The following is a 260,180-nucleotide window of genomic DNA, read 5'->3' as shown; positions in this document are numbered from 1 at the left end:
AATAAATTTAATCAGAAATTCAGAAGTACTTATTCTGGGCAATCATTAAGATATCAGGAGAAAAAGTGTTAATTATGCATAATTATGGCACTTATGCTTTCACACACACTGCAGTCAGACAGAACACAGAAGCAATGTGTTAAATGGACTGCTATGTCCCCTTGGAAAGTAAGATTAGCTTCCTGGAGGCACAAGAGATTCTGTAGATGCTGGAATTTGGAGCAACACACACAAAATGCTGGAGGAACTCAGCAGGTCAGGCAGCATCTATGGAGAGAAATAAATAGTTGACGTTTTGGGTTGAGACCCTTCATCAGGACAAATGATGATGAAGGGTCATGACCCAAAACATCGACTGAAGATTTGATGAGCTCCTGCTTGGGTCATTTTTATGTTCTCTACACCACTTTGTCCCAGGAAGGGAAAGGAAAAGAAAACTCATGGTCCAAAGATTGAAATCAATGATACCTTGTTATTACTTCCAGAGGACTCACAATTTGTTTTAGATAGGTTAAATATACTTACTTTTTAATATCTCTAGTGGAAAAATGGCAAGTGGTATGGAATTTTCTCTGTGGAGGATGGCTAGAATTGAAGAAGATTCTATAAACAGGGATCATTTGTTTAATCCTCATTTATCTTTCTCCATGTAACTTGTGAATAGAGAAGCTTGTTGTTGATGTGGATAAAGTATCAAAATATATTCTTGGTTCATCAGATTACATCACATATTATGCAGATAAATCCAGAGTCCATTGTGAATTGATGGTTGTGCTAGCTTTGTAGATATGCTCACATTGGACATTTAGCTTAAGAAGGTTGTGATGAGATGAAACAGCTCTCTTTTTCCATATTACTGATGGCAATAACCTACTAACTAAAATTCCAGCCTTCCATATTACTCTTAGAGCCATGTATGTACAAAGGCCATTAATTTGAAATGTTCACTGTTGCTCTCTCTCTCTCTCTACAGAAGCTGCCTGACCTGCTGAGTCATGGTGTCAGAACAACAATCTAGCACATAATGTTAGCAAGACAAAAGAGCTGGTTGTTGACCTAAGGAAGCAGGAGGTGAACTCAATCCTGTCCTCATCAATGGAGCTGCTATAGACATAGTCAACAGGTTGAAGTTCCTAGGCATCCATATCACCCGCAACCTTTCCTAGTCCCTCCATATTGATATGGTGATCAAGAAAACACATCAGCATGTGTACTTTCTTAGACACCTGAGAAGATTCAGCCTGTCCTTGAGGATTCTCTCAAACTTTTACAGATGCGCTATAGAAAGATTCCTGATGGGTTGCATCACAGCTTGGTATGGCAACTGCTCTGCTCTCAACTGTTGGAACCTGCAGACAGTGGTAAACACTGCCCAGTCCATCATATCCTTCCATCCATCTTCACTGTGCATTGCATCAGGAAAGCAAATAGTATCGTCAAGGATGCCTGCCATTCTGGCCATTCCCTTTTCTCTCTTCTACTTTCTAAGAGAAGATACAGGAGCTGGATGACCAGACGAAAAACAACTTCTTCCCCACAGGTATCAGACTCCTGAACCAATAACCTCTTTCACATTCCCTTCCCAGTGGTGCTGCCCCATTCTCGAACTCTTAATTCTATCTCTTCCATTATTGTCACTTTAGTATTTCTTTTTGCACTACTATACTTTGCACCATCCCATTGTTTTGTGCTTGTTGTTGTACTTATTGTTCAATTCATTATTACCAAGTATACTGTTTACTCTGTGAGCTTCATGCAAGCAAGGAATTTCATTGCACACTGTGTGATTATATTTGCCTTCTGTTTTCATTTAACACTATGGTCTGGCTCTCTGCCCATTTGCTTCTGGGTCAGGTGGTAAACTGGAGGTTAGTTTACATTCATATTATATTCTAACAACTTCGTCACCTTTTGCTAACTTTAAAACCCTTTTGATCCTAATGCTTATTATGTGGCAAATTTCTTTCAAATTAGTGTTGTCTCCCTAGTGGGATATGGCTTAACCATGTTCCGCACAGTTTTTTAACACTTATCCTTGCACCTAATTTTTACCACCCTAACCCCACTATCACCTGCATCAACTCAATCCAACCTGCCCCAATAAGACACCTTCTAAAGGCAACAAATACATGTCACTCACTGCATTCTCTTTAACGCTCCTCGTTGTCTCTTTGCTCTACTTTACAACTTTAAGTGAACTCAGGTTTCCTCACACTCCACGCACAAGCCGGACCAGGAGCCAACGAAGGCATAGCATGCGCACGCGCAGTACTGAAAGCCTCACCGGTTGCTCTGGGAAACCGCCAGGTCCAAACGCCGCTGTCAATCACAACCGGAAAGGAGAGGTTCAGAGTGAGCGCTGCAGAGGGAGCAGAAAGGGGGACTAAATTAATCAGTAGGGGTTTGCTACTACGGAAGGTTTCCAGTTCAGCTACTGCAGGGTGAATAATGCTTTCCCTTCCCCTGCTCTAAATACCACATGAGCATGAAAATTTCCAAAATCTTCTGATTAACAAGCTTGTAACACACTCAGAAAGGTTTAGAATGTTTTCCAATTTTCCCTAAACCCTCCAAAATTCAAAGATCTATTATTCCTGTCTTCAGCAAGAGCGAGATTTTATAGCAAACAGCAGGAAGTCATTCAATCATAAGAGAAAAGAAGTAGGTTGTATTTATAGATCATACCTCACAATAGCATGTTCGGTGCAGGAATGACCCGCAGAGGTATTCAGGAAGCAGTTGACGTGATAAAGTGACTGGAGTTAAGGCTCTGGTAATCTAATGGATTGATTGTGGCCGCTGCATGGAGTGACCTCAAATTCTAAATCTGCCATTGAATAACCCTTTTTATGAGAATAAAAACAAAATAAAAATGTTGTAAACATGTAGCAGATCAAGCAGCATCTATGAAAAGAGAAACAGTTAATTTTTCAGTTCAGGAACCCTTCATCAGAACTGGGAAAGTCCCGATGAAGTGACCTGGACCTGAAATGTGAACTGTTTTCCTTTCCATAGATGCTACCTGACCTGGTGAACTTTTCCAGTATTTTCTGGTTTTTATTTCAGATTTCCTGCATCTGCAGTTTGTTTTTAAATTTTCATTTCTTGTGGGAAATTAGACAGTAATGCAGAATATATTAGAACATTCCCTGAGGCAGGAAAATATACACAGGCACTCTGTGCAGATATAGTTGTATGGCTGTCAGCTGACAGCTAATTTTAAGACCATTCAACATACTCAATAACCTCACATTTGATTGGGATGGATATATTAATTTATATTTACATTCATTCCTTCTGATCCTGAGTAATATTAATTCTGATCAATCCTATCCTGAAAATAATTATTATTATTACAATTTTTGCAAATAATTGACTAGGTTGCATAGACCATGCTGATTGATGGATGAAGTTGTGACAAAGTCATGTACTGTTAAGGTGAAAGAAGAAATCTGGCTCAGCATCATACTTCCCATAGGTTGTAAATATTGCCATAGTATCCAGTGAATCATCTATTTCCAGTTTCTTAATAATCCTGCTCTACAGGCTACTTTCCTACATATTTTACACCTTTTCAAACAAAGTATTTCTAGTGTGCTTTCTTGTCTAAAGAATTTCATAGGAATAACAGCACAAGAACAGGCCATTTTGTTCCACCAATTCATGCTCCACACAAATCTTCACCTGCCTTGCTTCATTTAACCTGTTTATAGATCCTTCTCCCTCATGTACTTACCAAGCCTCAGTTACCACTTAATTTATTTTCCAATCTGAAATGTCTTTGCATTATCACACTTTTGCACAGCATCACATGGAGTGTGTATAACTCCCAAAGGCAATGCAAACCAAACATTATGTAATGTCTTCACAAGTGCAACAATGCAGTGTTTATATATATCCAAAGAGATCATGGTTTATTTGCAAGGCAGAACACCTACCTGTATAGATGCTGAGGGTTCAATTTCCAGCAGCAGACCCTGAGTTTTCTAGTTAGTGTCACATTGTTATGAAGCAGGCACACCTCATGATTCTCCTGTGCAGTAAGGTCACACACATTAATACATAGAGCACGATATGCCTGAAGACAAATGGATACACAACACATTTCAGTGCTTATGCGATTGCAATTCTTTAACGTTAAGTCTTGGCAAGGCTGGAATTTATTGCCTAATGTGTAGCTTCTAAACTCAATAGGCCAAAGGAATATTAAGAGTGGGCTATATTTATATAGAACTAAGTTCACATACAGGCTAGATCAGGCCACTGTACAAGTTTCCTCCTCTAAACAATATTGATGAACCAGTAGTTTTCATTAAGATAGAATCCAACAGCTTCAAAATCACTTTACTAATATGTCATTTCTATCTCATTTCATGTTAATTACCTGCAACTTAATTACTAACAATTATTACCCTCACAGTGTGAGTGAATGCGTGGTTAGTTATCAAAATGATGGACCCCTGAAAGAGTAGATGATGCAGAAATAACACCTTTGGAAAAATTTGACTGATAGACTTGTTTGGCCACATTTTTATTTAGCAATGTCTTCTGGGGAAAACTGAGCTATAAATGAAGACATGGTTTTAACAAATTCACTTTTTTGTAATTTTAATCATCCAATATGAGAGCATAAGAACATAAAAATAGGAATAGGCCATTTAGCCTTTTGTGCCAATTATACCATTCATCAAGATCATGACTGATCTTCTACCTCACAGCTATTTTCTGCAAAATACCATATATTTCTTGATCCCCATAATAACTAGAAATCTATCTGTCCCTGTTTAGAATTAACTCAGTTTCTGAGCATCTACATCCCTCAGGATAGAGAATTCCAAAGAATTGTACAAAGAAATTTCTCCTCACCTCAGTCCTAAAAGGCCTATCCCTTATTGTGATTCTAGACTCCTCAGGCTGCTGAGCAAATTTCCTTTGTTTCCTCAACTTTTGGAAGTTTCAATGAGATCTCCTCTCATCCTTCTAAGCTCTGGAGAATACTGGTCTTGTTCCTTGACCCCTCCTCCTGCCATTCCTGGAGCTTGTCCAGTAAAAACACTCAGAAGGTCAGGCAGCATCTGGGAAGAGAGAAATAAAGTCAAAGCTGCAGGTCAGAGAACCTTCTTTGGAACAGGGAAAGTTAGGTTTCAATTGTAGAGAGTTGGGGGAGGGATGGATAGAACAAAAGAAATATCTCTGATAAAGTGAGACCGATGGGTCAATGTGCGGACAGAAGCAGATTATGCTTCTTTGTCTGTGTTTTTTTGCAAACAGTAGAACTGTGGGACATCCTCAGTGAATCAGGCTATACCAGTGGAGAGAGAAAAACGGAGCTAAAATCACAGATGAATAACTGACAGATATGGCTAGTTCAGACACAGACAGAAGAATGACTTAAGTAAAGTTGGAGAGTTCGATATCGAGTCTGGAAGACTGTAATGTGCCCAGATGGAAGCTGTGATGTTGTCCCTCAAGCTTGCTTTGGACCTTGTTGTAACAGAGTGAGAATGGAATGGAGAATTAAAGTCGCAGGCAACCGAATGCTTAGGGTCATTTCCATGGACTGAATGCAGGTGTTCTGCAAAGCTGTGTTTGGTTTCTCCAATTTAGAGGAGACCACACTGTGAATACCAAATGCAATGCACTATATTAGAGCAAGTGCGAGTGAATTGCTGCTTCTTTTTGAGTCCTGGATGGTGAGAATGAAAGGATGAAAAGACAGGTGATGCAAATCCTGTAGTTACAAAGTACCATAAGATGGGGAGTGGTTGGTGAGAACATGAGAGCAGGCCAGGGAGTTACAGAGGGAGTCTTCCAGTCCAATCTAGGGGTTAACATTGAGAGATAGTCCTGATATCTGAGTCCTTTTATTCTTGTTGGACTATTGTTTGTGCCTCCATCACTGTTTGTATGAATTGGCTAGCAACCCTATCTATGCCTCTCAGAAGTTTATATAACTCTATCATGTCACCTCTCAGCCTCTTTCACACCAAGGAGAACAGACCCAGCCTATCCAATGTCTCTTTATAACTCAAGCCCTCCAGTTCAGGCAACGTTATTGTGAAGCAACAATGTGCTGGAGGAACTCAGCGGGTCGAGCAGCATCTGCGGGAGGAAAGGAACTGTTGATCTTTCCTGCCAAAACCCTGTATCAGAAACGTCAACAATTCCTTTCCTCCTACAGAGCCGCTGAGTTCCTCCAACAGGTTGCTTCTTGCTCCAGATTCCAGCATCTGCAGTCTGTAGTGTCCACATCCTTGTGGATCTTGGCTGCACCCTCTCCAGCTTAACCACATCCTTCGTATAGTGTGGTGACCAGAACTGCACACAAGACTCCAGGGGTGGCCTAACCAACGTATCCAAAGTGTAAGGAATGAGTTTGTTGGGGGTGAGCATGTTAGACCAAGTGTTTCTCCCTCTGTAACCATGGTGACTGAGCAAGAGGTGGCTCACCCGGAACGGGAAGCGGCGATGCCGAAGGGGGGCAGGGTTTCCTGGATGCCGGTGTCTCCAAGCTCGTGTCTTTCTTTTCTGTAAATTTGACCGGAATTTTTGTTTTTTCCCCCTTTGCGAGAGTTGATTCCGGGGGGGCGGCCGCATGCAGGGCGAGGGCGGGCGGCCGCTGGGGGAGGCGCTGGAGGGCAGCCTGAGGAGGGATCTGCGGGCCGCCGACCTCAAGTGCAGCCTCTTCATGTCGGCGCTGCAGAGCTACCGGCGGGACTCGGTGCTCCGGCCCTTCCCGGCCGCCTACTTCAGCGGCGACAGCAAGGACTTCGACGCCTTGGTGAGCCCTCCACCCGTCCCAGCCCCTAATGACTGGGCTCCTTCCATGGGCCGAGTTATTGGCCTGACCACCACCCCCCCCCCCCCGTCCCCCGGTATCCTGACCACCACCCCCCCCCCCCGGTCACCCGGTATCCTGACCACCCCCCCCCCCCCGTCCCCCGGTATCCTGACCACCACCCCCCCCCCCGGTCACCCGGTATCCTGACCACCACCCCCCCCCCGGTCCCCCGGTATCCTGACCACCACCCCCCCCCGGTCCCCCGGTATCCTGACCACCACCCCCCCCCCCCCGGTCCCCCGGTATCCTGACCCCCCCCCCCGGTCCCCCGGTATCCTGACCCCCTCATCCCCCGGTATCCTGACCCCCCCCCCCCGGTATCCTGACCACCACCCCCCCCCCGGTCACCCGGTATCCTGACCACCACCCCCCCCCCCGGTCCCCCGGTATCCTGACCACCACCCCCCCCCCCCCCCCGGTCACCCGGTATCCTGACCACCACCCCCCCCCGGTCACCCGGTATCCTGACCACCACCCCCCCCCCCCCGGTCCCCCGGTATCCTGACCACCACCCCCCCCCCCCGGTATCCTGACCCCCCCCCCTCCGGTCCCCCGGTATCCTGACCCCCCCCCTCCGGTCCCCCGGTATCCTGACCCCCCCCCCCCGTCCCCCGGTATCCTGACCCCGCCCCCCCCCGGTATCCTGACCCCCCCCCCGTCCCCCGGTATCCTGACCCCCCCCCCCGGTATCCTGACCCCCCCCCCCGGTATCCTGACCCCCCCCCCCGTCCCCCGGTATCCTGACCCCCCCCCGTCCCCCGGTATCCTGACCCCCCCCCCCCCGTCCCCCGGTATCCTGACCCCCCCCCCCGTCCCCCGGTATCCTGACCCCCCCCCGTCCCCCCCGTCCCCCGGTATCCTGACCCCCCCCCCCCCCGTCCCCCGGTATCCTGACCCCCCCCCCCCCCCCCCCCCGTCCCCCGGTATCCTGACCCCCATGTTAATACAGAAACCACTGGATGAGCAGTTATTTTCTTTAGGTAAATATGAGGATGACAGGAGCCATTTTCCTTGATATGTGGCACAGATTCCGTTTCCTAGCCATTCTAATTTTCTTCAATCGATGTTCTGAACCTACATGTCATACTTGTCCTCATTCTTCAGGCCTCATTTCCTGGTCGTCAATAAAACTACGTATTCTCAGTTTTGTATCATTCCATCAACTTCATCCCTGTTGCTGAAACCTTCATCTGTGCTGCTGCTGTCTGCAGACTGAACCATTCCGATACATTCCTTGCAGACCTCTCTCATTCTGCCTTAAAATGGATAAATCTGAATCTATGTGCCTGTGATGCTGCTGTATTGTCTTACTAGTGCATATGAAAATAAACTTGTCTTGACTTGACATGAAACTCTTCTAGTATCCTAAGACACATCAAGTTCTTTTCATCTCTGTGCTTGCTACATTGGTTCTGGTCAAACAATGGCCCAATTTTAAAATTCTCATCCTTGTTTTCAAATCCCTTTTTGATTGAGCTCCTCACTGTCCTTGTCACCTCAACCTAACAACCCTCCATGGTATCTGTGCCTCTCTAGTTCTGACTTTGTAAACATCCCTGAATTTATTCACTTCATCATTGTTGGTCATCCTTCTGCTACCAGGGACCTAACTTCTTCAGCTCTCTGCCTCATCTCCAGCCTTGTACAGCGCTACTTTATTCCTACCACTTAGACAAACTTTTTGGCTATTTTCTGTCATATCTTTTATGACATGGTTTCAAATCTTTTAACACTCCTGTGAAGAGCATTCAAACATTTTGGTATGTTAAGGGCACTTTGTAAATGCAATTTATTGTTAAAGGCAGCTTGTAAATACATGATGTTCCTGTAAATACAGACAAAAAATGTTTAATTATATTGTTAGGCTAGTTAAGTAAAAGTTGGAAGATGGTTATGCTATCCTTTTTTATACTGTCTCTTTAGAAGTGTATTAAGAAGAGTATTTGAGCTGTGGAAACATGGTAGAGACTACTTTAGAGACTTGAAGACTTTTTTCCTAATATTGCTTATATTAGGAGTACCAGACATAAAACTCTTTTATTCTTTCCATGTAACCTGTGGTTTTAATTTTTTTTCACAAATGATCCAAGACCTACAAAGTGCAGCTTTTATGTTTTTTCACACACACATATTAGGTTGTGATGAAAGGTTGGAAACCTGGACCTTTTTGTTTTGGAAGAGACCTCATAGAAATTAAAGGATGTCAAATGAATATGGAGGACTAATTCAAGACGTGAGTGGATATCACTAGAAAGGAGTGCTCAATCAAGATGTATCTAGATGTCACCAACTAGGAAAAGACCTAAAAATGGAGAAGGAGAAAATTAGAAACACAAGATTACAGATGCTGGAATCTGGAGCAACACACAAAGGGGTCAGGTGTTAGGAAGAATGTCACTGAAAGAGTGATTACAAGGAGTGGTCTCTAAAGTTGGGTAGTGGATGTGTAAATGTTAAATTCATTCAAAGACCATATCGATAATGTTGTAGAAAGAACATATTTTCTATGCTAAGTAGATAAATTTATTGTTTATAACATGGTGCTGAATGGTAACATTTATTTGATTGTGCAACTTAATCCTGAGAAGTTAGAGCCAATGGTATCACAAAACTTCCAAGTTGGCTTAATCAGTGTTTCCAATGGAGACTGCATCTATTCATTCCATTGCCACTTTCTACAATAAAACTATGCATAACTCTTAGGTGATGGTGAAGGCAAATACGATAGGGGCATTCAAGAAGCTCTGAGATAGGCACAAGAATGTGAGGGAAATGGTAGGTTATGTACATCGTGTAGGCAGAAGGGATTAGTTTCGTTGGGCATTTTATTACTAATGTAATTGGTTCGGCACAACATTGTGGGCCGAAGGGCCTGTTCCTGTGCTGTACTGTTCTATGTTCCATGTCTTTTTTTGAACTATCTTGTGTTGCTCATTCAGTGCATGGTCTTGCCAAACTTGGGCAGTAGAGGGCAGCAGATAGTGTCCTACACATGTATAATAGTATTGAATAGCAGACCGTGAAAATTGAAGGATCTCAGTGAGTTGTAAAATTGATTTAAGTTTTGTGATATAGATGGTGATGTCCAGATACTTCTATAGGGGAAGAAAAGATGAGTATGCATTTATATGATTAAATATCTCATCTGAAACATAGCACCTGTGGATGTGCAATATTTCCCAATACAGTTCTGGAGCGTCAGCTTGAACTTTATCCTCCGTTCTGGAGTGAGCCTTCTGACCCAAGTGTGAGTGGGACTGTTAATGTGAAAGGACATTGAGCAAAGTTTTTGGTAGTTAGGAGAGCTAATTCTATTTTGTTAAATAATTGGGTCTGGGGTTTCTGCTTAGTTCAGCTTAATTCACCCAAAATCATCATAATCAGTCCAAAGGAATTTTAGATGCTGATTGCGTTTAGTACATCTCTGATTTTTAGCAGGTTTTTTTTGCATTAGTTTGAAGAGTCTTATTCTAGAAGTCAATCTTACTACAGAATTAGTTGTACTCTTCATAATGAATATTTCACCTTTGGGAATTTCAATCATTTGCGCTTGTTTGCAAGGATATGATGAGAGTCCAAAATTCTTCTTTCAGCCTGAGAGTTCTGGTAGGAAGGCTTTAAAACCTTTTGAATTAAAAAAAAGTACCAAGTTACTGAGGACTCTACCGTATTATGACTAGCAAGTATTTCTGGTGTTTTTTTTAAAAAAAGTCATTGATGGTAACTTAAAGTTGGATTGCTCACAGGTGATGAATTGGCACATGGTTAATAATTATTTTATTCATGAAAAACTCATTTTCAACCACATTAAATATAGAATTCCAGGCTGACACCCTCAAATCAAGGAATATTTTTCAAAGCAAAATTGTGTTAAAATATTGCTAAATGGCAGATTTTGTGTTTGTGGACTTGTATAAACATTTGACCAAATGTTCAAAGAGGAGGTGAAAACTCCTTCACTGTGGATCCAATTTTGGGCCAAATTTCTACCCTTTTCAGTGATGCTGGCAAAAGATAAACCACCTGTTTATGATCCTGTTATGAATATTGATAGATTCATGCGGAGTTTTTATTTTTTACCTCTCATTTCAGCTTGCTGATGCCCAGAATCTGCCAAATCTAAAACAGCTGCTACAGTCTGGAACAATCCCACAAAAGCGAACCTTGGAGCTTCTGAGCTGGTTCTGTTTGTCAAAAAACCTAACCATCAAAAGTTTGGGAAAAGAAGGGGTAGGAATCTGCAAATGCTTTATTCAAAGGTTTTGACTATTAGACTGTGTTGTGAACGTGTGAGGTTAAGAAAAGAAATATGTTGGAAGCATACCGCCTATAATATCCATGACACACACCATCTGACTTGAACATGTACAGCTGATTCTCCATTGTCACTGAGTTAAAGTCCCACTATTGAAGTCACCACTCAGATTTCAGCAGGCCAAAGAGGCACTTCAAAGTTACCCATTAAATGCTTGCCTTGCCGGCAGTGGCCAGATCCCTGTGGTGAATGGATTGAAAAGTTTATTTCACAAGGAATCACAAATCAGGCTTTTATCAGTATAATGTCCTTTATTTGAGATGGCTAAAGGACACGATTAAATCCCATTAAAGCTTGTTGTGGAATCTTGAAATGGCTGAAAAGATTTTTATCAATGAAGAATAATTACTGCAGTTTGCTTGTTATTCTTGTGTTTGCTCCATTTATTCAACTGAAGAAAAAAGAAGTAGGGCAGGAATAGAAAAATTATTGTTCACAAAAAAGTTGACCCATTGTTATTTTATAGATGAATCTGTTATACTGAATTGAGCTGGCTGTATCTGGCAGTTTTATCACTCCATTCAGTGGTGGGACTCCATGTGCAGTCCGGCTGCAGAGCCCAAATGTATTGCCATTTACTAGCATCATGATGGGGTGTCTGCTTCCCAATTCCTACGTCAGCTGAACCTGGCATGGATAAAAATTCCCAGTATTTTAACTGGAATTCTTGACTGGGGGATTAGGAAAAAAAATATGTGGTTTTTTTTTAGTGTTTTTATTATACATCGGGTTGTGATGTGCTATTATTTCTCAGAACTGCAAGTTTTTTACTATTTGAAGCAATTTGAATAGTTTTATATGTCTCTATGTCAGAGACATAAAAACTTTTAAAAAGCCTCACAGACTTTGACAAAATATGAGACCACGCCCCTACCCTTTTCACCTGGAGAAGGCTGTCAGGACAATCTGATGTTGATCCTCAGTAGTACACTGCCCTGGTCATTGCTGAGTCCTTGCTATGCCTTGCCCTTCAACTCCTGGATCAAGAGATCCAGGATGATTGGACTCAAACACCTGCACTAGTTTACCGTGGGTGTGGGGAGTGTTGAAAGGGCTGGGTCATGGTGATGGGCCAAATCGAGTACTGTTTGGTTCATTGATTTATTAAAGTAGGGAATTGCTAGTTTTGGTAGTAGTTGAATTTGGTCCCTGTATTTGGCTGGGTTAGCATGCTCAAGAACCTTTATCTTTATAGGTGGAATACTCTCAGAGCTGTAAGTTTTCAGTCTGTCAGAAGGAAGAAAATACTTTTTAGTTAGTCAGCTTGTTTGAGGTCAGATTTTTTTTAACCCAAGGTAACATGGGCTTCGTGGAAGTTAGGGTATATGGGCAGGGGTTGTATCTGGCTTGTGGGCTTCTTCTAGAGTTTGAGGTAGAATCTCCATTTCACCCATTTTAACCACATTGTGGCTTGTACTTGTTCTGTTGATGTGTTTTTAGTGAAAGAGGAATGGATCTTTTTAGATGTGGGGTAGGGACTCAATGTTACGTGTTTGATGATAGGTTGTGATTCCATATTCCATAGGTGGGTGATAGAGTCATATAGCATAGAAACAGGCCCTTTGGCCCAACTGGTCAATGCCGACCAAGATGTCCCATTTGCCAGCATTTGGCCCATAACCTTCTAAACCTTTCCAATCTGTGTACCTGTCCAACTGTCTTTTAAAAGTTGTTATTGTACCTGCCTCAACCGCTTCTTCTGGCAACTCATTCCACATAGATACCACCCTTTGTGTGAAAAAAAGTTGCCTTTCAAGTTCCTATCAAATCTTTCCCCTCTCACTTTTAGTTCTTGATTCCCAACCCTGGGAAAAACACTGATTGCATTCAGAATCAGGTTTATTATCACTGACATACGTTGTGAAATTTGTTGTTTTGTTTCGGCGGTACAGTGCAAGACATAAAAATGTCTATAAATTACCAAAAAATAAATAAATAAAAAGTGCGAAAGAGGAATAACGAGGTTGGGGTCATGGACTGTTCAGAAATCTGATGGCGGTGGGTTCTTGAAATGTTGAATGCGAGTCTTCAGGCTCCTGTACCCCCTCCCTGATGGTAGTAATGAGAAGAGGGCATGTCCCAGATGGTGGGGGTCCTTAATGATGGATGCTGCCTTCTTGAGGTACTACCTCTTGAAGATGTCCTTGATGGTGGGGGGGGTTGTGGCTGTGATAGAGCTGGCCAAGGCCGCAACCCTCTGCAGCCTCCTTCGTCCTGCACCTTGGAGCCTCTGTACCAGGCGGTGATGCAACCAGTCAGAATGCTCTTCACAATACATCTATAGATATTGGCAAGAGTCTTTGGTGACATACCGAATCTCCTCAGACTCCTAATAAAGTAGAGCTGCTGGCGTGCCTTCTTTGCGATTGCATCAATGTGTTGGGCTCAGGACAGATCTTCGGAGATGTTGACGCCCAGGAACTTGAAGCTGCTCACCCTTTCCACCACCCCCTCAATGAGGACTGGTGTGTGTTCTCCTGTCTTCCCTTTCCTGAAGTCCACAATCAATTCTTGGTTTTGCTGAGGTTAAGTGCGAGGTTGTTGTGGTGACACCACTCAACCAGGTGATCTATCTCACTCCTGTATGCCTCCTCATCGCCATCTGAGATTCTGCTGCTAACAGTGGTGTCATTGGCGAATTTATAGATGCCGTTTGAGCTGTGCCTAGCCACACAGTCATGACTGTAGAGAGAGTAGAGCAGTGGGCTAAGCACACATCCTTGTGGTGCGCCTGTGTTGATCATCAGTGAGAAGGAGATGTAATTACTGATCCGCAGTGACTGTAGTCTCCTGATAAGGAAGTCAAGGATCCAGTTGCAGAGGGAGATATAGAGGCTCAGATTTTGAAGCTTGTTGATTAGTACTGAGGGGATGATGGTGTTGAAACCAGAGATAAACATTGATAAACAGCAGCCTGATGTATGTATTGCTGTTGTCTAGGTGCTCCAGAGCTGAGTGAAGAGCCAATGAGATTGCATCTGCTGTAGACCTGTTGTGGCAGTAGGCAAATTGTAGCGGTTTCACCCTATCTATGCCCCTCATGATTCAATACACTGCTATAAGATCACCTTTCGGTCTCCTCTGCTCTAAGGAATGAAGTCCCAGCCTGTCCAACCTCTCCCTATAACTCAGTCCCTCAAGTCCTGGCAACATCCTTGTAAATCTTTTCTGCACTCTGTTCAGTTTAATAACATCTTTCCTGTGGCAGGGTGACCGAAACTGAACACAATACTCCCCCAAGTGCAGCCTCACCAGCGTCCTGTATAACAACACCATGACCTCCCAACTTTTCTACAATGCCCTGACTAATGATTTCCCATGATGTGCCAAAAGCTTTCTTCACCACTCTGTCTACCCGTGACTCCACTTTCAGTGAGCCATGTACTTGTACTCCAAAGTTCCTCTGTTCTACAACACTCCCTAAGGCCGTGCCGTTCATTGTGAAAGTCCTACCTGGATTTGACTTTCCAAAATGCAACACTTTGCACTTATCTGAATTAAACTCCAATTGCCATTCCTCGGCCCACTTGCTCAGCTAATCAAGATGCCCCTGTAATTTTTGATAACCACCTTCACTGTCCACTATACCAGCTATTTTAGTGTCACCTGCAAACTTACTAACCACGTCCTGTACGTTCTTATCCAAATCATTGATATAGATGACAAATAACAATGGGCGCAGCACCGACCCCTGAGGCACACCACTAGTCACGGGCCTCCAGTCCGAGAAACAACCTTCCATCATTGCTCTTTGCTTTCTCCGCCAAGCCAGTTGTGTATCCAATTAGCTAGCTCTCCCTGGATTCCATGCAATCTAACCTTCCAGAGCAGCCTACCATGTGGAACCTTATCAAAGACCTTACTGAAGTCCATATAACCACCCTGCCCTCATCAACTTTCTTGGTCACATCATCAAAAAACTTAATCAAGTTGTAAGGCATGATTTCCTATGCACAATGCCATGCTAACTACCCCTAATCTGCCCCTGTCTTTCCAGATGTACATATACTGTATCTTACCCCTCAGAATCCTCTCCAGTAAATTACCCACCATAGATGTTAGACTTACTGCTCTATAGTTCCCAGATTTTTCTTTGTCGCTCTTCTTAAATAAAGGCATAACATTCGCTACCCTCCAGTCTACAGGCACCTCACCCGTGACTAACAATGTAGCCACAGGTGAGGTGCCGGTGGAGCACCTGAGGGTCAGTAATCAAAGGCGACAACTTCCTGCACAATGGGCTTTACACTTTACGTGTTTGCTTCATGATTGACCTAATAAAGTGTATGCAAAGGTCAGAGGACGTGGGAAAGGAAGATACATTTATATACCACTTATCATGTCCATTCAGAACACCCAAAAATACTTTACCATCTATTGAAGTAATGTTGGAAGTGCAGCAGCCAATTTTCATACAAGTTCTCAGAAACTACAATATGATAAAGCTATTGTTTTTAGAAATATTGACTAAGTGATAAATATTATAGATATCTCCCATGCTGCTTTTTAAAATAGTGGCATGGATTATCTTTAGAAGAGAGGGCTTGCTTTAACATATCATCCACATGGTAGCATTTCTAATATGTAGTACACTCTTGGTACCTCACTGGAATTCCAACCTAGAATTTTGTGCACAAGTCTGGAGTGTGACTTGAACCTGGAATTTTCTGACTCCATGGGGAACAGGGTGCCCAGTGAGCCACCAGCTGACATTATAAGTGTATCTCCTCCTACCCGTGATTGAGTCTTGGGCACACATTGGTATTGATCACAGATTACTGTTTTATGCTCGATTTATGAGGAAGTGTTTGAATAAATAAAATATTACATCTAGCCCATCAGTCTGCAAAAACAAAAGTTTTTGGTGATTATTTGCAATAGTAATTTTTACATGACTTTTTTTGCATTTCAGTATGAAGAAATCCAGGAACTCATTGGGTTCACAACGCCCTCTGCTGCTATCCCCGATTTCCTATTTGAGATAGTTTATTGTGATCAGATGAATGCCAAGTTTGATGAAACCAAAGGAGACAGAGATCTCATCTATGCATTTCATGGGAGCCGGCTTGAGAATTTTTATTCTATAATTCACTGTGGTTTACAATGTCACCTAAATAAGGTCAGAAGTTCAGATTATATCCATCTTCATGATCAAATGGTTGCAAATATTATTTTATTTAATGCAATATTATAATGTTAAACATCACTGGTAGTTAAATGTGTAGTTTACTTTTATAATGAAAAGAAAGAAGGGATAGTTTAAGAACTAATGTATTAGTTTTGGAGGCAGATCAAAAGGGATTCACTTGGCTAACTCCTGGGATGAGAGAGTTGCCTTATCATGAACGGTTGAAGAGGTTGGATCTGTATTCATTGGTGTTCAGATGAATGATGGTGATCTTACTGAAATATATAAGATCTGAAGAATGAATGAAGAGGTAGATGTTGAGATGTTTCCACTAGTTGGAGAGTCTTGAATAAGGGGATGAAATTACAAGATTAGGAGGCAGTCATTTAGAACTCTGGTGCATAGTAATCTCTTCTCACAGAGGGTGGTCATTCTCTGGAATTCTCTTTGGAGACTAGATAATTGGAGGTACTTAAAGAGGAGATAGTTGTATTTTTGAAAGATTGGGGAACTGAGGTCTATGGGGAACTACACAGAAGAGGAGTTGAGGCCTGGGGCAGTTCAGCTACGATCATATTAAATGGCAGGGCAGGTTTGAGGGTCAGGTGGCCCACAGCAACATTCTCATTGCTACAGAATGATGTATTGGATGATGTATTCCCTGACGCCCAACCCAAAGAAGTGCTTGAGTGCACTCAGTGATTAGTCCACCCTGGTAATCCTTACCTCTCCAAAAGTTGCTGCAGCCCAACAGGCCTAAAGTCCCATAATTCACAGCATTTCCATAGCTCCTAACACTCCCTCCACCCTGCTCTCCTTCTGTGCTCTTTTCTGTGGTATATGTCAATGATTCAAACCTAATTCTGAAGTCTTAAATGATAGCAAATTGCGCAATGTGCTTGAGTAGTGAAGAGTAAAAGTGTAGCTGCAGGAAGACATCTATTTAAGTGAGCACAAAAATGACATTTCGGATTCAAACCAGAAAAATGTGATGCATTTGGAGAGGACATATAAGGCAAGGAAATCCTCAGTAAGTGGTAGGTTATTCAGAAACAGATTTAATTGTTATGCATAAAATTATAAGGAGCCTAAATGAGCATTAGGAAGGACATACATGTATTATTTAAAAAAAAGTCACTAAACTAGGGGACATGGATTTGTTAATTGATAGACGAGGAATTGAGGAAGAAAAAAATATCAAGAGATTACTGGGAATTCGGAAGTCATTGTCTGACAATGCAGTGGAGGCATAAGTACTCGGCACAGAAAGGTACATTTTAAATGTAACTTGAATTTTTATAATTTCTCCTTTGCCTGGTTCCCCTGCTCCTTGCTATCACTTCCTCCCTTTACCCCCTCCCACTTTCCTCCTTTCCATTAAATCCTGCTCTCCCATGTATTCTACTCCTTTCTCCCTTCCTGCTTTCCTTTTCTCTGCCTTGCTTCTGCTCTTAACCATCTCCTTGCCCTCCTGCTCTTCCAGCTTGCTTAAATGTTCTCAAATTTCAGAATCTCTGATATTCTACCATCCTGGTACAGTTAACCTTTCATTTTCCTGATTCCCTCAGCCTTAAAAGGGGTGAGACATAGATAATGAGCAGAGCAGTAAAAGAACATAGAATTACATAGAAATCACAAAACACATTGTTTATCTTCCATTTATTTTTGGAAGGCCTTATTTTACAAAAGACACATGTAATATTTTTATTTGCTGACTAGCTCCGAAGATTTAAGTATATTCAAAAATTGTTTTTCTCATCATAGACTTCGCTCTTTGGGGAAGGAACCTATCTTACCAGTGACCTGAGTTTGGCTCTTCTGTATAGTCCCCATGGTAATGGTTGGGATCAGAGCATGCTTGGTCCCGTCCTTAGCTGTGTTGCAGTTTGTGAGATTATTGATCATCCAGATGTTAAATGTCAAGTTAAAGGAAAAGGTATAATTTCTTATCAATCTTAATTTAATTATTTCATGTTCAAGTATCGCTGTTCTACTTGTTTAAAAAAAATACTGCTTTTTGTCTGTACTTGCTTCATCCAGCTATCAACATTTCAGTGTAGAAGATTGAGATGATCTAAGTAAATTGTTCATGGTGATTGATGAATTTGATGAGGTAAAAACTTTTTTCTGGCTGAAGATTCATAAGGGATTATTATAAAGTTAAAATTAGATCTGGATAATGTAGGAGAGACATCAGAAAGCAGTTGAGAATGGGAGATCAATTGATTTTTATTGGATAAGGGTATTGTGGGATATAGAGCAACAATGGGTGAACAGAGTTGAGGTACAGACCGGCTATGATGTAAGAGAGTGATAGAAAAGGTTTGAGGGACTGAGTAGCCTTTGTTGACTGCCCTTCTGACTTCTGGATGTTGAGGCAAAGCAATTTTTCTTCTCCCTGAAACTGTTTTCCTTGAATATGTAAATTGTAACCATAAAGCCTGTATCCTGTTCTGAACCATTACAGTGACTGCCCTATAGAAATAATATTCATGTGACATTTTAGTGGCACTGAATGACTAGAAATTTCTGGACATTTACTCATTAAAAGCCTATTGATTTTCTCAGATATGTTAAATAGATAATATAATTTTGTCTGTTCTCCAATACTTGTAACTGAACATTGCTAGCTTAATTCCAGATACTGGAAGCATAGATCGACGAAGAGCAAGGGTGAAAAACAGCGAAGGTGGGGATGTCCCACAGAAGTACTTTGTGGTCACAAACAACCAGCTCCTAAGAGTTAAATATTTGCTCATTTATGCTGAGAAACTGCACCGAAGAAGGTAAAATCAACTTCCTTTTGAATTGTAGGGTACTTGCTTATCTCTCTGATTAATCATTGCGATCATTTTAATGTTATTTTGTTAACCTTAAATGTGCTGAGTTACATTGGCTTTTCCTTTTGTAACTGAAGCATGCTGGCAAGTGGCAAACCTGGGGCTTGGGTGTAGGCTCCTTTTAGGCTTCATTCCATTCTGGAAAACTTGGTGCTCGAGATTTAGTTGCTTATGTTTTTATATATAAATGAAAAATTATGCCATTGTGGAATGCATGCTCAAATGAATTCACAGTAGGTATCTGTGTCTGGTTCATAAGGAAGCACTTAACTGGGTATTGGAGAGTGTGTCAGGAATAAATAGCATTACCTGCTTTGCAAATATCAGGAATCCCAAAGTTCTACTGCTTCAATGATTATGAGTTGGCCAATGGTGTGAAGAACATGGGGTGGGCTGCAGAGGAAAAAATGTGGAATGTTATATGATAGAGTACATTGGACACAAAAACTGGTGATGTGAGTGATTATTGTACATTACCTTTGGCATTCTATCTATCATGGAAAGAATGGACTATATCTGATTTCCATGAGGTGGCATTGTTGGGGCCAAGTGAGATGTCAAAATTTAAAGAATATCAAGGCTGATCCTGACCTCAGTTCATCTTCCTTCCCCCCACTCTCCACCAACCCTCCTTTCCCACATTTGAGTTGAAAGCAGGCAGGGCAAGAGAGCCAAGTTAGTCCCAGGAGATGGGTTGGTAATTAAATAATTTACTGAAGCCACCTGGGTTTCCCAGGCCCTGAGAAAGTCGGGCAGTTGAAGGCTGGTCAGAGTAATTTTGAAAGTAGATCAGTGCTTCCCCTACTCCTCGAAGTTCCCATTTTAAAAACATACAGCATGCGAAGAAACCCCAACTTGATTTCCTGATAGAAGCTCCCCCACCTATGCAGCCCATCTTTAGTCAAATTTCAGTAAGTGTTTCAAAGCTTCAGATGCCTGAAGATTTGAGAAGCAGCTGTTTCATTCTCATAGACATCGAACCTTATTCTTGCCCATTCTCCAAATCCAGAAGCCTAGCTCTGTTTGAACTTTTCAGTTAATTCTTCATCCATAATGTTATGCAACAGTGGACTTCATGTTTTAGTTGCTTCTAATTCATTCGTTGTTAAGTTTTGAGGTTCTTTCTTATAAATGAGTTTTAATTTTGAAAGGGTCGCAAATTACTTTCTTCGTAACGTGTAATATTTCCTACTCTACCTTTATTAAATTTAAAACAATTGCTTTCTGCTTAATCTACAGGCCCACAAGACAGCCATCCTGGATCTCCCAGCATAGTTTTTTAGTTATGATGATGATGTATTTGTTACTTCTGATAGTTATTGGTGCCTGTAACTCACCAGCTTTCCAGTATTACTGGAATCGATTTCTTGAAACAAAGCGATGAGTTTGTTGCTGCAGTGTTTTTAGCTGGCCAAAATGGTTGACATGCACTACAATTCTTACCTGATGCCTTAGTTCTCACTGTTACAGAAAGGCACTTGTGGACCAACAATAACTTAATTTACAAAAGTTATAGACAGCCTACTGTGCCAAGAATATTTTAAAGGTTTTGGGACACCAATATCATTCCATTCCAGCTCTTTTATGTCTCTATATAGTTCTGAATAAAATAGGTCTTCTGTATTGATAAAGGGTAATGACTGACTGTTCTGGAGAATGGAACGATTCCTGTTTCCAGTTTTGCAACAGGCAGCCGTCTTCAACCTTGTGCTCAGCATGCTGCAGGTGTAGAATCATGTGCCTTTTGCATTAGCCCCACTAATTGGCTCATGCCTAACCTGGAAGTGGAACCTGCATTTCAGTTTACTGACTGGTTCTCCACTGCATTGGAGGCAGCTGAAACCACTGCACTGTTTGAAATTCTGACCTTAACAGTCATCAGAGAGGAAAAATCATTGTGTCCCTGAAGCAAGCTGAAAACAAGTTGACACTTTTAGAAGAGCTTCAATTGGTCTATTACTGTAATGTAAATCCTTTTTCTTGATGGATCTCTGAGTGTGTTGAGAAACCAATTTTGTATGTTCTTTATAACAGTGTAAAATATATTAAATATTTGGCATTCAAACTGTTCAATGTCCCCATAACAGGCTCACTGTTTGTACTCCTTGCATTACTTTCCCCAGAATTTCAAGAAATCCTTAGACAGTAAAAGTATGTACAGTGAATAATTTTATACCATATTATTATGCATTTTCTATCTATGGTTGTGAACTTTGATGTAAGCAAACTGTAAAACAGGAAATTTCTTGCATAAACTTTAGCCTGCATCAAGTGCAAGAACGGGTTTATTGTTTTTAATATGTATTAACCCAAGGGTTCAACAAAATACATATACAGAAGTCATCTTTTAGGCTATAAAGGAAATATACTTGTTTGGGTTACTAAAGTGATTTCAATTAAACAATACTTGCAGTTTTATGCCTTCTCTATTATGACCCATTCTTGCAATCCAAATTCTATTTGAGAAATATTTATATAATATATAGTATAATGCATGTATTCATCTGAATGTTGGAATTTGTTTTCTGAGGTTATTTATACTTGGAAGTATTCACAAGTATTTCTAACCAGTATATTGCTAAAACATAATTTTAGATTCTGATCTATTTTACCATGCCAATACAAGACACCAAATGAATTACTTGGCAGAATCATTCCTTCTGTCACAGCATCCCAATGTTGCTGAATCTAATAAACCTAAGTAGATTTTAAAAGTAATACCAGGTTACGTTTTTCATTCAGTGCCCACTTGGAGTATTAATCTGCTTGTTTTGTTCTGGTCCCAGTTCACCTTCTATGCCTTAATATTTAGTGACCAAATAGGTATTTTTTAAGTATAATGTAAAGTCAATTATGTGACTTTGTAAGATCACGTTTTGTGACTGAGTTATTTAAGGGGAAATTGTTACTTTAATTTTCTTTAAAGTAATGGGGTGGGGTAAGATAATTTTGGTTTTAAGGTGCTTGGTAGAATTTCTGTCCAAATTCTAAGCATTTGAAACAACTGTTCTTATCTACAATATCATATCAGTCCTGAATTGTTGTGTTGTGAGTAGTAATGAAAAGTATGCTCTTCTTATCTTTCCATAAAAAATTTAAAAAAAGCTCTTACCCAGTCATTAAACCTTAATGTTATTTTCACATGTCTTTTCATATTGGTGCAATTGAAGTTTAGAATTCAAAAAATTCAGTGAAGTGGTGAGGAAGTGGAGAAAAATCCTTAATTTTCCCCTCTTCCTCAAGTCCCATGTTACAATAATAAAAGATTACTCAAATCTAATTCAGTATTTCTGTGGACCCAACAGGAAGGGAGCAATGGTGTTACATCAAGTACTTAATCCCAAGTGCCTATGCCTCAATTTTAAAGTTCGTCAGATAATCCCAAGTTATTTTTCTCTGCTGAGAGAATGGCACTTTCTATTTTTTGCCTATTTTCTCTTCTGGTTTCCCATATGGTCTCCATTGGGGATGTGCTTGCCAGCCTCACTAATGTTGCTGTTCAGACAAATTTCATAGGAATTGGATGAGTTTAGCCCATGGATAATTGTCCTTTTTGAGTAGATGCTTGGTCTCAGTTTTTAGGCTTAGCAGATCAGAGGCGATGGGAATGCATCCCAAGAACAACTTCTGTCTGAAGTCTTCAAGTCCTTTGGATTGCAGTCAACATCTTTAGGAACTGGATAATGCCTCTTCAGTCTTTTTTCATATAATAAGCCTCTTATGTCTGCCTTTCTCTTGCATTAATGTTTTAAAAATGCAAACATCTGTTTACCATGGTGAGAGGATGTTGATGAAATGGCCAATAAAGATATCTGTTACTTGTTTTTATTAGTGTATTTTTTTTAAATTTTGCCATCTCTGGAATGTGCAGCTTGCATTATTTTTGGGTTACAACATATAATTATCCATGTATATATTCAATCACTTTTTTTCAGTAACTAGATTTAGAGGCACTTTCTCCATTTTTAGCTTCTAGCCATGCAAATGAACAGCGCATTTGAACTAAATCCAAGAGGTTTGACTGTGAAAACCAGCAGTTGACTGCCTTTGATTATATGGCTGGAATGTGAAAACTAAGGGGTGACTCTTGGAATGTGCTGTGAAGAATAGGAGCCTTAAACTGAGTGACAGATACAAGATGAGGATTATGAGGTTCATTGTCTTGGTTTTCAGCTTACTGTTCTGTGTACCTGCATTTTACACTTCACTTTCATGGCTTCTATTCAATTTTTAAACATTTTGTTGGATTATTTTATGGCATCGACTATTTCCCTTCTGGTTGTTATCAAATGAATTGAAATATTTTCTCTTGAAGTTGACCAGATAGAGTAGCTTTAATTGTCCTTTTCCATTTCTATAAAACACTGCCCTGCCATCATTTGACAGCTTCTGTGTGGGGGGAATTGTGCCTATGAACTAATGTCCATCTCTCCTTTAGCTTCAAGGGGCTTACCTTATTTTTTCTGATTCTGAGTGTGTTTAACAAGCTCCATGATTTAATTCCACATGCAAATGATTACGGTGCTGCATTTAATCAAGAACCAACTTTATAATGGTGTACAGTACATTGGAAGTGTATCCTGTCTGGTCACGTTCCCTTCATAACTCTACAGTAATCTTAACACGTGTGTGTAATTTGGAATGTTTCAGTACATTATTATTAAAATATGCATTTTCATGGAATCTTGGAGGAATCAAACATTATTTCTTTTTAACTTGGAAGTCTCCTTTGTATATATTTCTTTTATCACTCATTCCAAAGCCATGTTTGCACTTTCAATTGAACACTTTCTACTTATTGCTGGAATGGCTGAAAGGTGAAACAATCAGCACTAATTGTCCATTATCTAAAATCATGAATCTAAAGAGGTAGTGGTGAGAGAGTGCTAATGACATCAACATGTGGAGACAAATATCTCTGAATGAAATCACTGAAGGATAGGATGTAACTGAGAGATGACCAAGGATAAATACATGGGGAACCCTCAAAAACAGTCCAGAAGCTGGAAGCAAAGCTGTACAGGTGATTCACTGGTTATAATTCAATAGATAAGGGTGGAAGCAGATAAGAATATTACCCTCCAGTTGGGCGATGGAGGAGGATGGAGTGACCACCATTTTTTTGAAGGCTGCAGATATGCCAAGAAGAATGAGGAAAGTTAGTTTATGACACCACAAAGAGTATCTTTCTGGTCATTTATTTGGGTGAATGCTACTTAAGATACTGTGATTGTAGAAACTAGATGATTAAGATTTCAGTTAGGAATTGAAAAGTGATAACCATGTTCAAGGATGTAATTTTAGGAAAGGGAAGTTAAAGAAAGGGCAGTAAAGGATGGATCATCAAGGGTCTTGATAGAAGAGGGTTGATAACTAGACTGAAACAATGAGATGGAGAATCATCGACAGTACCAACTAATTTTGGACTCAGGAAAGGAAGGTAGGATTAAGTGCTGGGAACTTGAAGAAGGTGAGCTTACAGGGAACAAAACAAAAGAAAAACTAAAATCTAGAGAAATAAATCATTTCAGGGCTAGAGCAGCGGAGAACTTTAATGGAAGTTTGTCATTGGCTGGGGGAGGAAAGGAAGTGGTTGAGGCAAGTTAATATTTTGTGATAAATGGTCCGTGAACAGCTCATATGAAAAATGAGAGTAGAGAGGAGTGGGTGGAGATGGGAAGGTATTTTGGTGAATAGAAGCTGAGAATTCCTGGATAATTTTAATGGTGATCTTATTTAGCAATATCAAGTTAAAACAATGCTTAATATGGTCCAGCTAAATCTGGCAATGTTTTGTAAAACCCATTTTCGACCAGTGTTCCAAACTTGCCTTCCTTGGACTTAATGGAGAAATAATGAATGTGGCTGGGGAGGGGAGTGGAGGAGTGGGAGGGCGAGACATTTGTGAAGTACAGGGATAAGAGACTTTAAAAGGTACTGAAGAAGGTGGGATTTAGCAGATCAGTAGTTGGAGGCCAGTGGCTAGATAGTTGGAAATGTGAAAGTGGAGTGTTGTGAATTAAGGGATGGTACTGCAATGTGGGCATCGGTTAGACAGGGCAGAAGTAGGTTAGTGGAAAGAGATGCAAGGAAATGATCAGAGATGGCTTCACTTATCATTGGAGTTGCAAGATGACGTGAAATGGAAAGGTTGAAACATCAGCTGTGAAGGTGATCATGAGAGTTTATGTGAAGGTTTAGGAAAGAAAGGAGGAGAGGGAGTAAGAATAATTGAGGTCACAATCACCAAGGACAAGAAGTCACATGATTCAAGAGGGCACAGGGTGAAAACACATGGAGAAACTTGGCAAGATACTTGGACAATAAAGAACAGAGATTTTAAATGAGAGTTGTGATGCACAGGGTGCAGTGAGATGCTCAGGAAAAGTTAGCCTAGGTATGGTTCGGAGATGAGCACAACACTACCACTGCAACAGTTTAGGCATGTGGTGGTAAGTGCAGCTTCATTAGGGAAAAGGCTGTCATTGCTCCCCAGCCATGCACAACTCAATAATTACAATTAGTTCAAACTATTTGTCTCTAATTGTGCAATTAATTTGTATGTCTTGTTATGAACAGTCTTCATGCAATGTTAAACTAAACGATGCACTAATAATCATAAATTATTGCCTGTGAGATATATAATGTGTACTTGGGAACATTCTGGTTTATTTTGCACAGGAAATAATTTGGTATGTGGGCATAATTTTGCATGTTCTAAAAATATTAGTGTGGCTTAGATTTCGGTCATATTTGTCTATGGTAGCCAAAACGCTGTACTAGCCCCTGGAGGGTTCTGAGCAATTTCAACCACTTAAACTGAGTTATTCAGTGTTCCTGTCACTTTTGCTGTCACTGTTAATCATGGCTGCTACATTTGTAATTGTAGCTGTCACTACTATTACTAACTGTCATTAATAATTATTGCTTACCAGTATCAATATGAATGGCACTGCTACTTAAATGTCAGTTTCTCTGTAACGTTAGTGCTTTTACTTTATCTGAATCGTGAACAACAGTTTGTCTGGCGTTCACCACAATAGCGCTGATACATGGGTGCCCATTCCTGCCCCACAGTCTCATTTGTCTGACGCTCAAGCTTTCCAAACTCACTTCATTTTCTATTTTTAACCTGTTGTTCCTTTGTCCATTCCCTATCTCTTCCCCTTCCACCAACTAACTCATATGAATTTTGTGTCCAGCTCTACCAATTAAACTGTACCTTGAGTTTAATATCAATGTTTTTCTTAAAAAAAACTGTTTGAAATGAGAGTTGCTTTCTAGCAATACATGTGAACATTCATCATCTATACAATTTATCAATTTTCTGGGAATTGCTGCATTTGTATCTGAATTAAAAACTACATAACTTACTAAGACTGAACTGTATTGAGAGTTGAATGCAAGGTCCAGTTGTCCATCATCTAAAGTCAGAATTTGAATTGAACCACATGCTAAATTACAAGATCCACGGAGAAATAACTTCTTTGTCTTATTCCAGAAGTCAACCGTTCATTAAAATATTCTAGGTATTTAGTCTTCACTAGTTTACCTGGCAATCCATTTCATGTTTTGAAACTCTGAAGGAAATGTAGGAGAACCAAATTCTTATTTCACTTGTTACCTGGAAAAAAGCAGGATTTGCCTTTACATATCGCCCTTCAAGGACAGAGGACCTTCTAAATTTATTTCACAGCCAATGAAGTTCCAGGTATTTGGTTATTTTCTTCTATTTGTGATTGTTGTCTTCTAACTGAAGAGCTATTTCCAGACAATCTCCATGGGGAAAAAAAAGGTAGATGTTAGTAAAATGACAGCTAACATCATGGCTTGGGATGCTAGTGTTCCTGCAAGGTTTCTCCATCATCCACCAACCTAACCTATGGATTACCAGAGATGTTGGAACATGTTGGGAGAATGGCAATGGTTCCATTGAGCATGAAATGGTTGTCCTCTCTTAGGATGATGGCACTCATGATAAAGCCACTACCATTTACCCTTTGCCCTTGCTGTTTTGTGTCAGCCAGCCAACTTAGATTACTGCTTCTCATGTTGAGATGCTGCTTTGCAAATCCAAGCTTTTTAAATCCAGAGCTATTCAGGGTCACCTTTAGTCTCTTCTGACAGCAGCTATGGAGGCACCAGGACCAGTAAAACCATACAGTAAATAGGTACCAATAGAACACACAATAGCAGATGTTTGTGTGTCATCTGGGATAATTTAATTTACAAATTTGGTTTGGAAAATTACTTTTAAGCTGGTTTTAATTTTGGCACTGTGGTCAAGTGGTTACTACAGTGGTTGGTAATAGAGGAAAACTGATCAAAACTGTTGGTGAATGGTGAATTGTTTATTGAAAGCACAGCTTGATGAGTTTATCTAGAGCTGTTTGCATTACCTCGGCCTTTTTCTTTTCAATCCTATTCCCACTTCTCCACCTCATCAACTCTTCCTGCTCTACAGTTGCTTATCCATTGGCTGATGGCAAGGCTGAGTCTTCGTGATTGTGAGATAGAGTCATAGAGTAACAGCATGGAAACGGGCCCTTTGGCCTAACTCATCCATGGTGCCTGCCGAGCCAGTCGCATTTGCCTGTGTTTGGCCCATATCCCTCTAAACACCTACTATCCATGTATTTATCAAAATATCTTTTGAATGTTGTTATTGTGATGGTGTAACATATTTCCCCACCAAGAATCTTAGACCATCTCCGCTGAGTACTGTGTGCTTCTTCAGGGCTATCCACCTTGGGAATCATCTTTTGAGTATTCAAGTATTCTGTTTCATCTGGTTGCTCATGAAATCTTTGTTTTTTAAATGCACATTGGCCTTGTGTAGGTTGGGGTAGAGAGTGGCTTAGTCAGTGAATCATCCTTGCTGACAATGAAACACATACTCAATGCCTTGTGTATCATTCTTTTTTGAAGTTTAGGTGGAGGTGTCCCCAAAAGCCCGAGGTGGAGATCACCTCCTGTCATTTGCCCTCCTCCCCTACTTTCCTCATCAAGCACTCTCACTCTCTCTCTCTCATGCCTCACTCCAAGAAGGATGGGCTATTAAGCACTCATTTCTGTGAGTTTTGAAGATATAACGATCTCTTTTAACTCCTGGTACAGCACCTCCAGAGCACTTAAGCAACTTTAGAGAGGTCAAGATCCACTAACTGAATCAAGACAACAGTTAGCAGAAATCAATCAGTGACAAGCTTGTTGGAAGTTTGACCTGCTGAGTTCCTCCAGCAGTTTATATCTTGTTGGTTAGATAGTGTATTTAGTATGCAATCCAAATTTTGAGGTTTGATGAACTATCTCAATGAAATCTCCCAGCAAAATTTATGGTTTAAAATCTACAGGAATGTTATGTGATCATGAGTCATGAAAATTGTGTTAAAAGTCAACTTCAATTTTGCAGAACAGATTTCAAGAAATTACAAAAGAATGGAATAAGTTCTGAGAAACCTTTGGCGGTTTTGAGTGATTTTATGATTGGGATAAAGTACAAGGCGATGTATCACACAAATCTGTGATAAACTTTTTTTATATCATCAATGAATCAGAATTTCACCATTAGGCAGTATTCAGGAAGGTTGCCTCTCTTGTGATTTTGTCCTAAGGATTGGATTATATTTTCTTGACAAATATGTGGCTAAGTATAAGGGCAGTTTCCCAGTGATTGTAAGCATCAGGAGTGTTCCACAGACAGCTTTTGCCCCCTCTCCCCATCAATGATATGGATGAAGTACCAGAAAGAGTATTATCAATTCATAGATGATACTTAGAAAGAAGGCATAGTAATTAATTCCGAAGACCAAAGGAAGCTGTTAGGTGATATTGATAAGATGGCACAATGACAAGAAAAGGGAAGTTAATAATCAACGTCATTAAGTAAATATACTTGTAGAGGATTTGACACTATGGAATAGAAGCAAGCTCAAGTTTCACAACTCACTAAGAGAAGCTCCCTGAGGAACAAAGGTATTTAAAAACCAACAGAGGGCTGGGATTAATTATATGAAAATCTAAAAGGTGCAATGTAATAGTCCTTCATTATAAAGTGTTAATAAAACCACACCTGGAGTGGCTTGTGGGGTTCCACATTATGGGCAGGAAGTAGAAGTGGATTCACTTGAAACTGTCATTGTTTGAACGGAGCAGTGCATGGGTAATTGAGTGTTTAATGTTTGTAAAGAGGGAGGAAAAAAGAGACAGAGATAACTTCCAGTAGTTGAGGAGATATAAAGTAATTATTAGCTATTCAAGACGAGAAAGACTTTCATTTATAGAGAGCAATGAGAAAGCTACTTGTTTTTAAGCAATCTTGGTTGAGAAATGAATATTGTCCAAAACATCTGGGATAATTTCCCTCTCTCTTTAAAGTAGTACTATAGAATCTTCATGTGCACCCGACAGGACAGATTGGATCTTGATTTAATGTCTCATCTCTGGGAGTGCAGCACTCACTTGATACTGCATCAAAGTGCCAGCTTAGATTTTTCTTGCATTCAGGTGTCTAGAGTGGGACTTGAACACACACCCTTTCAGTTTGGAGGCGAGTGCTCCAAATTTAACTGTGATTGACATTGCGCTCGCTTACCTTTTGAATCAGAAGGTTCGGTTCAAATCCCAACCCCAGAGGTGTGGATAAAAATCCAGGCTGATACTCAAGTACAGTGCTATCAGGGTACTTTCTTATGCAATATTAAATCAAAGTCCTACCAGCCCTCTCAGGTTGATGTGACCAATCCCAGGAAGCTAATTCAATGAAGAGCAGGGGAGTTTGTCTTGGTACATTACCCTATATATATCCCTTCGTCAATTCACCAAAGATCAGAATATCTAGCATATGTGTATATTGTTCAATGTTGTACAATACAATGGCAAGCATTTTTCAATTGTCCTTTGTTGCTTTAGATTGCTTTGGGAAGTTCTGAAGGGTTGCTGCATACAGGTATTTAAAAATAATGAATTGCTGCCTTCTCTTATCTCAGTGAATTGACTTAAACAGCAAGAGGTAGAGATTTGTTCTCGTAGTATTAGCTGCATGTTGTAACCTTCTGAAATTTGCTCCATAGATGTCAACATGGAGAGAAAAGCAGAGTCAATGTTTCAAGTCCATGACATTAACTATGTTTTTCCTTCACATATACTGCCTGGCTTGTTAAGTACTTCTAGCACTTGTATCTTTTGTTGTAAATACAAGAATTTTTTATCTTGAGCCATAAGGTTATATGTTGATAGAATTGTGAAATGCGTGAAGATCACCATATTCTGGGATTGCTCTGCATGGTCTGGTGGGTAATGTATGCCAACAATTTATAGTATTTAAATGCATAATCCAAACCAGTGTAAAGTTGGGCCTTGCACACGAAATGCTGGAGCCTGTGTTCCTTCAGTATTTTGTGTGTGTTGCTCCAGATTCCAGCATCTGCAGAATCCCTGACTTGATGAGGTCTATGAGTGGCTGGTGATCCTATGATAGACACAACAGTACCTTCCTCCGGAGGAGGGCAAAACTGATACTGAAGAGAATCCATTCAAGTTAGGAAATCAACAGAGTTGTGAGATAGCAGCACCAGGTGCCACACCATTATGACACCTACACTGTCTACACCTTCCTGCACAAATCCTCCAGCAAGAAATTCTTTACCAGAACAGCCCTAATTTCTTGGCAGATGTGACTGCAACCATTTGGAGAGCAGCAGTAACAAACACCTACGCAGATCGTTGCTTGCCGTTGAGGCCAGATCTGATAAGACACTGCACGGGAAACTTCACTGAGCGTTGCGAGTTGTGGGTATGCTATGTTGGCGCCAGAAGCGTGGCGACACTTGCAGGCTGCCCCCAGAACATTCTACTCAAAGATGCATTTCATTGTGCGATTTCGATGTACATGTGACTGACAAAGAAATCTAAAGAGCTGATCAGCTGAAATCAAGCTTTAAAATGGGTTCATAACAAAAATGAAACTCTCCACTTAGTTTCCTGAAGCAGTGTTACGCAAACTAAGTGGCTGCAATATACGTTTTGAATTCTGCTAATTTGCAGAGGAGCTCCAATTAAAACTGAATGATTTTCTGGGAGTGAATTGATTTAAGAATTGAGTAATTAAACACAAACACATGACTTGAAGGAGAGTAAAATGAGAATGGTTTGGGAATGGTGTAAATGAGTGCTTTATGGTCAGTGCAGATTTGATGGGCTGAGGGTCCTGTGGCCATGCTGTAAACTCTAAAACAAAATATCACCTACCACAACGGTGTCTGACTGTGGTGAATTTTATTTAGAAACAGCGATGCAGGAAACAATTCAGTTGCTCTCATTAGGCAAACCTGATTACAGATCCCTGTCACCTTTTATCTCTGAGGGCTTTTGAGAGACGTGATTCATGAGCTTGTGACTTTAAATGAATAGCTGAATAAAGAGCTTTTTCATTAGGTGTTTGAATGGACAAGAATGTGATTAAAGTGTACCTTTGTAACCACCAAAGCAAATTGTTTTCATGGCGACAGTTATATTGGACCCTCCTTGCCACGTCCATCACTGTCTGCTGAAGACTTTGATTTCAAAGGAACTTTCGTGCATTATGCTGAACAAGAGGCACCCTGCTGTATAAAAGCTTGCTCCAGCTAATTTATCTGCCCTTCATTCCCAGCAAATCATTCAATTTTAATTGGGGCTCCTCTGTAAAATAGCAGCATTCAAATCTTTTATTGCCAGAGCCACTTAGCTTGTGTGTGTGATTTCTTCAAAACAGTGACATTTGATGAGAGCATCAAGACAGTGGCAAATGAGGTTTGACATACATGTGGAGTTTTGCACTGCCTTGCTGTAAGTCTGGGCACTCTCAGCCTGAGTGATCTTGGAGTTTATTGATGAACGGGCAGGCTTAACATTGTAGTGCCCTCTGCAGAATCCCACTCCCTGAACTCCAACTCTTGGAGAATAGAACCAGCACTATTGCCCCTAAAGTTTGGGAAAATGAGAGGATTTCAATGAAATGTGGAACATTTTTAAGAGACTTGAGTGGATAGACTCTATGAAAATGTTTCTTCTGATTAGGGAGACTAGAAATAGTTGTCACAAACTCATATCAAGGGGTCAGCCATTGAGGAGAAAATTCTTCAGTCAAAGAATTGAGAATCAGTAGCCCAGAGGGATGTGGGTGCTCATTCAGGGCTCTGATTGACGGATTGTTGGATATCAAGGAATATTGGAATTGTGCAGGAAGCTGATGCAGACAAGAGCCTTTTTCTCATGTAGAACGGGAGCAGTGTCATCCATCTCCTATTATCTTGTTCTTTCATACCCTTGTCCTGCCTCAATGTACTCTAAGACCCTTGGCTAGGTGACACTGATTTTGTCCTTCCCTTCTCTACAGTACAGTATGAGGCATGAGTGTTGGACACTGTCATGAGCATATGGGATTCTTTTGTGCAACCTGCAATAAGTTAGAAAAAACATGCACTTTTAAATGTAGGCTTTAAAAGTGGTCACACCTCACCTCTACGTTAAAATTACTCTTTCATAGTTATCATTGATCTTGGAATTCACAAGAAGAAAGTTCCTGTTGCTTCTAGTTGACACTGTGTGTCACAGTGCCTCTGAGAGATAACCCCTATTTTGTCAAACACTTAACTTTTAACACTGATACCCACTGTGTGCTCTCACATAGAAAATATCCACTTGTTTAAGTTAACAGATGTGTAAACTCTACAGAAAAGTGGCAGGAGGAGAGAAAATGATTGAAAAGTGCTGCTTGTGTACAATCCTCTCTTTTTTCAAATGGGGCTTGTGATGGTACTTGCTGCTATTTGTGACTTTGAGAGTGTTTTTCTCAGTGAATTTTTTTGGATTTTGCATAAAATTCACTAAAAATTCCATTGTCTGGGAGATTGTATCCATCAAAAGAGAGAGAGAGACCCTTCTGAATATGCAGGGTAAATTTCTTAAATAATTCAGAGAATGCAGTGCAATAGATGGCAAAGTAATAAGTTCATGCTAGTAGTTGTGTTTTTAATATTGTGCAGATAATTTTACATTGGATTGATGGCTCTATATCTGGTTGAATCATTTGATTGAATCACCAGGTGTGTAACAACAAAAATAGATATTTGTTAAATGCAGACATTGATTATAATTTGGCATTCAAAGAAATAGTTGATAGTAACTTTGAAGCTCTTGAGAAACACCTTTCCTTTAGATACTATAAGCCATTTGGATAGTTCCCAAACCACCTGTATAGTTAGCCCGAACCTGGGTAACATTGTCCTGTTCACTGCACCATAAGGAACCCTAGCAACGAAAACACCGCCTTGGGGTATGCAGTTCACGGCAATGACTACAATTCCCTCCTCACTATGTCAAAGCAAAGGTTTTAATCATCTCACTCAGGCTTAGTTGCTGCATCAAATCCTTTGGTTCAATTTATAATGAATACAAATAAACCAGGAAATAAAAAGAATACAGTAACAGTTTCAAGCTAGGGAAAAATTAAGTTGAAATTGCATGGGAGAAGGGGATAGAAAAATGGTAAAATAGTTCAGCGTTGTTAAAGTCAACATTAAGATAAAGGAAGAGCCAAACAGAAAGATGAAATACCATTCTTGCTCCATTTCAGTGTTGACTGAAGCTGCATAGTATTCAACAACAGGAAACACAGATTGTCAATGGGAAAGGAAATGATGCAACCAGCTATCTGGTGTGAGGTGGGAAAAGGGTGTAGAGTGGAGCGTGCCAGAGGCAGAATGGTTCTGTTTGAGAAAGTGGCCATCTAAGTTAGGTTTGGCCCGATCAATGCACTGTGGACTGTGAAAATGGGATACTGAATTGGAATAAAAAATTTGGAAACTGTTCTTTCAATAAGAAGGAATATTTGCAGCCTGGATTCTGGTGTGAGGAGAAAATTACATCTGCTGTAGTTGCACAGAAAGGCCAACTGGTGGTTGCTCTGGGGACTATAAATATAACAGAAAAGACAATGTTGGAATTACATGGTGAATTGTGTAAATGGCAGAAGAATGGGGATGTGAAAGCTAATGAAAGATGAGAGAAAGGAGAGGCAGCAATGAAGGCATATCAAATGGGATGCATATGGCTTAGGGTTTACAACCAATAAGAAAATAGAATGACAGTGCAGGAAATAATTTCAGGAGTCTCTTGGATTGTTACAGATTCGTCAGCTCAAAGCTCAAAGAAGACAGCCGCAAATGGAGACAATGGAAAAATAATAACAAATAAAAAAGGTGAATTTTAACTGGAATAAACAGACTGGGATGGCTGGTTCTGGTACTCCCTATAAGCCCATCAGGGGTTCAGTCCCGATGTTCTCTATAAACAGACTGGGACCCTGGCTCTGGTGCTCCCTGTGAACTCACTGGGACCCTGGTTCTCTTGCTCCCTATAGGCACACTGGGACCCTGGTTCTCTTGCTCACTATGGACACACTGGAACCCCGGTTCTGGTGCTCCATATAAAATCATCAGCGCCTTAGTTCCTGTGCTCTTATGCTCCCTTTTTACAGGGTTCATTGGAAAATATATCGTTGTGTAACATTAAAAAAATGAATTGAAAGTATGTTGACGTATTAACAGGAATAATATCCAAAGTCCAGAATATCTGCCAGTCTGGCATCACCAAAGTTCTGAGTGTAATGGGTTAATGGAGTTTTACTATACCTGTTAAACTATGTCCCTACTTATATTTTCATCTATCTGGTTTTACCATATTTTCACTGTTCTACTCCCTTCCTAGGAGAATACCCACAAATTATCCAGTGTGTTCCCACCCTTAACGTTTTGAAGCTCTACCCCTCTCAACTACAAACAATCACTTCAGGAACTTTTAGCTTTGTCTCTCCCGTTTTCCTGCCCAGTTTTGTTTATCCACCTTTCTGTTAATTTCCCTCTGTGTTGGAGTTATTTTCATTTCTGCAGTTGCATAGTCACTCAAGTTCTCTCAGTTTCTGGTTTTGTTGAAACGTTTCTATCTAGAATGCTAACTAGACCTTCCCTTTCTAGAAACTATTCCACCTGCTGTTTATTTCCAGCACGTTCTGTTTTTTGTTTCAGATTTGACATTTGTACTTCCTTTCTTCTTTTAAACTCTATTCTGTTATCAAAGACTGTTTTGTGCTGATGCCAATTAATAATAAATAAACAATTTTTGCTCCTCCAGCAACTTTGCAGGCAGTCAATTAAAATTTTAACACTTGGGCACAGTAACAGTGACAAGGATAGATTCTAAATGTCAGTATGTCTTTTGGTAGAGTATTTATTGTCATTATTGCCTTGGAGGTGAGCTTGATGTATGACTCCCAGCAGTCTATTTTACAGCAAAATAAGTCAATTTACTCAGAAAACAGCCTATTTAAAGAGTGGAAAGAACAGAAACTACAGCAGCTTCTCCCAATGAAAGCAGAGGTATTTCTCCAGAAAAAATGCATCAAGGAGAGGATACTTGAAATAATATGCATAAAATTAACCTCAGTTTCTTTAGACTAGCGTGGTCACTAAACTTGATTGACAGAAGAGTTGCCCAATCATTTCTACTCTGGCTAGCTACAGTCTTGTCACAAAACACAGCATTTTATAATTAGAAATCTAAAGTAAAAGGCCAAAGTTGGAATGAACTATAGGACTGTGATAAATTCTGGAGTATTGATTTGTTGATAATTATCTATTGAGACAAGATTAAGTCCGCTAAGGGGAAGATCATTGAAACTGAGATCTTTTAACAAGGGGAAATGACAAGCTCATGAATAAATAGAAAGAGCCCTGGAGCTATTGGCAAACAATTTCAAGATGACTGGAGGTCTTTAACCTGTTACAGCCCCAAACTACCTTCAGAGCCATAAAGGACTCCTTGATTCCCAGATACCACTGCCCTGATTTGAGACATCCAGACTATGGTGTGCCTGGAAACTCACCTTGGAACTGTTTGCCAAGGAAATCAAGAGACTAGGTGGCATAGCTCTTACAGTTCCTTGAATGCACAATCCTCTCTGACTTGATAAAACCAAAGAGAAGAGATGATAGTAAAATAGGATTTAAAGAAGAATGATTTTCAAAAAGATATTATTAATTCTTGTAATATAGACACTGCAGTTATCTAAAAACTTTTAGTAAGATTGCAGTTGGAATGTTGCGGATGCCATATGGGCAAATTTGGCAGATGACAACAAGGCCCAAAAGTGTTTAATGTAACTGAGGCATGTATGGTGATGGATGTCCAAGTGTTGAACCAGCAGCCAACTCATGTTTCTGTTATGATCATTCACCCTCTCACTTTCTGAATTAGGGATTAGATTTCACCCCAGTCTGCAGCACTTACTGGAACCACATCACTGACTGGTAGCTGCAGACAAAGAGAGCAAAGTTATTTCTCAGCACCAGTGTAAAATGGGCAAAATCCTATTTGTTGCAACATTACCTGACTGATTATAAACATCAGGGATAGGCTGTCATGTAGATAGTTACAGAGGGGATGGGGTAACAATGGAAAGGAGATTCAAAATAATAAAGCTTTATTCACGTGGAGATACAAGAGACTGCAGATGCTGGAATCTGGAGCAAAAGTCTGCTGGAACAAATCTATTCTGAATAGGCTGACCAAAGTTTTTTTAACCTCAAAATTTTTTGAGGATTGTTGAAAACCACTATTAATTTACTGAATAAGTAAAACTTTGAATTAGTCATTAAAAACTAATTGAAAATAAATTATAAATTATTTGAATGTAAGTTCTTGTGCGATGTTGCATTATGCTAAATTTGGAACTTTTATAACTAATTAATGATTAATCTGCAGGAGTCTCGTGCATTGTTGGATAGTATTTAAACCCATTTCCTAACCACCTTGTCCAGTATTACGTGTTTTATAAAAAACAGTTAATTTCAATATGTATTCTCACAGAAGCTACAGAGAGAACTAACTGTTTATTTTTAACATTCTGTATGAGTTTTACAGGCTCACTGCACCCTAAGCTAATATCACCAAAATAGATTCACCAATTACTTAATAATATTACTCAATCGTTTAACTTGCTCAGGAGGTAAATCCTTAGATGTTACATTTTTAAAGCAAAAACAATTTCACTCTGACCCAGATTTGCAAAGGCTCCTGGAATCCTTGAATGAATGAACACTATCAGCTTTAAACCATCTCCACTGTCACAAGCTGTGACTAGTGCTTGTTACGGTGAGAGATCCTCTCAAGGTGAGACTCATTGACACTTTGTGTAATGGAACCAGATTCTGCAATTGAAGTGAATGTGTCACTATTGTCTCTCTATGAGATAGGTAGCATTCTCTGAAGAACATTGTTTTACATGCAGTTCAGAGCAACGATCACACCATTGTCTTATTTTGGAGGAAACTAATTTTAAAACCATGCTGCTGCTTAAAGTCCAAAATCTAGAAATAGAAAATTGTGGAAATTTGAAGCAGGTCTTTCAGCATTTGAAAACAAAAACAAGATTTGCATTTATATAGCACCCATCACAGCTTCAGGATATTCTCAATGCATTGTACCCAAATAAATCCTTTTGAAATGTAATCACAATTTTAACACAGGAAAACCAACATGCAATCTGGGCACAGGAACTTGCTTCGAATGAAAACAAGACAATAAACAGTAATACTAGAGAAACAAAGGACTGCAGATGCTCCACTGCAAGATAACAAGCAGATGAGATGGACTAATACATTGCATCAAAATGTTGACTCAGTCTGCTTTGAACTCTAAATTCATCCATGATCCATCTGCTGATGGGTCTACTGTCCTCTCAGTACAATCTGGAAGCTGACCTGCTATTCCTTCATCTGGAAGTTTGGCAGGAAGCTGGAGGGGGTTGTGGATTGACTGTATCCTCACTGGGACAGTGTAGGGAAATCTTAAGGCAAAGCCTTCTGACCTGCTTCTGAGCATCTCAGAGATTAGAATTAATAAGAGGCTGGAGGTATGGTATAAAATGCTGAGGAACCGAAAAAGGTCGCAGTAAAGACATAACAGAAATTAAATATGAAAATTAGAATGGCAAATCTGTCAGAAAATTTCTGACAAAGTGCAAAAACACTAATAGTAGGGGTTGAAATACTTAGGACAGCCAAACCTGCTGGACTTAATTGCTGCTGCCCTCCTCCTGCAGCAGTGGTTTCTTGTAGTCCGCGGCCTAGCACCTCTCTCTCCTCAATCACTTGTGTGCAGTTCATTGCACTGTGTGAGGTTGAAGGAGGAGCTGTGGACCAAACCCACTAAAGTGGATAACAAATGTCCATGCATATTTTTAATGCCACATAGGAAGCCGTTTTTTAAATGTAATACTATTGAGGTTCCCTCATATTCTTATCCAGGCCTACAACACCCTGAGATATCTGCACCCTTACAATACAGATTCCTTGATCACCCTAAGTTTAATTACTGTACTATTGAAGCAATGCCTTTAGCAGCTGAGCCACTAAGCAATGCAACTTCCTCCCTGGAACTTTCCACCTTCTCACCTCCATTTTTTCCTTTAAGAAAATGCTAAAAATCTCTTTGACCAAGTATTTTACCTTCTTATTGGTATTGGTATTGGTATTGGTTTATTATTGTCACTTGTACCGAGGTGCAGTGAAAAGCTTGTCTTGCAAACCGATCATACAGGTCAATTTATTACACAGTGCAGTTACACTGAGTTAGTACAGAGTACATTGAGGTAAAAGCAATAACAGTACAGAGTAAAGTGTCACAGCTACAGAGAAAGTGCAGTGCAATAAGGTGCAAGGTCACAACAAGTAGATTGTGAGGTCATAGTCCATTTCATTGTATACGGGAAACGTTCAATAGTCTTATTATAGTGGGGTAGAAGCTGTCCTTCTTACATGACGACACCAGTTTTTTTTTGATAATACTCCTATGAAAGACCTCCAGTAAGTTTTGTTATATTAGAGGCATTATGTAACTACTGTACAAGTTGTTGTTGGATTTTAGGATTCTATGGCTTGTTCACTAAGGGAAGCTCTTTGAGTTGTTAACAATGAGTTCATCAGTCACTCCCTGTGGCTATTCTACAGTAAGAAGAATATGTAAATTTCTCCAGGCAAGAGCACCTGATGGGGATAGTTCTGATCTGGATGACAATTGCGAACCTAAGTGTTATAGTTTGGATAATCTGTCACAATAGAGAGAATTCTCAGCCCTGGGGAACCATTCCTTTTTAGTGAGGGCTTTGGCCAGTTTGAATAATAATTTTGATTTTGTTTTCCAATTTTCTAATTCAGCTGTCTATAAATATTCCCAGAATAACTAAGGAACTATTACATTGAGTGACAATTTAGTGTAATCTCACAAACTGATCCTTTCGAAGTGCATGAATATCCATAGGCAGCTGTATACAATTGCAATCAATTCTGAGCAACATTAACTCCTTTGCAATCGGTAAAACCTGACAGTTATTTAGAAAAATCATGATTTTCTCAGTCTTGGATGCAGTATAAGCACTGAGATTTGGGATAAGTAAGCATGCAAACACCTGCACGTAATCATCATTGTTAATAGAGGACACAAAATACTGAAAATGCAAATGAATTATAGTTTCACCTGGAAGGATGTTTGGATCCTTGATGGTGGGAGGAGGCAAGTGAAGGGATAGGGGTTGTATCTCTTGCATTTCTGTGGGGAGATGCTATGAGAAGGGGAAGCAGTGTTTGGGATGGTGGAAGAGATGGTCACTTTAGAACACCAAGAGAGGAAGATGTGTAAGGAGATGGCAGAGGATAATTTGTTGATTATGGATGGTGGTGGGATGGAAGGTGAGGGCAAGGGTAATGTAAGAGCAAAAAAATGCAGAATTTCTCAGCAGGTCAGGCAGTATCAATGGAGAGAGAAACAGAGTTAACCTTTCAGGTTGATGACCTTCCTGACCAATTCTGATGATGTCATCAGCCTGCTTGACCTGCTGGCTATTTCCAAAATTTTCTTTTATCTCCAACATTTTCTGTTTTAATACAATGATATGGGGATGAGATTCAGGGATACTCAGTGACATATTACAGTCCTTACAGAAAGTTAGGTGGGAAAATGTAATTGTTATAGCTGCGGAAGTCTGTGCACTTAAAAGTTGGAATTACCTCTGATGTGAAGATTCTTGTTTACTGGTCATTGGATACCACTGCAAGTTCTCATTCTTTTGAGGAAGGCTTTGTGCTCATTTTCTGTTAATCAGTTTGTGGCATATGATCACAGCCAAAGGTTGTGGAATGTTAATTAACCACTTTAAACAAGAGATTGATAGGAACAGCGTTGGAACTTATAAGAGTTGATATTGACTCTCGGTTTAGGGAACATGTTCCTCGATTGATGATGTGCAATGCAACTTGAATAGGCTTTAAGACTGCATTAGAAATCATTGTGTTCGTAGTTCATAACATCCTTTGTGTAGAATACTAAGAAAAACTAATCCATTAGAGTTCAGTTCAGTTGGCTCGAATTAAATTTCATTTCTTTGGTCGTGGACGTTTGCCTTTGAATGAAAACCTGCCTTTGGAAATTGAGTCATGCATCCATCTTTCCATCTGGACAGTTGAAATTTCTGCTTCTGCAGAGGCTGTGAGAAAGACCTGGAGTATTGAGGTGTTAGTCTTTGTCCGTTGCCTGTGGTCTCACAGCTGCCTCCTGTTTTGCGGTGATTCTGTCTATTTCTTGCAACTAACAAGGCATTCTCACAGCTGAGTAGATGCTGTGTTCTATTGCACTTCAACAACAGCAATCAATTTCATTACACCTTTGAGTTATGATTGCAATCATTGCAAATGCGCTTTATAGAATTTACAGATGATTTCAGGGAAGTTGTAGCGCTTGAAGCAAACTTTGTCTCATTTGTTCACTTATAAATCAGAATTAATAAGTTTTTGCAACAAAATTGCTTTCTTCTGGGGATATTATTCTTGGTTTGTTCTGGGGGCTGTTCCTCGCTCAGATGTTCTCATCCACAGTGCTGGAGCCCACTACAATATTATAAAAATTCCCAATCATAGAATGACAAATCAGAATGATAACTGTTATTTTTATCGCAACCTATCATTAATATTACATGTGAATAATTGCCATGTGATCTCATAGAAAATGCACAATACAGGAACAAGCCATTCCTTCTATTGTGTCTGTGCTATTCTAAAAAGAGTTACCAATTTAATCCCATCTTCCAACACAAGTCCTGCAGATCATGTCTCTTCAGGTACAAGTCCAAATACTACTCAAATGTGGAGAAGATTTTTGGCTCTACCCTCTCTCTAATGCAAACAGTTCCAGACACACTTTGGGAGCAAACAAAAATCCTTTCCTCCCCTCTAATCCTTCTACCAATTACTTTAGATCGATGTCTTCTAGTTTTTGATCCTTCTGCTAAGGAAATTAGGTCCTTCCTACTTACTCTGTGTAGTCCCCTCTTAATTTTATGCATCTCAGTTAAGTCTCCCCTAAGTCTCCTCTATTCCAAAGAAAACATCCCCAGAAGAAAACAATCTAGTCTTTTGTCATAGCTGAGTTGTCCAGTCCAGGCAACATCCTTGAAAGCCTTCAGTGTACCCTCGCCAGTGCAACAGAATCTAGTCTGATACATGAGGATCAGAATGTATTTTGTACTCAAACTGTGACTACATAATGTAGTATACAGTTCACAAGACAAAGGAGCAGGAGTAGGCCATTCGGCCCATCAAGTCTGCTCCGCTACCTCACCATGAGTTAAACTATCCTCCCATCTAGTCCCAGTTCCCGGCCTTTTCCCCATATCCCTTGATACCTTGACTAATCAGATACCTATCAATCTCCTCCTTAAACACCCCCAATGATCGGGCCTCTACAGCTGTATGTGGCAATGAATTCCATAAATCCATGAACCTCTGGCTAAAGAAATTTCTCCTCATTTCTGTTCTAAATGGGTACCCTCTAATTCTAAGACTGTGCCCTCTAGTCCTGGACTCACCCACCAAGGGAAACAACTTGGCCACATCTACTCTGTCCAGTCCTTTCAACATTCAAAATGTTTCTATGAGGTCCCCTCTCATTCTTCTGTACTCCAGTAAGTACAGTCCAAGAGCTGACAATCGCTCATCGTATGTAAGCCCTTTCATTCCGGGAATCATCCTCGTAAATCTTCTCTGAACCCTCTCCAACATCAGCACATCTTTCCTAAGATAAGGTGCCCAAAACTGCACATGCTATTCCAAATGAGGTCTCACACAGTTCTGGCACAACCTCCCTGCTCTTATATTCTATGCCTTGGCTAATAAAGGGAGGAATTCTGTATATGTTTTTAACCATTTCATTAACTAGTCCTGCTAGGTATCCATCTCCAAGTAACACCAAATATGATGTAGGTTTTCCTTTAGAACTTGTCCCTGGAAGTTATTGAGAGCTAAATCTTCATTGTGTGAATTATATTGTAAGGATTAGGAGTGACAATACTCCTCTTTGTGGATATACATCAGTATGCCAGTGTGTGCTCAAATTCTCTAACGTTTACCACAACCTGTTCGTTCATGAAGGGCATGCTTGTTAGACTAAAAATTCATCCAGTTTCTGCATTGAAGCATTTGACTAGGCTCATACATTTAAGTGCATGTATCATGGAAGTGACACCCCAAGCTGTGAAAGATATCCTAGACATCAGATAATTCAAGAAATGATAGTCCTTCATATTCATGTCAGTTCTTTGCAGGAGTACTTCTCATCCTGAATTAAAACTCCTACCCTTCATTTTCCATAACCATTATTGGTCCATTGCTTCTAACATTTAATTTCTCATCCTTTAAAATATACAATGAGCTCCATCTCAAGTATTCTTACAGACAGGACATTTCATTATCCAACAATTCTCTGCATAAAAACCATTATCCTGAAGAGTCTCCTTGCTTTCCTAATCACAAGCTCAAAACCACTGTTCCTTATCCACGACTCCCTGGCTAAAGGAATTAAACTTCCCCTTTCCATTTGATCAAAGCTTCCCATAATTTATATTGTGGAACACACCAGTAGAGCACTGTTCTAAATGAATTCAGCAATCATTTTGACTTTCCAAATAGAAATTCAATTAAAAGCCACAACACTTCAATACAAAGGTTTTGGCTGCAATAATTAAGAATTGGCAGGTTTTCTTGCATTTTTTTAAAAAAGTGCTGCATATTTTGAAAATCCAGAATTAAATTAGCAAATGATAGATTTACATGTCAACTGAGAAAAGATGTTAACATTAATCGCACCCTTAATCACATCAGCTCTGATGAAGCATCTGAATGAAAAATGTTAAATTATCTTCTCCCTGTGCAAATGCTATCCAACTTGATGTATATTTCCATCATCATATATATTCAGTGATATTCTCAGACAGACAGATCTTGCACAAAGGTTCCCATCCACAATGAACGTCAGGGACAGAAAATGTTGTTAGACACACTGTAGATTCTTAACAGGGTCTGCTATGTTGCCATTGTGTCTAGTCTGCTCCAGTTTCCTATTATATTTTCCCCATCCAAATCCACTTTCCTCCATGCAATTAATCTCTTCCTTCAGACAGTAGCCACCCCCTTCAGTATTGTCCTCCCTTGGTCTGAGGCTGCAATACATACTTTGGGGGGTGTGCAGAGGTCCCAAAATTGTCCTGTTCACCAGTAACAGAGAAACTGTAAGTTTGGTCACGTAGAGGGGAGTGGTACTTGCTATTGAGTGTTGGTGAAATTGGTCAGCAATCATAGTATATCCAGAAACATTAGTATATTAAATGAATGCTGGTTTTATACCTGGAGGCAGGTTCAAACACAGATGAGTGTCATGAGTTTATAAGCTCCTGGTTAATGGTACTGATATATGAATAAGCAACAAATTAACAGTGATGGTCAGCTGTAGACTTTCTGTCCATCTAGCCTGTCATAGCTTGTACAGCAAAATCTACCCACCGTGGTTCTCTATGCAGGATTCCATCATGAACAATACAAACCCAACCTGAGCCTAAGTACTTATAGAGACTGCAGGAGCTGGAATCTGGAGCAAAGAACAAGGTGTTGGAGGAATCAATGGGTCAAGTAGCATCTGTAGAGGGAAGTGGACAGTCGAGTCCTGATTCAGGGTCTCGACCTGAAATGTTCTGACTGTCCCTTTGCCTCCACAAATGCTGCCTGATCTGCTGAGTTCCTCCAACTACTTGCCCAACTACTCATTAGTCTCCAGACCTGACCCGACCATAGCCACAAGTATTACAGTTCTAAATGTGCTGTTTACATGATTATGCAAATCATCTTGACCTGGATAATGAATTGGGCTGGCAGACCATGGCCCAAATGGTTCATCAGGCTGTACATCCAACCCAACCCCAACACAGGAGTGGCCAGGGGCTACTTCAGCCCACTCAAAGCATGAGATCTTCTGGTCAATGCCAAATAACACCCCACATAAAAATCCAGGCTAACTTAGTCAAACAAATCTGAGAAATTCCTCTCTGAACCTACAAGGTGATTGAAGCTGGTGATGGAGATCAGGAGGATCCTGAATACCACTTATTCTAGGAAGTAAAGAGCACCACAACTAGAAACAGGTTCATTGTCAGGAGAGGCTGGACAAACATGGGCTCTTTTCTCTGAAGCGGCGGAGGCTAAGGGGTGATCTGTTGGAAGTGTATAAAATTATGAGGGGCATAGGTAGGGTGGACAAGCAATATCTTTTTCCCATTATTGAGTGATCCAGTACTAGAGAGCATGCATTTAAGGTGAGAGGGGGTAGGTTTAGAACAGACGTGAGGGGCATGTTTTTACTGAGAGTGGTGGATGCTTGGAATGCATTACCTGATAGGGTGGTGGAGGCAAACTCATTGGGGGCCTTCAAGAAGGGCTTGGATGGGCACATGAATGAGATGAAAATAGAGGGATATGGGCATTCTGTAGGCAGGAGGGAATAGCTATGTTAGCACAACATTGTGGGCTGCAGGGCCTGTTCTGTGCTGTATTGTTCTATGTTCTATGTTCTATTGCTGTTGATACCACTCAGTTATTTTATCTGTGGTCATACATATTTTTACCAATTTCTCCCATAGTGATATAACCCCATGATATTGATTTATCCTTCCATCATTAGGGTCCAGAAATCTTGATATATGAAAAGAGACATGACACAGTCAGTCAGTCACTTGCACTCAGCAGAGTTGCCAATGTGCAATGTACAAGTGGCCCAGTGCCAGAGTTCCATCCTTTGCTATTTGGCTTCCCTGTGGACCTCAGGCTGGGTATCTGCAGTCTCGTCGCATGGTAAAAAATAAACCAAATATTCTAGTAGTACAAAAGCTATATTTACTAACAAAAATAAAGCCAACTGAATGGTGTTTGTCCCATTTAAGAATTATATGTGCTTAGATCTGAAAATTCAATGATTATGCATTTATGTTCTTACATCGGAGGCTCCTACAAGGCAGACAGGAAGCTTACACGCATTAAAATTGAATTGGGTTACCCGCCACATTTGTGTACGAGAAAAAGGCATCCAGAGCCCATAATGAAAAAGTGGTGGAGTGCCTTTGTGTACGGGAAGGAGGGGTCCATCACTGTATGAGACTCTCTCTGCAGTTTGTCTTAAGGCAGCCAGTACTCCATCCCTACCACTTCTGTGCTTGGAGATGAGCTCATTATATTCCTCGAGTCCTTAACTGAATGAAGTGAATCATGGTAAATAATTTTTACATTATTCATGCAGATTATTAAACGAGAATTTATTTTTTGAACAAGTTAACATTGATCATTATACAGCTGATGAGCTAAAAGCATGAAAATCACCTTTCACAAACTAATGATCACTGAGATTAAGGAGGTACATTACTAATACAGATAGCATTCACCAGTAATTTGCAATGGGTAAACTCCAAGATTATTAATAAAAGGTATTCATGAATATAGTTACTACACTTTTTGGATTTCAACAACACACACTGGAACAATTGACACAATTACAGCATCTAGAAACAGTGTTGATAACTCACTCAAGACTGAAAATGGTTCTCATACAATGAGGAAGTTGTTTCCTTGCAGGTGAATATGGCACCTATCCCACAGACAGCAAACAGGAGGTTCATTTATTTTGGCGGTGTTTATACAACTCAGTGTACTGTGTTGTTGGTTGGGGGAGGACTGTTGCCAGGAACTCTGGGGAATGTCTCTGCTCTTCTTTGAATTGAACCATGGGAATCTGTAATCTCCATGTGAACAAATGGTATAGACAGAGGAACCTCGGTTTAATGTTTTGTCCAACAATACCCATGGAACTGCTCACTTAAGTGATGTGTCCAAATCCGAGGGTGGGGCTTGATCCCAACTAATGATGCAACTCAGTAAGAAGAGAAGTTTTATTTTCTAGAAAACTTTATTCAAAAGACAGAATGAGCTATTCTATGACAATGGAGACCATCTGAATGTGATTAAGGACCTTGTCATTTGCACCAATTGGCAAAGCCCTGACAGTGGATGGTTCTCCAATGGATCTTGCCTTGTGCCTCGAGAACCCTCTTCCTATCCATCTCCAACATGACATGATGTCCTTCCTGAAGGAAGGCGTGTAGAATCCATATATCACTGGATCTGAGCAGGTATGTAGCAAGGCAAATAAAAATAATAAATGATTGACGTATTCTGGCACCTTCTTCAGTATGTCTGGCTTGAACCAGTACCACAGTCCGAGGAGGTAATATGGGGTCCAGCAGATGATGAAAGATACAACTATGATAATGGTCATTTTAAGGGTTTTCATTCGTGTCTTCAACATGTAATCATTTTGTATTGTTGGTATTGATGCTGCAATATAAATCTTAGTGTCAATGTAAGCCATATAAACTGTTGATACTGAAGCTGTTGATTTTGAATAACTGTTGATATTCAATTCATTCCACACTGTGCCTACAAGACTAAGTTCTAGCCTCTGACAGCCTGAGCAATTACAGTGTCTGAGAAACTAGTCTTTCATCCAATCTTGGTAGATAGTTTTATATTTTCTTGTTAAAGGGTCACTTCTCCTCACTGCCTCTACTGCTTTAGTCTTTGACAGCCATTTCATGAAAAGGCACAAAGTGGATTAGAATGTCCCACAGCGCCTACCAATTCCAAAGACCAAACCTCTGGTCTCCAAGCTCTCAGCTCTCCTGGGTTGGTACTTGTGAGGTATTTTAAATATGCTTACAACTTAGTACTGTGCAAGATCTAGGGCAGCACAGTGTTGCAGCTGGTAGACCTACTGTATCACGGCTCCATGACCCGTGTCCAATCCTGACTTCTGGTGCTGTCTTTGCATGCGACTCGATGGTTTCTCTGGCTGCTTTAGCTTCCTTCCACTTCCCAAAGACATGTAGGTTGATAGGTTAATTTGGACATTGTAAATGGCTCATAGTGTTAGACAAAAATAAAATCTGGGGAGAGTTGACAGCAATGTGGGGTGAATAATTTGGGATTAGAGTAGGAGTAGGATGAATTGGTGCTTTTACTTGGCATGGACTCAATGGGCTGAAGGGCCTGTTTCTGTGCTGTTTCACTTTATGACTCCATAACTAACTTGAAGATCAGTTCATTTGGATGCATTCTCTGAGGATATAAAACAGAACCTGAGAATCAGAATCAGAATCGGAATGAATTAATGATATGCAATATACCCTGCAGGAAATGGAGAACTACATATAAAGACAAGCATTTATGACAATGTGCTTGCCTGCCACACTGTAAGGAAATTAGCACTTACAAGGAAATTATTGGCTCACTGCATAACCACGTGTCTATCCTTAGGATTGCACATTTGAAAAGTAAAGCTACGGCGTACAATAGTTTGGGATACAGGACAGTGCACAATGGTGCAACAAAAAGTCAAGCCTCACCTCTGTTTTCTTTCATCTGCTTGCTTATCTCCCAGAGAATCCTGGTGTAACAGATGATCATGACAGTAAGAGGTGTGATATACAGAGTGATGAAGGTGAACATGTTATAGAAGGTTTCGTGCCAGTGTTCAGTGAAGCTCCCATAGGTCACACACTGGGTAAAGTTCACACTGTGGACATGCTGCACCTGAAAAATGAAAAGCTGGAGAAAGGAGAGGTCATGTTACTGCTTGTAGGTGCTTTCCTCATTGTCAGTATGTTGTCCATATAGAATGGTTGGGAGCTGTACTGAGTTCTGTGAGGACAAGTGATACTGGAACTGGAATTGGTTTTTATTGTCACATGTAACGAGGTAGAGTGGAAAAACCTGTTTTGCATGCCATCCATACAGATTATTTCATTACAACAGTGCATTGAGGTAGTACCAGGGAAAACAGTAACAGAATGCAGAATAAAGTGTTACAGTTACAGAGAAAGTGCAGTGCAGGCAGACAATAAGGTGCACAACGAGGTAGATTATGAGGTCAAGAGTCCATCTTCTCGTACTTGGGGACCATTGAATAGTCTTATAACAGCAGGATAGAAGCTGTCCTTGAACCTGGTGGTATGTGCTTTCAGGCTTTTGTATCTTCTGCCCAATGAAAGGGGGGACAAGAGAGAATGTCCGGGGTGGAGGGGGTCTTTGATTATGTTGGCTGCTTTCCAAAGAGTGAGAGATGTTGGTGAGGCTGCATTTGGAAAATTGTGTTCAGTTTTAGTCACCCTGCTATAGGAAAGATGCCATTACACTGGAAAAAGTGCAGAGAAGATTTATGAGATGTTGCCAGGACTCGAAAGCCTGAGTTATGGAAAGAGGTTGAGCAGGTTAGGACTTTATTTATTGGAGTGTAGGAGAACGAGAGGTGATCTTATAGAGCTATAAAAATCATGAGGGGCAGAGATAGGGTGAATGCGCACTGCCTTTTTCCCGGGGTTGGGGAAAGAAAGAACTAGATGGCTGAGGTTTAAGGTGAGAGGGTTAAGGTGAGAGGGGAGAGATTTAATAGGAACCTGAGGGGCAACTTTTTCACCCAGTGGGTGGTTCATATATGAAATGAGCTGCCAGAGGAAGTGGTTGAGGCAGGTACATTAACAACATTTAAAAGGCACTTGGACAGGTACATGGATAGGAAAGGTTTAGAGGGATATGGGCCAAATGCGGGCAGATGGGACTAGCTTAGATGGGCATCTTGGTCTGCATGGACCAGCTGTGTGACTCTATGACATTGAGGATGGATGCTGTGGTGTCAGAATGTGCAGAGCAGTTAAGAAGCTACAGTGAGTGATGTCAGGGTTATAAGAATGGGCGATGCTGTCGTACAAGATGTTAGCCCATGGGGATTGAGTAAAGCTGTACCACATATTTTAAGTGATGTCAGGAACAAACTGAATGGCAACTGGTGTGTGCGTGCGCACAGGTGTGTGTTTTGCAGGTTGCATAGGGTGGAGGTTGCTGTTGCAGTGAGTGCCAGCAGTGGGCATGCAGCCTGTAAATGGCTCAAAGCTGCCGACCGTACATTAGGGCCATCTCCTGGAGAGCGTACCTGAGGAGCTGCTAATAGCGCACTTGCAATCCATGCCATGGAGAGCATTAACTTGTTCCTGTGACTGGCACTGATAAAGCTGAATGGGTTCAAGATGGCTGAATGGCGATCCATACTGATCACCACCAGGACGAGGGCGGATGCGTACATGGCAAACAGCTTCAGGAAGTTTAGGGCTTTGCAGGCTACATTTCCTGCATACCACTGGATAGTTATATTCCAGACTGCATCCAGTGGCATCACTAAAACAGTCACCATTAGGTCTGCAACAGTGAGGCTCAAGATCAGAATCCTGATGTGGGATTTCCTCTTTCTCCTGGTGACGCTGAGCAGGATGGCTGTGTTGCTGATCATGGACACGATGAAGAAGCAGAAAGTCACAATTACTCGAACCTTGGCTGCCGCAGTAAATGCTGGAGCGATCCACATCTCAGGAGGAGCTGGACTTATGTTGGAGCATCTGAATTCTAAAATATGAATTCTGTCTGATTGATTAGTGAACACCAATGAATCCACCATTGTCTGTGGGAGCAAAGCATAACAGTATTAGAGTAATTTCATCTTTCATTTGTTATAGGCATATAAATGAATTTCTGCTAAAGACTCCTCGTGCAGGCTAGCTAAATAAGAAATATTACTTAATGTTAAAAAATAGCCCGTGTTTTCTATGCTATTTCCCAATGAGATGAAAGGTTAACTGTTTCTCTCCCCACACATACTGATCTGTTGCACACTTCTCATATTTATTTTATTTCAGATTTCCAGAAACTGCAGTAGTTTATTTTTGTTGAAAATGTTACTGACTCCTTGCTTCAGTGATGTTGAGTTCAATTTAATAATTTGAGGGCATGTTAAGAATTTTAGGGACAACTAATCTTATTCATGTTGGGTTCTCCTGATGCAAAGGGTTCTGACTACAAAAAAAATGGTTATCCCTTGATACTAATGTTGCAGAAGTGAGTACCTTTTGTTCATAGAGTAGTATATCTTTGCAATAGAATATCTTTGTCTTATTAGAGTGTCATTATTAACATTTTAGAAAAACACTTACAATGCACCTTTTCTCAGGCTGAAGGATCAGATATCATTCCCTCACTTGCTGGCTTCCCATTTTAACATTCCTCTGTTTTGACCTATTAACCTTTGTTCTTTCATGTTGCACAAGATTGCTGCTCTTAGAAGCTTTAACATTAGATGTTACTGTATATTTATCTGATATTCATTCTGCCTTACCAATATCATATTTTGTTTTTAATGACTGCCATTAATTGAGGCAAAATAAGTAAAAGACTAAACCAAATCAAACAAGTACCTGAATTTGAAAATTTCTAATCTCATAAGATTTGGATCTCAAGATCCTCCAGAGGGATCTTGGGGTCTAAGTTCATAGCTCCCTGAAAGTGGCTACACAGGTTGATAGCTTGGTAAAGAAGACGTATGGCATGCTTGCCTTTATTAGTTGAAGGACTGAGTTCAAGAGATGGGAGGTTACGTTGCAGCTTTATAAAACTAGTTAGGCTGCATCTGGGGTATTGCATTCAGTTCTGGTCGCCCTGTTATCGGAAGGATGTCAAGGCTTTGGAGAGGGTGCAGAAATGGTTTACCAGGATGCTGTCTGGATTAGTGGACATGTATTATAAGGAGAGGTTGGACAAACTTGCGTCGTTTTCTCTGGAGTGGTGGAGCCTGAGTGGAGACCTGATGGAAGTTTATAAGATTATGAGGGGCACAGATAGAGTAGACAGCCAGTACCGTTTTCCCAGGATTGAAATGTCTAATATCAGAGGACATGCATTTAAGGTGAGAGGAGGTAAGTTCAGAGGAGATGTATGGGACAAGTTTTTTACACAGAGAGAGGTGGGTGCCTGGAATTTGCTGCCTGGGGTGGTGGTGGAGGCAGACACAATAGGGGGATTCAAGGGGCTCTTAGTAGGCAGAAAGGATTAGCTTAGTTGGGCATTTGATTACTAAATTAATTAGTTCGGCACAACATTTTGGGCCGAAGGGCCTGTTTCTGTGCTGTACTCTTTGATGTCCTATATATTCTATGTCAATATAAGCATTGTAATCTGTGGGGTGATCCTTTACATGATAAACTGTAGTAATTTATATTACATTTCTTTCAGCAGTAATAATGAATAAAAGCTGCAGTGTTTGACATTGAACGGGGATCAATACTACTAGGTGAGCATTTTTCTTAATACCACTTTTAATCAGAGCGTCTTAATGAGATGCTGTAAATCTCACTGTAGTTGTATGTTGTCGCTGTTGTATCCATATCTATCTGCTCTTCACCACCTTTCTACCATTGCATTTAAATGGCCAGTGAGAGTTTCAGGATTTCACATCAAAATTAAAAACTGAAAAATTAATGTGTAGCAAAGCAAGAATTAAAATAGGTTCTAGCTCTGTGAAGACCTTGGCTTGTTTTTCTTGCATTGATTTTGCGGATTTGAAATGCAGTTAGAGTACTATTTTTTTTTTATAAACACCAAATGGAACTGTGGCTGCAAAAGGTGAGTAGTTCGGTTCAGTAGAATCCAGAATAAACAAACAGTATTGTCATTCAAAGCTAAAATCATACAAGATGTTTAATTCCTCTTCTGCTGATAAAACCATATAATTAATAGTGGGTTTCTGCACCAATATTCAATGGTCATTTGTTTTGACATTGGCATTTAATAGGATTGCACAAATGAAAGAAAGCATGCTTCTTATTCAATATAAAAAGCATCCAACAGCAAATAGGAAATCATTGAAGGCAGTTAACCTGAGTTAAAATAATCATACTCCAACCATTTCTTAAAGCTATAGTTCCTTCAAGTATCTTCACCACTTATTAATAACCACACGATTAACTGAGAAGGCTGGATGATAAACGATTAGACCATGTTAGTTAAGGCAAACATTTCAACAATCTTAATTATACCACATAGTTTCTTTCTGATGCAATATCTTTCAAATGAATAGCCACCCAGTAAAATAGTCAGGTTACTATATTAGATTATCATGATGTTTAGTTGCAGCATTAATTATTATAAAGATATTATTAAGTTGAACACAGATAATTTAAATTACTATATTAAAATATTGGAAATTGTAATTGAATTATGAGATAATTGCTATAGCATGATGTTAAAGAATTAAATAACAATTAGTTGAAACAATAGAATGATCAAAAATAGATACACTTCAATTGTAGTCACAGCATTAGGTTATTACATAGCTAGTTACATTACTGACAATTGTATTACAGTGGATAATTCAATTCATGTATGTCATTACTATGCATAAATGTAGTATTAAATCATCAAACAGTACTGTAAGATCACAACATAAATTGCAAGGTTAAATATAGCAACTTACAATGAGCAGAGCAAACCCTTTTTGGTAGATTCCAGGAATCTAAACTTTGCACTCTTTTCCCATTCCAGATACGGTTTAATTGTCTTTGGAAATCATGACTCAGGATGCTGGACTGATGTATGAACCAACACAGGGTAGAGGCTAGATATACTAAGGAAAGTTATTTTTATCAATTCAAGAGAGGACTCAAAAATCTTTCTGTGCCTGTGTTGTCTTAGTCCACAGCTCCTCCCTCTTCCATGTGCTAGTGTTGCCATGGATAGATTAACACATGAAAAGCCAGGCGACATTTATGGAAGACAACAACAAGATTACTTTATATGTTTTAATATTTGCATTTTTTCTCCTTAAAAGGGGAAGGATATATGAGTCATAAAAGGAGATCAGCAAAGGTGCAATAAATTGGTTCCTGGCATGGCAAATGGGCTGTATGAGGAGAGAATGAGTGGAGCAGGCCTGGATTCTCTAAAGTTCAGAGGAATGAAAGGAAATTTCATCAAAATGTATGGAATTCTGACAGGACTTGACAGGCTGGATGCAGGGAAAATGTTTCCCCTGGCTGAGGAGTCTGGACCTACGGGTCAAGTCTTAAAATAAGGGAAAGGCCATTTTGGTCTGAGTGAAAAGAAACTTAATCTCTCAGACAGTGGTGAATCCTTGGAATAATGTACCCTGGAGAGCTTTCGAAACCCAGTCATTCAGTTCATTCAAAATAGAGATTGATAGATTTCTAAGGGAATCAAGAAATGTGAAGATCGTGCAGGAAAATGGAGCTGAGTTAGAAGATGATCTTGATGGATGGTGGAGCAAGCTCGTAGGGTCAGATGGCCTGTTACTGCTCCTAATTCTTATGCACTTGTGGTCTTATGAATTCATTGGAAACTCTTGATAATGAAAATTATGCCCAAATATGTTGAAGTAGTAATTGATTGGTTCTGGATTAATTTGTTAATCGTTCACTTGTCTCCAGCCCAGATCATCACATGCCTATGGTCCCCTGTTTTTTAAAAGTGATGCTATAAGGAACATAGAATAGTACAGCACAGGAACAGGTCTTCAGCGCATGATGTTGTGCTGAACTAATTAAACTACTAATTAAACGTCTACCTAAACTAATCCATTCTGCCTACACAATGTCCATATCCCTCCATTCTCTGCACATTCATGTGCCTATCTAAGAGCCTCTTAAATGCCTCTATCATATTTGCCTCCACCATCATCCCTGGCAGTGCATTCCAGGCACCCACCACTCTCTGTGTAAAAAAAGTTGGCCTGCACATCTCCTTTGAACTTACCCCTCTCATCTTAAATGCAGGCCCTCTGGTATTGGACATTTCACCCCTGGGAAAATGATACCGGCTGTCTACTCTATCTATGCCTCTCAAAATCATATAAACTTCCATTAGGTCTCCCCTCAGCCTCTGTTACTCCAGAGAAAACAACCCTAGTTTGTCCAACCTCTCTTTATAACACATGTCCTCTAATCCAGGCAGCATCCTGGTAAACCACTTCTGCACATGTATGTATGTTTCCCCCTGAGGGCACATCACTGACTTTGCTGCTGGTTTGGTTGATGACAGGGGAACAACTACCCTCTGTGTGGTTGATGGCACAGCAACATTGACAAGTTCCCTTTTCTTATTGATTGATGGATGGGTTGGGGGGGGTGTGGGTGAGGGTGGAGTTTGAAGGGTATCTAATGCATTGCTGTCCAGTCAACGTTGTGAAATCCCCAGTGACTCACTGTAAGGATTCTGAAACTCGGTAGCTTAATATGAAACACCTAAACTATCCAGCAATCTGAAAGAAACAGCTCATTCCTCTAGGTCTGCTGTTTTATTCTGTTATTTTACTTAGTTCAGGAGCAGTCCACATGTTTATGATGTCTCATTCCCCAAATTATTGATTGATACCTGCAGTTTATTGATAGGCGTACATATGTTCCTATTAACTCAGTGGTCAGTAGGTGAACAAACCTCTGATTGATGGGGTGTGATGATTCTTGACCTGGTGGTGGAACTAATGCATCACATGTGTGAGCATCTGTTAACTTTGAACACTAGAATGGATTCTATGACTGCTATTTAGTTCAAGGGTACTACCCACGTTTTGGGTGGAAGAGTTTTGCTGGTGGACTTACCTTTGACTTGAGGCAAAGAAATCTGCTCCAACCTAAATCAAATAAGCTACCATGAATTACAAATGTTCGAGTAATGTGATACCTTCTTCCATTAGTGTAAAAGCAATCTAAAACAGAAATAAATTGCATTGGAATAGGTGTATATGGGTGCTGGATGGTTGGCACAGACTTAATGGGCCAAAGGGCCTGTTTTGTATGACACTCCGACTCTATGAATTAAATCAGTTGTCTTTAGGTAATTTCCCTCATGGGAACTATGCAGACAGAATGTCTTCTCTAACCACTGCACATACTCGAGGTCAAAGTCGAAGCCTAGGTTATTGTCATCTGCACAAGTCCATGTATGCACAGGTGCAATGAAGCACTTACTTGCAGCAGCATCACAGGCACATAGCATCAGATAAGCAGCATTCACAAGAAAAACGTAAATTAAACATCAATTATACACAATTTTTACAAGAAAAAAAGCACAATTAGAACAAAAATAAACAGAAGTTCATTTTAGTGCAAAGTGATCAGAGTGGCCATAGTGTTGCTAAACTGTAGTGGTTATTAGGATTTTGCCAGTTAGTTCAAGAACTGAATGGTTGAAGGGAAGCAGCTGCTCTTCAGCCTGGTGGTGTGAGACTTTAGGCTTCTGTACCTCCTGCCCGATGGAAGCTGTGAAAAGATGGCATGGCCCAGATGGTGGGGCTCTTTGATAATGGATGTTGCCTTCTTGAGGAAGTGCCTTCTGCAGATACTACTGATGGTGGGGGAGGATGTGCCCCTGATGTATTGGGCAGAGTCCACTACTCTCTGCGACTTCTTACATTCCTGCGCATTTGAAATGCTGTACCAGACCACAATGCAACCAGTGAGGATACTTTCAACAGTACATCTGTCAAAGGTTGTTAGAGTGTTCGGTGACAAGCCGAACCTCCTTAACCTCCTAAGAAAGTAAAGATACTGGCGCGCTTTCCTTATGATTACATCTATGTGCTGGGCCCAGGACAGGTCACCTGATATGGTAACACCCAGGAATTTAAAGCTGCTGACTCTCTCCACCGCCAGTCCCCCAGTGTAGACTGGCACATGTCTGTCCTCCTTCCCCTTCCTGAAGTCGGCAATCAGCTCTTTATTTTAGCTGACATTGAGCGAGAGATGGTTGTTGCGGCACCATTCTACCAGGTGTCCCATCTCGCTCTGGTAAGCTGACATCGTCATCTGTGATTTGTCCATCAACAGTAGTGTCATCGGCGAATTTAAAGATGGCATTGGAGCTGTGCTTAGCCACACAGTCACGTGTGTATAGAAAGTAGAGCAGGGGACTAAGAACTCAGCCTTGAGGTGCACCTGTGTTGATGATTAACGAGGAGGAGATGTTGTTACCAATCCTCACTGAGTGAGGTATACCGATGAGGAAGTCGAGTATCCAGTTGCAGAGGGAAGTACAGAGGCCCAGGTCTTGATGTTTGATAATGAGTTTGGATGGGATGATTGTGTTGAATGCCAAGCTGTCATCGATGAACAGCAGCCTGACGTATGTGTTTCTGTTGTCCAGATGATCCAGAGCAGAGTGAAGAGCCAGAGAAATTATATCTGCTGTTGACCTGTTGTGGCGGTGGGCAAACTGGAATGGATCTAGGTCACCTCTAAGGCAAGAATTGATCCGCGCCATAACCAACCTCTCGAAGTACTTCATTACGGTTGATGTAAGTGCTACCAGACGGTAGTCATTGAGGCAGGTCACCATGCTCTTCTTGGGCACCGGTACAATAGATGCCTCTTTGCCTTTCAGACCACAGAAATATGTTTGAATATGTCCGTAAATACTCCAGCCAGTTGGTCCCCACAGATGTTTAGTACTCGGCCAGGTACACCGTCTGGATCAGACGCCTTTCATGGATTCACTGTCCTGCAGGTTGCCCGGACGTTGGCCTCAGGGACTGAGATTACAGGGTCATCCGTGTATATGGAGGCTCGTGTGGGTGTGTCATAGTTCTCCCCATCAAAGCATGCACGAAAGGCCTCGAGCTCATCTGGGAACGATGGGTCGTTGCCACTTATGCTTCCCGATCTCACCTTGCAGGAAGTTATATTGTCCAAGCCCTGCCACAGCTGTCCATTTGTGATTCCAGTTTAGTCCGAAATTGCCCCTTTGTGCTTGCAATGGCCTTCCGGATGTCGTACCTGGACTTCTTATATGACTCTGGGTCGCCAGCCCTAAATGGCACAGATCTAGCCCTTAGCAGATTGCGAATCATCTGGTTCATCCAGGGCTTCTGGTTGGGGAAGACTCTGAATGTTTTTGTGGATACACACGTTCACACACATCCTTATGAAGCCGGTGACGATCGTGGCATATTCATTTAGATCCGCTGACGAATCCTTGAACACAGTCCAATCCACTGACACGAAGCAATCTCGAATTTGCTCTTCTGCTTCTGCCATCCACCTCTTCGTAGACCTTTTCACCGGTGCCGCGTTCTTCAGTCTGTCTGTACGCAGGCAGAAGAAGCACAGCCAGGTAGTCGGATTTACCAAAGTGCGGGCGAGAGATGGAGCGGTCGGTGTTCTTGATGGTGGTATAGCAGTGGTCGAGTCCTCTAGTGTTGCAGGTGATGTGTTGATAGTAGTTAGGCAGAGACTTCTTCAAGCTGACCTGATTAAAATCTCCAGCCACAATGTGACAGGCGTCAAGGTACGCTGCTTCGTTCTTGTTGATTACAGCACTTAGTTCCTCAAGTGCTGGCTTGATGTCTGTCTGAGGTGAGATGTAGACTGCAGTCAGGATTACGGAGGAGAACTTCCGTGGAAGGTAGAACGGTCGGCACTTCACTGCCAGGTGTTCCAGGTCAGGGGAGCAGGGCTCTGCAGGCATTTGCAGAACAATATTTAGTATGTAATTGTCAACCTGTGGCACTGTGCACATGAAGTGAAAACCAAGCACAGGGAATGGTGTAAACTTCCTGTGAAACTGCATTACAGAAAGTAGAAGTGACAAGACAAATGAGCAGAAGAAACTACACAATGAGGAAAAGAGTAAAATACAGTATCACTTTTCCTAATGGACACCAAATATCTCTACAGCAGAAATCACCAGATGCACCAATAGAAGCAATTGCATCATCATCCATCAAGTGCATTCAAAGGACAATGGAAAATAAGCAAGAAGTCTTGTTGGCAACACTGAGCATTGAGATAGATATATCCCAGACAGAGTGAGATTGGAAAGCACCAGCACAACCAGGCCTTCTACCTCAACACTCACTTCATCTGATTTCAATAGAAACTTGGATAAAGTCATCCCAGAGCTTTGGACGTTCCATTCCTTTGTAGATCTTCAGCAAGAACTGTTCAAGTTCATGTTGCTCAGCAAAGTTCGAAGTAGTCAAACACTCTCAATAACTGTCCCTTCAGTAGCATGAGTGTTCACAAATCTCTTCAGAATGGGCGAAATTACTTGCTCATCAGGTTCTGAGGAAAGAGAGCCTGAGAAAAGTCTTTTTTCAAGTATCATAAGCTTCCTAAAGAGCCCCATTTGAGAATGAAACACATGGAGCAGTGTATTTAAGGATCCATTGATATATAATGTCACCATGAGTGAAGGCTAACAGTGCAGGATTCTCTCCACACAAGAACTTAGGGTGGACAATTGTTGATGCAAGATTGAAGAAAGGTATTAAGAGGCAGAAACCAGCACAGAAGCATAAAATCTAAGGAGAAGAGCAACGTACTGACAGTAAAGGCCATACATAACTTGCTTGCACATTGGAGTAAACAGAACAACCAGTCTAAACCTCCATCTCCTGGTGGCGCAGTGGGAAGGTAGGTATCTTTAAACTGTGCCAATAGTAGACTCTTCCAGCAGATAGCAATATGGACATGTTTAAGAAAGAGTAAATATTATGCATTGTAATCTGAATTTACCTTAAATTTCATAGAAATGTGAAGTAAATGTTAATATTTTTAATGTTCTTCATTCCAGAAAAGGCACAACTTGGGATTATCAATCTTGTGCCCAGTGAGTGTGCAGAGCTTATGTTACTGTGATAGTCTTCCAAGGCTGGACTAGTAATCATAGTAGGTGAGACCAAATACTACAGCACCAGTTTGATTATTTGAATCTGGTTTACAATATGTAGAAATAAATTACAGATGTCAGTAAAATTTCTGAATTATTGTGAATATGCAACAGATTCATAAATGACCAAGTGACACACCAGTGTAGTTGCAAGCACATTCCACACTCAGTTTGCAGTGCATCTAGCGATGTAGGGAAATCAATGCTGGCATGCCTGTAACTCAGCAAAAGCATCATGTGGAGATCTGTGGTGCGGAGGGTGGTGGGACGGTTTGAAGAACTTACACTTGGAAAAAAAGAAACTCAAGGAGGGAGATCAATTTTGAATACTTATATAGATATAGTGGTGTCATTATTCATACGATTTCACTCGTTAGCCACTTATTCAACTACTCAATTTTAAAATTCATTTTTCAGGATGTGGACATCTTGGCAAGGCCAGCATTTATTGACCACAGGTTTTACTGATATCAGTGTTTTATCACTACATGTTTTAAACCAGATTCAAATTTTGAAACTGTAGTATTTGGTCTCATCAACTCTAGTTATTAGTCCAGTCTCGGAAGACTAACACGCTAACATAAGCACTGAGCACCCACTGGGCACAATATTGACAAGCCCATGTTGTGCCTTTTCTGGAATGAAGAACTTTAAAAATATTAAAATTTACTTCACTCTCTTATGAAATTAAAAGTCAACCTCATTTGGTGTGGGGTCTGGAGTCACATATAGGCCAAAGTGGGAAGGATGGCAGATTACCTCCTTGAAAGAGGAACCTGGGTTTTAAACTGTGGAGTTCTAATTAAGTCAAGTCAAGGTTATTGTACAAGTATGCTGTCAATGCTGGTAAACATAATGTACTGAAATTAATTTATTTATGTATTCAAGTAAATATATGCTCTGCCTGGGACCACAAGAAACTGCAGAGAGTTGTGGACACAGCCCAGCGCATCATGGAAACCAGCCTCCCCTTCATGGACTCTGTCTACACCTCTCGCTGCCTTGGGGAAGCAGCCAGTATAATCAAAGACCCCACCCACCCGGGTCATTCTCTCTTCTCCCCTCTCCCATCAGGCAGAAGATACAGGAGCCTGAGGGCACATACCACCAGGCTCAAGGACAGCTTCTACCCCACTGTGATAAGACTATTGAACGGTTCCCTTATATGATGAGATGTACTCTTGACCTCACAATCTACCTTGTTATGACCTTGCACCTTATTGTTACCTGCAATGCACTTCCCTGTGGCTGTGACACTTTACTCTGTATTCTGTTATTGTTTTTACCCTGTACTACCTCAAATCACTGTGTAATGAATTGATTTGTATGAACAGTATGCAAGACAAGTTTTTCACTGTACCTCGGTACAAGTGAAAATAATAAACCGATACCAATATGTGCCAACATTATTTGTATAAACTTTGCTTAGATAAACCACATTCTATTTCTAAAGTCCTAAAATATAGCTGATTGAAGGGTGAGTTTTTAGTTGCAGTCTTTGTTGACTGGGAAGTACACAGGACATCAAAATGTAGAAATGAAGTCTCTAATAAATGAGCTGAACTCAGCAAAAGTTGCAGGTACTGGAACTGGTCGCAATGTCCCCAAGTTAAAGAAGGGGAAAGAAATCAATCAAGCTCTTCACTCTTGATTACTTCTCATTAAGTCCTGTTAGAAAGCACTTGTGTATATGTTGAGTGAACGCAGGATAAGGTTTCGCCCCGATCCTTTGTAATATCAAACAGCCTGCTGACACCTCACTGATTAGGCTCAGTAATGAAGGTTGTTCATTTAGGGTGATGTATCGGACAGCTGCCAGACTCCCTGAAGAAGTACATCAATATATATCAAGACCGTGGGAAGAACCTGAGAAAGCATCAATCTGCCAAACACACCGGCAAAAATCATAGTAGGATCGCTCGAGTTGTAGGGCTGAGGAATGTGGTTTACAAAATGCAGGTATTGTGGCCAGTTGTGTTTCATTGTCAATATGTAACAGAATGCACAAACTTGTCTCGGCAGCTAAGAAGAGGGGGATAGGGTCTGCTCTGTTGGGAGCTGATGGGGATTCGATGGGATGAGTGGTTTCTTGGTGTTTTGAAATAACTCAGTGTGAAAATACTCAGCTTGAGTAAAAATGCAGTTTCCAAAGAATGACTTTAAATGTGAGGGGCGATCAGCGTCATTACCAATTAAGTTTAGAAATTGAAAATTACAGCATTCCCCCATTGTTTTTAAATAACCTAAAAATGCCCCACTCCTGACCTGAACCAAAAGTGAACAGTTCAAGCCCACCTTAACAGCCAGGTGATACAGATATCCCTTTAATTTTTCCCATTTTCAGGGTAATTCTGTCTTGCACTTCTTCTCTGGGCCACAAGCTGGCAGCAGAATCAATAAAAATCTGGTTATTTATAGCAATTTCCTGCCATCTTCAATGTCATGAGATTCTAACCACATCTTCAAGTTACTTTAGTTTTATTGCTATGTTTTCAACAACACATCATTAGAATTGCTTTTAAGCATAATTTAAAATTGCCCTCTAATCATAATCAGCTTAGAAATGAAACCTTGTAGTCTAACGGTTTTATCTCCTATTTATACAAGACAGACATTGGCACTTTTTTTTAATGTGTTCTCAGCTGAGCAATCATAACATTGTTATTAGCACAGAGGGGGGCCATTTGGCCCATCGAATTTGTACTGGCTGTTGTAGAGCAATCTAGTCACTCAGCTTTTTATCCAAATCATTCACTTTTGCATAAGAAATTAGACCAAGATTAGGTCATTCAGCCCCCATGCTAGTTTTGCCATTCAATTAGATCATGGCTGATCTTTTACCTCAATATCCCTTATCCCCATATCCCTTGGCTCCCTGAATATCAAAGAGGTATCTGTCCTATGTATACTCAGTGAATCAGCCTCCATCGCAGTCATGGGTAGAAAATTCCCTCTGCATAAAGCAATTGCATCTCATCTCTGACCTGATCTCCTTTATTTTAAGACTGTGATTGAGCAACTAAAAACTGTATAAGCTAGAAATCTGAAATAAAAACAAAATTGCAGTTTTTAAGACTGTCCTGCTGGTTCTAGACACCCCAGCCATAGGATATATCAACCCTATTAAGCCCCATAAGAATGTTGTATGTTTCAAAGAGATTATCTCTCATATTTCTCAATGTAAGAGAGTACCAGCCCTATTCTGTTCACTTTCTCCTCACACAACAAACCCACCATTCCAGGAACAATCTGGTGAAGCTTCACTGTGCTTTAAATATTTATCTAATTTCAATTAGAAAAATCACAATTATACAGTATTGACATTCTTTTACAAAGTGTATTCCAGGTTGTAGCTACTCCTGCCACCCATGAATACATTCCCTATCACCTTTAAATCATGATGGAATCTCATGATCATGGGGTCAAAAATCATGGAATAGGCCCTTCAGGCCATCGATTCTGTGCTGGCCATTAAATACTTATCTATATTAATCCCATTTTTGAGCAGTTGCTCCTCAAGCTTCAGTTTCTTTAAGATTCAAATGTTTATATATTTCTATATTTCCAAACTTCCTTAAAACATAGGAGGCCATTTTGCCTCATCCAGTCTATGCAAGCTCACAGAGCGATCCCACTCCTCCTAAACTCTACCAATCAGCTACACAACAGGGACAATTTTCAGCAATACTCACAAAATACTGGAGGAGCTCAGCAGGTAAGGCAGCCTCTATGGAGGGAAATAAACAGTCAACGTTTCGGGTCGAGAGCCTTCACGTCGACTGTTTACTTTCCTCCATAGATGCTACCTGACTTGCTGAGTTCCTCTAGCATTTTGTGTGTGTTGCTTCAGATTCCAGCATCTGCAGAATCTCTTGTGTCAGGGACAATTTTCAGTTGTCAATTAACCTACCAATTTACATGGTCACAGAAAGAACGTGTCAACTCCACACAGACAGCATCCAAGGTAAGGATAGAACCCAGTTGAATCTCCTCAGTACCCTCGCCAGTGTAATCACAACCTTCCACAATGTGGTGACTAGAAATGCATGCACTACTTCAGCTGTGGCCTAACTAATGATTAATATAGTAGAATCATAATCTCCCAGCTCTCATATTCTACGCCCTGGATAATAAACTCAAGTGTCCCATATGCCTTCTTCACCATCTATCTACCCGTGTTCAGGAATCATGTACGTCAAGGTCCCTCTGACCCTCAGTAATCTCTAGGATCCTTGGCTTCGTTGCATTATCCTACACTTTTTATCCTCTCAAAATGCCTCACCTTACATTTTTCAGGATTAAATCCCAATCATCAGAGCTCTGCTCATTTTACCAACACTCAGCAATTCAGGTACAGCTTCTTCCCCTCTGCCATTAGATTTCTGAACGTTCCATGAACACTACCCCATTATTCCTCTTTTGCATTATTTATTTATTTTTGTAACTTCTGGTAATTGTTCTGTCTTTATGTCTTGCACTGTGCTGCTGCCGCAAAACAACACATTTCATGACATATGTCAGTGATAATAAACCTGATTCTGATTCTTCTGAACTCATCAATATTGTCCTCCTCACTGTCAACAACACCACATTTTTGTCACCTGTAAACTTTTAAATCATATCTCCTACATTTACTTCCAGATTGTTAACGCATATAACAAAGACCAAGGATCCCAACAATGATCCCAGCAGTAAGCTACTGGTCATAGGCTTCCAATTGCGAAAACAACCTTCCACTGTAACCTTCCACTTTCTATCACCAAGCTAATTCAGGATCTAACTTGCCAAATTGCCTCAGCTCCCATTTATTTTTACCTTTTGGACCTTTCTCCCATGTGTGATCTGGCCTTACTGAAATTTCAACTTTAAGAGAACGTCATGGACTGTAAAGCACTGTGGATCGGGAGAAGTTTTATAGAAATCTAAGTCTCTCTCCTTTTACTCTTTGGATCCCCAGCTTTGGATCTGGGTATCTTTGGCTAATCAGCATTAACTGTATCCGTTTGTTCCCTGAACTCACCTTCTCTTAGCCCACACCATTGTCATGTCAATTAACCATCTCATATTCTCTAAGTTTATCCCTCATTCTTATTAACTTCTTACTTCCATTTTTCATTTTCATTTTCTATCACTGCATAAGTAATACATGTTGTTAAAGTGTAATTCTTGCTTTAAGACTTCTGCCTCTTTATGTAAAGTGTCAGATGGTTTACTGTTTTCTGGGTCTTCACGTTGCGGGAGCTTCCATATTTATTTGAATAAACACTTTATTGGCACTCCTTTGTAAAGTTGCTGAACAGTTCATGCTATGGTCAAACAGATTTAGAACCCATTTACTGGCTGTCGTCATTAGCTGCAGGCCTTCACATCTTTGTGGTTGATTAAAGTGTTATGTCTAAGGCATTTAACATTTTAAATTGTTGTAGATTCCATAGGCTCTTTTGCGTTGCTATTTTGGAAGACAAGTAACAAAGATTAAGTAGCATTCAACACATCCTTTTATTTGAAGGTAGTCAATGATCAACCAACTGCAATGATTGATGCAACAGTATATGTAAGTAGGTTAGATTATGAGAGGCATAGCAAGGGTAGATAGAATCTTTTTTTCATGGTAGGACTATCAAAAACAAGAGGGTGTAGGTTTAAGGTGAGGAAGGAATTTTAAAAGGGGACCTGAAGGGTAAATTTTTTTTTACACAGGTGGTTGATATCTGGAATGCGCTGCCAGAGAATGTGGCGGAATCAGATACAATTATTATGTTTAAGAGGCATTTAGACAGATGTTTAAGAAGGCAAGGGATGGAAGATTATGGTCCTAATGCAGGCAAGTGGCATTAGCGTAGATGGGGAAAAAGATTGGCATGGGTACAGTGGACTGGAGAGCCATTTCTGTGCTGTACAACTTTATGACTCTATCAAAGTCACATCACATGGAACACATACGTATAACAATTTTATTACTGCTGCTGCCTGATTTGTTGAGTGTTTACATCACATTATATTTTGTTTGAGATTTCTATTATTTGTTGCATATTTCTTTTATTGTTAAAATATCAACAGGATAAAATCAAGCTTTATTCACACGTGGCTCAGAGGATTCTAAACTCTTTTATCTACACAAAGCTGGGGGAAATTCTTGCACTCCTTTTGAAACTGAAAGTATTTGAAATTGCATCATCACAGTAGGAATTCACTTACAATATTTACCACTTGAAGAGAAGAAATGGATTTTCTGCCTAGCTTTGAATTTTAAAATCTGCTTGTGATTAAATGCTGAATCTTCATATCTACATCTCAAGGCTCTGAAGGAACATTGTTTCCAGGGTATTATTATATATGGATTATGTTAATCCCGACAATTTCACTGTCCGGAAAATGACATTAGTGAAGGGATGTGGCATGCCCAACACCAGACTCACAGAACAGGCACTCTATTCCATTAAGTACTTTGCATGATCTTGTGACATACCATGTGCTTTGCAACCATTTAGGTGATTTAAGTGTGGTCAATGCTGTAACTTCCTTATTGTGAGAGATTGAAAGGTGGTGGTTTCCAGAGGGATGGGTGTCCTGGTATATGAACAGAAAGTTAATATGCAGGTATAGCAAGTAATTCAGAAGGCAACCAGTACACTGGACTTAATTGCAGGAGGATTTGGCTACAAGAGTAGAGCTGTGTTCTAATTATATAGTGCCCTAGTGAAACTGGAATGTTACCCACAGGTCTGGTCTTGCTATCTAAGGCAGGGTATACTTGTGATTGAGAGAATGCAGCAAAGCTTCACCAAACTGATTCCTGTGATGGAGGGTTTGCTGCATAAGGAAAGATTAAGCAGACTTGGCCCACATTTTCCAGAGTTTAGAAGAATGAGAGTTGATATCATTGGAAGGCACAAAGTTCTTCACAGGCTTGACAAAGTAGATGCAGGTAAAATATGAATCATGATCTTATTGAATGGTGGAACAGGCATGACGGGCTGAATGGCCAACTCCTGCTTTTATTTCTGGCTAAAGCAAACTACCACAAGCTGCACTGAAAAAAATGATCAACTATTCTGCTTTCTTTCTAGCGTTCGGGATAGTGGCGAGTGACTGTGCAGGCACGTGACGTCGCTTGGAAGCGCGCGGGCGATTTAAAAGTCAGAGGAGTACCTTCAGCTTTCTTTCCAGCGGCGAGAGAACGGAGAGTGCTGGAAATTAACGAGGACCAAGTTTTTTTTTCTTTCTAGTGTTCGGGATAGTGGTGAGTGACTGTGCAGCCGTGTGACGTCACTCGGAAGCACGCGGGTGATTTAAAAAGAAGACTGCCATATCCAGTGGGCAGCATTGGAGCGGGCAGCATCGGAGCGGGCAGCGGAGCGAGAAGGAGCAGAATGGTTTGGGCTTTGGTTCAACGGGCTTCGGCGAGACTGGGTAAGAGGTGAGATTTATAGAGAGGGGGTAAGTTATTAGTTTATTTATCTCAGTATTATAGTATTGGACAGTGCTTTAGCAGTATGCATCTGGGGTTGATCTTATGTTTGGAGTGCCAGATGTGGGGACCCTGGGAGACCACCAGGCTCCCTGATAACTACATCTGCACAAAGTGCACTGAGATGCGGCTCCTCAAGGAACGTGCTGAGAATCTGGAGCAGCAGCTCGATGACCTTCGGCTGATTAGGGAGAGCGAGCAGGAAATACACTGGAGTTATAAAGCATTTGTAGAGAGTACCTCTGTGGAGGTCCCCCTCGAAAATCGGTATCTCATTTTAGATTCCGCTGGAGAGGATGACCTGACAGAGGAAGACCACGGCAGCTGGGACCTTGGCACTGTGCCTGGTACTGTGATCCAGTGGGGAAGGAGAAATGCAGTGGTTATTGGGGATTCTACAGTGAGTGGAACGGATAATAGATTCTGCGAAACCGACAATGAATCCTGGATGGTGTGTTGCCTCCCTGGTGCCAGGGTACGGGATGTCACGGACCGGGTCCAGAATATTCCGAGGAGAGAGGGTGATCAGCCAGGAGTCCTGGTACACGTAGGTACCAATGACATAGGTAGAAAAAGAGAAGAGGTCCTGAAGGAGGAATACAAGGAGTTAGGGGGAAAGTTGAGAAGTAGGACCTCCAGGGTGGTAATTTCAGGATTACTACCTGTGCCACGTGCCAACAGTAGTAAGAATAGAAAGATCTGGCAGATAAATGCATGGCTGAGTGACTGGTGCAGGGGGCAGGGCTTCAGATTTCTGGATCATTGGGACCTTTTTTGGGGGAGGCATGACCTATTCACTAAGGATGGGTTACACCTAAACTCCAAAGGGTCCAATATCCTGGCGGGAATGTTTAATTTAGCTGTTGGGGAGGGTTTAAACTAGACTGGCAGGGTGATGGAAACCAGGATGGTAGGATACAAGACGTTAGGGTAATGGAGGATGTTTATAGAAACAAGTCTAAGAGAGTGTGTAGTGAGGATGGTAAGAAGGACAGGCAGGTGAAAAGTCAGGATAATTTGCTGAACAATAGAAGTACAACAAACCAGGATGTTAGGATACAGGATGTTAGGATAGATAGGAACAAGTCCGAGATAGTGTGTAGTGAGGATGGTAAGAAGGACAGGCAGGTGAATAGTCAGGATAATTTGCTGAACATTAGAAGTACAACAAAATCAATAGCAGATACTGGACTAAATGTACTATATTTGAATGCATGTAGAATTAGGAATAAAGTAGGTGACCTAGTGGCACAGCTACAGATTAGTAAATACGACATTGTGGCAATCACCGAGTCATGGCTTTATGACAGATGTGATTGGGAACTCAATGTCCCAGGGTACACAGTGTATAGGAAGGATAGGTGGGTAGGCAGAGGGGGTGGTGTGGCCTTGATGGTTAGTAATGATATAAAATCAATAGAAAGGAGGGACATTGGGTCAGAAGAGGTGCAATCCTCATGGGTGGAGCTAAGAAATAGCAAGGGTAAAAGGACAATAGTAGCAGTTATATATAGGCCCCCTAATAGCAGTCAGGAAGTGGACTATAAGTTGCAGTTAGAAATAGAAAAAGCGTGCCAGAGTGACAACTTTAAGATAATTATGGGGGATTTTAACATGAAGGTGGACTGGGAAATCCAGCAAGGCAGTAGATCTCAGGAGAGTGAGTTTGTGGAATGTCTACGGGACGGCTTTTTGGAGCAACTTGTTGATGAGCCCACCAGGGGATCAACTGTTTTGGATTGGGTGCTGTGTAACGAACCGGAGGTGATTAGGGAACTAAAGGTAAAGGAACCATTAGGAACTAGTGATCACAATATGATTGAGTTCAGTTTCAAATTTGAGAAGGAGAAGCTGATAACTGGTGTATCAATATTTCAGTGGAACAAAGGAAATTACAGAGGTATGAGAGAGGAGCTGGCCCAAATTGATTGGAAGAGTAAGCTGGCTGGGGGGATGGCAGAGCAGAAATGGATTGAATTTCAACAAGAAATAAGGAAAATGCAGGATAGATATATTCCAAGAAAAAAGGTTTTGAATGGAAAAAAGGCACAAATGTGGATAACGAGAGAGGTGAAGGCTAAAATAAAAGCAAAAAGGAGGGCATGCAAGGAAGCAAAAATTAGTGGAAAAACAGAAGACTGGGAAACTTTTAAAAACCTGCAGAAAGAAACTAAGAAGGTCATTAGGAAAGAAAATATGAATTATGAAAGGAAGTTGGCAGATAACATTAGGAAGGATATAAGAGTATTTTTAAATATATAAGGAGTAAAAGAGAGACACAGGTTGATATAGGACCAATTGATAACGGTGCGGGAGGAATTATAATGGATAATAAAGAGATGGCAGAGGAACTAAATGAGTATTTTGCATCGGTCTTCACTGTGGAGGACATCAGCAATATATCAGTTAGTCAGGGGTCTCAAGGGATGGAACTGAGTTCAGTTAAGATCACTAGAGAGAAGGTGCTAGGAAAACTAAATGGACTAAAGACTGATAAGTCTCCCGGACCGGATGAGGTGCATCCCTGGGTTCTGAAGGAGGTGGCTTTAGAGATAGTGGAGGCATTGGTGATAATATTCCAGGAATCGATAGACTCCGGCATGGTTCCAGAGGACTGGAGGGTCGCAAGTGTAGTTCCGCTATATAAGAAAGGTGGGAGGCAGCATAAAGGAAATTACAGACCTATTAGTCTGACGTCGGTGGTGGGAAAGTTATTAGAATCGATCCTCAAGGATGAGGTTATGGAATACCTAGAGGTGCAAGGCAAGATAGGTCCTAGCCAACATGGTTTCATGAAGGGAAGATCCTGCTTGACCAACCTATTGGAGTTTTTTGAAGAAATCTCAGGTAGGGTGGATAAGGGAGAGGTGGTAGATGTTGTGTATTTAGACTTTCAAAAGGCCTTCGACAAGGTGCCGCACAAGAGACTGATCAATAAGATGAGAGGTCATGGAATTACAGGTAGGATAACAGAATGGGTGGAGCATTGGCTGGTTGGCAGAAAGCAGAGGGTGGGAATAAAAGGATCCTGTTCTGGTTTGCTACCAGTTACTAGTGGTGTTCTGCAGGGGTCACTGTTGGGGCCGCTTCTTTCTACCCTGTACATTAACGATTTGGATGATCGAGTAAATGGTTTTGTGGCTAAGTTTGTGGATGACACCAAGATAGGTGGAGGAGTAGAGAGTATTGAGGAGACAGGTAGGTTGCAGAGAGACCTAGATAGTTTAGGAGAATGGGCAAGGAAATGGCAGATGAGATTTAATGTTGAGAAGTGTACAGTTGTACGCTTTGGAAACAGAAACAAACGGGCAGATTATTATCTAGAAGGGGAGAAAATTCAAAGTACAGGAGTACAAAGGGACTTGGGGGTACTCATGCAGGATACCCTAAAGGTTAACCACCAGGTCGGATCGGTGGTAAAGAAAGCGAATGCTATGTTGGCATTGATTTCGAGGGGTATAGTGTATAAAAGTAAGGAAGTGTTGATGAGGCTCTACGGGGCACTAGTGAGGCCTCATTTGGAATACTGTGTACAGTTTTGGGCCCCGTATCTTAGGAAGGATGTGCTGATGTTGGAGAGGGTTCAGAGGAGATTTACGAGGATGATTCCCGGAATGAAAGGGCTAACATATGATGAGCATTTGTCGGCTCTTGGACTGTACTCCCTGGAGTACAGCAGAAGGAGAGGGGACCTCATAGAAACATTTAAAATGTTGAAAGGACTGGACAGAGTAGATGTGGCCAAGCTGTTTCCCTTGGTGGATGAGTCCAGGACCAGAGGGCACAATCTTAGAATTAGAGGGTACAGGTTTAAAACAGAGATGAGGAGAAATTTCTTTAGCCAGAGGGTAGTGAATTTATGGAATTCTTTGCCACGTACAGCAGTGGAGGCCAGATCACTGGAGGCGTTTAAGGAAGAGATAGATAGATATCTAATTAGTCAAGATATCAAGGGATATGGGGATAAGGCCAGAAATTGGGATTAGAATTGTTTTTTTTTCATTTCCCCCCCCCCCCCCCCATTTCTCATTCTTCTTTTTTTCCCCTTTTCTTTGGAGCAGATTCGATGGGCCGAATGGCCTACTCTTCTGCTCCCTTGTCTTGTGATCTTGTGATCTTGGATAAATATTGACCAGAATGTGGGGACAACTGCACTTTATTCTCTTCTTTGAGCAGTGCCATGTATGTTTAATATCTACTCAAAGGAACCTTGGTTTAAGGATACATTGGAAACACTGCATTCCTGACAATGTAACACTCACTCGACAAAGCATTTTCATTGCTTTTAAGATGAATCAATTTATTTATAAGGCAAATACTTTTAAGTCTGATAAATTGAATGTCATCTGTTGAAGGTTAGAGAGAAGATTAGAATATTCCTACAAAACAGTTGGATTATATTTCCACTTTGAAATGGAAGGTATCTTAAATAGCAGCACTTCAGAACACAATTAGTACTTCCAGTTATTAAGCCAGTAAACAGACCACTTCTCAAAATATTTATTTTAAATGAACTGAGTCTGGGGTTCTCTCGGATGATTATTTTACTGCAAAATATTTAGTATCAAGACAGGTTGTGACATTGGGTGGTGAAGTAAATGGACCTCCCCGCTCCACATTTAGTGGTAAATAATTTCCTCCTTTGATCTCAGATGTTCTGCAGGATTGACTTCCTTGAGTACAGCCAGTGATAGGGACCTCCTGTAGGGATTAGATATTATGTCCGCACAAAGGCTTCAGTTGTGGGCAAGAACACCTGGAGTGGAGGAGGCTGAGGGGTGACCTTATAGGCGAATGGTCACAGTCTTTTTTCCAGGGTAGGGGTATCTAAGTGCATAGGCTTAAGGTGAGAAGATTTAAAGGGGACCTGAGGGACAACTTTTTCACGCAGAGAGTGGTAGGTATATGGAACGAGCTGCCAGAGGAGGTAGTAGAGGCAGGTACAATTGCAATGTTTAAAAGACATTTAGACAGGTGCATGGATAGGAAAGGTTTAGAAAAGGTATGGGCCAAACCCAGTGACCTACAGGCTGGTCAGCCTGACGTCAGTAGTGGGGAAGTTACTGGAGGGAATTCTGAGGGACAGGATTTACCAGCATTTGGATAGACAGAGTCTGATTAGGAGGAGTCAGCATGGCTTTGTATGTGTAAAGTCGTGCTTGATGAACCTTCTATAGTTTCTTGAAGAGGTTACCAAAAAGGTAGATAAGGGTAGGGCCATGGATGTTGTCTATTTGGACGTTAGCAAGGCCTTTGACAAGGTCCTGCATGGTAGCCTGGTCTGGAAGCTTAGGTCCCATGGAATCCAGGGAAAGCTAGTTAGGTGGATTCAAAATTGGCTCGGAGGTAGGAAGCAGAGGGTACTGGTTGAAGGTTGTTCCTTGGAATGGAGGCTGGAGACTAGTGATGTGCTACAGGGGTCAGTTTTGGGACCCTTGTTATTCATTAGTTATATAAATGACTTGGATGCGAATGCTCAAGACTTGATCAGTAAGTTTGCAGAAGACACGAAATTAGGAGGTGTCATTGATAGTGAAGAAGGTTATTGTAGATTACAGGGGGATCTTGATCAGTTAGGCAAGTGGGCTGAGGAGTGGCAAATGGATTTCAATACAGATAAGTGTGAGGTGATGCATTTTGGAAAGTCAAACCAGTGTAGGACTTATACAATCAACGTTGATCACTAGGGAGTGTAATGGAACAGAGGGACTGAGGAGTACAAGTAAATAGTTCATTGAAAGCGGCCTCACAGGTGGACAGGGTGGTGAAAAAGGCGTTTAGCACACTGGCCTTCATCAGTATAGGAGTTGGGACATTGCGTTGCAATTGTATAAGTTGTTGGTGAGGCTGCACTTGAAGCACTGCATACAGTTTTGGTCATCCTGTTATAGGAAATACATGGTTAAATTGGAAAGAGTGCAGAAAAGATTTATGAGGATGTTGCCAGGACTAGTGGGCCTGAGTTATAGGGAGAGGTTGGGCAGGCTAGGTCTTTATTCCTTGGAGCCTAGGAGAATGAGGGGTGATCTTAAAGAAGTTTATAAAATCATGACGGGCATAGATAAGGGGGAAGGTAGCAGTCTTTTCCCCAGAGTAGGGAGACTAGGGGGGCATAGATTTAGGGTGAGAGGGGAAAGGTTTAAAAGGGACTTGAGGGGCAAATTTTTCACACAGATGGTGGTGCGTATATGGAATAAGTTGCCAGAGGAAGTGGGTGAGGCAGCTACAATAGCATCATTTAAGAAACACTTGGATACATACATGTAGGGGCTGGGCTTAGAGGGATATAGGCTGAACACAGGGAGTTGGGACTAGCTGGGTGGGCACCATGGTCGGCATGGACTGGTTGGGCCGAAGGGCCTGTATCCGTGCTGTATTGCTCTATGACTCTATGACTCTAAATGGGACTAGCTCAAGTAGAGAACTTGGTTTCATGGAGGAGTTCGGGCGAAAGGCCTGTTTCTATGCTGCATGAATCTGTGACTCTTTTTAGCCGCTAACTGATATGGCAGGTGTTGCAACATCTGCCTGGCATTCTGGGACCTTGGCATTCTACACAATGGGTGGAACATGAAGTTATGTGGCTCAATTTCTAGGCTCAGGCATGCTGCAAAAAACTGGATACAGGCCTGACCTGCCCCTTACTATGTACTAACATGAACTTGAGAGATAAATATTGACCAGGACATGGATGTACCAATATCAATACCAATACCAATATAACTAGAGGTTATTCACTTATTGAGTACCTCTAGTTCAACTCATCACCAAAACACTCCTTCAAGTGAGATTTCACCTGATATTCCTTTTCTGGTCAGCTTCCATGTGCTGGCAATTGAAGGGAAATTCAATGGTTTCCTCAGTAAAGAGAAGAGCTAATGCTTGTTATCTGGGTCTGAGAATATAGAATTGTGTTGACAGAGATGGAGGCCATTTGACTTATCAAGTCTATGCCAGCTCTTAGTCAAGCAACCCTGTTACCTATAAAAAGACTTTCTGGACACAGTCCAAGTTCTATATAAAAGGACCATCAGTGGTCACTTTCATATAGTTTGACAACTTTGCAGCTAGTTAGCATCTTACAGTGGATGGACGTGAATGTGTAGATAATCTGCAGGTAAGACTTTTGCAAAAACCAGCGCACTATGAAACTGACTGGAAGTTTGAATGACAGTCCAGCTTGAATTTAGCACTTTGCAAATGAAAAGGCCAAAAGGCAAAAGTACACACAAAAGGATGAAGATCTGGGTGTCAGATAGAGTCGTAAAGAAGGAGGATCGGTGGGGAGGTGGATGTGTTTAAGGAGGGTATTCTGGAGAATGGGATTGATAGCTGATGTAATGACTGGTATGAAGGTGCTGAGGATTGACTAAGAGGCTACAGCTGAAGGAACAGAGAGATCTGGGGCTGAGGGGCTGTGATTGGTGGAAGGCTGGAATAAACTGGAGGTAGAGATAGTGGTGGGGATGGATAGATTTAAACCTAAGAAGGGGAATTTTAAATGACAGGTATTGGGGGCACACAAGGGTGGGTGATTGTGAATCTTGATTTTCTGACTGGGTTATCAGGAGGGAATCCAGGAGCAAGGTTGATAATCGCTTATTTTAAACTCCTAAATTCAGGATATACAAGTCAAAAGATAAAAGAATCACACGGTACTTATCTTGTTGATAATAGTTATGTTTACTTCTGGTTAAGGGAACTGTCTCAGAATAGTTTATGTATCAGTGTAATAGAATATTGTGCTAAGAACTCTAGACCACAAATGACCCTCATATTACTGATCCCTATCCATCTTTGGTCATTATTTTTATATCTGCTGTCTTGGTTTCAATTTCATTGACCTGAAGTAGACCCACACACTGCACTATGTGATCAGGTGAATGCTTTGGAGGGTGAATATTAATGGGAAGTTGTCAGGCAAACTGAATGTTCATAGTGGCCTACAATTTTCACAAGGCTGCTCCCCTATCCACCAAACTCATATTTACCTTGCATGGGTTCCCTTGTGAAAGTTCTGTAAATAAAAACCTGGCTATGACCTGATCAGTGGGGCCATGACACTTGTAAACTTTTAGGAACTATTAAAAATACATTATACCATTACAATGTTTTTAAAATTTTAAAAAATTGCAACACTAAAATATTCTAGAAGACACTTAGAGAAATTAAATACAGTTAACTTTAAGCATATCTCTCTTCCATGCAGTTGTCCCTCACAATCGAAATGAATGGAGATGTTGAATCAGCAACAAGCTTAACCTGTTGTGGAGACAGCAGAATCTGGAGCGACAAACAATCTGCTGGAGGAACTCTGCTGGTCGAGAACATCCCCCCCACAGATGCTGCTTGACTCGCTGAGTTCCTCCAGCAGATTGTCCGTTGTTGTTTAATCTGTTGTGGACCATGTATGCCGATTTCCCGGTGTAACTGCTGGGAGACTGTGGAAGTATATACTTCACTGTCGGAATGCAGTGGTTATCAGCTGTGCAGAGGTTCACGAATGCTGCCTGTGCTCAAGCTTGCACGGAGTCTTAAACTTCCTTACCGTTCCGGAGGTGTTGTGAAAAGTTTTGGCCATTATTTTTCAAACAGCCCTGGTAAAAGTGAATGGGTATTCAAGGTAAACTTTTCACTGGCTGGAGTGCACATTGCAGTAAGGTTGTGGTTATTAGTCAATTCTCTCAGAGCAGAAGGTCACTGCAGGAATTTCTCACAGCGGTTTCCCAGGTCTGACTATTTTCAATTGCTTCATTAGTGACATAAGGTCAGAAATGGGACATTTGTTGGTGATGACACGAGATATGATTTCATTTGCAATCCTTTAGATAATGAAGGAATCTGTGCCCACATGCATCAAGATCTGGACAGCAGTCACAATGGGTTTATAAGAGCAAACAATATTTGTGCTGCAGAAATGTGAAGAAATGACCATCTCCATGAAGAGAGAGTCTCATCATCTCTCCTTGACAATTAATGTCATTACCGTTATTGGGTTTCCTACCATCAACGCTCTGGCAGGGTGGGTGTGTGGTAACCATTGACCATGCACCAGGCTCCAAAATACTGTGCTGAAAAGAGCAGCCTGGAGACCGGGTATCCTGTAGACGTGACTCCAGATGCTCCGAAGCTTTTCCATCATCCATGAGACACAAGTCAGTAATGTGAGGAATAAAGCCCACTTTTCGGGATGAGTGCAGCTCCCAAATCATGCTAGAAGCTGAACACTTTCATGTCAAAGCAGCTTATTTGATTGGCAACCCATCTGCCATTCTAAACAATTATCCTTCCACCATCAGTGTGGCATCTGTGCCATCTGCAAGATACAGTACAGCATCTCCATTGAGTTTTATACAGCAGCATCTCACAAACTTGTGACTTCTACCATCAAGAAGGGCATGGGAGGCAGGAACATGGATTAGTACAACATTCGAATTCCTCTCTAAGTTATCTATCACCCTGAATTTGGAATACATGGCTGATCTTTCATCATTTCTGGGTAAAAGTCCTGGAACATCCTGACAATACTGCAGAAGTGAGATCCTTTGCCACACAACTGCAGCTACTCAAAGTCAAAGTCAAAATCGAGGTTATTGTCATATGCACAAGTCCATGTGTGCACAACTGCAATGAAAAACTTGCAGCAGCATCACAGCCACATAACATGAGATAAGCAACATTCGCAAGAAAACATAAATTAAACATAAATTATACAAAATTTTTACAAGAAAGAGCACAATTAGAACAAAAACAAAGCCACAATGTCCATTTTAATGCAAAGTGATCAAAGTGGTCATGGTGTTGCTAAACAGTTGTGATGAGGGTTTTGCCGGTTGGTTCAAGAACCGAATGGTTAAAGGGAAGTAGCTGTTCTTGAGCCTGGTGGTGTGGGACTTCAGGCTTCTGAACCTCCTGCCTGATGGTAGCTGCAAGAAGATGGCACAGCTTGGATGGTGAGGATCTTTGATGATACATGTTGCCTTCTTGAGGCAAGTAGCTGAACCATTGCCAGCTTCTCATGGGCAATTAGGGATAGGCAATAAAAACCGGCCTAGCCAATGATGCTTGTGTCCTATGAATGAATAATTAAAATAAATAACTAAGACATTGTGGAGGTGTGGGAAATATAACAGTGGAAAAAGGAAAGGTAGGGGAGACAACAGTCAAGGAATACTTAATTTCTTTCATTGTTCTTGTACATAAAACTATTAAAATTGATGTCATTGAATCTTTTCCTTTTTTAACCAACCACTTCTTTGATGATTCTTTGTTTATTTATATGTAGTTTGAGTAAGATTTCTCATCTCTTTCTTAATAGTTCTTTATCTGTAATATTTTTCAGTTCTGATGGTGTTATTGTCCCCAAATGGTGACCTTTCTTTCCTTTCTCCACAGTTGTAACTGATGTTTCCAGCATTTAGTTGTTTTTGCTTCAGACTTGAGGAAGCTGCAGTATTTTATTTCTAGATGAGTATCCATGTCTCCCTGGCCTATAACTTGCTTTCATGTTGGTCTGAAGATTGACAGGGACAGACCTCGGCTGATGACAGCAAGGGATTGTGAAAAATGATTAAAACCATCATTAGTCAGTATTCATTTCCATCAGCAGTTTAAATTACTTGGGAATAGGTCAAAAATCCTGGGTTGTTTATTAATCTGAGCGTAATGAATGCCTGTCAAATGTTCCTCCCTATATATTTATCCACTTTAGAATCTCTCTGATGTATGCTGCCATACTAATGCCTTACACTTTATTAAGGAAAATGTTTTGTGTAAGACTGGATAGTTTACAATTGGGACAGATAGAGTTTGAAAGTGCATCTATATGATTGGCATGATTTAGCTAATTAAGTTTCTCATGTGCATTAATTGTATACATTAATTTCATTCACCAAAGCTTTTCAAGAGCACTGAGGTATTTAAAAAAAAAGAAAATATAGAGCAGTAATAATTTATCTTTTCCAAAGGTCATCACCTGTGACTTTAGAAGGTTGGTGTTCACACTCTTCTACACAAGTAAGATTTTGATAAAGCATTTGCAGGTACAGACTCATATAAGTCCCTTTTCAAGTCTGGTGTCAACTGTGTGCAGGGCATTGGTGTGCCATAAGGACGGCCTAAAGACATGAACTGTGTGTCCGTTGGCTGCAGGAAGTCAGACCATGAAATTAAACATTGTCATCTTTGTTTTATGTTTGTAAAGTGGGCACATGTTTCAATCTTGCTACTTGCACTTTTAACATCTGGAGAACTAAATCTGCCCGAGTTCAATCTTACCTCCAGAACCAATCAGCACTCCACTGTTGAAGCCATCACGGACTTCTGTCCATGCACGGTCAAACACAGTCATCAGAGATGTGCTGTCAGTCAGTTGCCACTCACTTCTTGTCATCTGACTCTCATGGTTAAGCAAGTATTTGTTGAGTAGAGCATTGACATCTGGCTCCTCAGCCTTGTACCAGGACTGACAGGTGTAAAAACAACAATCTTGTGAGAAAGGTAAGTCAAGGCAAATGGCTTACTTATATTAGTCTATTTTAATGTTTTTAATTACGATATAATTTAAGGTTGTTTAATTTTTATTTTCTTTAATTATTTAAAGATATTTGAACAGTTTTTAAATGTTTCAAAGTATTTGAGACATTCAAAAACATCTCAAGGGCCTTTGGTAACAGACTTTCAGGTACGGAAGGTGTGGTACAAAGGACCGGTTTAGTCGAGGGAATATTTCAAGGTCACTTCAAGTTCTCAAGGTTAAGAATTTTATGAGTTCAACAGCTCACAGCAAGAAATAAGTAGACCAGTTAATGTTGGGTTTGGCACAGAGCCCGAACTTGCCATTTGGGGTACCTACTTACCTCGACTAAACTGGTCCTTCGTACCACACCAGTCAGAAATGAGACTGCACAGGCAAGCCCCATGTTATGGCTGTTCAGGTAACAGAAATTTGCCTGTACAGAATTCACGGATCACTGCCCAAAAATTTGAGATGCAAAATAAAATCCCCTTTTTCAGAATTGAAATAAATAAATAAACACAATTTTTTTGTCAACTCGTGTTTCTTGACGCATGATGACGTGGCTTTGCTTTACGGAAAATTGCGATGTGGATCGTTTTGTAGGAATGCAATACCTTGTAACGTGGGGGGCACCTGCGGCCTGGACACACCATGGTTGCCACGGTGCCTCAGTTTGAATCTTCCCCTTTCCTCTACAAGACCATTATAATGGGACTGGGCCTCTCCATGACTGTGCCTAGCTCTTCAGTTGCACCTGCCTTGTTGAAGTACATCATGTTAGGTCTTTCCAAAAAGATGAAAGCCCACATTCCTGGAAAAAAAGATTTAAAATGGCCATGTTAAGAGCTTCAGGGAACAGCCAAGTTGCTTTTCCCAAGGGCCTTTAATTTTCCTTCCCCCAAGTTGCGATACTAACACTGGAGTTTCTGGTCCCTAGACAATCGCGAGTTTTGCAGATGAACCAATGTGAGGCAATTGAATAAACCTCTGAACCCATGAACCTTGGAAGGGTCAATGGTGGAGTGTGACTCTACCTCAGTTATGGTGTGCCACTCTTTGCATCTTCAGGGCTCTTGAGTTTGTACAGGATGGATGGTGTTCACAGTTGTTGACATTGGACATCAGTGAGGAATGACAGTTGGCAAAAGTGTTTAGACAGATTGAATTGCATAGCTTTTAGAGAAATACATGCCAAATAGGCCATGTTTATTAATGAAAATTGGACCATTGCCATTACTAACAAATGACACTTAGGCATCATATTCAATTAGTAGAGTAATGAAGTGCAAGTTACACGTTTAATAAATCAACATCAGCAATTACTGGGGAAAGATTCCCTGTTAAAGGGTGCACTTGAACATTTTTGCTTGATAAATTTAATTGTTTTACACAAGCTTGAATAGCCAAAAATCATTGAAGCTTTTTCACGTCCTTCAGAGTCCAGCTGCATGCCATTCATTTGGAGTCTTGGTGTGCCTAAAGCAGTTCTGGCGAGGGACAACAGAGCACCCATTGGTATGTTCGTAGTCTTCTACCACTGGGGCACTCTGAAGGATGTAAAGTGAAATCCTGATTTGGTTTTACTTTAATTTTGTTTAGTTTAATTAGACGTATAAATCTATTTTAATGGTGGACCACTTTGTGGAACTGTCAGGTAGTCCTCAGGTATCCAGGGAAACTCTTTGTGGCCCAGGGAAAACAACATTTACTTAAAGATTGAATGTTAAACTCAGAAATAATCTGCTGAATCTTTGTGTGTTTTTTTCTAACATATACATAACTGCTATACATGTTGATGGATAATAATTGGCTATTATAGTTCTAATCTTGTACTTCAAACAAAAACTTGTATAGTTTTGGGGAATGAGAAGAAAGGCATTGGTTTGGTCTGTGTTGAACACCCTGATTATTAAGTCTGTTTGGTTATGCCACTTTTAAAAGAAATATATAAAACCAATGGCATATTAGTTATGGTAAATTAGAGAAGTGTACTGGAAATTGAAAGATATCAGTGGCCTCAGGATGGGGCATGGAACTAACTGAGAGATATAACTGTTTGACTCCCTGTCTTTGACCATGGCTCTGGGTTCCTGCATGAAATTAAAGCAGTGTTGGTTATTGATTGGTGTAAAGGCTACCTATGTCGAGAGATAAACATCAAAAATTTTGGCTGAGTTTCAGATGAAACAGACAAAATTATGGAAAAGTAATATTTACTTTCAATTAATTGCAATAATTAATGAATGCCAGCAGATAATGAGATCAGAGGCCCTGAGAGTAGATTTGGATGAGGTTGTAGATCCCAGGAGTGGACAAGAGTGAGGTCAGAGATCCTGGGAGCATTCGTCAGGGAAGATGCAGAACCCAGGAGCATCTGAGAAGGAGGTAGGAAATCCCAAGGGCAGCTGAGTGGGAGGTCAGAGACTCTGGAAGCAGCTGAGACAGAGGTAGGAGACCTCATGGATGACCCAGGGAAGAGCGGAGACCCCAGGAGCAGCAGGGAGAAAGGTCAGACACTCCTTGAGCGTGCGAGAGGAGGTTAGAGACCCTAGGAGTGGCTGAGTAGGAGGTTGGAGATGCAAAGAGCTGCCATACAGGAGTTCAGAAAACCCAGGAGCAAAAATGTTGGTGATCTTCCTAAACCTGGGGTCAGCAGATCAGAAAATCCAACCATTGCAGTAACAACTCACTTCTGGATCCATATTTTCAGCAACAGTACACTTAAGTTGGATATGCATTTAAGAAAGCTCTTGTAATTTAAAAAAATCCACAAGATAAACAATTGACTGCTGAGCTCCTCAGTAAACATCTTTCATACATCCCACTCACTTCGTACGGTTAACACATACTACGAAATATAGGGTCAGTAAAAAGAACATAACTCAGAAAAGGGTGTGGCTAACTGCAATAGTAAAGTCCCAAAGAACAATCTCTTAAAAATATAGAAGCCAGTTGCTTTTATTTTCTATTTCAAGCGTATTGTGCCAACTGCTCCATATAGCTTTTTTTTAATATGCTTGCTGTAATACTACTTGGATTGTATGTAGATCTCAATCTGATCCCCAAAGGCATCATATTGTAGAACAGAACATGCTCAGCTGTGTTGCCTATTGTATTACCGTAAGATCATTGTCAGATGTTATTGTTTCACTTATTCTGCACTATGGTTTGTCATTAATACCAGCTCAGTTATTCCAAGGATGGTAAGTGCTCAGTTAGGATAACATCTCTTGTTACACCTCTTGGTGATGGACAGATCACAACTTGTACTCTCAGGTCTGCATCTGTGGAAAATACCATGGCAATTTCCAACTGTATTACATATCAAAGACCGTCTTGTAATACTACTTTCTCTTTTTGATCTTGACAGTGACAAACTGTGTTTACTCAGTTGTTTAGTTCCCTGTAGTTGACTTTAATTGATCTGTACTAGTAAATCTACCGTATGAAATTCCTTTACATCAGAATGCATGGAAAAGCCTACAGGGAAGAAATCAGGCAGAGTTAACCTTTACAATGTATTATAACTCACAGCTCATAAATAACATGTTATGAAGAAGGGTTAGCCATTGTGAATTATGTACTTTATAATATACAGGATATATATATGGCCAATAGAATCACTCAATTATCTGGTTGTAGAGGTGGTATATGATTAACAATAAGCAGCCCGCTGTACGCCAAACAACGTCGATTAACTCAGCAAAGAGAATCTATTCAAAGAGAAGAGAAAATGAACCACAGCTGCTTCTCAAAGCAAAACAGAAATGTGCACTGAGTAATTGCATTCATATTGTGTGCATAATGTCAAGCGATCACCAAGAAATCCAATTGGAATAGAAAATGAAAAAAACTGCAGATGCTGCAATTCTGAAATTAAAACAGAAAACACTGCAAACCTTCAGCAGATCAGGCAACATTGTAGAACACCTGTGATCAGTCCAGAGCGGCAACCCTGAGCTTCCCATTGCCTGTCACTTTAATTCTCCATCCCACACCCACTCTGACATGTCTGTCTGTGGCCTCCTGCTCCGTTCTAATGAGGCCCAATGTAAGCTTGAGGAACATCTCCCATCTGTGCATGTTGCAGCCTTTGGACTCGGTATAGATTCCAACAGTTTCAGATAATTCACTTTCTCTGCATGAGAACTGGCCAGTTCTGCTGTGGGTTTGACTTAATATTGACTTAGTTCTCTTCTCTCCACTGACACTGCCTGATTCACTGGGCATTTCCAAAGCTCTACCTTGCATTTCACGCCTTTGTTTTCTCTCTATAAATGCCCTCATTAATCTTTCAACAAGATGGGTTTGTAGGCAACTCCCTGGCCTACTCCCCCATCGGAGATATTCACTTTGTTCTATTCATTCTCCTCCTGCCACCCTTCTGCTTTCTTGTTGACTGCTTCCTGTTTTTAGCTCAAGTTCAGCAAAAAAACTTCTAGTTCAGCAAAAAAACTGAATTTTTCACATGTGAAGAATGGTGAGAATGTGAACTCCTTACATGGCAAACACTTGGGGCACGTGGCACAGGGGCGAGATAGTGGTGCAGCTGGTACAGCTGCTGTCTCACATCTTCAGTTACCTGGGTTCAATACTGGAGTTTGCCACATTCTCCCTGTGACTGTGTGGGTTTCCCCCATGTGCTTCAGTTTCTTCCCACATCCAAAAGACATGCGGGTTGGTAGGTTAATTGGCCGCTGTAAATTGCCCTTAATGTGTGTGAAGAATCTGGGTGTAGTTGATGGGAATAGGAAGAGAATAAAATGGCATTAGTAAACTGGGTGCTTGATGGTTGGTGCAGGCTCAGTGGGCCGAAGGGCTGTGTGATTCAATAACTCTGTGGCACTATAGATGTATTTAAGAAGAAATGGGGCAAGCAGATAACTAAGAAGAAGGTTATGCTGATGGATTTAGATAAGGAAAACAAGGAGGAGGCTCAAATGGAGCACAGACACTGGCAGGGACTGGCAGTGGAAACAGCTTGGTACTGTGCCATATATCTTATGAAATCCCATATAACCTTCAGTCACAGCGCAGTCATCAACCTTGCCAAGGGAACTATCCCCTAAGCACCAATCTGCCTGACTTTAGCAATGTCATCATATGCAGCCTTTATATGGTGGCACAGGAATCATTCTCATAGAGTCATAGAGCAACACAGGCCCTTCAGCCCAACTTGTCCTTGCCAACCAAAGTGCCAAACTGACCTAGTCCCATTTGCCTGCGTTTAGCCCATGCCTCTCTAAACCTTTCCTAACCATGTACCTGTTATCTTTTAAACCAGCCTCATTCATATCCTGTGGCATGTAGCTTAAGGTTATTGCAGTGAACTATTCTCAATATATGTCATGGAGTCATAGAGTCATACAACACAGAAGCAGGCCCTGCAGCCCATCATGTTCATGCCGACCATCAAGTACCCATCTATACCAATCCCATTAACCGGCACTTGGTGCATTGCCTTTGTGTTTGTCTGGGTATTTTTTAAATGCTGTGAGGGTAGCTGCCTCTACCACCTTCTCCTGCATATGGCATGCTTGCCTTCATAGGTCAAGGGATAGACTATAAAGTTGGGATGTACTCCAAGTTGGATCACACTTGGACTATTATATGGAGTTTTCATTGCCATAATACAGGAAGAATGCAGCTGCACTGGAGAGAGTGTGGAAGAGATTCACCAGGATGTTGCCTGGATTGGAAGACTTTAGTTATGGGAAGAGATTAGATAGGCTAAGCTTATTCTCCCTGAAGTGAAGGAGGCTGAGTGAAGGACCTGACAGAAGTATATAAAATTATAAGAGGCATAGATAGGGTAGATAGAATCCTGTTCCTGTAGTAGGGATATCGAAAACAGAGGGCATAAGTTTAAGGAGAGATTGACTGCAAAAGTAATGAGTACCTCTATGTAACCAAAAGTGGCAAAAATAGATAAATTAAAATGGGTCTGCCCACCTTTGAGATTTCCAGTGGTTAGACAATTTACATAGATTTCCTGGCCATGTAAACTTAGATCTATAAAAATTTAATCCCCATGTTTCTTCACCAACAATAGAGATGGTTTGTTTTTGGTATTTTGTTTGATTTCCTGTCTTTTCTTTGGTTAACTGCTCACTTTGATTTTTTGGCCACCATCTACCACAGCTGCCTTCTGAACGAAAACTGCCATTTAATGTTTTAATCCAAAGTTTAAGAACAGACTACATGGTACAACCCAAATTCATCAGATTAATTTCTTATCATGTGTTTGTGAATGTGTCTTTTGGAGTTACTGGTGTATCCGAGTTGAAAGCTAGCACAGAGACATCCATTATTGTGTCTATGCCAGGAAGCTTCTTCTCCAATACAGCTATGCTTCAAGATGCCCCATTATACTGCCCCCCTCCACCAGACACACAAAGAATCACACATACACAAAGACACACACTCGTACATACAGATTCACATGCCCATGTGAACACACACACACACATACACACACACACAAGCACACACATACAACCACATAGAAACACATATGTACATACCCACACAGAAACACACACACACACACACACACACACACACACACACACACACACACACACAAAAATATACTTTTTATATAGTAAGTGGACCAAAATCTCATCCAAGATCTTACATGGTCTGTTTTCAGACCATGACCAGAAGCTCATATACATTGCTCCTCTTTAATTGTTTATATGTCATGTTTTGGTATTAGGGTTATATTTTCTTCATAGTCTGTTCTCATCCAAGTTATTAATGTAAAGAAAAAATAGTGAGGAACTGGGGGTTGCTTGGAAACTCAATCTGTGGTGGAAAGTTACTGCTTTTCCTGAATGCACTCAGTTTAAGCCAACATTCTGTCCAGTGTTGTATCATCTGCTCTGTGACTCCTTGCCTTTGTCATTAAACTAACATAGTGGAATTTTATCAAAAACTTTCAGATTCAGATTAGATTATTGTCATGTACACCAGGATGCAATGAAATTCCTTGCTCGTGTGAAGTTGACATTCCAACTATATATCAATTACATTTCCTATGTCCGCCATGTCAGTAAAAACTTCCCATTCATTCATTGAGATATCCATGTCTAGAATCCAGAAAAAATTGAATTAAATTCAAAAATTAACAGATTTTGAGCCATTTTTAAGCTTCATCGCTTGTTTTTTTTTGTAGAAATACATTAATCATTTTCTAATCCTTGAGAATTTCTCCCAGATTTGGTGACCTCACAAAACTCTCAATTAAACTTTCATTAATTAAGGCCTTGTTTGAAAATTATCTCCAACATCCAGCTGTAGATCTGTCAGACAAGACATAAGATCATAAATATTGTTCAGTCTCGATATTTTAAATGGTAATGGTTTGTGAGCTGGGAGAGACAGAAGCTGAACCACAAGAGTAAGAAGATCTAAAGGTAAGTGCTATAATGTGTTATCTTCTTGGGAAAGAGATTGATTACCTGCACATATAGTGGTGCAAATTGTAGATAATTCTTGTAAATAGACAAGATAGAGTCTAAGCCTATTTTGAGAGTGACCTGTTGAAAATTCCATCTCTCTGAGTAGCTTGGAGAGAATTAACACAAAATGAGTATCAGTAAGCCAGCATTAGAATCATGAAGACATGGAACCGTACAGTACAGAAACAGGCCCTTCGGCCCACCACATCCATGCTGACCTTTTTGCTCATCTACACTATTCCCATTTGCCCACATTAGGTCCATATCCTCTGTCCCTTCCCTATTCAAGTGCCTGTTTAAATATCTCTTAAACACAGTGATTGTAACGACTCCACCACCTCCTGCAGCAGCAAGTTCCAGATATCAACCACTCTCTGTGTAAAAACTCCCCCCCCCACCCCCCCCAAATCCTGTTCAAAACTCCTTCCTCTCACCTTAAACCTTTGCCTTCTTGTTTTTGATACCCCTATCATGGGAAAATGCTTCTGGCTATATACCCTATCTGTGCCTCTCATAATTTTCTGTACCTTTATCAGGTCACTCCTCATCCTCCTTCACTCCAGGAAAACAAGCCCAGCCTATCCAATCTCTTCCCATAACTAAAGTCCTCCAATCCAGGCAACATCCTGGTGAGTCTCTTCTGCACTTTCTCCAGCGCAACCACATCCGTCCTATAGTGTGGCAATAAGAACTACATGCAACGCTCCAAGTGCAGTCCAACATTTAATTTTTACATCCTATGCCCTGATCTATGAAGGTAAGCATGCCATTTGCCTTCTTCACCACCCTGTCTACCTGATTTGCTGCTTTCAGGGAACTATGAGGCTTGAACTCCAAGGACCCTCTGTCAGCATTCCTCAGTACCCTACCATTTCCTATACATGTCCTGCCTCTATTTTATTTCCCAAAATGCATCAACTTGCACTTGTCAGAACAAATTTGATCTGCCACCATTCTGCCCAACTTTCCATCTGATCTATATCCTTGGACACCCTCTTCAGTCTCCACACCATCGCCAACTTTCATGTCATCAGCAAACTTTACTGATCACACATCCTACATTCACATCTCTTACATAGCCTGTACTTTCAGGGACGGACTATATGTTATTGTTAGATGAACAAACAGATCGCCTCATACACATCTCTTCTATAGCTTGTGTTCTTTATGAAGAATTTAGGCTTACGGTCAGGCAGCAGCTAAATTATATTAATATGTCAAAACGATACAGGTTTGTTTGCCATAAAGGTCTGTTTGTATTCTCAGTGGCTTTAAACATCTCATTACAATAGTGGCTTGCCAAGCTTATTATTAAAAGATTGAATCAAAAATAAATTACAAGGCTGCATGGTAACCTTCATATCAATGCTATAATTAGACTATGTGTTGCTTTTCTTTTTTTTTAACTCTCATTGATTAATGCTAAAAATAATTAACCCAGACTGAAGAGAGAAGGTCATGAAGCTGGAGAAGGGGATGGCTCTCTGTTTTCACAACTATCTTGTTTATATTTAAAATAACCTTGAGTGAAGGCAAATTAAGTGTTTAATTTATTGGTGAGTAAAATTTGATTGCGTCATTGACAAATTAAAGAGGCATTAGTGCAAACCTTATGAATGCGCCAGGTCGCAGTTTGCTAAAGATATCTGTATTGGATGTACATTGTTATGTAACCGTAACAAAAGAAAAATATCATAAGTTATTAATTTCAATAGAGTCTTGCATTGTTACCAGAGCAGCTGGTAACAGGACCTCACCCACTGCTATTTCTGTCATAGTGCATACCATATTTCCATTCCCAACATGACTGTATTCATGACAGTCATCGCTAATTAGTGGGTCAATATGAAAGAAGCTGAAGTGAAAATTTATGGCTCTTTCTTTCTTAACTTTGCTGCATCACATTTCTAGATCCATAAATGGCACAGTGCAAGGCAGGTTTTCCGGCCAAGAGAAGGTGTCATGATCATCTGCCTCTGCTGCCCAAGTAATGGGAGATTGACTCAGAGTACAATTAATCCCACTGTGAGCAGGGGAAGTGGTCATATGACTGCCTCAACATGGAATAGCATCTCTAACCCACATGCATTGTCTTTAGCACTTGGATGTATTTTCATCTTAAGTCTGTAGACAACTGGGAAACAAAAATGCAAGTAAAATAGTTGAGCTGAAAACACTCAGCATGTCAAGCAGCATCAGTGTGGACAGAAACAGGGTTAACATTCCAGTTCTAACAGAACAAAGAAGCAAATGTAATTTACAAAGAGATCAACTGGTATCTATACAGAAACTTTGATGCAGTAAAATGTTCCAAGGTGGATTGTTGTTGAACAATTTACATACCAGGCTATGTGACAAGATCTTGGAGCTGATGGTTGAACACTTGCTCATGGAGAAAGGTTTAAAGCAACAACTGAAAGAAAGAAAGAAAGAAAGAAAGGTAGAGAAGGCGAGAGATTTATGGAGAAAATTCAGGAGATACTGAAGGCACAGTTTCTGTGCTGATGTTATTGTGTTATGTTAGTACAATTCTTCTTTAGAAAAATGTGTGTATTTCCTCTTTAAGACTCAGTATAGTTTTGAGAATGCCCAGTGTGTCAGCTATGCTAATAAAGGAAGCAGCCATTGTTCTACAAGATGCATTTGTCTAATTAAAAATTAAGGATGCTCAAGCAGCAGAATATCTTGTGGTGTTCTAGGCTACAAACCAGGTTGGACCCATTTAAGGATGTGGCTCCAAAGCTTCTGTGGTTGAAGCACAGCCAATGGAGTTGCTGCAGTGAACACTGGGGATGTGAAAGCAGTTGGGTTTAACTATCGCTACCTTTAGAGCAATATGAGGATGGAACTGGTCAGTATTCAATTGCATAATATCTTCACATTTTATTACATGAACTTAAGGTGAAACAAAATTAGGCAGCACACTCAAATCAAGAACAAAAACAGAAAATGCTGGAAACATTCAGCAGGTCAGGCAGCATCTGAAGAGAGAGAAAAAGAGTTAACATTTCAGGTCAAAGAGCCTTCATCAGCGCTGAGTTCCAATGCTGTCTGACCTGCTGAGTGTTTCCAGCATTTTCTGACTTTGATTTGGATTTAAGTTAAGAGTGTAAACTTGCATTCCTGAGAAATTGTGTCTGTCGGCAGAAATCTCCCACTTACCAATCAGAACTGATTTGTGAATACGTTTTTCCCAAATGGGAAGATTTGCAGATTGGAAATGAGTATTGCAAAATTACAAGTGTCCTCCCTTTAACTTTTTTGATCCAGTAACGTGGAGTTTCATAAGCTCACCTTCCATTTGCGCTTTGGCTAGGTGAGACCCTTTATAGGGAGTTCTCATTTGTAAAAGTGGGCAGGCACGGTAGTGTAGCGGTTAGCGTAACGCTTTACAGCGCCAGTGACCCGGGTTCAATTCCGGCCACTGTCTGTAAGGAGTTTGTACGTTCTCCCCATGTCTGCATTGGTTTCCTCCTGGTGCTCCGGTTTCCTCTCACATTCCAAAGACGTACCAAAGGGTTAGGAAGTTGTGGGCTTGCTATGTTGGCGCCAGAAGCGTGGCGACACTTGTCGTCATATCCGCTTCCTCTTTGAACTTTTTTTTTACTTCTTCCTGCTGGTGAGACTCACGTATAGCAAGATTAACCCTTTACATACCATATGTTTTTTAATCTGTTAAAATGGATAAGACTATTAATTTTATTTCATGGAATATTAATGGCTTAAACAATCTGGTCAAGCACAAGAAGATCTTTAAAGTTTTTCACAGATTAAATGCTCAGATCATTTTCGCTCAGGAGACTTACATCAGGAAGAAAGATAATCAATGTTTTTTTAGATTTTGGAGGGGTCAACAGTTCCACTCAAATTCACAAGCAAAGGTGAAAGGAGTCTCTATTTTTATAGACTCCTCAATTTCGTTTGTCCATCATGAGACAATATCAGACCCAAATGGTAGCTTTTATTAATTACTGGTCTACTTCGTAATAAAAAAGTTGTTATGGTTAATGTTTATGCACTGAATGTTGGTCACCCTGAATTTTTTAAACATCTGTTTGCAATTTTTCCTAATTTAAATGAATACACTTTGATTATGGGTGGAGATTTCAACTGCCGTCTAAACCCTTCGATGGATAGATCTGTGTCAAATCCTACACTTCCAAACAAATCCGCTGTCTTTACTAACTCCTTCTTAGATGAATCCGGAATTTTAGATGTTTGGAGATTTCTACACCCATATGATAAAGAATTTTCATTCTTTTCTCATGTCTACCATAATTACTCGAGGATTGATTATTCTTTTATTGATGCTAGACTGGCTCCACTTACTACAGAATGTAAATACGATGCAATTGCCATTTCTGATCATGCACCATTGAAATTATCAATTAAATTAGTAGATGTATCCTGGCCCAAATTTCTATTCTTCAATATTCCTTCACCCTGACCTGAGATTCAATTTTCACCCTGGGGGGAATATCCAACATTTGTGTTGTGATGAAAAAAGAAATTAACATTGATTAATAGCCCCTAGTCCTTTTCTTGCTGAACACCTCCTGTGAGAGATAATTACTCTAATTCAGGAACCAATATGATTGCCATTATTGGGTTCTTCTAAAATCCCCACCACTTCCGTTTTCACCTGGCTTGCTGCAAAATTATTTGTGGAAAGCATTTAATATTCTGTGCTAATCCATTTCACACCTTATGATTGTAATTTCTGAACTCCTTAACATTGGTTTATATTTATCTTGGTTACCAATGCAATCAGACTGTATACAACACAGAAGGAAGTCAGGGAGGCACATCTCGACCCAAGATGTCAACAGTCCATTTCCCTCCATAGATGCTGCCTGACCCACTGAGTTCCACCACTGTCTTTATTTGTTGCTACAGAAGGAAGTCACTTCTGTCCACAGTGTCTCTTTGCTTGAACGATCCTAGACTAATTCCTTGGATCCACTCTCTCATAGAGCCTTGTGTTTTCTGCGCTTTCGAATCTTTGTCTACACTTTCTGAGGAGGTGTAGTGGTCTCTGCTGTTTATTTCAAGGAAAAATAAAATATAATGAAAAATCAGGAACTTATTGCATGGTCTATTTTATTTTAGGTTGTAGAAGACTAGACATTCATAATTGCCATCTAATAGTGTTCAGGACATATCGAACACTATCTCCAAGATTATGTAACCTTTATCAATGATTTAAGCCATGCATGTAGTAGCAGGCCTTCACTGTGCTTGTAAACCTCCTGTGCCCCCCACCACTTCTAAACACCCTCAGGCACCACCCCATCAACACCTATCCCCCTTGTCCCTGCCCAATCTCTGCGATTCTCTCCCCCATCCCAGTCTTCCCCAACACCCTGGATGTCCCAGTTCTTTTTCAATCTTTTAATTAAATTTCAAATTAGTACACATAACAATAGTAATTATACACATGGTGCGAAGAGATCAGGATTACAATAGTAACAGTTGACATATACAAACACAGGGAGTAAAATATATAATCTGAACCTCCCAATTTCTTACTAAATGAACATCATACAAAAGAATTTGAAAAGAAATGTAATTATATGAAAAGAGAACCCCAAAAATAAAACAAAAACCATAGTAAAACAGCAAAGAAAAAAATAATAATAATAAAAAAAAACAAACCAAAAACTTCAAAAAAAACAAAGGCTGGACTGTTGTTATGTCATTGCTCTGCTCCTCTATATTCAAATAAAAGGTTATTGAAAGAGATTCAAAAAAGGTCTGCTTACAACATATGGAAATACTGAATAAATGGGCTCCAAATTTCCTCAAATTTAAGCAAAGGGTCAACAGTACCACTCCTAATTCTTTCTAAGTTTAAACATGTTATAGTTTGAGAAAACCATTGAAATATGTTAGGAGGTATGGATGTCCCAGTTCTAACAACTTCACAACTACCATTGGGCAGGAGGTACAGAAGCCTGAAGTCCCACACCACCAGGTTCAAGAACAGCTGCTTTCCTTCACCATTCGGGTTCTTGAACCAACCAGCACAACCCTAACCACTACCTCAGTACAGCAACACTATGATCACTTTGTGGACTTTTTTTTGGTTCTAATTGTGTTCTTTCTTGCAAAAGTTGTGTATAATTAATGTTTAATTGATGTTTTTCTTGTGAATGCTGCTTATCTGATGCTATGTGCCTGTGATGCTGCTGCAAGTAAAATTTTCATTGCACCCTTGCATACATGTATTTGTGCATATGACAATAAGCTTGACTTTGACTTTGGCTCTTAGTTCCCATGCAGTATTTCCTATAATCTCTTCTCACTCTCAGCAGGAGTTTTAAATTTACCACCCTTGTTACTGTCTCTGAGATAGAAGAAACTTCTCTGCATAATGTTGTGTTTTTCTACATGCAGCCTAAAGACCAATCACTTCTGGATGTTCACTCTGGGTCTTCCTTGCGAATGATGTAAACATTGTAAACTTCCCATTCAATGTCACTTGTGCAAGTTCTTTACACTTAAATGGAGGATTGAGGCCCATTTGGGCATTAGGTTTAGTACTCATCTGCCCCTGGGTCACAGGCTGAGAATCTGGGACAGCCACCTTCAGCCAGGTAGATTTCTACCTAAGCCTCATATCTGGTGATCGTCTCTCTCCCCACATCTTCCTGGCAATGTTGTTGCGGCCCCTTGGATCTCCATCTAGCCACTCCCTGTACTTTTCCGAACTACTGTTCATTTCCTCGGGCATCTCCCCTCCCCACTCCCATCCACTCCCAATCACCCTCAGGCAACCCTAACCACTCCACCCCTCTCTACCGCCCCTTCCACCCCTCTCTACAGCCCCTCCAACAGGCCTCAAAAACTTTTGCCCACTGTCACCAATTTCCATAATGTCAAGGTTTTTTTGCATGTTGAGGACGTTGGGTCTAAAGTCTACTTGCTGAAATTTTGGATGTTTTTGCAATTTTTATGTGCAAGTTTGGCTACTTAGAAAAATGTGTGATATTTTTCATAGGACTGTAGATAAATATATGGAAACCAACAGAATTAAGGAAGAAAAGGACGGATGAACACTTCTTTGAAGAGCTGGCACAGACTCAAATGGAACAGCTAAATAGCCTTGTTCAATGCCGTGAAATTCCATGATGCTGGAATGTGTCTCTGTCAGAGATCCTTCCTCTCCAAATCCGTGATAGAGATTAACCAGCTAGCCCTTGAGTTGAATGCCACTCTTCTCCAGTAACATGAGTTCTGAGAGAAAGGGATCTGGGGGTTCTAGTGTATGAAGCACTAAAAGTTAGACTCCAGACACAGAACGTAAATAGGAAGAGTTAATGGAATGTTGCATTTATTGCAAGGGATATGGAATATAAACATAGCAACTTTACAAGGTGCTTGTGAGAATGCTTGCTCCACATTGCATGATGACCATGCAGCCAGTGCATTGGGAACTGCACAGCACAAGCTCTCAGAAGGCCACCTGAGCAACTGTGCATCAGTCAGGCACTGGGAACCACATGGACGCAGTAGGTAAGTGCGGGGGCCGAGCTACTGCATTTGGGGCAAGTGCAGTGTGCGGGCTGGGTCCAGTGTAGCCCAGCGCATTATTTTATCCAGAAGGACTTTGGACTTCATCCAACCCTGAGAGTTTTCAGTCAGAATCCATGAAGGGGAGAGGACAGTGTGTGATTGGAGGATGCAACAGGTGTAAAAACATGTAAACAAAATCGTAAATGCAAACCAATTCATCTAAAACCTTCAGGGGACAAGGAACAGGTGACTAGCCCATTTCCTAGGAGACAGGTTGCTCATTTAAATATTTCAATGAAGCCATGTATCTTGGACTTTATCCCCAGTGGTAGACAGCCCAGCTTCCCAGGCCTCAGGAAACCTGGAAGTCAAAGGATGGGGATGAATGGTGGATAGAACTGATAGTTGCTTTTGTGTGAGTGCTGCATTAGTCAGGGCATTGAGAATAGGAGACGGGACATTATGTTTCAGTTGTACAAGCCATTGATGAGACTGTATGGTTCTGGTCACCTTGTTATAGGAAAGACATCATTAAACTGGAAAGAGTGCAGAGAAGATTCACGAGGATGGTGCCAGGACTTTAGGGCCTGAATTATAGGGAGAGGTTGGGCAGGCTAGGACTTTATTCCGTGGACCATTGGAGATCGAGGGGTGACCTTATAGGGGTACACAAGATCGTGAGGGGCATAGATAGGGTGAAAGCACATAGTCTTTTTCCCAGGGAAAGGGGACTAAAAACTAGAGGGCATAGGTTTAAGGTGAGAGGTGAAAGATTTAAAAGGGACCAGAGGGGCAACTTCTTCACACAGAGGGTGAAGTGTATATGAAATGAGCTGCCAGAGGAAGTGGTTGAGGCAGGTACAATAACAACATTTAACGGACATTTGGATAAGTACATTGATAGGAGGGGATTAGAGGGATATGGGCCAAATACCGGCAAATGGAACTGGCTTGGTGGGCACCATGGTCAGCATGGATGAATTGGACCAAAGGGCCTGTCTCCATGCTGTATTACTCTATGACTCTATGCTTGTGGATATGACACACAAACAATCTTGTTGAGTGGGCTACCAATTTAAACCCCTAGCAAACACCCTTTCCCCACAATGATCTGATACCCTCCTGATGTCCTTCAGGGCTGGCAGTATTTTGGTTGGAATGTTCAGAATGTCCTGGCTGTTATTATCCGCTTTCAGCGCTGATCCGGAGCCCATCACCAGGAGGTGGACTTTGTGTTGGGCAGGATACCAGACACGTTCCAAGGGTAGTCTCCCAGATGAAAGGACTTCGCAGTTGTGGCCATTACTCATGATGGAGAGTCCACAGATAAAAACAAAGTTTCAGATTTATGGATCCAGGGACAACTAATGCTGAAACCACATTAATAATGACGATAATATAAGGAATTTGAGACAGCAACATAAATTATGAGACTGGTATGGGGAACCTTGAATGGCAACATCAATGATGGCAGTGATGTACAAAATCTAAAATGGCAGTATGAATGATGGAAATGGTGTGGTGAATCTGAGTATCATGGTGGCGACAGTACAGGGAATTTGAAATATCGTCATGAAAAATGGCACCTGGGGTTAAAGCTATGTGAAAAAAAATGGAAACAATACTATCATCCATTCAGTGGTGGGTTACTGCCTTACCCAGTGAATGCAAACACACTCTTGTCTTTGTGTGGAGAAGCTTTCCATATTTAACAATACTTAGAAAGTTTTCAGGGGACCCACAAACCATTGAAACAAACTGTGGCTACAGTAGCAGGGGATGTCAATTGGCTTCAGCAGGGAAAAGCAATAACTGAGTATCTTAACCTAGACACACAATGTTGGCCCCACACAAGGTTAGAATGTGAGTCCAGCCCAGACCATGTGTGCCTGGCACTGGTTTGGAATCTTTCCTGCTAGACATTTTTAGCAACAGATATAAAATGGCCTTCATCCCACAATCTCCACTGCAAGCATATACTCATGGTGTAGAACTAACTGATATAAAAAGAAGCATTTGGGTCTCTGGTGCATATTTAACATTTTGTGAAAGTTTTCTGACCTCTATTAATATATTATAAGCATTAATTGTTTACATTAAATGTAATCTATAACATAAGTAATTTTAGATTCCAAATTCAATAACAACAGATTTTTTAAAAATGGAAGCTAAATTCCTGTGATCAGAAAATAAATCATTTTATTCAGAAACTCTTCTCCCCTTTTTCATTTTCTTGCTCTTGCAACTACAGCCTCAAGGTCCTCACCAAATGACTAGATATCGAGTGCACAATGCATGTTTATCAGGAATTAAATGGCCTCACAAGCTTGCCAAATGGTAGTCTACACTCAATATGGGTCATAGATTCAGATGGAGGCCTTTCAGTCCATCAAATCCATCCTAGCTCACTGTGGATTAATCCAGTAGTTCCATTCACTGACTTTTACCAGTGGCTCTATAGGTTCACTTGCTTCAAGAGCCCATCCAATTTCCTTTTGAAATTGCTGATCATCTCTGTTTTTAGTAGTCTTATAGTACTGAGTTCCAGGTCAATGGCAATCGCTGTGTTAAAAAAAAGTTCTTCTTCAAATCCTTTCGGTATCTCTCATCCAAAACCTTAAATCAATGTTTCCTAGTCCTTGTCTATTGGCCATTGGTTTATTATTGTAACTTGCACAGAGACAAAAGAGGGATCGAAGCTGTCCTTGAGCCTGCTGGTACGTGCTCTTATGCTTGTGTATCTTCTGCCCGACAGGAGAGGGGAGAAGAGAGAATGACCAGGGTGGGAGGGGTCCTTGATTATGTTGGCTGATTTCCTGGGGCCGTGGGAAATGTAGAATGAGTCAATGGAGGGGAGGCTGGTTTATGTCTCATTGGCTAACAGGAAGAGCTTGGCTTTGTCTACTTTATCTAAACCTGTCATAACTTCTATCAGATCTCCTCTCAACCTTCTTTGCTTTAAGGGAGAACTGGCACCAAATGAGTTGATCTGAAAATACCATAAAGGTTATTCCTTGTGGACACTTTACTGGACCCACAGCTACACAAATGGAAGATTGGTTTCACTTCTTTATAGGTAAACTGTACAGCTAAGATAGGAAAGGTTAAATTGAAACTAAAGACAGAATCATCAGTGCATTTATATAGCACCTTTCATGATCTAGGGGGATTCTAAAGGATTTACATTCAATATAGTATATCTTAGATGCATTCTGACATTTGGAATGCTTTCAGGGGATTTGGAACCTTCCACCTCTTATTCAGTGGCGAGTAATGAGTTATGTATTTGATGCTGTTTGAAGTTGTCTAATTCGAAGACTAAGGTTGAACTTGATTGAGGTACTGGGTGTTGAGTTGGGTGGGTTTCACACATTCTTAAGCAAATTTTTCAAAAAGACACAATGGCTGTTTAGATGGCTGGGCAGGCACGGTAGTGTAGCGGTTAGTGTAACGCTATTACAGCGCCAGCGACCCGGGTTCAATTCTGGACGCTGTCTGTAAGGAGTTTGTACGTTCTCCCCGTGTCTGCGTGGGTTTCCTCCGGGTGCTCTGGTTTCCTCCCACATTCCAAAGACGTACGGATTAGGAAGTTGTGGGCATGCTATGTTGGCACCGGAAGTATGGCGACACTTGCGGGCTGCCCCCAGAACACTCTACGCAAACATGTATTTCACTGTGTGTTTTGATGTACATGCGACTAATAATGATATCTTATAAAGGTATCTTATAGATGCTTTGTTGTTATTGGATTCCATGTTTCATTGAGTCATAGAGTCCCACAGCACAGAAATGGGCCCTTTGTCCCACCACATCTATGCTGACCTTTTTGTCCATCTACACTAATCTCATTTGCCCCTATTAAGGCCATTTCCTTCCAGCCTTCCCTACTTAAATGTCTGTCTAAATGCTTCTTGAACATAGTAATTATATCTAATTCCACCACCTCCTTTGGCAGCATGTTCCACTCTGCGTAAAAAAAAACTTGCCCTTCAGGTCCCCTTTAAATCTCTTGCCTCTCACCTTACAACTGTGGCTTCTCGTTGTGGATACTTGTTTGTGCTAAAAAGGAACACTTCCCGCTTCCCAGTCTTAAACTTCATTTGCTGAGTGTCTGCTCATTTCAATAGATTATGCCCTTATAAAGTCTGTCCTATTGTTCCTATCATTCTATGTTTCTAAAAGCTTCCATCCATGGCAGGGCAGATGAGGTTGGCCAGATTGTTAGGCAGGTGGTGGGAGGGGTGTAGGTCTGGGGTTGGGGTTGGAGACCACATAATTTTGTGGGGGCAAACATTCAGGAAATTAATTTGCTGGGATGAGGGTGTTGGGCAGATATTGGGAGGGAATTGGACAAATGTTGCGGTGGGGGTGTATTCAGTAGCTGTTGAATGGATGTTGGGTGGGTGTTTGCAAACATTAGGTGGCTGTTTGATGGGGTGCCAGTTGGGTGTTGGATGGGTGCTTGAATATGGGATTAATATGGATGGGAGCCCACTGGTTGGCACAGACATGGTAGACTGAATAGCCTATGCAGTATGACTCTGACTCTCAGACTCTGTAACATCAACAGCAGAGTATGGGGGCAACAATGAGTAACAATGGAAGGTTGAAAGCAGCACAGCTGAAGGAAGAATGGTACCTTGCACTCTCAGCTAGCAGCCCAGACTTCATGATCTTTCAGCAAAGCCTCCTGGTTAAGGCCGCCTTCAGTCCCCTCACCCCTACACTGTGTGACATTCATCATCACACTGCTTGCCCAGTGGGTTCTGTGAGCTAGCACATCACACACACAAACAATTCTGCCCATTGACCTTGTCCCAAGAATGACCCTTCAAGCCCATGGCTTTGTCCACTCTACCACAGACTCTTGTTTTTCCCTTCTCTTTTCCCATTCCCTGCATCTTAAAACTTGCCTTCTCTCTAATTTTCTTTCATTCTAATGGAAGTTCATTGACCTGGATAGCTAGCTCTGTTTCTATATCCACAGTTAGTGCCTGAGCTGTTGAATTATTTATGTACATCTTTATCTATTCTTGTAATATGCAATGTCAATATTACCTTTCCCTTTCCTGTGACCTCAGTGCACTTTCTCCTTTAGTGAAGAAAGTTAGAAAGTAACTATGACCTCTGTCCCCTAAGCAATAGAAACAGGAGTTGGCTTTTCATACCCTCCACCATTCTCTAGTATGTGGCTGATACTTTTCCCTCTCCACCATTTTCTTATACTAACTCTATATACTAAATATCTGGAAATCTACAAATCTATTCTCTTTTCTGTAGTTTACACTTTTTCCATTTTGCTGTTTTTGACAAACATTTGGGTTTTCTCTTGTGTTACCTCTAATCCATTCTCAGTCTTTTTGCTCTCATATTTCCCTGCATTTATTTGTATTTAGCTTAGATCTTCACTAAATTATGAATCCAAAATTCATCATAAACATCCTTGTACTGCTTCATTTAACTCCTTATGTCCCTAGTTATCCTGGGACCTCTAGATTTGGATGTTCTGATCTTCCCCCTCATTAGAATGTCTTTGCTGCCCTAAACTATCTTAGGTTTTTGCACTTGAATACTTTCACATTTGGTTTCTCCTTGAGATTTTCCATAACTACACCAAACCCATCGATATTATGATTAAAAGATCAAACTGCATGAGGAACTCAGTGAACCAAGCAACATCTGTGGGGGGAGAGGAATTGTTGATGTTTCAGGTTGAGGACCTGATGCAGGATCTCAATCCGAAATGTTGACAAGTCCTGTCCCCCCACAGATGCTGCTCGACCTGTTGAGTTCCACTAGCAGTTTGTTCAAGCTCAAGGACAGCTTCTATCCTGCTGTTGGAAGCAACCTGCAGGAAGATGCAAGGAATTTCAAGTCATGATGGTGGGTTGTGTTAGGGGACTATTGAACAGTCCCCTAATATGATAAAATGGACTCTTGACCTCACAATCTACCTCGTTATGGCCTTGAACCCTATTGTTTGCCTGCACTGTACTTTCTCTGTAACTGTAACACTTTATTCTACATTCTGTTATTGTTTTCCCTTATACTACCTCAATGCACTGTTGTAATGACATGATCTGTATGAATGGCATGCAAAACAAGTTTTTCACTGGACCTCAGTACATATGACAATAATAAACCAGTTTACCAATTTAATTTACCAATTTACCAGATTTTTTGCTCCAGATTCCAGCATCTGTAGTCTCTTGTGACTGAATATCATAATTATATTTACCTACCTGTTTTTTCACTGAGCAGGATCAGGTCTAACACTGATTCCTGTGGCTAAAACCAGACTGATCAATCAATTTCTCTTGTATACATTTTGGGAATACCTCCCTTGCCCTACCCAGTGTATATTAAAATAGTTAAAACCACTCATTATCATGACTTAAAATTCCTCGCACCTTCCTGCAGATTGCTTCCAAATTTGCTTTTTTTTTCCTTCCTTCCCACTATCTGATGATTTTCACCAAACTCTCAGCGGTATTGTTCCTTAATTGTAACTAAATAAATACTATCTCAAGCCCCTGCATATGAATCTTCTCTCATGTTGTGATAGCAATTTTAATCAATGCTGCTATTTTCTTTTTTCCCTTCCTTATCTTTCCTGAGTACCATGTAGTTCAAATATTGCTTATATCCACCTTATTAGAGTATTCTGACCATAGATCACCAACTTTATTTATTTTTGAACTACCTTAATATTTTACCAACAAAGGTAAATGACGTTTCAGCTAAGCTTCTTTTAAAATCTGAAATATTGCAGATAACTTCCCAGTTAGTGCAAATTTTCTGACACCAATGCAATTACGCAGAATTCTTCAGAAATTGCACTGTTGCTCATGCAGTCTGTTAGGTTTTGTGAGAAGCTTCTCACTCATTGGCTCATAAAGCTTCTGTGTCACAACATTCAATATTAAAATCATTTTATCCACCTGATTTGATTTCAAGCATATGTATCACAGATTGGTTGTAACCAAATGTTTCCAGGAAACCAATTTGTCATTAATCAATTCTTACTATTGACATTATTGACCAAGATTAAAGGCTGAAAATCACCATAAAGGCTTTCCTGTTGTTATTTGCAGGATATTTTCAAATTACAACTTCAATACAATTTTATTGATTTCTGTACTTTTAGTTGACATGTTTAGTTTAAAGATTTAGTATGAGGTCAATTTGCCAATTAGCTTGTAGAAGTTCCTGAGCCAACATTCATTGTTTATTTTGATTCTCAAAAACATTTGAGCTCAACAACTTATCAAAATGTCTTCTACAAAAAAACATAAAAGCAACAAACAAAGATGCCAGCATTTGTAGTCTCTTGTGTCTCCAAAATAAATTAGAAGGTTAACGTATTTGGGGATGCAATGCTTTTCACTGAGTTAATCTCCGTACAAAGTTGGAGACCTACTGACAACATCTTAGGAGTATGGAGAGGTACTACCAGTGATGTCTCCAGCAAATCCTTTGCATTGAGTTGGGACATCACCACATAGTGAACGGCATCCTCACTGTAGCCCACATCACCAGCATTGGGACAGTGATTCTCAAGCACCTATTCTGCTGGACCGGACATTTGTGTGAGTGTGTTAGATTTTTATTTCCCCAAAGAAGTCCCAAGGCTCAGCTTGCTGATGATCTGGGATCCCAGGGTGGTCAGAGGAAATGATTAATGGATACCTTAAGGCATTGTGAACTGGGAGGAGCAAGCTTTTAACCAGTCTCAGTAGAAAGTGGCCTAATTCAAGGAGAAGAGCTCTGCTCTTGAGGCTGAATAGAGAGAAAAGTGAAAAAAGGGAAGGAACCCAAATAAGCAGGCATCTGAACTGCAAGGAAATTTCTAAACTTTCTGCAGAAAGTTCTCAAAGTCAAAATTGAGTTTATTGTCAGATGCACAAATACATGTATGCACAGGTGCAATGAAAAACTTGCTTGAGCAGCATCACAGGCACATAGTATCAGATAAGCCGCACTCACAAGAAAAAAACATAAATTATATATGATCTTTACAAGAAAGAACATAATTAGGGCAAGAAAACCTAAAGACCGTTGCAGTGCAAAGAGATCAAAGTGGTTATTGTGTTGCTAAACTGAGGTAGTGATTAGGGTTGTGCAGGTTGGTTCAAGAACCGAATGGTTGAAGGGAGAAACTGCTCTTGCTTGAACCTGGTGGTGTAGGACTTTAGGCTTCTGTACCTCCTGTCCGACGGTAGCTGTGAGAAGATGGCACGGCCCGGATGGTGGGGATCTTTGATGATAGATGTCGCCTTCTTGAGGCAGCGCTTCATATAGATATTCCCGATGGTGGGGAGATATGTGCCTGTGATGTATTGGGTTGAGATTTAGGATTAGACTCTTGAGTCATCTCAGGATCTATGAGATCATCCTCAGATTGCAGCAATACAGCTGTTGTTCATATCATACAAATATTACAGAACTTGTGGAAATTTTCTCAGTGTTAGTTCAGGATTCTGTGCAAATGATTAAGTCCCAAGCTTGCTGGCCGAGCTTCTTCAGTGACTCCCTGACTGCTCTTCTGTGTTGGACTCCCTATTGAGTCTACTGCCAGTGAACTCGCTTCATTTGTCCAGCAGTGGTGCTGGGAAATTTGCTCACTGAGCCTGTGTCAGGTAAAATCTGGAGTGGGAACAGTGAACCATTTTATTTGAGTGGAGAAGAATGGCTTTGAGAGAAAAGATGAGGTGTAGAGTAGATGAGGTGTTTGAACTAGTAGAGTTTGCTTTATAGCTTTCAATTTTTTCCAAAGTGCATGTTACTGATTTAATTTTCTTTTCATGATTATCAAAAAGTTTGGGTCTTAATTAAAAACAGAAAATGCTGGAAACACTTAGCATGTCAGTCAACATCTGAGGAAAGAGAGATCATTAACGTTTCAAGTCTGGGATCCTTCGTCTGTTTGTATTTCAGATTTCCAGTGTCTGAGGTTTTTGATTTTCACTTTGGTTTTAATTGTTTTTTTGATAGATTTTAAACGTCCTTGTATGTATTTGATTGTTGGACCTCCACAATGTTGAGTGTTTGCTGAAATGCTTGGCCAATGAGAACTATGTTTAATTCTGGCTGGACGTTATAAATTAGCAAATGTCCAGGCAGCACAAAGTTGCTTTGCTGCCTGTATTACACTGAATGGCTATATCTTAATTACACATCAGTTTCCCCATGCCAGATATTGAGCTTCCAGAAACCAGGCCGAGTGAGCCTGGGGACCAAATATGAACAAGTGATCCCTTTGATCCTGTTGAGATGTAGTCAAGTGCCACTGTTAAAGAACCAGAACTAGTGGAAATTTCAGAAGGGGTTGTGGTTAGAAGTTGTACGATTGAAAAGCCTGGATTGAATGGATGTGGAGAGGATGTTTCCATCAGTAGGAGGGTCTAGGATCTGAGGGCACAGCCTCAGAATAAAGGGAAGTCCCTTTACAACTGAGATGAGGAGAAATTTCTTCAACCAGAGGGTGGTGAATCTGTGGAATTCATTGCCACAGAGGGCTGTGGAAGTCAAGTCATTGAGTGTATTTAAAGCAGAGTTAGGTTCTTGATTGGTGAGGGGGCTAAAGGATACGGGGAGAAGGCGGGAGAATGGGGTTGAGAAAAGAAAAAAAATCAGCCACGATTGAACGGCGGAGCAAACTCAAAGGGCCGAATGGCCTAATTCTGCTCCTATGCCTTATGGTCTAATCCATTATTGACAAAATTGATTGCATTTGAAGTTGACCCAATTGCCTTAAAGCATATTATTGTTAGGAGCCTCACATATTAGGAAAGAAAGACTTGGGATCAACTGACATTACATAAACAGCAGTATGAGAAACAGCTAAAGTACTTCACCCATATTGTATGCCAGTTCATAACTCTCCACACTGTCACAATGCTATATCTGTCCACCTGCAGGAAGATTAATCCCTTGTAAAGATCATAGCATGACTGGAATTTATTTGAGTGCTGTTCATTTTTACATAGTGTCTAAAGAAGACGTTACTTCATCATTACTACACACCTAAAAAAAGTTTAAGTAATATTATCTCTTTCTCAAGCTTGTAAAAGCCTTTGAAGGTGATTGTGGTATTTTTAAACTAACTTGGAGTTATATAACCACACAGAGGCCCAGTCAACCTTGAGCTCTTTTATTGCAAGTGCACAATGCAAATCTTTTATTTTGACTCCATTTGATGGGTTTGCTTGTTTCTTCATTGGGCTGTTTGTAGGTACTTAAGACAGATCAATACAGAGTTCTCGGAAGTTTACTTAAGGTGAACAGAAGGAAGCTGTTCCCAGTAGCAAATGGTTCAATGATCAGATGAACAGAGCTTTATAATATTGGGTGAACAATACATAAGAACTCTTTTTTTAAAACACAGGGAGTAATTATGATCTGGAATTCACTGCCTGTAGAGATGAAGGAGATAGATTCAATTAGGGCCTTTGAAAGGGTAATCATACAGAATTTGAGTGGAAATAACTTGCAGGGCCATGAGGCATGAGACTCATGAGATTAGTCTACTTGGGACCAGCATCAATTTGATGGGTTGAACGGCTTCCTTATCAGCTGGAAACATTTTGCCAGTTCTATGACGAGAAGCAAACTGAGATGGCGTGATTTGCTCCACATCAGTTGCACTTTAATGTGTTCCTGGCATTGTGCCTCTCATCAGCTGCTGTCCTCCATGCACAGCCAAGCTGTCCTCAGAATGAAGAGTGGGAACTATTTATTTCAGTGTTTCACTGACAAAGTGCTACAGAATCAGATCCAGCAAAGTAAAACTCCAAGGACCTTTTCACTTGGTTGTAGTGACTTCAGTTCACGCTTATAGCCTCGGGGCAATAAGTAAGCAGCAGTCCATAGTCAAGGAGCACATCTGGATCAGGCTTTTCCCTCCTGTCCCTCCTGTTACAACATCAAATTACAGTACTTAGCTTCAAGGGGCACTGTGAATGTCCTTGTTTGATGATGGTTTTTCGATTGTTGGCTGCATATTCACTTTTTATAGAAATTTGAAGCAATAGTAAAACCAGAAACCAAAGATAATCTTTGATCATTCATATTGTTTCAGCAGAAAAAAAATCAACAGATGTCAATTCTTCTTTAGTTGTGGTGACCTAATTCTTGTTGATTTTTCAGAATGAAGCTCACAAAATCAGCTTTATTCAGCTTACCACTGCCTACAGCGAGTCTGCAATTGAGATATTTAGGTCACGGAACGAGGGCTCATCTTGATGTTTTTGTATCTGCCCATCCATATGTTTTCAGTGACACACGCTGTCTACCAGACTGGTAGGGGTATTGCTCATACGCAGTGGTGCTATGCAGAGTAAGTAAAGCTTCGTGCAGTGCTGGCTGGATGGCAGGACTGCCAGTTTTGGTGCAATGATCCAACCAACACCATGTGTCAAGTATGCACAGTGATCTGGCTTCTAGCAGCAAGAGGAAGTCCTCCACCTGTGCTATTTAATGGAATTGTTTACTGTGTGTGATGAACCAACATCCCTACTGCTTAAAGCAGGGGTGGCCAAAAGTATCAGCCTCTGTGATAATATTCGGATGTCTGTTAATCCAGCATGCTTGCAATTTAGTTTTGCTGCACCAGAAGATTTTCTGAACCATTGGATGTTATTCCTGTTACACTGCAACATCTTTTCAATTCACTCTTTTTAGATGTTACACAGTGGAATAATAAATTCTCCAGTGAATCCACTAAGTTTGCAGGGAGTGTGGGGAAACAAGGCCCTGGTAACTTTCGAGGGAGTACTGGAAAATAAATCAGGTGAGTTTCAAGGGAGTGTGGGAACTGCGGCTCCAGTGTGTGAAAGGGAGTGCAGGAATCCCGGCCCTGTTGTGCAAAAGAGTGAGGGAACCAGGGTCCTGGAGTGTTAAAGGGAGCACAGGAATTAGCACCCACTGAGCCAGATGTCGCACCATTAGGGTTTCCAAATAATCGGACAGGAGATTTTCAGAGTTTTATTGTACCCATTTGATGCTAACATTCCACAACAGCATGGCTGCTCTGCCATTGCTTAGTTCTGATGCAGGAGGATGGTCAGATGAAGGTACCTGTGATTTATCTCATGCTGAGGTTTCAAGTTGCTTGTCTTAAAGTGGGTGAGCAATACTTCACAGTGGTTTGCCACCTTCTGTAATAAGTTTTTTTCTATTCAGAATCAGAATCAGAATCAGGTTTATTTTCATTGTCTTATATGATGTGAAATTTGTTGTTTTGTGGCAGCAGTGCAGTGCAAAGACAAAAAAACTATAAATTACAGAACTACACTTCTGATTTCTTGTTCATCCCTGCAGTTTTCACAATTCAATAAAGTCAATGGTTGAATACAGTCTAACACCAGATGTCTGATGTCTTAGTCTGATGATACCACCTGCAATGTTTGTTTTATGGACAGGCTGCTGAGGATAGAATTACCTTGCACTGGATGTCATAACCCCCTGTACACCCCGATGCATGTCCGCTGTGTATAGAGAGTACAAAGAGTTGGATGTCATGGCCACACCCACCTCCCAATACGTGTCTGCGAAGGATAGAAGGTACCATGCACTGGACAACATAACATCCCCATGCACCTTGCAGTATATGTCTGTTGAGTATAGAGCACAATGTGTACTGAGCATTAAGACTTGAGTGAAAAATTAAATTATAATCAAGATTCCTCATCTGATTGGTGGTCTTGCTCCAAATTTGTGCTTGTCCCCTCACATTTATTTGTCCCAGTAATGAGGAACTTTGGGCTCCTCATTTAAGTCAAGCTTCTTAAAAATTGATTCAAAAATATCTAATGTCTTAGTCTCCAAATTTTTACGTAAGGACAGAAGCTGTTTTATTGACTGCTCCAGAAGGAAGCAATTTTTAAAAAAAAATTAAACAATGTTTAACTCTATCTTCCCCATTCCCCAAATAGGCTGTTTTCTATTACCTAAAATTAAATGTAAGGTCTTTGATTGATGGCAAGTAGCTAAAGTTGTACAGTTGTACAAGATGTTGGTGAGACTGCCCTTGGAGTATTGCGTGCAGCTTAGGTCGCCCTCTTATAGGAAAGACATTATTAAACTGGAAAGAGTGCAGAGGAGGTTTATGAGAATGCAGCCTGGACTCAAGAGCTTGAGTTATAGGGGAAAGGGTGGGCAGGCTGGGACTTGGTGGGTAAGAGATTGAGGGGTGACCTTATGGAGGTGTATAAAACCATAAGGCCATAGATTGGGTGAACGCACATAGTCTTTTTCCCAGGGAAGGGGAACTAAAAACTAGAGGGAATAGGTTGAAAGTGAGAGGTGAAAGATTTTAAAGGGACCTGAGATGCATTTCACTGTGTGTTTTGATGTACATGTGACTAATAAAGGTATCTATCTATTTATCTATCTGGTAACTTATTCAGGGTGGACTGACTGTCTGCAAACTGAGTACTATACCTCTTAATATAAGACATTGTCCTCATTGATTGTGAAATATTTTGAGATGCACTGAGGTTAAGAAGGACACAATATGAAATGCAAATGTTTCTCTTGATTTATAAACCAGCTCCTTTTTCTTTTGGAACACCGATCACACAAAATGGGAAATGTACAACGTCCTCGAGTCAGTAGGAGAGGGGTTACTGTCTTTGACCAAACATTTTTTTAAATTTATCCATTCACAGGATGTTGCAAACTGACAATATTTATTGTCCATCCATACTTACCCCCGGAGAGGCTCCATGAATATGCATTGATTGTTCAGCATGTCAAAGCCAAGGTTCCAGTTGATAGCCCTCATTACCCTATAGCCACCCACTGATGTGCCTCAAATGCAGATGGCATTACAGACAGACGTGAATGTAGCCATCGCAGATCTGGTGTGGTACTGGGTTGTGGGCTTGTGGCCACCCATAGAAAGCCTATGAACAATGTCAAGGACCGTGTGAAGTATAGCAATAGACTTGCACGTGAACCTCTATGGAGCATGGAGATCATACTTGAGTACAAGTCCAGGCTGTTGCCAAGTTCTGGATACCAGTGTGCAAAGGGGTGTGTAGGAACCCATTCACCAACACACTTCCACCTTCTCCAGAAGGTTACTAGGATTGCTGAGGGGAGTGGCACTGCCTGTATACTGCAGGGATCTGCTGCCCTCTCACAGGTTGATGCCGTTTGCCATCCTATTCCACCAGTGCCACTGCCTGGCAGATAGCCAGCCCAAATGGTGTCGCATATGGCAAGAGGGTAGAGTCAGGAACCAGGCTAAAGCTGAGGAAATTTTAAAGGTCATGTGCTGTCTCTTCCTCCATAAGTCAACAGAACAGTAGCAGGCAGAGTAATGTAGTGGTAAGCATAACGCTATTACAGTGCCAGCGACCTGGGTTCAATTCCGGCCACTGTCTGTAAGGAGTTTGTACGTTCTCCCCGTGTCTGCGTGGGCTTCCTCCTGGTGCTCCGGTTTCCTCCCACATTCCAAAGATACACGGGTTAGGAAGTTGTGGGCATGCTATGTTGGCGCCAGAAGCATGGCGACACTTGCGGACTGCCCCCAGGACACTCTGCGCAAAAGGTGCATTTCACTGTGTGTTTCAATGTACATGTGACTAATAAAGATATCTTATCTTATGCTGCAGACAATATGCAGACACACCAAGGCAGGCAAAGGGACACGCAGTCGAAGAATGCACATTGATGACTGAGTGACATTTCCATGCAGCATGATGGAGTAATTGAGTTTGTTATTTTTGGTTGGCTATTATTTTTGCTTTGTGGCTAAGCAGTTGTAACAACAGATAGAGGGAATGTACAGTGTTGGACTGCCAGCGAAAGGAGAATAAGGCAAACCTTCTCTGGTATCACTGTTGGATGAATTGTTCACAAGTAGCCTGCCAACAATGGCTGTCAACAGTCCCTTTGCCTGACTCTCCTCACCTTGCTCTGCAGCAGCAAGCCCCAGTCTGGTGCAAGGCTTCTTGACAGCAGTAGCCATCAAAACAACATGATACTGAACAGCTGCTTTATGAGCACTGCAGTGTTCTTGAAGAAAAGCCGGGAGAGAGGACAGAACTTCAATAAAAAACTTCAGATGCTGGAAATCTGAAACAAAAACAAAGTACTGGAAACATTCAGCAGGTTGGGCAGCATCTGTGGAAAGAGAAGTAGAGTTAATGTTGCAGGTTGAAGACTCTTAATCAAAACAGGATCCAGTGAAGTTGCTTCAATCTGAAACGTTAACCCTCAGCAGGGATTGTTGCTTCAGCTCATCAGTGGTCTGCTCTAATGCACCTCCTGCGTAGCACAGCTTTCATTCTGTGGAAGCTCCATGAATGTGCATTGATTGCACACTAGGTCAAAAGCCAAGGTTTCAGTGGTGAGCCCTCATTACTCTATAGCCACCCATTGATTTGCCTCACATGCAGATGGCATTATGTGCAGATGTCTATCTAGCCATTGCAGATGTTGGTGTGATACTGGGTATTGACTGAGGAAGTGGAAGTCCTTGGGGTTGTGCAGTGTTAAGGCAGGACCCACAAGGCGACCTGCATACAGTCAATAGCCTCCTCTATTCTGGTGAACCCTGCCATCTTTTTACCTGCTTGTTCTGATCACTGGTATCCTTGCCTGCTCTGAGATTCTCATTGTGAGTGGAACTGGTAGCAGATTTCAGTGGGAGCATTCTTACTGAGGCACAAACATCTCACACCCTGTTCCCCTGATTGGACAATTGGTCCTCAAAGATCCTGCATGGATACGGCTTCTTACTAACAGTCCTTCTTACCCTCCCATTTTGTTTCTCTTCCGACATCTCATCCTATCTTCTGTGCTCTCTACTCATTCCCCTATCATGCTATACTCCATGATGAAAGCCTAATAACAGATGTGTCAGGAAGCATTGCCTTATGGAGACGTCCTGAAGTTAGGACAAGTTCCTGCAGCACTGGAGGACCACTCCTGTGGACTTTAGTAACAGAGCTTGAGAAAGCAGCTCACACTTGTAATATCACAGCAACAGCAAGTAGAAATCAATCACCAACTCAGCCTGAAAGTAGCTGACGATTCCTTTAAATAGAACTTGCAGGGGGATCCTTTTTTCTGCTGAATGTGTTCAGCTGTGTGAGGCCAAGAGAGGGCATTAGCTGGAGAACTAAGCTCCAGAATATTAAATCAGTTTTAAACCGTCATTGCGTGGTAATTGATGTTACAATCTACGCAGTCTGAGTCTGGCTATTACCCTCACTGATAGGGTGCATTGGATATGATGCACTGCAAATGAGTGTGTGAATCCATAAAATTTTGAAACCAATGTGCCACTCAGAGGACCCAAAGATATGTGCAGCTGATCTGAATCTTGCAGCCATCTTCCTTTCAAAGTTTTTGACTTCCCTGCAATGTTATTATTTTTGTTTTTTGTTGTAAGGTCATTTCAGTTAAAGGTTATTATCATATTGTCTACCTACACTGTACTTTTTCTCCAACTGTAACACTATATTCTGTTTTTTTTCCTTTTGTACTACCTCGATGTACTTATGCATGGTATGATCTGTCTGGATGGTATGCAAACAAAGCTTTTCACTGTATCTTGGTACATGTGACGATAATAAACCAATTACCAATTACAAATTATTCTCCGCCACTCAGTGCATTCCACATTTTAAATGGCAATAACAATCTTTGAGACTTATCAATGATTTTTTTTGCGTGTTTAAATCTGCAACGGCTGCTCTGGTATAAGAAGAAGCAGGGTTAAAAAGAGCAGTGTAAGTAAACTTTGACATTAACTCTACCTAAAGACAACATTGCAGAACTTGTTGAGTTTAATTTCATTTGGAGGCACTGATGGAAAAGTGTCAACACTCTTTCCCTTTGGGATTGATAAACAGCTCAGCTGGGAATGTGGTGAGTTTGCCAGCTCAGCTTTCCTGTCCTTCTCTTGTTCCTTGGTGGGGCTGGCTCTTGGTGTCCACAACTAGCTGTTTAGCACAGAGCAATGTGCTATTTTGTGACCAGCACTCATCAAAATTTTTTACAGCAGAAAATTGATACCTCCCTCTGTGCCAGAGACAAGTAAGTGATGTCAACCTCTGGTCTGTCTACAGTGTTCTCAGTGTGCACGGTGCTCAGTGTTCTCTGCAGTTTCAAACGAGAGAGAGCTCTTGTGCTTCAGCTTTGAGAGCCTGTCAGAAATCATGGCAGAGATGATTGTTGCTCCGGAAAACGCAGGTTTGGAAGTTCTCCTGTCGACACTCAAGGTAAGTGGGGCGTTTGTCATGATATTGTTTGAAGTTTCAGGATCTCTCTGTCATTCAAGGCCACAGGTGGTTTTTTTCCTCAGTCCTTTCAGAGAACATAAAGATTGTTATTGTCCTAATCTCATGGCCTGGGTCATACTTTAAATTTAAGGGGCCACGCTCAAATCAAACCAAATTCTGATTATGCAGATGGTACATCTCTGAAATGTAATAAACTGGTTAGAAAATAGTTCAAAGCTGCTATTTATAGTTAAGAAAAGAAATTCTAAGCTAATGTTCACAGAGTGAAGTAGCACGTCTTTTACTTGTAAAATAAATTTCCTAAAAAAGCATTCACCATTTACTATTAAATAAATTGTTGTTTATTTTTGCCTGAATGTTTTTGCTATATTAATTTCTGTTGACATAGAGAGGTGTTAATAAAGTTTTAGAGAAGTTTTAGGTCAAAATTTTAGGTTAATGGCTGTGTAAATTTACATTGTGTTTAGCCATCAATGCTATTGTGTAATGATGCTGAATTTTATTTGCAATGATGCATTTAATTTGCCATCCCCATAGTAGATAAATTGCATTTATACAACCATGTCTTTTGTAAGATGAGGGAACTCTAACTAGGGAAGGAGAAGGCCATTGAATCCTTTGAAGCTGGTCTGCCATTCTACTTTATCATGACTGACGTGTAGCTCAGCATCATTTACCTATCTTCTTGCTCTGTCCCGGAGAGCACTACCTCAGTAAAGCTAATTGATCCAGTGCCCACAGGCTTTGGGGGGTGTTGGGAGGCAGGGTAGGAGCTTTGTTGCTTCATTGTCCCACTGTTTGAAAAAAATGTTTTACAACTTAATCCCTAATTGGTCTACACTGACTTTAGGAATTAGCATAGCCAAAAATTGTGGTGACAGGAAGTAGGGAGTGTCAATGGGAGCTATTCACCCTAATTAGTAATTAGTAGATTTCCCACAATGTTGTTTTGTTATAAATCAAGGATGATATTGTTTAATTAGGATTAATTATCAAATACACAGGCTAGACTGCACTGGGACTTCAACTGGTATTGGCTTATTATTGGTATTGTTTTATTGTTGTCATGTGTACCGAGATACAGTGAAAAACTTCTGTTTGCATGCCATCCGGACAGATCATGCCATACATAAGTACATCAAGGTAGTAAAAAGAAAACAGAATTCAGAATAAAGATTTGCAGCTACAGGGAAAGTGCTGTATAGGTAGACTAATAAGGTGCAGGGTCCACAATGGGGTAGATTTAGAGATCAAGAGTTCATCTTTAGCGTATGATAGGTCATCTTTAACGTATGAGCGTAGGATTCTGATAGTAGCAGGATAGAAGCTGTCCTTGAGTCGGGTGAACAATAGTGAACAAGCAGAACTGGCGGGGAGAAGAGAAATATTTCAGAGGTAAGTTAATAGCCAAAGTCAAGGCAGGAGGTGATGAGGCAGAAGTGAAGGCAAATACTTACTGAGGTTGGGAAAATAACTAAATTGGAGCTGTGGGATTAGCAAACAGGAGGGACTCAAAATTCAGAGAAGTGGGCAGGAATAGCAATGGACGGCAGGGGAGCAACTTCTGGGATGCAGCTGGAGAGTGTATGAGAAAATATAGGACTGGAGCGCTGGAAACATATTGAACGAGGTGGAGGAGATGTGGAATTAAATTAATTATTTTAATAGGGACTGGGGGCAGGGGGATGGACACAGCAAACAAAGGAAAAAAGAAACAAAGCAGAGGAAAGAATAATTTTATTAATAATTGAAATCAGGCTTATGGTCACCCTTTAGGGAGCTAGCAAGATAATTACTGGAAGAAAATAATTGTTTAAGAAGTATTTTAAGTGACTGCATGGTGGTGAGGAGGTAAATGCAAGACTGGCAGTTGCAGGAGGAAAGGAGCAAAGCAGCCAGGAAGGACCTGAAACATACTGGGGGGAGTTAGAAAAGACGGGAAAGAAGTGAGAAGGTCTACAAAGTGTCCACTAATAAGTGTCTACAAATGGTCCCTAATATCAGAGCTATATAAAAATCAACGAATCAGCAGTCAGAACCACTATAGGGTAGTGGGGTGGCCAGAAGAACAAAGACAAGCAAAAGCATAGGGAAGACAGCCACAACTGTGGCTGGAAGGAGGAGGATGCTGATTAGTTAAGGGTCAAAGCCTAAACCCTGGAGATGAGGAGAAGGAGGCTTGAACAGGGTCAATGCACAGAACTTAAAAAAAATCTTGCCAAAAGTAATCTAGATTTTTTCACCTGTTCTTTCAAAAAGAGTTGTGAATCTCCTTGTGAATTTTGTTTGGTAGTGTTGTGGTTGAATTATCTGAAAAGCAGTCAGCATTCTGGACCAATCCAGACCAGAGCAGTTCACGGAGGTTGGTCAGTCTTCAGAATGCTTCATCTCAAAGGGCTGTGGAGGCCCAATCAATGAGTACATTCAAGATGAAGACTAATAGATTTTGTATGATGTGAAGGATTCAGGGAAATTTGTGCACGGAAGTGGCACTGAGGTAAAAGATCAGCTGTAATCTTGTTAAATGGAGGAGCAGATATGAGAGGCTGGGTGGCCTAATCGTGAATTTATTTCTTATGTTCTATAAACCACAACAATATACACATCTTTCTTTCTTTCTTATCTGCCTTTATATGAGGGTTTCATTTGTTTGATTCAAACAGCAGACTCAAACTTGGCCCTTTATTGATTGCTATGTACATGTTGCTATGAAAACTATTTGTAAATATATAAACAAAAAACAGGCTGTTGGAATAATTACTGAAATAAGATAAGATATCTTTATTAGTCACATGTACATTGAAACACACAGTGAGATGCATCTTTTACGTAGAATGTTTTGGGGGCAGCCCGCAAGCGTAGCCACGCTTTCGGCGTCAACATAGCATGCCCACAACTTCCCAACCTGTACGTCTTTGAAATGTGGGAGGAAACCAGAGCACCCGGAGGAGACCCACACAGACACGGGGAGAACGTACAAACTTTTCCTATCCATGTACTTGCCCAAATGCTTTTTAAATGGTGTGATTGTTCCTGCCTCTACCACCTCCGCTGGCAGCTTGTTTCATATTCTCTTATTCCATCCTCTGTGTGAAAAACTTGCCCCTCAGATCTCCTTTAAATATTTCTCCTCTCACCTTAAAACTAAACCCTCTCCTACCCTTGGAAAAAAGACTGTGACTACCTACCATATCTATGCCCCTTGTAATTTTCTAAACCACTATAAGGTCACACCTAGACTTCACTTTTTAACTTAATTTTGATGCATTTGTATGGAATGCTATTGCTAATCATCAAGACGCTAAATGGACAACTCTTGATCCTGCAGTCACTAATCTAATCACAGATTATTATAAAGAACAACCTGCTCAGATAGATGCAATTCATCATTTGCAGATCCTAATTAACAAATGATCAAACATACAGTGCCATTATATCCATCTTCATAATGACTTGTCTATGCATATTTTCTATATGTAATACATTTAGTGCTGAATCCAACACAAAATAATGAGGTAAAAACTTTACTTTAAAAGAGCTCTGTAAGAAGCAATGTTGGAAAGCCTCAATTTAATTTCCACTGCAAATGAGATGGTGGCAGAGAACAACTCTCAAACTGACAGAAGTGTTCATCAGCTGGCAATCTCCATCAAATAAGGCTGATGAGTAAACATGATTCAAATTGAAGTACTCTGAAATGTGTTCTGTTTGATTAAGTTTGAATGGTGGAAGTTTACCAATCTACGCATAAGCTTGACCCACGCCAAACCAGGAAGGAAGCTGCAGCTGACCAAAAATTTATCTAAAAAACCCAACCAATTCACCAAAAGGACAACAACCCTAGAATATACCTGATGTGCAGTAAATATAGAGCTCAATTTTCTAGGCTGTTATACATAGATTTTTAAGTATTTGTAACTTAAAAAGCTATGTATATGAGACTAGAAATTTGAGCACAATAGCAAGAATCCCTGGACCACTTCACAGCACTCTGGGCACCTTTCAGTTTGAGTCCTGGTTACATCAGACGTGGTGTGGATGAAAGACAACACTCCCTCTGGAGCACTGAGGAGGAAATTACTCCACATTGTCCTGGAAGTCACTGTCCTGGGGCATTTGCCATCTGAATCTACCCGAGTCCAGTGACTAATGCATGACTTACAGCACCGACAACTGGGTTTAAAGTGTGTGTGAAGTAGGTGGAAATCCCATCCAGTGAGGGCTCACGTTTACAGCATACACAGTAGATGCTGCAATTCCCATCACTAGTGAGTAGCAGAGAGGTCACAGGGATTTGCCTGATATATTAGCACAACTGGGAACTTTACCAAGGAGCTGTTGTAGAGACCTTTCTGACTGCAGGCAGAAGACTCCAGTTATCATCTGTGCAATCCCTGATGTGTGTAGGTGCAGAGTTCAGATGTTGGGTGTGCATGCCTTCATGAGCACAAACACTAACTAGAGCCTAATATCTACTGGACTGAGTCTGGGTGTGAACACTTAGACTTGAGTTCAGTGTTAGCTGGAAATCTACCTGACCGCTAGATCCCTGGTAAGTTTGACAGAGTATCATAGACTCTAGGTCAAACCCAGAGAATTTCCAGTTTTGTGGGATAGCTGTCAGACTTGGGAGGAGCACTGAAACTCACTGCTTGAAAGTATGGGAGAGCTTGAACACTGACTTGAAGAGCCATAACCCTTGAGGCCATTGATCAAGAGCTTGAATGTGATAGCTGTTCTCCAAGCAGCATAGAAACCATTGACTTGATGCCCTCTTCCTGTGTTTACAATTAATGTTTATAGTTCTGTGTGTCAATGTAAGAGTAGTGGGACCCAACTATTAATAGGGGCTGATGTTGCTGAACAAAATTCCAAACCCAGCACCAAAATATGTCTCTCTCAAAATTATTGATAGCTCTACAAATAAACATTGCAGTTTATATTGACCTTTGTGGACCTTGTAGTGCATAAATTGGCTGCCATGTGTCCTATATTTCAAGAGAAAGTACACCTTAAAAGTACTTCAGTGGTTGTAGAGGATTTTGGAACTTAAAGAGAGATGCTATGTAAATGCCTTTCTTTATTAATGGGCTGAACCAGAAGTTAGGCTGCTCTCAATGCTGGAGAATAGTTCTTGCGTCTGGGTCAGACAACAGACTGTGCATGTGCATATTCCATTTTGAATCTGTCTTTGGCCACTGCTGGAGCAAAAGATACATGAGCCTCATTTTAGTTGTACAAGATGTTGGTGAGGCTGCACTTATTGTGTTCAGTTTTGGTCGCCCTGCTATAGGAAAGATGTTCTTAAACTGGAAAGAGTGCAGAAAAGGTTTACGAGGATGCTGCCAGGACTCAAGGGACTGGGTCAAAGGGAGAGGTTGGACGGGCTAGGACTTTTTTCCTTGGAGCATGGGAGACTGAGAGGTGATCTTATAGAGGTGTATAAATTTATGAGGGGCATAGATAGCATGATGCACTCAGTCATTTTCCCAGGGTTAAGGACTGAAGAACTAGCGGCTATAGGTTTAAGGTGAGATGGAAAAGATTTAATAGGAACTTGAAGGGCAACTTTTTCACCCAGAGGGTTGTCCGTATATGGAATGAGCTGCCAGAGGAAGTGGCTAAGGTAGGTACAATAACAACTTTTGAAAGACAGTGGGATAGGTACATGGATAGGAAGGGTTTAGAAGGATATGGGCCAAATGCAGGCATACGGGACCAGCTTGGATGGACATCTTAGTCGGCATGGACCAGTTGGGCCGAAGGGCCTGTTTCTGTGCTGTATAACTCTGTGACTCTATGAGCCAATGTGCAGGGTCTTTGAGAGCCCAATGCCACCAGATATTCAGCAAAAGGGTGACTGTTTGTGACGTGCACTGGTTTTTCCACCTAGTGTCAATATGCATTATTATCATAGCTGCACATACTGACAGATTGGGAGTAATTATTCCTCCGTCATCATGTAAGTAACTGCAGTATTATAAGTAATTGAATCTAATTTTATGCACATAATTTGTGTGTGATTATCTTCCACTCTGCATTTTCTGGCCAAAGTAACTTGCATTTATTAAGAGATATTGCTGTAGTTTCTGTCTTATGTACCATTTCCTTTGTTCATCAAGCAGATGTTGCTGATTGAATAACATGAAGTGGTTTGCTCCAAGGTAGACAGCTTGTATGAGCCAAAACTCACTGCCTGCTCCACTTCCAATTCATTATCTGACACATATTTGTCAATAGACCCTCTGTATTATCATAACGTACTTCAAGAGTGAATTTAGATCAGGTCTGATTAATATATATTGTAAAAACAGAGGAGATGAAATAACACACACAGAGATGAGGAGAAATGTCTAACTGCACATTGACCTGAAACAGATTTTGCTCTTCCCAAAATGAAGCAATATTGCTTGGTGCTATCCTTTGGGACAGAACTTTTTGGAACTTTGCCGTCTGGGTTTCATCTTGTTTTTCTGCCTGTCTTATTGCAGAATTCCCACGATTTGAGAACTACTCTCGGCATCCTGCAAATTCTGGATGCACTACTGTCGGCGGGTGAGTGTGTGACACAATATTCAGTCATGGTTCATCGTTCACAGAGAAACTGCAGTTGTAGGGGATCATACCCAGTATGGTGTAGCAAAAATATTCTGAATTTATGATTTAGTCTTCATCTTTTTTTCCAGTTCAGATACGAATCATACACACACCTCCGACAGTGCAGCCCATTAGTTATTGTGTAGGTTTGCTCATTTACTGGGGTGACTACTTTTTCCTTCTCTTCTAGAAATGCAAAGGTCAGCTCCCGGTCTTGGACTGAATGATGTTAGAACAACATTTGTCCCAAAGTCCCATGAGGGCCGTGCACTTAAGGAAGGTTAGAGTCATAGAGTCATACAGCATGGAAACAGGCCCTTCAGTCCAATTCATTCATGCCAACTAAGATGCCCAACCAAGCTAGGCCAATATCCATCTGAACTTTTCCTATCAATGTTCCTGTCCAAATGTATTTGAAATGTTATTGTACCTGCCTCAACCACTTCCTCTGGCAGCTTGTTCCATATATGCACTACCATCTGGGTGAAGAAATTGCCCCTCAGGTCCCTTTAAAATCTTTCCCTTCTCACCTTAAACCTATGTGCTCTGGTTTTTAGTTCCCCTTCCCTGGAAAGAAGACTACCTGCATTCACCCTATCTATGGGCCCACGTACTTTCGCAAGGATCCGGCCAGCTGATTAAAGTGATGAAGCTGGCATTTTGTCTGCAGTGGCAGAGGTTAGCCCCTGCTTCGAAAGAGCTTGGGTTTGGATATGTTCTGTTAAGCTCTGTCCAGGGCTACGGTCCCCAGAGCTCACAGCAGCAGAGAAAAAACCCTCCATATGACACCATACAAACATAACCTCCATTGTGTTGTCCTGGAATGGGCACAGAACAATACTAAACATAAAAATATTGTCATTGGTCACCTTAAGTAATTGGGAAATACCTTTTACCGATTTAGTATTCTTCCTGTTAGTGGACTAGAGGCTTGAATTCACATCTTATTTTTCAAAGTAAGCTATCTGGAAATTGAAAACATAACCACTACCCACTCTTTGCTCTCAAAAGTAGTTTTTGGCCACAATTATAAGTTGCAAAATGAGTTTCTGTGCCTTTTTATTCACTTGGAGAATGACTAAGTAGGAGTTTATTACCTGACACCTTATCACCTTTGATATGAATACCTGTTAGAGTAGGCCAGGGAGCGGTTAAGAGTCAGCCACATTGCTGTGTATTCAGAGTCAAAGGCTAGACTGAGTAAAGATAGAAGGTGCTCTTCCCTGAAGGATATGCGGAAACATTGTGAAATATTGTGATAATCCAGTAGTTTCTTGATCACCATTACTTCTTAATTATAAATTTATTCAACCCGGTCTTCATGGAAATATGGTTGACAATGAGGGAATGCATTTTCAATTTCTTGTGTTTTTGCATTCTTGGTGTAGAGTAGGAAAATGCCAATTATTTCATTACACATGTCATTCTATATTGCTATACTTGGGGACCTGACAGGGAGTCTTAAAGATCACTTTACCAGATAGAAAAGAATTAAAACAAATAATTTAGCCACCTGTCCCCTCCCTCGACCTCTGCCTTCCCCCATTACAGATTGTTTCATGTGACCTTCCCTGAGTCTGCCCCAGTGTTATAAACAGGATGTGGGGTGATTTCTTTTCCTTGTCTGGGTAAGAGGCCAGCCTATACTGACACCACTCCAGGACAGGATGTTGAGATAAAGAGATTCGTCAAAAGGCAACAGGCACCGACCCACTCCTCACAATCCAGGTCTGCTGCATGCAATAAAGCAAAGTGTCACACGTAGGTTAACTCGAACCAAAGCTGAAAGGGGAATTAAAATACGGTGGTGATTTCCAGCTGGTAGTTCTTCCACAACTGTCATTGGCAGAGAATTGCACGGCAAGGAATGAGGCTAGTTGGTACACCGTGCCTATGTTAGCGCATTGAAATAGTTATCCAATCAATCCCCATCCCCTATTTTTTCTCCATTTTTCACTAAGGAAAATTAATAATTGAATCTTCTACCAGTTGTTGTATTCCAAACCATAACTCTCAGCTGCAGTAAGAACTCTGAGCACTAATCTGGTTCTATTGGCACAAAAGACTCTGTCTCTTGGTCCTTAGCACAGACTGTGACCTCGATCCTCAGTACAGGTTGTACCCCTTGAACCTCAGTGCAGACTGCAGGATTACTTGATCCTGTTTTCACATAGAAATGCACAAATGCTGTGCCTTTGAACATTTGCTTTTCTCCATTACTGTTAGGCACAAAATTGGTGCAACTCTTTGCAAAACAGGAATAAATGCTTACATATCAAATGCTTATAAATCAAATATATGTATGCTATCTTGTAGTTTCTAGCACACTTGCAGAATTTTAATATATACTTTAATGCTCAAAGACAAATGAATATCTAATATCTGGGTCAGAATTTCACATGACTACTTGCTTACACAACCCCAACGTTTTATCAGGGACTATTTTGAAGCTTCTGTCATTTGGTCTGCCAGTTTTTGGGTCAGTTTGCCTCTCTCTATTTCTAAGTAGGAGCTAAGAGCCCTCCATTCCTCTGAATCTGGCCTCCTGTACTTGCCCCACTCACTTCACCCTACAGTTTGCGTCCATACATCAGCTCTCTGATTCCTTACCTCTGTAATTTACCCCTAGGCTGCCAGAGCCCTTCTTTGAAACTCTGCTCAATGCCTTACTTATTTGACCAAGCATCTATTCATTTCTTACTCATTTTTACACTTCTATGTTATATAGATGCCGATTGTTGCTATGTTTCTTTAATTTGCTCATTTCAGGTACAGTCAAACGGATCAGTTACCTGATTACTAAGGGAGGCAGTGAGGCATTGCTACACACACTGGTGAATGTGACTAGAATACTTCCTCTGGATTATGAGGTCATCTTGCCTTTAATGCATTTAATTGTCAAAGTTGGACAAAGAGGTAAGGAACGATGTTCACTAATTATACCTGAAGCTCTGGTACCCTTAACCATGAGGAAATAACAGAACAAAGGGTAATGCCATGGAAATTGCTATGTGAATTTTCAATAAACCAACTATAAAACAATCATGCACTGAACCTGTTGGCCTAATTGCACTCAATTTGACCCACCCCACAGCTACACTGATCCTTGGTTACAATAACCGCATGCAAGTTAGTTAGCGAGTTAATAGGGAAAAGACCATTTTATTAATCTTTACACAATTGGGGCTTTTAAAAGGGAACCCGTGGGAGCTTGAGGGAAAGTAATTGACAGGGCTACGGAGGAAGAGCAGGACAATGAGACTAAATAGATTGTTCTCTGGGGAGACTGCAAGGACCCACTGGACTAATTGTCCTCCTCCTATGCTGTAATAATACTACAATTGAAATGGTTTGACTTTAAATTGAGGAACAAACTGAGTTTTTTTTACTGGGGCCAGTGTAAGCACTAAAAGTGTGTCCCAGTATCATTTTTAACAGTGGACGCAAACACAATTTGTTGTCACTGGAATTTGGGCATTTTTAAAATAAAAAACACTAATATTTCATTGCAGATAAGAGGCTTAGTAAGGAAACTCAAGAAATTGGAGCCTTAAATGAAATCTTGAACTTCTTAAAGGGAAAAACAAAATCTTTGATGTTATATCTAGCAGAATAATGGAAATGCAGTGAAAGTGATACTAATCAAATGTGATGCTAATTAGGCCATGAATATGTTTTATGAGGTCAATTTGCACATTTTTGAGTATTCCCTTATAAAATAGATTTAAAAGGGAATTAAGATATCTGGGATTAGTGCAGGAAAGTAGTGCTGAGGTAGAAAATCAGCCATGATCTTATTGAATAGCTAAGCAGCCTACAAGGGGTTGAATGGCCTTTTCCCACTTCTGCATCTTTTGTTTTAAAAAAACATGTTATTATAAAAAATGAGCTTTAAGATCTATGGGAAGTGTGTGGGAATGTGCAGAAACATATCACAAGCCCAATGAACTACAGTCAATTGATGGTGCAAGAGAGGCAGGGACCACTACCACAGGCAGACTGAAAGTGTGTCCCAGTACCATTTTCAACAGTGAATGCAAACACAATTTGTTGTCACTGGAATTTGAGCTTCATTAAAAAAAATCCTGATATTTTGTTGCAGATAAGAGGTTTGGACAGAAAGCTCAAGAAATTGGAGCCTTAAATGAGATCTTGAACTTGATGAAGTGCAGCCTACCCCAAGCCAAGTATGTCACACCCTGCTTGTGGACTGTCAAGATCTGTGCTTCCAGTGGTAAGTGGCACCATAAATGAAATCTCCACATGATTTTGTGGGAAGCTTTAATGTTGCTTGCAGAGATTAGGGCTGTGATAACGTAGTGATTAAGTCAGTGGGCTAGATCCTGGGGTCTGGACTACTGATTCCAGGACATGTCCAAACCCAATCAAAACAGCTGGGGGCTGAATTCAGTGTCTGGGATTTTTTTTTTGTAGAAAGAAGCTTGTGTCAATAGTGGTTACCAAAAGAAAACTATCAAATTATTGATAGTTCACCTGAGAAGATAATTAGCCAGTCTGGTCTATATGTGACTCCAGACTCACAGGCAATGATGTTGACTTTAAGTTCTGACATAGCAAGGACTGGCAATAAGTCCTGGTCTTGCCAGTTGATGCCTTCATAGCATATATTGAATCAATTCTATTTATTTTTATTTGTGCCATTAATTCATATATCATGTTGTGAATGCTCTGCACACTTAGATAAATCTCCTTTAATTTGAACATTTTCCCATTTCCTCTTATGGCCCTTATGCCCTGATACATAATCACCATTCAACTCTCTGTTCTTTTCTGTCCCATTCTGCTTTTTACCACCCAAAGTACATCACCAGTCTAGTGCCTTGACTTTTCTTCTTAATAACCTCTCCTCACCTGAAGTCTTCTCCAATTTTTCGTTTAAAGCCTATCTCAGCGCTGATTAACCTTGTATAAGTAGAACCTGACCAAACAAACTGCTCTCCCTTTCAGCAGCAGCCAATGAATTGAAACCCTTGTTTTGGCCTTCGCTACTTATCTGATCCAAGGGTGTTTTGAGGGAAACGATTGACCCCTAAACTGTGATGCCCCAGAGAACTGTTAACAAGGATGTCATGCTTTCTCCTGATTGGAGTGCAGATCACCAACAGGGGAGTCATCACTGACTTTCCTTCCACATCTCCTCCTGCTGATTCAGGGAAGCTTTGATAGCATTGGTAAGAAGTGACCTCTTATATCTCTCAGCTCTCCCTGCCCTCCTTTCCTGAGAGTGTTTTCACACGTAGATAGCTGGCTAATGAATGATCTCAACCATTGCCTCTAAAAGTAACAGAATTATTCTACACTTAACAGAGTTTAGAACATAAAACATAGAAAGTACAGCACAGGAAGAGGGCCTTCGGCCCACTACATCTGTGCCGACCATGATGCCAATCTAATTCCATCTGCCTGCACCTGATCTATATCCCTCTATTCCCTGCCTGTCCACGTGAATGCCTAAATGCCTCTTAAACATTGCTGTCATATCTGCTACTACCACCTCCCCTTGCAGGGCATTCCTGGCACCTACCACTCTCTTGTGCAAATCTCCTTTAAACTTTACCCCTCTCACCTTAAACCTATGCCCTCTAATATTTGACATTTCCACCCTGGGAAAAATACTCTATCTACCATGTAATGCCTCTCATAATTTTATAAACTTCTATCAGGTCACCCCTTGGCCTCTAGTGCTGCAGAGAAAACAACCCATGTTTGTCCATCCTCTCCTTACAGCTAATACTCTCCAATCCAGGCAACATCTTCGTGAACCTCTGCGGCACCCTCTCCAAAGCCCCCACATCCTTCCTGTCGTGTGGCGTCTTGAACTGCACATAATACTCCAAATATTTCCTAACTAAAGTTTTATACAGCTTCAACAGGACTTGACAACGTTTATAGAGAACCCCCCGACTGATGAAGGCAACCACATTGTATGGCTTTTTTACCACCCTATCTACTTGTGTTGCTGCTTTCAGGGAGCTATGGACTTGCACCCCAACATTCCTCTCTAATCAATGCTCCTAAGGGTCCTACCATTTACTTGATACTTTCATCTTGCATATGACCTCCTAACATGCACCACCTCACACTTGTCTGTACTAAACTCCATCTGCCATTTCTCTGCCCAGATTTCCAAATTATCTATATCCTGCTGTATCCTTTGATATTCTCCCTCACTATCTGCAACTCCACCAGTTTTTGTGTCATCAGCCCACCTACATCTTCGTCCAAATCATTACCATATATACCTGTAATTCAAACAACAGAGGTCCCAGCACAGATCCCTGTGGAACACCACTGGTCACAGACATCCAATCAGAAATAGACTCCTCCACCACTATCCTCTGTCTTCTATGGCCAAGCGAATTTTGTATCCAACTTACCAACTCACCGTGGATCCCATGTAACTTAATCTTCTGGATAAGCCAACTACGAGGGACCTTGTCAAATACTTTACTAAAGTCCATGTGGACAACATACACTGCCCTATCTCATCAATCATCTTCATCACCTCCTCAAAAACTCAATCAAATTTGTGAGACAGGACCTGCCCCACACAAAGTCATGCTGACTATCCCTAATAGGTCCATGCTTTTCCAAATTTGAATAAATACCGTCCCTAAGAATCTTCTCCAATAATTTCCCTACCACCGATGTAAGGCTCACCGACCTAAAATTTCCTGGATTATCCCTATTGATCTTCTTAAACAAAGGAATAACATTGGCTATTTTTCAGTCTTCTGTGACCTCGCTGGTTTTATCTTTTAATTGCCACATCTTTTTACCAAGTAATAATAACCCAAATCACTAGTAGAATGAAATTACGCCAGGTGGCTCAGTTTTTGAGCCACATTAGTGCAGAACTGATGGACTGAATGTCACATTTCTTTTTTGAGTCACTATAACTCTTTGTGTTCCTGCCTGTGAATAGAAACTTCAGATTCTCCAGGAACCAGGACTATTTTGTTCACCAGTCTAGACCACTGATATATTTGACATCATTGTAACTTAAAATGAAAATCAAAGAAAAAATTGCAGATGCTGGAAACTTGGCTTGAAAACAGAAAATGCCGGAAACACTTGGGAGGTCAGGCAGCATCTGTGGAAAGAGAAGTATTGACAAGAAGGATTGAAGACTGTTCGTCAAAGCTGAGAAAGAGAGGAAACAAGTCAAAGTCAAGTGTATTGTCAGATGCACAAATGCACATACGGGTGCAGTGAAAAACACATACTGTCGTATAAACAGCATTCACAGGAAAAACATAAATTAAACATAAGTTAGTTTTAAGTTGCAGAGAGGGTGATGGATGGAAGGATAGGACACTAGGAATATCTATGATTAGGGAGACAAGATTGCTGTTGATGAAGCCTTTTGGTTGATAGCTTATTGAGGTTGGTTCAAGGTAGGAACAACAATGGAACTGCCCCCTGCTCTATCCATCCCTCTCCCATTATTACCACAATTAATTTGTTTCCCAGTTCTGACAAAGGGTTTCTGACCCAAAACATTAACTCTGTTTCTCCTTCCACAGATGCTGCTGGACCTGTTGAGTATTTCCAGCATTTTCTGTTTTTATCTCTGTAACTTTGTCAGATTTTATTTGTACAACTGATATATTTCATAACTTTACAGTTACAGTTGGTGCTGCGCTGGGTAAAAGTGGAATCACAAGATTCGTGCTTAACCTGCTCTCTCCGTACACAACCAGGAACACAAGGGCTGTAAGGTAAGGAGTCAGACCTGCTGCAGTGTGATTGTACTATGCTGCTCTGTGGAGAACAATCAGCCTCAAGGCAATCTCTCCCTGTGTGGATGAATGGTTTTCTTTTCAGGTGATATATTGTGTTGATCGAAATAATATTATTTTGCATTAATGTCTTTTTGTCATGCTCAAGGCAGGCTCTGACTCAAGTCACAGATGTGACATTAGTTACTAGGGAAGGTAGTTGAGGTGTTTTTTTGTTTGAATTTCTCATTTTTATCTTTAGTTTGCACCTTCTTGAAAAGTTCTCTGGTTAACTCTCATGCTAATTGATATTTACTAGTTTATATTACTTACTGTTATACGCCACACCAGTGGCACAACATTTAGTGTTGCTGCCTCACAGCTTTAGAGACCTGAGTTCAATCCTGACCTCTGGTGTATATTGTGTGGAGTTTGCAATGCTCTCCTTGTGATCATATGGATGTCCTCCTGGTGTTCCGGTTCCCTCCCACATTCCAAAAACATGCCAGAAGGTTAATTGGCTAATGTAAATTATGTGCGGAATTGATGGGCACCTGATACAGATTATGCTACGTGGTTAGAGGGAAATAAGGGGGATGAGTGGAACTGATGGTAGTGCTCTGCTGGGAGCTAGCACGGACCCTAAGGGCTGAATGGTCTCCCTTGTTGTAATAAATAAGTAAGTTCTTATGTTAATTGCCAGTTAATACTTACTAGCTTATACTTGACAATTTACTTACTAGTTTATATTAATTACACTTGCAGGATCGTGCTGATTTCTCTAGCCTCGTACCCACAGCTGGAATTGTGTGAGATGAAAATGTAGAACATAAAAAAGCTGCTGCACTAAATGCTAAATAGTGACCCAGATTTTGCAAATCCTTTTCTCTCTTGGGTATCCCTCACCACCTGTTCTTTTTTTTACATTACTACTTTTACGATAAAATTAGTGGATTAAAAATCATGAGGTTGGTTTGTGCATTTTTCAAATATAGAGGTAGAAAGTTGACCTCTGAATGCTATATTGACGATTTTCTAAATGAAAGCAGTATTTAATAAAAATAACTTACCACAAACAAAAAAAAATCACTAATTAACTTTTCTTTTGTTCACATGTTCAATTTCTTATCACAAAAAAATCCTTAAACATCTGAAGATGGAGTGACTGACTAAAATAAATCTATTTTTAGTTTGCAATTTATTTTTCTTTTATAAGATCATGTAATGAACTACAAACTTATTTTTTTCCAATCACAGTTTTTGCCTGAGAACAAATAAGTAAATAAATCTTATTACTTGTTTTAGGTAAGGCCACACAGTCCAGAGGTTCATCCCCAACAGTAATACTAAACAAACTATGCCATAGTGTCAGTGAGTTGTCCTTTGCTTCTCAAACACATTCCACTGGCTTTGATGAGCTGATACTACTATAAAACACTTGTAGGGCTTCTGCCTGGGAATGGCATTCTAGACAAGAATTTAATTTCTAATTTCCTGCCAACTTCCAAATCCTTGCATGAGATGAAGCAGCCAGATGCTGTTCTGCTGATGCACTTGTGAGAAGTTGTGAAATTCTGCAACATGCATATGGTCATAATCTTTAAAAAAGCTCTCTCTAAGGTAAAATCTATAACAAGGCCCGTATGAGTAAGGCTGATTTCTTGAAGTATAATAAAGGGCACAATTAAGACATAGAAATTTTCATTGTTTATCTTTAATTATGTTATTTTGGCAAATGGTTCTTTTGGTTTATTTTGTTCACAGCCTTATGTTGGGCATTTGAAATTTCAAAGGCAAAGAAAATGTGGCAGATGGAAGGCATTACACGAAGCATTTTCTAACTCAATAAGTGTTGGTCAATATAGGATTATTGTATTGTAAGCAATGATGTGATCTTGTGGAGTTTGTTGTAGGCAGTTTCCGTTTAAACTATTATCATGGACTCAAAGTCATGACACAGAAAATAAGGTTTGTAGATGGAGTGTGTTGTCCATACACATTTTTAAAAATAATATCTGTAATTCGGACTTAGAAGCAATTGAATTCTGCACCTGCTTGTGCCAGATTTGCCAGTTTGTGTTCGGAGGCAACATGTGAACACTCTCCCATTCCTGGTCACCTGCTGCTATCTGTCTATTTCTTTCTTACCTACTTAGGGCCATTGATAAATACAAACGAGTCAATACTTTGTCTGTTACTCCTGAGGGGTCGCTGTGTCACTCCTGCTGGTCTTTTAATGAATGCATGGTACACCGGTGTTGTATCGAAGAGTTCAAGAAAGAAGCAGCTTAATTTAATTTAAAATTAAGTAAAAGCATTAAGATATTTGCGTGGTGAACCCTCCCTTTTTTGGCTTTGCTCAATAATCAGAGACGTTCTCGTTCTTTAGCCAGAATGTTTGGCATCCAAGTGACAGCAGTTGGACTCACTTTTATAACAGCACTAATGACTGGTATTTGACCCAGATGCTGTAACTGGATCCCTCTCAACACATAGAGGTGCAGGGTTCTGCTGGCCTTATGGTTTGTTGAGAGGAATGGAACACCAATTCCAAATACAAGGAAATAAATAATTAGGTAGAAGATATAGGAGTCCACAAGGCAAAACAAGTCACGACGAAGGGTCTCCTCACCTCCTGCTTTGGTGTGCTACAAGATTACAGGATTAAATAACATGCTGTAAATATAGACTCATTCAGGCAAGGAGACATTTATGAACAAACTGTTTCTGTCCTATTAATACAGCATTGGGGCTGACCTGTAAGTAAATGATTGGTCACTTTGGGTCCCAACCTCTTACATGAAGTGGTTGCTGACGATCTCAAATGCCAAGGAATTTGATCTTGGAAACTGATGTTGGTGTTTGCTGATATATCTGAAACCCAAGCTGTTGCATTAGAGACGCTTCCTGCTGCCTGCCTGTGATGTTTTAGTCACGGTTGCTCAGCTGAATCCAGAGGCCAGGACTTGCAGTTAATAACAATCCAATTGTTCCCACCTTTGTCTTATTCTCCTTCTTTAGGCACAGGCCTGGACATGAACAAAAAGTGGGCAGTGAGGGGATCTGTGCAGAGACTGGTTTTGATGAGCAGGGTTTGGTCATTGACTCACCTCAGTTTGAGATATGAGGTGGTCCCTCTGTTTCACAGTACAGAATAGGACTGGGGGAAAGTTATTGCCAGAAGGTGGCGTGTAGGTAGAGACAAAATAAAGGACAACTCGTCTGCCTGTAGCACTTTTCACTACCTCAGGATGTTCCATGAGCAAAATACCAGTGTTCCAAAGTGCTTTACAGCTAAAGAGGTGTTTCTGAAGTTTGGCGATTGTTCTAATGTAGGAAACATGGCAGCCAATTTGTCCCAGTCCATTTCTGCAGACAGCAATGTAGTAATAAGGGGATAAACTGATATAGAATGATGGATGAATTTTGGCTGGAGATAACTCTTCTTTGAACTACTCCCATGGAGGGAAATGTAACAAAGAACATCCTTGTTTATCCAATAGTCAGGGTTTGGGTTTTCCTTTTAGCAATAAATCGTGTACAAGGAGGTAACACTCAGATCACAAGAACATTTCTCTGTTGAAAAGCTTTCAGTTCAGCACCTCAGCAAATCCAGCACATGACTTCACAAGGGGTAATTTTTTGAGATTAAATAAACAACTTGAGTTTATGGAGCACCTTTAATATATCTACACAATCCAAGGATTTTGACACAGTAACAAACAATATTTAGCGCTGAGGAGGTACAAGCAAAGGTGACCAAAGACTTAAAGAAGCAGAAACAAAAAAATCTGCAGGTGCAGGAAATCTAAAACGAAAACAGAAACTGCTGAGAACACTCAGTGGGTCAGGCAGCATCTAAGGAGAGAAATGGACAGTCGATGTCTCAGGTCAAAACCCTTCATCTGGATTGGAAAGAAAGAGGGGAAATAGCCGGTGTAAAAAGATGGGGGAAGGATTGGAGCAAGCACTGGAAGGTGATAGGTGGATCCAAGTGAGCGGGTGATAGGCAGATGAGGGAAGGGGGAGAGTGGGAATGATGTAAGAACCTGGGAGGTGATAGGTCTAACTGATCAAGGGCTGAAGAAGATGGACTCTGATAGGAGAGGACAATTGAATAAAGGGAAGGTAGGAATGTTTCAGGTTGAAGACTTAAGGCAGAGAGTCATCAACGTTGGAACGATTAAATTCATGGAAGAACAAGAGCCCAGGAACAGGCAAATGCAGAGATCTTGGAGGGTCGACTGCAACAGTGGAGAGGGATCAGTATCAGAAAATGGCGAACATACTGAGCACACCAGGCAGCATCTGTAGAGACAGAAACAGAGTTAAAGTTCCAGGTCAATGACATTTTGTCCAAACTGTTCAGGTGAAAGATAATCCTCCTGAAGCATTAACTCTGTTTCTCTCTTCATGTATGCTGCCTGCCCTGCTGCACATTTCCAACAGTTTATTTTTATTTCAGATTTCCAATATTTGGAGTTTTGTATTTCCATTCTTATTCATCCAGTCACAAAGACTGGAGGCAAAACAACATCTTTGCCTCCAGTGCCTGCACCTGTAAACAGTGACGTCCCCAATGATGTTTCTTTCATCTCTTCCTACTTACCGTATACATGCTGGCCCTCAGTAACACCACCAGAAAACAATTCCACATGAAGAAAGGAACAAGGGCAGCCCATCAACACCACAGCAGTGTCCACCCCACCTTTGCTGATGTACCATAGCCAATGAGCAGGTATTTGCTTCAGATGATGTTGTCCTCAGTCCCTATCACAGACTCCATTCCCTACACATCCTCTTCTCCAGATGAAGCTGAACCAGTTGTAGTCTGTAGGGTAGCACAGAGGTAGGAAGAGTTGTAAAAAATCTTAACTGGGAGCCTTTGCTGGTTAGCAAGCAAAGTTCAAGGTCAAACTACTGAGGTGAAGGATGCCTTCAGACAATGTAGAGGGATGGAGGGATCAAGGGCAGTAGTTGTGAGCTCAAGTTATGGGTCATCAGATTCTGCATGGAAAATAACTCTGTGTTTTTGGATGATTTTGCCAAAGGGAAAATTATCCATATAGGAGAAGCCAATGGTAGATCCAGAGTTAATGGTGTGGGCATGAGAGGAGAAGGCATGATAGGGTTGTTTCTACCTGCACCTAGGTGAGTGTAGTACCACCTAGCTAGAGGATGGCGCAGAGACACTGGCGAGGATGACCTGGACAACCATGCTAAAGGCTGCAGACTGGTTGGACAGGAAGGTTGGATGGTCAAAGCCGAGTTTATTGTCAGATGCACAAGTACATGTATGCACAGGTCCAAAGGAAAACTTATTTGCAGCAACATCACAGGCACATAGCATCAGATACACAACATTCACAAGAACATAAATTAATGACATACATTATACAAAATTATACAAGAGAGAACACAATTAGAATAAAAAAACAAAGTCCATTGTGGTGTAAGTTGGTCATAGTGTTGCTATACTGAGGTAGTGATTAGGGTTGTGCATATGGTTGAAGGGAAGTAGCTGTTCTTGAACCTGGTGGTGTGGGACTTCAGGCTTCTGTACCTGAAGGTTCTGTACCTTATGTTAAAGGACTGGCAATATCTTTCCAAGTCAGGCAGCTGTGTGGGGGCTGGGGGAGATCCTCCGGGTGGTGGTGTTCCCATGCACCTACCACCTGTTTGATTCGACTGTTTTAAGTAGTTTTTTAACAGGTATAGTATTTAATACACCTCAAGTGGCTGCACAAGGAATGGCCATTTCCTAGTTTATTGGTTTGTCCATCAGATGAATATGTGTTTTCTCATTGGTTGGTTTTGCCACAGATATCTAATAGGTTTTCTGATTGGACTATTGTTAGCTAAGGAGTACCTCTTATCTCAGGTATAAAAGGTGTCATTTTTTTTTGTTAATCACTCTCTTGATCTCTTCCCCACCCGCAGCCCTAGCTCATTGTTAGTTCCTTTGTCTCGGCTCATCTCCAAGTAGTAAAGCTGGTGCCATGTGCTCTGTGACTCTTTCTTTGTTTTAAATGTTTCCATTCAAATTTTGTGAAGCACCAAGTAATTTTCAACTCATTCTTGGACTTCTGAAAGAACCTGCGGATTCGAAACTACTGGATCCGACATGCCACAATAAGATTCAGTCCCTACCTTCTGTCTAATGGTTGATCTCTGCTCCTCCTCCCCACTATGGAAGCTTTATTTACAGAATAAAGGTCTCATGGCTTCCTCTGTTCACTGACTGGGTGAACTCTATTTTGTGTGAGTTTGGATTTTCTTACCTCAGTTTCACATAGATCTGAATCCATGACCAAAAAAATATCAAATCAGGATTAAACTGTTTGTTTTATTTGGAGAGAACGTGAAGTAACTTAGTGTACGAAAGAAAGATGAGACAAACACAGTCAGGAGATCGCTTTTGAATCTGGGTTTAGATACGCTAATGGATCTGATTGATAGCTCTATCTTTTAATTCAAGATTTAAAAGCTTGTCCTTTGAAATGTCTGAGTTGTGACTGGAATTTTTTACAGGCAGATGGTGTGTATTTAGATGCGTTTATATATTGGAGTCTGCATGCTGAATAAAATATAAATTCTAATTTCAGAGCTGCCACAGAAGCTCTTTCAGCCTTACTGAAATCGAGTAAGTTTTTATTCATTTCACGTTTCATTATACTTTTGTAAAACATATAGTAAGTTGATTTAAAATCTGCAAACATCTGTCTTATGCTGTGAATCTACGTGTTTATCTGAAGTGGCATTTGTTCCTTCTACCAGTCTACATAGGAGAAACCAAATTAATTTAAAATGAAAGCACTAGTTATTAATATGTTGGCTATTGTTATGTTAAAGTAATTTTGATATAATTTCTCATCTCTTTTGAATCTCACTTTCCACTTTACAGCTCTACCTCACCATCTCACCCTGCAATCTCACTTCTAATCCCACAATTCCCTTTATAACTGTTCTATTAACTGTTCTGCTTTAAGGCTGCACTTTTGCATGGACTCATTGTGGTTTGTGCATAGTTCAGTTGCCCATAGAACAATACCCTTCAGAGATAAACAACTGGTTGTTAAGTACCTTGGGACATGCTGAAATCTAGCAAGGTTCTTTTCTAATCTCTTCACCTTGATCCATACTCTTGCTTTGAATCCTCCTCACCTATTCTGTGACTGCACTACTAATATCACTGTTGAGTATCTGTGCTTTGAATTTCCTGACACCATTCACCTGATTGCTATTCCAGTTTTACTTTCAATCAATTTTACTTCCTCCAATTTTCTTTCTTTGTGTCTGTGCTTATGCAGCTGGTAGTTCTCAAGCTGCACATACAAATTAAGACGATGTTATTTTTGCTTCTCCACTTGATCGTAGGTATACTATTAGTAAAAATGTTGCTTTTGATTGGTTGCAAACCAGTTCTCATGCTGAGTTTTCAGTCAACTAAGTGCAAAAGTATAAAGATTATTGGTACTTTAGCACAATTATTGTGCATTGCTTTGTCCATACACTCTTAAGATTGTTGTACTGTTGCACTGTGGTTTTGTGTGAGAGAAGGTGGTGCTCAGTTTATAATGGTATAAATTGTATTATAATCTGCAAGAAGTGTTACAAGAGGTTTGAGGTGCAGGTACACCTGTATTCCACAGGGAGACACTGTTGTCCATTAATTGGATGAAGAGGAAAGGTTCAGGATAAATAACTCGCCTTGCAGATCCAGTAGTTGCAGGTGTATGGAGAGTGATCTGATGGCTTGTTATTAACCATTTATTTCAGAATGGAATAGCAGACGAGCTGTGGACAGTGGGTACATCCACAGGCTCTTGAAACTATATGAAGACTGGCATCAGCGAGACATGAAAACCAAGTATGTTCTGATCCAGGCAGCCCTGCTCAAATGCATCAAGAACATTACCAACCTCCAGAAGGGGAAGAAAGCCTTTCTAGAGGCTGATGGGATGAGGGTCTTGCTCAGCACCTCACAGGTAAGTTTCTTCAGCTTTAGGAATATAACACCAAACTTCTGTGCCGTGCGTCATATTGTTTAAGTCCAGGCTTTTTCCTTGCTCGACATTGTGGGGAAGTTTAAGCAAAAGTGAAGATGTGGTTCGGGGAAAGGCAGCCACACAATGAGGAGGGAGGAACGGAAAGAGATGTTCATGGTTTTTAGATGAAGATGGGAATGAATCATAGACGCTGGCATGAACTTGTTCGGACTATTTCAGTAGTGCTTGTGCCGGATGTGTGCTGGAAGGAGGTGGTAGGTGGGGTAAGGGAGGGTCCGTGGTCTGTGATACCATGAAATCTCCCCACATGGGGAATATGATTATAAACTGATGGGGAAGGAGCCACACGCATGAACTGGGGAGCAAAGATGAGAAGTACCAGCAAGAACTGAAGGTGGGGGGGGGGGGCGGGGGGAGGGGCGAAGAAATGGGACGGGAGCGGGGGGAGATGGTGGGGAGTGGGAAGGTGGAATCAGGGACAGAAGAGGCTTCCTGTCACTATGATTAACTCTAAAAGGATTCAAAACAATTTAGGAATCAAACTTAGCAACAGGTAGGCAGTAGTTTGAAACAAAGGAAAGATTCCACATGAGGTCACACTCTGCCGTACAATGATAGGATGCTGATGTACCTGCAGGTTAAATTGTGATGACATCATTTGCTATTGGACATCTGGTTACAGTTTTGGTTCCTTCACAGTGCTTCACACAATGGGTTGACATCTCAGGAATTTGGATGCAGAGAGCTTGGTGTGTTCCTTTTACAATCTTTTGTTTCAATAGATGGAAAATAACGATGGATGCAGCTGGTTCCTACCAATCTCCATGGGAGAATTCCTGACAAAAACTTGTATGGAACAAACCTTTGCCAGTATTTACCTTAGTGTGTAATAGACCTGTATTTGTAGCTAAAGCTTTCAGGAGTCTTGTGCCAGCTTTTTATCTTTTGATCCTATTGATCAGCTTTTGCAAGTTTTCATGTTGTACACAAGATTTGAAAACTCCTGACAGTGAATATTTACAGCAAGAATGCAAGTGGTCACAGGATATAGCTTCAGCCTGAATGAAGATGTAAACTTGTTGGAGCTTAGAAGGAAAATGTCCAAGCTGTTTCCAAAAATCAATGATAAGAGGAAAGCTCTGAGCAGAGTGGTCAACGTACTATAATGAATTGACATGAAGGTCTCTGGAGAAACTGCGGACACTAAACTGTTCTCTTCCTTCTCTAGGTGTGTGGTTCGAGCCCAGACCTACACCCTGTTATAAAGTTAGCTACACAAATTATGCGGAAGTGTTATCCAAAACAACGTCTCCCTTTACTCACACTCCGAAGTTGCTATTCATTTGTATTGCCAAATGCAGCCCACTCCCAGGTGCTGGAGGGTCCCAGTGAGGCTCCACAAGGTGAGATCCCACAGACTTACTTGTATTTCTGCTGCTTTATTCACAGTGAAGGGAAGAAATTGGACTGTTTTATGTTGTGCCATTACTTTAGTTTTCCATCATTGTCAATGTATTCCTGGGCAGTGTAACTGATAATAACTGATGTCAATGGTTGTGAGGGACTGATGGGTAGTAAACGTCTCTGCCAGTATTGAGATTACGACTTAGGTTGGTTTTGAGCTACAGATTTATTGGCCTGAAATTCAATCATATTAGCTCTCGTAAGCTGTCTTTCTTCCAACTTTAAGTGAATCTTTGGATATTACTGTCTCGGGTTCAGGTAGTCAAGAGTCTGAACCTTATGTACAAAATCTTGGAAGTACAGAGTGTAACTGAGAATGCTTTCACATGCAAAGTGGATATTCCCCCCCAAAAAATGACTGCAGCTGGTGGAAGTCTAAAATAAAAACTATAGTGAAGAGTGAGAGGGAAGGTTTTGGACGTGAGTGTCAGTAAAGGTGATCGGGAAAAATCCTTCTGGACAGGAAATCTGCTGTCTGTTCCCAGTCTGGCTTACATATGACTCCAGCCCTACAATCACGTTGTTGAAATTTGTCTGTCTTCTAAAATGGTCTAGAAAGCTACTATGATCAAGAGGCAATTAGATTTGGACAATAAATGGTGAGCATGTTGGTAAAGTCCTCATCCTGAGTATAAATAGATATAAAACACCAAAAGAAAGGGATGATGGGACAAGGCAAACATGGTAGTAAATGGGACAGAGGAAGAAGCAAAGAGTGGATCCGGAGGAGGCGGAGCTGGCATCGGCAGATGCATTCCCAGCATCTTCTGAATGAAAGGATTCAAGAGTTAGTGATTGTGAAATGAGACTGTGGGATAGAAAAGAGTTTCAATGTGGCTTATCCATGGGTCTTCTTCTGTTGAGCATTATTGAAACAATACAGCTGGCCAAGGACTGGGAGAGAACAGGAAGAATTAACACGGTGAGTTATTGAGATCACACTTGTGAGCGGCACGCTGGTACTCAAAGCCGTCATGGATTGGGTTTGGTCTCCTTGGCGTAGAGGAGACGGTGTGGCCCCCACTGAGAGAAGTGCAAGTAAACCACCCTTGTGTCAGAAAGGTGTGTTTGTGCTCTGGATTCGGGAGATAGAAAGGTGAAGTGGTAGTTGAATTTCTGATCTCTGCTTGTATGGATCATTTCATGGATCATTTCTGAATAGTGCGGGTCTTTTAATCTAAAAGGCGCTAATGTCACCCTACACTATAATTGAAGCAATAAACTGGTTTATAATAGAGATGGTGCCACATGTCAGGGAGGTCCAACCCTTTGTAGCTGGGGCCCGTTTTATGTGCCAAATCCAATGAATTGGTTGCTCACAGTTACACAGAATGATGGGATTCCCATAAGCACAAGGCCCTGTGGCTATGAAACACCACATCATTGTCAGAAAAAATGTTATGATTCCCAAAAAGCAAGGCTAATGCCGGATAACGTACTTATCAACCTTGCATGAATTGTAGAGATAGGTGCTAGGATTGGACTGACAGATCTGTGTTTGTACAGAAGATGTCGCAGCCGAAGAAAATGAAGAACAGGATGATGAAGATGGGACTGAGACAGAGGAACCTGGCTGCAGTGAAGAAGTAAGGAACTGGAAGGATATAAAGCCTATAAACCACCTCCCTGCCCACCACCATTTCAAGTATCACTGTAGCTGTCAGCTACATTCCTTTATGTTGCCTCCCTAGATCCGCTGAATGGCTACAGAGTGAGGTCCTTCAACCAGAGGTTGTGGTTCAGATTGGTGCCAGCAACATAGGTAGAAAGAAGGATGAGGTCCTGCAGGCAGAGTGTAGGGAGGTAGGAAAGAGGTCAGGACCTCAAAAGGCAATAATTATTTTAGTTATAGAGTCATAGAGTAACACAGCATGGAAACAGGCCCTTGGGCCAACCCATCCATGCTGACCAAATTGCCCAACTAAGCCAGTCCCATTTGCCTCCATTTGGCCCATATCACTCCAAACCTTTCCTATCCATGTTCCTGTCCAAACATCTTTTAAATGTTGTTGTTGTACCTGCCTCAACCACTTCCACTGGCAGCTCATTCCATACACCCACCGCCCTCTGTGTGAAAAGGTTGCCCTTCAGGTCCCTTTTAAACCTTTCCCAATTTACCTTAAACCAATGCCCTCTCGTTTTCAGTTCCGTTTCCTTGGGGAAAAGACTTGTGTGCATCCACCCTGTCCATACCCCTCGTGATTTTATACACTTCTATAAGGTCACCCCTCAGTCTCTTCTGCTCCAGGGAATAAGTGCATGTATTAAACTTAATCCCAAAATTGTTTCCATTTATTTAAGGAAGATGATCTAGAGACAGATCTATCAAGACTGAAACCAAATCCTGAACTTGACAGACCTGTGGAGGAGTTGAAACAGTATGAAAGGCTTTGTCCAGAACTTGTTGGGTATTTTCAGGTGAGTTTATAGAGTTCTAGCATTCAATTATTGCTTTCAGTATTAAATTATGTTATTAAGTATTGCTTGCTCTTGGTAATCAAGAGTTACTAGTAATTTAAATGTCTAAAGCAGAGGAGCTTTAGTTACCACCCTGTGGCATCATCTGTTCTTGGGAACAGTATAAAACCTTGAGGGCATGACCAAGTTGTAAACTCTGACAACATTAGCTTTGTATTCGTGTTTAAACACACACATTGCTACTCAGTAAAATGGAGTCCACCATACTGCCTCTTCATTGCCTTGCAATCCTCTGCCTATGCTCACAATTTAACATGGTATTCTTAAAAAAGCAAGTACATACAGAGTTCTTAAAGTGGACACAATAATATAATAGAACAACACGACATAAATTATTTCTTTTATTCATTTTTGCGATGTGGGCATTACTATCAAGGACAAGATTTATTGACCATCCTCAACTGCTTTTGGTTGTGGGAGGTGGAGCTGCATTATAGAGCCATTGCAATCGTCTTAGTGCAGGTACACCCACTGTGGAGTTGGGGGGAGTTCCAGGAGGTAGGCCCAGTGGTGATGAAGGAACAGTAAAATATTTCCAAGTTTGGATGTTGTGTGACCTGTACATTCAGGTGGTGGTGTTTCCATGTACCTGCTGCCCTTGACCTTCTTGGTGGTAGAGATCACGTGTTTGGGAGGTGCTGTTGGAGTAGGGAGAGGTCACAGGTTGCAGAAGTAACAGTAGCAACTGAAGCTTGGGAAATGGGAAAACCATCCCATGGAAACTATTGGCTCAAGTGTAGCTAGTTTTCTGTTTAGTTCTGCTTGTTCCTATTTTCCTTCTTTCTGTTTGGAGTAATTGTCAAGCCTTTCCCTCTTTGAGAGAAGACATTTCTGATCAGATGCAGAAGCTTCCTATTCTTTCATGCTTTCCAACTAATTCCTGCATGGCTAAAATCCAAAAGATATGATTGTCAGATTCTTTTTGTCAACTTAATCTGTTATCTCCTTAAGTAATCTATCAAAGTTATTAGATATCACCCCCTTGCATATAACCATTTTGACTGTCCAGAATTAATGCACATTTCAATATAGAATTCATTACTCCCCCCTTCAGTATGACCTCTAATATCTTACCTTACACTGATGTCAGGCTTAATGGCCTACACTCCAACAGCTATATTTATGCATCTTTTTATAAAGTGCTGACTTTCAATTCCTAAGCACTTCATAAAAAGTCAATCTCATTTCAATGCCCCAAAATTTCTTCTAGGTTGTTACCAACTCTATTTACCACTTCCTTCTGCACTTACTATGTTATGTAACCAGTGCATCTACACTCACTCAGCACCTTACTCATTTCACAAACTTTTTGGTTTCTCTTTATAAACCCCTCCTTTGCTTTGGATACTCGCCTTTCTTTGTAATTTTCTTTTAATTCCTTTTCATTCTACAAACCATTGTACTTAATTGCCTCTTGAGATTGCAACTGTAAAACCACACAATTAACATTTCAATTTTTTACAGCAGTGTTGAATTTAATTGGTAACACGCACAATTGCACCTATCCAGAAGCAAGAGGTGAGCCAGAGAGTGAATAGCTGTAAATGTGTACACAAAATAACACCAATTTAAAGAATGGTATTCATTAAACAGAATAATTTAAGGGTTTGAATCTAATCAGGGGATGTAAGATGTTATAAAAATCAGCTGTTACGATTTGATACCTTTTGAATTCCTAGATTATATTCCCATTCACTCACTACTTTTGATTAGGCACTTATTACTTTATTCAACAAATTAAGAGGAGTTGAAGTTGGGAGGTGGGATGTTGGGATCTTTCATTTCCCCACAGCGATCTTAATTGGCACTTAAGGGGAAGCGACCAGTTCTGTGACTAAGGAGTTCTTAATGCTGCTCTTGGTAGGAGTTTCATGTGCAAATTGGTCAATTATTAAGTTAGTAGTGTAATCCCTGCACTGTTCTAGGAGGGTAGGTCCTAGGTTTGTTGCCTTGAGCTTTTCTTTGCCTGTGTTTTCTTGCCTTAAATTCCTCCACACCTCTTCCTTCCAGTTGGTGGGAGGCTGGCAAGTTCAACTGCCTGGTTAGCTTCTGTTTCAGGTAAGTGGCCATCTGTAGGGATGTAAGTAAGCAGGTAAAATAACTCAAGACTCAAATGAGAAACTAAGCAGGAGAGTACTGGTGGGAACTTGTTTCCCAGTATTGCTTGTCTGACTGCACAAGAGTTTGAAAGGGAACCGGAGTCTCATGTGGGGTCTATGCTTACACTTATCAGGAGTGTCGGGTCCTGGTCACCTCAATGCCTTCAGCTACTGCGATCAGAATAAGTAGTTGTGTCTAATTGGGACATCACTGCCAATTTCTGCAGTAAGTGACTTTAATGCAAAAAATGCTGAATTTGGACATTTTTTTAATTCTGAGGCTGACATCATCGTAATGTAGGGGAAAATAGTATTACTGGGGCAGCAGGATGCAGAGAAATGTTTAGATTGCATTTGGAGGGGCACATAAGTATTCACAGGGAGTGGTTGAGACGAACAGTATAGGTGTATTTAAGGGGAAGTTGGACAGTGTATGAAAGTGAAGGGAATGGATGGTCATATCATTTGTTAAGATGAAGAAAGGGTGGAGAAGGCTTGAGTGGAGCTTAAAAATGTTACTGTGGACTGGTTGGGCCTGTTCTGTGCTGTATTTCCAACATCATCCTTTAAGTACTCATACATTTGGTGATTAATGATTATTAGTAGAGGAGAGGGATGGTGGTGTGTGTGTCCTACCAAGAGTAAGATTGGATGCTGTCAGAGTGAAAATGAGTAAGGTTCTTGCATTGTGTTACTCAGTTAAAATGGGACTGGATTTTGCAACTTGCGATTGATTTGCCTGGTGGTTCTTCCTTTGTCTTTTCTAGATTTTGACTCAGATCTTCTTGAGTCCTCTTACTTCTGATTTGTAATTCTCTGTCAATGGCTGCATGCAATGATGGTGGTGAATCCTATATCTAGCAAAGTGTCACCTGACCAATGATTTGGGTTTTCTTTCGTGGACTAGGAGTGAGGTCAAGCTTGTTGCAATTATGCTTCTCTGGTACTTGAGGATTCCACGGAGGAATCAATGTATCAGAGTTCCTGATCACACAAGAATGGACATATATTGGTTATTGGACTATAATAGCCTTAATTGACTCAAAATGAAAACATCTTTTGTGTTTTGGCAATTTTCACCTGCAATTTTTTTAGGATTGGTAAATTGGTTTATTATTGTCACATGTACCGAGGCACAGTGAAAAACTGTTTTGCATGCCACCTGTCCAGATCATTTCATTACAACAGTGCATTGAGGTAGTTCAAGGGAAAACAATAATAGAATGCAGAATAAAGTGTTACAGTTATAGAGAAAGTGCAGTGCAGGCAGACAATCAGGTTCAAGGCCATAACAAGGTAGATTATGAGGTCAAGCGTCTGTCTTATCATACTAGGGGACTGTTCAATAGTTATATAACAGCAGATCAAAGCTGCCCTTGAGCCTGGTGGTATGCGCTTTCAGGCTTTTGTATCTTCTGCCCGATGGAAGGGGGGAGAAGAGAGAATGTCCAGGGTGGGTTGGGTCTTTGATTATGTTGGCTGCTTTACCAAGGCAGCCAGAAGTGTAGATAGGGTCCATGGAGGGAAGGCATGGAGCATCATTGGCAGGGGCAGTATTTATTACCCATCCCAATTGTCCCTGAGAAGGTGGTGATGAGCCACCTTCATGAACTGCTGTGCTTCTTTTGGTGAAGGTCCTCACACAGTGTTGTTGGTTTGGGAGTCCAAGGATTTAGATCTAGCAATGATGGACAGGCCATATGTTTCCAAATCAGGACGGTGTGTACCTTGGAGAGGAAGCCGCAGATGGTGGTGTTTCCATGCGTCTGCTGTCCTTGGTGACAGAGCACGCAGTCTGAGAGGTCCTGTCATTTATATGTAACCTGGGTTACATACTTGTCGGTAGCTCTACTTTTTGAAGCAAGAGCATCAAAAAATGTACAAACAGGACAGACCTGTTTTATGGGTTAAAGGTAAACCTTTAATTTTATCTGAATTAAAGCTATTGTGGTTCACATATGGAATACCACAATTGGAGGAAGAGCAAAGAATATCCTTCCAATGACATCCTGGAGAGCTCCAGCCATGCAGAAAAATCCTGGGGAAAGCGATGTAGCGATTCACTCCAGGAAATGAAACGCTGGTGTCTTGATGAATGTTCTAATGACTGACACCTGTTGGAACTGTCACTGGAGGCACTGAAATTCCAGTGAAGCGGAAATTACAAATCAGGGCAAAACATTAGAGGATTGCTTGAATAGAATGCAAATTTCATAATCCTACTAGGGTTGAAATTGTACGGAAGTGAAGAATTCTGAATTGTCTCTGTCTGTCTTGGGATTACACAACAGCAAGACTGACCCTGCTGAAGTTTGTTGCCAAGATACTGTTTTGCTGCCCATTGCCCTGTTATATTGTTTTAACTTGGAAATGATAATGTCGAGGAAGTGTGAGATCGAGGTACTTTATTTTCAAATTAATGAATAATATAGGAATCTGTTTGAGCAAAATGTCATTGAGTTGGAAATTAATTAGTCCAATGGGGAGTCTGTGATGAGGATTCTGTCAAATTCATTTAAATAGTTCTCCTGATTAGTTTCACTGTTGCCAGCAAAAACATTTATTCTTAAATTAAGTGCTTGCTATACTGCTTTATAATGAATCCAAGCAGCACAATTGTGGAGTCCGTTAATCAGAATTAATTAGATTAAGTTAAATGAAAAAAGTTTGGTAGCATTTTACTGACAATTTCTTACACTAACAACCACAGTAACACAGAGACATTTCTGCAACAGATAGTTCAGGGAAACTGTGTCCCTGGTTGGTTAAAAATAGTATTTATTTCTTTATTGTCTTCTGCTGGTGAATATTTAACTCTGTAGTGTGAACATAGGTTTGGAGAAGCTCTGTGTGCTCTGGGCCAGTGCACTGTGGACTGCCGTACCAGGTAGGAGAGTAGAAGCAAGAGAGGTGGATAGATATTTAAGGCTGTGTAAAGTACAGAGCTGTGGGGAGAGAGCAAAATAATAGAATTGATTTTGGATTATCCTAAGCAAATTGCTGTCCTGGACAAGGGATATATGGCCCATGTTCTGTAAATGCCGTAACCTTTGTGGTCTGTTTCCTCTGTAAGTAACCTCATACATCCCATGTTCTGGTCATAAATTTGCTTAGGATATTCCAAAACCAATTCCACTACTTTGCTTTCTCCACATACTTCTGTGGATTTCCATTTGGCTGAGATCAGATGACGTGGTTGTGGAATGCATGTGTGTGAGTATACTTTTAAGAACTGAGTGAACCATGTAGTATGACTTGAAGCATAGAACATAGAATAATGCAGCATAGGAACATATCCCTCCATTCTCTGCACATTCATTTGCCTGTCTAAGAGCATCTTAAATATCTCTATCATATTTGCCTCCACTACCACCCCTGGTAGCGCATTCCAGACACCCACCACTCTAAGAGAAGAAAACTTGCCCCTCACATCTTCTGATACACTGCTTTTAGCTGGAAGTCTACTGCTTTCAATAAAGGATATTTGTCGGTAGCTCTACTGGCATTTTGTAAGCAAGAGCATCAAAAAATGTACAAACAGGACAGACCTGTTTTATGGACCTAAAGTCTTAATGTCCCAGATATTGCTGAAAACCATTCAGTAATCCACAATTTTCTTTTGATTCTCTAAGTAATTAATATCTATTTATATTCTGATTACTGCAGGATTCAGACTCAGATGACCAAAGTCTCAGTCAGGATAATGCATCGTGCTCTACATTCTTCACGCCATCAAGACCCCTACATCAGGATTCCAGAGAGACGGGCAGGGGCGGTGTTGGGGAAGGTTCACCAAAACAGCACAACTTGCTTAAAAACAGAAGAACTCGTCAAGCATCTCCATCTTCATCTGGCATTGAGGGAGAGAATGGATCCAAAGGATCACCAAAGAATCATTGCACACACCCAGCTAAATCAAGCAGAATCAACCATTCAAAGGATAAAATGAACCAAATGCATTTGAATATACAGAGGGGTGATGCAGATCTTTCGAGAATAAACACAAATGTACAAGAATATGCCGGACCTTTCAATCCTAGCTGGGCCATTGGTGGTGAACATGAGTGTCAGAATACTGGGAATAAGCTTTTAAAAATGTGTAAGGAAATAATTCCTTTCCATGATCCACATGTGTACACCATCAAGGCCGAGGAAACAAAATCAGCAAGTGATTATAAAACACTGGCGTTTCCAGATTATTGGGGTCACATGCCACCCCGCTATCAGGAGCCACTGACGGGTCAGTGGTGTGGAGGTCTAAGGTAAGGCATTGTTATTATGAAGTTACTTTGTAATGTTTGTTTAACTCTTTGAAAGATGTCTGTATGTCCTCTGGCATTCTAATGTTATTCCTTGTGATCCTAGTTACTCTCGAGCAGCATGTATCCACACATAGCTCGTCCATCAGATGCCCCATTTTTCCTGTGTCATGGAGTCATGCAGGAGGGAACCAGGCTCTTCAGCCCACTGAGTCTGTGCTAACCAACACTCACCCATTTACCCTAATCCCGTTTCATCAACTCCACCCTCTTCCCCTGCCTGGATTCTACCACTCACTTACACTCCAGGGGCAATTTACAATGGCCAATTAACCTACTGATCAGCACACCTATGGGACGTGGGAGGAAATAGAAGCACCCGGATGAAACCCACGCAGTCATAGGGAGAACGTGCAAACTCCACTCAGACAGTGCCCTAGGTCAGGATTGAACCCTGGTTGCTGGTGCTGTGAAGTGGAATCTCTACGAGCTGAACACTGTGCCTAGCACAACCACTCTATTGCCTATTGCTACATCAGGCAACACTTTTCCCTTACTGCTTTTATACCTACAGATAGTGATCTGGGTTACTTCAGTAAAGCACATCCCCACTTGCATTATTAGGAGAGCTTCACATCCAGTTCCCAATCCAAAGAACCAGCTAGGTGTGGTGTGGAAGGTTACTGCACCACTTCCATCAGATGTGAACCTCTTGCAGAATGTCAGAACCCATTCTGAAGGTGCTTTCAGGTGTGAAACTCCAGAACGTTAGTACTGAAGGAGCAGCAATACATGTGTAAGCCACCTTTACATGAACACAGAGCTGACGGTATCCCTATCCATCAGCTTTCCTTGTTCTTCTGGGTCGAAGAGGTAATGGGGAATGGAAGGTTGGTGAAGAAACTTTAGTGAGATGTTAGAGTGCACCCCACAGGCATTTCACATGGCAGTCATGGTACACCTATCGTAAAGTAGGTGAACGTTCATGCAAGTTGGTTTTGATCAACCAGATGGCTTTGTTCCGCACATGTCAAGAATTTCGATGTTGCAGCTTTGCATGGCCAGTTAAGTAAATTTTGTGACATCGCACTCCTTGTTGGTGGTAGTAAGTCTGCTACCGAGTCTTTCACATAGAACATCCTGTGCTGACAGCATTTGGTGGCTCGTCCAGTTCAGTATCTGGACAGTGTTAAAGGTGGAGGACTTGGCAATGAAAATATTGAATTAATTAGGGTCTGTTTTGTTGGAGATAGCCTCTTGCCACTTATCAGCCCAAGACCAGATGTTATTAAGGTCTGGCTGATTGTGAGCACACTCTGTTCCATTACGTGAAGAATTGCGAATGAAACTGAACACTACAATCGTGGGTAGGATGCTGACCTTGAAACGGAGGCATGATTATTAATGAGACAACCACAGCTGAACCAATGCTGCTGCCCTCATGAACCCAGATAACAATCTGAGTACTGAAGATGATTAGCCTACAAGACCCACAACTTCCTTCTTCTCAGCTAAATATGACTCCAGTCATTAGCGTCAAATTTTTACGGAGTTCTACCAAAAGTGGTCAAAAACAATTAATTTCACCTTTGGCTGTTGCTAAATTAAGACTGCAATGACATAGGGGCTGACTGGTTTCAACATCAGTAACCAGGTTGTTGATGAATAAATGCCGATTGTTGGCAGCATTGTTTAGTCCTTTCATTATTTGCTGATAGGACATCAGTTGACATGTCCTGCTTTCTGTAGCCAGAGCTGATCTGGGCAGATTTATGTGTTGTTTAATTGGTCCATGCTGTAAACGGTTCTATCACCCCATGGACCTTATTTATAAAACAGAGTGCTTATTGCCCTATGCATTGCTAACAAATACGGAAGAGTATTGGGATACATGACTAACATCAAACACTGTTGTATACTAAACATAGTGAAGTTAAAAAGAAAGTAGAGTTGTCTAGAAACTTAGCCCTGGTTGGCAGCATTAAGTTTATTATAGACCAGTGTCAACACGTTGTATTCAATGAAATTACAGAGATTGAGTAGAATGTCGTGTTTCATGCTCCTGACCAGGGATGATTTTCACGGCAAGGTTATTTGAAGTGAGGAGAAATCACAAGCACAGCCACATTTCACAGTAAAAGTAGGGTAATTTCTTTAGAAAAAATCAGTGCGCGCAGGATAGTCAGATCTAATTGATGCGTACTTACAGTAGTGATTACCAAGCTTGACTGGCAGAAGAATAACCCAAACATCTCCAATTGTTAGCACTATTTTCAATCTTTCGATATTTTATCAAATGGTTTTTGTAAGTCCATGAACAGAACTTCTTCAGCTCTGATTTTGTCACCCCACAGTGACCCTGGTTAAAAGGAACTCAAGTTAGACCCCATTCTAGGGCTTCTTAATAAGCCTAACCTGTCCAACTGAATATTCATTTTTGCTTGTATTCTTGGTTACAATAGCTTTCCACTGTGAATGTTAAACTGACAGAATGTAATTGCTACATTTATCCTTATCGACTTTGTATAATTATACCATTTTGGAACAATACTTAGCTTGAATTCTTAGAAATAAAGCTAGGAGTTTATGCTATGTTATTTTTTTAAATTGTCATGCTGATGTTACTTTGTGCATAACTTTGATTTCAGGGCTAAAATATTTGAAGATATTCAGCGTTTGATCAACTCTGGGGATATTCTGAACAGGGTCATTTATGACACTGAAAGGTGGGTTGGTCCATTTTACAGTACATCCCATGGTTGATGCTCCAATCTAATTTCAAGCTATATAGAATTTGATCCTCAAATATTCTGAAGTTGGCAAAGAGAAGCACTTTACTGATACAATCCGTCAGATAAAATAAATGGCTAGGATGAATCTCCAGTTGATGAGGAGAGCTTAGTTCTAATGAAAATTTCCCCAATTTTTCAAATCCTTGTCGCATTTCTTTAATTTAATGAAATTTGTTAATGTTCTTTGGTCTAACAAGTCATAAAGCACCTTGTACCCAACACTGCAAATGGAATCTATTTCTTGAGGTTATTGGCACAAATTGGCTTCCTTTTTATCATTGAATTTTCAGTATATCTCATTGCTAGAAATGGGCACCAAGGGAGATGGCTAAACATTCTGCAAAGTGTAGCTGTTAAATTTGATGACCTAGAAACACAGCTAAGCAGCAACCATTTTTTAATGTGGTGAGTTGTGAGCTAAACCTCTAATATGATCTGTGGGCAATGCTTTCCAATTCTAGTTGAACACTTGAATTGGAAAGGCCTAGAAGACCAACACTAAGTATCAAGTGCTAGTAAATGGGATTAATGTAGATAGGTACTTGGTGTTCAGCATGGATATGACGGGCCAAAGTGCCTCAATGCTTGCCCACAATGAACCAATAATGCAACATTGACAAAAATTCAGCTTTAATTATGAGCTTAACAGGTGGCCTCTAAAGGATAAGAAAAAGAAAGTTGGGTCATTTGATTGCATGTGTTTGGTGGAATCTGTTGGGTTCAAGTAACTTCATTGACAATATTTTCTGCTCTTTTTCTGACAGTCCTTCATTAGTTACATCAGGAGATGACACTTCCTTAAAGTTCTTCTCAAACTTTGAGTCAGGAAATCTTCGAAAAGCTGTCCAAATTCGCAAGTAAGTGTAAAGCAGGGTGTGGTGTACATTTGGGTCTCAAGGTGTCCAGATGTCATCAAGTAGGATACTTTTGTTTAACAAAAAATATCTAGTTGAACACTTGAATTGAAAAGGCCTAGAAGACCAACACTAAGTACTAAGTGCTGGTAAATGGGATTAGTGTAGATAGATACTTGGTGTTCAGCATAGATATGATGGGCCAAAGTGCCTCTTGCTGTGCTGTGTGTCTCTATGATGCTATGTACCTAATGAAACCATAGATGCCAATTGTACATGCCTCCATTCTTTATCCTGACTAAACTCAATTAAACTAACTTAGGCCAGGAATGGAACCTGTAACCTTCTATATTATTTGGTCCATGTTGTTGAATATAGGAGTACAAAGCATAGTTTAGTACCATCTTGCTTCATATGAAACCTAGGCAGCAGTGAATATTCAGACACAGACAGATTTGCATTTATGTTGTGGCTTTGAGGATCTTAGGACATTCCATAACATTTTGCAGTCAGTACATTACACCTGTGCACTTGTAGCATTACTTTTTTGCAACCAATTTGTGTACAGTAGGCTCATAAGGACAGCAATGTGTCAATGGCCAAGTAATCTATGTTAATGATGTTGACTGAGGGCCAAGTATCCTCCAGCACAATGGTGATATCTCCCTGATTTTCTCTGAGTAATTTCCCTGAGTTTTTTTATGTCCACCTGAGAGAGTGGGAAGTGCCTTGGTTTAGTGTCCAATCTTGAACACAGCATATCTGACAATGCAGCACTCCCACACTCCCTGCGGTGCCAGCAGTGAAAAGGGATTTGAACTCACCACTTTTTAACTCAAGAGTGGTCCCACTGTGTCATGGCTGGGAGTTCTAAACTAAAATCTCAAGTAGCCAATACAATGTTATGTGAAAGAATGTTGTGACAATGTAACAGTGACTGTGGGGACCTTAAATGTGAGAAAACATGCCACTATTGATCTCTCCTTCACCTCTTAAATAAAACATCAGAATTGCAGCCTTTGGGAGTTCTTTCTCCACACCATTGGAATATGAATGGCATTGAACACTTGGTCTCTGAAGAGCTTCTTTATTATGAGTTATCTGTGGGAAGATTAGTTCTGTCTGAAGGGGCCAGACCAAACTCTTATCCCTCTAGGTTGAATTACAAGAATCACAGAAATTTGCAACATATAGGCAGGCCTTTTGGCCCATTGTGTTCATGTTACTAAAACAATTCTATTTAGAGCAATCCCACTTTCCAGATCTCAGTTTGCAGGTTGTGGGATTTCAAGTACTCATCCGGTTACTTTGTAAATGTGACGGGAGTTTCTGTCTCCACCATTCTTTCGGGCAATGAACTTCAGATCCCCACCATTCTTCAGGTGGAAAAAAAACATGAATTTTCTTCTGATCTTTCTACTAGTTTCCTCTAGCATTATTCCAGTTTGGTTCATCTTTGGATGGTGCGAAGACCTGGGCTGACTTTGGGAGCTCAGTTCTAAGTTGAGTGCCAGGAATGAGACAAGATCCATTACTTTAAGTTTCCAATTGTACTGAAATTTAAGTTATTTTTATTAATTTTCAGGGGAAAACAATCCACCTATGTATAATTCATTATAGCTTTTATAACTGGCCATTGTTTTTTTTAAATAGTGATATCAGATGAAGAAACAAATTTGTTCCTCATGAGCAAGGTTGTCCTGTGTGGTGCTAAGCTGGAGGACAGAATGGCAATATAGTTACTGTTATTGATCTCTTTTCAGGTTAGATTCATAAAGTTGAGCAGCAGCATTTGATTGTTCTCGAAATATCATTATTTTCTATTTCTGTCCAGATATGAATATGATCTGATAATGAACGCTGACATCAACACAAACTATCAGCATCAGTGGTTCTACTTCGAGATCAGTGGCATGAGAGCTGGAATTCCATATCGATTCAACATTATTAACTGTGAGAAGACAAATAGCCAGTTCAACTACGGTAAGGAATCTCGGATGCAGTTGAATTCTAGGTCCATTGGAATAGACCAAGTTCTGTTTTATATGATATTTCAAATTTTGTTGTGACTTAAATGACCAAGCAGCAATAGTACCACAAGCATTACAAACCTCCACATTACAAACCTCCAAATTCAGTGGCTACTCTGCTTCTGTCTAAGCTTATTAGACTAACAATCAGAGACTGGAGCATTAATGCAGATTGAATCCCATCATTGCAGCTGAGGAACTTAAAATTCAAGCAATTCAACAAATCTGGATTAAATAACTAATATCAGTAATGGGAGTATAAGACCATTGGATTGCCATTTAAAAAAACATACATACGCTTTACTAATGCCCTTCAGGGGAGAACATCTGCCATCCTTACCTGGTGTGGGCTCCATAATCACCACTGCCCTCTGAAATGCCTTGAAATCCATTCATTTCAGGAGGCAATTAGGGAGTGTCAATAAATACTTATCTTCCTATAAACAAAAAATTTAATAACAGATATTGATGTTAGGGTTATTTCATAGAATTGTTACAATGCAAAAGGAGGCCTGTCTTTATGATAGATCTTTGACTTGAACCATAGAACCATAGAACAATACAGCACAATACAGACCATTCGGCCCACCATGTTGAGCCGCCCTTCAAACCACACCTAAGACTATCTAACCCCTTCCTCCCACATATCCCTCTATCTTAAATTCCTCCCTATGTTTATCTAACAACCTCTTGAACTTGTCCAACGTATCAGCCTCCACCACCACCCCAGGCAGTGCATTCCATACACCAACCACTCTCTGGGTGAAAAACCTCCCTCTGACATCTCCCTTGAACTTCCCACCCATTACCTTAAAGCCATGTCCTCTTGTTTTGAGCATTGGTGCCCTGGGAAAGAGGCAATGGCTGTCCACTCTATCTATTCCTCTCAATATCTTGTATAGCTCTTTCATGTCTCCCCTCGTCATCCTCCTCTCCAATGAGAACAGCCCTAGCTCCTTTAGTCTCTCCTCATAATCCATACTCTCTAATCCAGGCAGCATCCGTGTAAATCTCACATTAACTGTTTCTTTCCTTACCAATGCTACATGTCCTGCTGGGTATTTCCAGCATTTTCTGTTTTTATTACAGGAGGAAATCCTTTGGGGCATCAAGTCCATGCTGCCTCTGTGTAAAGCATCCAGCTAGTTTCATCCTTCACAAACACCATTCGTTTTATCTTCAAAGATTTATTCACTCCCACTGTGAAAGCTACAACTGAATCTGCATCCACCACAGGCAGTACATTATGGATCATATCTACTTGCCTCACATCACCCATAGATCATTAGATCCATCTCTCTTGGTTCTTGAACTTCCTACTGATGGGAACAGCCTCTCTCTTCACCCTGCCTCAACTTGTCATGATCTCATACACCCCTCTCAAATCTCCTAACACCTTATATATTACAAGAGGGATAACCACAGCTTCTCTAAACTAGTTTTGTAGCTGAAATTCCAGTTGCCTCTTCCATGTGGATGTCTTACTTTAAATCTAATTGCACATGATGGTATTTTATAATTCTGAGGTGCTTCAATTCAGGTCTATTTGGTGGAATAAATGAAGGAATAAATAAGGAATTAAAAGTAAAGATGGCATCCTTGAGCTTGGGGGAAACAATAATTTTCTTCATCATCTTCCCTCTGTTGTCTTCCTGTTCATAATTTTGATAGTCTTCCCCTCAGAGAGATGAAGTTGTGGCTTTGGTAAACACCACAGTCTTAGAGTGTGCCCTCCTGTTCCATGTAGTCTTTCCTTGAAAGCAGATGTAAAAGGGATATTTACAATAAGAAGGGAGGTTGTGAAAGATGAGTTCCACCAATGTGTCCAGGTCAACAGTGAACTCACGAATCTGTAGCGTGAAGGAACATTGGACTAGTACAGACATTGCTAATTGATACTTGGCACAGTACAAGGATTTCACGTATTTTCTTATGACATAAGAGGAGAAGTAAGCAGCTCAGGCAAGATTATTAAAATAATGTTTTTATCTTGCAAAGACTGAAAGAGATTGCCCTCATTTATTCCAAGCCATTGATGAAACTGCACTGAGGAGCCATTTCCACTCCAGTCATCCTTCACTGGCTATGCTCCCTAATGAGACATGCCCTCTGCTCCACATTGAACCATAACACAATCACCACATCCATATGAGGTAAATTCAGCCCCTAACCATTTTGTGTTCCAATCAATTTATGAATTGTTTGTGGTTAATTGAAATATCACAGGAATATCTGTATATTTGCATGCTCACATACTGTATATGGATTTTGTTTAGAAGCTTTCTTGGACAGATAATCCTTGACTCGAATTGGAAGTCTGCAGCTTTCTACCTGAGACCTTATGTACTTTGGCTTTAGGGACATGTTATGCACAGTTTATCTTCCTCATAGCCTTCTTATTCTAGCTACACTGTAAGACTTTTATTTTTTGATTCATGTGTTTGCAGGTATAATACTTCCTCTGAATCTAGTTCAGTATGAATTATTATGATAAATATTTATACACTGTAACACCAAGACACTTACACAACACAAGCACTTTCCTATAAATAAAACACAATGTTGATCTGTGTATTGTACACTGTACGGTTTCAGACAGTTCATGTTTTCATATTTCACATGAGCCAAGCTGCATGGCAGTTTCATAATTCAGCAGCTTGAGGGGATTTTGTTGGGAAAGTGAATTTATATTCATGTAATTCAACTGTTTGGACAATTCCACAGTTTAAATGTTGAACCAGATTTAACATCAAATCACATTACTTATAGTTTTAATGGTTTTCGTAGATGTTAATGTTGATGACAATTAGTGTTGTAGCAACAGTACTAGGAACAAACTGTTGAATTTCAAGATCCTCTTTTTTAAAAAAAAAGACATTTCAGCAATAATATGATTTCAGAACATGCTAGTGAGTATTATCAGCAAATTAATTTAGTCTCGAAGTACGAATTCTTAATATAATGCTAACTTTCATGGAGATATCTGCAGAAGTGTTGCCAATGACTGGATTGTGTACGCTCCAGGTATTAACACAAATTGAAAATCTAATCCTGTAACACTTGTGCTTGGCTGTAGGTTCACCCTTTCCCTCTGTGCTAAAGTGAGTCAGGGAGATTCAGAAAACATGATCTCACAAAATCTGGCAGAGCATGGATTTTGCAATTTTCAAGAACTATTTATTCGTTCAGGGGATATGTGCATTACCTACTAGGCTCACGTTTGTTGCCCATTTCTGAGTCCCTATGAGTGTCTTGCTGGGCCATTTTGCATTTAATTTAATTTGCATTTAATGAACAAACACTTTTCTATGGGTCTAGGGTCACAATTAGGACACACTTGGCAAGGACCGAAGATTCCCTTCCCCAAATGAGTGAACCAGACAGAGAATCCAGTAGTTCTATGGTCACCTAAGCTACCGTTAAAATAAACAGGTTTATTTAACTACATTAATTTAAATTTCCTAGTTGCCGAATTAGGATTTAAACTTGCTTCTCCAGATCAATAATCCAGACCTCTGGGTATCAATCCAAAAACCTGATCATCATGCTACTTTGTGAGAAAGCTCTAAAAGAGAATGCACTTTTGGTTCTAAAGGATAAGCTTTATTTTAGACATTTACATTAATAGACAGAAAGATGACCTTGCTTTTGTACAATGAACATCAACTCTTTAAACTCCACTGTTAATGTAAAGAAAGAGTCGTTGTGTGTAGAAGGAACGTGGGTTCTGAGAGTCCACAGGAGCTTTACCGAGTGAGGGAGCTGTGGTGCAAAGAGTGAGGAGGATATCCGAGGAAGCTCAGTTTATATTGAGTATGAAAAATATGGGATCCTGTAAATATGAAGACTTCTGAGATAAGGCAAGCTAACTTTTTGATTAAGTAAGGATTCTAGTTAACTGGAGAAATTTAGAGTGATACGATTTAATTCTCTTCTAACAGATGACTTGCATTGACATTAAAGAAAACACTTTCTGTGATAATTTGTTGCAGGGATGCAGCCGGTGATGTATTCAGTCCATGAAGCATTGTGCAGAAGAGCTCACTGGGTTCGTGTAGGTTCTGATATCTACTATTACAAGTATGTTTCCCTCTTATGATATCTGTTATGATGTTTGGGTTGAATACAAAATAACAAAGAAAGCTCAGTGTCATTATGTGTGATAGCTGGGCTGGTGAATATTGGGTGAATGATATTATGGTGGATAGTCTGACCTTCATCTTGACTCTTATCCCAGCTCCACCAGTCATTTAAGGATGCAATTAAGGAAATGGGTTTAGTGAAATTGAATGCTTGTTGTCATCAGAGTGCTCACTCCTACTATGATCACTCTATAGAGACTGCCCACTCCTATTTTGCTCACTGCCAACTCACTTTCTTGCACTCTGTCAGAGAAGAGAAATTTAAGCACAGAAAGTAATTATTTCAACTTATTGTACTTGGTTACCATTAATTACCTAATTTAATCCCTTCTCATTTTCCAAATGGATGCTGTTTGCCTCTTTCATGCTCTTTATAAATAGCATATTTCATGGTCAGTATGGGGGTAGCAGTGTCTTCTCAGATGTCTTTCTGTAACCATTCCTTTACAAGACTTGCATCATCTATCAGTAGGTCTTGCAGTAGCAGAGCAGCAGTTCTGGGAGGTCATGTATTCTAACATGAAGGTTATAATTTCAACCTGTTTTATTTTGAGGTTACTAATTGGTATTGGTTTATTATTGTCACATATCGAGGTACAGTGAAAAACTTGTCTTGCATACCGTTTGTACAGATCAATTCATTACACAGTGCAGATACATTGAGTTAGTACAGAGTGCATTGAGGTAGTACAGGTAAAAACAATAACAGAGTACTATGCTATAAAACTAATGTTTTATCTGGGTTGTTGAATGCACTGTGCAATGGCTCAGATGTCCTAAGTAGAAGGAAAACAAACTGCTGGGGGAACTCAGCAGGTTGACCAGCATCTGTGCTGGAGGTGAAAGGAACTGTCGATGTTTCGGGTTGAGACCCTGCATCAGGACATCTTTCTCCCCCACTGATGCTGCTCGACCTGCTGAGTTCCTCCAGCAGTTTGCTTTTTGCTCCAGATCCCAGCATCTGCAGTCTCTTGTGTCCTAAGGACAACATATTTTACCAGAATATATCACATTCGTGGAGTGGTGCTGACAATTGAGGAAATATCTGAGGTTTGAATTAACCTGCATCATACATCTATCTCAATGCAAGTAGCATTCTTAATTAGACTGCAGTGGGGATGAACATTACAGGGAGGTCTGATGCCTCAAGCATCAAGCTGCATGACGACTGTACATTTGTCAACACACCAGTCACATCCTGGAACAGGGATAATTTCTATCACCTTTATCTTAGCTCCTGAAGAATCATTACAATGATGAAGCTGCAGCAAATCAATGAATCTGTCCATCAATTATGAAAATGTTAGTTTCTGCCACCCTTAGTCTTCCATGTTCAACTCTGTAGGGTGGTCCTACTCTAAGCTAACAACCATGACATGAAGCTTGAAAATATGAATTGCAAATCACACCTGACACTAAATCAATGCAGCCATTTTAATGTCATGGATACAATTTGAGACAACTTTGCTTCATCACACCGGTAAGGATTAACTCCAAACTTTCTCTTTTGCTGTTAATTGCTGTTTTCTTTCAACTGCTCATAGAATCATAAAGTAAAACAACATGGAAACAGGCCATTCAACCCAACTTGTCCACGTCGACCATGGTGCCCAGCAAGCTAGTTCCGTTTGCCCGCATTTGTCCATATCCCTTTAAACCCCCTTCTATCCATGTATTTATTCAAATGTGTTTTGAATGTTGTTATTGTACCTGCCTCAACCACTTCCTCTGGCTGCTATATCCATATATGTACCACCATCTATGTGAAGTTGTCCTTTGGGTTCCTTTTTTTAAATCTTTCACCTCTTATCTTAAACCTGTGCCCTCTAGTTTTTAGTTTCCATTATCAAGCCTAATGTCTTTCCAGTTAGCTTGGGCCTGACTTAATGAAGGACAAAGGCCTTTGGAAAAATACAAGAAAACAGCTTCATTGATCTTATCCAAATGATCTGTGTGTAGTTTGCATGTGCTCCCCATGATCGTATGGATTTCCTCTGGGTGCTCTGGTTTCCCAAAGAAGTGCTGGTTGGCAGGTTAATTGGCTAGTGTTAGTTATTCCTAGTGAAGGTGGTTGGTAGAAGAAACAGGTAAGAGAAAATGGGTTACAGGGAAATAAGTGGGGGAATGGGATTGTACTGAGAGCTGGCATAGAATTGAAGGCTCAAATGGCTGTCTCCTATGTCATAACATCATATAACAAAAATGAAATGAAGAGACCACGTAACTTCTGACCTTTAACAAGAAACTAACAGTATCAAACTCTAGACTGAGTTGAGGTGCTGTGAGAACATATATGAATATTTCACCATGGACAATGCAAGCAAATTGCCAGGTTCCCTGGAAACAGACACAAGTCAGCCCATAACATTCGATGATGTCCTTTAGAAAGCCATAGAACCTATGCTTATGTCTTCCCTGATACAGAAAATTACCCTCGATGACAGAATATCCAATGCATGTTGTAAATTTCAGCTCATGCACAGATACAATTATGGTAGAAATGCCCTTTTAAAGGTGACATCTCTTTATTGAGCCCTCGCAAGATAAACTTTCATACTGTCCAAAATCTTTTCCAGCACATTTCCAGAAAGAAGAAAACTAATGCTCTGAAAAGATTTAACTCATTATGTGATCCACGTTGCTAATCAATGTTGGGATCTCTTTACAAGTTGTATTGTAAAATGCCTCAAAGCTAAATTAAAAAAAAACTGCAGATGTTGGGAATCTGAAATTAAAAAAAAGAGAAATTTGGAAACACACAGCAGGTCAGGAAGCATCTGTAGAGAGAGAAAAACAGTCTTGACTTTTGGGTGGTTGACATTTCAACAGAGGTATAGAAATCAAAAATGTTTTAAGTTGTAGAGAAAGGAAAGGGTGAAGTGGACAAAGGGAATGTCTGTGACAGAGTGGAGATGAAAGGAGCCAATTGTGGTAGGGACAGAAAATAAATAACCAGTGCAAGAACTGCTTTATTTTGTTAAGAGTTTTTTCTATTAATCAAGCAATTCACTAATTAATTATCAAGGCCCTTTTGCAGTGCAAACATGAAACAATATGAGCCAAGACTACGCAATCCTGCAAAGACATCCACACAAGGCATAGAATCATTGTACACACATTGATGGTGTTCTCAAAATATGTCAGGAGAAGAAAACTAATCACAATTAACAGCCACAACACAGCAAGGAGACTGTGAAGACCTCAAAAGTAGTTACTGTCATAAGTGGATTGTTTGAAAAATATGTCATTATGTCCAGCGAGGGTGACAACATATCCTCAGGCTCAAAATAATCCTGTAAGTGCCAGATAATTTCATTTTTTTTAACAAGTGCCCTTTATGGCAATAGTATGGAAGTAGTGCCCGTAGTACCATCTGTAATTTCTTCCTTAAACTCACATGCATGATCTTCTGCGCTGCTACAGTATTCTGGTGTCTACAGTAAATCTTTTATTTCCACTAGTTGTGCAGTTCAGAATAAGTAATAAAACCAATGTCCTTCATGTTTCCTCAGGTGAGTTACATTCACCCAGGTCTGATTAATCCAACCCTGAGAGTTCCCAACTGGAAGAAGGACAGCAAGGAGACCCAAGAGTGCTGCATCCCCAGCCGATGGGAAATCAATAGCAGCAGCCAAAGATGCACCAGGCAGGGTCCATATTACACACTGGTGCTACAAGAAATATAGATGCTATCCCTTCAATAGCTCGCAGAGTCTTGAGGCAATGGATACCTGTTTCATTTGACCAAGGACAATATTCAGGCTGGAAACACCAAGATGCACATGGACCTGGGAAATATGAATAATTTATTTTTAACTTTATAAGAATGGTACATATAGTGTGCATTTCAGGTTGAAATGCTATAAATACTATTTCTGAATTTGTGCGTCATTCCAAAAGAAAAGATAATGACAGAAAGGCAATGATTTGTCAAGACCAGAGAGACTGTATGATCTTAATTGACCTATTTATAGTTATTGCACTTCACAAAAAGAGGGATTAAACTAAGGCTGTGAACAGAGCATGTCATTCACTTTCTACAGCACATACATCTTAAAGCCCTACACAGTGGTATTAAGTCCCACACCACCACTGTGTTACCCAAGCAGAGAATCATCCAATTTGCTGTGTGCACCCTTACCAGAGCATAAGTACCTGATGGGATGCTACAGGTGTGAAGCAGGTTGGCTCTCCAGTCAAAATCTGCTGGCTGCATTAGTGAAAGGTCCACCAGTGCTCAAGTCAAGGGTGGTCCTACATCCACATTACCACCATCTGAGCAACAATTTCGTTCAAAGGCCTGTTTTCAATATTTGTAAATAATTCACAACAATGATCATATCAAAATGATGTCCAATCAGTCACAAAGTATAGTTAAATGTATTGCACCAAAACATCCTGTGGAGTAAAATCACTCAAAGCAGTCATCCCTTCTAACCTTTATTCTGTCCCGTGCATCCCAATGACAATAGTAGACACGGGCCCAGAAATTGCCGCTGGCTGGGAAGGCACATTAATTTGATGTTTCCAGTAGGTGCTATATGACATGTGCCTCAAGGTGTAATATGCTCTAGATTGGGCTTTTTACACTGAAAGATCTTTAGTTCTTCTGCAGCAGTGAGAGATGGAGATCTTCATGGAGAGAGGCCCAGGGAGGTCAAGGGATTTGCAGAGTGAAGGCATTTTAGCTAGAGGTGACGGTCAAATTCTCAAGGGCTTGTTGGAGCATTGGATGGGGTGAGATGAAGGTTAATGTTTGACTCCTGTGATGGTTTGAGTTGTGGGGTGGTTTGCTGTTGAGTTATGAGGGTTGGAATTGCAAGCATGGACGGGGGGGGGGGGGGTGAGGGGTGGAGTAGAGGTGGTGAGGGATAAATTTTTACTTGGAAGACTTGCCTGAGAATACACAGGCATTGATGGCCTTGAACTTATTTTGGGAGGTCTCTTTTAAAGAGCAGCAAAGCAATTTTCAGATGTGTTGTGCAGACCTTCTGGGTGAGTGCTGGGCCATACATGGGCCAGGCATGGACACCTGTAATAGGGATGGCATCCAGGCATCGTATGCCAAACATCATATGCCACAACATCGTATGCCACAGTATCTGCCCAGTCATCTCCATGTGCAGGTTCTTTAGAAGTTGGATGAGCTGGAAGGAAAGTCACAGGCTCATGATTTGTGCTTTGTATTTTCCAAAGTAATTGTTCACGCGTATTACCCAATGCAATGTGCTACGTGATTGAATTCCAAAGCCATGTGTTAGAGTCACCCTGATGTTGGGCACCCAACCAATATTCAATCAATAAACCAGGCAAGAGGCCAGAATGTCTCCTCGCACTTCATTGAAATGCCAGTCAACATCTTCAAGCACAGGTCACCTGAGGAAAGTTCTGGGCATGCTGGGGCAATGTTGAAACCTACTTCTCCCGGATTCCCCTAAACCATGGTTTCTGGGAATGTGGATGATCCTTTTGGAAAGGGGTGGGAAAATCTTCCATATTCCAGTCATGATTTAAACCACAGATATTATGGGAATAATGGGATAGTGGGTTAGTTAAGAAAAGTGGTCCTAAGGTAAAAGGTCACCCATGGACTTACTGAATGGTGGAGCAGGCATAATGGGGTGAATAGCCTCGTGCTATTCACTTTCCCTTTGTTCATGGTGCATTATAAATATTACAGAGATAATTTTGAAGTTATTACAAATACTGTCCAGCAACAGCTTCCCGTTCAAGAGCTTTAATGTTGTAAAATGTCCCATGAGTATTGTCAAACATTCATCATCAATCCACACTGGGAGATGTTAGGGGTGATGACCACATGCTTGGCCAAAGAACGAGGTTTTAAGGTAGTAAAAGGAAGTGTTAAAGAAAGATACAGCAGAGGAGGTTTACAAATGGATAACTTTTGTACCTTTATTTATCCTAACAAAGGTTATTTCTTTCACTCTTTCCTGTGTCTTTACAGGCCAGTTTTTAAACCTATTTCATACAGAGTGAAAGCCTTCAATGTTTTACCTGTTCCTTCTCCAATGTGTAACCCTAACTATTTCTGGAATGTTCACCAGTAAGATTTTTCTCTCCAATAGATTGGGTGGCCTGCAGCTTATTGCGCAGGGCTGTGTGGTTGGTGCCATTATCAACAGCTCTTTCTTTTACATAAGCATTTTGCTTTCATCTGTTTCCAATTTGTCTATTAAGCAAAATTGATTTAATACAGTGTGGTATCCATTGCACAAATTGCCTGATATTACAATATTTGAAAAATTTTTCAGTTGACAGCAAATTGCCTCTTTATCGATTGTTAGATGGTGCAATCATTTTTTTTCTAGCTTATGGAGAGTATTTGACACGCATCATATTATGCCTTTGGTTTTTGTAGCAGTGCCTCCTTGGAATGTGATTTCTGGTGCTAGAGGGTGCCACAATTTAAGAATTTGAATTCTGCAGAGTGAGTTTAGATCATTCATTTCCTCCCAATAATCAGAATGGGTATTTTGAATTCCCAGTGAGAGTGTGTTAAACGAATACTGGAAATACGAATCAGTATTAATAGACCAGATGAAGCGTAAAGCCGGGGACTTCTCACACGTTGGTAACCTGGAGTTAAGTTACTAACAGTTGCAGCTTTCAGTATGGCTTCTGTATGTCATCAAATTTTGTATGATCAGACATCAAGATGGATAGTTATTCAGCAGCAAAAAATACAAAGCACTTTCTTAAGTCATAAAAGGCTATAATTACCTATCAAACCCATGAGTTGGATAGACGTGTTTAATTATTGGATGTGCTATGGACATGGATTCAGGGTGAGAACAACACAAAGCTTTGACTTCACAATTAGCAGTTTTAGTGTTATTGAAACAAAGAGTAATATAGCATGGAAACAGGCCATTTGGCCCAACTTGTCCATGCCAAACATGGTGCCCAGCAAACTAGTCCCATTTGCCCACATTTGGCCCATATCCCTCTAAACCCCTCCTATCCACGTACTTATCCAAATGTCTCTAAAGTGTTGTTATTGTACCGGCCTCAACCACTTCCTCTGGCAGCTTGTTCCATGTACTAACCACCCTCCGTGTGAATAAGTTGCCCCTCAGATCCCTTTTAAGTCTTTCACCTTTCACCTTAAACCTATGCCCTCTAGTTTTAGTTCCCCTTACCTGGGAAAAAGACTCTGTGCGTTCACCCTATCTATGCCCCTCACAATTTTATACACCTCTATAAGGTCACCCCTCTATCTCCTACGTTCCAAGGTATAAAGTCCTAGCCTGCCCAACCTCTCCTTATGACTCAGGCCCTCAAGTCCAGGCAGCATCCTCATAAATCTTCCCTGTACTCTTTCCAGTTTAATGTTGTCTTTCCTATAACAGGGCGACCAAAACCGTACACAATAAGTGCGGTCTCACCAATGTCTTGTACAACAGTGGATAAAAATTTAATCTGCATCTGTGGTAATCCTTCACAATTTTTGATGGGGTACTAACCTGATCATTTAAAATAATTTAACTCCACTGTTAAATTGACAGGCAGAGGATTGTCCGATGAGCCGATGAGCTCAGTAAGAATTCGCCAACTCCTGCTGGTGACTGTAGTTTCCAGCCTGGAATGTAAAAATGAACAAAAGATGGAAATGGTATTTCTGTTTGAGTAATGACAGTAGAGGGTTTATTTGAAATTTTCTTCTATGCTTAGTTGCATGAGCTAAATACATGATACAGTCATGCAGCAAATATGCATAGTGCTTCATTTCAAACTTTGACTCCATTAAAGTCTGTGGGACCGAATTTCAGAAGTGTTACACAATACATAAATGGTATGTTATCACAGGTCCAGTGGACATGACCAAGCCTGATGAATTTTAAATGGCTCTTAAAATGATCCTGGAATTCCAGGAGTCTAAAACTGGGAGATTTGATTTTAGGTTTTAATTTTTATTCATTTAAAATAATAGATTTTAAATGTACCATATTCCAAATCTCAATCTGTTAAATTTCTATTCTGCAGTTCCATTAGCTATGAAATATCCTTAAAGTTTATCAGGAATATAGTAAAACCATGTGTGATGTATATGCTCACACCTTCTCGTACTGACCAATGATGTAGCACCTCAGGTTAATGTGGACATGTGTGAAATGTGCTTTTATTATCGGGAATAATTTTGATGATCTCCTCGAGACTATCCAGCTAATCCCTTGAGAAGTAAAGGGTGAGATACCTTTGTGATAAAGAACCTTTGAACAACTGGGTGGCTGCTGGGCTACTTAAGATGGACATTGGGAGTAAACCATTTGATGGTGACCTGCAGTTGTGTGTAAGTTAGATTTTTCTATGTGAAAGCCTTCAGTGCACCAATTAATTTATATGGCAGTCTGACAGCTTATCTAAGCAGTTTATTTTTTTGGTGTCAGCCAGTCACTAAATTCAATGAATACAGTTTTACAACATGACATGGTGTGATTAAACTGCACATGGCAACATACATCTGTATCTGCTGTGTAATGTAAATACCCTGTGTAACCTGCAGAGTTGTGACATGTGCAGTTGTGCAATGTTCATTACAAAATACATATTCATGTGTAGACTACATATGCAAAATATATATATGAAACATAATCAGTTGTTTTGCTGTAATATTATTTGAAACAACATTTTTGACGAAGTGGATCAAATGGATTTGTTGCATGGATAGCTGAATATTATTCTGTTCCCTCAGAAATCATTATCGTGCTTATGGAGCAGAGGAAAAAGGACAAAAAGAAACAGCGTTTTACACTTTGACCTTCACTATCACATTCCTGCACTCAAAGGATGTCTGCTATCTAGCATATCACTACCCGTACACTTACTCAACGCTAATGGTATGTGGCTTTCTTATAAGACAGTGGACAAGTATTGCAGCATAACCTTCTGATTACATCTACAGAATAGTCTGCCAGTGTAACATGACCAGACAAATTTGTCCCATTATAAGATGATCACCCTAAATGATCAAAGCCATCAAACTATAAAATAGAATAAAATTTCCCAGTAGAATATGAATGAGTTTATTGCAGAAAGCAGTAATTAATTAACATGCTATAAAATCTGAGGCCAAGTTGAAATATTTTCCAGCTTGAGTTTCTCCAATTGATGGAGACTCTGATGCCACAATCTTTGCTTTGGTGTCCAGCTATTGTGATGTGGCTTTAGGGTTGGCTATCTGTGACCACAGAAACCAACTCATGGTGTATTCCTTAATTACAGTTCTTTTTCCTATTTATATGGTCTTCTCACTTTTCAATGCTGACAAATGCATCATATATCAGGAACATAATTGTGGGAGCTGGCGATTTCTCTGGTCATTTCTACATGGTAAATGCATTTTAGCCCAGAAAATTGCAAACATGCATTAAGGAAAATTCTTCTGAATGGCAGAAGAATTTTGTTCATGATGTTCACAGCCTGCGAATGAATGCATAAAAAGAAAATCAGTTCCAGCAACCTGATTGTGCCGGGGTATGACTCTCCTCTCCTGGAGACCAAGATGTCGTTTTAGCACCATGTTTTACAATGATCTGCGGAAAATCAAATTTTTATCATTTAGCTTTCAAATATATTGAGCACTGAATGACATGAAAGATTTTTAATCATTGGAACATGTGAGCCAGAACGGTGGAGAACAGCCATTATTTTTTACAGAAGAATTTGTTACAGGTGTACTTTAGATTAGATATCTCTGTGAACTAAAATTGGATTTCTTTCTGCAAGTAAAATGATATTGAAATGGAATCAAGTCCTGAGTATATTCTCAATAAAAAAATTATTTGAATAGTAAGACATTTCAGATCATTTCTCTTCATGGTGATGAGTTATTTTGACTGCCTTGTTGTGTGCACTGCTGCTTTATTACAGAATATTGATGGGAGCCTTTCTACTTTTTTCTAAATAATTTTTGGAGCGTGTGTAAAATGAATTGACATAACATTGCAACCTGATCTCTAACTCAAAATGGGGCTTGAATTTAATCTATGCCGGGGTGACAGTGACACCAGTATTAACAAAGTGCTTCACCCCTTACATAATTCAATATAAGGAAAGGTTACTTTTACATGGAATCTTCCATGAGCTCAGATTTCATGAGGTACTCAGAACAACATAAAGGTCTTTGAAATGTGGTCAGTTGTGGGGAAATTGGAGCCTGATTTGTGATCTTCAGTGGTAACAAATTAAATATATATATATTTTTAATAGTGTTGGTTGAGGGCAGAATTGTCGTCATCAAAAGAATACCCTGCTCTTTTCCAAACAGTGCCTTGGGATTTCTTAACTTTGTCTGAGGGCTCAAATGCAACATAGTTTAACATTTCATCCTCAGCCAGAAACATGTCCTCTGGCATACATCCGTTTGCATCAGCAGCCCAGAAATCTCTCTGATTTTTGTTCATTCATCTTCTTCGATTTTTCTAAAGATGCCAATCCTTTGCTGAGAGGAATTCTATAGCTACCTGCTTCTAGCTCGACCTCCCAAGTGATTATTCATGTTAGAGTGAGTCAGTGGCCATTAGCAAAGTGTTTCTCTGCAGCTTGGAGTGGTTTACTGATCAGGCAGAGGGGGTCACAACAAAAAAATCAATTTGAGTTGGGAGCCATTGACTGTAGCAATGTTAATAATCAATCCAAGACCTTGGCCCACTGGCCTTGAGTACAACAGTTTCTTAAACATTAGCTCATTCAATTAGCTGAAGAAGATTATTCTTATCAAAGAGGTGTGAAAATATAAATGAGCAGGAAATCCTAAACATGTATTTGCATCAAGATTTTGCCTGTTTCTTTCAGACTCACCTGTACCTACTTGAACAGTCGCTCAATCCTGATCAGGTTTACTTCAGGCACCAGGTATTGTGTTCCACGCTAGGAGGTAACAACTGTCCAGTGATCACAATTACTGCAAGCCCAGGGTCCCAACGTGAACAGCTGCAACAATTTTGTAAGTAACCATATTTCATGCTTTTCTCACCAATGCATTCTCACCAAGACAATGTGTGGTTGTGCTGTGTGCTGCTTTGATTGGTATTGCTTCCTGTTTTCATGGGATGAGGTTCTCGTGGTAGGGATGGGGATGATGCAACCATCATGGAGTCTCAGAGTCATAGAGGAGCTTTGGCCCACTGAGTCTATGGTACCCATCAACTACTCATTTGTACTAATTGTAATCAATCCGACTGAACCTGTAGGGAGTGGTAGACACTACCCAGTCCACCATAGGCTCATCACGGTTTTCTATCCGGTCTATCTTCATGGTGCGTTGCCTCGGGAAGGCTAGTAGTATTGTGAGGGATGCCTGCCACCCTGGCCATTCCATTTTCTCTCTTCTACCTTCTGGGAGAAGATGCAGGAGCTTGAAAGCCTGGACATCCAAACTAAAGAACATCTTCTTCGCCACTGAAATCAGAGTCCTAAACCAATCATCTCTTTCACATTCTCTTCCCGGTGGTGCTGCCACGTTCTTGGACTCTCGATTATTCCATTATTGTCACTTTAGCATTTCTGTTGTACTGCTTTAGATCTGCACCACAATCTTTGCACCATTTTGCTGCTTTGTGTTCATTGTTGTATTTATTGACGTATTTAGTATTAGCATGTATACTGTTTACTCTTTGAGCTTTATGCGAACCAAATATTTCATTGCACCCTGGTGCATATACTAGTCTAGTCTAGTTTAATCTAATCTAATCTAATTAATCAATCTCATTTTTTATCCTCCCACATTCTCATCAACATCCCCAGATTCTACCATTTACCAACACACTAATTTACTGGCCAATTAACATACCAACCTGCACAGCTTGGGGACGTGGGAGGAAACTGGTGTACCTGGGGGAAACCCATGAGGTCAGAGTGAGACCATGCAAACTCCATACAGACAGCACCTGAGATCAGGGTTGAAGCTGGGTGTCTGGCACTGTGAGGCAGTGGCTCTGCTAGCTGCACCATTATTGTTTATTTTGGGAATGAATTCAGTGCTCTGGATAGCAGACCCCATCACAATGAGCAGGCAGGCTTTTTTTGCCTGATTTCTTTTCATATTGGCGTTTACACCTGTACAGAATCACATTCTGCCTGCAGCATTTCAGTGCATTCATACATCTTCAAAGATTTCTTACTGCAAATAAGTGAGGCAGGATTTGCTTGTCCAAATATGAATGTTCACATTAACATAATATTTGAATGCTAGAATGATGTGGGGTTTGCTTACATCTCTGTTCAGCTCAGAATGATAGAAAGATATTCAACATTGTTAAACAGCAACTGACAGACATAAGTGATTTAAATGCCCTCCACATCAAAGCTTTGAACTGCTATAACTCTTATTGCCATTGCATTGTGTAGAGCAACTTTCTTAATGCACCAGGAATGAAAGAAACAAGAGAGAGGCTGTAGGTACACAAGACACATCACACCCTTTTCCCACAGCATTTTACAGCCAGTTAAGTACTTTGAAGTGTAGTAACTGTTGTAATGCAGCAAACAATACAGCCAATTTATGTGCAGCAAGGTCACAGAAACAGCGACAGGTCATCTGTTGGTTAACGATAAATCATTGGCTTAGACACTAATCTTCAAAGTGATTTTATGACTGCCTGAAAATACAAGTTGGGTCCAGGTTGAACATCTCATCTAAAGGATGGCATCATTGACAGGGCAGCATTCCCCAAGTCCCCAACCAAAGTAATTTAGATGTCAGATCCAAAGAGATGTCTGGATTAGGATTTGAACACTTGGTCTTCTGACTAAGTAATGCTGGCATCTTCTGGGGCCCACAATGTACCACAGAAACTGTGATCAATCCCAAAACAATTGGAATCTGAATATGGTTTGACTTGTGAAGGATCGACATTTTAGAAATATTGGAGATACTAAGTTTGTATGCCTTGAAATCCACCTCTAGGTGGTAGAGCTAGATGTGACATATAGTTGTATCAACAGGTTGTATTCTGCCTTTGAAATTCATTCCACTGATGAATTTCAATGCAGGACAGGTTTGTGGGTGTAATCTCAACTCTGCCTTGATTTCTAGGGTCAGAGTGTTATGGATTGAATTTTTAGCAACAGATATATATTCTTTGGGAGCTTGCTTCATTGGATTTTAAAATGAACAGCCTTTTGTTTCCCAGGTTCATTAATTGTCAATTTGCAGCCCTTTGCCACTTTCACGCAGAGTGCACTCAAGGGGGAGAAAGCTTGAACATTTAAGTTTTCTGAGATAATGTTTAAATAGAGACAACAAACACCAGAGTATGGATGTTGCTATCCTGTGGACAACAATAGTTAGAGCAGATTTAGAATTTTGTGCAGTGATTCACCATGAAAATGCCAGGAATAGGAAACCATGGTGACGAGGAAGGATCAGAAATAATTGGATTATTTCCACTGATGCAAAAAAGGCTAAGGGGAAACTTGATATAAATGTACAATTATGAAGGGTTTTGGTAGCATGAAATGGAAAAGTCAATTTATTCTGGTTGGAGAGTCACTGAAGAGGTTGTAACAGTTTAAAATGGCCACTGAAACTGAGGAGAGGTACTAAAATGTTTTTTATTAGTCAGATAGTTTCTGGTGAATGATTGCTTTGCCACAGGGAATGGTTGAGGCAGAGACCATTTTTTTAAGGGAAAACTGACAATGTTTAACACTGATAAAGATGCAGGGATATGACAGTAAAAGGGCAAGACTCACTCGAACAGCAGCAGCAACATCTACAGCTGGGCTGATCTCCATTTGTTGGTCCTCCCACTTTGTCAGTAAGCTCTTAGCGCAAGGCCCATTAAGTGGCATATGATTAGTAGCAATTTACTCCAAAGAGCGCAATACTCATTGGGATTGGATAATTCAGGCCGTAGGAGGGACTGGGCATTGACCTGAGTTAAGGAAGCTTGAGTGACACAGAGGTTTAATGGGATCATAGAGTCTTACAGCATGGAAACAGGCTCTTCGGCCTACAATGTCCATGCCTACCATCAAATACCCTTTTACTAGCACTCTGTCCATAACCTACTCCACCATATTGATTCAAGTGTTTGTCCCAAGGCTTCCTAAATGCTGTGAGAGTACCTGCCTCCACCACCCACACAGGCAGTGCATTCCAGATTGCGATTCCCCTCTGACTGTAAAAATTCCTCATCAGATTCCTTCTAAACCTCATCGTCCTCACCTTAAACCTATGTCCTCTAGTCTTCGACACCTCTGCCATGGGGAAAGGTTTCTTAGTATCTACCCTCGTGGAGATGAGTCCAGATTAAGGATTGCAACTGAAACTTTGACTGTCCACTTCCCTCCACAGAAGCTGCCTGAGCAGCTGAGTCCCTCCAGCAGTTTATTTTTTTGCTTTGGGGGACTGTTTATCGAGCCATAGAGTACTACAGCACATAAACAGGTCCTTCGGCCCATCTAGTCCATGCCGACCTGATCTTCTGCCTAGTCCCATCTACCTGCACCCAGACCATATCCCCCAAACCCCTCCCATCCATGTACCCACCCAAACTTCTCCTAAGTGTTACAATTGAACCCGCATCCACCATTTCTGCTGGCAGCTCGTTCCACACTCGCACCACCCTCGAGTGAAGAAGTTTCCCCTCCAGTTTCCCTTATATATTTCACCTTTCACCATAAACCTATGTTCTCTAGATCTAGTCTCTCCCAACCTTAGGGGGAAATGCCTGCATGCATTCACCCTATCTATACCCCTCATAATTTTGTATACTTCTATAAGATCTCCCCCCATTCTCCTGTGCTCCAGGGAATAAAGTCCTAACGAGTTCAACCTTTCCTTATAGCTCAGGTCCTCAAGTCCCGGCAACATCCTTGTAAATTTTCTCTGCACTCTTTCAGGCTTATTGATATCTTTCCTCTAGGTTGATGACCAGAACTGCACACAATACTCAAAATTTGATCTCACCAACATCTTGTACAACTTCAATATGACATCCCGACTCCTGTATTCAATGCCCTCATTTATGAAGGCCAAAATGCAAAAAGCTCTCTTTACAACCCAGCTACATGTGATGCAACTTTCGAGGAACTATGGATCTGTATTCCCAGGTCCCTTTGTTCTACCGCACACCTCAGCCCTACCGTTCACTGTGTAAGTCCTACCCTGGTTTGTCCTCCCAAAGTGTAACACCTCACATTTGTCTGCATTAAGTTCCATTTACCATTTTTCAGTCCATTTCCCTAGCTGGTCAAGATCACACTGCAAGCCTTGATAGCCTTCCTCGCTGTCCACTACGCCCCCAATCTTGGTGCCATCTGCAGATTTGCTGATCTAGTTTAGCACATTATCTTCTAAATTATTAATATAGATGATAAACAACAACGGACCCAATACCCATCCCTGCGGCACACCACTAGTCACAGACCTCTAGTCAGAGAGACAACCATCTACTACCACTGTCTGGCTTGTCTCGCTAAGCCAATGTTGAATCCAATTGCTACTTCATCCTGAATGCCAAGCCCCCTAACCTTCTGGACCAGCCTCCCATGCGGGACTTTGTCAAAGGCCTTGCTAAAGTCCATGTAGACAACGTCCACCACTTTTCCCTCATCGACCTTATTGGTAACGTCCTCGAAAAACTCTATAAGATTGGTTAGACATGACCTGCCACGCACAAAACCATGTTCACTATCCCTAATCAGGCCCTGTCTATCCAAATACTTAAACATCCTGTCCCTTAGAATGTCTTCCAATAATTTACCCACAACTGACATCAGGCTCACCGGCCTATAATTTCCCAACTTATTGTTAGAACCTTTCTTGAACAACGGAACAACATTAGCTGCATTAGTTGATGTAGTGTTTCAGAGTGATTGGTGGTATGGGTGACTGGAAACTTTGGGCAATGCAGTAAATTAGATCAACTGAGTGACATAATGATTTAGCATACTGCAATTTAATCTATGGAAGTTGAGTTTGAATCCAGAAAATTAGATTGGATACCACCTTCGGCTTTGTTAGAGACTTTATTCAGTAATTAGCTTCATACAAAAGAAAAGTATTAGGGTTGATATTCAGTCAATGCTGAGTTGGCTGTTTACAGATGGATAGTGGTCAGAATAGTTTAATGGTCCACTCCAGTTCCAGGTTAGAAACAAGTTAGAAGTAGAAATATATTGAATTAATTTGTAGATGTTGTTCTTATTTAAGCACATAGTTGAGATTTTGAGGAAAAGGTTGTGGATAATAGTGAGCGGCAAAGAGTTTTTCTGAGCTTCTGCCTCGTGGATTTTACCACTTAATGCTGATACTTGATGCATGAACTGAAATATATATTTCATTCATGGCTTTGAGATTTGTTAGGTAATGAAAAATTCACATGAAAATTAAAATTTATTCTCTTCTTTTTACTTAGTTATTCTTGGCACTAAAATGCCTAAATGCCTGATTGTGAATGTGAAATGACCACAGGTAATTCTATGGAAATTAGCTGGAATACATTTCACAGAACTTGTGACTTCTTTTTAACAATGACTTATTTCAAGCTTTTATTGAATTTCTCTGAACTCTGGAACTGTCGTTATTTGTCCAGTGATGGGTGCTACAAATGTATGCATTAGACCACTCGGCCCCTCGAGCTGGCACTGCAATTCAATCTGATCATGGCTGATCTGACTGTATCCTCAACTCTGCATTCTCACCCACCCCGGGTAACCTTTTACCCCCTGTCCATGTTTGCCTTAAAAATATTCAAACAGTCTGCTTCCACCCCTCACAGTCATGGCCTTCTGAGGGATTTTTTTTTTGCCTTGTCCCTGTCTTAAATGGACAACCCTTATTTTTAACTGGTGATCCTAGTTCTGGATTCTCCCACAAGAGAGATCATCTCTCCACATCTCTTCTGTCAAAACCCCTCAAGATCTTGTATGTTTTGATCAAGTTGCCTTCACTCTTCTAAACTCCTGTGGGTACAACGCTGGTCTGTCTAACCTTTCTTCACAAGACAACTGCCAGGTATTAGTTTAGTAAATCTTGTTTGAACTCTTCCAATGCTTAGCATTCTTCCTTAAATTAGGGGACTAATACAGTACTCCAGATCTGGTTTCACCAATGCCCTGTGTAATAGAAGTTTAACTTCTCTACTTTTGTATTCAATTTCTCAAGCAGTAAATGTTAGCATTCTATTAGCTTTCCAAATTACTTGCTGTACCTAAATACTATCCTTTTATGAATCATATGCTAGTAGGCTCAGATTCTCAGAGCTCTACAAACTCTCACCATTTAGATAAACTGCATCATCCCACAGTATACTCCAACTGCTAGATCTTAGCCCAGTCATTTAACCGATTCATATCTCTTTGTAGCCTTCTGAAGAAGTCTTCACAACTGGCTTACCACCTCACCCTTCATTCAAGTCATGTATATAAATTGTAAAAAGCTGAGGCCTCAGTACAGATCCCTGCTGTTCACCACTTGTTAGGTCTTTTTCTGGTTGGTGAAATATATCTATGCTTACTTTGTGTTTCCTGTTAACCAGTTAATCTTCCATCCACATATCTTTTCCCCATTATTGAGCAGTCCAATACCAGAGGCCATGCATTTGAGGTGAGAGGGGATAGGTTCAGAACAGACGTGAGGGGTATGTTTTTTTACTGAGAGAGTGGTGGATGCTTGGAATGAGTTGCCTGATAGGATGGTGGAGGCAAATTCACTGGGAGCTTTTAAGAGGGGCTTGGATGGGCACATGAATGAGAGGAAAATAGAGGGATATGGGCATTCTGTAGGTAAGAGGGAATAGCTATGTCAGCACAACATTGTGGGCTGAAGGGCCTGTTCTGTGCTGTATTGTTTTATGTTCACATCAAAATGTTGCCTCCTGCACCATGAGCTTTTATTTCCCACAATTACCTTTGCAGCACGTTATCAAATGCCTTCTGGAAAACTAAGTATAGAACATTCACCAGTTCCCCTTTCTTCACAGCATATTCTTTTTCAAAGCACTCCAATAAATTGGACAAACATGACCAATTTATGTATTAGGTTCTGTCTCAGATTTATATCAAATGGCTGCACATTTATACTTGACTTTTCTGTCAAACATAATCTGCATGCTGCTTTGTTCTGGAAATTGATATTATACTGACAGAAGGTGATGTGAAGTGCAGCACCAGATACCAGATGATTCAATTGCTCTCACTCTTCTCTGCTTGACTTCCTCCATTTTTCAGTCACCAGACGCTATCAATGGGTCTATTTTGCCAATCCCACTAAACCCCTCAAACACACAGACATTTAAACAATTATATCCATATCAGCCATTCATTAGGCTCTGTACTTTTAGAAAATTGATTTTCACTCAGCTCCTGACCTCCGCGTTTACTGAATCAGCTGGTGTCACTGGGAACATGATGCATAAAAGTCAAGGATTTGAAAAATGAAACAAATTAATCAATAGGGGAAAGATGAGTTTCACAATTAGTACAGAATAAGTGACCAGTGGAATAACCTTCAGCAACTGTTGATCTTTCATTACCAATACACATCATTGTGGTACTACTGATTTGTATCCATTGTGGTACTACTCCTATATGACCAGTACAGATCTAGTATGGCACTGTTAGAGATCATTACAATATTAACAGCAGTGTTTTGCTTTTAGATGATAGGCAATAGGAGCAGAAGTAGGTGTATGGTTTCTCCAGTGCTAGAAACACTCAGCAGGTCAGGGAGCATCTATGGAGAGCAATAAAGAGATAGTTCAAGTTGATGAGCTTTCATCACAAGTAGGAAAGGCTAGAAAACAACAGCAGTTAGCGTGACGCTATTACAGCGCCAGTGATCAGGGTTCGATTCCCATCGCTGTCTGTAAGGAGTTTGTACGTTCTCCTGTGTCTGAGTGGGTTTCCTTTGGGTGCTCCGGTTTCCTCCCACATTGTAAAGACGTACGGGTTGGTTAATTTGGGTTTAAAATGGGCGGTGAGGACTCATTGTGTCGGAAGGACTTGTTACCACGTTGTAAATAAAAAAAATTTAAATATGTTTTCTGTTGCAGAGAAAGCAGAGGGGTGGAGACCACAAAAGAAATATCTGTGATAGAATAGAGACCAAGAGGGGCTAAATGACACTAATGATGGTGGTGAGAGAGACCTTCCCCCTCCCTCCCCTTCTCCACAACCGAGGACACGTTTGGTTTATCACCTTTCTCAACTTGAATGAAAGGTCATTGACCTGAAACAGAAACTCTGGTTTTCCAGCAAAAACTTGATGGGCCAATTGGCCTCCTTCCTTGTTGCAAGGAAATATATAAAAAGGAACATGAGGTTCTGCTTGGCCTGTAGAGTACTTCCAAGCTTCTCTGTTTATATTTCCACCAATTAGTAAGATTACAATTGATCTGTCCTTGGCCTCGGCTCCCCTTCCCTCCTGTTCCCCATAACCCCTCATTCCCTACAAGACCACAAATCTATCTATCCTTATTTTCTGTGGGAACCTATACTGTGGGAATGGACTCCCACATTTGCCTATGCAACAGTGGTAATAACAGTTTAACATTAATTCTGTTGTTGTGAAGTGCTTTGTAATGCCTTGAAGATGTTGAATGCGCTTCATGAATGTAGAAAATTACGAGGCAGCAAGGGAATTGAATCATAGAATCTTAAACATAGAAGAAGGACATTCATTGTTAATGCTCAGGCTCCTTGAAAGCTATTAGATTAGTCTCACTCTTTGTAATGTACTCACCTTGGTTTTCATTCAGTTATCATTGATAGTTACAGTTGAATGTTCTTCCACTAACATTTTAGATGGTGCATTCCAGATAATAGTTACTTGTTGCAAAAATAAAATTTCCACCATACCCTGGCTCTACTGCAAATTACTTTGAATTTGCTTTATTTTTAATACATTTTTTTGTGATCTGGGTGTTGCTAGCCAAGATTCATTGCCTATCCCTAACTACCATTGAACCACTGCAGACCTTTGGGAGTAGGCACTCCTACAGTGTTTTGGGGTAGGAAATTTCACAGCAATGATGAAGACTGGTGATATATCAAGTCAGGATGTGCAGGATTTGGAGGGAAACTCGCAGGAGGTGGTGTTTCCATGAGCTTGCTGCCTTGTCCTTCTTTGTGGATGAGGTTTTGTGTTTAGAGGTGCTACTGGACGAGCCTAGATGAGTAATTGCAGTGTAGTTCTGTTTTTGAAAATTGATTATAGAAACCTTTGACTTCTTGCCTCGTGCTGGGATTTCAAGCTAGGTCGAGTTTTATGTGTGAAGGCCACAAAATTGCCTTTACAGTACAGCTGCCTGACCTTTTGTAACGTTGTTGATATAAATGCATTCTTGCTGCAGGTTTGGTTACGAGCTTATCTTGCCTATCACATGAAGGTACCTCATCCATATTAATTTTACCAGTAAATCTTTTCTGTACTCTCTCTAAAGACTTGATATCTGCCTTGACTGTTGTCACTCAGAATTGAAAGCTATACTCTAGCTGAGGTTTAACCTCCTTGCCTTTGTACTTTTTGCATTTATTTACAAATCTAAGGATCCTATATCCCTTTTGTAACATCCTCTTTAATGTCCTTGCAGAATGTATTCATATTTTTCAGTTTTTTTCTGTGTCTGAACCCCTATTTGTAATCCCTTATCATCTTCTTCCCTTTAAAACATTATTTGTCTGCCTAGTATTCTCTATCCATTAAATGCCCAGATTTTGAGTCATTTATAATCATCAAAATTACACCTTGTATATCCAAATCAAAGCCATTAATATGGACCAAAGTGGCAATGCTCCAAATACTGATTGTTTTAAGTCCACTGTATGCTTCGCTGATTTACCACTACTATCTGCTTTCTGCATCTTACTCAATTTCAATTTTGTATCCACATTCCCATTGCCCCTTTAATATCACAGACTGCAATTTTGCTAAAAGTCTATTATGTGGCGTTTTATCAAATGTAATTTGAAAGTCCATATGCACAACAGCACTGGCTGCATCGATTCTCTCTCTATTTCGTAGAAGCATTAAATCAAATCTGTCAGACACAATTTGTCTTTGCTGTCTCTGTTGGCTGTCATTTATTAATCCATGTTATTCAAAGTGAAATTAATTCTGTTGCAGTTTATGGAATCCCAGAAATACCCCCATCCTCCAACCTTTAGTTTGGCTAGGCTGTAGTTATCGGGTTTCTGCAGCTCTGCTTTTAGAACAGGAGTGTAGCATTGTGGCTAGGGGGGTCTCTTCCACCTGCTTTATCCAGGGGTATGAGTGATTACACATAAGTACAGGAGCCTGGAATGTTTACTGGCCTATAGCAAACATTCCAGATAAAGAATTGAGACACTGGGTTTTGTTAACTTTTTATATAGTCATTGGGCCGGGCTTTGATCTAGCAGCCAAATATTGGTGTTACAAAAAACATTCAACTCTCATTTCTATTGATTTTGGTTGGCTTGCGACATTAGGTTTATGCCTGAACATTACTGAAATTCCAACCTACAACATGCCAAGAGGCAAAACAAATACGTTTGCCTGTATCCTTAATCATAACTATAAAGATTTTTGATCTTAACTGTAAAGTTTACTGATGTTAATACAATACTTTAACTATAAAGATTTTTGATTCTTTTCATGGACTTGGTCTGCATTGTCGAGTTGGGTCAAAGGGCCATTTTCTGTGCTGTATAAATCTATGACTCCATGTGAAGTAATAAACTGACCAGACATTGGAAGAAGTGCTGACCACTTATCTTGTGGTATCCTTCAGGGAATCGCCAGTACATAGTGCTGACCGGTCGAGTCCATCCTGGAGAGAGCAATGCTAGCTGGGTTATGAAAGGGACCCTGGAATTTCTCGTGAGTAACAACCCCATTGCTTGCTGCCTACGGGATACCTACATCTTCAAAATCATTCCTATGCTGAACCCAGATGGTGTCATCAATGGCTGGTGAGTAGAACAACTGGAGAAAGATGTTATGACTGCGTTTATACTGTGTCTATGTTTTCTAGAGCTTATAAGAATGACAGGCAATGTTATAGAAACAGGATTCTGAGGGGGTTTGACAGAGTGGATGCTGAGAGGATGGAAGTCTTGACTTGGGGCATGGTTGTCTCAGGGTATGATGCCGAGAAACTAAGACTGGAATGAAGAGAAATGTCTTTGTGAGTCTTTGGAATTCTCTATCTCAGAAAGCTATGGATGCTGAGTCATTGAATAGTTCAAGGCTGTCATAGAGAGATTTTTGGATCAAGGGTAATGGGGATCAGGCAGAAAAATGGAGATGTGACCAGATCTGCCATGATCCTATTGAATGATGGAGCAGGCTTGAAGGGCTGAATGGTCTACTCCTGGGGGTCAATAATGAGAAGAAGCTTCTGTTCAACTCTTTTACAATTTACCATTCACTCTTGTAATGCTAGCTCAGTGTTTACAAAGGCTTCACCAAAACATTGTACCCCAGTAGCCCTGCAGCAATATAACAGGCGCTACTAAAACATTCACTATACAATGTTCTCACAATATCCTGTAGGATCTTTACAACTTAGAAATCAGCTAAGTTTCTGATCTATCCAAGTCTCACATTCTCCTGTAGTTTCTACATCAACCTGGAACTGTCGGTACATTCCAAGGGAAACTGGCTCTCTCTCATCCTTAAACTTTATCTCAATAGCTTCATTGTTTTAACATGTGAAATGGATGCTAACTGGATAACAGACTAACCCAACATTAGACCAGAAACTGCCAATCCTGATTCATATGATACAGCCAAACAGATTGAGAATGAAACTTAGAGATTGGGGACAATGCAGCACAGCTTGTGTTAGCAATTGTGACTCTGATTAAACGTACGAGGCTCTATTTGGTTAAAACAGCACATCCACAGGTTTACTTCCAGCTCTGGCACATGGTTCTTCTGGAGAGGGAAAGAAGTCAGCATCAATTTGTATTAAGCTGAACAATGATATCTATGAAAAGGAAAATATTGATAAAGGTTAATTAAGCTGATGAACAGACTAATATTTTGCGAGACTAGATAATAAAGAAAACACTTTATTCAAAAAAGAGAAATGCTATAGAACTTTAGCAAGGTGGTGTATGCTGATTCAGTGAGGAATTGTTCCTGAGAAGGATTGGAAGTGCCCATGCTAGATATCTGAGAGAGTGATTACTCAATACTGTTCTCACCACCATCTCACACACTACCTACTATTTCACAGTCACATTCAGAAACTACAAACCTCTTGCAAGGAAGTAACCAAGTATATGATCCCAGTGCAGCAGGAGAGTTGACTAGCATATTATCCTTCATTTGTGAAACTGGATTTCAGGTGAATCTGTAAATCATTTAGCAAAGGATGAAATGTGACATTGGGAATGAATCATAGATTTGTTACATCACAGGAGGCCCTTTAGCTTGCTGAGGAGTCTATACAGGAAGGAAGTGGTTGAAAGAATTAGCTTTTAGCATAGGTTTATAGCATAGAATTATTGCATATTAGCATAGAATCATTGGCCTCCTTCTCAAGAGGCTGCATGATTCATTGATCTTAGTGATGTGAAAACAATTGATGAGGTCCATGTGTTTCTTCCAGCTCAGACTAGCAACAGCCACACAATCCTTGCCTTTCAACTGCATTTCGAGTTGAATTGTTCCACAAAGTTTTGAAACACTTTGCTTGCTATTCAAGTGGATTACTTTTTGGAGAAAAGCCTGAATGTTAGAGTTCTCCAAATGCATTACAGCAGTTCCTTCATGTGCAACAACCCACTCACTGACTTTATACATATCCCAAATTCCATTCCAGCTCAAAACCTGATCATTATAATGGCTGCATCACAAATGGACTTTATCCCTTCATAGCCTTCTGTTCCTAGTCTTTCCCTGTGGACAGTCTCCTCCCTGCACTTCGTCTGCATTTATTAAATGTCTCACCGATTCTCTGCTATGACAGTGCAACTTCAGCTGCTTGAGACCCCAGGCCAACACATCTTCCCTTGTTTTCAATCCATTTTTGGACTTGTCTCCTCCTTCTCACCCAGCCTTGAAGAGTTTTGTGCTGTCATCTCTCCTTATCCCAACCAATTTCTCTACTGCATTCTATCCGTTCACTAAGCCAGGCTCGAAATACAAACCTAGTCATTCTTTCTTGTTCTTTTGGCATTCTCCAAGGTCCTGTACTGTTGCCTCCTTAAGGTCACTAATTCTAGATAATCAATCATTCTCTGTCTTTGGCCTTTCTAAACCACATACCGCTGGGAATGAATATCAGCAATTTCCTCCCTGCACCACTCACCTATCTACAACCATCCTTGGCCTGATGGTTTAGCATTCACCACCTTCTTTGCCTTCTCACCAGCTTGTCTGCTCACTTGCGAACAAGTCACTTACCTCTACAACATCACTGAAGATTGATATGCTGGGTTTGACCGAAGCCTGTCTGACAGGTAGTGATGCAGTGCTTCTCTACTTTCCCACCATCTGCCTTGCCCAAACTATGGCAGTGAAAGCATGACCAATGCACCAGGACACTCCTTGGTTCCCAGCCAGACCATTATTATCTCCATCAAGTTTGGGCACCTTGCCCCGTTCCACCCCTTGTACTGTAAACTCAACCCTAGGAATATCCCGAGGCCAGATCTGAGACTCCTATTCATTATTGTCTCCCATCCTACTGCGCCCCCACCCAACTCCATGATTCAACCAATCTTCACATTTTAGTAATGAGCTCATGGTCTTTTCACTGACAAACTGTTTAATAAAATCATTAAAATATTTTCTGCAATTTTGTTTTACCATTTTCATTATTTAATCAGATGCAGAAAAAGCTCACATTTATAACATGCATGAAAAATTGTGAAAAGTGAAGCAATTACAATGATATTTCTACTTTAATGTTAGAAATGTATGCAATATTATTCCTAAATCAGTTCACCCTAATGCATGGAGCTTGTAGCTTGTTATGGTAATTTAACTTGAGCATTGGATTTCCAGCAGCTCCAGTTAATTCTGTGGCCATGGGACATAGAAATAAGCATTGAGCATGTTCTCTTCATGTAGGATTAGATATCACACAGTGCAGTTGGGGAAATAAAATGTCACGACAATTGGTAGAAAACTGAGAGGTTACAGCCTTTCTGTGTGTTGCATGTGTCTCTCTTATGTGCATGCATTTGTGCATGAAGGGCTTTGAAGTTTACACTTTGCTTCTGTAACAAGGAACCCAATGTGAATATTACAAACATCTTAGAGCCTTGAACACTGGAGTAAAAAGGAGCACTTTTTAGCAATTTATTTAATTAAGGTCATCAAATAAAAATTCTGAACTTTGCAGTTTTGCTTGTAAAGAAGATTTTTTGAATCACAGACGGAATTCACTATTTGTAGTTGAATCAGTGGGCTTGTTTCTGAGCTGCTTTAAAGACTTGTTTTAGAGCTGCTTTTTGACCTGTGTAAGTCATCCATGCACAGACTAAGACATTGCTCAAGTGAGGGTTATTTGGAGACTCTTGTGAAAAGCCATCTCTTCAGCGTTGTTTTCTTGCCAATCTCATTCCAGCTGTCCTGCCCTTCCCCTCCTGCCTTTTCACCCTTGCCCACAAAAGGAAAGATGATAATAATAATGTAAATAAAAGAGGAAAATTGGCATTTATTGTGAAAGAACAAATTCTTAAATACTTGCAGCTTGGGGAAAATGTTGCAAATTTACTGTGGGATGTAATGTAAAAAAATATAGACACTATTATCCAAAAATCTGACTGATTTTTTTTTGGAACTAAGAATTAATATGCACATCCTAAGGTCCTTGGGAGATAAGTTACAAATATTCTTTACATTCTTCCCACATAAAACATGATAGAAACAGATAACTGATCTCATTATTCATGATTGCTACATTTGCCTACTTTACAACAGTGAGTTTGCATCCTAATAATTAATGGGTCAGAAGCACGTTGGGATTTCCAAGGCTTTGGAAGATGGTGTATAAACTGCAAATTATTGTGTTCTGTTATTTCTGTAAAGTCTAAATCTTCCATTACCTGTGAGTTTTACCATGTATTCAGTTTGTCAGTGATACATTGAACCCAACCTGCACCCCCGATGTACTGCAGCATCAATCAGTACACTTTACAAAAAGAATACATCACAGCTGAATAAGCTGAAGGTGTAACATTAAAACAGTTTTGAGACTGATTCCAGGAATTCTCAGTGAAGAAGCTTATTTATAGACGTGTCTGGACGTGGAAGTAAAGCTCTCAGGAATTTTAGTTACTGAGCTACTGTTGTTTGTGAAAGTTTGATCAAGGAAGCATATTAGATGTTTCTCGGTTTCCTCTTTACAGCACAGCTGCACTGTGAAGGATTCCCATGGTGACATTCAGTCATTCCAACATATACACATCAGTAATTAAGAGTGGATCGAGAGCCAACCCATGCACTGCATAGCCTGTGTCTAATCAAATTGTAAATTATATTGATTTCATTAATTGGTGTTCTGCATTGTTCATGTTACTATTGATTTAAAATCATTTCAAGGTGAATTATAGAAATTGAAATTAGATCCCCAACATGATCCTGAGGCTGAAGTGTTCACTTTATTGCACTAGAATTAATTTTAAAATGATCTCAGGCTTATTATAAGTTGCTAATGGTGATGCATCTATCCCACTGGAGGAAGTGATCTGTGACTATGTCCTTACCTTTAATTGTGCAGAATAGAAAAACCAGGTTTCAGGCAAATAAAGTGTTAATTACTTCTCACCTATCTTTAAGAAATAATTCTTATTTGAACAAAATACAGTTTAATTGACTTGTCGTACACGTACAAAATTTAAGGTTTCTGCAGCTGACTTTGCTCTGTGTCCCAGAAATCCTGCATTTTTGTTACTTGAAAGACAGACATAATAATCATATAATTAATTCAGTAATTTCTCCAATTGCTCTGAGCCAATGTTTGTGACTATACTTTGCAATCACAGAAACATATCCCATTATAATTTCTAATTTCATCAAGTGTGGGCTGGAAATCTTTCTCCCTCTTTTGCACAACCCTGTAAATGCACCTGGATGGAGCTTCTATCTCGCTGTTTAAAAATTCCCATCTTTCTTTTCAAATCAGTCAATGATCTCACTCCTTCCAAACTCTGTAATCTCCCCCAATCCTAAGGCATCTTGAGATCTTAATATTCCTGTAATTCTGATCTCTCATGCATCCCACAGTTTTATTGCATCACCATTTGTAGCTGGCTGCTTCTGGCCTAAATTTTGGAATTCCTTCCCTAAATTTTTAATCCCTTTATCTTCCTGTAAATACTTTATTAAAATTATCTCTTTAACCAAACTTTGAGAGCCGTTGAATAGTGCTTCTTAAACAGAGTGTAAACAATTTGATCAGTGAAAAGGGAAAAAAGGAAGTACATTCACTTGGCTCCAATACTAATAGCAATATGTGCAAACTAAAGGTGGTAATAGTGACAGTTGTGATCAGCATTTCAGTCCTTTGTGCAAGCTGGTAAGTGTATTTATATAATTATAGATTAAGTCACAGCAGGGTAGGTTGTGTTCCTTCTCTGTAGATGTGGGAGTTTTTGTCCTTGGTGAAAATGTCTACAGTAGATGATGCCTCTGTCTCAGATTGGTTCAACTCAGAGCTATTGAGTAATACTGCAAGTTAAGGAAACTTTGAACCACAAGGGAGAGGATGAGTAGCCAGGCAGTTTGCTTCTTGGTTACGTTTCTTAGAAAGGTGTAAGATCAGAATGGGGTTGGGGTGACTCATTGGTTATAAAGTAAAGGAGATGCAAGCATGACAGAAAATGAGGTTCTTCAGAAATAAAACTTTCTGCCATACTTTATTGACTACCTGTAAGTTCATAGAAAAAAACTTCTAAGTTAGTATGAGGTGCCTTGGAACAGAAGAAGGAGGGGTAATTGGTGAAAAGTAACATGCAGAGGGGTTTCATAATTAGGGTGTTTAATGACAGTCTTTCTAAGCAGGATTGAAAGAACTGTGTGGTGTGTTGCTCACATCTTGAACTGCCTTGAAAAGATATTGAGGTGGGCAGGGGTTGGGGGTGTGTGGGGGTGGGAATCCAGCCATTAGTTCATGTTGGAATTAAAAAGGAATGAAAGAGTGGGTAGGATGTCCTTCTTGCAGAGAACCTGGTTCTGGAAGCAAAATTAAAGAGCAGGATATCAGAGGTTATAATTTTTGGATAATGTCTCTTTGTGTGTGGCTTTGGTAAGGTTGATGCAGAACTCGTGTCTGACTGAGCTGTGCAGAACGAAGGGCTCGGTTTTATGGGACACCACTTCTGGCACAGGAGGGAACAATATACTTGGGATGGGCTCTCTCCAAAACCAAATGGGACGAGGTTCCTAGTAGAAAAGACAAATAATGCCATCACAAAGACCTAAACGAGTACCTGGTGGTAGAGGAAGGCAAATGGTAGGAAGGTGGAAGAGATAAGGGGGAAAGGTAAGATTTGTTCCAAAAGAAATGGAAACGTTCAGGTTACTAGTCAGAACTGTTACATTAGGCAAGTAAAGGAAAAACTATGGAGTGTAAAATAGTTAAATCAGGAGAGAGAGAACACATGCAGGGAGCTTGTACTGAAATAAATTACACATCCAAGCCATATTTTCTGTGGTAACTTCAACAATCAGAAGATTACAGGTTTCTCCTGCACCATTTTAGTTTAAATTGGAAAAAAAAGAAATATCTTTTAATGTAATAACAGGTGTTCTTAACAGCAACAGCATGTGCTGGTGTAGGGTCTAATATTTAGCTTTGATATTCCCTTTTCTGGAAGCACTTGGGATCTTGCACCAGAAATGAGCCACATACAACAGCATCTTGAGGTGCCAGCATCTCCTTCCATAGTTCATTCAGTGAATGTGGATATGCAGCATGTGCCTGTGAAGCCTGTGAATGGCCAGTGATGTCCATCAGAGGGAAATGCATGTTTCACATTACTGCTGCAACACTGGAGTGGACGCGTGCACTGAAGAACTAATCGAGAAGCAGTTGATGGTCTGCTCGAACATGGAGCATGGATTCTGCTGCTGAAGGTCACCGTGGAATGTTTCCACTGGATCAGATGCTGCAACTTTTTTCTGGTTTCTTTGGGTTAGACACCGACCGCCTTGGTAAGTCCCTCAGGTGACCACCTCTTTTTCTCACGATGAGCAATTGTTCATTGGAGGGGGGTGGGTGCTTGCCCCCATGAATGCCATGCCTGTTTCAGTGATAGGTCATAGAATTCACTCCCCCGACCCCTGTCCTGCATCCACCAGGGGTTCTCACTGGGAGTTGCCACTATGAATGCTCCTGCAATGATGGGAGGTTACAGGTAAGTTGATGCTTCTCCCTCTGCTCTTGAAACTACTGTGCGTAACCATGTTAAAGGTCTGGGTTTTGAACATCTTTTTATGAGCATCTGCTTGCATGCTGGTGTGCAACAGGGGATTCAGTTCACAGGGTCTGACACAGTTATTGAAGAAAGAGGGAGCTGTTCATCTAGGACTAGACTAGGACAAGTCTCTGGCCAATCAAGTAACTGTTTCTTTAAATTAGAAGTGGTGGGTAGTGTGGATCCCCCCAGAGCACCATCTTAGCATGACTGAATTTCCAGTCCAAAGGTTACTATGCCATTTCCATTGTCAGGCATGCCCAAAGAATTAGCTTGAATCCTGCATGGAGTGGCAACGGGATCCTAGTGACTGTCATACAAACATTTTATCTTTGCAGAAATCTATACTGATATGACCAATTGAAACAGAAACTATGACTTAGGGTCTTGCTGAAGTAGAAAGAAAAATATTGGAAAACAGAGGCAGAAGGACAAATCAATTTTCCCATAATTATGATCTTCACAAAATGAGGCTGTGATTTAGAAGTGTTAGCACCTCTGTGTGAGTCCAATTAATTAACGTCAGTCTTTAGCAAGGCTTTTGATTTTCATGCTGCCAATTCAGATCTGTAATCTGTTATTTAGTAAACATTGGTGTTATTTGTTTTTGATAACTCTACATTCCTAGAGCCCTGCTATCATTGAATAATCCTGCAATGAATGAATTGGGTACTTCATGATTGATCCCTGTGCCACAAGAATAATTCCACCACCTTAAATGACTCCTGCGCATCCAATTCTTCATCCTGTAACAAATACGTAATTCCTGAGTCATTTAAATCCTGTCTCTGTGAATAATTCTGGGTCTCCATGGACATCCACTCCAATCAATGAGCATTAAATTGAAACACTCCTTTTGGATCATTAGACTAATAGACTAAGTTGTCCGGGAAAGATTATGACAATTAGTTTTTCACAGTGTAGCTCTTTACTGAGATACTAAACTTAAGTCCATTGTTACCTTTAATCTTCAGGCCTACCCCTCTCCACACTACCAATCCTGCCACCCTTCCCAAACCCTTCAATCTCACCAGACCCTGTCTCTGACCCCGGTCTTCCTGTTGGATTAGACACAGGCAGCCTGACTCTCAGATTGGCTCAAGCTTCACCCTTTCCCACTTCCACCACTCCTCCAAATCAATTCAGGCCTATGGCACTCTCACATGGAGTATTGTCTACAGTTGTGGTGGCCACAGTATTGGAAGGATGTGGTGGTGCTGGAGAGAGTACAGAGGAAATTCATGAGGATGTTGCCTGGATTGCAGAACTTTAGTTATGAGGAGAGATTGAATAGGCTGGGTTTATTTTCTCTGGAGCAAAGGTGGCTGAGGGTGACCTGACAGAAATATATAAAATTATAAGAGGCATAGATAGGATATTGTCAGAATCCTCTTCCCCTGATAGAGGTATCAGAAATAGGAGGGAATAGCTTTAAGATAAGAAGGAGGAGTTTTAAAGGGGATTTGAGGGGAAAATTTTTTTTACACAGAGTGATTGATATCTGGAACTGCCAGAGGAGGTGGTGAAATCAGATACGATCACTATGTTTCAGACAGATTTGGACAGCCACTTAGACAGACAAAGAATTGAAGGATACAGATCTAATACAGGCAAGTGAGATTAGAGGAGATGGGCAAAAAGGTCAGCATGGATGTGGTGGGCTGAAGAGCCTGTTTCTGTGTTGTACAGCTCCAGGACTCTCGGACCCCACTACCACCTTAAACCTCATCTCCACCATAATAACATTTCTCCTCTCTCAGTCCATGTTTGCTGTCACTACTTGCTTCCTTCCTGATATTTAGGATTGTTTACAATCTATTTTTAAATTTATTATTAGTTTGTTTTCAAAGAATGGTTTCAGCACAGGAGAACAATTGGTTCATCGTATCCACATTGGTTCAACATCAGGCAAACTCTGGTTCTCTCTTGAAGACAAAATGGAATCTGCCTCCACTACATCTATTTTTTTCTCTTTTTTATCAAATTTTTGTTCCCCATCATGTTTCCAAATCCTCCCAATCTTCAGGTTTACGTCCATTTTGCTAACATAATTCTCTTAACTTAATCCAATACTATTTTCTAAACCTTCCAAGTCAGATTTTGAACATCACTTTACTTGTGAATGTTTTTACTTCTCAATGCAATGTATATTCAACAAAAAGCTATGAAATACTTCTCTAAATATTTGCCATTGTTTATCAAATATCATATCTTTTAATCTAGTTTCCCAGTTCCCCCAAAGACCAACACATCCAGTGGTTTTATTTAAGCTTAATCTTCTAGATTCAGGCTCAAGTACTTTGTTCTCACAATCAAGTTAAACTTTTGTCAAGTTATGTTTAATCTTCCCTAGAGGATTTCTTTCTATGAGTTTACAAATTAATCCATTTTATAGGATGAGATCTAAAATATCCCATTCCCACACATAAAGTCATGCTGACTATTACTAATCAGTCCTTAGCTTTCCAAATGCAGATAGATCTAGTCTCTCAGAATCTCCTCCAGTAACTTTCCCACCACAGATGTTAAGCTCATTGGCCTGTTGTTACCTAGCTTGTTCATGCAGCCCTTCTTAAGTAAAGGCGCAACATTAGCCACCCTCCAGTCTTTTGGTACGTCATCTGAGGCTAATGAGGAAACAAAGATCTCTGCCAGGACCCCAGCAACTTCTTCCCTTGCTTTCCACAATGTCGCAAGATATGCTTGGCCATGTCCCAGGAATTTAACCACGTTTATGCGTCTCAAGACTGCCAACACCTCCTCTTTCATAATGTCAAAATGTAGTTCCCTTTTTGACCAAAAGCCAATGAATAACTGTAACACTATGAATTTTGCTTACATGATGAATTGCTGTTTTGCCCAAATTCCATATGTGTGAATTTGCCTATAGTCCATACTTAGTTCCGAAACCTAATGAATCCAATTTCTTTTGAACTTTAAATCCATGAACCTGATATCCAACAAATGCTTTACCCCTTGAAAATCAGATTCCACAATTGATCTTATGTTGTGTGTTCTAACCTTGGTGAGTTATTACTGTGCTGAAGAATTGTGCTTGCAATTATCATAATTCACAGACATTTCTTTTAACCTAATGAAGTCTAGATGCCAAAATTAGGAACTATGTGACTTGTGAAACCCACAAGAGCCTTACTCTGTGTCTAACTGTTTTACCACATAACCATTGTAACCAGCAATAACTTCTTCGCATTACGGTGTGAACTGTTACCAATATGTGTATTGGATCCAGGTTCTTACTTTCAGTTTAACTCTTCTGAAGGTGGGGCTTCCCCTGTTACAATGGGCTGTTTTTGTTTATTGCTCAAGAAATTGACTGACAGCCAAATGTTTTCCCACAAGTAGGTGTAAAATAGTTGATTGTTGTTGGTGGGACCTAAAGAGGCTCTTGATTTTTTGATCTGGAAATACTCTATCGAATCACTGATGGAGCACTCTACTCTGCATCAGACTTATGCTGTCCCTAAGCTGAGAATCTGTAATGGGGTGAAGCAACGGAAACCTTTCTCCTCCACTTAGCATTTGCAGAAGATATCTTGAGTGTCTGGCTGATGGAACTAAACTTTCACTTGGCACCAGATTTCTGAGCACCTCTGAAGCCTTTGCTTCAAACTGCTTCTAAATTTGTAGATTACATCAAATTGGAAGTTAGGGAAGGTGGGATGGGGGTGGAGGGTGGAGGAGGACTGGGAAGACTACAACAAATTACTTTAATAAACTTGCAGAATAGGTGAATAATTGGCAGGTTAAGCTCAACACATAGGCGCAAGTTCATAAATTTTGGTAGGAAGAAAAGGGAGGTCACTTATTGCCTGAAAGGAGTTCTATTTTGGGTAGAGAAACAATAGGAACTTGGAGTATGAACATACCAATCACTAAAAGTTTGCCATAAAGAAAACAAACCAAGCACTAGGGCAAGTTACATTAAATCTGTTTCCACTCTCAGCTAGGTCACACTTTGAATTCTGTGTGCAGACCAAATTGTCAAATGATAGGTGTAAAGGATATGGAGGCAATGGAGAGAGTGCAGAGATTTATAAAGAAGATACCAGAAATGTAAGGATATACATATCAGTGAAGAATGAACAAACTGTTTTTTCTCTCGAAGACTGAGGCGTGACCAAATAAAAATCTTTAAAAAGATGAAAGGTTTTGATTAAGTGAATACTGTGAGAATGTTTTCACTTGTGAGTAGGAGCATAATTAGAGGCCACCAGCATAAGGCAATTACCGAGAAATCCATTGGAGTTCAGAAAAAACATCCGTGGTGAGAACATGGAACTCACTCCCACAGGAGGTGATTGAAGCAGATGGTATGCATACATTTAAGAAAGACTGGGCAAGCATAGGAGTGAGATGGGAACAAGGACCAGACGCAGAGATTTAGACAAGAGGAAGCTCAGGTGAAGCATAAATACCAGCAGATATTGCTTGGGCTGAATGGTCTGTTTGTATCACATCATCTGCATAATCCTACATTCCAACATTGAGGATGAACAACAATTTCTTCCAATCAAGTATTGGGAAGACAATGTATTTTAAGAACCACCCCTCCCCCACCAAAAAAAATGGATTTGGGTCAGGTAGATTGTTTAAATATCAAAAAAAATCTCTCACATTCCTCACTGCCAGCCAATCCACTTCCAGTTTCTATAGAGGTGGGAGCACAGGGGTAACCAATCGACTTCCAGTGGATGAATCACATGTAAATATTTGCATTCAGGCTGTGCCCTCTAGCCTTTTCCATTCAGCCAAAAATCATTGGTTTTCCCAAGCCTCAGGAATCTTGGCAGCTAAATGAATTGAGTCCTGCTAGATCCAATGGGTAAGAGGTTTTCCAGCACTCCTTGTGGGTCAGATAGAGCAGGAATCCTTTCCCTCAAAATGCCCAAGCAAACCTGTTTCCCACTCCACATAATAAACCGCTTCCAACTGGTGCTCTGTTATCAGAGACCCCACTCTAAACTCACCGAACCCCTGCTCTTCCTCCCCACCACACTCCTGGCTGTGATTGATTTCTTTCTCCCACTATGAGACTGCTTTCTGTTGAATAGATCTGTCTGCAGCCTTGGAGTCCAGTTTGACCTTGAGCTAATTGGCTCTCTTCTTGGCTCTGTCAGGGGCACTCCTACTTCTGAAGGCAGGGTTCAAGTCCTACTCCAGGCATGGATGGAAAAGGTTTAGAGGGATATGGGCCAAACACAGACAAATGGGACTAGCTCTGATAGACATCGTGGTCAGCATAGACTAGTTGGGCTGAGAGGCCTGTTTCCGTGCTGTATAACCCTATGACTCTATACTTGAGAGCAAAAGAATCTAGACTGACGCATTGGTGCAGTCCTGCAGGTGTGCTGCAGTGTCAGCAGACTTGTGTATGCATGTTAAAGATTCCATAATCCATGATGAACAAGGGAATTCTTCCTAGTATTTATCCCTTAATCAACATCACTAAAAGAAAATTTGCTGATCATTATCACATTGTTGTTTGTGAAACCTTATGTTAATTGGATGTTATATTTCCTACATTGCAACATTTGACCACTTCAGAACTACTTTATTGTCTATGAATTATTTCGAGGTGGACTGAGATTACGAAAACATTTCTTTCAACATCTCTTCATCATAAGACTGCCACTTTTACTGTGATCAAACTCCATTTCAGCCACTGCAACAGGTCATCTGCGACTAAAATTCTTTTCCTCTAATGGCTGCAGTACGATATTCAATCACATGATGGCAGCAAGAATCAATTATTTTTACCAAAATCTATATTGACAGAAGATATATTGTTTCTGTAAAAATATAGTTGCCAGAATGACTCTGTCTTAATAATGACAGCTGAGGGGCTAATTCTGGTTGTAACTGCTACCTTGATGCTGGCAATACCTGCATCAGGGATCTTTCTCCTCAGCTGAGGTGGGTGAGTATCAGTATAAAGGCCAGCACTGTTGGATGACCTCTCTGTTTTCTCAGGCAATTCTGTCACCAAGTAATTTTTGCAAAGATTGAAATATAAACATAAACAGAGATTTTGCAGATGTTACCAATAATTTTATCCTCAGACTATGAAAAATGGGCCTTCTCAAATTTAGCAGGGAGGTTGATGGCAGTACAGGTAGACACAAGCTAGCCCTTTGATAGGTGGTCACAGCTTGCTCTTGTTTTATCTCTTTTGATTTCTACCCCATATGAACCAAAGAAAGACAGTGAAAGCCCTAAGGTGAGTGAGATGCCCTGTAATATACGCTGCTCATGTGCATTGGGCAGGCACGGTAGTGTAGCGGTTAGCGTAACGCTATTACAGCGCCAGCAACCCAGGTTCAATTCTGGCTGCCGTCTGTAAGGAGTTTGTACGTTCTCCCCATGTCTGTGTGGGTTTCCTCTGGGTGCTCTGGTTTCCTCCCACATTCCAAAGACGTACGGGTTAGGAAGTTGTGGGCATGCTATGTTGGCGCCAAAAGCGTGGTGACACTTGCAGGCTGCCCCCAGAACACTCTATGCAAAAGACACATTTCGCTGTGTGTTTTGATGTACATGTGACTAATAAAGAAACCTTATCTTAACCTTATCATTTAACTCTCGCTAGTTGTTGGATCCGGGAATTTTCCAGGATCTGCTGAAAATGGATTTATCTTAGTATTTGCATTTGCCCTCCTGATCAGTTTCTGCACCTGCATGTTTGGCTTTCAAGCAACGCAGGCATCTTTGGACACCAACAAATCTTTTACCATTTAAAAAAGACTCTGCTTCTTCTGTTTTGTGAACCACAATAGGCAACCTCATATTTTTCCACATTATATTTCATCTGCCCAACCACTCAACTTCTCAATATCCTCAGGAAGCCTCTTTGCATCCCCTGCCCTACTCACAATCCCATCCAGTTTTGGAGCATCAGCAAACCTGGAAACATAACATTTAGTCTAGTGTCGATGTGGATTGTGAACTGCTGAGGCTCAAGAACAGATCCCTTCAGAACCCCACTAATCAAAGGAAAAACAAATCCATATTTCATCATATTTTTTTATCACCCAAGAGATATGAGTGCTTCTGGCAAGACTAATATTAAGTTCCTGTCCCAAATTGACCTTGAGAAACTGTTGGTGAGCCACCTTGTCAAAGCATGACATGTGTTGAAGGTACTTACATAAAACATAGAACAGTACAGCACAGGAACAGGCCCTTCAGCCCATGACGTCTGTGCCGACTATGATGTCAAATTATACTAATCCCATCTGCCTGCACATGATCCATATCCCTCTTTTCCCTACGTGTTCATGTGCCTGCTTAAGTGCCACTATTGAGTCTGCTTCCACCATTATCCCCGGCAGTGTGGTCCTGGCACCTACCACTCTCTGTATAAAATGAAACTTGCCCTGCATATCTCCTTTAAATTTCCCCCTCTCACCTTGCCCTTTAGTATTTGAAGTTATGCCCTCGAGTACTTCCACAAGATTTAAACCAGCAACAATAAAGAAAAAGCAAAATATTTCAAAGTCAAGATAGTGTGGAACTTGGAGGAAAGGATTAAAGTGTTCCCTGCTGTACTTGCCTTTTCACTGATTGAAGTTATGGGTTTGGGAGGTACTGCTGATGAAGCTTTGGTGAATTACTGCAGTGCATTTTGTAGATGCTACATGCATTGTAACCATGAAGGGTCGGTGGTGGACAGAGTGAATGTTTAGGGGGATGGATGGAGCACCAATTAGACAGGATCCTTTGTTCTGGTTGGTATGAAGTATTGTTGGATTTATATTCACCTGGGCAAGCGGGGAGTATTCCATCACACTCCTGACTTACGCTGTGTACATATTTGGGGAGTCAGGAGGTGAACACTTTGCCTCAGAATGCAAAGTTTCTGACTGGATCTTGTAGCCACAACATTTATGTTGCTGGGGCAGTTACATTTCTGGTCAGTGGGGATCATAATATCTTGACACTGGGGAAATCAATTAAGATTAAGATATCTTTATTAGTCACATGTACATTGAAGCACACAGTGAAATGCATCTTTTGCGTAGAGTGTTCTGGGGGCAGCCCACAAGTGTCGCCGCGCTTCTGGCGCCAACATAGCATGCCCACAACTTCCTAACCGTACGTCTTTGGAAGGAACCCAGAGGAAACCCATTCATTCATGGGGAGAACATACGAACTCCTTACAAGCAGTGGCCGGAATTGAGCCTGGGTCGCTGGCACTGTAATAGCATTACACTAACCGATACACTACCGTGCCTGCACAGTAGATTCTCGCTGCATGGCCTGAGCCTGACGGGATCTGACCATATGAGTCGGGATCAGTTCAGGTCAGCATATATTCCCATAAAACATTGACTTTGGGTTGTGCCAGACTGGCTTAGCCCTTCATCCAGGTAGGGATGATTTGGGTACTATCACCACATGTTCTTCATTCTCGCTCAATAACTATTACGTGCAGCAGGCGCCTTTATCTCTACTTTTCTGCAAATGACTCCTGCTGGGTGAGGTTGGGTGTGGAAAAGCTAATAAATGCTCAGAGACACAAGGGACTGCAGATGCTGGGACCTGCAGCAACACACAAAGTGTTGGAGGAACTTCAATTCTGCCTGACCCACTGAGTTCCTCCAGCGCTTTGTGTGATGCTAATAAATGCTTGGGTTGGGTTCAGATTGGCTGTGGTCATGTTGGGTTTGGTGGTCAGTGTTAATCTTATACTGGACCAATCTCTACAATAAATGATAATGACGCCACTGAGAGGCAAGAGGTGTTGATGACAGTATTTCCTGTTGGAGGTCGTTATTACCTGGCATTTGTGTGGTGTGAATATTACCATATCAGTTCAAGCCTGAATTTTGTCCAGATCTTGAGACTGTTTCATTGTCTGAGAAGTTGCGAATGAAACTGAGCTCACTTCTCTCCTTATGGTTTCAGCCAGTTAAGATTATTCCCCCAATTCTCATTGACCTCCATTTTACTCGTGCTCCTTGGTGTCATGCCTGGTGAAGGGCAGTGTCTCTTGGCTGCCCTGGAAGTCAGCTTTACAGTCTATGTTTGGAGCAAACTTTTTAATGAGATCTGGAGCTGACTGATCCTGGATCCTGAACACTGGTGGGCTGAGTAGATGCTTCTTGATAGCACTGCTGGCAACTCTTCCTGTCTTTGCACTGAAGATTGAGAGTTAGCCAGTTTGAGTAGTAATTAGCTGGATTGGAAATTGTGGACTGTACATTCCTGGGCAACTTTCCACATGGTTGAGTGGATCCCAGTGCTGTTAGGTGTAATGGAACATCTTGACTAGAGATTCTGGTGCAACTGGAATGTTGCCATGGCCAGTAGGCTATGTGGCATCCAATTTACTCAATCTTTTCCTTGACATCAGTATAAGCAAACAAATTGGCTGAAGTCTTTCCTCTGTGACACTATGGTCTCTAGGATTCCAATATGGTACATTTCACTCTGTGCCTCTGGTTTAAGATGGCTGTGAACATTTTAACCTTGTCCTTTCTGGCCAATGGGAATGTGCATGAAGCTAACTCCTTTCATTAGTTGTTTAATTGCTCACCACCACTCACAATTGGCTATAGGGCTTTGAAGTAACTTGTTTACTGTGGATTACTGAGGTCTTTATCACATTCTGTTTTCAGAGTTTAGTAGGCATGTAGTCTGGAGTTGTACTTTCACCATTATGCCCCCTCTTTTTTGGGCACTCCTGGCATCTCTTCTAACCTCACTATGATCCAGGGTAGGCTCAGATAACTTCAGATAAGTTTATTGGCATATACACCAGGGTGCATTGAAATTCCTTGCTTGTGTACTCACAGAAGAAACTGTATACATAGTTTAATAAATACAACAAGAACTACAGCAATGAGTGCAAATCAACAGAATGGTGCAAAGATAGCTGTGCAATCTGACGAAGTGCAAAAAGAAATGCTAAAGTGACAATAATGGAATAAATGAGAGAGGTAGAATTAATAGTCCAAGAATGTGGCAGCACCATTGGGAAGGGGATGGGAAAGGGGTTCAGAAGTCTGATAGCAGTGGGGAAGAAGCTGTTCTTAAGTCTGGTTGTCTGGGCTTTCAAACTCCCGTATCTTCTCCCATAAGGTAAACGTGCCCTCTGGCTTGTAATGCTTGAGCAATGGACATATTGAGTGATATGATTACAGATGGTGAACAAATACTGTCCTGCTGCTGATGATTTGAAGCTTCTTTTGAACGTCCAGGTTTCAGCTGCCAGATCTGTTTCCAATCAATCCCATCTGGCGTGGTGGTAATGGGTGGCACAGTTGCACAACTGGTAGAACTGCTGCCTCCCAGTGGCAGAGATCTGGTTCAGTCCTTACCTCAGGTGCCACCTGTGTGGAGTTCGCATGTTCTTCCTGCGACCATGTACATTTTCTCAGGGTGCTCCATTTCCTCCACCCCCACCATATCCCAAAGATGTGTGGATCATTAGGGTAATTGGCCTTAGTGTAGGTGTGTGATAGAATCTGGAGGTAGTTGATGGGAATGTGGGGAGAATTTAAAAAATAGGATTAACGTAGGATTAATGTAACTGGGTGGTTGATGGTCAGTTGGGACTCAGTGGGTCGATGGGCCTACTTCCATGTTATGTGACTCAGTGTAGTCCACATAGAACAAAATGGAGGGTGCCCTCAGTGTGAAGACAGAAGTTCACCTCTGCAAAGACTGAATGAGTGCCACCACTAGCATTATTGCCAAGGACAGATCCAAATAAGCCAAGTAGATTGGTGAGAATAATGTAGGTCTTTCCCACACTTTCCGTCTTTCATTGCCTGCTGTATGCTCAGTCCATCAGCCAAGTCCTTCAGTTGTTGATGTATGATACAGTGATACTTAATGTATTGTCTCTAAATCATTACACCAGTCCTCTGGATTACTAGTCCAGTGCCATAATCCTTAAAACTGCATATTGGTTCTTGACTAACTTCTGCTGTAACATTTCATTTTCATCTTCAAACACAGTTAAACGTATCATGAGATCCCCTTTAACCTAAGATTCTAATTGCACGATTGTATTAAGTTCCTCCTCCAAATTCCTCTCAAGGAAACAACGGAATGTGGGAAAATCTTTAACCGTTACTTTAACACATGGCTTATAATCAGCTGCCCAACAAATTCTCCTAACAATTGGTCTTTCTATCTTCTGATAAAAAAAAGTAAACTGGGATGGCATCAGATAGCTTACCTTTCAACAGCGGAGATGTGAGTTTAGTGTGGGGTGAGCCAATCTTGCAATCTGTATAAATTGTGAATCAGCTATTCTGTGATGGCTACTGCCAAGGTAACCACACTGCATTAAGCTCCATTTCTAAGATAAATGAATTTTAGAAACAACTAGTAAAGCAGATTTAGGGAATATATTTCTGATGTTATTTTAATCTAACCCACTTGGCAGGAAACTGATAGGATGGATTGGTTTTATATTGCTCCTGAGGTCAAAAATGGTGGGTAATGGACCAGATGGCTGATCAGGGCTCATTAATGTTTTTCATTATATATTCATTTTCAGGATCTGGGCACCACCAGCAAAGCCAGTAATTGATGATGGTGGCGAGCTGCCTTTCTGAACAGCTACAGTCCTTCAGGTGAAGGTCCTGTCACAACGTTGTTGAGCAGGGAGTTTCGGACCCAGTGATGTTGAAGGGCTGGTGATATATTTTCAAGTCAGGATGGTGTATGGCTTGGAGGGAAAGCTGCTTGATGGTAAACCCTCTGTATTTGGGAGGTGTTGTCAGAGTGCATTTTGCAGATGACTCACACTGCAGCCGCTGTACGCCAGCAGCAGAAGGAATGAATGATTAGGATGGTTGATGAGATGCTACTTTTTCCAAGATGGTGTTGAGCTTCTTGAGAGTTCTGTGTCCTGCATTCATCGAGGCAAGTAGAGACTTGTGGAAAGGCGTTTGGGTATCGGGAATTGAGTCACTTGCCTCAAGACATGCAGCCTCTGACTCACTCTTGTAACCGCAGAATTTGTATGTCTGGTCCTGTTAAGGTTCTGGTCAGTGGTGAACCCCAGGATATTGAAGCTGAAGGACTAAGTGATGGTAATGTCGTTGAATGTCAAGGGTAAGTGTTTGGTTCTCTCTCAGTGGGGGGGTCATTGCCTGGCACTTTTGAGGTCTAATGTTACTTGACACTTTTCAGCCTATACATGATATGTTTACTCTTGCTGAGGAGTTGTAAGTGGAATTGAACATTGTACAATCAACAGTGAACATTCCCACTTCTGACCTTATGATGGAAGGAAGGTCATCGATGAAGCAGCTGAAGATGGTTAGGTCTAGGACACTGTCTTGAGAAACACTTGCAGTGATGTCTTGGGGCTGGGGTCAACGACCTCTGCTGACCACAACCCTTTGTGAGGTGTGACTCAAGCCATTGGGGTGTTTTCCACTTGATGACCATTGACTTCCATTTTACCAGAGTACATTCATGTTACACTTGGTCAAATGTTGCCTTGATTTCAAGGACACTCCCTCTCACCTCACCTCCAGAATTCATCTCTTTGGTCCACATGTGGACTCAAGCTGCGATGGGGTGTGGAGCAGAGTGAAACCGAAAACTAGGCATTGATAGGTAGGTTATTGTGGGTAAGAGCCATTTGATAGCACTGTCGATAATGACTTCTGATAACTGAGAGTAGACTGTTTTGATGGGTAATTAGCTGGATGGGATTTGTTCTGCTTTTTGTGAAAACAATGTACCCAGGCAGTTTTCCACATCACTGGATAGATGCCAATGTTGTGACTGTAATGGAACAACTTGGCTGGAGGTCCTGCTAGTTCTGGAGCACAGGTCTTCAGTACCAGAGCTTGGATGTTGTCTGGACTTGTAGACTTTGCTGTATTCAGTGCTGTCAGCCATTTCTTGATATCACATGCAGTGACTCAGGTTGCCTGGAGCTCAGCTTCTGTGATGACAGTGATCTCAGGAGGAAGCTGAGATAGAAAGTCTTTTCAGCATTTCTAGTTGAACAAGATCCAGAGTTTTAGCCTTTCCTTTAACATGTGTTAAGATAACCGTTCTGACCATCCAAGAGGATGGGAATGTTCTTGGAGCCTCCTCCTCCTGTTAGTTGCTTAATTGTCGAACATTCACAATTAGGCGTGGAAGGACTGGAATTCTTTGATCTGATCCATTGCTTCTGAGAAGATCACTTAGCTCAGACTATTGCAGCTTCACTGGGCTGGCACCCCACCACTTTTAGCTCTGGCTGCTGCTGCTCCCAACATGCTCTTCTGCAATCCTTATTGAACCAGGGTTGATCCACTATCTTGCTGGTAATGGTAGAGTGGGGAGGTTATGGATTGTGGTGGTGTATGTTTCTGCTATTGCTGGTGATCCACAAAGCATTTTGGGTGCCTAGTTTTGAGCTGCCAGCTCTCTTCTGAGAATGTCCCATTTAGGATGGACATAGGCACTTGGTCTCCACATGGGCAATGGGGTAGTCACTTCTACCAATGCTATAATGGGCAGATGCATCTGCTACAGGTGGATCAGTAAAGTGGAGTAGGTTTATCCCTTGTGTTGGTTTACTCGCTACCTGCCACAATAACAGTCTTGCAGCTTCGCTATCATGACTCTCAAACTGCAGATATATTAATTCAGGGTGACCATCAACGACATTGACTTCTAAACAGAATATCTGTGGTCAAGCCCATGCAGAAGAACTTTCTGCTTTCTTCACATTTGTAGCAGGACTTGGTTGCCAAAAGAGAACATTTTCTACAAACAGCCACACCTGTGGCTGGCTCCCAACTCTCATTGTGTAAAGCGTCATCTAATCATAGAGTTATACAGCACAGAAACAGGCCCTTCAGCCCAACTTGTCCATGCTGACCAAGATGTCTATCCAAGTTAGTCCCATTTGCCTGCATTCTAGTTCTTTTCTACCCATGTACCTGTCTAAATGTCTTTTAAACGTTGTAGTTGTACCCACCTCTGCTGCTTCCTTTGGCAGCTCAATCCATCTACCCACCACCGTCTGTGTGAAAAAAATTCCCTTCTGGTCCACTTTAAATCTTTCCCCCTTTACCTTAAATCTATGCCCTCTAGTTTTAGACTCCCCTACCCTAGGAAAAAAAGACAGTGACCATCCACCATATCTATGTCCTTCATGATTTTTTATACCTCTATAAGACCACCCCTCAACCTCCTATGTGCCAAGCAAAAAAATTGGCAGCCTATCCAACCTCTCCTTAAAACTCAAGCCTCCAGTCTGAGTAACGTCCTCTTGAATCTCTTCTGCACCCTTTCCAGCTTAATGATGTCCTTTCCTATAGCTGAGCAACTAGAACTGCACACAGGTACTCCAATTTGGTCTCACCAAATTCAAATTGAAGGTAAGTTACAGTTGGTGGATATTTGGTGAAGATCTTCTGATTTCTCGGTGTAGGCTAATTGAACACCAAGCAAAATTTGTTGCCTCAGACATTTCTGGAGATACCTAAAACAAACAAGGGCTGATGCAAATGTTTTTGATAACCTCATAATTCTGTTTGTGTTTTATATTGCTGTATCCCAATAGTGGTGAACACAAGGCAAAACCTTTCAAATGAACTAAACTTCCATATCTGTATTTGCATCACAAAGGGCAATAAGACTGTCTCGGACTTTGCCATCAAGAGAATAACCCTGCACTTGTTACCTTTTCTTGATAACATCACTATGTCTCTCTTACAGCAGCATTTATTTCTCCTATTCATAGAGAAGCTTCCAAGGGTGAACAATTTTCCTTTAAAGAACTGCAGCTTTTGCTGAAAATCTCGGTTGCTTAGCCTTTGCAGCTCTGCATTTCCTTGCACGCAGGATTCTGTTACAATTGAGCGAAGGGTCCCTCTTTTAATTCACATCAAAGCCAGCCCTCCCCCTTCTGGTGTGGGTGGGCTGTGCGGGGGTGGCAACCAAACTTGAAATTGGCAATGCTGCAATTCTGAGGCTCATATGTCAAATTTTGCTTTTTGTCAATAAAGCACCAACTGTCTCTTTAGCACATTGCATACCTGGACTCTCTCTCTGTTTTAATGAGGCTTCTGATCCATCCATCCTCTTCACGAGCATTTGCCACTTCAATCTCTCGCAGTTCACAGCAGGATGGTGCCATTTGTTCTTAAGTCGACCTGAGCTGAGGGTTTAACAGGAGTTTGCTCTCAAACCCTTGGAATGGAAAGCAATTACCATAATAAATCTGAATACTTGATTTGAAACATTGGCTTGTTTACCAGCTCCTCGCATGAAGCAAGTATCAAGCTTGAAGCAGCAAGCACGGCAAACACAGATGCGCCATTGTTAGTGAAAATCAGGAATAAGGAGGAAAGAGATCTCACATGATGATGGTTAGGAGAAAGGCTGAAGCAGGCTGGCACAACTCCGGCAAAGCTTCTATTTCAGATCTGAGTCAGACACCATGACCACAGGAAATGTAACTGCTTAATTATGTTTGAAACCTGCAGTCTTCGAAATATGCGATACAGAGGCTCCAGATCCAAGGAGGTGAAGTGGAAATTAGTTTGTTTTAAGTTTAGTTCCACATACTGAGGCCGCGTTTCTTTGTTGAAAATGATTCTTGGGCACCCGCTGGAGACGTGGTGGTTACTGATTAATGGTACAGCTGACATTCTGTTCCAGAGTCTGTCAGAGAATCTGCCACTTGCAATTTTTTCAAAGAAATTGTCAGCAGTTTTTCAGCACCAGCCTCAAAGGTAAAGCTCTTTTATAGGAAATACAGCGGTCTTTTAAATGGTGACAGGTGTAGTAAATGAGAAAAAGAATAGGAGGAATGGGTCCACACTCCTTGAGCCTTCTCTGCCATTCAATTAGATCGTGGCTGAGCTGGTCAATTTCACTTCCTTGATCCTCACCATCCCTTGATTCCTGTATAGTCCAAAAAGCTATCAATCTTAGCTTTGACCGTGCTCAGTGGTTTAACCCCAGCAACTCTCTGGTTCGAGAATCTTAAAGATTCTCAAACCTCTAATTGAAGAAATTCCTCCTTACCTCACTCTTAAATAGGCAACTCCTTGTCCTGAGACCATGTCCCTAGTTTAAAAGCCCCCCACCAGTAGAAACAGTGATCCTATCAAACTCTCTCAGTATCTTGTACATTTGAATTCATTCTACTAAACCCTGGAGAATGTAGGCCAATTCTTCTGTCTTCCCACATAAGGCAACCTCTTCCTCTCAGTAACCAATCTAGTGATCTTTCACTCCACTCATGTATTGAAGGATCCTGTTGGGCTAGATCATGAGAGGCAGAAGGTGAACGGGTAATTGGGAATGGGAGTGGTTTGTTCGCCTTCATTGTAAGGGATTTAGAGGACAAAAACAAGGAAGTCTTGCTACGATTATATCGCTCTGTTGTGTAACCTCTTTTGGAATTAGATTGCAGTTTTGGTCTCCTACCTGAAGAAGAATACACAAGTCTTGGAATCAATATTTTTCAGATTCACTAGATTGATTCCTGTGATGAGGGAATTGTCCTATACAGAGCAATTGAGTAAAACTGACCTCCATTTATCAGAGTTCAAGGTTTGAAGAGGGTTGGCAGAGTGGGAATTGAGCAGCTATGTTATCGAGCTGAAGACACTAGAAGCAGGGACATGGTCCCAGGATGAGGGAGTCAATCACTTGGGGCTGAGATGAGAGGAAAATTATTTACACAGAAAGTCTTGGAATTCCCTGTGTCAGGGAGCTATTGATGCTCTGAATAGATTCAGGTATATTTGTTGACCCTGAGCAAGTTGGAGGATATATGATTACTTGGCAAAGTGGACTTGAGGCACTGATCTTATTGAATGGCAGAATGGGTTCATGGGGCTGTATAGCTTTCTCTAGGTCCTATTCATTATGTTGATCTGACGTTGGCAAGTCAGAAGCTCCTGTTGGTTTGTTGTAGTGTTTGAATTAAAATAAGCTGTCCATTCCCAAATTCTGGCTCCCCCTATGAAAAAGGACTTGAAATGCAGACCAGCCATGTATGAACAGAAAGGGTTCGATCAGCTGAGTGGTCAATTTCTTTCACTGGGTTTCAATGTTCCTATGTTACGTTATCAGAGAGTATGCTACACACATAAGGAGTTCAGCTGAAGTGACCCAGGCCAGAAAAGAGGTACAGAATCCCCATGGGAAAGTTGCAGGTCCCACAGCCATCTTAAAATGTTAATGTGAAAAGAATTAGGCCAGACCTTTAAGTTCTGTTTCCTTGTCAAGACCCTTGGTGGGCCCCATCACTACCAGGTGGTACCCCTGGTTTCACTAAATGGCAGCATCGCGGTTAGCATAACACTATTACAGCACCAGCGATTGGGGTTCAATTCCCACCGCTGTCTGTAAGGAATTTGTATGTTCTTCCTGTGACTGCATAGGTTTCCTCTTGGTCCTCTGGTTTCCTCCCACACCCCAAAGATATACGGGTTAGTAGGTTAACATGGGTGTGATTGGGTGGGCTGGAAGGGCCTGCTACCGTGCTGTGTAAGTAAAGTTTTATAAAGTAGCTGCAACAACCATAAGCCCCTACGAAGGATTAGGGTTCAAGGGTTCTTGAGCTCCTGCCATTGTCTGCATTCCCTCACATCTCTGTGCAAATGCTTGGCATGGTTTCCAGATCTTGCAACTGACTCCCTTTGGTTTTGGTAGAAGTCTGTAGAATGGCTGCACAGTTCTAGGCCAGCAATACAGCAAGGCAAAATGTTTGAGAGAGTGAGGCCGGATCACCTATTCACCAAATCCTAAGCACTTACATGGTTTCAATGGTTATGATGGTGAGGAGGCTATGGGGCATGTCAATAGTGATGTCATTCTATTATTAACACTGTTTGTGTTCTTGGTTTGAAATAACATCGTCAAGTGTTTGTGTTCAACTTTGGCACTTGTAGTATGTTTGAATGTTATATAAACTTTCTATCAGAAAAGCTGACATTTTGCTCAGAATCCAGTATTTCACCTCCCCAAATGGAAATCAGTACTTTTATATTCTGGGCAGTCTTGAGTTGGAATCTGATTTAATTCCTTTTGGATTAGAGATTTTGATGTTCAGCAAAGAATTGCTCATTAATTAGGCATCACAGTAGACGTGGCTTTAGTTGGCTCAGAAATTCTGCAATTCAGTAACTGGATATCCAGAAGTACTGTAGAATAAAGAAACTTCAATCAACTTGATGCCAGGCCAGTGATCACATTATCAATTCAAGGAAAGGCCAGTTTTACACAAATGAATATTGCTCTCTGTACACAAAGAGCAAGATTGGGAACGTTCAGGTGACTATTGAGACCAGAGAAATCTGAGGCTCCATCCTTGGGCAAGTTAGAAAAAAGTAAGGCAGGAACTTTCAGAACTCAAACTGTAAGCCAGTGGCAACTGAGAATGGTCATGGGAGTAAACTTTGATGGTTCAAAAGTTAGAAAAATTACATAAACAAAGTACAGCAGAAAGCTTCATTTAGGAACACTCTGAGTTCATTTTAGAGAATTTTTACCCCAAAGTGATTAAATTATTATTTGGACCATGTATGCATGAACAGCTCATGTGGCTTGTGATGTCAATATATGGCACCTGCCAAATATAGACGTCGAGATACAGAGTCAATAGAAAGCACAGGCTGATTGATTCTCCTCCACTTCATCTCGGAGAGAAAGAAAGAATTGCATTTGAAATCCCTTTCACAACCTCGAAATATTCTAAAGTGCCTTCCACCTAATTAAGTACTAAATCTATTTATATTGTGATGTGGGTGAGGTGGGAGACAATTGGTATGCACCAAACTCCAAAAAAGACCAATGCCATGTTAGTTGAGGAATAAATATTGATCAGGAGACTGGGAAGAACAGATGATGTCATTTCTTCAAATAACATCATCTTTGATGCCTTTTGAACTATGACAGCTTTACCTTTTGATTCCAATTGTTTGCATTTTTTGCATATTGTGATTGTAAATGAATCTCTAGAAGCATTCTGTTCCAGAATCAGGTGAGTAACCCAGTGGGCCAGGACATGCTTCCAGCAGCGAACTTCCCGAGCTCATGTCTGCTGTATCAACTTTTCCAGATTCATTGGGTTTGACTTGCTACCCAAAGCCACCCCAACATTAAGTGTTGAAGCACTATGTGGCAGTTAGGCCTTCATTTGCATGAACCAGAACAAGTCCTGACCATAGAGCAGCTGGAAAAAACTTTGCTAGCCAGCTTAGCCAAACCCCATACTTTGTCAGCTGTCAAACCTATCAAAAACTCTGAATGTTTCTCAAAACTCAGAAACATTTGAAAAGAATTTAAAAAAACAATGATCCAACTGAAAAAAACATGGTCATTATTGAAAATTTTAATAATTCGATACATAAAAATTGCTTAAATATTTAAAATTTGTTTTGGAGTGTTAAATTCACTTGAAAAAACATAAATTTACAAAAACTTTGTTTTTTTTTTCCCCCATATAGCCTTTATTGAAGCGGAGAGCTCAGGGTGGTGTTGGCAGGGAAGGGTTGGGTAATTCTGGGCATTTAAATTGAGGAAAACATCGGTCTAAGAAGGTGGAAGTTATGGAGAATACAGAACCATGGTCAGCAATGCACAGGTCCAGATAAGTCCACTCCTGTAACTTAGGAAAAGGGGCAGGCTAAACAGACCCCCAAATTTGTTACACTATTTATTAGTAATTTGGATGAATTCTATCTTAGATCTGTTTATCTGCTTGATTCATTTCCCTTGAGGTCCTTGCCAAATATTTCAATGAAACCAGCTTCCATGGTCTTCTAGGGAAAAGTTTCAGATTCCTGTATCTGTGTACAGCTTGCTGGTTTCATTCCTGAATGACCTAACTATAGTTTTTACGTAGTACACCCTTGCTATGGATTACACCAACATTTATTACCCCATTGAATGTATAGTTATTCCTTGATGTTCAATGGCCTAAATTAAGAATTTCCACTACAACAACGTTGATGCTTTAAGATTTATGCAACTGATTCACTCACCTATTTTCTGCTATAATGAATAGCGCTCCACTCTCTGTCCATGGCGATATACACAGTCTAGTGATTTGTGAAATTTTGTTTAACAAAATTCCTTGATTTTCCTTGTAAATCAAGGAATGACAATATTTTTGATATTAGTTATCTTAAATGGATCATCTCGCAAACTTCTAATTCAAGTCAAATTTATATTGTTTACTTTTCAAGCCCACACTGAACACACAACTCTAGATAGACTCCAACTGAGGTGCAGTATAACTGAAATGTAACTTTCTCCAATTTGGAATTCAGCCAACTTAAGTTGAGGGCAATACTCCATTAACTTCTTATTGCTTTTTTCTTACTGATCTACAAGTTAATGGAGGATGATAGAGAAAGAGTCTGAAGTTGAGTGAAGAACAGCATATTGCAGCTTTGGTTTGGCAGTAACTATGGATGGGCAAAGTTTAGGTCACCAGTGGGTGGAATAAGAATAGTTTTGGAACTAGCTAATGAGACTAGGAGAACTTCAGAAGATATTAACTTTTACCCTGAAAATATATGCATAAAAGAAAAGGCCAGACAGATCTTTTTGACTGGTGTGGATATGATGAGCTGAATAGACTCCTGTGTTGTACAGTCCTATGACTTTATGAAAAGCTTTCAGAGAAACAACAATATTTCAAAGCGGTGCCAAAGAGGGAGGATCAGCCGAGACTGGACTTGGTAGGATGGAGAGTTTAGGCAAAGCTCACATCATGGGCGATGTTATGTTTAATATTGATCACAGAATAGTTACAACAAGGAGGCCATTCACCCTATTGAGTCTGTACTAGCTCTATATAAGAGCAAGCCAGTAGTTCCACACCACTGTCCTCTTTCCATAGCCTTGCAAATTCTTTTTTTCAGATATTTCTTCAGATCCTTTTTGAATGCTACAGTTTGCCTCTGCTACCGTGCTGGGCAGTGCATTCCAGACCTTACCCACTTGCTGTGCAGACAGGTTTCTCCGTATGTCACTTCTGATTCTTTTGCCAATCACCTTCCTTCTATGCTCTCTAGTTCTTGGTCCTTCTCCAATATGAACAGTTTCTCTCTATCTCCTCTGTTTATACTCTTCTTGGTCTTTCCAATGAAAACAACTCCAGCTTCTCCAATCTATCCACACAAATAAAGTTGCTCATCATGTAGTAAATCTCTTTGCAAGTCCTTGCATCTTTCCTAAACTGTGTGTACCCAGAACTGGACAATACTCCATTTGTAGCCAGACCAATGTATTCCTAGGTTTTATTTCCTCTTTTATAAGAGAACACAGAACAGCCAACTCTTTATGAATCATAGCATGCAATGAATGTTGTGAAAGGATATTATAAAGGAGATGTGCAAATTTTATTCATATTATATTGACAAACATGTAACTGCAGATGTTATAAATTGCATCTATGAGAGGAAGAGGAAGCTTAATTGGAATCTGCATAATTGCCCAATGTATGTTGCAAAGACCTTGCAAACTCTGCACATAGTTTGGGAGTGGGGACATCTCTGGGGATGATAACAGGGTACAGAGCACTGTCCTTTGCACATTGTGGGATGCGTTGAAGATGCATTCGCTCTACATTTCACCGACGGCAGAGCGTCACATGGGAAGAACTCCATTAAAATCCCTTTATTAAATATTAAAAAACCTGTAATTATTAATTTAAATTAGAAATAATTTAATTAGAAAGTCAGATTTCTCAAAGTGAAATTTGTATTAACAATTTTGTATGGGGAGTCTTGCCATTGGCTTCCAATTTTTCTAAACAGAATGCAATCTGTCCAAAGATAACTATTTTTCTGATAAACTGCATTCAAAAGAGTTATAAATATCGACGTTACATGAGTGAGGAATGGTTCTGAACTTTCAGTTGTCAGTAACTGCAGGAGATGGGGCCTGGAAACTCTTTTCAGACACTTACTGCTGTTGGCTGTGACCCTGAACTGTCAGCAACATTCGGGGGAGGCAGGAAAGACACTGTTCTCAGCTGGAGGTGTGAATGTGGCTTCCACTTGAAAGAACTCAGATATGATGAAAAAAATCAAGTAACTGCAAACCTCTGACATTTTACATGGGGACAGAGGTTGTTGTTCCATTACTACTCCATTATCACATAGAATGGACCAAGAATGTACTGGTGTCATTGACCAATAGATCAAGACTGGAGGATGCACAATTCCCTGGGCATGGTTTATGAGAAGGACTGTGCTTAGTATCTCTGGTCTGTGGCACATTTACATTCCCCCAAGATAACCATTCCTCACGTTCTCATTGGCTGAACACCAGCAGGATTAAGATAAATGACACAGTTCTACCAGATGGTGTCTGTCTGATTCTGCATTGTGTATGCACCCTGGCTTGTATTCATTTCCTCATACAGGAGAGGTCATTTGATACTGGAGACTTTGGGGCAGTTACTGACTAGTTAATCTCACTGTTTTATCAGGGGAAATTCAAGCTCCTTTTATTAGCCATACATTCTCCAAAGACACTTATTGGAAGTGGAGGAGTGAATAATATTATTGGCTTTCTTGTGTTGTCTGACACCAGTGAGTGTACCAAACCTTGATTCTCAGAGCTGTGCTAGTGCCTAGTGATTGAAGATTGAGAGGCCTGGATAGAGTGACCGTGGATGTTTCCTGTAATAGGAGAGTCTAGGACCAGAGGGCACAGCCTCAGAATAGAAGGACATCCCTTTGGAACAGAGATGAGGAGGAATTTCTTCAGCCAGAGGGTGGTGAATCTGTAGAATTCATTGCCACAGACGTCTGTGGAGGCCAAGTCATTGGGTATATTTAAAGTGAAAGTTGATAGGTTCTTGATTAGTAAAGGCATCAAAGGTTACGGGGAGGAGGCAGGACAATGGGGTTGAGAGGGAAAAGTAAATCAGCCATGATCGAATGGCAGAGCAGACTTGATGGGCTGAATGGCCTAATTCTGCTCCTATACCTTATGGTGTTATGGACTGGAGGAACTTGAATGCTAGTCAGATCTAGCCTCAGTACTGCAGTCTGCCTTCAGAGTGATGTTCTTCACAATTGAAACCTCTACCTGTGGATGTTAGGTTGCAGGCTGACTCTGTTCCATTTCCTGATACTATTAGACAACTATCTAGTTGGGGAAACACACAAATGTTGGAGGAACTCAGCAGGTCAGGCAGTGTCCATGGAGGCAAATGTGTGTCATAAGTGTGTTCCCACACCTCCCTCCCCTTTATTCCACTCTCCCCCTTCCTCTCCTATCAGATTACATCATCTTCAGCCCCTTGTCACTTCTACCTGTCACCTCCCAACTTCTGACATCATTCCCACTCTCTCCCCTCCCTCATCTACCTATCACCTACCCCACCGGGATCCACCTATCACCTGCCAGCTCTGGCCCTGCCCCTTCTTTCTACCCTTTTATACTGGCTTTCTCTCTTTCTTTCAGTCCAGATGAAGGGTCTTGACCTGAAACATCAATTGTTCATTTCCCTTCATAGATGCTGCCTGACCTGCTGAGTTCCTCCAGCATTTGTGTGTTGCTCCAGGTTCCAGCATCTGCAGTCTCTTGTGTCTCTATCTATTTGGAGGGGTTTCACAGGAAAAGTTTAACAGTTTCACAGGATTGAATTACTTTGCAGACTTTAAAGTTTCTTCAATTCTTTCTTCTTTAGCCATCGTTGTTCTTTGAGTGGAGAGGATCTGAACAGACAATGGTCTGAGCCAAGTCCTGACCTGCACCCAACTATTTATCACACAAAGGGTCTCCTCAGCTACATGAAGAGCATTGGCAGGACCCCACTGGTGAGTGTCAGTGTCAGGGAAAGAGTCTGACAAAGGGATGAGAAGCTCAGAATTCACTCGAACATAGTACATCTGGTCTGTGAAACACGGGTAATTGGTTTATTATTGCCACGTGTACTGAGATATAGTAAAAGAAGCTTGGTTTTGCATGCTATTCATACAGATCATTTCAAAACATAAGTACCTTGAGTTAGTACAAAGGGAAAAACAATAACAGAATGCAGAATATAATGTTACAGTTTTCAAGCTTTTGTATCTTCTGCCTAATTGGAGGGGGTAGAAGAGAGAATGACTGGGGAGGAGGGGTCTTTGATTATGTTGGCTGCTTCCTCAAGGCAATGGGAAGTGTGGACAGAGTCCTTGGAGGGGGAGGCTGGTTTTTGTGATGGACTGAACTGTGTCCACAATTCTCTGCAATTTCTTGTGGTCTTGGGCAGAGCAGTTGCCATACGAAGCAGAGATGCAGTTGGATCCAGATTAGAGTCATAGAGTCATACAGCATAGAAAATACAATGTGATCAAGAGTTCCAACTTAGAGGACACTAGAACTACAATCTAATTTCATGTGTTTGATTTTCTTGATTTTCTACCCTGTTAGATTCATGCTATAAAAATTGGGTTTTTCCAGTACCACAAGTAGATGTTTGCATGAAATCTCTCGATTTTTTTTAAAATATGGTTTCTACCAGGTTTTCTGTGACTACCATGGGCACTCAAGGAAGAAAAATGTTTTCATGTATGGTTGCAGTCTTAAGGAGACACTCTGGCAGTCAAAGTCCAGCATTGACACAGCAACTTTGAAAGAAGACATTGGTTATCGAGTAAGTGCCATCCTGATACAGCATATTCCTGCATAGAGGGCCACTGAAATATTCCATTACATCTGCTAAATATTTTATCCCTATATCAAGAAATTTGCTTGTGTGAAGATCCAAAATCATTACTATTCATTAATAAAGTACATGAAGCCTCCTCTCTTTAATACTTTGTAGCCTGCCGGAATTTCTTTTCTGGACTCTATATATGTAGAAATTGTTTACTTCTGGAGTTGATAGCAATTGCAATGATTGACGGTGAATAAACATCTGTCCCGAAAATTCCCTCTAGGCAGCTCAAATTTTGCAAATTGTGCTTCAGAACGTGCATGGAATGATTTAATTCCTGTGCAATGCTCCATTTTGAGGTTCATCAGGAAATCAGGTCAATTTGTGAGAGGCCTGCCTGTCATTGGCATTGTCTGGATAACCGTATTTTAACAGCAATGTTCCTGAATAGGCGCTAGCCCAGGTCCCTAATTACCTTTCCTGGCAAGGTACCAATACTCCTTCCTCCCCCACAGATCTCACTCTCATGATCATCCTCCAACCTCCCTCATTTGCTCTCACTCTGGCCATGCCCATCCTATTGACCCCAATTGTCCCCTTATTCTCAGGCACCACAACTTTAATCTCCAATCACCAAACCTCTCCATCTCTGTGAATCTCCCTAACTCTGGTTTCAAATACACCATCATACCCTGGCCCGATTACCTGGCCATGGTCATTGTCTTATCTGATAAGTTTGTTTCCCTTTACCACAATGGTGCAGAGTGTAAGGTAAGATACGGACAGTTCAGTAGGAACTTGGGTTCCCCCCTTAAAGTTACTGCAACAGCCCTGCATCACTGAAGCCCTGGTGCCAAATTCATAGTTTTGCAATATTGTTGTGTTGGGTTTAAAATATTTTGTCTTAACCCTACAAATCAGCACTACCAATGAGATGGGGTAAATGTTTGCTGATTCTTGTTTAAAGTAGTAATTAAAATGAAAATTCAATATTCCTGCAATGGGGTGTGCTGCCTTCTCAACACAGATATCTATCCTTCTCACCACGTGGCTGATGAACACTGCCCTTCTCCTGCACCCTTTTACTAATTGACTGCTGGGACTTCCTCTCTCTCACCACCCAGCTGATTGACTCCTGGAATCTGTCATTGCTCTTTTGACATGCACTCTATCTCCTCACAGTGCTAGCTGATTACCACTGGCGAACACTGGCTTCTCTCAGTGTTCTATTGAAAAGATTGAGCCCCTGTAGTTCCATGGACGAACACTGCCCATTCAAACTGCTCTCTTGTCTGGCACTGGCCTCTCTAACGTCCTGTTGACTTTACTTTGTTCTCTTATTCACCCTTTGACAACTGCTAAGCTCTCTCATCTTGAATGCCAATGATGTAAAAGATGATGGAAAATCTGCATCTTTAGAGTCATATTATCAAATACAGTTTTTATTGGATGCTGCTGTGCCAAGACCTTCCTAGCAATGTGAGCAGAAATCCTTTCCCAAAAGTTACTAAACCATCTCACTCGCTCTTCACAACAAATGCAAAGCTGTAAATTGACCCTATACTGCTTGCTAGTTTCTGAGTTAAATAGGTATTTGGCTTGGTGGTAAGAAGCAGAGGATGATAATGGAATATTGTTTTTTGAACTGGAGACCTGTCACTAGTGGTGTGCCACAGGGACTGGTGCTGGGCCCATTGTTGCTCATCAATTATATAAATGATTTGGATGAGAATGTACAAGGCATGGCTCATAAGTTTGCCAATGACACTAAAATAGGTGGCATTGTAGACAGTGAAGAAGGTTATCAAAATTACAGGGGGATCTTGATCAGCTAGGTTAGTGGGCTGGGGAAATCAAATGGTGTTCAATTCAGATAAGTGTGAAGTGTTGCGTTTTGGGAAGTCAAACAGGGTAGGGTGTTCACAGTGAACAGTAGGGGCCTGGCAGTGTTGTAGAACAGAGGGATTTAGGAGTACATGTTCCCTGAAAGTGGCATCACATGTAGACTGGGTGGTGAAGAAGGCATTTGGCATGCTGGGCTTCGTCAGTCAGGGTTGGAATGTTACGTTGCAGTTGTACAGACGTTGCTGAGGCCACACCTGGAGGATTGTGCACAGTTTTTACTACCTGTTATAGGAAAGATGTCACTAAGCTGGAAATAGTGCAAAGAATATTTATGAGAATGTTACCATGTCTAGACGGTCTGAGTTATAGGGAGAGGTTGGGGAGGTTAGGATTTTATTCCTTGGAGCATAGGGGACTGAAGGGTGACCTTATAGAGGTGTATAAAATCATGAGGGACATAGATAGAGTGAATGCACACTGTCTTTTTCCAGGGAAAGGGAATCCAAAAACTTGAGGGCATAGGTTTAAGGTGAGAAGAGAAAGATTTAAAAGGGAGCTGAGGGGCAACTTCTTCACACATTGGGTGGGGAGTATATGGAATTAGCTGCAGAGGAAGCTGTTGAGGCAGGTACAGTAACAACATTTAAAAGAAACTTGGACAAGTACAAGGAAAAGGAAAGATTTAGAAGGCTATAGGTCAAACCGCGGCAAATGAGACTAGATTAGATGGGCAACTTGATCGGCATGGATGAGTTGGACTGAAGGGCCTGTTTCTGTGCTGTATTACTCTATGACACTAATTTTTTCTGTAGGCCCATTCCCAGAATTCTGGACAAGATTTGCCCGGCATTTTCCATCAATCGCTGCTGTTTCTTGGTACAGAAGTCACTGGGAAGCCACAGCCCGGGTGGTGGTTTGGAGAGAGATCGGGGTTCTCCGAAGCTACACCATGGAGAGCACCTATTGCGGCTGTGATCAGGGCAAGTACAATGTGAGTGGAAGTTAGTGGTTGCTTGCTCCAGTCACATTAATTCAGGTGCTCATCCTGCTCATCAATGCACTTGAGGCAGCTTAGTAGACAATGTCAAAGAAAGAGTAGAACAAAAGAAAAGTGGACATCACGTACAAGTGGGCAGAAGTGGGGTAATAAATAGGACTGTCACAAATATAAAGAGAAAAAGAAATGGAATGATGCATGGTTAATAATGATATTGAAAGAGATCTAGGAATCTCAGTGCTCAAGACGTCATTGAATAGAGAAACAGTTTACAGATCACACTGAGAGAAAATTGTGGTCAAACTATGTGCAACAATGATCCAATCACTTCTTTCTTTTTTTTTCTTTTTCAATCTTTTTATTAATTTTCAAATTAACACAGATTAATACATATAACATTGGTAATTATACACGTAATACAAAGAGATTGGGAGTACAATCATGACATATATAGTCATAAAGAATAAAAAAATATATTCTAGGCCCCACGGTTTCTTGGTAAATGAATTTATTACAAAAAGAAAGTCAAAAGGAGAAAGAAAAAAATTTATTATATTAAAAAAACCCAAATTGGAAAAAAAAATTGTAAGTAATAGAACGAAACAAACTAAAAAAAAATTACAAAAGAAACAATAACTGGACTGATATTTCTCAATGAACAAAGAGCATAATTATGTCGTCAACTCCGCTCCTCCAAATTCAAAGATTATTGAAAAGGGATCTATATCATATGAAAATATTGAATAAATGGACTCCAAACTTCCTCCAATCACTTCCTGACTCGGCCATAGAGGCAGTTTTGTCTCTGGGTTGGAAGGTAGTAGGTTTAAGTCCCATTTCAGAGACATGAACAGAAACATTTGGTTGGCAATCTAGTGCTGGACTGTTGGTGGCACGATCTTTTGGGGACATTAAATTGAGGGTAAGTCTGTTCTCCACTCTGAAGAGATTCATCAGGATGATGCTTGGATTAGAGAGTATTAGCTATAAGGAGAGGTCGGTCAAACTTAGATGTTTTTCTCTGCAGCGTTGGAGGTTGATGGGTGACCTGATAGAAGCATATAAGATTACAAGAGGCATAAACAGGGTAGTCAGAGACTTTTTCCCAGGATGGAAATATCAAATACTAGAGGGCATCACTTTAAGGTGAGAGGGGAAAGTTTAAAGAAGGTTTATAGGGCAAGTTTTTTTTACACAGAGTGGTAGGTGCCCGGAATGTGCTGTCAGGGGAGGTGGTGGAAGCAGATGTGATAGCAACATTTAAGAGGCATTTAGACAGGCACATGAATGGGCAGGGAATTGATGGATATAGACCATGTGCAGTTTAAATTGACATCATGGTCGGAACAGACATGGTGGGCCGAAGGGCCTGTTCCTGTGCTGTTCTATGCTCTCTCATTTAGATGTTGTTGCAGTGTTGCAAGGAAGAACAGGGGAATTCACCCCAGGATCCTGTGTAAATTAGCTCCTGTGTTTTCAGTAATATAAAACTAATTCCATTTCAGAAAAGTATTTGAAAAAGTATTTGAGGCTTTGAAAAGAACATGGTGAATGCCAACCTTTCTTTTCTTTAGTTTTGATAAACCTAAGTGAAAGGGAAATATTTTAACACTCGAGGTAGGAGAGGGAGGAGCTGTGAGATTGATCCCTATGTTATGAGGAAAGACTAGAAAAACTTGCATTTAAGCTTTGAAAGAAATTAACCCAAGATCTAGTCTTGTAACAGTGTGCTAGATGCCAGATGGTATGGTTTATCTGAAAATTGGTTTAACTTGAATGCTAGAGCTGGGCAGCCTTCACATCAATAAAACGTGCATTTAGCACTGATTTCTTGATGTTCTTTATGCACAGTGATCAAAATATGGAAAGGATTCCTGACCAGAGAACTAGGGGTGAGATCTTCAGAATCATTTGAAAAACAATTGATTACAATATAAGTTCTTTTGAGTTGAGATGGGCTGAATGGCCTTTATCCTTCATAACCGCCCTCAATCAAGCACAATGAAATTTTATCATTAGACTGGAAGATAAGATAAGATATCTTTATTAGTCACATGTACATGGAAACACACAGTGAAATGCATCTTTTGCGTAGAGTGTTCTGGGGGCAGCCCACAAGTGTCGCCACGCTTCCGGTGCCCACAACTTCCTAACCCGTACACCTTTGGAATGTGGGAGGAAACCGGAGCACTCGGAGGAGACCCACTCAGACACGGGGAGAATGTATGAACTCCTCACAGATGGTGGCCGGAATTGAACCCGGGTTGCTGGCGTTGTAATAGCGTTACGTTAACTGCTACACTACTGTGCCTGCCCTGGCAATCATTGCCCGGGGAGAATGTAGCTGGCAAATTGTGGGGAGGGACTCCTATATCTAAGGGAGGGGGGGTCTTCCACTTCCTCCAGTATCTCATCAATAGTTTACATGGAAGAAAAATCAGATAGCATCTGATGTGTCGCTATTATAGTTTCATTGGGGGAACATGATTGAAACACTTATTTTATTGAGCATTGACACTGAGATATCTTGTTCAGAAAATTATACTTCCTATCAAAGTGAGAGGCTTAGGAGCCACTATTATCAATAACTCTTTACACTTTCTGAGGTGTTTTGATAGGAGCATGGGCTGAATGAACGAAGCTGAGCGCAGAGCAAATGGTGTCATCTTGTCTACTCCCGAGGGTGCATTCCAGCTGATAATAAACTGTTTTGCTTTTAAAGGAATATTCTTTGCTGCATTTTGATTCACCAGATTTACTCCCAATAAAATAACAGATAACTCCCAGTCGCCCTTCTGTTGGGTGAGAAACTATGGAGGAGAATTTTGCCTTAGAACTGGGGCTGTGCCATCAGCATGTGCCCTGAACAATCATCCAAAATTGGGCCTTAGGTCTCGTGGGCAAGGTGAAGGGACGTCTGTGTGCATTCATGGGCTTACTGGAAGATTTACTAAATACCAGATCATCTTCTCTGTTGGTCATGCTTGATGGTTAATCCTGGGATGGAGTATCAGGGTGGAGTGAAGCTGCACTGAGTGGGAATAAAAGATTAGGCAATTGGCATCCTGGAATTAGAGGAGCTTCTTCTGCCTCCAGAGGAACAATTATTAAAAGTAATTCTAAGTAAATACCTCCTTAGGTCAGCTGGCAAAAATTGCTCAGCATAACTCTAGCCTTCTGAGGCAGGGTTTCCATGAGTATTTCTCTTTCCACATATGCTGCTGAGTGTTTCTGTTTTAGTTCAGATTTCCAGCATCTGCAGTTTTTTTTTATTTTTCCTCAACCAATTTGTGCCACGGGATCCAAAGCAGATGTTAGGTTTTAGGTGGTTGTCAGGGACACTCTCCAAGAGAAGGGAATACAGCACAGAAGCAGATCCTTCAGCCCACCATGTCTGTGCTGACCACCAGATAAGATAAAAGATAAGATCTTTATTAGTTACATGTACATCGAAACACACAGTGAAATGCATCTTTTGCGTAGGGTGTTCTGGAGGCAGCCTACAAGTGCCGCCACGCTTCTGGCGTCAACATAGCCTGCCCACAACTTCCTAACCTGTATGTCTTTTGGAATGTGGAAGGAGACCGGCGCACCCGGAGGAAACCCACGCAGACACGGGGAGAACGTACAAACTCCTTACAGACAGTGGCGGGAATCGAACCCGGGTCGCTGACGCTGTGAAGTGTTACACTAACCACTACACTACCATGCCTCACCTATTTTTGCATTAATCCTATCCTAACCCATTTTATTCTTCCCATCAACTGCCCACTGGATTCTCCCACTCATCTACACATGAGGGGCAATTTACAGTAGTCAATTAATCTACCAACCTGCATGTTCTTGGGATGTGGAAGGAAACTGGAGCACCAGGAGGAAGTGCACACAGTTACAGGGTGTCCAAATACTACACAGACAGCACCAGAGGTCAGGATTGCACTGGAGGCAGTAGTTCTACTAGCTGCACCACAGTGCCACCCTCAATTATTGGTCATTTTTCAGATTTGGTGATGTGCTTGGATGGAAAATGATTTAAAACTTAAAACATCCCTTTCCCCAAGATATTTGAACTTAATTTGGACAGCAAGAAATAATTGTCTCCAGCTGCACCTGAGGGAATAGATGGCGATCGCTAAGTGGATGTACCAGAGTGATGTAAATGAAGCAAGTCTAAGCAAAGTGACTGGATTTATTGACAGACAGTCAAACAGTGGGTTTGAACCTTTAGCCTGTGAGCCATAGGTGGCTAATTCAGCACATTACTGCAGCCCATGTTGCATGCTGTTTATTTAAACAGTTAATATCTTTAGTTTGTTCATTGGAATATGTTTGACAGACACTTGACAGTGTGGAAATCAGAGGTACAACAGAATATAGACGTATTGCACTCCCATCAGATAACTGGTACAACACATTTTTAAATGAATGCATGGGAGGTAAATTGCATGGGTGGGGGTCATGTTAACTCTCGACAACAGACTGTGGACCCCTCTGGCAAGTAGACTGAGAATCACTGCTACAGAGATTGTACACTGCTACAGTGCCAAAGCTCTGAACTGCTAATGCTACAGTCAAGAGAAATCCACAATTTGTGTACTCCTCAAAAACCCTGAAAGTCAATTTACCGTAATGTTGCCTCTGCACCTTTCCCTGACTGCAGGATCTCAAAATTCCAGCTTCAGCCTCTGCTGGCACTCCTAGTGTGTTGTGAGCACAGAGCTTGGAGACCAGATGAATCATTCGACCAGATCTTACTTAATGGGATGAGGTCATGCTGCAGTTTCACAAGGCATCTGAACACTGGCATCTTGCTCCACAAGGGCTTGATTTTCATCCCAATTTTTATCGCATTGATCAGGTGTAGATTACCAGCAAAGGCAGCTAGACTATACAACCTCACTTTATCAGCTTCATCTGAACTTATTATTCCAATAGTGCCTGTTAGATAATGTGCCAGTGTTTATTAACAGCTTCCAGTATTCACAATTATAATTGCGGGTTGATTAACTGGCACCATAACAGCCATTGACTTATTGGCATCAACATTTGGCAGGCCTAATGGCTCAGGAGGTAGGAAATCAGGGAGCTGCTTTAGAACCATGGAATTAATATATCTTCTGGTTTAAAAAATAATCTCTTTGTCACAGCTGTTGACACTTTTTTCCACGGGATTGCAGTTCGAACAATTTAACCAATAAATTTAGGGCAAAAACCTGTGCTATTTCTCTAAGGCTTGTCACTATTCCAGCCTGTAGACCACTCTGCTTCAGAAGCACGGAATAATAATTATTTTAAATGCATGAACCTCACAAACTTGGAAGAAATTTGCTTCATGTTTATCTGTGGCAAGATACACTTACGTAAAACTGGACATGTCACTGCTGTGCTCCAATGTCAAAACCACCTTGTTCTCCTCTTTAAGGTCTCTCAGTTGTTCTACTTCATTACCACATCCAGTACAGACTCCCCCAATAATGACACTGAATGTACTAATTGAGGCAACAATCCTTGTTTCATTTAAAGACTTCTGAACATTAGCTTTTTATCTTCTACCAGTTTTCCTCAGAATAACATCACATTATCATCATTTGTTATAACAGCAAAGCTCTCTGAATGTCACCCTCAATTCTTTCTCCAAGTTCAGTCTTCAGATAGAATGATAGATCTTCTATTACTTCTTAATGCAGACAGACTTTGAACTCCACTGTCAATGAAGACATATTTTGTGACTTACTAGGTAATAAATATAACTTATTACTTGCTCATTTAATTCAGTCTAAAATCACACCGATGTCTTTTCATTTCATTATTCTCTTACAACCCTTTGACATTCAAAGAGTTAACAGCTGTGTTTGGCCTCACACAGTATTGGTATTACATTTCTTTGTGATTTAGCCAAACATGAAAGGAAATCAATTATTTTAGGCTTTTTACTATATTCTGTGGGCATACTTGAAATTATAGAAAAGCATAAAATCTATGGTCTGGGAGCTTTACCACCATCATCACACTTTCTCAGTTTAGAGGGCTTGGTATAGACTTACCACTTAAATATCAGATGCACAATTCATCGTGCTCACCCACAACTGCTGAGGAGGTGGATACTTTGGATCTGCTGACTGAAGGTAGTTGTGACAGCAATTCCATAAGTCTGCAACTTACCTGCTTTCATATCACGATGTGGATATCGGTACATTTACCTAAAAAACTGCGTAATTAAGCAGGCTGTAATTGGGGTTGTGGTTTTAGTTCCCGAGTCAAGAGTCTAACCATCCTTACCTAATAAATCGATTCTGTCTGTATTAATTTCTGCGATGTGGCTCGCAGAACTGATTCTATTTGTTGGCTTGCAAATAACAGTGATTTTGTCTAATCAATACAAGGTTTCTGCCTGTGTATGTGAATTAGTGCTTATATGTAGTTAAACAGTCAGCCTTTTAAATTGAAACTTTGGGCTGTTTCAACTTCCACAGTTCCCTTTTGCAATCCCATGTTCATATATTTTACGCATCACCACCCATCAGTGATCCCCTTGATGGAATATGTCTTGGGATGTGCTAAAGTAGATTAACTATTATTGACCCTCCGTGGTCAGGTTCTACATAATCAGCTCAGTTGAGCAGCCTCCAGTGTAACTGATCTGTTACATGCTTCGTCAGTGAAATAAAAAAGGTCATCAACTTGAAACACTATCTCTGTTTCTCTCTTCACAGATGCTGCCCAACCCAATGAGTATTTCTAGCACTTTACATTTTTATTTCAGGTTTCTAGCATTTATAGTTTTTTTTACTTTTCGATCTCATCAGTAACTCATGTTTTGCACTTTGGCAGAAATTGTAAGAGTTATCACGTCAATTTTAATCTGACACTTTCTTTAACGCCTACACCCTATTAGAGAACTTATGGAGAAACTGAAGTGTCAACATATGGGGAGATGACTTAATAAACAGTTTGGCACATTTAAACATGAAACTTGGATAGAGTAACTGAGACACATTGTTGACAGAAATGTTAAAAAAAACAGACAAGTAAAAGAAGAGAAATTATCATTCTTCAGTAAGGAATAACCTTGATGAAGTGGTTATTCTTTTTCTGAAATAAGAATAATTGGACCCAGTACTATTTCTCTACTTTATTCCCCAGTATTGGGTTATGGGAGTTTAATGGGAAAAAAGTTAGTGTGAGAATGCTGTACTGTTAGCAAGTTGCAGTGGTTGATTAAAATGAAGCAGTTTTGTCTAAAGTACTACATTATTGGCCTCTCTCCACAAACAATGCAGCTCTAAGTAGCAACTCTACTTAGTTTAGTCATTTTGATATGTCCTGATGGCAAGTATTCAGTTCAAGTTAACATTCTAAAGGAAGTTGTGGCTTGAATCCAAGCTCTATCTGTATTTGAATAAAGTAAATTGTTGCTGGTACCAACTAGTTATAAAAGATTCAATTTTTATTTTCTTGCATATCTTTCTGAAAATAGAAGACTGAGAGGTAATTGTATATGTTCCTTACATAAAGAAAGAGGCTATTTGGCCCATGGGTCTCAGAGCAATCCCATCAGTTCCATTTCCCCTAGTCACCTCCCTGCAATTCATTCTCCCCCACGTGCCCATCAGCTCCCCTGATTCTCCTAGAACCTACCACACAAGGAGTAATTTATGGTGGCCAATTAACTTACCTTGTAGCATATCTTTTGGTGTGTGGGAAGAGACTGGAGAATCTGAGAGAATCCCTCCAGTGCCGGATAAAGTGCAAACTCCACACAGACAGCACCAGAGGTCAAGATCAAATCAGGATCACTAGAGCTGGCAGAGATCTTTGCAATTATAGTCATAGAGTTATACAGCATAGAAATGAGCCCTTCAGCCCAACTTGTCCATGCTGACCAAGTTGTCTACTTGAGCTGGACCCATTTTTCTGTGTTTGGCCCATATCCCACTAAATCTTTCCTATCCATGTATCTGTCTAAATGACTTCTAAACATTATAATTGTACCCACCTCTACCACTTCCTTTGGCAGCTCGTTCCATATACTCACCACCCTCTGTGTGGAAAAAGTTGCCCGTCATATCCCTTTTAAATCTTTCCCCTCTCACCTTAAAATTATACCTCTTAATTTTAGACTCACCTGTCCTGGGAAAAAGGCTGTGACCCGTCACCATATCTATGCCCCTCATGATTTTATAAACCTCTATAATGTCACCCCTCAGCATCTGTCGCTCCAAGGAAAATAGTCCTAGCCTATCCAGTCTCTCCTGATAGCTCAAGGCCTCCGTCCTTGTGAATCTTTTCTGTACCTTTTCCAGCTTAATGACATCTTTCCTATACCCAGGAAACCAGAACTGCACACAGTATTCCAAGTGCGGTCTCACCAATGTCTTGTACATCTGTTACATGGTGTAACAACGCTTGTACTCAATGACTGACCAATGTAGGCAAGTGTACCCAATGCCTGCTTCACCACTCTGTCTACCTGTGCCTCCCTGTCAACCCTTATAAAAGGGTTTGACAGGATTTCCATAGAGAAAATCTTTCCAATTACAGGTGAGATCATAGTTCCAGCAACTCGGCTTTGATTCTGACCTCCAGTGCTCTCTGCATGGAATTTTCACCTTCTCACTGTAATTGCATGGGTTTCTCCTGGGTGTTCTGATTTCCTCCTAAGTCCCTATGTCATGCTGGTTGTTGGGTTAATTGACCACAGTAAATTGCTCTAAAAGTAGGTGGACAGTAGAAGAAGCAGATGGGTATCATGGGCTATGTGTATGTGAAAATAGTTTACAAGGATATCACCAGGGGTTGAGATTGTTGTGACTGCTCTGTGAGCCAGCATTGACCCTGGGCTGAATGGCCTCCTTCAAAGTCATGAGATGTAAAATATGAGAACAGAGCCAGAGGACAATAATGTTGGATGGATCCTAATAATTCCAATCAGGAGTTTAGGAGAAACTTCCTTACCTCGTGGATGGAATATGTGATGAGCCATCACAAGGAATCATCAAGACAACTAGTATTGATACATTTAACAGCATGGTAGATTCAGTTTCTTGTGGTTAAAATGTAATCAATACATCCGTTCATACTATGAGTAACACACTATACATGGTATATTAGAAAGAGAAAAATAGAAATTAATAGCTTAACAATTAGAGCTATGCACTTTGTCCTTTCACGGAATACTACCAGAAGTATGCATTGTGTGTGATTCTTCAATGAAATGAATTATTAACTAGAATTCAAGTAATTCTGTAACATAACCCATCTCTCTCTCTGGAGGATATTCTGGCTATCCTGTGCATTGGCCTTTCAGTACTGTAGTGAATCAGTGGCTTTGAATGAAGTGTTAATTAGGATGCCGTGTACAGCTATATGAAGTGGTGTCTCTCGTTTTTGTTAAGTGCAAGTCTGACTGCATTGGTTTCAGAATACTGATGTACACTTTCAAAGGAAATATGCCCATCACCCTAAACCACCAAGCTGGAGTTTACATCGGGAGACTGAAAGCATTTAAGTGATTATTGATCACAATAGTGTCTTTTATTTGGTTAAAAACCTGTAAAATGGAAAATTTCAATAACTATTAGACTTTGATTTTTAAATTTAATTCTTATACATGGATGAAAGATACAAGAGGTCAATGGACAAATAAATTACTTCAGTTCTGGTTACCTCATTATAGGAAGGATGTGGAAGCTTTAGAGAGGGTGCAGAGGATATTTACCAGGATGCTACCAGGACTGGAGAGCATGTCTTATAAGGATAGGTTGAGCAAGCTAGGGCTTTTCTCTTTGGAGCGAAGGAGGATGAGATGTGACTTTACAGAGGTGTACAAGATGATAAGAGGAATAGATCGAGTGAACAGTCAGAGAATTTTTCCCAGGATGAAAATGGCTAACACGAGGGGGCATAATGTTAAGGTGATTGAAGGAAGGTATAGGGGGGATGTCAGAGGTAAGTTTTTTTACACAGAGAGTGCTGGGTGAATGGAACGCACTGCCGGCAGAGGTGGTGGAGGCAGATACATTAGGAACATTTAAGAGACTCTTAGATAGGCATATGAATGATAGAAAAATGGAGGGCTATGTAGGAGGGAAGGGGTAGATAGATCTTGGAGCAGGATAAAATGTTGGCACAACGTCGTGGGCTAAAGGACCTGTACTGTGTTGTAGTGTTCTATGTTCTATGTTTCAGTCCAAGAGGAACCTGTGACTTGGGACACTGAACCCAGCACAATGACTTCAGGTATTTCTGTGACTTTGTCGACTACCAGGCTTTGGAATGTGGATTGAAATTTCATGTATGCCAGAAGCACAAAGCAGGCTCACATCTCATTTTATACCATGCCCAATTTTCTTTTTCATTGGTGTAAAATGGATTGTCAATTTATAATGAACTAATGTTGTGCTACTGCCATTCATCAATTTCACCCTTTGGCCTTTAGTCTAGGTTTCTGTGGCTGCATGAATTTCTGCTGGAGACAAAGTCCTTTGGTTTAGATCTGACTGTGAGCCTGAAAAATGTAGTATTGTTAATGCCTGTTCCTTATCAGATAACCAAAGTCTTCATTTAACTATAGTTGGAACCTGTATCCCTAATGAGAAAGAATAGCAGTTTAAGTTGGTTTACATACTATCTGAAATATGTGATTGAATAAAACAGAACTGGTCATCTCCAGCATGCTGCATTCCGGCAGAACAGGGAAGTAGTCATCGGCATTTTGCTGAACAATTGCTCAATTGTAGCCCAAGCTTCCATTTACAATTGACAGGCAACATTGGAGGTAATAGAGCTGTGTGTTTTCAATCCATTAATGGATAGTTGTTTCATTTTCACATTTCATTTCTTTTACCAACTGTCAAAGCAAAAGTTCGTGGACAACGATGTCATTACCCACCAGTTTTATGGACCAGCAAGCTAAAAGGTCATTTTATTGGGTATGGCATCACAGTTGGTTAAGTTACTGGACAAACAGCCAAAGACATGAGTTCAAATACCACAGCTGCAGCTGAGTAATCTAAATTCAAGTAAATAAATAAATTGGGAATATAATCGGAAAACTAATCTCAATAAAGGTAACCATGAAAATATAAGAGTATGTAAAAACCTACTTAATGCCATAGTGTCCTTACCTAGTCAGACCCATATGTAACTCCAGACTCAACAATGTGGTTGATTCTTAATGAAGGATGAACAGTAAATGACAGAATTACCAGTGATGTCCTCATCCTATTTACAAAAAGAAACAAATTGTTGCCTTAAGACAAAGGGGAACACAGCTCTGGAAAAGGAGATGTAGGATTCAAAAGTGCCAGTGGAAAATCTAGGCAAATACATAGGAAGTATCAACAGTTTGTTAGGAAGCACAATGATCCAGGAGAAAACATTAGCCTAGAATGTATTCACCCTTGTATGTATGCTGTGTATTATGCTAACGCAAAATTGTGTGTCCCCACCCAAAAAAGTAATGAAATACACTCTTTAATAATTGTTAGCACATTTTCCCCCGTTTTTGCTTCACTGAAATGCATCCTGTGTGATTCCTTATACCAGTTGCCTGTGGAGATTGCAGCTGCTGTGTCAGTACCATCAGGAATCGTAAGAAGCATGTCAGGATCTTAAAATACACTTTCCATTGCAACCATAGCAACTGCACAAAAGGAGAGCAGGAAAACAACAGGACAGGGGAGGAGACATGTGTCTTCAAAGTGTCTGGCCACACTCCCCAATGTGCCTCTTGCACTTTGAGACATGGGGTCATAATGCTGTTACATATCACATGAAGGATCCACACAATGAAAAGCAGGTGCTGATGAGTGTCCACTGCAGCACTGAATCCTAGATGCTCACACACAGAACTAACCAAGTAGGTCAATGATCAGTCAGGCAGGGAGCAAATCATCATCAGAGATACTTCAATTTTATATAGTTGATATCTTGGGGAGGGGTTCCTCAATTAACAGTGTCAAAAACGCAGGTCATAGGTTGCACATTTTTGCACTAATTTCAAGTGTTAATGACGAAATGAGTAAACATTGACATAATTCCTGTGCACAAACAATGCTGGGGAAATGTCACTCATGCAAAGATGAATTGTGCATGGAAGTGCCTGGTCTAATTTCTTAATTGGCAGAACTTCAACTGGAAACCATGTTCAAACAGGAGTAAAATGATTTTCATGCACATTTTGTGCATAAAAAAATGGGCGCAATGGATCCAAGTTTTAGGAATCATTCAGTAAGTTTTTTTTATCTCTGTGATTTGCCGGCCCATTGCTTCTTTGTATCTTGTATTCAGACATAGGAATTAAATTTAAACATAAAAGTCTTGTGAAATTTTCCATTTTGCTGCTTTTTATTAGAAGGAGCACTGAATGAAGAGTAAATACATTAACAGATCTATAAAGGGATGCAGTGGCCTGGTGGAAAGCATTCACGGAACTGTCAGTGCAATACAGAACAGTAAAAGGTAGTGACAGATCTTTAAAAGTAAATAGAAAATGAGAAGACAGTAAGAACAGAACAGTAGAAAACATTAATGAACCTCATTAACAATGTCAATGGTTGGGACGTTTCTGAATATTCACACCATTCCAAACATAGGTTCAAGAAAATGAACAAAAGGAGTCGTAGAGCTTTACAACACAGATACAGGCCCTTCGGCCCAACTTGTTTGTGCCAACCAAGTTACCTAACTGAGCTAGTCTTACTTGCCTGTGTTTGCTTCATATCCCTCTAAACCTTTCTTATCCATGTAACTGTCTAAATGCCTTTTAAATGTTGTAAGTGTGCCCACCTCTACCACTCCCTCTGGCAGCTTGTTCCATATACACACCACCCTTTGTGTTGAAAAAGTTGCCCCTCAGTCACTAAGCAGAAGCAGAAATAATTCTGTATTTTCAGCTCATGCAAGTAGGATTAATAACAATAATGAATGACAGTCCTTGTGCCCAAAATTTGCCACACATTTCCTTCACTCAAGGAGACATTGGGCCAGATTGGGCTCTCAGGTGGCCAACAGTTCTGTGTCTTCAACGTCTGTCAATCTGAATTTACAGATGGCTGAAAGGTACTGAGCTGAGGGAGCTGGATGCACTTCACATCTGGCCCCTCAGCTTATTGCCAGCTGTGACTGGTGTACAAGTAACAGCCACATTCTTTGAATGGGATGTCAACTTCCATTAAAAAGGTCAATTTATTTATTTTTCTATATTTTGCCTTTTATTTGATTTTAACCAATTTGCATTGGATTAAAGTTTAATTGATTTTTTAAAATTTTCTTTTCAATAATTTTCTAGATAATTTTTATGACTTTTAATATTCATTTAAGTTGTTTTTTAGTGTCTGAACATCAGAGATATTTAAAAGCAGTAAAAATGTCTTTGACAGCAGGAGGGTGCTGGGGCTGAGCTTCAGCTCCCTGGGTCCTGAGACCTGGTTATCACACTCTCAGCATGTTGCATCTCGAGTAAGAGCTGGGAAGGGGAGAGTCCCAGTACAGTGGATTTCATGAGGGCCACTATGTGTAAGTGAAACTGTGAGCTTAGCATGGGGGCAGGGAGTGCTGGAGGCGTATCCATTGTATAGAAGCCTCCTTGAGAACAAGTGATGAATGGGTGTCATTTTACTAGTCCAACCTATGGGACCACCAGTCCTTACTAATGAATGTATGAGGCAGTGATGAATCCATGAAACCAGGCGATAAAAATCCAAGAGAGTAATTGAAAAATCATCTGTCCTGAACAGGGTCTCCAGATCAGAACCAGAGAGCTAGAAGAAATAGGAGCCAAGTTCTGTACAGCGCTTCTGAAGCTTAAGAAAGATGCGTTGTCATGTAGTGCACAGCTGACATTCCAAGATGCTGCCCTACTTGATTTGGACAATGAACTCCACAATGATAAAAACATGTCACACAGGTAAGCTGAGGCTGCTGGTTTGTTAGTTGGATTAAGTTCAAGTTAACTAAGTTCAAATTTATTTCATGGCATACATATCCAGGGTATAAGTGCCATGAAAATTAGCTTTTTGCAGCAGCAGCACAGTACATTACAAACATGACAAACGTAAATCACATAAACTTAAATTAACATAAATTATACATAACTTACATGGCAAAATAAACAAGAATGAACACAACAACATCAGTGCAAGTTGAGGAAGATATAGTCCGAGGTAGGGTTAGGGTTTTTCAGGTGGGTTCAAGAACCTCATGGCAGTGGGGAAGAAGCTATTGTTTAACCTTGAGGAGTGGGTCTTCAGACTCCTGTACCTCCTGCCTGATGGCAGCAATGAGAAGAGGGCATGGCCCATTTAGTGGGGGTCTTTAATGATGAATGTCACCTTCTTGAGACATCACCGTTTGTAGATGTCCTTGCTGGTGGCGAGAGTTGTACCCATGATGAGGCTGGCTGAGTCCACCACTCTCTGTAGCCTCTTACATTCCTGTGCATTGGAGTTCCCATACCAGACCATGTTGCAACCATTCAGAATGCTTTCCACTGTACATCTGTAGAAGTTTGTCAGAGTCTTCAATGATATGCCGAATCTCCTCAAAGTTCTAAGTAAGTAGAGATGCTGGCACGCCTTCTTCAAGGTTGCATCTATGTGCTGGGCCCAGGATAGACCCTAGAATGATTTACTAGTCATTAGTGATTAGTGATAACTGATAGTACATATTCAGTTATTGAGAAAACTAACCAAGACCCCAGCAAGACTGGATAAAGTGGGATAGGAAATGATATATAGCAGTGGGCAGTAAGTGGACACAGCCATATCCAGAGTTTTGGGTTTTATAGGAGGTCCACCATTGTGGGAAAGGATGATGTGAAATGGTGCAGAGCCTGGGAGGATGAAAGCCCCAAGCTCCATCAGCCCTCTTCCAATGCACACAAGTAGTAATTTATAATCTGTGTCATGTTGAATAGGTCCTCTCACGCAAGACATATTATGGAGGCAATCTCCTTCACAATGACAAGATCAGCTCTCAGTGTACACACCGAAGGCATCAGTAATGCACAGCATGATAGAACCAGCTCTTCAAACTTGTGATGGGATTTGTCACCTGCAGTAGGTTGAAACCAAACCTCTTCCACACAGTATACAATCAATAATTTGTATATCCAAATCAGTCTATCCCTATACAATCATGGAGATGCAAGATGGACACAATGTCGGAATCTGGAACAACAAACAGAATGCTGGAGGAGTTCAGAGGGTCGAGCAGCAACTGTAGAGGGGAATTGACAGTTGATGTTTTGGGTCGAGGCCCTTCATCTGGAGCCCCGTTTCTTGACCTGAAATGTCGACTGTCCATTTTCCTCTACAGATGCTGCTTGACCCGCTGAGTTCCTCCAGCATTTTATTTGTTGCTCCTGTACAATCACGTCAACCGTTATGTTGGCCACTAGCTGCATTGTGCCTAATTCGGATGTGGCTAATTACATTTAAAAAAAAATAAAAGTGGAGTAATAGATGGCTTTGTCGGGCTCTTGATTTAACATGCATGTCCACTTTAACCTAATTGTGTGTTTATTGTAATACAGTAATGGTAGATGGTGGAAGTATTTATTCTTTGATTGCTCTGTGTGCTTTTTATCTCCTTTGATACTGGTTATTAGCCATTTGCTTAAGTGATGTGTAGTTCAGTTGAAAATGCTGGACATCCCCTCCATAGGACTAGTATCAGACCAACCACTCAGAATAACCATTCAAGGCCAGCAAAGACAAATGACCCAGTCATTAGAGAGAAGCAACAACTGGTCATTGTGATAAAGGACAAGTAGCACCCAACTGTGCTCTGGATGAGTGTGAGGCCTGGGTCTGTTACTTCTCATTGTGCAAATCAACATTCTCGGTCACAAAGCAACTGTCAGATGAAAACCAAGAAACAGCACCAAGTTGCGCAGTGTCTAATTGATTCACAGTGACATAAAACGGTGCATAGTGGTGAAGTACAGTTCCACCAGAATTGGTGCATTTGGCTAAAACCTACAGCTGGTCAGCAATTTTGATTGGATGTTTTTATACAATGAAGTGAGCAGCCTATACTGACTGACTCAGCTATCTCCTACACACAATGAAATTAGCATCCAATGATTATGTGACAGTGATTAGATTGTGTACAGGAAAGTGCAGTGAGCTGATGATACGCTACAGTTAGTTTCTGATGAAGAGAATTTTGTTAACATGGCTCTTGATGCTATTGACGATGTTGCTGCACTGTTTTACATGTCACTGTGTTTATAACCTGCATGTAGAGATGGAGAAGTGGAAACATTGATTAATCTCTACCCATCTGAATCAACATGGCAAGTGGTATCACAATGCAATTTAAATAGAACAAATCTCATCTAAACAGAAGCATCACACTGACTTCAGTAGTACGTTAGGGAAGCAGAAAAGAAGCATTCTGTGATGGCATTTGAGATTTTATTTAATTGTTCACAGGCTGTGGGTGCTGCTGGTCAGGTCAGTATTTACTGCCCATTCTAAGTTTCCCCTGAACTCAGTGACTTACTAAATCATTTTACCGAACAGTTAAGAGTCAATTCTATTGCTTTGGGTCTGGAGTTGCAGGTTGGCTGCTGAGGGATGGCAGTTTCACTTCCCTGAAGGATAATAATGAATCAAGTGGGTTTTTACAATCATAAGAACAAAGTGCTGGAAACACTCAACAAGTCAGGCAGCATTGGTAGAAAAAGAAACAGAGTTAATGTTTCAGGTCTTGGACCCTTCATCAGAACTGGGAAAGATGGATAAAAGTAGTGATCTTAAGTTGAAGAGAAGGTCACGGGAGGATGGATAGGATAAAGAGGGTGAGACCAGGTCAAATGGATGAGTGAGGCAGTTAGGTTGTGATTGTCCTTCTTCGTCTGTCTTGGATGCAGCTAATGACAGGGCTGTGGGACATGCCTAGCAGGTCAGGTTGTACTAATGGAGAAAGAAAATCTGAACCAAGAAAGAACAAGTCATCTAAAGTTGGAGAATGTAGTATCAAGTCTCTGAAGGTTGCATAGTTGCTGGCTGGGAAGTTAATTGGCCACTATAAATTGCTTCTAGTGCGTAGGTAAGTGGTAGAGCCACGGGGGTGGGGGTGGGGGGGGGGGCTTTGACGGGAGTGTGGGGAGAATAAAATGGGATTGGAATAGGATTAATGTAAATGGGTGCTTGATGGAAGATAAGTTGTTGTTCTTCAAGCTTGCACTGGGCCTTGTTGTGAAAGTGCAGGCAGCCACAGACAGGAAGGTTGGAGTGGGATGGAGAATTAAAGTTGCAGGCAGTCAGAAATTCAGTGTCACTCTTGCAGACTCAGCCTAGATACTCCACAAAATGATCAACCAAACTGCGTTTGCTTTCTCCAATATGGGGGTGGCCAATAATCCTGTTTTTTTTTACAATAGTTCCGATCACCAACACCAGAATGCTGGTTTTCTATCCCAGTCTGACAGAATTTAATCGGATTGCAATTCTCCAGCTTCCATGGTGGTGTTGTGAATGTAATCAGGAATTTGGGATTGGCTCCTTGCTGGAATTTGTTGCCCATGGTAGAGGTGGGACGAATGGCAAGAGAGTTATTGCCACAGTCTGGTGGAATATGTTTTACAGGAGTACCAGTGAGACACAGTTATAAGATATCTTTATCAGTCAAATGTACATCGAAACACACAGTGAAATACATCTTTTGTGTAGAGTGTTCTGGGGGGGCAGCCCGCAAGTGTCGTCACGCTTCCGGCACCAACATATCATGCCCACAACTTCCTAACCTGTACGTCTTTGGAATGTGGGAGGAAACCAGAGCACCCGGAGGAAACCCACGCAGACATGGGGAGAACACACAAACTCCTTACAGACAGCGGCCGGAATTGAACCCGGGTCGTTGGCTCTGTAAAGCGTTACGCTAACCGCTATGCTGCTGTGCCTGCCATCTAATGACAGAACATGATTAAGGGGCTTGAGCTTGATCATTCAGTAGGTGACACAGGAGACAGCAGATGCTGGAATTTATCCCCCTGTAGAAGATGTGCAGGAAGTAACAACATCACTTTGGAAATAAGGTCAGCCTCTTTTCCCTTGAGCTGTGTTTGGCAAGCATCCTAAGTTGTTGCCAAGGATAGTGAGTCTTGATTTTTGAGCTCATTGTCCCAAAGTCATAGGATCCGAAAAAGGCTGAGGACAATTTTGCAGAATGTTATGCAGCCATACAGAATGGAAACAGGCCCATTAGCCCCTCAAGTCAGAACCGACCATCACCCACCCATTTACATTAATCCTATACTGATCCCATTTTATTCTCCTCACATTCCCATCAAAGCCCACCAGGTTCCATCACGCACTTACACACCAAGGACAATTTACAGTAACCAATTAACCTACCAACCTGGAGATCCTTGGGATTAGAGAGGAACCCGGAGCTCCTGGAGGAAACCCATGCTGTCACAGGGAGAAGGTACAAACTCCATACAGACAGCACCCAAGGTCAGGATTGAACCTGGATCACTGGAGCCATGAAACAGTGGCTCTAGTAGCTGCACTTACAGTTGCGGACGTCAGAAAGCGTAGTTTTTTTGCATCCCTTTTGCAAAATTTTGCAGATTTCTTTCTGGAAGCTGCTTGCTTTCAACTTCCAGAGACCAACGTTAAGCTCTCCAGATAATGACCAGTACTGTTCCTGAAGCACTGGCCTGAGCTTCCTCCCCTGATTCTAAATATAAGTGCTGCTGTTGCTTGGGCCTACACTGTGGCAACATCAGGCCTTTTGTAAGAAATACAGGAAGGTCAAGTCAAGCTTTGTGCCCTTTGTATGTGCTCTACTGACTTTCACAGGCGATGATGGGGCCATTGGGAAGAATAAGGGGTGAGTAACATGCAGGCTGATGGGGGGGGGGGGGCGGTGGGATTAGGGAGAGAGATTGGCCTGTAAAATGAAAAAACATTTTCTCAGATTTCCTAAATTTCAGTGTCTGAACATTCAAGTAACAGACTTAGCTTATATTGATTCAATCCTTGTTGATTTGGACAACAAGGCTGTCACAACTGTTTATCATGGTTTCATTATAGTTATGTTGCTGTGGTAGCTTTTTGTCCAGCTTTAAACAAGAAAATGGACAATGAAATAGTGTAGGGTATATGCTCTCAGCAAGTTCCTGTCTCCTTGCAATTATAAATTACTCAAAAAAAATCTCCATGTGTTTTGAGCTCAGGACTGTTCCCTTGGATCCCAAAAGCAGCCAGCTCCCACCTTTATTCAAGCCCCCACACCATTTCCCATGTCCACCCCAAAATTCCCACTCCCATTCCAAGTTCCTGCTCCCACCCCAATTCTTGATTCCACCCTGATTCCTGCTTCAGCAGATCCATTATTATTGTGACTATTGCCTCCATCAGTGGAATGATTTGAATCATTCATCGAGGCTGCCAATTAAAACTGCTTCCACCATGACACCTTTACTCTGGGCTCTCCACATAGCAAACCTGACGCGAGTTAAACTCACACCAGTGGACTTGGCGGAAGTGCGTCAATACACAGATTGTACTGAATTCTTTTGGATTAATTCTATAAAGTGACAATACTTATTAAAGTGTAGGAAATTGTATATTAGTACTGCAGTCTAGTGGGAAGAAATTCCCTTCATGCTCCTAGAGGGAGTCTCACCCACTGAGAGCATATCTAAAGACATTTTGGCATGCATAGCTTTAAGATATTTGATATCCACTCTCAGGCTGAAGTATCTTATCAAATTACCACTGATGTATTCAAAAATTAGGCAACATCTATCTGCTGACAGCATGACTTAGAGTGTGCAGACCCTAGAGAAATGTGTCTCAGATATGCGTCTTCACCATGCTGAGAGTCTAAGATACTTCTTCAATACATCACATACTGCATATTAAGCTAAACTCCATGCAGCCAATGGGCTTTAAGTCAAAAGCAATGACTGTGTCTGACCCTGTATTGTAGTGGGGACTTGTTGGATGGTGCAATATCCTGAAGTGTCTGCTTCTGTTGCCTTTTTCTGCTCTTTCATTTCCCTTGTGCCAATACTTTATTAAAAGGGAAAAGAGAAAGCTCGTAAAAATTTTAAAGGAATTTCTGAAATGTGGATTCTTCTGATGGTTTATATAATATGATAAACATTTTTGTTTGAATCTGTCATCATTAATACATAAGGATGTTTCTGCATTAATAATAATGTGGCAATAATCGCCGGAGTAGTGAATCATGTTAGGCGAGGTGGATTCAACCCCATTGGGTAGCTTACAACCCAATGGTATGAACAATGTATGTTCCAATTTCACACTCCTGGTTCTCTCTTACCACACTTTGACCTGTCCATCTAAGTTTCTTCTCCCTTTTCCATCTGCTTCCCTCTCTCCCTTCCCCACCTGGTTCCACCTGCCCATCATCCCCCTCTCCTCATCTGGTTCCACCTATCAGCCTCTGCCTCACCCCTCCGTCTTAGTGCTACATACTGGCAGCCTTTCCTCTTCCCTCTCAGTCCTGTCGCAAGATCTCGACCTGGAATCTTAACTTACAGCTTTGGCCTCCACAGATGCTGCTTAACCCTCTGAGTTCTTACAGTGTTCTGATTTTTGTTCCAGCAATCAGATTCAGATTAGCTTATTGTTTTATACACCAGGGTGCAATGAAATTCCTTGCTCATGTGAAAATCACAGAGTAAGCAGTATATATAGTAATAAAAAATACAACAATAAATACAGCAACGTGCACAAAACAACGGAATGGTGCAAAGATTGTTGTGCAATCTGAAATGGTGCAAGCAGAAGTGCTATTATGACAATAACGGAATAACTGAGAGAGGTAGAATTAAGAGCCCGAGGATGTGGCAGCACCATTGGAAAGGGAATGCGAATGAGCTGATTGGTTCAGAAGTCTGATAGCAGTGGGGAAGAAGCTCTTAAGTCTGGTCGTCTGGGCTTTCAAGCTTCTGTATCTTCTCCAAGAAGATAGGTGAGAGAAAAGGGAATGGCCTGGGTGGCAGGCATCTTTGACGATTCTATTAGCCTTCCTGATGCACCATACCATCAAGATGAACTGGATGGAAGGAAGTGACAAGTCTGTGATGGACTGGGCAGTGTTTACCACTCTCTGCAGGTTCCATTGGTCAAGAGCAGAACAGAGCAGATGTCATACCAGGCTGAGATGCAACCTGTCAGGGTCATTTCTATGAGGCATCTGGGGAAGTTCAAGGGAATCCTCATGGACAAGCCAAATCTTTTCAGATACCTAAGAAAGTTCATACGCTGATCCACTTTCTTAATCACCACATCAGTGTGGAGGGACCAGGAGAGTTTGCTGGTGATATGGATGCTAAAGAACTTGAAGCTGTTAATCATCTCTACAGAAGCTTAGTTGATGAGGACAGGGTTGTGTTCACGCCCCTATTTCCTAGGTCAACAGCCAGCTCTTTCATCTTGCCAACACTACGGGCTAGGTTGTTGTTCTGACACCATGACATGAAGCTCATGATCTCTTTCCTGTACTCCTTCTCATTGTTGTTGTTGATCCGGCCTATAGTAGTAGTACCGTCGGCGAACTTAAAGATTGAGTTGGCGCTATGTAGCTGCACAGTCATGGGGATACAGGGAATCGAGCAGGGAACTGAGCACACAATACTGGGGAGCGCTAGTGTCGAAGGTTAGGGTGGATGAAATATTACGACCAATTCTAACCGACTGAGGTCATGAAATCTGTGGTACATTTGAGAGGAATCGATGCAGGCTGGAGTCTAACCTCTGGTCCCAAGGGAAAGAAGCACGCCACATCTGGGCTCAACCAGGATACATTTGGAGACTTTGATCCTAATGAACATCACTGGTGTATATGCTCTCAGACCAACAATAGAATAAGTAACAAATTCCACCATCTGATTTACTGTTGGAAGCTATCATTTTGGTGTTAACTTTGTGTAGGTATGCAAAACTAAGTACACGTAACCATACCTGTGTGAAGCTGAATTACCGGCTGTCCCATAAAATCAGATCCTATGAAGGTAGATGATATCATGCTATTGGACATTTCTTACATCACAGCACTGACTATATTTCTGTGCACTTCATTGGCTGGAAGGTGCTCGAGGTCATCCTCAGGTTCTATGTGAATGCCAATTTTTCCTTTCCTTTCTTGTAATCATTTAGCATTTACTTAAAACACATCTAGTTATAGGTGGAGCAGATTACTTTGAAGAAATCAATGTCATAGCTCCATTCTGACTCCAAGCATGAGGAGCTTTATTTCTGAAGTTAGCAGCTGTTGTTTAAGAACACTTGATCTGATACAGTCAAAAAGAAGTTTTAGTTATTCTAGTGTTTTATACTGTATACTAAGCTCTTTGATACTGTAATTTATTTCTCTGCTTCTTCTTTACCAATGGAGTTTTAGAATTATACTGCCTGCTATTTCTATTGTGCAGGTAATCCCAGCTGTGCCATCTATTACCTCATTGATCACCTACACTGGCAGGAGATAAATGATATCAAAGCCATTTGCATGCAGTGAGTTGCAGATGGATAGGACCGGGGTTCATTAATCAGCTCCAGGCTGTTTGAGGTGTGATCAATTTACGGGGTGTGATTGATTTATCTGACACCTTGGTGGAGTCGTGGTAATGCCAACATCTGTCTCAAACGCCGTCTTAAAGGAACAGTAGTTGTATGTTCCTGAAAGACTCGCTCTTAAAGGGACTGACTCATTTTAATTCATGACGGCTGTGTTAGCTTTACATAAGCACATAAAAATTAGATGCAAGAGAAGACTATTTGACCCCTCACACCTCCTCTATCATTGAGTAAGATCATGGCTGATCTTTTGTCTTACTTTCCTACACTAATCCCATCTCCCCTTATGTCTTTATCACCCAAAAGCTATTCATCTCTGTCTTGAATAGACTTAGTGACTGAGATTTCATTGACTTCTTAGTAGAGAAATACCAAAGATTCACTAACCTTTGAGTGAAATAATTTGTTCTCATCTTAGTCATGAATGATCAAGTCTGTATTCTGAAACTGTGACTCTTAGTTGTAGACACCCCCTGTGTGGGGTAACATTATCCCCAAATATAGCCTGTCAAGTCCTCAAAACATTCTGTATATTTCATTAAGATCATCTCTCATTCTTCTAAAGTCCAGAGAGTATATGCCCAGTTTGCTCAATCTCTCCTCATAGGATTCTAGCTCGGAAGCACATTCCAGGCAGGGAGTGCTCTTGGAAACTGAGAAGAACAAGTTTCTTGAACATCATGTGGTGTTTAATTACAGCATTCCCCTGTTTAGTATCTTCTGTTCATTTTGTACTAAGAGACACGTTGTTTGACGTGTTAGAGATATGTTGGATGAGAATGGGTAAATCCAGTGTCAAAGTCCTGATCGAGTAATTGCAAATTGGCAATTTCTTTGGTAATTAGTTTATTATTGTCACATGTACCAAGGTACAGTGAAAAACATTGTTTTGCATGCCATCCATACAGATCATTTCACAACAGTACTTCGAGGTAGTACAAGGAGAAAGCAACAACAGAGTGCAGAGTATAGTGTTACAGTCACAGAGAAAGTGCAGTGCAGGCAGACAATAAGTGCAAGCACTATGACGAGATGGATTGTGAGGTCAAGAGTCCATTTTATCATATAAGAGGTCCGTTTGATAATCTTATAACAGCGGGATTATGAAGTGGGATGGGTCCTGATTGCAGGAGGCATCCTGATCCCAGGAATAGATTGGGCCAGCTGTTTATTGTGTGGAATGAAGGGGTTGTGGGGAGTAGCAGATGGTGGTTGGAGAGTCTGATGATGTTGGGAGAAGCAAATGGTTATTATGGGGCGATGTGGTTGGAATAAGGACGGAGACAAGTGGCAGGTGGGAAAGGTGGGGTTGTTATTGGGTAGTCTGTTGAACCCACTCCTGTTCCTACAACATTGTGTAGAGGCACTAACCATGTGGAAGTAACCCATCTATCACCTGTTGGGTTTCCTGAGGCCTCTGAATCTTAGCTGAGACAAAATGATAGAATGACATACTGAGAGCAGACTCCTGATATTCTTTAAATGATGAACTCGACTCCCATGAGTGGATTGGTCATCTGTATCTTGTCCTGGCTCTGTTAAAACTAAAACTGAGCCTGAAAACTGTGACTACTTGGTGGAACCTCCCCAGTCCCATTGACAGTGTATTCCAAAAAAAAGTGTAGCTGTGCTGGAGTGGGTTGATGTTACTGGGTAGCTTGTTGGAATGTAGCTGTTGTTGAGGTGCCATCTTGCTTTGGCTCATGGGTGATGTCAACAAGTTTGTCTTCCCTTTCGCACTAGGACAGAATAGAAAGTAAACTAGATACCTCGTCCCAAAATACAGAAAACCTTCCACTGTGAATTACTGGAACCGATTTAAACAAGCTATAACTGGCTAAACCTGTTGGAAATCCTACTAAGTAAGCACAGATTGCATTAAGTTCTCAGGTGAGGGATGATTTGCATAATTACTCCCAGTAGGAGGTGTAGTCTCAAATTGGGTAGAGTTTAACTTTATGTGAGAGTTTAAAACAGGTGAGAGTGCATTGGGAGCCTTATCTACAGCTTGCCTGATTTTGAACATTATCACCATGAGGCTGTGCATGACGATGAGTGGAAGGATAGCATCATAATTATGTTGCCAGGTGAGTAATCAAAAGGCCGGAAATAGTAGATCTGAGTTCAAGTCCCACCATCGTAGCAGAGGAATTTAAATTAATTTAAACTGGAATTAGTAATTGTAACCATAAAACCACCAGAGCTCAGTTAAAAACTCATTCTGTTGACTAATGCCCTTTAGAAAAGCAAATCAAATGTCCTTCAAGTGGTTTGGTCTACATGTGGCTTTGCCCACATCCATGTGGATGTCCCATAACTGCCCTCTGAAGAGGTCTAGAGTTTAGGGGTAATTAAGACTAGACAATAAATGCTGGACCATCAGGGTTGCTCGCATCCTATGGAAGAATTAAAAAAGACTATTCCACATCTGTCATGGAAGGTTGTAAATGGGAAAATCCTACTCATCCACAGACCGACACTCACTGAACTCACTGCATGTTGGATCAGCTAAGGAGAACTCTGTTAAGGTACTTAGTCCTGATGTTTATATCAGTGTTATTTGGATTGATTGTGAACAAAGACAATTGTCAGCCAGTCACAATTTACCTTAACATTCAGCAACCACAGCTACGTTTTATTTAAACAAACACCCAATGGAACAGTTAGAATTTTACAATGAGCTAGACTATATGTTCTAATGACAGTACGTGCCTCCTAAATAATAATTTTATATATATATATATATATATATATATATATATATAAAAGTAATTATATATTATAATAATAAAGAATATTATTACTTTATAGATTTATATATTTTAATTAATTTATTTGCGTATGTAAGAAGCATGGATGCACAATCTTATTATTCCAACTAGTTTTCAGAGATAGGAATGATGACAAGGAAAGTTCCGATTTAATAATTTTTGTTGTGAGCATGTAATTCTCAGTGACGGCAGAACAAATATGAAGCCTCAAGAGTGTAAGAATTAATGGAATCGTGTGGAAGCTCCACAGGGTTCTCTGCCATATGTGAAACTGTGCTGAGTTTCTGTAAAAGATTAAGATAAGCATACCCCCATGCAGTTCTTCCTGGGGAACATTTAACAAGTTCCCTCTACTTCCTCGAACAACCCACATCATCTCAGACGTTTGAGACAAGTCATTGGGGCATTGGAGGCAAGTCCCCAGGGTATTTATGACCACATAGAGCTTATGATACAAGTCCCAGAAGAGTTTGAGGCAAACCCTGAACAAACTTATAACGTGGGAATATAAGTTTTTGTGATGTCTGCTATAAGTGTCTTAATCCAATTTTCAAATTCCCTACCATTTGCAAGCAATAGTTTAAAATGCAAGTATACCATTATCAGTTTCAAGCAATATTTAACAGACATAGGTAGCAACAGTGCAGCCTAAATATTATACATCTTTGATGAGGAGAGTAAAATTGATCAATATTACTCTAATCAATAGTACTGGGACCGCAAATCATCCTGCGAGCTCTGCCTCCCTAAGATGTGTGGTATATACGAGAGGAAGTGTATCTTAAGAACTGAATGTACCATGTAGTATGATTCTGATACCTTGTTGCAACAGCCAATATTGTTAGGTGGGAGATGGTTGCCTTCAACAAATAATGCTTTGTCAGTAGCTCTATCTTTGTTATTTACCTTATTAAACAGCAGCATCAAAGGTCCCTACAGGATATTACAGAACAGATCAAAGGTTCCTACAGAATATTACAGATATTGCACGACCTTTGGGTTTCCTTATACTGCATCTCTTGCACAATTATGCACTGATTAGAGCCCTCCACTGTACATCCCTCTTTACTCACCTCAACTTGCTGGAGTTGCAGTTATCAGTTAGAAACACCCGATGAGCCCTTGTAGTTCTGATTGTCCTAAAGCAGTTTAAGTACTTTTTCCAAATCATCCCCTAGATGGGTGCTATGTTCAAAGTCCATTCGTAGACCAGTACTGTGCTCAAAGAATACCCCTGTTTGGGTACTCTGCTAAAGCCATTCCTGGACAGATACTGTGTTGAAAGTCCATCTCTAAAAATGTACTGTGATCAAGTCCATATTCAGATGGTGTTGTGTCAAATCCATGCCTCAATAGGGACTGTGTATAAAGTCCATCCCTGGATGGTAATGTGCACAAAGTCCATCTCTAAATCTGTACTGTGAATAAAGTCCATACCAAGATGATACTGTGTTAAGTCCATCCCCAGACAGGTTCTGTGCACAAAGTCCATCCCACGATGGGTACTGTCCATGATGTCCCCTTCCACACAGGTACGTGCTCAATATACATCCCCAAATGGTTACTCTGCTCAAAGTCCATTCTACACTGGTACTGAGTTCAAAGTCTTTTGATAGACATATATTATACTAAAATGTTATAATTTAAAAAAAGCAGATGCTGGAATTCTATAATAAAAACGTAAAATGCTGGAAATACTCAGCAGGTCAGGTTGGATCTTCAGGTCAGGTCAGGTGGTCAGTCTGTGATTTTGGCTAAGTTTGTTAGTTTGTCTTTTTTTTCTCTCTGGGAGTGGAGCACATGTCCTCCTGCTCAGTGTTTCACAACTATGTTCTTTTGTCAATGTTGTTTTGTTTACATTCTCACTCTATAACTGCTCCCATTCACTCATTAACCAGATAACCTTGTTTACAGCTTACGTCCTGGTCACTCCAGTTTCACCCTATCAGAGACACACACACCCCTCCCCACCGCCACTGCAGTTTAACAAGTGTCTTTACTCTCCTTCAAGGGTCTTCAGCCTGGAAGTTTAACTGTGTTTCTTTTCCGACAGACGCAGTCTGACCTGTTGAGTATTTCCAGAATTTTTTGTTTTATTTTAGGTTTACAGAATCTGCAATTCTTTTGATTTTCAACTACTAGTTGGGTTAAAATTTCTACTTTCATGTAATAGCCTCAATGACACTACTTTTCAGCCATTGTCTCCAATATGGTCAGCTTCTGCCTAAAATATAGATGAGCTTTTTTAACAGCAGATCATTCCTATTGTTACTTCTATTAGGATAGCTTGTAAAAACTACCTGAGATGCGAGGAACTTTCTTGCCCGAGGATGCATTCCTTGAGCATGTTTGACCCATTTTTAATGGCAGCATTATTTTGTTTCATATCCATGTAAGTCTTCGTAAATTAGGATTTTTAATTTACAAGTATGACCCAAGAAAGTAGTTTTATTTTCGACTTTTGAATCTTAATCTCCAACCGTTTATGGGCTTATTTAAATCCTTATGTTATTGCCTTTCTAAGGCAATTTAATCTTTTGATCTAAGTTTCATTTGGCTAATATTCTGAAACATGATATAGATAAACAAATTCATAATACACATCCTAGAAGCCTGCAGTGCACTATATTCTCAATAAGCTCTAGACGAAAACATTTTTCGGGACGTTATTTTAACATAACTCTAGCTAAATTTTATTTTCTCTGGACTTCAGTTGTTTCACCTTCATTGCTCACTCAATTACATTCTTTCGAAAACAAAATATTCTTTAATTTAATTTATTCTGGTCATCTACGTTATGGAACAGAAGCAGGCCATTCACCCCATGCTCATATTTATAATCCACTTGAGCTGCCTCCCATCATTCCTCATCTAAATCTATCGGAGTAACTTTCTAAACTCTTCTCCCTCATACACATAGCTCTTGTAAGACTTCCCGTAAATATATCTATACTATGAATGGCAAAGAAGCTGTGTAGCAGTAAACTCCACGTTCTCACCATTGTTCTGTATTCCCGGTTCAGTTTCTTGGTGATGGTTTTACACTGATGGCCTTTGGTGATGTTCTTCCTTACTGTGCATCTACTGTCAAAACCTTTCATCAGTTTAAAGACCTCCATTAGGTCACCTCTCAGCTGCCTTTTCTCTGGAGAAAAGAAGCTCACTCTGCATAATCCTTGAGGGTAGAGGGTAGATGATTCCCTTTATGTGCTTAACTCAATCCTTATTGTTTCATTCAAAGGTTGGTTACACCATGGAACATGCATCAATGCTTTGATTAGAAAGTTTTTGCACTTCTAAGCCACATTATTGATTTCGTGTCAAGCTATTGTCTAGTAACTGAAAATGACTGAGGTATTTTCTACATTTGTATCTTTGCCTTCCAGCTCTACAGGGTACTTTCCAGATGCAGGCATACAAATGAGTATCGGTATGCTAATACCACATCAAACATAACTAAGAATGGCTTGTTTCTGATGTCACTAAGATTATCTCATTAAAAGATCTGAAGGTCTTTGATTATCTTCCTCAACATGGTCTCAATCTCAATGTCTCAGGTCATGGCCAGGCTGTGAAAATATGTTTCTAATTATTTGTATTAGGTAAGTACATAAATATCTTAAAGAGAAAACCATCGTAACTTCAGTTTGTTGGCATTCACCAGAATAGTATTCTTTTACTGAATTAAAATCCCTTGGTGAGCTGTCGCCAGCTGTATGTTCCTCATGGGTGGAATCAACACATGTTTTCCTAAGCATTAAACAAACTGCTGGAGGAACTCAGCAGGTTGAGCAGCATCTGTGGAGCATTGAGAGTTGATATATTGCTTTGCCTCCATAGATGCTGCTTGACCCATTGAGTTCCTCCAGTAGCTTTGATATTCAAGATTCCAGCATCTGCAGTCTCTTGTGTCTACATGTTTTCCTAACTTCTATGGATTAGTTCTTTTCGATCATTATCACCCAAGAAAATTATTTCTATTCTGTGGTGTAATTTTCCTGGTCCTATTGTCTATCCTCAATCACTTCCTCTCATGCAGTTTAGTATGTCCTCATGAGTCCTTGAGGAACGCTTGTTTTCAATCATATTATGATTAATTCTTAGGATACAGCTCAAGTATTCCCAATTTAGTTCTAGTTGCCAACAATTTTTTTGTTCAGTTCACCCAATCTTAGAGTTCTTCTTTGAAAAACCAACCTTATTTTTCTGGAGTCTATTATTTCTAAATTATCCCAAATTCAATTGACACAACTTGCCAATGATCTGTTTTATTTCGACTGAAACTTTCTCCCTTGATACATTACATTTGACAGCAACCACTTAGACTGAAACTGCTTTTTAAAAAAAAATGATTTTTCCCTTAAACTTTATTTTCACAAGTGCTTGAACAGCAGCTCCATATGAATTTATGCTACCAGTTTTCATTCCTGAAATATATCACACTCAAGCTTGGCATGTATGCATTCAAGACAGATATTCTTAATTACTTTTGGAGTTGAGATATATAAAAAATTTAATATAAAGCCCAACCCGCAACCTTCATGGACACTTTGTTTCAAAGGATAATTGAAAGAATTAAAGTTGACTCTTCGAGCTGCAAAGTTATGGTGCAAATTGAAACCATGCTTTGATATTTGATATCTCAGATGTCTCCAGATAAGGCCTTCAGTTCCTAGTGTCATAATTATCTGGCTGCTCCAACACTTTTGCAGCAAAGATTTCTTTGTGAAACCATAAATTCTCATATGGTTCAGAATGTCTATAGCCGTTGGTTAAAAGAAAAGAAAATCTATTGTGTCTTCTTGAGATTCCAGGGTGTTAATATGCCAATTCATTTCCTTTTGTGCAAAAGTGCCCAGCCAAGCAAAGCCATTTAAAATTTAATAATATTCTAAACATGTTCAATTTCAATAATGCAAGAGTTGTTTTGTGAAGACTGAAGCAGCCAATCTTATAATAGAACAGGGCAAAAAGTTCACTAACTGGTTGAAAGGTCTAATTGCTCCAACTTGAAAAGTTGACATGGCACCAGTTATCACCAATAAGAAATCTAAATACCATGGACCTAGAAATCTGAAATAGAGAGGAAGAATGCCTTAAAAACTCAGCTGGTCAGGCAGGACCTGTGGAGGGAGAAACAGAAAGGTCAATGGCTATTATGTATAGAGGCAGGGAAAGGAGATGTGAGGGATAAACACAGAAGCTAAGATTGTGATATGGTAGAAAACAAGAATAATTAATGGACAGTGGAGGATGATAATGGTTCTCCTCCTACATTGATGACTCCTTGACACCAGTCTCCTGCTTCTTGTCTCTTTACCATCCTATTTTGCCTTTGACAGCCATACCCTTTGTCATATAATCACTTCCCCATCTCCTTCTCACCACAGATGATTGATAGTATATTGTTTTGCCCCTAGCCATGGAATTTGTGGACAAATTTGTGGAGAGTTTAAGATTAGCATGTTTATATCATGTTTTTGGAGGGAATTTCCATCATTGCTTGATAGAATTTAAGGCAGAAAATCCTTCAGCCCCTTTATTATGTTATAGTTTAATCAATATTTCACCTACCAAAGAATTGACAGAATAACTCTCATCTAGATGGAGAAATACACAAGATGCTGGAGGAACTCAGCAGGTCAGGCAGCATCTGTGGAGGGAAATGGACAGTCGACATTTCAGGTCGAGACCCTTCATCTAGATTGACCAGAAATTTCGATTGTCCATTTCCCTCCACAGATGCTGCCTGACCTGCTGAGTTCCTCCAGCATTTTGTTTGTTGCTCCAGACTCCAGCATTTGCAGTCTCTAGTGTCTACATCTAGATGGAGTTTACAGTGCAGACCCAATCCCATAGAACAACCTCCAACCCCTGAGGACTTTATAATGTTTGCCTTCTATCCCAAAGAAATTGCAGCAGGAGCCACCTTGAATCCATAGAATTTATAACGACCATCGCCCCTCCTATTTCTAATCCGAGGGCAGTCTAAGATTGAAGCTCTGCATCACTCTAACTCTCTCCACAACACCAGCAGAGCACAAAGAGCAAGAGATAAGCATAACATTCAAAAACCTAATAGCAGAATGCTATTCTTTACATTCTAAATTAAGAAGGATTCGCTTCATGGAAATTATTCATGCTGCCAAATTAAACACTGGTGAATCTGTTTCTTTGTCAGTGCAAATCCCTCAGTTCCATTCTATCTATCTTTCTTGATGCCAGAGCCATTAATCTCTGCACCTGTGCACTGTGGTGATACACAAGCTCTAAACATCTCAGCAACAAACAAGTTTTGTAACATTCTGCACCTACTGTGCTGGTCAGGGACATAGCATCCATTTTATTCAACAATTTCATATTATCAGTGAAAATGGAGTGCCAATGCTTCAAAATTACATGGAGCTTTAAACTATCAGTGTGTGGTGGGCCAACAAATGTTTTATATTGTAACTGCAAGATTCTGCAGCACACAAGACGCAAGTACCTAGCATACAGGACGGGTCTCAAGCTCCCAACAGTGTTTCCTTAGTGAGCTATTAAGAAATACAGATATGTTTGGATCTGGAGTTGGGTGGTATGTGGTGGTGGGGGATGTGGGGAATGTGGGTGTTATAGGGTGGGTTGGAGAGTCGTAAGAGAGAGTAGTCTGGCGGAAGGGAGGGGAAGGGTGTTATTCAGGGATCCAGAGGTATGGGGTGACTTGGGCTGGGGTCGGCTATTGCAACAGCTGCCAGGGATTGGTGGGAGTTTCAGGTCAGACTGGTAGAGGTGTTGGGTCGAGGGTCCAGTCTGGTAATTGATAGGGTGAGATCAGATGAGGAAATCAGTGGGGATGTGGCCCAGGGAGGCTTGAGTAGCTAAAGGGAGAGCCACCAAACCTGGTATTTAACTTGGAGAAGACCAATGAGAATTGGGTTCCCACTACTGGACTCCACCTGCTGGGTCTTGCTCAGGAGGTCTTCTTTAATGGCCAGCACAGAGGCACATGGAGTAGAGCTGCTGCTTCAATCTCCCAGTTACATGGGTTCAGTCCTGATCTCTGGTCTGTGTGGAGTCTGCAAGTGACCCTCTAACCCCATGGTTTCCTCAGGGTGCACAGGATACCTCCCACATCCCAAAGATGTGCAAGTTGGTAAGTTAATTGCCTGCTATGAATTGTCCCTAGCGTGTAGGTGAGTGGTAAAATGGGGGGAGTGGGTGTGAAGTTGATGAGAAGTTGGGGGGCAACAATTGGGATCAGTGTAAGATTATTGTAAATGGTTGGTGATGGTCAGTGTGGACTTGATGGAGTTTCTGTGTTGTATGATTATATGAAGTGACGGTCATAAACATTCTGAAGGTCTGCTTCTGCATTAGTTGCTCATGACATCCCCGGTCACCCATGCCTCGACCAAAATTACGGAAGCAGCTTTTGGCTGTGTGTTGTGCACCAGTAATGACACTGTGAACAACTGTTCTCTCCTGCACATCAGTGTGTCAGAAATACAGTGGACTGGGAAGGAATTTGCTGACTTGGTGAAAGCTGATCCACAATTTTCCTTTGTGATTGTTCTTTTTATTGAAACTGAAGCACGTGCCACACAAGAACATTGCACTTACACATTCCAGTTTAAAGGCAATAATGTTTGTTTAATTTACTGAGGATCCCTCAGGAGCAATAATGAGATATAGCAATGTAACTAGCTTTGGAAAAACCTGTAATTTGTAAGGGTTGCTGGCATCATTGAGCTAAGGTTGTTTTGAGACAAATGTAGGGACAACTTCGATTCAGATCAGTCACTCCATTGTACAGTACCTGGTCAAACCGCTGCCTCACAACGCCAGAGACCCGGGTTCAGTCTTGATCTCTGATGCTGTCTGTGTGCAATGTGAGCATTCTCCCTGTGACGGCATGGATTTCCTCCCACATCCCAAAGACGTGCAGGTTAGTAGGTTAATTGCCCAGTGTAAATTGCTTCTAGTGTGTAGGTGAGTGGTAGGATCTAGGGGGAGTTGATGAGAATGTGGAGAGATTAAAGGAATTAATGTAGGATTAGAGTAAATGCGTGGTTGATGGACAATGCAGAGTTGGTGGGCTGAAGGGCCTGTTTCGATGCTGTATGTCTCTATATCTCTATTACTCCAAACTAGTGTTGACTACTTTAATCCTTCCTCAGCTGGGGAAATCAGACAAATGGGAAGTTAAAATGTCCCAGAATCTTTGTGTATTCCACAGCCAACGTGTTTTAGCCCCTCGGGAAAGCAGCCGGCACACTTTTCCAAAGCCAGCGGAGTTTCTCTTGTTTGTGTCAAGTGCCGATATGTCAGTCAGGTACAACTGCAATTTTTATCAGGACGCTGAGTGAGGAAGGGATGTAATTTTCCATTGGGCCAACGAATCCAGTGAAGACTAAAAAAGCATAAAATGTTTGCATTTTAAACAATTATTGTACCTTTCTTGTGAGACTGGGAGGGGCAGCAGTGCCCAAAAGATGGTCCCTCTCTGCTGCATTGTCCTCCTTGACACAAGTCAGTCGCTGCAATCTAACCTGTTAACTTCCTGTTGCTTCTGACACATGGAATCAAAATGGAAATATTCAGCAGGTCGGGCAGCAGCTGTGGAGAGAGAAACCGATGAAAGGTCCTTGAATGTAAAGCATTGACATTGTTTTTCTTTCCACTGATGATATCTGAGTATTTCCAACATTTTCTATTTTAATTTCAATTTCTGGTACCTGCACTTTTTCCATTTCAATGTTCGAGCCAGCTTTTTTGATTTTTCACTGACTTCCTGGCCGGAGTTAATGATGACTTAGTTATCACGATTTAAATGGTCCCCTTGAGGGAAGAATATCCCTGGACCCCATTTATGAAGCAGTGGGGTGGATTTCTATCCTGCTTGCCTTCTGAAAAATGACCTGGTTTTGGATTCAGGGCAGAGTTCTCAAATTCCTTCTGACTACCGGGGGCTGTTGTTGATTAAACCTTATTTAACACGGTGATAAGGAGAGGTGATGTAAGCTTTTACTCCATCAGCTTACCCTCCCATGGCCAGCCCCACCATCTCTTATCTCTATCTCTGGAATAACTCCTCACTAGCTGCTTTCACTCTCTCACCCAGGATCTCTTCCAGGTTTTAATCATTCTTCAAGACCTAAGTGCTTTCTGACATCAGCTCCCAGCTTTCCTCTCACTGCTTTGTATTTATATGCACTTGTCATGTTTTCTTGGTTTAACTTGAAAGAATGTTCACTTTTATCTTTTCCAATCCACTGAGTATCTGATATACCTCTATACGTCTCTCTGATTCATCACCCTTGAAGACTGAAGAATTCAAAGGCTTTTTTTTCTTGCTCTCCATCCTCCGCACTTTGAGCTTCCTGCCGTTGTCTATCACTACACCCCGGGCACGGACGCTTCCCTTGGGCTTTGTATGGACGTGCGGAAGTAGTTATTTGTAGTTCTCACTCCTTTGATGGTTGGTGTGGACTCGGTGGGCCAACGGGCCTTTTTCTGTGCTGTATGACTCCATGACCTTCTTCATGGGAGGTCATTGATGAAGAAGCTGAAGATCATTGAGCTGTGGGAAATGTCCTGAGGAACTCCTGCAGTGGTGTCCTGAGGGTGGGATGATTGACCTCTGACAGATGACTGCAACCATTGAAGTGGTTTCCCTTTGATGCCCATTGATTGCAGTTTCACCAGGGTGATTTGAGGCTGCACTCTGTCAAATGCTGCCTTGATGTCAAGGGACTCTTGCCTTCCTCTGGATTCAACTTTGGACAAAGGCTGTGATGAGTTCTGCAGCTAAGTGGTCTTGGAGGATTTTAAAGTGGGCATCAGTGAGACAACATAGTTGGTAAAATTACTGGATTAGTATCCTGGATAATTTACCTAAAGGTATGTATGAATCCTACCACAGTTGCTAAGGAAGTTAAATTCAGGTAATTATATAAAATAAAAATGGAACGTATCATTAACAATGATTGGATTGTTGTTAAAAATCCCATCTAATTCACTGATGACCTTCAGGAAAGGATATGTGCTTTCATTCACAGTCTGATATTTATGTGACTCCGGTCCCACCAATGTAGTTGGCTCTTAAATGCCTTGCAGAATGATTGCAGTAAGCTATTCTGTTCAGGCGACAATTACCAACGGACAATAAATGCCAATCCTGCCAGCGATACACACATCCTCTGAATGAATAAATTTCTAAAAAGAAACTTTGCCAAGTCCTTTGCATTACTTTATTGGGAATTGTTCATACATTTGTTACCATTGTCATTTGCATTCCTCCTTTGGAGAATAGTAAATAGATTCATGGCTTGTTTGATAGCCTGCCAGTAACAGACACTCTCTGATTCATCACCTTTGAAGACTGAAGAATCCAAAGTTTTGTTTTAATCTTTGTCTCCATCCTTTGACACTGCGATCAGCTTCCTGCTGATGTCCACCACTGCATTCTGGGCATGCATGCTTCCTTTGGGCTTTGTATATTAGTGTGTAAGCTGCTATTTGTGCTTCTTACATCTGTGAGAAGCCTGACAACAATGGAATTAGTTCTACCTGACCAGAAATCATGATGACATAACCAAGATGTGACAATCGATTTGATCCCAAGACTGCAGTCCTACTTCTATCATTGCCATGAGCATCCATCAGCCAATGAGATGGTTGGTGCTCTGCTGTGGTTGGAGATTAATGGGTTCCCATAACTCATTGAATGGCAATGATTGTGTGCTTTAGGGAGCTCCTTTCATATTTCCTAATAACATAGCAGGAAGCCAATTCGGCTCATGCAGTCTATGTGGATTACAGGGCAATCTCATTCCTCACTATTTTTGCTTGTAATCTATTCTCCTCATATTTCTCTCTAGGGGCAATTTACAGTGGCCAGTTAACCTACCAACTTGCACACCAGTGCCACTGTGCCACCCATATCATCTGACTGGATGTTGCCCCTAAACTCAGAGCCAGAGTACTAATCTGCACTCGCTGGAACTGTACAAAATGGGGTTCAACTGCTGCACTTTCTGATATTGAAGTGGGAGTCCCAACACCATGACAAAGGCTCGCCACTGTTCAAGAAGTGTTGAGTCAAATAGAAACACTGGAATGAACAGATAGTGTTCGTTCAATGTTTGATCTGAAAGAATACACCTCTGCTAACACAGAACTTGCCCAGTGATCTCTTCTCTTTCTCCTGTCCATCCACCAATGTCACAGATCTTTCCACTTGATGGCTCAATGCAAAGCTCTCAAGCTGTCCTCAGCAAAATTGCCAAACCGAACATGATCCATCCTTGAGGAATGGACAGACCAGAAGACGTTGCTGTTCTCAGATATTATAGCACAGACCGATTTCACCTGGATTGACTCTTGATGGCTGACCCCGGGTACAGTTTGTTTTGGGCCTTTTCTCTATCCCAAGTCTTCCTAATACCCATCCAACCCCACAGCTCCTGATGAGTAGTCATAGCAGTAGTCCTGGCTAGCTGTGCTATTCTGAGGAAGCCCCCTTGTTACCTTGGAAGTTTTGTGTGGTGCTGTGAACAAGTTTAAACCCTTGAAATTCAAACCCACAACCTGTCTACTCCAACTGAGGGCTTTACTACAGTTGGTGCTAGAAAAGAAAATGTGCACATTTTGTTCATGTGTGGAAGTATGTGCTCTAATATTTCTTTCTGTTTGTAGAGTAAAAACCTGCAATTAGAAAAAGGAAGGGATAGGAGGAAGGAAACGGGCAATATGTTTCAAATCTGCCATCAACCAACCTCAAGGACATGTTCCTGGCAGTCATTGTAATGTCCTGCAGGGCAGTTTGGATCCAGGCTTTGGTGGGTTTCATCTAATCGGATACTATGTAGATGGAACTAGTTACAGATCCAAGGGCATAATCATTAAATGTATCCCACAAGAGCTATGAATGATTAAAGGCTCCTTAATGCAATTGGCTTAAGAACTTTTACTCGACTAACAGGTCATTGATAAATGACCTGATTAAGCTGCATTTAATCAGCATATTAACAACATTAGATTCTCTTGCTTTTACTTAACCGCTGAGCTACTCTGTTTTACAAACTATATTGCAAAATAATCTGCTGGATATTGCAGTTCCATGGATAAATGCTGGCATTTTCCGGCATAAGCGCCGGTCACATTTGGGATTTCCATACATGTGTGAAAAGACTCGACGGACGGCTGCTTGTTGGAGATTTCTCAACTATGTTCCAAAACTCTCAACTGTGTTTCCTTGAAATCCACATGGTCCTCTGCAAAGCAAGAAGTTGTAGCAATTCCTTGCTCTTATATTAGGGATCCCTGCACTTTTCAATGGAGGAGAACAGTGGTGATGAATTAAATATTCAAATTTAGATTTTTGTTAAAGGTTGTTTCACTTCAAACATCTTTAAAAGTTACAATTTTTGTATTTAGTAAAATACGTATTTTTACTAGATTTAATGGTATAGGGATGTCAGAAACATCAACGTCAAAGTGGAGTTAAATATTCAAATTTAGATTTTTGTTTAAGGTTGTTTCACTCCAAACATCTTTAAACGTTACAATTTTTGTATTTAGTAAAATATATATTTTTACTAGATTTAATGGTATAGGGATGTCAGAAACATGAACGTCAAAGTGGAGTTTATTGTCACATGCACAAGTACACGTATGCACAGGTGCAATGAAAAACTTACTTGCAGCAGCATCACAGGCACATGGCATCACATAAGCAGCTTTCACAAGAAAAACATAAATTAAACATAAAGTATAGACAATTTTTACAAGAAGTAAACACAATTAGAACAGAAACAATGAAGTCCATTTTAGAATTAGAACAGAAACAATGAAGTCCATTTTAGTGCAAAGTGATCAGAGTGGTCATGGTGTCGCTAAGCTAGTGTTGATGAGGGTTTTGCTGTTTGGTTCAAGAATCCTGTCTTTCAAGAACCGACATTCTTGTTTTTGTTCAGCTTTGACAGCTGACTAAACTGGAAACAAAGTTTAGTTATTTGTCAAGATTTTCTTAAGCATTTCCATGTGCAGTGCTCGTCTTAATACCACCCCAGCCGCTCTTGGCCTCCTGCCACTTGTTTTTGTCCCCTGAAGCCCACATGAGCAGCAGGCTCTGTCACCACTGACAGTGGCCTCTTTCAAAAGGCTCCATGTCCTTTCACCTGTGTCAGAATATCAAATCCATATAGGGACGAGGCAATAGAAATGAAAATTGGATCTCAAGAGACAGAAAGAAAGACATAAACAGTGAGGAACACGGTCTAGTACTATTTGTACAGGGATCAAGGTTTAATGGTAGAATTCTCAACTCTCTTGTAAAAGGTGGAGGGTTTGAATCTTGCTCTAGGTGACCCCAGTGATAGGGGTCCAGAGTCCTGGTTTGATGTCCAGAGACAGAACCAATCTGAAGAAAGAGGAGCAGAGACAGAATGTGAGGAGAGGGAGAGTTAGAAAGAGACAGAAAGAGAGATATGCCATTTTCCATATCTACCACCTTCCATTGATTCTTTAGTGTGTGGTGAGACTGAGTTGAGGAATGGATATAGCCACAAATGTTCCGACACTGCAAAATATGCTCCTCAGATGATACATGCATTAAATTTCACTCAAATTAAGCATCCATTTTGAGAACAGCAAACATCTCTTTCTGCAGAAATCAGAACACAACCAGAGAATGAAAACAACACCTTTATGTCATGGATTTAGTGTCTAGTGCCTGTATGACAATGGAAAACGGAAGAGGTGTGAGGTTCAAGTGTGAACATAAAAGGATGATGCAAAGGATTGTGCGTATGAAGGGACGATACAGGTCCTCCAAGATTACAACAGAGTTCCGTTCCTGGGAACTGTTCGTAACCTGAAACAGTCTGCAAGTCAGAAATGCAGCCACCCAACAATATACGTAAACAAAAACACAGGCCAACCAAGGACAACGTGTTGTTAAACTGGGGCGTTTAACTCAACTATTCAGGTTTCTTTGTACATTGGAATATTTCCATGAACTGAGATCCTACACCACAGAAGATGCCTGCAGCCCCACAGCAAATCCATTCCGTCGGTCCCCCAAATGCTTGTTCGTATGTACAGGCTGTACATAGGTCAGGGGTTCATAACCTGGGGAGGATCTGTCCTTCTACTGGAAAATTCAAATATCAAAATAAAGATTCAAAACTAAGACTAAACTTATCCAAACTGGATTTCATTTAGAACTTTGGATCTTGCACTTGGATCAACCACAATTCCTAAGTTTATGACCAAAACTCATACTCAGCACCTTCGCCCTGATTAGGAGCCTAGAATTTTGGATTCACCTCAGCATTGTCTTCCTAATTCAGCAGCTGTGGATGTTTGACTTGGCTCAACCTCTTTCTCCTAATTTAGAGTGTGGGAATCTTGGACATAGTTCAGTCCAATCCCAGGCTTTGGCTTTATGATCTACAAATTGCTGCCAATACACTGACTGCTTCATAAACTTAATTCACAGAAACCTCAGAGGAACTGTATCAAACACTTTGCATGCAGAGAAAACCATGCGTAAGCAATATTTCTTGGAGAAAAAGAAGCAAGATGGATGAGAAATTCTTCAATAGAGTGGCAAGCTCACAAATAATTATTTTTGAGGAGCAAAAATCAAACTGGGACTCAGCGGATCGAGCAGCATCTGTGGAGGTGGGGGGGTGGGGTGGAATTGTCGATGTTTTGGGCTGGGATCCTGCATCGGGGTGGAGAAGGGAAATGGGTGAGACAAAGGCCAGTAGGTAATAGGTGGAGCGAGGAGGGACAAAGGATGACGAGCAAATGGAACAAAGTAAGGGAGGGGAGGGTGAAGGTAGAGACAGCTGCTGGGGCATGATAACTGGGAATAGAAAGATGCTGGGATCTGATAAGTAAGAATGTTGATAATGGGAACTATTAAGGGAGAGGTGAATGGCAAATGGAACCAAGAAGGGGAGAGCGACTGGGGAGATGATATCCAGGAAAGGGGACAATATTGGGAGGATTGGAGGTGGGTTGGAAAGAGGGAGAGGGAGAGAGTATGCAGAATACCAGAAATTAGAAAATTCAATATTCATACCACTGGGTTGTAGACTACCCAAGTGGAACATGAGGTGTTGTTCCTCCAGTTTGTGTTGGGCCTCACTCTGGCAGTGGAGAAAGCTGAGGACAGAGAGGTCAATGTGGAAATTTGAAATGGCATGCAACTGGGAGCTCAGAGTGGCCATTGCGGACAGAGCGCAGTTTCTCTCGGTCGCCTAGTCTCCCCTTGGTCTCGGCGACGTAAACGAGGCGACATCAGTAGCACCAAATGCAGTAGAAAAGGTTGGAGGAGATGCACATGAATCTTTGCCTCACCTGGAAGGGGTGTTTAGGTTTCTGGATCCTGGTGGGGGAGGAGGTGTAAGAACAAGTGTTGTACCTCCTGAGGTTGCAGGGGAAACTGCCAGGGTCAGGGAGGATGTGTTGGGAGGGATGAGTGGACCAGGGCGTCAAGAAGGAATGTTCCCTGCAGAATGTGAAAGGGGTGGGGAGGAGAAGATGTGACTAATAGTGGGATCTCGTTGCTACTGCAAATACTACAATACTCAGAACACATAATAGGCCTTCCATTATTAGGGTCTTTCCTTCATGTTTCTCTCCTATTGGGTTGAGGGGGGGGGGAGGGTTGGACGTTGTGACTCCCGAGGATGGGGAATTGTCAATGTTAGAACCAACATTGGTGGGGAGTTCATTATTAACTGAAAGACCTACCTGAAGTGCTAGGACCTATTGGTTGGGGTGTCTCAAACAGGTTTCTTTTTATAATTAGGTTCTGAATGCTTTGGTTTTTAATTTGGTTCAGCTCTGGGGTTTTTTTTATTCTGTTTTTATTACTCTCAATTAAACCAGATATTTTTGGTTATTCAAAAAAGCTTCACATGAGATGCATCAATTCTCAGTCCCTGCAAAGTGCAACCAAATTGAAATTGGTAACAATAACAATCACAGACCAGCTCAGAATCACCTTAATTATTTCTTCAACAAAATCTCATTTGTTTTTCATCAGCACCTTTTGTTTCTCACCCCATTTCTGCCCACGCTTTTTACTTTTCCTTTATCTTCATTACCATCATGTCACTGCAAGTGCATCTCACAAAATAAATGAGATTATTCAGTAGGCTGTGTTAGCAATATAAAAGCTACATATAGAATTCTTAAAGCACAATAAATAAAAACAGATTCTGCACAGTTGACATTTATTTCTGGCATACAATTTTATTAGTGCAAAAAAAACCCCAACTCCCAGGTAAGTTTTTTGTTTTATGTTTTTGTGCTTCACCTGTTAAAACAGGCGAATTCAAATCCAAGTTATGGCGAAGCAGGCCTCTTGCTGTGGAGGCTTGCTTCTGCAAGAGTGATCCATCATTCATAGGCCACTCGTGCATGCATGAAAGTCACAGAAATGGCATGCAGGTCTGCACTGCATCCCACCATGCATGTCTGAGAGTTAGCACACAGTAGAACATAGAACATAGAACAGTACAACACAGGAACAGGCCCTTCAACCCACAATGTTGTGCTGAACTAATTAAACTAGTAATTAAATGCCTAACTAAACAAATCCCTTCTGCCTACACAATGTCCATATCCCTCCATTCTCTGCACATTCATGTGCCTACTGAAGAGCCTCCTAAATGCATCTATTGTATTTGTTCCACAGTCTCTGTGTAAAAAATTTGCCCCACACATTTCCATTGAACTTACACCCACTCACCTTAAATGCATACCCTCTAGTATTCGACATTTCGACCCTGGGAGAAAGATACCAGCTGTATGGGATATGCATGGAGAATGATTCTGCAATATGCATGGAGAATCTGGCAGAATAATCATGGACCTTCACACAGGATTTTCTGTTGCACAGCAGGCTTAAACATTGCGCAATTCAGCACTATATCTCGGCCAGAGGCTTGTCGGTGTTATTTCATGAGTTAAATGAATGCAAGTTGTGACGGGATTTCCTTAGCTCTTGCTTAGTAGCAGCACGTTGCTTACTGGTTGGCTCTGAAGCAAAACTTTGACCTCATTCCAAGACACATGCCATATAACGCTGGATTCCAAGTCTTGTTTCATGAGGTGCCACCAATTGGCTGAGCAAAGTAAAATTTGTAAAGTGTCAGAAGTCAAACAGCGTGTAGTTCCTCACTGAGGTGGATTGACCATGGCCTGTGGTTTCAGAAATACATGAAATCTCCTGCATTATGCTTGACCCATAAATTCTACCAATAATGGAAAAGGCAGTGGAATAAACATTACATTATTTTAGTGTACAAAGATTGGGAAAATTTGCTGATTGCAGTCATACTTGTATTGGCTGTAGCCCAGATTTTACTATCAATGTTTCCTTTCACCTTCAAGCTTTCCCTGTGATGCATGTTTTACTTAAGAGATTAGCAGACATGAAATCTCTGTGTACTAATCTTATTTCAAAGTTGCCTCTTGCTTAAAAAGAATTTGCATTGTTGAAGGGTTTGAAGTGAATGATTTGAATGCAACAGCACACTTAGACATTCTAGAAACACTTATAAAAGGCTGTAAAAGATCAAAGCAAGTGCTGAAATGCAGACAGTCAAAATAGAGTGCTGTCTAAGCTATGCACCAAAAAGTTCAATGCCTTTGCAAAATTCTAAGTGAGTTTTGTGTACTTTGCTCCAGATGGTATCACTGTTGTCTGAAAAATTGTTGGTTCTGTTCGGCACAGGTACCTATGACCACATCTGCCTATGTTGTCATCCATTTCTACAGTAAGCAGACATAAATGGAGGCTTTAGTCTTGGAGGACTCCGGTTCCTATATCCTTCTCCACAGATCACCAGCTTCCTTGTAGGTCAGCTTTCCAGTCAAGGATGAAATTGATGAAAAGCAGTAGTGCAAAATTGGGCCAGGAGTGAATCAACAAGAAAGGGAAACCAGAGTGGTGGTAAAATATTTCATTTTTCACTGTGGTGCTGTCTCCAATGAATAACCCTCCATTCTTCTTTATCAGTGCTAGACTGAAACCTCCTAACCATTGTTGGTCATAAGGGAATTCATTCCATATGCAACACAGGAGACTGCAGATGCTGGTAACTGAAGCAACACAGAAAGCTCTGCAGGAACTCAACCGGTCAGGCAGCATCTGTGGAGAGAAGTGGACAGTCGATGTTTTGGGTCAGGACTCAAGATGAAGGGCACAGCTGAAGGGTCTCAACCGGAAACGACAACTGTTCATTTCCCTGCATAGATGCTGTCTTAACCGTTGAGTTCCTCCAGCGCTTTGTGTGTCATTCCTTTCGAGGTTTGGTGCCAGGTGTTGAATGCCAGGCAGTGAAGACACCTTCAGTTCTGTTGGATACAGCTGTTTCCTATTTCGGTGGGATAAACTTAAATTGCTTGAAACTTTTGGCAGTAATGATGGAAGAAACAGATTTGGCCCAGGACATCTGCATTTTCTTCCATTTGAAAAGGATTAACCAGCAAGAACTAGGCTGCTGGGAATGACAGGGGTATTGACCATTTAGGCCTCTATTTCCAGGTCCCTCAATTCCATTTGCCCTCCTGCTTTCCATGTTTGTTCAGGACCCTGCCTCACAAAATCCATCACTTTCAGTCATTAAACTCCTGTTGTGCCAGCATCTACAACCTTTTGGGGAAGAGATCAACATTTCTTTCACCTTTTGTGTGAATGCTTTCCAATGTTGCCCCTGAGTGGCCAACCTCTCATTTTAAAATGGCAACCCACATCTGCCCATGTTGGGTCAGGCCTTTTTGACAGAATCATTCCTAGATCTGCACTCCCAACAGTAGTAAGGGAGGGCACAAGTGACATTAGTCAGTGATGTTCAGAATTATGTTGCAATTGAGGTGATTGTGCACCTCACCAGAGTTAATTTCTCTACATCTAATAATGCAAATTTATGCCAACTGTTTAATATTAATGAGATACAGAATGCCCCTGCTATGCCCCTGACATTTTGATACAGAAGAAAAATTATGCAAAATAAATTTGATTAGTCACTGAGCTCTGAGAAATGAATGACACTGCATTAGGCATCAACCTCCTTAAAAGTTCATTGCTGTTAAGTACTCTGTATCACTCTGAATATGCACAGGGACTATGACAGAGCACCTCATAGCACATTTACTGTCCCACTCTCCTCCCACACAGGATGAAGTCAACACATTGTAAAATGGTTTCCCTTCTTTCCTGAGTCCTAATGCTGCTGGCTGTATTATGTGCTGAAAATTGCATAATTACAGGGACTGTCAGAAGTGAGTTATGTTCATGTTTTGCACTGCCAGAGGTACGCTGGTTTTACACAGGGCTCTCCCACTCCTTGGACACAGTCTCTTTGCTGTCATGAATTGGGAAAACACCATAATGACAAAGATAGAATTTACATAGCTTAAAAGAACCTATGCATCAGAAAACAATATTTGAAATGGTTAGAAGTTGAGATTCCACTGGTAAAGTATAATGCCTGGGATTATCATAAGGAGTTAAAAACCATGTAGAGTCTTTCAAGTAATTCTAAAAGCTGCAGGAATGAATTAGTTGTAGAAATGAATGAAAGAGTCAATATCAAACATCGGTTGTCGTTAGTAATACATTCATACTCTCAAGTGAGCAAGGCAAGAATATCTAGACATGCAAAAACTGCAACATAATTAGGGGCGATCACCTGTATTTTTCTCCCTGTTGCTTCTGTGGATTGCTTTCGGACCTGCACGTTACACCTTATCACTTGGCAACAGAAGTGTTATCAGAGAGTTAAGATAAAACCACCACATCTTCCAAGAAAGCTGTGTGCTAAGTATTTCTGTAACCTATGCTTGCCTCCCACTTTCAGTACTTATCTTCAGTAAATGTTAGGGGACTGTTGTTCTGCCCCGTACTCTCTGATTGCACACACCATTCTGCACCCTCCCAAATGTGCCCAGTCTCCTTCCACCTCCTTGGCACAGCCTGTTTGGTGCAGGGTGCAGAGCAAATACCTGAGCCATTTGTTGCAATGGAGATTGGGTCTGAGGTGCAAATCAATTGTTAGGAAGAATACAAGTGCAGAGTTCCAAAACACAAGCAAATAGCTCTTGCTACAGCCCTGTGTATTAAAATGAAGCCTTACCAACTTAATGCTGCATTTAATATAAATTTCAAAGACCACTCCCTATTGAAAGGACAACATCATTTGGACAATTATTCCTAAACAGAATCGGCGACTAGAAACAACGGTGAGTCAGGAGCTTTGGCTGGGCAGTGTTACTCTGGATCCTTCCTGGCGATCCCTGTGCTTCACAGAGGATGATGTCCCTCAAGGTGATGCATCGTCTGTTGTGCTCTCCGGAATCTACTTGGGTTGGGCAATAATGTAAAATGTATGATAGGGATTTAACAGTAGGCCGCAGATCTTCTCTGCTTTAAACCAGGAATGGTGCACCACAGGCAATTAAATCAATTTTGTTCCTTTTACATGAACACAAAGCCCAAGTTACCTCCACAACTGTCACTTAGTCCTTCATTACAATGTTATATGCATTCCTACCCTGAGAAGCCTTCAACAGAATATAGTTGTCTGTTGCATTCATCTGTTACCGTGGTTATGAAAGATATAATACTTGGGTTTCACTGCATGTCAGGGTTGTTATTGCAAATCTGATGCCTTTGTTATTTTGATAAGGACAAAATTGTTCACAACAGCAGGGAGGGGTTAATCATGGGTGGCAGACCTTTAAATATGAGATCTTTAATAATCCTTGAGGAGCAGGTGTTGCATTTTCTGGAGCAAAGGCCTTCAAGGGTGATGGAATTGGAAAAGCAGAGGGTTCTGCATCTCTTGCTACCGTTAGAGAACAGCTCTAATGCTGTTGTAGTCAGAGAGACAGAGGCAATGATTCTCTGCTAAAATGCTGTAAATATTGAATCAGAACTTTCTCTTCAAATTTCCTAGAGAAATTGGATATTGGTTTTCAGAATTTTGGCCAGAAGAGATCACCATTAATGAGGGCTGGAACTCACCAAGTGATTCAAACTTGAGGTCAATAGGGATTTGATGTTTAACTTCTGAGAAAATGTGAGACCTCCCCAATTTGTAAAGAGAAATGGAATATACTAGGAAGTCTCAGTGGCTATTAAACTATGAAAGACCACTCTTCTATCACCAGTCTCTCCCACTCTGAGAGGGTCAGGCAGAACATGGCTCTGATGTATCTGCTTCACTAGAACTGAATTTACCAGTTAGGTCTCATGTCTCCTGGCCTGTGGCAACATTAACAGTTGTGAGCTTGGAACCTCCTGGCCATGTCCAAAACAACAGCACTGAGAAATAAGAGCAGGGGAGTTGTCCCCTGGTTTACATTCATCTGCAAAATTGACATCACAGCATTATCATTTTGCTGTTTATGGGAACTTACTGTGCACAGATTATCTGCTGTGTTTCCTTCATTGCAAATTTATGAAGTACTTATTGGCTGTAAGATGTTTTGAAATGAGGTTGTAAAAGGGGACTTGAGAATTGCAATTCTTTCATTCCTTTTCTTTCACCGCATTTTTAGAAAATTTGACAAGAGCACAGATTAGGTTTTATTAAAAAAACAATTTAAATGGAGTGCAAACTACAAATTTGAAGAATTTCTTTTCAAAGTACAAGTTTATTACAAAGTACAAGTAATAAGAGGTGTCACCACGACAGTACCAAACCTGAGGGACCATGCCACCATGGTGTTGCCTCTGGTCTTCCTAAGTAAAGCTATTCCATAACTAAATGTGTGTTCATGCTTTCTATAAAATAATAGAATGTTCCTTCTGCTGTATGTGTGTATACTGCTATACACTTGCAGCAGCATCACATGCACATAGCATTAGCATTAGATACACAACATTCACAAGAAAAACATACATTAAACATAAATTATGCAAAATTATACAAGAAAGAACACAAATAAAACAAGAACACAAAGAATGCAAGAAAAGAAAACAACGTCCATTGCAGTGCAAAGTGGCCAGTGTTGCTATACTGAGGTAGTGGTTAGGGTTGTGCAGGTTGGTTCAAGAACTGAATGGTTGAAAGGAAGTAACTGTTCTTCAACCTGGTGGTGTGGGACTTCAAGCTTCTGTACTTCCTGCCTTTTTATTTATATATGTGAAGTGATCAGTTCTAGAGTGCAAACTGGCCTATTTACAAATTGTCTGCTTGCTGAATTGGAAGGTGGAACTGTCCCACATAAAGCAGTGAGCTTTCATCCTCTTGGCTGCCACACACCCAACTATCCCCTTGTGAAATGCAGGAGCTATTGAATCGGTCATGACCATTCTCATCAGTGTTCTGACAATTTGCAGGAAACTTTACTGGAGACTTCACACAACTGCATTGGTCTTATGTCTCCAATTGAAAAGGAAGCTAATGATTTTTTTTATTCTATCTTTGTACAGTGATGTGAGTGTAGATGATGAGCCCCCCTGCCCAGAGGAGATAGATTATTACACGGACAACTGCACCGAGGACGATGATGATCCCATTGACCTTACCACTGAGGTCGACGAGAGCTCTGACGATGAACTCTATTGCTGAGTTGCGATGTATATTATAGAAGCTGCGAATGGATGCCCAGCATTGGGGAAAAGATCAAGGCCATTCCTTAACCATCATACACATGGCGATTGGGAACTGAGCACAAGCATCATGAATGCAATTTGTACCTTTCCCTTTCAAGGCAAACTAAACATTATCTGCACCAACTGCTTCATCTGTGGGATGTTGCTCAGTCTTTCGTTATTCTTGAAGTTCTAATTAATTTATGGATTCCTGCTTATTCCCGTGTTATAGCTGAAAGTAGAGACCCAGCAAACCTGTAGAGGATCACAAACCCTGCATTCCTGGAGCACCTCCCCCTATTTGTGTCAGAGAATGGACTAGTCTGTGCACATCTTGGCACTTGCATGGATGCACCTGCAACACCTGCACTCAGCTGGAGAGGAAGGTGTTCACCTCGGACAAGGATGACAAGTGGACAACAGCCCCAAACACCAAGGCTGAGACTTCTCCCCTCTCATGTCTTCAGGGAAGCAGACTCACACCCTGCCTGGGTCCTATGTTTATTCTCACTAATGAGGTCCTGTACCAGTGCTTTGACAGGTTCCTGGCCATGAACATAAGTAGGACCAGCAGGAGAAGGCCATTCAGACCCTCGAATCTCCTCTGCCATTCAATAAGATCTGATTGTTATCCTCAGCACCACTTTCCTGCTTGTTTCCCATCATACTAGACCTCCCCAAAGACTAAAACCTATCTAGTTCTCGGAATATATTTGTTGTTTTATCCTCTGCAGCTCTTGGGTAGTGAATTCCATAGAATCACAACTCTTTGCAAACAAAAATGCCTCATCTATATACTAACTGGGCAACTCCTTATTCTTCCCTTTAGATCCATTTACCTCCACAAGGGAAAACATGCTCTGAGTGCCTTAGGGACCCCCTGACCTGGCTCTGATATCCCCTAAGTTCATGGCCATAAGGGCATCACTGAAACATTGGCACAAGCATCAAGGTCTACAACTTTAAAAATGAGAGTCTGCCAAAAAACATTGTAGATTATAGGGTCACAGAATGTAAGATGGGTCACAGTGACAATACAAAAAAAACACAAGCTGGATGATGGGTAATGTCTGAAAGTTGTGTGATTTATTTGGGTGATTCTTTGGGAGCTTAGCTTTCCATAAATCCTTGATCCTACATCAGAAACAATAGTCATAGTGTCATAGAGTGATACAGTACAGAAACAAGCCCTGCGGCCCAATGAGTCCATGGCAACCAGTTCTTAGCCAACAATCATCTGAGAGAGAAGTTCACAGTCATTTGATTACAACTGCTGAGGGCATGAACCTTGTTACCTCTGAAGTGTGGTTCCTGTGCTGAAGTGTTCTTTGGGCATTCAGTGGACATTGGTAAATAATCTGATTTATTTCCCTCCTTCACATGGTTGAAAGTAGTGTAACAAAGTGTTTACAGCATAAGAGAGTGTTATTGAAATCTGTGAACTTATATTTAGTACCATCGAGATGCTTGGTTTTGGCATTCCGTCAGGTCCTGTCAGAGGGCAGAGAGCTTCAGGGCACCATGGAATTTGATCAGAGAACAAGCCTAGTCTAACTTTTCCTGCTTTAACTCTGTCCTTCTGCTAAACAAATTACAAACCATCATTAAATATCTATGGAATAATTGAAATGGTCCCTTAAATGAATATTGTGACTAACTGTTTCACAGAGGACATCATTATGTGTTTCAGGCCTAATTTTGAAGTTCTTGAGCTGAGAAATGGAGGCAATTGTATTTGCTATTTGCTGAGGAACTGTCCAAGAGATTATTTTGTAAATTTGACCCAAACGGATCAAACTAAAATCAACACAGTGTGGAGCGCTGGTGGGTTGGTGAGTGGAGGAAATGCACAAGAGCATCCAACGGTATAAGTTTGAGACCTGGACTATCTTAACTTCTGGGTTTAAATTCTACCAGTCCATTATCTGAATGGAATAGGAGGAGGGTGATTGGATCTGCTGCCAGATTGGGTTGGGTTGGGTTGCCCTTGATCACCTTCTGCCTTCAAGTCAATGGCGGGACAGATTTATACAGGGCTGGCAGAAGTGAGCAGGGTGGAGTCCTTCAGGGAGGGAGGCTGCACATTGCCAGGCCGGGCCAGGAGGTTCATGATTATTCCTCAAGGCTCTTACAGTACTTTTCTTTGATGGAGAGCCTTGTGGTTGGCAGAGAGCTCCACTGTTCACACTCCTGCCAAGGAAGCATAAGAGTACGATTGACATAATGGAACCCTGTGATTTGCATAAACTCAAGTAATTCCCTCCTGTATAAACCCTACAATTAACGTGGAACGTGGAGTGAAAGGATCTATTTTTGAGCATGTAAGTAACGTATTGTTTTAACTGGCCAATACCTGATTATCCCACACTGGCAGAGTTAAACTAATCCATTGGCATCCTCAGTGGAGGCCACGATGACATCTGTTATATTCATCAGCAGTGGGTGGTTTCAATGCCAGAGGTGGCATTGAAACCACTCTCCTGGTCCTTTCCCTCAATGGCAAAACTTTATTGCGACAAATATTAGTTCTGGGTGTGGTGGTCAGTGATATGGGTCAG

The 260,180-nt window shown here is 40.8% G+C and overlaps 3 protein-coding genes across 3 annotated transcripts; 2 read left to right on the top strand and 1 right to left on the bottom strand.

Moving 5' to 3' along the window:
• The first annotated feature begins 6,378 nt into the window (after window positions 1-6,378).
• Window positions 6,379-22,948, top strand: parp16 (poly (ADP-ribose) polymerase family, member 16). The gene is made up of 6 exons (XM_052040696.1): window positions 6,379-6,781; window positions 10,934-11,071; window positions 16,069-16,275; window positions 18,049-18,220; window positions 18,926-19,070; window positions 20,364-22,948. Exons 1-6 carry the CDS (start codon window positions 6,596-6,598, stop codon window positions 20,506-20,508), a joined length of 993 nt encoding a protein of 330 aa, XP_051896656.1. The 5' UTR covers window positions 6,379-6,595; the 3' UTR covers window positions 20,509-22,948.
• A 23,569-nt stretch (window positions 22,949-46,517) lies between these two features.
• On the bottom strand, window positions 46,518-78,538 carry LOC127583884 (gonadotropin-releasing hormone II receptor-like). Its single transcript, XM_052040274.1, has 7 exons — window positions 78,476-78,538; window positions 77,895-78,081; window positions 57,725-57,933; window positions 49,575-50,096; window positions 47,992-48,193; window positions 47,054-47,056; window positions 46,518-46,924 (listed from the first exon to the last, which is right to left on the bottom strand). Exons 1-7 carry the CDS (start codon window positions 78,536-78,538, stop codon window positions 46,518-46,520), a joined length of 1,593 nt encoding a protein of 530 aa, XP_051896234.1.
• Window positions 78,539-110,296: 31,758 nt separating this feature from the next.
• On the top strand, window positions 110,297-258,339 carry LOC127583883 (cytosolic carboxypeptidase 4). Its single transcript, XM_052040273.1, is given in 25 exon segments — window positions 110,297-110,350; window positions 116,863-116,926; window positions 119,738-119,884; window positions 121,071-121,202; window positions 124,617-124,710; window positions 131,316-131,353; window positions 132,490-132,698; window positions 133,948-134,122; window positions 135,690-135,769; window positions 136,485-136,601; window positions 142,427-143,022; window positions 145,668-145,745; window positions 146,576-146,668; window positions 148,500-148,648; window positions 152,688-152,775; window positions 161,551-161,695; window positions 163,653-163,803; window positions 174,578-174,758; window positions 205,879-206,008; window positions 206,698-206,821; window positions 209,367-209,373; window positions 209,490-209,574; window positions 209,576-209,668; window positions 223,414-223,583; window positions 257,461-258,339. Coding segments are annotated over 25 exon segments (3,339 nt in total). The 3' UTR covers window positions 257,600-258,339.
• The last annotated feature ends 1,841 nt before the right edge of the window (window positions 258,340-260,180 follow it).

This window comes from Pristis pectinata, chromosome 28 (assembly GCF_009764475.1).
Source record: "Pristis pectinata isolate sPriPec2 chromosome 28, sPriPec2.1.pri, whole genome shotgun sequence".
In the NCBI taxonomy this organism is placed as follows: domain Eukaryota; kingdom Metazoa; phylum Chordata; class Chondrichthyes; order Rhinopristiformes; family Pristidae; genus Pristis; species Pristis pectinata.
This window is presented reverse-complemented; position numbering and strand designations above follow the sequence as displayed.

Excerpts from the sequence above, each read along its gene's own strand:
- parp16 (XM_052040696.1), top strand. The coding sequence starts at position 6,596 with ATGCAGGGCGAGGGCGGGCGGCCGCTGGGGGAGGCGCTGGAGGGCAGC. Across the intron at positions 18,221-18,925 it reads ATGTCAAGTTAAAGGAAAAG|ATACTGGAAGCATAGATCGA; the intron begins GTATAATTTCTT and ends GCTTAATTCCAG. Across the intron at positions 19,071-20,363 it reads GAGAAACTGCACCGAAGAAG|GCCCACAAGACAGCCATCCT; the intron begins GTAAAATCAACT and ends CTTAATCTACAG.
- LOC127583884 (XM_052040274.1), bottom strand. The coding sequence starts at position 78,538 with ATGGGGCTTGCCTGTGCAGTCTCATTTCTGACTGGTGTGGTACGAAGG. Across the intron at positions 78,082-78,475 it reads GAAGGACCAGTTTAGTCGAG|TCCTGGTACAAGGCTGAGGA; the intron begins GTAAGTAGGTAC and ends TACACCTGTCAG. Across the intron at positions 57,934-77,894 it reads AGTGCTGATTGGTTCTGGAG|AGCCCTGCTCCCCTGACCTG; the intron begins GTAAGATTGAAC and ends AAATGCCTGCAG.